Genomic DNA, 241,516 nt, shown 5'->3' with positions numbered 1-241,516 from the left:
AAGTTGTATCATCCTCTCCAGTGAATTTACCATGGAAGTTACTCATTTCATGGTTTAGCTATTTTGTCCAGTGACTTCACATTTCAGCCCACAAGTTGCTCACCTCCTGCACTCTTCCCAAAGGCGTTGGAAATGCTGATGAAAAACTTCTTGGATTCGGGTTTAAGGCCTTTGGATTGAACTCCCTAAAGGTGATTGTCTCTTTTCCACTGTTTTTTTTTTCCTTCTCCCCCACCGAATTTTACTCCTGACTTCCAGTCAATCAGTTGTGCAATGCATAGAGACGTTATTTACAGTCTCTCTTGGAGAACTGAGTCATTTTGTGGTTGGATTCAAACCTGAGGTGCATGACACTCATCACAGCTCACCATGAGAAATCGCTCCATTACAGCAGTTTGTGCAATGCAACCGAGATTAGGGCTGACTAGATCTCACATCAGCACTTCAAATTAACTCCTAACTATAACATTCGGTGGGGAGGTTTTTAGAAGGTATATTCTAGGAATCAGCAAACCAATTTAAATAAAATTGAAAGCCAGCCACACCTCTGTCTAAAACACAGATCCAATCAAATTCAAACTTTTTTTTTTTGCTTTTCGTGGCAAGCTAGAAAACACTCCTGATTATTTGTCTGCTCAGATTGCACTGGTTAGGTGATGAATTGAGAAGTTAAAATACCCCTCCCAAAAAGAATGTTCAGAGGGGTAGCCGTGTTAGTCTGGTTCTGTAGAAGCAGAATGTTCTTTCTTTTCTGGACAACCAAGGGCAGACATTTTCAGAAAGCCCTGTCCCGAGGAGATGTTCAGTCCAATATTACAGACCCCCAGACTGTAAACTCTTTGAGGTAGAGATTTTTTTGTTATGTCTGTTGAGCAACCAGTACAACAGGACCCTGATGCATGACTGGGGTTCTTAAGTTATACTTCAATAGAAATAATAAATGTCAGCATCTCAATGTTTGGCTGGTGATCTGCGCTTCAGCCTCCATTCTTGTCAAAGTTCACCCACTGCTAGTGTGCCTGTTCATTGATTATTCTTACTGTTTTGAAAACCATTCACCTTTCTTTGAATGAAACTTTTTTGCATGCTCTTATTTCTGTATTCAGTCGAACGTAAAAAGATTCTAATAATTCTACTCATAGAGCACCTTACCTTTGAGAATTTCACAACACTTCATTAAGGCTTTCTGTCACCAAGGTACTTAAGCATATGCCTAATTTTAAGCACTTGAGTAGTATCATTGAAGTCAGAAAAAATGCTCCTGGTAAGTCTGTTAAATAGACTCTGAGTCACCCAGCTGCTACAATAATGAGGACTTTAGTGAGATGGTGAACTTAATGTTAGGCTTATGCTGAAGTACCTTGTTGACTCCTGGCCAAAGCAAGTCTCACAAGATACTTACATATTTATTAGACCCATTTTACAGACAGGGGAGCCTATATTCCTTAGCCAGGTTCACATAGTGACTTACATAAGCGTCTTCCTTCTGCTCTTTCAAAGAAACCAACTTTGTTCCTGGTGAAAAATGGGGTTCATGGCTGACACCAGTTCAAACATAGCTGAATGTATTTTATCGTTTGGAGGCAGACCTCATACCGTGCTTGTCCAGTGCTGGCTGCTGATTTAAAGGGCCATTATCCTGAACACATTAATATGTGATATGCTCCACAGGCTACCTTGGCCTAGAATGGGAACCTCATTAAGGGCAGGAAAAGCCTATATGCTTCAAAGGAGACATGTTCGCAAGAGATGTTTGCATAAAACTTATCAGCTTAATGTCTTTTTCGTCTGTTAGTCTCCTAGGTTTGGGAACATACCCCTGTTTGTAGGTCTTTATTTAGCCCTTTGATGACGACCTTAGAGTCCTACCTCTCACAAACTGTGCATTTCCCCCCACACACTAGGTCTGTGATGAAGCTAGTCAAAGGAAAATCATCAGACCCTCCAAAACGTTGAATGGTGCTGTGCCTAGACTGTAGAAGTTGCATAGCCCTAGCTAGCCCACAAAATAGGTGGCAGAGGCTCCAGAGCAAAGCTGGCAGAGGGGAGGTATGTTCTGCTTTGTGCAAGGCAAATATGACCAAGGGTGTGATGGGTTAGATCACAAACCCCCTTGGGAACTGCCAACTGATGTGCCAAGACTACTACTGCCCCGGCCTTCCTGCCCTGGCAGCTTGGGACTCCAGCACCCTGTCTTGTTGAGCCAGACATGCCCGTCTGCTCCAACACAGACCACGTGCCCCAAAGCTGCAGACTTAACTGAAAGCAGCTTACAGAAGTGTTCCTGTCTTTAACACTCTGATGCCCAACTCCCAATGAGGTCTTACCCCCCCCCCCAAAAATCAGAAATGTTTGCCCTCTATAACACTGATAGAGAGTATCAGAGGGGTAGCCGTGTTAGTCTGGATCTGTAAAAGCAGCAAAGAGTCTTGTGGCACCTTCTAGACTAACAGACGTTTGGGAGCATGAGCTTTCGTGGGTGAATACCCACTTCATCGACATGCATCCAACGAAGTGGGTATTCACCCACGAAAGCTCATGCTCCCAAAAGTCTGTTAGTCTATAAGGTGCCACAAGACTCTTTGCTGCTTTTACTGATAGAGAGATATGCACAGCTGTCCCCCCCCGCCCGCAAGGTATTCATACATACTCTGGGTTAATTAGTAAATAGAAAGTGATTTTATTAAATACATAAAGTAGGATTTAAGTGGTTCCAAGTAATAGCAGACAGAACAAAGTGAATTACCAAGCAAAATAAAATAGAACACGCAAGTCTATGTCTAACAGAACTGAATACAGATAAAAACCTTACTCAAGGACCATCCTTTTACAGACTAGTCTCCTTCTAGTCTGGGTCTAGCAATCACTCACACCCCCAGTAGTTACTGTCCTTTGTTCCAGTTTCTTTCAGGTATCCTTGGGGGTGGAGAAGCTCTCTCTTTAGCCAGCTGAAGACAAAATGGAGAGGTCTCTCAGGGGTTTAAATAGACTCTCTTGTGGGTGGAGACCCCCTCTTCTCTCCTATGCAAAGTCCAGCTCCAAGATGGAGTTTTGGAGTCACATGGGCAAGTCACATGCCATGCATGACTCAGTTTTTACAGGCAGCAGCCATGGCTTACCTGATACCTTGAATGTCCTCATGTAGACTTCTTATGTGGATTGGAGCTTCCCAAGATCCATTGCCCCTTAAGTGCTTCTTGATTGGGCACTAAATTTGCACATTCCTTTCTCAAGAGGCTAACCAAATGCTTTACAAAGGCTGCTTAGAAATCAAGCAAGTATTCAGCCAATATTCCTAACTTCAAGTATAGAAGTGCAGAGCCAGGGGTTGAGCAGTGAGCACCCCCGGCACATTGGAAAGTTGGCACCTGAAGCTCCAGCCCCAGAGTCGGTGCCTGTACAAGGAGCCACATATTAACTTCTGAAGAGCCGCATGTGGCTCCGGAGCTGCAGGTTGGCCACCCCTGATCTAGTGGTTATCAGAGTGCTGGCCTGGTGTCAGAATAACGTTTGCACCCTGCCCCAATGAACTGAATGAAACCCTCCTCAGCGGAGCCTAGAAGCGGAGACTTGAACATCTGGAGGTTTATTGAAATTGAATCTTGGGACCATTTGCTCATCTTTAGTTATCATGTGCAGAGTACTAATTGCTGTGGTAACATGATGAGAAAAGGAAGCAGGTTCTTGGCTTCTGGCAAGATGGTTCTACTGATCATATGCTTCTCAGCAAGCACCTTACAGGGGCATCTTTCCTGAAAGATTAAATTCCTCCCTGAATATTAGTGTGCTAGAAATGAATCACCCCCTGAGGCTGAATAACTGATCTCTTGGGTCACGTGCACAGGATATAAACCGAACAATAAAGCAGAAAGAGGAGTGGCATGGCCACACAACAGTTGGAAAACACTAGGTAAAGATAACAGAAGGTCTCTCTTCATTTTTCTTTTTTTAAATAAAGGCCAAGCAAAAACTGTCCTACTCAATGAGAAGCAGATAGTCCTAGAGTGATATTAGAACTCCAGTAGCTGTAGGGATTGAGGCCTGATCTGAAGTCAATGGGAAGATCCTTACTGAAATTAAAGGGGATGGATTGTGTCCTTGGTGCTGTAAGAGATTAAAGGACATTAAAAAAAATTGGAGGGGGCTTAGGGGAAGAGGGGTAAAATAAGAGATCAGCCTGGACTGCAAAATTTGAATCAGGATCCAGATCTGAAGCCCTCTGAGGTTTGAGAGATTTGGGATTCTAGTCTAGTGAATGCTAGACAGAGGGACTGCCACAAAATGTGAGTCTGGATCCACATTTGAAGGCTGGAGGCTTGCTTCCCCCCTCCCTCCCCACCCCAAAAAAATTGGGGTTACTCAGCTGTAGGGTTTGGGTTGGGGCCTATCTCTAGTTAGGACAGTTACATGCACATTAGCCAAAGTCAGCATGTTCTTCTCTTTGTCCTGACAAAAAAAAAAATGAGCCTGAAAAAACAACTGCAATCGCATGAGAAAATAATGCATCAGCTGCGAGACAGAGAGGCGTGTTAATGATATCTGGAGTTCATTCGCGGATTAAATAAGACACAGTGATAATATACCAGGGCTAACAGTGCCAATGGACAGCCAAGTGCCTCACATGATTGTGAGTCATAGAGCTGTTCTTTTTCTTCCTCCTTCCCTCTCATCACAAGGGGCTATTTGCTGCTGGTGGGTGGATGCGTGGGGTAAGAGGTTTTACAGAGTGTTCTCTACACACTCTGTAAAAGTCAGAGCTGGAGATAGACTCCCATGTGTCCGAATGCTGAGTTCAGTGCCCCGTCTGCTAGAGCAGAGGTGCTCAACTTCTTTCATGTCACAACCTCATTCCCATCTTGCAGGGGAAACCTTCTAGATAAGGGAAAAGCAGGGTGGTCCTGACTCTCTCTCTGCCACCTGTTTGCAACCCCCTGGTTGAGAACTTCTGCATTAGATCACACTTCCTCTAAAGTGGCAAAGGTGTTTTAGATGATAAGCCGGAAGCAGGCAGCCTTTGAAGACATCCTCCTCCTAAATATGCTTGAGTTGACAACCAGGGAATAATCCTTCTCTTAGGGGAAGGTTTGGGTGCAGACCATTGTCAGACAGAACTCAGTGTATCGCCTGTACATTCCGTCTTTATTTTGATGGCTGTCCCTATGTTTTAAATGATTCCTTTTCAGCTTTCTTTGCACACTCATTTACAAATGTGCCAGAAATAACATGGATTTCTGGTAACAACAAGGGTAATTTTAGGTAAATAACTTCCTGAGCAGTGCTGAACAAATAAACCCTACTTGCCTTTCACTATTTCTCCACACTGATGTGGCTCGTTATTGAGTTCATCCACATTTCTCTATTTTATTTCCCCAAGTGAATTCATTGCTGGCAAGAAGTGCTGGATTGACAGCCTAGGAAACTGAAGCCCTCGATTTAGGCACAAAACAAGCAGAGCACAAGTAGTGGCAGGATGAACTAACTCCATGCTGTGCTTTAACTTTAGAGGTGGTTCTTCTGGCACAGAGTCAGATGTCTAGTAATGCTTGGCCTCTGAGCTAACTATGTGGGATCTCCGGTGCAGAAGTAAGACATTGATGAGGGTGGGTTACTGGTTCTCCTCTGTGCTGGTCCACAGAGGATATGTGGTGTTAGGAAGGATTCATACTCCACTAGTAACCAGCGCTCTCAGCCAAACCACCCTTTGTCACTGCCGGTTAGAACAGCTCTCATCCTGTGAGTTGCAACCTCTTAAGGGGAATCTTGCTGCTATTATTCTGGCTTGGGCCAGGAGCCCTGCCCTGCCTCTGATCTTTGGCTGAAGCAGACCCGCTGAACTCTTTGCCACTCTACCTTCAATGCAATGCACAAGTTCCTGCAGTGGCTGCTTTGAAACACCAGGGTCCCTTGAGTCTTCCCTGGAGTGCCAGGTGAGAATTGATGTAGTGGATTCTGGGATGCAGTCAAGCTTGTGGGTGACTAAAAATAAGGTTCATGGCATGAAAGCAGTTCTGACACGCCAGCTTCTTACTAGAGATGGCCCAAAACAATGGATCCCAATACCCTCTTTCTTTTGTGCAGTTCAAGCTCCAAAACTGAATCCAATCCTCAACCTTGCAAATTGGGTTCCATCTTCTATGAATGGCGGGGCCTAGCCCTGATAATTGAAGCTATCTAGAATTTGAGGGTGTCTGGAAATCACGTCCACAGACCCTCTCTCTGTCTGTTGCCAACAGTGACATCCCAACATTGTGCAGCCTGCCAATGCCAGTCCTCCATGGAAAAGATTGTGTGGTCACCTTGAATTTTTCTCTGACAGAAAGTGAAAGAGGTGCACGTAAGATCAAACCTTAACAGGGTCTGATTGATCTGAAAAGGGGGTGGGGAATCCAAGGTGTGGTTTGCCTTGTAAGGTATGTGTTTCCCTGCTGGTAACGTATGCACCTGCATTCCCCCCCCCCACCCCCATTCGAAGTGTGCTGTTCATCTCTTACCTGGGCTGCCAGCTTGGGCACTGTAAGAGAGACCAAGCCTCACTACAATTATGATAGAGGAAGAGGATATCTGCAGTGCACAGCCGACCAGTGGAATTTGCTGCCACAGGCCATTGATCACAATCTGTGGCTGCTTTTCGTACATTCATAGAGTTTAAGGCCAGAAGGGACCAACAGATCATCCAGTCTGACCATCTGCATATCACAGGCATTATATTGCACACAGTTACCCTTGTACTGATCCCAATAACTTGTGTGAGACTAAACCATAACTTATGTTTTGGCTAAAGCAGATCTTCTAGAAGGGCCTCTGGAACTGAAGATCTCAAGACTGAGGATCCACCAGATTGTCCAAATGATTCATCACCCTCACTGTTTCAAATTGGTGCCTTTATGCTTAATTTGAATGTCTCACTTCAACTTCCAGCCACTGATTCTTATTATGCCCTTCTCCTAGGTTAATGAGCCTTTTAGTGTCCACTGTTTCCTCCTCTTCCCTCACCCATGAAAGTGCTTAGTCACTGTAATCAGGTCACCTCTCAATCTTCTTTTTGATAAGCTAAACAGGTTGAGCTCTTTAAATCTCCCTGTAAGGCTTTTTCTCCAGCCCTCGGATTATTCCTGTGGCTCTTTTCTGCCCCCTCTGCAATTTTCAACATCCTTCAAAATGCAGACACTAGAACAGAACACAGTATTCCAGTATCCGTCTCACCAGTGCCATTTACAGAGGTAAAATAACCTTCTTACGCCTCCTCAGTACTCCTCTGTTTATACATCCAAGGATCGCATTAGCCCTTTTTGCCACAACATTGCACCGGGAGCTCATGTTCACTTGTTTCTCCACTGTGACCCCTAAATGCTTTTCAGAATCCCTGCATTTCAGTCCCCTGTTCTGTAGGTGTGGCCTGCATTCCTCCTTCCCAATTGTAGAACTTCACATTGGGCTGTTTTAAAATACATTTTGTTTAAACCGCCACACTTACCAAGCCATCCAGATCATTCTGTGGGACCATCCTGCCCTCATTATTATTTACCACTCTGCCAATCTGTGTCATCCACAAATCTGATTATCAGTGATTTTCTATTAGTTTTCCGATCATTGATGAAAATGTTGTATAACCTTGGGCCTGTACCGAACCCTGTGGAACCCCTCTAGAAACATCCCCATTTGACAGTGATTCCCCATTGTTGACTACATTTTGAGATCTGTCAGTTAGCTACTTCTTAATCCATTTAATGGGTGCTCTATTGATATTGCAGAGTGCTAACTTTTTAATCAGAATGTCATGGGCTAAATCAAATGCCTTACAAGTCTAAGAAGTTACCTTTATCAGCCAAACTTGTGATCCCCTCAAAGAATGAAATCAGGTTTGTTTGACAAGTCGTGTTTTCCATTATATCATGTTGACTGGCATTAATTATATTAGTATCCTTTAATTCTTTATCAACTGAATCCCATATCAGCACCTTCATTATTTCACTCAGGACTGATGTCAGGCTAACCAGCCTACAGCGGCGTATTATAACCTAGGCCAACAAGGCCTAGGCCTAGGGTGGCAAATTTGCAGGGGCGGCAAATTTGTTCGCGATCCCTCCCCAGCGCCGCCTCTTCCCCAAATCCCTGGCCCACCTCCTCCCCCAGGGGCGCCATGCTTCCCTCCTTCCACCTCCCTCCCAGGCTTGCCGCGCGAAAGTGCTGGATGCGAGGGAGGGAGAAGTGAGTAGCAGCACTCAGAGGAGGCGGAGCAGAGGTGAGCTGGGGGGCGCGGGGAGTAACCCGGGGGGGGGAACCGCTCCCCACCCCAGCTCACCTCTGCTCCACCACTCCCATCTCCTGAGTTCACTGCAACTCCTCTTGTCCCCCCTCCCTCCCAGGCTTGCCGCACGAAAGCGCTGGGAGGAAGGGAGAAGCGAGTAGCGGTGCGCTCGGGGGATAGCGGAGATGACCTGGGGCCGGCGGGCACAGGGAGTAACTCTTCGGGGGCGGGGGCAGGGAACCGCTCCCTTCCCCGGCTCACCTCTACTCCACCTCCGCCATCCCCCGAGTGTGCCACAACTCCTCTTCTCCCCCCTCCCTCCCAGGCTTGCCGCGGGGGAGCGGAATTGAGCTGGCGCGTGGGGGGGGCAATTTTTTGAGGGCCTAGGGGCGGCAAATTTGTTAATCTGCCACTGCCAGCCTATAATTATCCAGGTTATGCCCCCTTCCCTTTTTTTGGAATACTGAAACAACATTAGCATTCTTCCAATCTTACAGATTTTCTCTGGTATTCCAAGATTTATTAGTAATTAACATCAGCAGGAAAGCTATCTCCTCATCCAACTCTTTTAGAACTCTTGGGTGCAAGTTATTCTGGCCTGATGATTTTGAAATGTTTATCCCTAGTAGATGTTTAGTAGTTAATTACTATGCATGCAATTAATAGCATGCATGTCTTTGCCCCCGTGATGATGATCAAAACCTTGTGTTGCTTTAGAAAATGAACAACAACAGAGAGTGAAGGGATTTGAGAGGGGGGAAGCTGAGAGGAAAGGGCAGCAGGGACAGAGTTATGGAGGAAGAGGAGGAGAATAGAACATGTTCAGGACTCTTTCTCTCTGAATCCCTCTCATCTCAGGGACTCCTGTGACCACAAGTTCTGAAGCCTGTCAGACCACTGCTCTTACAATGAGGTGTAGTGCAGTCCAGTAGATAGGGCCATGCACAGGAATCTTGGTGATATTCCCAGCTCTATTGCCGGCCTGCTGTGTGACCTTGGGCAAGCCATTTCAACTTTCTGTTCTCCTGCTTCCCCTCCTGTGTATTGTGTCTGCGAAAAATGGTAATGCTGGGGATTAATGGAAATACGATGGTTTCTTTAAATTATCAGTTGGATCAGAAATACTAAGGAGGAAGCAGTTGCATTTAAAAAAAAATGAGAAGGTGGGTGACGTTAATGGAAATCCAAAAACTGGCTGAGATAACGAACTCCTTTCATAAATATTATTTTCTTCAAGAATAATATACAATTTAAGGTAGGAAAGACCCTGTCACAACAGCTAACATTTAAGGTTAGGTAAGAGAATATGTGGAAAAAGTGAACATACACAAATCTATTCCAGAATATAAACATCCCAGGGGTAGTTAGAGAATGTCTTCATACATTTACTGTATCACTGGCTAGAATTTTTGAGAAGTAATGGACAGCTATGATGGTACCAAAAGAAGACAGGTACTATATTCTCTTCTGTTCAAAAAAGGAAATATGCATGATCCTGCCAATTAGTATCCCATAAATCTAGCTTCTATTAAAATAATGGAACAAATATTGAGAGAAAGCTAATCGATACATTGAATGATAATAGAAGTGTGATCAAAAGACACCACCGGTTTATAAAGAATTAATCCTGCCTGACGCATTTGATTGCTTTTTGTGATATAATTTGGATTTTAGGAAAATATATAATTACACTGCTTCTCACCAAATCTGACTTAGTAAATTAATTCAAAGTTGAATCAGAGAGGAACTCTGTCATTGAGCTGAAAACTGTCTCCAAGAACTATAAATAAGAAGAGTAAATCATAAAAGGCAGTGTGTTGAATTGTGGATAGACATCTAGTGAGTTACTGCAGGGGTCTGTATAAATCCAGGTCTGATTTAACCTCTTCAGAAAGATCTGCAAAAGGAAATAACATTTCAAGAGTATTGCATTTCATCCAGTGAAATCTGCAGATGACATTAAATGTGGAGGTATTGCAAACATCAGTCAGGACAGAGAAATAATACAAAGGCACCAAAGGAGATCAAGAACATGAACAGATAATAATGTGAGATTGGACAAAAGCACGCTAATATATGCGGAGAAAAAGAATCTGAAGCAAAGCTAATCAACAAGGAGAAGAAAACTGTGATGTTGAAAATGACGTAGGAGTGGTAATGGGCAGTAAATTATGGCATACAGGAGATTGCAATGTGATATGGGTAAAAATAAAGGGGCACTGAAGTTTTGGACTGTGCAGGCAAAAGGCATCGTGTTACAGAGCAAGGCAGTAATAGTTCCACTATTCTGCACTGGTGCGATCACACCAGGAATTCAGTGCTTGGCACTACATCACTGGAAAGACTGGAGGGAGTTCAGAGAAGAGCAAGAAAAAAATATCAGGTAGCTGGAGGTAAAGCTTAAAAGAGCTTACTACATGTAGCATGACTATGGGCCTTATTTTGAAGCCAATGGAGTTACTCCAGATTTACTCTGGTGTAACTCAGATCAGAATCTGACTCGGGGGGGGGAGGGTGCATGAGCATGAGAGGGGGAAGGGGGAAAGAGTGTAAGGGACATTACACTCAGACATCCATAGAGTGTTAACACCAAGGCCTGATTCTGCTGCTCTTACACATACTGGGCCAAAACCTCAGATGGTGTCAATTAGCATAGCTCCTTTGACATCACTGAAGCTATGATGATTTACACCAGCTGAGGATCTAGTCCACTGCATTGTACCTTACTCCATGAGCAGTCACAGTGAAATCAATTGCCCTGCTCAAGGAGCAAGGTACCCTCCAGTGTGAAAAGGATGTCAGATCCGAGACCTCAGAATGGAGAGGAAATATTGATCATAGCACTTGGGGATGTGCGTAGGCCAGCATCTGGGGTGAATGTTGAGACCCTTTGTGGCAGTTGTCATGGATGTGATAAGTGAGAATATACAAAGGGAGCCGACTTGGAACCTGCTTTTCACTGATGACTTACTAATATGTGTGGAAGACCGTGAGACCCTGCAAGCCAACTTGCAATAGTGGTAACATACTTTTGAGTGGGCTGGATTTGGAATGAATGCTGGTAAAACTAAGGCTATGATGACTGAGGGAGGAGAACTCCTCATAAAGGATATCACAGGTACAGCACTTAGAAGAGTGAAAGAATTTAAATACCTACGATCAAAGGTTGCTGAGGATGGTGCCTTTCTGAGTGATGCCCAGCATCATACTAAATCTGCATGGTGCAAATGCCAGGAGCTGACCCCAGGCCTCTGACAAAAGGATGCTAATACAATTAAAAAGTAAGGAGTATAAAACTAATTCAACTCATCTTATTGTATGGAACAGAGACGTGGCCAGCCACAAGAAAGGAAATCGGTATGGTCTTCACCCCAGAAATGAAGATGTTAAGTCAAATGGTTGGACATTCTGATAGGAAATGAGATTGTAAGGATTGTTCCAGTTGAGGGATGTTTGTATGGGCTTGTCTCAGAGACCGGAGAGATAAATCAGTAGGATGGCTCTTGCAATGATTGTGGATGGAAGATGACCAGGGGGAGACCAAAGACTTGGTACCTAGACCAGATATCAGCAGACCAATCTGCACGACAGCCTGGCATACAATCAGGAGGTTTGGAAGAAGTCTATAAAAGTTGCCGACTCTGACTAGGGAAGTGGCAAGATATAAGAAGGCAATGAGTTGTGGATATGAGTAGGAGTAATGCAATTAAATTAATCTGGGGAAATTAAAGCTGAATATCAGGAAAAAGATTCTTGACAGTGAGATGTATGAGGCTGTGGAAGTTTTCCCAAGTGGCAAAAGCCCCATTGCTCAGGACTGGAAAAACACTTAAATTGCACAGTGGGGGCTAATCCTACATTGGCAGAAAAAGAGACTGGATGGACTATCAGGTTTTCTCTATCTGTGATTCTATTAGGCAGTGCTTTGTCTGATCATAGGAAATTGATGAGATAGCCCCACAGATTCCTAAAGGCTGATTGGTGGTTTTTTGTGTAGTACTAATTTTTCTCCAAATGCAGACAGGCACACTAAAGAAATACATGAGAAGAAATTAGAAAGCATTTGTTGTTGTTCTCTTGTTTTCCTTTTAGAAGGAACTATTCAGGTCTTTTCCATATCTTTTTGCCTTATAATCTATTTGGATGTGTGTATGAAGCCAGCTCCTAGCAAACTCAGTGTTCTCAAAATTTACTTGGTTGATTCTCTCCATAATCTGTGACCTGATTTTGCAGAGAATAATATGTGCCACAGTTCATGAAAGTTCTTCTGAAACAGACAGGAAAGGCAAATTTTTTTTTCCTGATCAAATTGTAATCTGAAATAAGGGCAATTGAATGAAGTAATTTGCATATGCTTGTTTAAATACTTCATTGGTGGTTCTATCTATGCCAAAAAGCTGGGTTTGTTGATGTAATCACAGACCTCTGGGGTTTATAAAATACTGCATCATTTTAAGAGGGAGGCTTTTGCCAGAAACTTGTTGAATTAATTTCTTGATTTACCTTTAAAGAGGATCCCCACCTAGTGTAAATTGACTTCAATGGACCTTTTCCAATTTATATCAGCTGAGGATCTGGCTCGTTTTTTCTTTCTTATTTATTTCTGTCTTTGAATAAGTCACTCTAGAAGCCTGCATCTGTCATGAATATAACTTAAAATTAACTTTTTTTTCATGGCCTTAAAAGAAATGATGTATTGTTCCATTCAATGAGCCTTCCTAGAGAGTTCAAAGAAATGTACAATATAAGCAATGCAAAAATCAGCTTTTGGCTTTCAGTGATTGCTTAAATGAAAAAAATGTACAAGTATTTATATATATATATATATATGTATATATATATACATACACACACACACACACACACACACACACACACACACACACACAGAATGTGTATATTCCTGGATATTAATTCACAGTCACTCTATTTAATCTGTGCCTATAATTATATTTTTCTCTCTATCTGTGCATTCATCTAATTTTGAAAAAAGGAATAACTTATTCAAGAAATCTCACCTCCTTTTTTTTTAGGTCCAGACACAGATCATGATTTTCTCCAATGTAGTCCTCATTCTAAAGGATTTTGTTTATTATTTTCTTTACTCTTTGGCTCACCTTTTGAAATTCAACATTCAAAATTTGAGCGATGGTGCAACTGGTCACATAACCCACAGGCTCTTGCTTCTTTCCTCCAATTCGATTAATGTAATTCGTAGAAGGTATGTTTCTGGAGTGTATAACGGAGTTAAAATTCACTTTCAAGGCCAAATCCTCAGCTGATGTAAATTGATGGCACTGCATTATTGTCAATATATCTTGTAGGGCCAGGCTATATTGGGTACATATAGCACTATCCCTAAAATAACCACATTTCTGCAAGCTTCAGGTTTCTGTTTGATCCACAGTGCTAGTCCAGCATTTTGCTATGAGTTTTTAAAAGCTAGGGGCCTGCTTCTCCTCTCACATATATTGTCTATACACCAGTGCAATGCCATTGTTTCACTGGAATTATTTCTGATTTTAACTGGTATAAGGTCTCAGTCCAGTAAAGCACTTATGCATATGCTTAACTCGAAAGCATGAATGCAGCTTGTATAGTACAAAACCATTTTAGAGATGATTTTGACTTTAGTGGGTCTATATTGATAATATAATGATGGGGTCTAAATTGGTTGTTGCCACAGAGATCTTGGAGTCCTTGTGGATAATTCTCTGAAAACATCTGCTCAATGTGCAGCGGCAGTCTAAAAAGCTAACAGAATGTTGGAAACTATTATGGAAGGGATAGATAATAAGTCAGTAAATATCATAATTTTGTGATATAAATCCATGGTATATCCACACCTTGAGCATTGTGTGCAGTTCTCAAAAAAGGTAAAATAGAATTGGAAAAAGTTCAGTGAAGGGTAACAACAATGATTAGGAGTACGAAACAGCTTCCATATGAGGAGAGATTAAAAAGATGGGGACTGCTCTGGTTAGAAAAGAGATGACAAAGGGGGATATGATAAAGATCTATAAAATTATGACTGATGTGGAGAAAGTGAATAAGGAAGTGTAGCGAAGCGATGACTCACCGCTGCGGCGCCTCCTGCTGGTCGTCCAGGGAATTAGCTCACCAGCCTCCGAAGCGCCCTCTGCAGGCCTGAGTCTCACCTGTCGCTGGCTCCGTGTCCCTCTTGGTCCTCAGGGCCCCTTTGCCCTGGGGTTCTGCCCCAGCAGTACCCCCACAGTCTCTCTGGGTCTCCCCTCCCCGGGGAACCCCTATCGCCACCTCGCTACAGCCAGACACCACTTAGCCCCCGTTTGGCTACAGCCAGACACCACCTAGCCCCCGCTCACTGGGGCGGACTGCAGTACAATTGCCACTCATCATCAGCAATGGTTTTGTACTAAGGAGGGTTTAGACCTGCTGCCTCTGTGTACCCTTGGGCTGCCCTCTGCAACCCCCAGTACCTTTTCTGGCCTTTATCAAGGCCTGCAGCCTGGGGGTTATCCAGGCCGGAGCTCCTCTGGCCTTTCCCCAGCCCTGCTCCAGTCTAGTACCTTACTCAGCTTCCAGCAGCCAGGCCCATCCCTCGCCACATCTCTGAGCTCCTGGCCCACTGCCCGCTTATAAGGGCCAGCTGGGCCCTGACTGGGGCATGGCCCCAGCTGTGGCTGTTTCCCCTTTCAGCCCAGGCTTGCTGCTTACCCCAGCAGAAGCCCTCTCGCAACCTCAGCCCCTTCCCTGGGCTGGTTTAATCCCTTCAGGGCAGGAGCAGTTGACCACCCCACTACGGAAGTGTTATTTAATCCTTCACGTAACACAAGAACCAGGGGTCACCCAATGAAATTAATAGGCAGCAGGTTTGAAACAACAACAAAAGAAGCACTTCTTCAACCTGTGGAACCAGTTGCCAGAAATAACGTGGAGGTCAAAAATAATTTGATTCAAAAGGAACTAGATAAGTGTATAGAGGACAGGTACATCATTGTCTATTAGCCAAGATGATCAGGGATAGAAACCCATGATCTAGATGTCCCTTAGGGTACGTCTACGCTGCAGTTAAAAACCTGTGGTTGGCCCACATTCACTGAGTTGGGCTCATGGGATTTGGGTTGTGGGGCTGTTTAACCGCAGTGTAGACTTCTGGGCTTGGGCTGCAGTCCTACCTGGCAGAGTCATAGAGCTGGGTCTCCAGCCTGAATCTGGAAGTCTACACTGCAAACAAACAGTCCCACGGCCCGAGCCCTGCAAGCCCTAGTCAGCTGGCATGGGTAGACATTCCCTTATTGTTTGAATGCCAGAAGCTGGACTGGATGACAGGGAATAGATTACTCAATAATTTCCCTCTTTTGTTCATTCCCTCTAAAGCACCTGGCATTGGCCACTGTCGGAAGACAGGCTACTGGGCTAGATGGACCATTGATCTGACCCAGTATGGCCATTCTTCTGTTCTTAGTCATGATAGTAATGAGGCAACTCGCATGCTCAAAGTTAAGCACATGTGAACCATCAAAGGGATTTCTTGACCCAAGTGACAGCAGAATCAGTCCCCATATTCCTTTCTGTAGTGATCCTGTAACAGGTTTTTGAAGCAAAATTAATAAAGAAAGAGCAACATCAATTGAATCCACAAGTTCCAGTTGAATTCCCATTAAAGTTTCAGACTTTGTGCTAGAGTTCTTAGGCATACCTTACAGAGAATCTATTACACAGATAAAATCCATACCATCATTTTTTCTTTTTGTCAGATGAAAGACATAAAATCAATCAGCCAGCAAAAATAAATAGTGACTTTGAAAATGGTATTTAAGGAATAAAAAAAACCAAACCTAAAATATCTCTTCGGTGTAATGAAAAATTAAGTATGATGAAAATAAAAGATTGTGGAATACGCTCTCTGGGAAAAGATGAAAGATTGTTTCATTGACTTTTATATTTTTGTTTCTTTCTCAAAGGACTTTGGTTTTAAGCACATTTGTTACCGCCTGGTGGTGGGAGGTGTGATATAATGTGATTGATTGAATTCACAATGGAAAAACTTGAGAGAGTTTTTTGTTTTAGAGGTTTGCCTCTGGGTCTTAGGAGGCGACATTATCGTGATCAATATTCTTCTTGGTGAACCTCGGGGGACCTGTGAGTACATACAGCAGCTGCGGGGGACAATAAATAAACACTGTTTAAATAAACAGTGTTGCCAACTCTCATGATTTGGTCATGTACTAGGAGACTGAGAATCTCAGCTTTCATTTCACAAATAAACTAAGTTTCTAGCCCTGCTGGTTGCTGACTAAAGTTTCAAAATGTGAAGTGAGGGCTCCCTAAAGGCTCAGAAGCCAGATAACAAAGGAAAAGCACCCAACATTTATTATTTGTAAAAAACACTTGATTTTAAGGCAATCCCATGATTTTTGAAACCTGACTTGCAATCATGGGATTGGCAATACTGGTGTATATGTGGCTTAGTACTTCTCTGTACAGGTCTGCTACTCTCATTAGGATGATGGGGTTTTACAACCACATCAATAGACTAGTAGCTTCTCTTAGTTCTGGGCCTACCTTGTTTTGAGGGTTTAATAACAATGAACAACAATTTTCACAATCAAGATAAATCGAAACCTCAGAAGTCACATTTTCAACCTGCCTCTGAATTTGTACAAACAGAACTGTTTGCACCCGCAAGACTGGGATTTGTGCATCCAAAAGGCCATTTACATGTGCAAAATGAGTATTTCATTATCTAAACTGCATTTGAAAATTGCCTATTTCTATCTGTCTTCCTTTCTAGGTTATTGTATCACACTAGGTTGGGGTCCATTTTTCTTGAAGGCTGAATTCTTCTGTCCACAGGATAGCTTTGTCACAGGGTTAGCGTATACAGCTGGACCCGCACAATGCCATCCTGATTAGGCGGGACCAAACAGAAGGATCAGAAGTGGATTCAGTCCCCCTGGCTCATTATCAGAAGCTTTATAATGCTGACCTTTCTTTCAGTCTGGAGCCTTAAATAGGAATCCGTAAGGAATGGGCGATGAAGGTCCGGATCCTGCCAAATGCCTTCCAATCCCACTGATCTCCATGGGGTTCACTCTATGGACGTTCAGTGTATTGAAGTCAATCGGAGATGGAGGTGCTCAGCACATCATAGGATTGGGCCCTAAGTGAAGTGTCATTACAAATGTTTGAGTGCGTTATTGCGTTAAACCCCCTCTCGCTTCATTGTTGTTGTGAGTCAAGATTCTGAGGGGAGATTTTCAAAGGCAGGAGCTGCAGTTAGATGCCCAACTCTTATTGACTTTCAGTGGGCGCCTGCTTGCTCTTTGAAAAATCTATCCACTGACAAAATATTTAATCTTTTTCCCCCTCTACCTACTCAGACGAAAGGGCTCCCATGAAAATGGCAGCTTTCAAAGGGCCTCAAGAATCATTGTTATTTACAGGAAATGCAGTAACACCTAGGGGAACCACGAAAAGAACCCTGCTCCATTCGGCACTGTACAACCAGACTGGCTTGTCCCAAAGAGCTTGAAGTCTGAATTGACAAGATAAGCAAAACACACAGGACAGGAAGCCAGTGTTTTCAATGAGGGTTTGATGTTACGAATAGTGGGGCTTATGATTAGTTACACGTTTTAATGCAACCCTTGACTTTGTAATAAAACCTAGAACCCCACCTCATGGAACTTCCTGGCGTCTGTAATTTTCCTGAAACTTCACTTGCAGTCTTTAGAAGGGAAGAAGCAGGCTACGTGTACATAGTATTAACTTGGGAATCTGACCTGGGGGAAACGTGTCCCATTCGTGCAGTTTGGTGTAATATAAAAATCTCTGTCATGTCACTATAGATAAGGTGATTTGTGAGTCCGCATGGAGCAGATGGGTTCAATTATGGCTTGTTTTTCCCCCAGGATTCTAATGGGCAGCTTGCATAGTGTGTTGTGTAGATAGCGGAGCAGGAATTGCACAATTGACTGTTGGAAAGATACAGATTCTTGGATGCTTTTCTAAACCTTCGGAGTCCTCCATTACTAACAATAACCAGATACCCTGCAGTATCTTAGGGCGTGGATCTCCACAGATCTGAACTTCTCCCATTATTTAGGCAGACCAGCTATATAGGTTTCTATTGTCTGTCTTACCTTGATTCATTGTTTTTTAGCAGCAGAAAATGTCCTTGATTTTTTTTCCCCAAGAAGTTCTTTTGGAGGGGTAGTAGGTGGGGGGTTGGAGTGGAGAGGCAAGAGCAAGTCACAGTGAAACCAATTCGGTCTCCACCCCCTCACATTGGAGCCAGGCCAGGCTCAAGCAGTGTAATAACCTGTAGACTGCTAGAGCGCAGGGTGGGTGAGATTTTTTCAAAAGAACTGTGCTGGCCTAATTTTGAAGTCAATGGGAGTTTTGCCACTGACTTCCATGTCAGGAGAGTTAGGCCAGGGCTGAGTGCTTGTGAAAGTCCCACCCTACCTATCTTGCCCAATATCAGTCAGACGTAGCATGGTCTAGGAATTACAGGAACCTTGACTTCTGATGCGTTTCTGGGCAGTATGTTACTTTAGAGCAACTGGTTCTAATAGGGCCTGATCCTATTGATCAGGATAATGGAAAGATTCCCATTGACTTCAGTGGGCTTTGAATCAGGCCCATCCTGTCCTGTAATACTCATGAACACTCCTCATTTTGAAGATAAAATCTTGATTCTTTCACTTAGAAAGGCAGTTTGGAAAATAGAAGTCTTTAACTCTTGGCAGTTTAATTAGCAGAAAGCCCTCTTCTATTCAAGGTGTTTACCACCCTAACATACCATAATGAATGAGATGAGAGATTATATAGTAGTTTATATTATTTTAGAAGGTTTAAAAACAGACCCACTTGTTTACACAGTCCAAGATTTTGGTTTGTTCCACCAATATGATAAATGGTAAGAGCCATGTCCTCAGTCAATAGGTTATGTTGATTTACACCAGCTGACAATCTGGTCTTACCGTTCTGGGTCGAAAGGAAGACAATGACTGTGTGAATTCTAGCTGGAGCAGTATCTTAGTTACAATTTGGGAATAGGTGTCTTCCCCCAAATCTCTCCTTTGCGGTTTAGCATTAGTACAGCGTGGCTGGCAGGTTACCTTCTATCACTATAGCTGTATTCTCAGCCATGCCATGGACTCTGTGTGGCCTTAAATTCTCTGGGAAGAGTTCATAGTTGTATAGTAGCAAAGTCAGTCCAAATGGGGGACATGGGAGCCATGAGACCTTGCTGATAAAGATGACTTCTCTAACCATGAGAGTAAAGCTGGTCAAAAACTTTTTATCAAAAAATTTTTAGATGACAAAAGGCTTCTTTGTTTTCTTCAAACATTTTGGGGTTTATGTAGAAAAATTCAAAAATTTTCAATTGCCGGGTTGTTGGGTTTTTTTGACAAAACCTCCAAAAAAATTAAAAGAAAATTTTCAACCAAAGTTTTTTTGGGGGGGGTTAAATAGTTTTTGCTGAAATTTTTCACAGGGAGAAGAAAAACAAATCATTCTCTGATTAGCAATCTGTGTGAGAAAGTCCAGATCCCTGTGAAGACTATAAGGCGAATGGTCAGTCCTAATTTTGTTTGATTTCACAGGGAGAAATTAAACAAAACACTGAGAATGAAGAAATTCAAGAGTGCTGAACACTGCACAGAACTCAGACTGTTAATCAGCCTGGAATATGGGGACCCTGGGAAAAACAGACTGCTTGTTAATCAGAATACTTCATTCATCCCAAATCAAGAGATAACGGTATCTCCATCTTCCACCCACACAAAATATTGCAAAAGCCAAAATAATAATCTCTCTCTAGTAGAGGTTTAGTAACATGAAGGGAGTATCGTATATAATACAATGAACTTACATGGCTGTTTGATCCGGGAGTTTACTGAGCACCATTTGGATGTCTTTTGAATGCATTGATTGTGCCTTAGCACATAAGAGGGCAGACTATGAGAAGGTTGTCATAACCAGCCCTTCAACGCCTCTGCCACCTACAATACTGTATGGAGGAATGGCATTCCCTTGAAAGCCAGCAAAATTATCCCAGGCAATGCAATGATAAAATTCCTCTCAGAAGTTTTGACTATCCGTAGGTTTCGTGTGTTCCTTACTGACCAAGTGAGAAGGCCATGCACTCTCAGCTATGGCCTACCACAGGGATTACTCCCATCGCTGATCCTGTTTAATATCTACACCAGTGACCTTCCCGGAGCATGGAAATTTGTCTATGCTAATGATATTGCATTGACTACATGGCATGGGATCTACCTGCTATTGAACAAATCCTAACCTAGGACCTTCAAATAGTGGAAGAGTATTTCTTATGCTGGCAGCTAATACAAAACCCCACTAAAACTATCCTGTCAGCAGTTCATCTAAACAATGGAAAGGCAAGGGTAAAACTGCACATGGACTTTTGCAGCCAGCAGATAAGACATGATCTCACTCTGAAATATCTTGGAGTGACGTTATTCCGAATCCTCATAAACCACAAACACCTGAAAAATATCCATGACAAAATAAAGATTCACATAACTCTCATCCAGAAACCGAGAGGAATGACCCAGGAAGCAAGTGCAAAAGTTGTACGGACCTCTTCTCTGTCCCTTGTCTCCTCTACCACAGAATACTGCTCACCTGTCTAGACACATAGCTCCCACAAATCACATGTCAATTTTCAATACCGTCATGCAGATCATTACTGGCACAGGAGAATCAACACCGCAACTGTGGCTGCCCGTAGTGGTGCACATGTAACCCACCCCAAATTCATCCCAACATGAGAATCCTTCAGGAGTTCCATCGTGTTCAATGGAACAAAGATCTTCCAATAACCAAACCCTTTGGCTTTTCACTCCCACTGAAAATACAGTCCTCTTTGAATTGCATCTGCACAGCGCATGGTGGCAGATGCCTCTACCTCTCCCATAAATAGGAACTGAGACACAATCCTATTTATGACTGTAGGAATGGGACTTCACGTTATGGAACACCTTGTCAACCAACATCCCAAATGATCATATCCTGGTGCTATTTCTTGAAGCAATAACTTGAGTTGTCAACCTCAACATGGACATGTAACATTGTTTTTCAGTCATATGGAAGGAGAAGAAGAAGAATACAGGCAAAAATTATATTCCTTGTAGCTTCTGTATGTTAATGTGTAAATCAGAAATAACTTCACTGAAGTCAAGGAAGTCACACTAGTTGTGAGATCAGAGTCACGCTCAGTCTAGAAAGCCACCGCAGAACCCTTTGTAAACTGCTGTCAAATCAGACTGCCAACGGACATTGGTTGGGAGCATTTTATACCCATTTTGTACAGATGCAGATGACAAAAGATGCAAGACAGTAGAACCAGGCCCTAACTCTCTCCTTTGTATCTCCTACAGGACCAATGGTAGAGATCAAACACACTGACAAGGCACCTGCATCTAATGGAGCAGTTTGCAATGGCTTTATAGACTAAGCACTGTTCGTTTTAGTGCTAGGAGCCAGGGCCAGCCAAGGGGACAACACGCAGATCTGCATGGCTGCAGCAGACGTTCTATCTAACCAAATGTTTCCCTCCCTGAAATCCTGGCAACTCCCTCTTCACGTCTCACCCGCTGAAACGTCACGAAGGGCCATTGCAGGGGTGATGGAACAGGACCGCTAATTACAGAGCGCTCTCCATGAGTAAATCACCAGGTGTATTCTAATAACTGAGTGAGCCAAAGAGTCAGGAAAACAAACACAGGCGCTGGAACTCACGGGCTCCACCACAGTCTCTGGAAGGCATCAGCCACCAGGGCTTTGAAGTAAAATGTCTTACAGGCTAATCCCCATAAAACTCAAACTGCTTTCCCCCCTCCTTTCTTTTACCACAGCAGACTCTACTTAAGATGCTTGTTTTGGAAGCTGGCATATGTAACCCACCAGCTCTTCAGCCCCAGCCAAGATACACCCAGCAGAGCGGCGGGGGAGGTGTACCAATGTGGCGCTAAACTAACTTCATTCCCCACTGGTCCGAGGCTCATTGCACCAATTACAGCAGCCTCCAGGCTGCTCCAACTTCTCTCAGCTGCTAATGACCCCAAGAGATTATTATTGCTTGGGCATAGCGGTGCCCCATCCCCCTTCCCTTGGTAGCATTGGAGGGTGGGCACTGCACTCCACATTGGCAGCACTATACTAACTGAGGATCCTCCTGTGAAGAGGGCATCCATCCTCCTGGGCACAGTATAATGGGTATAACAGCTACCATGTGTGGGTGGAGCAGTGCAAAGCTGACCTAGTGCAGCAGAGGTTCTGGTCCCATGGGTGGAGCTTGAAGGGCATCTGAACTCTTCACCCTATGATCTATTAGCTCTCTTCCCCAAATAATCCCCTCTCCTGGGATATAGGTGCATAAAGGCTCAATGTATCTGTCTGTGGAATAGGGGCTTGGTCTTTCCATCTTTAAATACTATGACCATCTTCACACATTGATGCTCATAAATGAGGAGAAACCAGAATGTGAGCTGGAGCAGGACAATTGCATCAAGAATGAAAGGTCTTAGGGGGAGAGGCCATCTCTCCAGGTGTACAGAGCCCAGCACAATGGGGCCCTTATCTGTGGCTGGTGCCTCCTAGGGGCTACTGAAATACAAATCAAATGATAGCATTTCTAAAGTCCAAGTAGCTTATTCTGACTAATTATAGTTATGTTCATGATTTCATCCCCACAAAATCATATTTGTGGTAATATTCATGGCCGTTCTTCTGTAAATCCTTGCTGACTACTCTTAATTAAAGCAGGCTTTCCTAGCAAAACCTTAATTAAGTTGTTGATTAGTTTCTAGTGTCCTCTCCAATTCTGATGTTAAAATCATAGCTGTTGATGTTTCCAGAAAGAGTCTGAGGGAGAAATCTTGGGCTATATCCTTAGAGGCTGCAAAAAAAACCCCTCCCCTATGGACTGTTTTGGACCCTGTCTGCACATGATGAAATTTCACAAACAGTTGACATTTCCTTGCCAAAGAGAGGAAAACAAAACTGAAAACCAGGAACCCCTATAATCTTACAGAACTGGGATGAGAACACGTGCTGCACTTCAAAAAGGCACAGCACAGACCTCACCGAGCCGGGAGGACTATGATGGTTTAAGCTACCTTTGTATCCTCCTGATCCTGGGCAGCTCTGGGTTCTGGAGAGACACCTGGCATCACTTAGAGAGGCCCCCTGAGCTGTCTAAGGCCATGTCTACACTAAGTGACTATATCTGTATAGCTACAGCACCGCAGCTATTCCAGCACAACCCCGGAGCGTAGATGCACCCTACACCCATGGAAGGGTCTTTTCTATGGCTGTAGGAATACCACCTTCCTGAGCGACACCACGCCAGCTGTGTGTATACCAGGAGTGAGGCTTGCAGAGTTATGGCGCTTGCTCAGGAGGTTGTATTTTTCTGACCCCTGAGTGCCATAACTATGTAGAGCTAAGTTTTAAATGTAGATCAGGCCTGTGTTATGGCAGTCTCCCTAGGATGCCCTGCAAGCTACAGAACTGCTTGCTCCAGACCAGTTTCTGACCCACGCCCGATCTCAGGTCTTGTTAGGAGGAATCCCCAGAGGGCAGCTTTGCAGCCATCTTCTACAGTGCCTATGCCTAGGGAATCCTCTACCAACTGTATGTGGGTTTTTTAGGGTCCCTTTACACCAATTCAGTCCTTTCTCTTGGAGTGAAAGGGCCTGAGTGGGAATCTAACCCCAGGTTTCTCATAAGCCAGAGTAGCACTTGTTCTGGTCACAATGCACAAATTCTGTTCCATTTTAATGAGGCATAATTTTAGCAAGTAGAGGTCAGTCTCAATTGTCTGAGCAGGCAACGGTTTGATATATCGGTAAGTCAAAATCAAGAAGCTATGCTAAGGAGTCAGCTAGATATTGTGCCAACACTGATGCCTTTTATTAAAGTGCTTTTTTATAAAGAAAAGGGAAAGTTATGCTTCGATCAAAAAGGACGATAATAGTATTAATGTCTTCATCCAAGGATCTCGAAACATTTTACAAACAGTTAATTAAGCCTTTCAACTTCCCTTTCTTGTAGATATAATTAACTCCATGGGGAAACTTGTGTGCAGAGAGAGTAAGTCAGGAAGAGAACCCTAAACTTATAATTCTCCATCCTGTGCTATACCACTAGATTACGCCCTCTCTGTTGGCAACTGCTTTACTTATAAAAGAGGCAAGGTAGGCCAGGTAATATTTTTTTTTATTGGACCAACTTCTGTGGGTGGAAGGGACAAACTTTTGAGCTTCAGAGACCTCTTGACTTGAAGAAGAGCTCTGTGAATCTCAAAAGCTTGTCTTTTCCACCAACAGAAGTTCGTCCAATAAAAGATATTATCTCACTGACCTTGTCTGTCATATCCTTGGACCAACATGGCTACAACACTACAAACAACAACGGAAGATTGAATTTTACTTATAAAAGATCTAATGAACTATCCATTCAAGACTGATACATAGCAAGGTGCAAAAGCCAATGAAAGTGTGATCTACATCTGCTATAGCTTATAACCTGAACAGAATTGCTTCCTAAATCTGAATCCTTAACACTGATTACCGTGCCCTTAAGTCACATGCATGGCCATTCTCAACCAGATATTACACTCAGGGCCGGTGCAAGGATGTTTCGCACCCTAGGTGAAACTTCCACCTTGCACCCTCCCCCATCCCCGAGCCCCTGCCTGAGGCACCCTCCACCCGGCGGCAGCTCCCTCCCTCTGCCCTGAGGTGCCCCCCTGCGGCAGCTCCCCATCCCCCACCCTCCTCCCTGAGGCACCCCCCCACACCCCAGCTCACCCCTGCTCTGTGCACGAGCACAAGCACCCCGAGCACGCCGTCGCTGCTTCACTTCTCCTGCCTCCCAGGCTTGCGGCACCTAGGCTGATTGGCACCGCAAGCCTGGGAGGTGGGAGAAGTGAAGCAGCTCACTCCTCCCCGAGCACGCCGTTGCCGCTTCACTTCTGCCGCCTCCCAGGCTTGCGGCACCAATCAGCTTAGGCGCCGCAAGCCTGGGAGGCGGGAGAAGTGAAGCAGCCACGGCATGCTCGGGGAGGAGGCGGGGCAGGCATGAGCTGGGGCGGGGAGTTCCCCTGTGTGCCGCCCCCTCCCTTACTTGCTGCAGGCAGCCCTCCTCGCACTCCCCTGCCCAGCAAAGTCCGCCTAAATGCCGGCGGCGACCGGGGCGGCCGAAGATCCAGCCACCACGGTCGCTGCTGAAGAAAATGCTGCCCCCCAAATCCTAGTGCCCTAGGCGACCGCCTAGGTCGCCTAAATGGTTGCACTGGCCCTGATTACACTCATATCTTACATTTATATGGAGTCTGTAATGATCTTAGGCCTCATCCAGAGTGGATTTCTCCACCTCCAGAGTTCTCAACTGTAGAGTCCCACAGGGGTCCAGTATCTTCCTCATCTTCTTCAACAACTCTGTGCAGCTACTATGAGAGGTTGTGAAGCAGCATGGACTAAAATGCCAGCAATAAGCAGATAACATCTGCTCTACCTCACCTTCACATCAGCCACAAACAACACTGTTCCACCTATCCCGCCTGTCCTCCAGTGAGGGAGCTCACCCTCAGTTAACTGAGATTGTTTGCAACCTTGGTGCTCACCTCTCTAATTCTGGACACCAAAATAGCTATGGCTGAGCAAATCATGGTTCTCCATTGATAGCTGGTAAAAAGACCACGTCCCCACTTGACAGATTCAGACTTGACCATGGTGGTACATGAATTCATGAGATCTAGTCCTGGTTATTGTAATTCTCTTTTCCTAGGCATAAAACCTCTGAGCCGAAACAAACCTGCAGCCTGTTGAGCAGCAAGGGTCACAAAGAGCCCACAACCTCAGCTCTCTGCACTACTTCCCACTGGGTCAAAACCAAGGTTTTCGTTCTCATCTTCAAAGCCCAAGTTGCCCGAGGGACCCTCCATGAACATGACCTCCCGCAACATCTACCTTCCAGTCAAACAATGGCAGCATCAGCCTCCTGAGTGAAGTTTCCATGCAGAAGACAGCCTTCTTGGCGACTGGCCCATGGATATGTAACTCCCTCTAGGAAGGGATCAGGGTAGCCATGAACCTCAAAACCTTCAGAGCGAAATGCATAACCCATGTCCGTAACCAGGCCCCCTCACAATATCACCACAGTTAAAATGATACCTCAAACCAAAAGAGAAGAGCCAGATGTGTAAAATAAACCAAGTCTAGTCCCATTGGTCAGGTCTGTGGTTTTACATCTCACCAGAAAGGCAGCACAGCAACTGCTGAGCGCCTCTAGCACCATGCTGAGGCAATGGTTAAACACCGACTCACCAGGAAGAATGCTGACTACTGAACCACTAGCCCTGCGTCCATTAACACCTTGCTTTTCTTTAGAGGTGGTCCTTCCAAATACCAATCAGACTAACATGGCTGCTACTCTGAAACCAATCAGATCTGCTCTTCTTAGCTTATATATTAGGGTTTTCTATGGCTACTGTCCCCATAACATCTGAGCCTCGTGCTACCATTAATGAGTTTATCCTCTCAATACTGCGGTGAGTTCAAATAGTGAAATGTTATTGTCTTCCCTATTTTACATGTGAGAAATCAGGCGAGACTTTTCAAAAATGGCATTTGATTCTGGGTGTTTAGCTTGCCATGTCTCAAGGTGGGTGGCCAGAAAATAAGGCACCCAAACTTAGATCTGGTCCAGAAATGCCACTTATTTTTTATGGGAAATTTGAAAAAAAAAAAGTTCATTTTTTTTGGTCTAAATCTCCCACATAAAGCTATCAGATAAAAAACAAAATAGGAAACATTGTTTTGTGTACAAGAACATTTTTAGTTAAAAATAAAAGGTTTTTAGTAAAACATTTTTTACCAAAAATGTTGGTTTTTTTGGAAAATATTTTAATAATCAAGGAAAAGAATTCAAGCAGCTCTACCCAGAACTTAGGGGCACTCCTGACATTTTGGGTCTGAGTCCGGTTTCCTAGGTTACAGAAAGAGGCTGTGGCTGAACATGGAAGGAGATGTCCAATCTCCAGAGTCCCCCTAGTCTAGTGCCTGAGCCAGAAGAGCAGCCTCACTTTTGAGAACGGACGGGTGAATCTACTATCATGATAGGATAGCGCCTTTGCAGACCAAAGAGTTAATTGTTGTGCTCATTACATGCATTGGAAATTAATGTCTTAAATGAGGAAGGGGAAGATGCGTGTGGAAGCACAGCTGCATAGTCTAACAAAACTCCAAGCATTTGATTGTAGAGTAGGCTTTTTAATATATGGATGATAAGATGATTTCATGCCTCATGCAGACTAAAGTCTGGAATCTACATACAAATAACAATAACAATTCCTTTCTTGTGCACACACTGCCCACAAAACCCCACCTACAGAGAGACATGTGAATGTATCTCCAAGAAGAAGCTTCTGGGAAAACCTGAGGTGTCAAACTGCCAGCCCACCTGCAGATAAGAGATTGCCAGTACTGCATTTGCTTTTTTTTAAATAAGAGGGGAACAGTCCCCTGGGGTGGTTATTTCTCAATGCACTCTGCACTCACACATCTCTAACTACGGAAGACTAAAGACATGAGAGAACCCTGTAACATATCTGAAAGGAAGAGGCGTAGGCCAGAGAATTGAGTCATTCCAGAACCACCCAAACATTCATCTGCCCTGAGGGGACATATTTTTGGTAGCTTTACCATCCTTTCACTTGGCGTGTTCCACACCCATTTTGTTAACTGACAGCTTAACTTGAAAGGTTTCCTCAACAGGAAACTATTAAAGTGATGAGCATTTTTGTGGTTTATGGATTGATACGAAAAATGACCAGTTTTTTTTTAAAAAAAAAGAAGCTGCAGTAATTTCCATAATAACTTTTCCTCTTCTTAAATAAACTTGGGATGGATCCCAAAGAATGCGGTTGACTGTGTCGCGTAATTAACGGCTAGATCCTTTCAGCAGAACAGCTTTGTGAACAGTGTATAAATATGGATTTAGGCAACTGAAGTGCTAAACCTCAAAACCCAGTCCAACACATGCACGGCTGGTTCAAACCAGACCTTGATCAGCCAAAATGTCTGTTAGAATTTGATGCAAAAATCCTTGCACTGTAGCTTTGTAGATGTCAAACACAGCTGGGGGGTTTTGTTGAAATCTCCCTGGAACGGAGGTTAGCTCACCCAATCAGAAGGTGTAGAGAGCTTTGTCTTTTCCCAAACTCTTTTTTGAAGCACAGGAAAACAACAAACTCAGTCAAAACAATTGGGAACTTCCACATGAGTAACATAGACAGGCAAACCTCTCAAAGTCTGAGACCTTATTATTAACCTACCAATGATATTTGTCCATTACTAGGTGGAAATGGTAGAATTATCAATAATAATGCAGAAAAGGCAGAAGAGTTCAATAAATATTTTTGTTCCCTATTTGGGAGAAAAGCAGATGATGTAGTCATATCATATGATAATCTTTTCATTCCACCAGTATCTCAGAGGATGTTAAACAGCAGCTACTAATGTTAGACATCCTTAAATCAGCAGGTCTGGATAATTTGCATCCAAGAATTTTAAAAGAGCTGGCTGAGAAGCTCACTGGACCATTAACGTTGATTTTCAATAAGTCTTAGCACACCTGGGTAGTTCCAGAACACTGGAAGAAAGCGAATGTTGTGCCAATGTTTTAAAAGGGCAAACGTGCTGATCCAGATAATTATAGGTTAGCCAGTGTGACATCGATCCCAGGCTACATAATGGACAGGTTGATACAGGACTTGATTAATAAAAGAAGGTAACATAATTACTGCCGATCAATATGAGTTTATGGAAAATAGATCCTGTCCAACTAATTTGATATCTTTTTTTTCATGAGGCTACAATTTGGTTGATAAAGGTAATAGGTTAATGTATTATACATTGACTTTCGCATGACCTTCTGAGTACAAAACTAAAAAGATATAAAACTAACATGACAGACATTAAATTGATTAAAAGCTGGCTAATTGATAGATCTTAACATGTAATTGTAAATGGATAATCATTGTCGAATGGGTGAGTTTCTAGTGGGGTCACTCACCAGACCCTCTTGACTCTATGTTATTTAACATTTTTATTAATGACCTGGAAGAAGACAAAATAATCACTAATAAAGTTTGCAGATGACACAAAGATTGGGGGAATGGTAAATAATGGAGAGGACAGATCACTGATACAGAGTGATCTGTATTGCTTGGTAAGCTGTACGGAAACAAACATGTAAATGTATACATCTAGGAACAGCGAATGGAGGCCATATTTACATGAAGGGGGACTCTATCCTGGGAAGCAGTGACTCTGAAAAAGATTTGGGGCTCATGGTGGATCATCAGCTGAACATGAACTCCCAGTGCGATGCTGCAGTCAATAGGGCTAATGCAATCCTTGGATGTATAAATGGAAATCTCTAGTAGGACTAGAGAGGTTATTTTACCTCTGTATTTGGCACTGGTGTGACCACTGTTGGAATGCTGTCTCCAGTTCTGGTGTCTACAGTTCAAGAAGAATCTTGATAAACTGGAGAGGGTTCAGAGAAGAGCCACAAGAATGATTAAATGAGTAGAAAAGCTGCCTTGTAGAGAGAGACTCAAGAAGCTCAATCTATTTAGTTTAAAAAAGAGCAGGTTAAGGGTTGATTTGATTATAGTCGATATGTATTTACATGAGGAAAAAATATTTGCAAATGGGTTCTTCAGTCTGGCCGAGGAAGGAACAACCCAATCCAATGGCTGGTAGTTGAAGTCAGACTGGAACTAAGGCATACATTTGTAATGGTGAGGGGTAATTAACTTTTGGAACAATTTATCCAGGGTTGTGGTGGAGTCTCCATTACTGACAATTTTTTACATCAAGATTGGATGGTTTCCTAAATGATATCTCCTAGGAATTAGTGTGGGGAAGTTCTCCAGCCTGTGTTATACAGGAGGTCTGACTAAATGTTCACAGTGGTCCTTTTCATGCCTTGGCGTCCACAAGTCTATGAATTACTTATTGTTTGTATTATTGTAGCCCCTAGGAGCCCCAATCATGGGCCGAGACCCCACTATGTTAGGCACCATGTAAACATAGAACAAAAAGACTATCCCTGTCCCAAAGAGGGAGTTTGATTTGAGATGAATATATTCCAAACCAGACCTCTGGCATCAAAAATTAGCTGGAACGTTCATAAGAATTTTCATGGGAAGTCTCCTGTAGGTGTCAAGTTTTGGCCAATTATGAGATACTGAGAAAATATCTTTTCTTATCAGTAATATTGTGAATAATTAATATTTAGCATGTTATAGGATTTTCATCCTTCATTCTCAAAGCGCTTTACCAAGGTAAGTGGGACTTTATTATCCCCATTTTAAAGATGTGGATACTGAAGTCGTGGGAGGCTATGTGCTGGATCAGGGCCTCATCACTTACCTGATATTTCTGCTTCAAGTCTCAGAAAAAAGCAGGAAGTGCAGAGGTGCATGACGTAAATTTAGGTCAGTTATTATTTTAACTGAGCTCATCCACAATCCCCCTAATAAATATCTTATAGCTTTTCCTTTAGCTTTTCTGTATTTCAATGTGCTCTGTTTGTGTGTTATTCCTATGTTTTTGACAGTACGGTAAAAGCTTTGTTATCTGGCATGCTGGAGGAATGGAGGCATGCAGGTAAGTCAAACATTTTGGTTAACTAAGAGAAAGAGAACGAGGAGTCTGGTGGCACCTTAAAGACTAACAGATTTATTTGGGCATAAGCTTTTGTGGGTAAAAAACCCACTTCTTCAGATGCATGGAGTGAAAATTGCAGATACAGGCATAAATATACCGGCACACGAAGAGAAGGGAGTTACCTTACAAGTGGAGAACCAGTGTAATTTGGGTGCAGGAGGGGGCTCAGGGGTGGGGCGCAGGAGGGGGTGCAGGAAGTGGGCACTGGGAGGGAGATTAGATGCGGGAGGTGCTCGAGGCAGGGGATTGAGGCACTGGAGGGGTTTCAGGATGCCGGATCTGGGTGGTGCTCACCTCGGGCAACTCTCCGCTGACAAGTCTCTGCGGCTCCTAGGCTGAGGTTCAGCCAGATGGCTTTGCGCACTCCCTCTGCCTGCAGCTCCCATTGGCCATAGTCCCCGGCCAAAGGGAGCTGCAGAGCCAGCACTCCAGGCGGAGGCAGCGCACGGAGCCCACATGGCCATTTCTCCACCTAGGAGCAGCAGGGACACGTTACTGCTTGTGAGGAGCTGCACGAGGTGAACACCACTCGGATCCAGCACCCCAGTACCCCTCCCAACCCCCTGCCCTGAGCCCTCTCCCGCATCCAAACTCCCTCCCAGAGCTCGCACCCCCTCCCGAAATGCTGGTTTCTAGAGCTTTCCGGTTGGTAAAGTGCCGGATAACACAGCTTTTACTGTACATTGTTTCATTCTCATCATGAAAGGGGCTGCTTCTGAGAAGAACAATCTAGAATGATGAAGATACATGGATTTATTTGGGGAGGGGGGAGTTCCATAGACCTTTGCAGGAGGGAAGTTAAAATGTGATGAGCAATCTCTGCTTATTCGCTAGTCCAGTTTTGTGGTCAGAACAAAGGGTTCAGAGCTTGATTCAAAGTCCATTGATGTCAATGGAAAAACTCCCACTGGCTTTGGACCAGGCCTTAGTGGTGGGGAAGGGGCCACGTGGCCAGAGGAAAATGTCACACATTTTTTAATGATTTTTTGATTAACTTTTTTTTGGACAAAATTCAAAATTTGGATAGACATTTTTATCAGTGCTTTGACATTTAGAATTTTTCTACCAGCTGTTATTTGGCAACAAGATTCTCACATGGATGTAAATCAAAGAGACACTGATGGTATGGTCCCAGCATCAAAATAATGTGAGTGAAGAACACGGCTCCGAAAGTCTCTTTCTGACTCTTGCACTCCAGGTACAGGGGCAGGTCCTCAGCAGGGGTAAATCTGCATAGCACCATTGTTCTCAAAGAAGTCAGCTTACACCAGCTGACATTGCAGCCTACTGCTTGTCTGAGAGACTCTGTGTGTATATATATTGTAAATAGCATGTGACACAACCCCCAACCCACAATACTCTAGGAGAGCTGCAAAGCTGACCATTCAGAATGCCCAACTGGTATAAGTGGTGTGGGCTTGGAGAGTTCTGGAGAGTCTTTTTCAGTGTGAAATGTTCTGTAAATGACGCATGCGTCTAATGGTGACAATGCAGGAATGTTCCACATCTGTCTTCACTCCTTGTATTTTTAGTAGCCTAATAATAACATGATTAGCAGAGGTGGAGGTCTGAGATAAAAGAGAAGATATAAAACAGATGAAAAAAGTACTAGAGGGAGCCTTTCATTAATCATTTCAATTCATTAATACGTTTAATTCCAGGAAATATCTTGATGGGTAAACTTGAAATCAAATGCTAAGCCACTTCTTTTGCTTGAATCCAGCGTTGAAAAGGGGAATTATCTATTCAAAAAACTTGAGCCTCTTAGTTTAACTTTGCATTTTGAGAAGTAATTCTTCTTTTTTCTTACTTCCAACAAAGAAGGTGTAAATTGTTTAGTCTTTCAGGCTGGATGAAGATGACTCCAAAAAAAATAAATAGAAGAGAGAAATCGGATCTTCTCCTTCTTTTCTTCAGTGCAGGATCTTTTGAACACCTGACTTTCCATATTCAAGCCCCATCCCAGAAAAATGTGGCTGCACTCTGCTGCCTTTATCAAACATCTTTTTATTTCTCTTCTTCAGGGAAATAAATTTGTCCAATGGACACTTTTTGTATTTACTGTATGCATTAAAAATTAACTCAAATTCCCAAATTCAGAACTAGGCACAAATCCGTAGTTCACAGGTGGTAGGATCCTATCCATCTATCTCGAGTCTTATATCTTATGTTGGAGGATGTTTCTTCATCTCCAAAAAAACTAACAGAATATTAGTTGCCATTAGGAAAGGAATTGAGAACAAAACAGAAAATATCATAATGTCACTACATAAATCCAGTGTACACCCACATCTTGAATACTTGGTGCAGTTCTGTTTGCCCCCAGCTCAAAAGGTACAGAGAATCAGAAGGGCAACAAAAATTATTGGGGTATGGAACAACTTCTGTATGAGAAGAGAGAAAGAAAACAGGGACTGGTCAGCTTAGAAAAGAGATGACGAAGGGGGGATATGATAGAGGTCTATCAAATCATGAATGGCGCAGAGAAAGTGAATAGGGAAGTGTTATTTTCACATAACACAAGACCTAGGGGTCACCTAGTGAAATTAATAGGCAGCAGGTTTAAAACAAACAAAAGGAAGTACTTCATCACACATGAGTCAACCTGTGGAACTCGTTGGCATGGAATGTTGTGAAGACCAAAAGTATAACTGGATTCAAAAAAGAACTAAATGAGTTCATGGAGGACAGGTCCATCAATGGCGAATAGCCAAGATGGCCAGGGATGCAACCCCATGCACTGGGTATCCCTAACCCTCTGACTACCAGAAGCTAGGGCTGGATGACAGGGGATGGATCATTCAGAATTGTCCTGTTCTGCTTTGTTCATTCTCTCTGAAGAAACTAGCCCTGGCCACTGTCAGAGTCAGGATACTGGGCTAGATGGACAATTAGACTGACTCAGTATGGCCGTTCTTATGGTCGTATTGTCCCAAGGCAAATCACAACATTCTGCAGGTTTTCACATAGCATTTAACACTAACGACAACAGAACAGATCTCAAAATGCCATTCCACACGACCATCCCCTGTTCCAAGTCACTCTCTTCTGGTCTGTCAGCATCAGAGACAGGTCTTTTGTGCTAGCTTGGGTTGTCTTCTGAAGAAAGGCTGCTGAATTATTGGCATGGTTTGTGGTTATACAGCCTCATGGTGCCAGAGAACCTCATGTTGTTCAGGCATTTGGGTTGAATTCTGGTCCTAAAAGGAGACCGTTTGTGTCATTACCTTTTCATTGCCTATTATTTTCAAGCCTCATATAGCACTTGTGTAAATGCCCTTCCATGGCAGAGCATCCAGAACCCCAGCTAGGCATCAAGGGGAATTCTTCATGCACATTCTCCTCTTATTCACAGTAAGGGAATGCCATTAGTATTGGGGGCTGGGAATTTCAAACCAATTCCCAAAGGGATTCAAAACTCAATTGGAGTCTCTCCACTGATTTCAGTGGAATAGAGATCAGGCTTTAGGGGCTCTGGGTTTCCCAATTTCCACTAATTTCTCTCTCTCCAGCAACTTTTAAAATCTCACCCATAAGATCTTGCATTTATAAACTGAAAACTGCTGAGGACAGTAACCTTCCTTCTGTCTCTTGTTCATGGTCAAGCACACCGTTGACACGTAACAAGCAGAACAACAATAATCTGATCCAGTCTTTTACTGGAATATATTCCAGTTTTGTACCCTGTTGAGTCCTTTTATGGCCCCAATGCATTATGGACTCAATGACCATCTTAAGTTTAGTTGTTGCCTGTGGTAACAAAGGATCAGACCTTCTCCCAGAGCACAGCCCAAGTCACCATGTACGAGTCAACTATGAATCTAGTTGCTCATTTCTTGTTCCATGGGGAAAAAAACAGTCAATCATCACTAACATAAATGTGAAAGCTGTAAAGTTTAGTGAGATCTTGTTCTAGATGTTTACAGACAGTATAAAACTGGCAGAGGAATTTCAGCCCGTTGGGAAATCTTGTATACGGGGATGTTTGACAACTGGGATTGAAGAGTTTAGTTTAATGTCTGAATTGGGACCTGATTCAACGATGCCATTGGGTTCCTTCTCTCTCCCATTACCATTTCTTATTCTTGGCAAATGCCTCACAGACAAGCAATGCTTCTAAAGCCAAAAAATTGTTCTTGGTGGGGTCTAACAGGTTATATCCAAGGGACCTCTTCAGGGCATGCACGATGAAAGAGGTTTTCCAGCTGAGTCATTAGCAGCACAGAACCAGACTGAGTTTTCTTTGGATGAGGCATGCATTTCTGTCCCCCTCCAAACCTGCAAGTCCAGGCCAAGAATTTTTTTCTTCTTCTCTTAGGGCATCCCATGACCTGTGGGAGATTTATAACTTCTGCAAAGAAACAGGTGCCAGAACAGTCATGATATGTTGGTAAATTCCATTCCTCTGGGCACAATCCAGCTACAGGGAGACTGGGCAGACCCAGCACTGGGAACAGAACTCAGGCAAATTTCCACTTTGAGCTGATTCCCAAACTAATGTCTTCAGCAAAATGACATTTTTTTCCCATGGTTGACCATTGTCAGGGAGAAATTTATTGCAGCTCCAGTGTCTGATCTGGATGATCCCTTAAATATAAGGTAATTTTTTTCCTTTTGTATTCCCCTTCTATGTCACAGCAGAAGATCTGAACTGCACAGTGAATGATCAATAGATGCATTTTATTAAGTGTTCTGCGCAGGCCGACTCTTGACCAGAGATAGATATCCTTCCCACTGCCAGTGTGAACAACCAATCCAAGCCCACTGGGAAGTTAACATAGGTGAAAAAAGGAACTTTAAGTCCACCTATTCCAAAGATGTTCTTGCTAATTGCCCTGTGAATATAGAGAGAAGAGTAACATTATACACCTCAACAATGAAAAGTGATGCCAGAAGTTTAAAGGAGGAATTTACTGCATGAGAGCTTGACCATTGGAGTTTTTTTCAAATATTGGTTTCAAGCTGTTATGGAAGCCATAGCCTTCCCTTTGTCATGGAGGATAGCAGGAACAAAGCCCTGGCTGGGATGATTTAGTTGGTGTTGGTCCTGCTTTGAGCAGGGGATTGGACTAGATGACCTCCTGAGGTCTTTTCCAACCCTAATATTTTATGATTTTATGATTCTAACACAGTCTTCTTCCTTTATTTTTTTCTAGTCTTCACCCTGTCCTAGAGTCACATTTCCACCCTTTTCCATTAGTGGTCTGTCTCTGATTCTTTCTCTCCTTGGTGTCATAAATAAGATCAAAAGACCTGGGGATCCATTTCACCCCACCTTAGTGCCATGGTGCCAACCTCCCTGGAGTTGTTTACTTCGGCTGAAAGACACTTCTTTGCCTGCTTCAGAAATGACCACCCCAGAGTTAGATTCCAATCCAAACCATCTACCCTCCTTCATGGATTCCTAGAGAGTTGGGCCAGAAAACACCACTTGCTTCAGCCAACCTTCTGGATTTAGCTCTACATCTAATTCTCTCATACACAGTATCTACAGGAAAGATGCTGCGACCACCTCCCTTGGCTTTCCATTCCATTGGCTTCCTACTATACCGGGGAAAGAGAGCCTAACAGAAGCCATTCCTTAGTGAATTATTTTTTGTACAAATTGTAGTTGAAATTTGGAGAAACAACAGAGATGGGTTGCCAAAATGTCTAAATTAGACAGGACCGGGGTGCTGAGATCCGGCTGTGAAAATCTACAATGGATTTAATCACAAAGACGTTCCCAAAGAGAATCTGGATTGTGCTATTTGCAGCTCCACAGAGAGAGTTGGCATGAAGAGGATTTTTCCAGTATTTTCCCAGCAGGGTCCAGTGGCTCGTAGAGAGGTTCCAAAGAGCCCCATGATTGATGTATGAATATGTGTAAGAGGGAAAAAATCTCACTGCTTCTTCACCTCTAATTCCCACAGATTTGCAGGCTTCCTAACAAAGCATGCTGGAAGTAACCACATTTCCTCTCTTGGACATCTCAGTGATCCATTCTAGATTCTGAGCACCTTCCAGAAGCTCATTAAAAGAGGTGACAAACATCTATTGCGTGTGCATTAGGGCACTTAGATCTGATGTAATTTTTTCACTCCATCTGTCTTATAAATTATGCGTACTCTGCTATGTGTGTTTATATTTGAAAAGGCAGGTCAGAGAAGTGTGCCTTGCACTGAGAGAGGCAGGTGGAAAGGTTTGTGGTGCTTCTTAGGTCAGATGTTCATGCCACAGCCTTGAACCGGTCTGAGAAAATGATCTCCTTGGCGTGGACAGCCCCATGGTGGCTACGAGTTGGAGTTACTGACCAGGGTCTTTATCCAGGATCATTAGGTGCTCATTGAGAGCTGCTGGGCCCAGCCTGCTGAGTGCCCCGAAGATAAGGATCAAGAGCTTGGACTTGATATTGCATGAAAAGCTGATGTAGAGAGTAAAAGGCAGGTTTGTTGTAGGTTTTGGTGTGTGCTGTTTAAAGCTGGGGGAGGTGTTCTGTGAGCGACGTTTTCTACTCTGGTTATTGCAAAATCCTGGTCAGCTAAAAGTTATATAACAATGAGCTGGCAGCCACACAGTCTCTGTAGCATGAATGAATATATTTTCCGTGTGCCTGTACAGTGCCTCGTACAATGGGGCACCAGCTTGATTGATAGCTGTAAGTACTAACAAATTCCAAATAAATTAATAACAAAAGTGCCAAGTTTCACATAAAGAGAGTGAAGCAAAAAACGTTTTCATCATTAAGCTCGAAATAATAATTTTGCCCACAACAGATTGTGTTCCTTTCCCTTTTTCCCCTGCATCTGAGAAAATTCATTTCAAGGCCCTATAAGCAAGTGGAAATGGCAAAAGGTCACCCCGGGGCAAATTTAGGGTTTTGCTTGTAAAAAACAAACAAACAAACAAAAAAACCTTTCATCATGTTTTGCAATGAAAATCTGTGTATGTTGGAGCAAACTTTACCCTAAATCAAATTAGCTGAGTTCCTATGATTACTTGTAAAGCAAAGCAAAAAAAAAAAAAAAGCATAATTATCTCTGCACAGCTGTAATCAGTTGCTGTAATCTGTCTCCATGTTAGCTACAAAATAAGACTACAGAGAGGATGGGCTAGGTCAGGGGAATAGTAATAGAATACAGAACCTTTCACCTTGAGGTCAACAGGTCAAATCCATCCCAGCTTGGTAGTGACCAAAAGTTATCAAATGTCCTTTCAGATTCTCAGAGGAAAATGGCAAAGTGTTGCTTTTATTCCTACCATCTGGAAGCTGTTCATTGTCCTATATCAAATGAATAGATGGTCTCAGTTGAGATAAGTGTCAGAACAATGGTGTTGAGCACAATGCCCAGATAGCTAGAATAGTTTACATCACAAAAATCGCCATCACCATTGGCACTAATTTGCCTCCTTGTTGGCAGTCCCAGGAGAGAGGTCAAGGACTAAATTGGCCACAGTGATTGGCTTACCCTCTAGCTCCTGATGTGGTCCCTTTGAGTTGTCACTGAGACACACAGGTAGCTTGCATTGCTGTTGCTCGTGCTGTGCATGGTCCATGGATATTTCAATAGATGAGTGGGATTGTCCACATTCAAGGGCCCTACGCTGGCATGAATAAAAGCTACATCCAGGTCCAATGAGCAAAGTTACACAAATAAACTAAGAGCGAACAGTGAGAAACAGAAAAAAAATCAGACTATACTGAAAATCTGTTGAAAGATGTTCTGAGTTACACACGTGCCCTATACATGAGACATGGCTCCAGGTGATCCATTATGTGAATGGAAGGAGCACTGTGCAAAGTAAAAGAAAGTGTAAGATTCTTTTCCTCTGCCATAAATCATAGTGTGTATTTTTTTCCACCAAGGGCAAGGTGAAAGACTGATTTTGCCCAGTGTACAACTGCATATATCTTAGCTTCTGATTTTTAAGGAAACGGCACAATTTATGAATTATGTGACATGTTATGTTGTCAGTTTTAGCAAATACAGTGATACCCTTCCTAACTCTTCCTTTAACCCTTGTGCACTTCTCTCATATGCCAACCCTTCTTCCTGACTGCTGCTTAGCAATATATTTAAGGTACACGGATTTTCTTTCTATCTTTCTTCTCAAGTGATTTTAGTACTGGTGAAAGCGGCAGCCTATTTAGGATTAGTGGGTGGAGCCAACCAAAGCAACTGAAGGCCCAGCCCATTCGGCGAGGGCATGGCCACAGAGCCCAGATAACAGCTGAGGCCAGGGGATGAAAATGAACCAACAGAAATGGGGGGGCATGTCCTAGGGACAAACTGAGGAACTAGACTGGGACACTGAACACAGAACCCTAGACAATGTCCAGCCGGGGACCATAAAGTCCTCTTACCCGCCATAGAACACGTAACATGTGAGCAGTCATGGTGCAAGCCTCCTAGCCACACCACACAGTTGGCATCCTTCTTAGCAATCTGAGCAGAGAGACCGAGGATTTAGTGGGCCTGGAATATGAAATAATCTCTCATCCACAGAGGTGGTACTTTCCAGGCAGGGTGAGTCACTACTGGTGTAATGGTATGGAGGAGCTTCCGCCGCTGGCATTTCCGACCTGATGTCAGACTGGCCTCTTACACAAACACGAACACCAAGTTCTGGTTTAATTAAAAGAATAAAACAATTCCTGAATTGGATTTTCAACTAAGTTTTGATTGGGAAGTAAAATAACAATGACTTGCCATCCTGATCATTTCTGTCTTCTTTCTGGAATACACACACGATGGCTTTATAGCTCTTCTCTCACAGCTCCAAGCACTTCACCTATTGAGGCCTCCCAGCACCCCTGTGAGGGAGGCAAGTATGATTGCTATTTTATAGGTCGGGAAACAGAGGTGCAAGGCAATGAAGTTACGTGCCCCGGGTCCCACAAGGAATCCTTGCCCCAAGGTCAAAGTCATCCCTAGTTGGAACTCTAGTGGACTTATAACAATGACGAATTGGACCCCGGTCCTGTTCCTAAACCACCTGACCCTTTAACATTTCTATTGTTGTCGTTCTAGAAGCCACTCCATTGTAGTAGAAGCTGTACAATCATATTGTCAATGGCAGTTCCCGCACAAAGATCTAACACGCTTCACTTCTCTATAGACTGTAGAATCCTATTAATTTTAAATATTTATTTTGCTGTACAAAACCTCTACTTTAAGCCTAGCCCATACTGAAGCTATAGCTTGCATGGAGCAATGAACTGAAACCACCTGAGACTTTGTTATGAACCATCTTTCTCTGTATGCAAGTTCATTCTAAGCAAACTCACTGTGCCGCTGAGATTTCATAAACAGAGTTATTCAGATACCTTCTTAATACATTATCTGATACCTTATTAATCGTGACCCCTACAATCTACTCTCTCACTGAGATCAATTATTCAATTACCTGTCAAAGCTTCCAGGCATAATCAACAGTGCACAAATTTATACGTAACGTTGGCTGCCAGGCGGTGTGCTTAGCCGGGAGTATGGTACCATAACTTTGTTTTGAAATCCCTTTCCTGCCATTTCCTTTTCCACTGAATCTCCTACTCTGCTGAATCAGCTCTGCGGAAGCTACGCACCTGTCAATCACTCAAAGCAAAGACTGCCTCAGAAAATCTGGCACAGTCGAGCAGTAGGAGCTTGTTATGTTGAGTTGATTCCTGTATCTTAGCTACATATATTTTAGCTGCCATTTCTTACTCCCAATTTCAGTTTCCTCCTCCAAAGGTATTGCTTTCTGCTCCTGTACAGTACTTCAGTATTGAATGTGTAGTAATTTTCAGGATTTCTTATTATTGTTTTAAAGGAACATAGTCAAGATATAAATAAAACGTTTAAAACAACGTCTTAGCTAGGTCATTTTTATCATCTTAGATTATTACAATTGAAACAACCATTAAAATCAGGCTTGCTGTAATCCATTTATTATTATTTAATTGGATTGCTTTTGCACCAATGTTATAAAAACATATTAAGAGAAAGTCTCTGCCCTGAAGAGCTTACAGTCAGAAGAGACAAAGGGTGGGAGGGAAAAGAGAGGGGAAGTAAATAAGCCAAGATCACACAGAGCTGAGTATAGAGGAGATCTAAGTCCTAATACAGTGGTCTCTCCCTTGGACCACATGGCTACATGATGAGCAAATATGCTGTCTGCTTATGTTTTGTATGTCACCTTGTTTGGATAGTGAAACAAGGCTGGACAGCCAGGGCCGGCTCCAGCTTTTTTACCGCCCCAAGCGGCGAAGAAAAAAAAAAGATAAAGCTGCGATCAGCGGCACTTCGGTGGCAGTTCTACCGCGCTGCTTCATTCTTCGGAGGCAATTCGGTGGCCAGTCCTTCCCTCTGAGAGGGACTGAGGGACCTGCCGCCGAAGACGGGACGTGCCGCCCCTTTCCATTGGCCGCCCCAAGCATCTGCTTCCTGCACTGGTGCCTGGAGCCAGCCCTGTAGACAGCTTTACTTTCAGATTCTAGTCAGTTTCACTTTCTGGCTGTGTGTGCTCATGTCCCATGAGTTTTTCAACCTCTAGATGGCCCTCTGTATTATCCAGAGTTCCTGTGGTCCCTGGTAAACAAGGGAGACAAATCTGGGACTCAAGCTGTGTGGAAGCCTGTTTGTTTCTTTGTGGCTGTTTTCTCCAATACATACCTTCTTCTTATGAAGGACTAAGATTCCATACATCACGCCAAGCACAATGTTATTCTGTGTGGGGTTCAAACACTGTAAGGAAATTTTTACATGCCCAATCCTCAAGAAAACTGAATATCTTAGGAAGAACATCGCATGGAAACCTTTCTATTCATGAGAGGTTTTTAAAACCTTAATTTTGTGCCTAAAGTAAGGTGAAATTCACCTGGCTCTAAGGCTTAAGTGAGATTTAAGTGTGTCATAAGGCCTGTGCTAACCCTCCGTACAGTGGTGATTTTTACCCTAATTAGCAATCTGATTAAAGTCTTACTAGGAAGAAAGTTCAACTTTCAGTGAAACTGAACCCCATTTTCTCCTTGCAGCCTAGAGCACCTCTTCTAGGCTGATACCAGGATGAGATGAAGTGTGTATCACCACATAACAGACCAGCTGAACCCCAGAAGGCTTGTAAAGTGCTTTGGGATCCTTTAATATGATAAAGCAATGAGGAGTCCTTGTGGCACCTTAGAGACTAACAAATTTATTTGGGCATAAGCTTTTGTGGGCTAAAACCCACTTCATCAGATGAATGGAGTGAAAAATACAGTAAGCAATATATATATATATATATATATATATATATATATATATATATATATATGCTTAAGGCAACTCCCATCTTTTCATGTGCTGTTATATATATATATGTACCATACATGCTCCAAACTGGCTTTAACCATCGTTTTCTGGCACCTGTTGTCAGCAATGGTTAATTTTCTCAGGCCATACAGTCCACCATCTTGTTATTTTTAATGTTGTGAACCATTTTGGGCTGTGTTCTGTACAACTAAGGGCCCAGTGCTGCAAACACAAGCCAGCATTAGTATTACCACTCACGTCAATGGAAGTAAACACCTTCCCAGCTAGTAAGTGATGAAAAGTGTTGAAAACTTGGAAACGATTCAGAAAAGAGCTACAAGAGTGATTCGAGGTCTGGAAAACCTGCCATATAGCAAGAGATTTCATAAGCTCAATCTATTCTATTGAAGATAAGGTTATAGGGTGACTTGATCACGGTCTGCAAGTATCTACCTGGGGAAGAGATTTTTGGATAGTACACAGCTTGATAAATGAATAGAAAAAGTCACAATGAGAGCCTATGGTTGTAATCTGAAACTAATCCAATTAATATTTGAAATAAGGTGCAAAATTTTAACGTGAAGGGTAATTAACCATGGAACAACTGGCCTAGAGACATAGTGAGTTCTCCATAATGTGCAGTCTTTAAGCCAAGATTGGCTATCTTACTTAAAGAAGTGCTGTAGTTCAAACAGAAGTTATGATCTCGATGCACCAATTATTAGCTGAGGTTCTATGGCCTGTGTTATGCAGGAGGGTAGATGAGCACAGGGGTCCCTTCTAACCTCAGTATCTATATGAATCTATCAAGTGTTTGCAGCACCAGGCCTGTAAGTTGTATCACACTATGCAAGTTACTTCATGCTTATTTTTCCTAAAGGCCTGGGAAAATGCAGCCCTGACATTTCCTTCCCTGTAATATATTTACTTGTAAGAGGCCAGCACCATGATTACATGGGAGGGGGAAAAAAAAAACAATTATAACGAAAAAAGAAAGGCACCCGTGATGTATAAAATATCAGCCGTAGACCTTCTCCATTTGAGTTTAATTTAATAAAAGCAGTGAATCTATTTATTTTTACCAGTACAATTTAAAAAAAAAATAGACTTAAAATATTTTTCTTTAGATTTGTGGCTCCAGCAGCTGCAACTGAAACCAGCAATCAGAGAAGCCCCTTGTTTTTATTGGAGCTGAAGTGCCTCGTTGAAAATGGATTGGATTACGGGGATCAATCAGCGGCAGGTTGAGGAGGCTGAGGGAACTCTGCCAGTATAACAGCTGCCAAGAGCAGCGAAAATCCTAGAGCTAGCGGCAGGTCCTAATCTACTGGAAAATCCATTGTTTTACAAAGAGTTTTGGAGATAGGAAGTGGATTGAATTGCAGAAGGGTGCAAAAAATAATAATTCCACCCCAAACCTTCCTTTGTTCTATTGCATGTGACTGGAAGGAAAACAAACTCCATGGCTATGTTGCCTGCCTGTATTTTCAGCCAGGGACAGGAGATAAAAACACCCATCATCCTGGGGCATAACTTGGAAAATGAGAGGTGCTGTTTCCATAGCGATCTGTTCAAGGTTTAAAAATGATACAAAGACCTGATCCTGTCAGGCATCAGGCTCTTCTGAAGAGGAGCTGAGAGCCATCAAGTCCAGCTGAAATTAATGAGAGTTTACAGTGCTGAGGGCCACTCGGTAGGTATGGAGCACTCTCAAAGAATCGGGCCCTAATTAATTTCAGAATGGGTTGAGAGACCCAGTTCCAGACTAGACAACAGAACTGGTCAAATTATGAGTTGAGAATAACAGTAGGTCAGAATATCCATATGTAAACACAGCTAGAAAGATAGAAAAAGGTGCTAAGTTAATTTATCTATTTTAAAACCTATCCCTATTTCCATGATTATAATAGTTATTTGTAACTATTCATCAGATAGTATGAATGAACAATTTTTAGCTGACTCATTCCTTGCAATTGTTCTTCACCTGTCAATGGAATGGAAAGTCCATTTCACGGTGGATTTCGAAATGTATTTTCATTCCAATTTGAAACAAAAAACAAGTATTTCAAAATTCTTTGCAAAAGAATCGCCTGTGGGGGAATCATGTTGGATCAGTCAGAATGTTTTGTTTTGACAAAATTGAAATGCATTGTTTTGATTTAGACTTTTTAAATTTGATATTACAAAGATGTAATATAATACTCTAAAAAAAAAAGCTTCAAAACAAAAAGGTGTTTTGAATGGAAAAATCGTTCTGCAAATGTTAAAATGACACATTTCGATATTGTAGGAACTCCTGCCCCTTTCTTTTCCAAAATGACTTTTGGACAAAATCACCTCAAATTTGTGACGCGTTTAGATTTCAGCAGAATTCTATTTTTCCCACCAGCTCTATTAGGTTCTCATTCCTGGTCCTAGAAGAAGGAAGTGGGGAGTCTTCTGCATATGGAAGGCCCAGGAGGGAATGCCTTATCATTCAATAGTGAGTCAATCCCTTTGCACCATTTAAATCCCATACAAGCCCCCAGAACGCAGCTACGTACTCCTTATGTAATAACTTCCCCCACAGGTCACCGGAAAGGTTTGAAACCAGGATCTCCAACACTGAAATACAGACCTCTACCACTTGTTATAAAGGAGTTGCTCCACAAACTGGCAACAACAGTGAACTGTTCTCCTCTGTGTGGACTATCTTCTATAGGAGGGGATGAAACACTTTACAAGAATATTACACACAGTCCTTGTGTAGCCCTCTGCACAAGGGTGAATTTCACCCAGTATCCATTGACCCCCACTGGCTGGCACTGGCCCTTGGTGAGGGAAGGCCCTTAGTTTGGTTATAAGAGAAGGCATCCGGGCCCTAGAGAGGAAGCCTGGATGAGTCAGGCCTGAGAATCCATCAGGAAAGAAGCAGAGATGGAGTGCACAAGCACGGATTTGCACAAGCACACGCACAAGCATGCACAAGCGCGGACTTGAGACCCTCGCTGCCTGCTTCCTGCAAATCGGGAGACAGGCCAACAGCCAGCCGCCTGGGTAGTGGGGGCAGGAGAAGCAGGAAGTTCCCTGGGAATGGCTGCCATGCTGACCGGGAAGGGGAGGCAGTGGGAATCTGCTAGGGGGAAAGGGTGGTACTCAGTTAATAGTGCATGAGGAGTCATGCAGGAGGAATTGAGAGAGGCAAAGGGAAAATCCCATAGGTATTATAGCCCAGGGTGGGCTGAGAAACTGTGTTGTGTGTGTCTGGGGAGGTGCCCATGCTTGATTATACAACTGGGCACGGCAGTGCGTCCTTTCTCCTTTGGGGACCAGCCAACACCCTCCCCACATGCTTCCACCTGTTTTTCTGAAGGTTCCAAACCTTTTTGGAAAGTCAGGTTTAGTGCCCAAGTATTTTAGCAGTTTCTATTTGCTTTGCCTCTCAAGCCTAAAAGGCTGAGCAGCAGCAAGTTTCCTGTCCCCTTTCTCAGCGAGCGTGCAGAATATGTATCCACATTATTTTAAGTTTGCTAACAAAGTCTACTTTATGCTGAAAGATTGAATTCATGCCGCATTGGCTTGACTAGAAACATGACTTGCTTATGTGTTGTAGGATGAATAGTGTTTTAAGTGACTCTTCAATGTCTCCCATGATAACATCCTAAACATTCAGAGCTACAACAAACCAGTGATTTAGATGAAGAAGTTTCTTGCTGGGGAAATAGACCAATGGAATTTAATGGAAGGAGTCACTAAGTTTTTACTCCAGAGGGAGTACTGATGAGGTGACTGGAAACTGGATAGCTAGCTTGATTTGACTTTCAGTTATCGGACGTGTTCCTTTTGCACCATCTCATTCATCATTGTTCTGACTGGGATCTCCCATTCTCCATTTCCCTCGTCTCTCCTGAGAATTAGGTTTGGCTAGTGGACATCTAGCTCGACCCTGAATGTATTCTACTGCAAAGCGGAGACCATGTCTGTTTACAGTGGCTGACTGATAAAATACATAAATCCAGCCATCACCTAAGAACCATCTTGCATCAAGCACACTGGACTGACAGTAACAGATAGTCCTGATTGCAAGAGGGTGGATTCTTTATGATGTAACAGAGGGTTTATGGTGAGTAGTTTACCCCCACCTGAGACAATAAAAGCCTGTTGCTCTTCCAGACATATACTCTGTGATTTTCACTGACTATCTGCACTAGAGTCTCGACTGCTATTTATTTGTCTAGCTCCTCTTTAAATGATACAGTGGCTGGTGTTCGACCTCCCGCACACACTTTTCCAGTTTGCCTTGCCAGCTCCCTGCAGTTTCTAATGCTTCCTTCCATTGTCTATGTTGGCTCTGAAGATTTGCAGGGATGACCTGCTAAGTCAAGTTACCTGGGGATGTTTGCACCTTCCAAATCATCCCAGCAACTGCTCTGCTCATGCCTGGACAGACGAATTCTTTGTGGCTTCTCAGGAAAGCAAAGTATCAACCCAGGGCATGGTTAGAAAGGCATTGGTCGTCTCATAGTGCCGGGCTAGGCTGAAGCAGAAGAAAGACAAGTGTTTATGTGGAGCTTCCCTATGAGCAGAGGGGAAGGTCCCTCAAACCATAAGGCCACCACTCGCTGTTTGGGTTTGAAAAGTCAGTTTGGGTTCACAAACAGGTCAGCCCTTCCCACAGCAAACTCCTCTGGAGAGGACTAAGCAGGAGGCAATATCTGTGAGGTTTCCCTCACAGAGCAGAGCAGGCTTTGCCTCAGCTCACGGAGTCGCTGGCCTGGCACACAAACCCCTCAGCCCCCGAGGCATCCTCAGGAAAGCAGGACACTCTGCCCTGACTCCATGCTTTTGACTGCCTGACCTCTCATCCCTGTCCTGTTTCTGGAAGCACAGCTTCAGTGGAGTCAAGCTACCAGGGCCCCCTGCTCCCCCATGCCCTGCTTCATAATGGATTCCTGGTGCAGATGGGGCTCTGCATCGTCCAGGCTGTGTTGCCTTTCTTAGGGGTATCCATGAGGGCGGGTAGGGGGAAAGCTTCTGTCCACTGGCCTCGCTCCCACCCAACACTGGGTCATCCGCTTCCCATCCCCAGCCAGCCAAGTTCTCCCCTAAAGGACCCCAAGTGGGAGGAGACCATGTCAGCCCCAGGCAGGAGGCACCTGGTCCCTTCAGAAGAATGCTTCCCCCACTGAACTGTTTCAGATCCTGCCTGCCCAGCTCACAGAGTGCGGGATTCACAGAGGCCAGGCTAGTTGGGGGATTTTCTTTTTACTACACTGCAGTCCAATATAATATCAAGCTTCCTAAATTGACATAATCTCAAGATTATAGTTCTCTATGGAGACATTTGGGTCGGTTTGTTAATTATCCTGGCTTTCCACACACCAGGCGAAGAGAAGGAAGTGAGCAGGCAAGCCGGTCACGTAATTATTTCAGTGCTACGTGTTAACTGTGGGAGAGACCTTTCGAGAAATGGAGAGAGGTCTGAGAATGGCAAGGGATGGGGTGAGGAAGAGAAAAAGAGAGATGCGCGCACACAGCATGAAGTAGCAGTAGAAACCTAGGGCTAAGACTAGTACTGGGGGGGTGAGAATTCAGCCAGGCTCTAGGTCGAAGCTGCCATAGTTCAGGACAAAACCAGTATTTGGCACTTGATTAGTGCCTGTCGTCTGGGTGTAGTGAGCACAGCAGACTGTATAAACATTGGAAAAACTATTGATTTGGCAAGTAGTGGGCAGTGCCTTCTTTTTTGCACGTTTATTTGTCCTTATAAATGGCGGTACAAAGCCTCTCCACCTCTGCTACGTTTGCTGGTGGGCCTTGATTGGATCTGAAGCTGTCATTTATTTCATCCCTATATTTAACTTTAAATGAAGTCAGAATTGTTATTAATATTTAGTATTTCGTAGATTCATAGATTCCAAGGCCAGACAGGACCATTGTGATCATAATCTGATCCTTGTGTGACGTTATCTGATTAAAATATGACCATATAGATCATTGTTGCAGTCATTGTTATATATTTGCAACAAATCTTGTGCAAAATGTGGCATGTAAGATGTCTACAAAAATGTTATGATTTGCTGGTTATGATTATGCTATCTGTATGCATGTATCATTTTCGTATTTGAAGTTATGAATATTGGCTCTATACCTGGATTTCAAATGTTTGTTCCTGCAGTAATGCCCACAAGGTAGTTACCCAGCACATCTTGGAGGGACTATTCAAACTGAGTGGTCCATTGAAAGAATATTTAACTGATAATGGAGCATGGCAGATGCCCATCTGCATTTAATGGAATTTCCTGCTGTGACTAGGTGAAATGCATGGACATGTGACTTGCCCATGTGACTCCAAACTCCATCTTGTTGCTGTAATTTTCCACAGTAAGAACAATGGGTTTCCCTCCACATGGCAGAAGCTATAAAAGGCCCTGGAAACATTCCCATTTTGCCTCTTTCTTGATCAAAGCTCTGGACTATGGACTTATATTAATGGGAGCATTCTAACCAGGGGAATGAGATCCATCCAATGATTTGGAAGCAACCAGAGACTTATCAAGCCAGCACTTTGTTCCATCACTGCTACAAGCCTGAACCAAGAACTTTGCAATTATTGTATGTATTTGATCCCTTTAACCAGTTTTAACTCTCACCTTTCTTTCTTTCTTTCTTTCTTTCTTTCTTTCTTATGAATAAACCTTTAGATTTTAGATACTAAAGGATTGGCATCAGCATGATTTTTGCATAAGATCTGAGTTCTATATTGACTCATGAAAGCTCATGCTCCAATACATCTGTTAGTCTATAAGGTGCCACGGGACTCTTTGCTCGTTGTAAAGAACCACTCACCTTTAAATCCAATGGTTTTGGTGGAGAAATAAGAAGTGGAAACTGGTTTTATGACTTCTTGTTAGCCAGGGTGGGGAAACAGAAGTTTGCTTTTGTTGCTGGTTTGGTATGTCTTATGGAAGAATAACCACCAGTTTTGGGTTGGGTTTGCCCTGTTTCTCAGCAGTTTGTCCTGAGTTTGGCATTCTCAGTTGTGACCAATAGAATCTCCCAAAAATAATTCCTCAGGCAGATCTTTTAGAAAAACATCTGTTCTTCATTTAAAAATTGTCAGTGATGGAGAATACACCACAACCCTTAGTAAGTTGTTTCAGTGGTTAATTTCTCTCACTCTTTAACAAAATATATGTCTTATTTCCAGTCTGAATTTCTCTAACTTCAGCTTCCAGCCATTGGATCACATTGTGTCTTTCTCTGCTAGATGGAGGAGCCTATTACTGAATATTTGTTCCCCATGTAGGTACTTATAGACTGTGATCGTCACCTTTTAGCCTTCTGTTTGTTACGCTAAATAGACTGAGCTCCTTGAGTCCATCACTCTAAGACAGGCTTTTTAATCCTTTAATCATTCTCATGGTTCTTCTCTGAACCCTCTCCAATTTCTCAACATCCTTCTTGAATTGTGGACACCAGAACTGGAGACAGTATTTCAACAGCGGCCACATGCGTGTGAAATACAGATGTAAAACGTATATAAAATATAACCTCTCTGCTCCTACTTGAGAGTCCCCTCTTTATGCATACAAGGATTGTGTTAGCTCTTTTGCCCACAGTGTATCATTGGAAGATAAAACAAACATATTGTTTGATTGGCCCAGTTTACCAAGTGATCCAGATGGCTCTGTATCAGTGACCTGTCCTCTTCATTAATTACCACTCCCCCACTCCTTGTGTCATTTGCAAAATTTTATTAGTGGTGATTTCATGGTTTCTTCCAGGTGATTAATAAAAATATTAATAGCATAGGGCCAAGGACTGATTGCTGCAGGACCCCACTAGAAACACATTCATTTGATGAAGATTCTCCATTTACAATTACATTTTGAGCCCTTTCAGTTAACCAACTTTTAGTCCATTGAATGTGGGCCACGTTAATTTGATATTGTTCCAGTTTTTTAATCAAAATGTCATGAGGTATCAAGTCAAAGGCCTTACAGAATTCTAAGTACATTACATCAATACTATTACTTTTATCAACCACATTTGTAATCTCATCAAAAAGATATCAAGTTAGTTTATTTTCCATAAATCTGTGTTGATTGGCATTAATTATATTATCCTCCTTTAATTCTTTATCAAGGCCCATATTAGCCACTCCATTATCTTGTCCAGGGTCTTGCCCAGACTGACAGGACTATAATTATCCAGGACATCCCATTTACCCTTTTAAAATATTGGCACATTAGCATTCTTCCAGTCTTTTGGAAATTCCTTGATATTCCAAGACTTAATGAAAATCAGCACTAACAACCCAGTGAGCTCCTCAGCCAGATTTTCTGATTTACAAAATATCTAACTTTAGTAGCTTCTCTTTAACCTCCTCGAGAGATACTAGAGTAGAAAGGGTGTTGTCATATCATATGACTATATAATCTGTTTTTTTTCCCAAATAGAGAAATGAAATATAAATTGAACACACCATTGTTGCATTATTATTGATAATTCTAACATTTCTGTCTAGTAATGGACCAATAACATTGTTAGGATTATTTTTTGTTCCTAACACACTTTAAAAAATCCTTATTGTTCTTAACCCTGTTGGCCGTAGTTTTTGCCTGGTATCCCTTTGCCTCCCTTATTAATTTTCTACAGTTCCTAACTTTTCATTCATATTCATTACTATCAACTCCCTCTTTCTTTTTACTATTACCGAAGGGCCTAGGAGCCCTAGTCATAGACCAGAACCCTGTGCTAGGCACTGTACAAATGCTGAACAAAAGGACAGTCCCTAGCCCAAGGAGCTTACATGCTATCTTTTTATTGCATTTATGACACTGAGCTGCAGCTGGGAGAAATATGCGCCTGTGATATATTACTACTTTTAGAACTTGATTCAAAATCCATTGAACTCAATGGACTTGGAATGTAGCCCAATTGTGCCATCGCTGGTGAGTTACAAAGAAGAAGGTCAAGGTGAGGTCATAATGAAGGAGGTCATAATAAAATTCTAACTGCCAGTGAAAGGCTGCTCCCCAAAGATCATCTCCTGAAAATGACATCAACAAACTGTATTGTACAAAAAAGGAATGAATACATAGCAACTTTCCAATTGGTACTGTGTTTCTGTGGCTTGGGAACCTTTTTGAACGCCAAATTATGCTTTAAAAAAAACCAGAACCTGAAGTGGCGGAATGGAAATCAAAGCAGTGCTATTTTGTGTGGTTTCTGGTAAAACATGAAGACAGTGATTAGCAGCTCATGAAATTTCTATACCAGAGGCAGAGGTTAGCAGGAGATAGACAATCTTTGCCCTTCATTCCCGCGCCCCCACCCCCCCAAAAATGAAACACATATGAAGCACGTTTCAGGATTCCGCCTCTATGGTATCGAAACACTCAGGCTTCATTTCTTGTTCTTATGGTGGATGTGAGAAACCGAAGGGGAGTTTTTAAGCCACAGTGCCACTGTTTTTAAATTTATTTTCACAGGAACCAAAATAGACAATGGAAAAGAACTAAACAAACTTTCAGTTTCCAGTTAGAAAAAGGCTCCAGTCTGTTATTTTACCACAAGCATTCTTGTTTAGTTAGTGGTGCATGTGGTCATCCCACAAATGTACTAGCTCAGATTGTGATGGGAGCAGGAAAAGTAATTAAAGGAATCAGAGGAAATAACCATTCAAAATGGAGGGAGTGTTGCCCAATGGATAGAGGACAGGATAAGGAGTTAGGAAACCATTCTGTTCTAGCTCAGACACTGTCTTTGCTTTGTGACCATGGGCAAATCATCGCTCTGTGCCTCAGTTTCCCCATTAATAATGAAGGGGATAATGATCATTACCTGTCTGAAAAGCATTTTGAGATCTACGGATGAAAAGCACTGTATACTAGCTAAATATTTTTATTTAACAGCGCTCGGGCTAACCATGCTGGAAGTTGTTTTTAGAGCAAAAGATTTACACAATGTGCTCAGGCTTGCTCTGTTTTAAAGAAAACTAGTCCCCAGGTCAGTGTGTGTGAGGTCACTTCATCAGTCACCACTTTGATGCAGGTAGCCCTCTCCAACACATTGTGCAGAGCACTAAAAGAAAACTGGCTATTTCTTCACGTTTCACACCTTCTTAATTACCCACCTGCGTTCCTTTTACTATAAAGGCTTGAATAGGATCACTCATAAACTAAAGGCCAAAAGGAAATTGCCCGTTTGTTAAAATTGCCTCATCAATATACAGTGGAATTATTTAATATCTGAACCCCTGGCCCCATAATTTTCTTTTGTTATTTCCATAGCACTCTGAAGCCTACATGGCCCACAGTGAGCATGAAACACATGCCCACTAGCCTAAGAGAGCTACAGTTTTAACCAAAATCTCAAATCCTTCCATCATAGAGTGTCACATTAACTCTTCCTGCACTAAAGCTTGGATTTCACCCCACTCTCTGTTAAAGCCCCAACCATGATCCGAAAAGTAATATCACATCCTCCTAGGTATTAGTACACGCAAGTGGACACTTACTGGTTTTCAGTCAAACAGCTGTCCGGGGAAGTATTAAAACAATAGAACCTCTTGTAGTTGAAAGGAGCCTGGAGGAGTATCTGGTGCATTTGGTGAAGTTGGGTAGGATGTTTTCATTACTTCTATATCATTTCTAGAGGGTGAGGAGTGAGTGTGTGAGAGAGAGATTCAGAGATGATGATGATGATCTAAGTTGGTGTCCATTGGGAGTGAATACTAATGATAATTGGTTCCATACTTTATAACGTCCTGTGTTAAGCAGATGAGAATAGATGATCATAAAGGTTCCTTCTGGCCTTAACATCTATGTGTATCTAACCACCATCCCCAGCTTGTTTTGTAGTCTAAATATGTTTTAATTAAAAAGAAAAACAAACAAAAACATGTAGATTTTAAGGCCAGAAAGGGTCCTTATGATCATAGATAAATACATGAATGTGTGAATCTTTATTTCACACCTTCTTGCACCTCTCTGTGGATGATTTTTCCTGCTACAACCTCTCTTTCGGGGTTTAAGTTGCACCGACTTACTCTCATTCTGATGTTCACTTCCATATCATTTGCACATTCATTTCCAGTATCTCTGAATGCAGCCCCGTGTCCAGCCTAGCCTTCAGTATCTCCGCTGATGACAATGCTGTACCATCCCCAGCTTGTTTCATGGTCTAAATCTGTTTTAGTTAAAAAGCAAAACCTAAAACAAAAATTCCTGTTATTTCAACCAGTTTTATCCATGCATTAGCTCCTGTTCTATATAGAGATATTTGGAGATATACCTGTCTCATAGAACTGGAAGGGACCCTGAAAGAACATTGAGTCCAGCCCCCTGCCTTCACTAGCAGGACCAAGCACTGATTTTGCCCCAGATCCCTAAGTGGTCCCCTTGAGGGCTGAGCTTACATCCCTGGGTTTAGCAGGCCAATGCTCAAGCCACTGAGCTATCCCTCCCCTGTCTTAAGGGTGACAGATCAGGCTATTTTAGCTTGCATACAATGCAGATGCTAAGCCTGGTCATGATATAATTTGGCCTGAGTGTTTGACTAGAAGGTCTCCTGTTACAATGAGATCCATAGGGTGACTGTATGCTGAAGCCATGACCTGTCCCATCCAGGCCTTCTTTTCTCTTTGTGTCTTTGTGCCATACCCAATTTGCTGTTCAGTTTCCCGCCAGTCTTGGACCTTGGTATTCAGCTGTGTAATTCCTACCATTCAGTTGCACAGTTCCTAGAGTCTGTAATAACAACAACAATTAAGGATGAAGAGGCCACAACTAGAGCTATATATTTTTTTTTAATTTATGCCACTGCCAAAGAAAGTGCAGCAGAAACAGCTGCATGATCTCATCCATCCATGTCTATGACAGGGTAGCAACAATTACCCTTAGGGTATAGTAGCTGTTCACAAGTCTGGCTCTTGATCATAAGACAGGGTCACTTACAGTGCCAAGTGGCTTCTTCTGTGATGGCTTCTCTAACAATGAGGCTTTGGAAAAATTTCCCCTGGAGGGGCAAGAAATTTAGTTTAAAAAACAAAACAGCTCACATTAAAAGATGAGCTCTAAACCAATCAAAGTCAGAGACTTCAGCATTCTGTCCTCTGTTTCTATGGCATCCATGTTTCTGGTTGAGGGCCTTTAGTGGAATAGTATACGAGGAATCAGAGGCCCAGGGATGGGAAATAGGATGAAGCATAATGGCTCAGGGTGCATCTTCACTAAGAAAAATGGTGCATTCTTACCTCAAGTTAGCTAACGCATTGCAATTGACACAAGGTAAAATCCAAGTGAAGCAGCCAGATTGCTGAAGTCCCTGATTTCGATCTTTGTGTTAGCTAACACAAAATAAGAATATGCCTTTTTTCCCTAGAGAAAACAATACCTCAGGGTCTTGGATAAAATACTTGACTGAAGTGTGTCCTTTGCATTATTTTGAATTCTCCCTTCACTACAGTAGAACCTCAGAGTTACGAACACCAGAGTTACAAACTGACTAGTCAACCACACGCCTCATTTGGAGCCGGAAGTACGCAATCAGGCAGCAGAAGATTAAAAAATAAAAGAAGCAAATACAGTCCAGTATTATGTTAAATGTAAACTATTAAAACAAATAAAGGAAATGTTTAAAAAAAAAGATTTGACAAGGTAAGGAAACTGTTTCTATGCTTGTTTCATTTAAATTAAGATGGTTAAATGCAGCATTTTTCCTCTGCATAGTAAAGTTTCAAAACTGTAATTAAGTCAATGTTCAGTTGTAAACTTTTTAAAGAACACCCATAACGTTTTGTTCAGAGTTATGAACAACCTCCATTCCCGAGGGGTTCGTAACTCTGAGGTTCTATTGTACTATTATGAGGAAGCCCAATGCCTTTCGGTCTCAGCTGGGCTCATTGTGGGAGTGTTTGAATTGAGCTGTGATCTCGAAGTGTGGCTGAGCGCCAACATGATGATAAAAGTGTCAAGGAGAACAGACCTGCTTAGAACAGGTTAATGCTGCTGTTGGGGCATCTGGGGGAAAAGGCAGAGATCACATTTGCAAAGCAACAAAGGGCCAAGGTACTGGGAATCAAAGGCAGATGCAAACATCTGTTTCCACAGGGGCATCTCTGGCGTTGGTGGGTCTTGTATGATCTTTAGGGTGTATAGAAAATGATGAAAAACCTGGCACAAAGGGGACTTGCTGCCAGCAGAGAAAAGCTCCATTTTACTCTTTCGCACTCCCCCTGTGTTATTGTCTTTGTCCGGTTTAACCTCCCCTCTTTTATGAAATTAAAATGATAAGAGCAGATAAGAAGCAAATTTAATTAAGGCTGCTTTAAAAAAAAAAAAAGAACCCAGGCAGCTCTCAGCAACCTTGTTATTCCCTTTGAAGCTCTGACTCATCTTCCTGGTCCCATTAAAACATAAAGCCCGTGTGGTGGGCTAGCAGGGCTTAACCACACAGTGGGGAATCTTGCCTAATCCTATTTGATCTCCCTTTATTTTCACAAATCACAGACCCCGGCTTCACCATTCAAAAGAGAGGAGGCCCTTGGAATGGGAGCAGAGGATTTCAGGCAGCCCCAGTCAGCTGCTGAGCAGGCTTCATAAGAGGAGTTTTGAATGTGACTAACCAGGTAAATAAACACTGACAAAACCATCTTTTAACCCTGAGACACCCATTGAGGCAGGAGATTAAATCAGGTGTCTGGATGTATTTGATCAGGAGGCTCAGGAGGCAGGCCTTGTGCTCTAGAGACCAGCTTTATCTCCATGAGGTAATGTTTTGCGCTGACTCAGGGTCATTAACAAGAGAGCCAACGGCTCACAAATCAGAGCAGATAAACAAATCGGGAATATGGAACAGTGCTGGGAAAAGAGCACACAGCTGCCTTATCACTTGGGTTCTTATCTCACGGCCTTAGTCTACATGAGCTACAGTACACAGTGTGTTAATTCAGGCCATCTCCTAGTGTGCCTGTAGGCCACCAAATTTTAATGCTGCTAATGTGAAGTTGGGGGCGGGGGGGAGATATACATTTTCACAGATGATTAGAACTTTTTTGATAGGCACCGTGCAATTATTGCCTCCAGAGAGCTTCGTATTTTCCTAAGGCATTTTCTATTGTTAATCCTGCAGGCAATTCCTCCCTCTTCTGTGTAAATTGAGGGCCTGATTTTGAGTTTTATACAAGTGGAGCTCCACTGACTTCAATCAATTTATTTCTCCTGATTTACACCTGTGGAACGCAAGGCAGCCTCAGGCCCTGTACAGCTGGGTTTCCACACTGCAGAACGTAGGGTTTTCCGTATTAGACTGGGCCAAATTTTGCAGATTAATAGTTTATGAGATGAAAAAATGCTGTTTGGGTTGACCTGCACATTCGACACAAATAGTTTCGGCCAGAGAAGGAGGTGCTGCTGCTGCAGTAGAGCCACATCGACTCCCTAACCCCATCCTCATCCCATGTGCTTATTACTTTAGCTTGGTGGTTAAGGCATTCACCCAGGATGCTTGGAGACTCAAGCATCAATCCCTGCTCCGGAACAGACCTGAAATGCAATTTTTTTTTTCAATTCACCAAAAAAAAATTTCACCTTTGGTTCAACCATAACCATTCTTTTTTATTTTTTTCGGAATTGCCACTGAACCAAAAAATCATTTATTTGCCCAGGTCTACTCCATATGATTATATCCATATCATGCATCCAGTAGTGACCTCTACCAATCAACCACTGGGCCATGCTATGGTGTGAGCATGGAAGCCCTTTCAACAAGGTGACCCATACTCCTGCCACTAAATTCAGCCATAGCATACACTAACCAGCTGCAAAGAAATCAGTGGGACTCATGCCTGCTTATGCTAGGGCTGAATTTAGCTGCTGAAGTGCCAGGCATTATATAGCCCTTGTAGATTTAATGATCTATGCATTTTCTTCATGTTCATATGAGACATCTATTTCTTTTTCTTTCCTTCCTTCACTCAGATGCATGCAGAAAGTCACAACAAGAAACCTGGGTAGCCATCATTATTTTGGACTGCAAAACATTTTGATTGGGGTGAAGGCAGGAGTTGTCCCCGATTGTGTAGGCGGCACCAGGAGATGAACACCTCACGTGAATTAGCTGTCTTCACTCTTCCCTTCCCCCAAATACATTTAATGCTACTGGGCCAATCCTAGCCACCTGTGAAAACCTTTCCTTACTAAACACAAAGTTAATCTAGTTGAGCTCTAGATTAACAACGGCAATCCTCCCAGTCACTAGTCATTGCTTGTACTTAGCCAACAAACTGCATGGTGAAGGGGAAGGAGGCAGGTATTTGCAAGGTTTCCAAATAGTTGGTCTTTTCTCCAGGTCAGGGAGGGCTTCCTCTGGGCAGCGCTTTTCTTTTTCTATACTCCTCCTGGATCTATTACCCCATTTAGAAAGAGTTTACAGTTCCTTTCAGTCAGGATGACATTTATTTTACATGAAGAGAACAACAGTTGCGGAAGTTGCGGAACTATTAACTATGGTTTGTAACCTGTCCTTTAAATCGGTTTCTGTACCCAATGACTGGAAGATAGCTAATGTAATGCCAATATTTAAAAAGAGCTCTAGAAGTGATCCCGGCAATTACAGACCGGTAAGTCTAACGTCGGTACCGGGCAAATTAGTCGAAACAATAGTTAAGAATAAAATTGTCAGACACATAGAAAAACATAAACTGTTGAGCAATAGTCAACATGGTTTCTGTAAAGGGAAATCGTGTCTTACTAATCTATTAGAGTTCTTTGAAGGGGTCAACAAACATGTGGACAAGGGGGATCCAGTGGACATAGTGTACTTAGATTTCCAGAAAGGCTTTGACAAAGTCCCTCACCAAAGGCTCTTGTGTAAATTAAGTTGTCATGGAATAAAAGGGAAGGGCCTTTCATGGACTGAGAACTTGTTAAAAAAACAGGGAACAAAGAGGCGGAATAAATGGTAAATTCTCAGAATGGAGAGGGGTAACTAGTGGTGTTCCCCAAGGGTCAGTCCTAGGACCAATCCTATTCAACTTATTCATAAATGATCTGGAGAAAGGGGTAAAAAGTGAGGTGACAAAGTTTGTAGATGATACTAAACTGCTCAAGATAGCTAAGACCAAAGCAGACTGTAAAGAACTTCAAAAAGATCTCACAAAACTAAGTGACTGGGCACCAAAATGGCAAATGAAATTTAATGTGGATAAATGTAAAGTGATGCACATTGGAAAAAATAACCCCAACTATACATACAATATGATGGGGGCTAATTTAGCTACAACGAATCAGGAAAAAGATCTTGGCGTTATCGTGGATAGTTCTCTGAAGATGTCCACGCAGTGTGCAGAGGCGGTCAAAAAAACAAACAGGATGTTAGGAATCATTAAAAAGGGGATAGAGAAAAAGACTGAGAATATATTATTGCCCTTATATAAATCAATGGTACACCCACATCTCGAATACTGTGTACAGATGTGGTCTCCTCGTCTAAAAAAAGATATTCTGGCACTAGAAAAGGTTCAGAGAAGGGCAACTAAAATGATTAGGGGGTTGGAACGGGTCCCATATGAGGAGAGATTAAAGAAGCTAGGACTTTTCAGCTTGGAAAAGAGGAGACTAAGGGGGGATATGACAGAGGTATATAAAATCATGAATGGTGTGGAGAAAGTAGATAAGGAAAAGTTATTTACTTATTCCCATAATATAAGAATAGAGCCCACCAAATGAAATTAATGGGCAGCAGGTTTAAAACAAATAAAAGGAAGTTCTTCTTCACACAGCACACAGTCAACTTGTGGGACTCCTTGCCTGAGGAGCTTGTGAAGGCTAGGACTATAACAGGGTTTAAAAGAGAACTGGATAAAATCATGGCAGTTAAGTCATTAATGGCTATTAGCCAGGATGGGTATGGAATTGGGCTAGATGGACCTTTGGTCTGACCCAGTATAGCCGTTCTTATGTTCTTATGTAACAGCAAACTTAAAGATATATTATTGGTATGTGTATTTTGCTAGTGACAAGGAGTCCCAAGAGAGCAAAGCCTCATCATGCTAGGGGCTGTACAAATGCACAATAACAAACAGGCCTGCTCCCGAAGAGCTAACAGTCTAAAGAGACAAGATGGTATTATCCCCATTTTACAAATGGGGAAGTTAGGAACCTAAATAACTTTGATGATCGAGGCCTAAGTGACTTAAGAACATGAGCTGCCATATTGGGTCCGACCAAAGGTCCATCTAGCCCAGTTCCTGACTCTGATAGTGGCCAGTACCAGAGTGTACGGAACAGGACAATTTTTGAGAGCTTCACCCTTGTCTTCCCCCTCAAACTGATATAGTTCTTTATTAAACCCAGTTCTACTTTTGGCCATCACAACATCCCCTGGCAATGAGTTCCACAGGTTACTTGTGTGTTGTGTGAAAAAGTAATTCCTCTTGTTTGTATTAATCTGGCTTGTGCAAGGTCACACAATGAGTCTGTAGGAGAGCTGTGAACTAAACCCCAATGCCTTAAGTCTTAACCCAGGCACTCAACCACCAGACCATCCTTCTTCTCTGTCTATACAGTCTTATGTATGTTTACATATCTCAGAACAAGATAAGAACGGCCAGACTGGGTCAGACCAATGGTCCTTCTAGCCCAGCATCCTGTCTTCTAACAGTGGTCAATGCCAAATGCTTCAGAAGGAATGAACAGAACAGGGCAATTTATTGAGTGATCTATCCCCTGTTGTACAGTCCCAGGTTCTGGGAGCCAGAGGTTCAGGGAGACCCAGAGCATGAGGTTGCATCCCTAACCACCTTGGCTAATAGCTACTGATGGACCTATCCTCCATGAATTTATTTAGTTCTTTTTTGAACCCTTCACATCACCCTCTGGCAATGAATTCCATAGGTTGGCTGCGCAATATGTGAAGAAGTACTTCCCTATGTTTTAAACCTGCTGCCTGTTAATTTCATTGGGTGTTCTTGTGTTATGTGAAGGGTTAAATAACACTTCCTTATTCATTATTCATGATTTTATAGCCCTCTATCAGATCCTCCCTTACTCATCTCTTTTCTAAACGGAATAGTCCCACTCTTTTTAATCTCTCCTCATATGGAAGCTGTTCCAGACCCTTAGTCATTTTTGTTGTCCTTTTCTGTACTTTTTCCAATTTTAATATATCATTTTTTGAGACAGGGTGACCTGAACTGCGCACAGTATTCAAGGTGTGGGTGTACCAGAGATTTATATAGTGGCAATATGATCTTTTCTGTAGTATTATCTATCAGTTTCCTAATGGTTCCTAATATTCTGTTAGCTTTTTTGACCTGCTGCTGTACATTGAGCAGATATTTTCACAGAACTATTCACAATTAGGGTTGCCAATTTTGGCTGGATGTGTTCCTGGAGGTTTCGTCACGTGACATATTCTTTAATTAAAGATTAATCTTTAATTCCTGGACACTCCAGGACAATCCTGTAGAATTGGCAACCCAACGACTCCAAAATCTCTTTCTTGAACAGCTAATTTAGACCCCATCATTTTGTATGTATTGTTGGGATTACGTTTTCCAATGTGCATTACTTTGCATTTATTAATATTGAATTTCATCTCCCATTTTGTTCCCCCATTACCAAGTTTTCCAAGATTCCTTTGTAACTCTTCACGGTCAGCTTTGGACTTACCTACCTTGAGTAATTTTGTATTATCTGTAAACTTTTCCACCTCAGTGTTTGCCCCTTTTTCCAGATCATTTATGAATATGTTAAACAGCACTGGTCCCAGTACAAATCCTTGGGGGACCCGCTGGTTATCTTTCTCCATTGTGAAAACTCACCATCTATTCCTGCCCTTTCTTTCCTATCTTTTAATCAGTCACTGATCCATGAGAGAACCTCCCCTCTTGTCCCATGACTGCTTATTTTGCTTAAGAGCCTTTGGTGAGGGACCTGGTCAAAGACTTTCTGAAAGTCCAAGTACACTATATCCACTGGATCACCCTGGTCTACATGTTTCTTGATACCCTCAAAGAATTCTAATAGATTGGTGAGGCATGATTTCTCTTTACAAAAGCTGAGTTGACTCTTCCCTAACATATTGTGTTCATCTATGTGTCTTATAATTCTGTTCTTTACTACAGTTTCAACCAATTGCCTGGTACTGAAATTAAGCTTATTGCCCTGTAATTGCCAGGATCGCCACTGGAGCCTTTTTGAAAAATCAGCATTATATTAGCTATCTGCCAGTCATTTGGTACAGTAGACACATGTTTGCACAATACCTTCTCGGATCAGTCTGAAATGAGACAGAATGGTGACTCTAGGAGTCAGGGAAAAGAGAGGAGTTTGTTTTCCTTTGTGCTACTTTATCTCACTTCAATGGGAGCAGTCAAAAAATGTCGAGGATAAATGAAAAACAACGGTTGGGCTTGGGTCCAAGTGGTTCACAGAGGACCCCAAATGAGTTTATATCTTCCTTTCAAGTTGTACAAATAAAAGGTGCTGGCATAAAAAGAACAGCATTTTTCTTTGTGGAAATCGTTCGCTGAACTCATAGCATGAATAAGATTTCCCCCACCCAACATGCAATATTTTGCAATCTTAGGTTTTCCTTGTGCTAAGATCTTTCCGGAGAGACATCCAGCTGAGGCCCTGCCCACTTACAGTTATTACAGTCTCTGTACCAGTTTTTGCAAGATCAGCAATGCTACTCTGGAGCCTGGGCCGCATTCCAATTCAGGTAACTACTTTCAGCCTCCCTCAAGTCCCGCTGCACTTTCAATTGGACAGTGTATTTCCTGCTCTCATATTGTTGCTGTGCACAGTTATACTGCTGTCATGCCCCAGCCCAGAGGTAGGCGCACACCAGCTTCCAATTAAACATAACAATGGGCAGCTTTATTTTGTATCTAGCGTCTTTCATAAAATCATAACCCAAAATGTTTTTAAAAGGTAAGTAATCCTTGTAGGAAGGAAATTAGAAGTTTAAAAAAAAAAACAAGAAGAAAAGATACATTTTCAGATGAGCTTTGAAAAGTTATAGTCAATGAAGCAGAGATTTACAGGACTACAGATATCATGGTGATTTGTATGATATAAGAACCAGATTAGGATAGACTGGAAAGGCTGTTCTATAACAGTGACAGTGTTATATGACAATGCAGAGAGAATTCGGGTGCATAGTTAGGATGGAAGTCGAAAGACAAAAGCTCCGTTTTGGAGGCTGGGATAAATTCATGCTGGATTTCTGAAACAAAGAGGGCACACTGATCTCTTTGAGGAGGGTGGTAGTGTAGCTGTGGTTTGCAATATGCGTAAGGCCCTTCATTTTCAGTTTTTACTAATTTTTTACTGAAAAATCAGCAGGTTTACAAAAGCTATTATTCAGTTTTTACCAATTTTCACCCAAATGTTGGACTACTCAAGTACACGAAAATGCTGAATATGTTGAGAAAATCCAGTATATGACATTAGGTCGAGGTGTTTATGTCAATAATAAATTTGTCTAAGTGAATGTGAGGCTGTCTGGCATTTAAAGTCAGGCAACGTACTAGAAAATATGCACACACACACGGATGCATATATGTATGTACTGTTAATGAAATAAACCATAGCATTAAACTGCTTTTACTTTCAATACTGTTACATTTCTCTATTTCCTGCTTTTTTCTGTCCTCCCATCCCCCAGTATTAACCCCAACGCTTCTCTAGACAACCGTAAAGTTAATTTCTTGCACTGATTTTTAATTTTTTTTTAATAAACACTGATAAATTCCCAGGAAATTTTAAACAAAATAAAAACGGAAAATGAAGGGCCTTGAATATGTGAGAAGTTGGGCAGTAGCAGTAGCATCTTGGTCAAGTTTATCATTACCCTCAATTCAGTCCTCTTGTGCCTGTGTATTATATACAGGCTTTAATTACATGATTATATACTACCTTTTTTTCCCCGAAAAGACCCCTGTCTCATTCAGACAGTGCACACAATGGACCTGCTTTGGGGATGAATCAGGTTGTGTAGTGAAGGAGGCTGTTGTCTGTAGGACTCTAACGTCATTGGTTGTACAAGTTGGAATATCTGTCGAGAATGAGGCAGGGGGTTGTAGAAAGGGAAAGGATGATCTCATGGTTAAGTCAGCTGAAGGCTGCCCTTGAGAATAGGATTCTGTCTCCCTCTGGCTCAAGGTTCCCATGTGATGCCGAGCTAGTCACTGAAGCCAGACTTTCCACAGGTTGTCACTAAAAAGCGTGTTCCTCATTTTTGGGGTGTCCAACTTGAAACCCTGGGGTCTGATTTACAGAAGCACCAAGGACTCCCCGCTGCAGCTGAATGCAGTGGGAGCTGGGCTTTGAAAATATTAAGTGCTCTATAATGCTAAGTCCTCTGGAAACTCAGACCTTAGGCATCTTAAACAGGCACCCAAAATTAGTGGAAACGTTGGACCCTAAACTCTCTGTGCTTCAGTTTTCCATCTGTAAAATGGGGATGACACCACCCCCTCACCTCAGAGGGGTGCTGTGAACATACATTCATTAATACTTGTGAGGGATTCAGATACTATAGTGAAGAGGCCATAGAGAAGCCCAAGAGGACATTAATATTTCTGTCTTCAGAGCAAGGTATGGATAGTGTGCAGTAAATCAAACAATGAGGATAAAACAAAAATCCCTGAACAATGAGCATAAAACACACATGTAACAATGAGGATCAAACAAAATATTGACTAGCTGCTTATTAAATGAGCCCTTTCCAGCCTTGCATACCAAATGAGGCAGGAGTCCTGTGGTAAAAATCGTATTTGATCATGTCCCCAGCCAATTCCTTAACCACAAAACCATCTTTCCCCAAGACTTTCAAGCTGGGATATAGGGTAAGCCATTGACAAAGGAGTTAGAGATAAGGAGTGAGAAGAAAGAAGGGCAGATACGGATTTACTCAGTAAGGGAACCAAGGCAGTGGCATACATCCATTCAATAGCAGTGCTTTCTGATCCCCTCTCCCTTTTTAGATCGATAATACCTCACAGTTAATTGTTTTGAGTGTTTCTTTTTACCCTGCTGTATAAAAGAATCCTTTATCAAAAAGGAAATTGAATGGCCTGATTCTCCTCTGACTTATGCTGCCACAAATCAGGAGTAAATCCGCCAAAGTCAAAGGAATTAAAAACTGGTGGGAGATCAGAATCAGGCCCTAACTGTTTGTTTAGAATTCTCCAGGGACAACGGAAGGGAAAGAAGGAACCGAATGAAACACCGCGTTGGGCACGCTCCGCAGTTATTAGGAAAATTCCACCTTCATGCAAATTGTATTTCATCACTTCATTAAGAAGGTATTTATTCTTCCACTTTAATTAATATCTTGTCTCTTCCTTCCGAAATACTTAATCCCGGAGTGAAATCATACTAGAAATATTACCCTGAAGTGAACATTGGCATTTTAGATCTCAACAAATCTTTTGGAGAGAGAGAGAGAGAGATTTAATAGCAGTAATTATAAACTACTCTGCCAACTTATGGGCTGCTTTACATTTCTGGCTTCCTGCCACATTTTTTTTTCCCAGCGCCTAATGAATAGCAAGTCTTGTGTACAGTAGAGCTGTGCTCCATTTAAGTAATATCTCCAAAGAAATTGGCCTTTACCAGTAGTTAATCACAACTTTGTTAGGCATTGCCTGGGGCGATTTGACAAAACCCATTCGTTAACTAGAAACTGTAATCGGTGGTTTATATCACAGCAATGTATACTTTCAGTGAGGCCCTATTATAATAGATGGAAAATCGGTTATTTCCTGAGCATCCCATCAACAACCAATTTTCCACCAGTCAGCCCAGAGATGGATGTCCCATAGGCATATAGGGAACTGGATTAATTGATGTCACGTACACTAGAAGCTAGTGGCTTTCATAACAAAATACAAATAAGCCACTGTACAATATTTTAATTGCCTCTTGTAAGTCAGGTTAGCCTTTCAAAAAAAATAAACTTTGATATTATATTGATATTGATATTACTCCTTAGCAGGGAGGGTAATTAAGCATCGGACCAATTTACCTAGAAATGTGGTGGATTCTCTGTCACTTTATAGCAAGACTGAATGCATTCCTAAAAGAAATGTTCTAGCTCAGCCAGAAGTTACGGGCTTGATGCAGAAATTACTGCATGCTGTTGGAAGGCCAGTGTTATACAGGAGATCAGACTCGGTGATCACAGAGGTTCCTTAATATCTATGAACTCGAGACTATTTTAAGGATTGATCATGCAATCGTTAGTCAGATGAGTAATCATTATACCTGTCCTTGAAGTGAATGGGCTCACTTGCCACTATACTGATGTCAATAATTTAGGGGCCCGATTCTGCTGTCTCTATACAGATGGAGTATCCTTATTCACTTTGGTGACGCTACTCATGCAGAATCCCCCTTTGAGGTCTCTAGATGTTTGCAGTACAAATAAAAAAGAAAGCTGGCAGAATCTAGCCTACTGCTTAGCTTCTCATTAAGAAATCTTCCTTTCTTTCTGTCAACTGTACAGCTGGGGTGTGTTACAAATGGCAAAATACGAACCCAAAGCCATGAGCATAACCGGAACAATTCACTTTCTTAGTGCTCTCGGTTTGGTTTGAAGTTTTCCTTCTGATCCAAGAGCTGGGAAGCCAGATCACAGATGTAAGTGATTACACGCACCTACGGTGGATGGCACAAGAAATGTTGCAAGACCCAGTTTTCAATTCTTTAAGGAAGAAAAAAAAATCCAGTTAACAATTTCCTTCTCTATTTCCCTTCTTAATGTGATAAGTTGATAGGACAGAATTGTATCAACCCTTTCTAAAAAGTGTGACCAATTCCTAAATAAGGGAAAGAATGACTGACTAGCCAATGGAGTTGTTGTAAAGCATGTGATTGCAACTCCTTGTGACATTACTCTGAAAAGATGGATTAACAGGAAGGCATGTGTTGCAGTGTAAGTTACAACTTATCTCAGAAAGTTTTAACTTTAGGCCTTTGCATGCCTAAGGAATCATTTTAAAGGGAGCTTAAGCTTTACGAGTCCCTTTAGATTCCTACACAAATCTGCAGCTGCAAAGATAGTTCAAACTATTTGATGAAGGGCTGGGAGTTTGAACAGGACACAGGGAGTCACGATTCATGGTTTCTGTCCCTGGAAATGTCACAGACCCTCTGTGTGAATTTGGCCAAGCCACTAAAATGCTCTGTGCCTTGGTTTCCCCTCTCCAAAGTATGTAAAGAATACGGGAGCATTTGGAGGTTTGGTCCATATGCCCGACGGAGATCAGTAGATGAATGGTGCTCAAGTGAACAAAATAATTTCAGAACAGCTTATGCTGTGCATTCCCTGCACCATTCTCCCCCCTTCCCCACTGCCCTGCTCCACCTCCAGCCCAAATTCCTGCCTTTCACCTCAGTTTTGCTGTTCACGGATCCTCCACAGCTGTGAAAATGAGAGCAAGATTTTCCCATAAGCGGCTCCTCTGATATGTCCATCTTATGTAGATAGATATTTTGATGTAACTAGACATCCATGAGTTTGAACACTTATCCAGGGCGGATGTGAACTATCCCAACCCCACAGGTCTGCTAAACCGAGATGAACTCTAGCATGGGCAAGACTACTCATGAGATTTCTAGAGCTTCTTTTTTTCCCCAATGGGGACAGAAATACCACAACTGCATCAGTGCAAGCATTTGACCTTCCAGTCCTGCTTAGATCCAGAACCAGGAACATTTTAGAAATACTAAAGGTTAAGGAAACTTTTTTTGAACCTCAGAAAAGATTTGGATTGGGTCTTATATGATTCGTTTCTGATTCACCTGTCTGTATGGACCAGTCACATCACTGAGCTTTGGAATTGGAAGGATGGATGTTCAAGGAGAATTTAGAAGATGGTTGGGATGTGCTAGGAAGAGTTATTTTAAAGATGAATACAATTACCCAGGAGAAACAAAAATGCAAAGACAAGAGCCTTCAGCAACATGACTGTCAAAGAGCTGGATGGCTTGGGGGTCGGGGATGGGGAATGTTCACGTGTATACAAAATATATCTGGCTGTGATTTAATGGTAGGCTTAAACATGCTTTAAAGAGTTCTAAGCACAGGAAGAAATATGCTGCTAGTAAAGCTTCCGTGTTATCAGCACAACTAAATAATGACGTGCAATGTGTCATGTGTAAAGAATATATTAATGCTTGCATAAATATTTTCCTAATGTCTGCTTGGCCGATGTCTACTTGGCAAATAACCAGTGGATAGTAAATAATGCTCACATTTCTGTTTATTTAAGGTCTATTTTCTCCCTTGTATTTTACATTGGCAATCCTTTGAGGCCGTGCAGGGAAGGGGGCGGGAGGGAGAGTCTCAGCCTTATAAAACGGTTTGTTTTCCTTACAGATTTTGGGAGAAATAAACTGTTTATATCTTGATGTTTCGCTGCCATGGCAGTGGATCGTTTTGTGAGAGTATAAATTGTGTAACGCTTCGTCAAGCAGTAGCTTTATAAAGGACAGGGCAGGGGAGGGGGGGAAGAGATGGGGAAATTGAAAGAACGTAATGAAGAAGACACTCCCTGTATTCTATATAGGTTTTTATACTGCACTCTTCTCTGCAATATCTGAGCATCTTTCAGTAGTGCATTAAGCAACATGACTCTACATCTTTCCTGTGTTGTTTGCTCACTCATCCTCTCCCCAGAGGCCCAGGCCTGTGCCGTGGAGGGTATTGTTTTGATAGGGTGTCTTTTGTTTGTTTTAATATAACTATACCTGTGGCTATGTCTAGATGTAGGAGAAGGCAAGATCCAAGAAGTGTGCCTTGCACTTGGAGTAGAAAGTGGTGAGGTTTGGGGGCTGGTCTGTACTTCCTGGGAGAGCTCATTCCACACTCTCGGAACATGGGGGAAGTTCAGTTTTGCACAGATGAGTTTTACCCGTATTGCTGGGAGTTCCATTGTGCCAGAGGGGCGGAGTTCTCAAGCACGGTCTTTGTCCCAGAGCTTGGGCCCAAGTCACGGAGCAGTTTGAAGATAAGGACAGAGACCTTGAACTTGATTTGAAATTCTATGGGCAGCCAGAATAGAGAGCAGAAGTCAGGTCTGATGTGTCCGCAGTAGCCCGTGTTGGAGAGGAGAGATGCAGCGGTGTTCTGAACTAGCTGGAGTTTCTTAAGTGCTGAAGGCTTTGTGCCCAGGTTTATTGCATTGCTGTAATCCAGCCGAGAGGTGGATGAGGTGTAAATAGCTCTCAGTGACTCCATTGTTAACCTGGAGAACCTCCATGTAGTCCGTGCAATTGCCTGTATTGGGACAGCTTGGTGCTCCAAACCTGTCCCCCTGGCACAGATCTGAATGAGGTTGTTCTGAAGGCTCCACGGATGGGACAGGGAGATTCAAGGGTTTATGCTTCCTCACCCAGCAACAGCTTTTACCACTCACAGAATACCCTTCATAGGAGAGCTGTGCATGAAGTCAGAGTCAGGTTTTGCAATTCATATAAGGATCTGTTTGGGAGGTACCTTGAGGGAAAGGCAGAATATGGGCCATGGAGCCCGGGGTTCAAGACCCTCTCCTTCGCAGAGCCTCAGTTCTAGCTTCAGCTCTAGCCCAAATGTCTACACTGCAATTTGATAGCCCCGCAGCCTGAGCCAGCTGACTGGTGGCCATGCCATGGGTCTTTGATTGCAGTGTAGACACAGAGAGCACAGTGTGTATGTCTCCTCATCACAAGCTTCAGCAACACTTGAGAACTAAATGGCTCCATGCTACACACAGCACAGAGTTAAGTATCCATTTGCCAACCCTATTCCACCCAACTTGGAGAGTACACCCCCATTTTCACCACTGACTTTCATTTAATCTGACAAAGACAGATGTATCTATTCAGCCCATAGTCTATCAACCATGGGCGGCTCTAGGTATTTTGCTGCCCCAAACACGGCAGGCCGCCTGCCTTCGGCGGCTTGCCTGCGGAAGGTCCCCGGTCCCGCAGATTCGGCTGCATGCCTGCGGGAGGTCCGCCAAAGCTGCGGGACCAGCAGACCTTCCGCAGGCATGCCGCCGAAGGCAACCTGCCTGCTGCCCTCGCGGTGACCGGCAGAGCACCCCCCGTGGCTTGCCGCCCCAGGCACACGCTTGGCGTGCTGGTGCCTGGAGCCGCCCCTGCTATCAATGTTTAATGGCTTGATCCAAAACTCCATTGAAGTGGATTTTAGCATTGGCTCTGATTGGCAATTTTTTTTATTATGATGATGATGACTTTTGGTTTTGATTTGCTGTTGCTTAAATCTAGAATACCCCAAAATCACACCATTCCACTGACTAATTGGAGAACCTTCAAATGCAAGGTTCCACATAAATATTATATCACCTATACCTAGGTGACATTATGGTCTCATGAGCAAAGTTTACAACTGTTTTCTGAGTTAAGTTCCTCTACTTCGATTTTCGCCATCCGTGATGTAGCTGATTTAACCTGCAGATGAGGTAGCCAGGATTCAGTAGGCAGAATATCTAAAACTAGTGAAAGTTCTACAGAGACCGTTGCCAAATGAAATGGAAAGAAAGAAAATTAACAATAAAGTAATGACTCATCTTGAAACAGGAAAAAAAAACAGTTAATATCCACTTCAGAGCTCAGCTGTCCCCCTCCAGCAACATTATTTACAGCTAATTAGAAGCTATTTTTAATATTTTGCTATAATTTAAATATTCTTACACATTGTTTTTCAACAAAAGAAAGTGCCAAAAGGAAAGCTTTGCAAACTTGTCTTGGGGTTTTGCTATTGTTGCTTTTTATGATTAAAATCTTTATTGATTTTCCCACAAATCAAGAGCCCAGAAACACAGGCACAAACCGTAAGGCAGCAGAGAAATTGTAATAATGCTGGTACAATACCCGGCTTGAATCCTACACAGCCTTATAAAGTTATGTGGGCATCTGGAAATTGACAGATTAATGATGCATTTTAAAAAGTTGAGTACATTTTGAAAGCTAAAGATATTCATTTTTATTCTAGATAGATACATTAGATTGATTTACGGGTTAAACAAGGTAATATGTCATTTCAACACTGCAAGTCTCTTAAGGGCAAACTGCTGATCATATTTAAACCAATGTAATTCAGCGTGACTACATAGGTGTAACTGAAAGTGGAGTATTTAAATAAAGACTGGATGCATTTCTAAAATATATAATCATTCACAAATTACTGGATCGATGCAGTAAGCATTGGATGATGTTCAATGGGCTTTATTAAACAGGAGGTCAGACAAGATGATCATAATGATCTCATTAGACTTTAAAATCTGAAAGCAAAATTTGACTTCACTATTAGAGCTGGGTGAACTTTTTTTCTCTGGATAGCAAATTTGTCCCAAAATGCCTTTTTTGTGGTGCTGAAACTACTTGCAAATTTGGGTCAAATTTGCCAAGTAATTTCAGCTGAATGAAAAAAATAATTCAGAAATGTTTAAATGTTTCTGACATTTTTTAAATGAACCTTTTCGATATTTCATTTCATTTTGAATTGATATTTGAAACATATTGTTTGACCTAAAGGAAATGTTTTCAATTTGCCAAATATAACTCCAAAACATCACTTTTTCTTCAGAACTAAATAATTTTCTTTTTCGGATTTGTCAGTTCAGCCACTGGACCAAACAATCAATTATTCACTCAGCTTTAATTATTATATCTCCATTTGCCAGGAGTTCCTTAAACCAAGTCACAGAGCCTCAACAGTGAATTAGGTAACTAGGAGCATCACAGACCATGTCTGTAGTGCATGAGCATATATACAGCCCCAGCTAAATTTCCAACAGCATGCACCGCTGTCAGTGTAAAAACCTGAGATGGATTTGCTCTGGGCTGGATTCTTCATTGTTTGCGCCAAAGTCATGGTGAGGATTGAGGCATGTCTCCATTACGTTACCCAGTTTCTGTCTCCATTCCATATCCTCATTGTCATGCCTGACTTCCTGAAAAGCTATTTCCATTGATTGGTTCTGAGTGCTCTGCTATTGTTTCCATTTGATCTTAAGATCACAGAAATGTAGGGCTGGAAGAGATCTCGAGAGGTCACCTGTCCAGCCCCCTATGCTGAGGCAGGACCACTAAACCTAAACTATTCCTGACAAGTGTTTTCTAAGCTGTTCTTGTAAACCTCCAAGCATGGGGATTCCACAATCACCCTTGAAAGCCTGTTCCAGAGCTTAACTATCCTTAAAGTTAGAAAGTTTTTCCTACTATCTAACCTAAATCTCCCTTGCTGCAGATTAAGCCCATTACTTCTTGTCCTCCCTTCAGTGGATATGGAGAACAATTGATCACAGTCTTCTTTATAACAACCTTTAACTTATTTGAAGACTGTTATCAGGTCCCCGCTCAGTCTTCCTTTCTCAAGACTAAACATGCTCAGATTTTCTAACCTTTCCTCAGAGGTCAAGCTTTCTAAACCTTTTATCATTTTTGTTGCTCTCTTCTGGACTATCTCCAATTTGTCCACATATTTCTTAAACTGTGGGGCCCAGAACTGGACACAGTACTCCAGGTGAGACCTCACCAGTGCCAGGTAGAGAACGACACTCGCTTCCCATGTCTTGCATATGGCACTCCAGTTAATACACCCCAGAATATTAGCCTTTTTCGCATTGTTGACTCTTGTTCAGTTTGTGATCCATTATAACCTTCTGATCTTTTTCAGCAGTACTAGCGTCTATTCTCCATTTTGTAGTTGTGCATTTGATTTTTCCTTCCTGAGTGTAGGACTCTGCACTTGTCTGTATTGAATGTCATCTTGTTGGTTTCAGACCAGTTCTCCAATTTTTCAATTCATTTTGAATTCAAGCCTGTCTTCCCAATTATTAGCAAACCCTCTCAGCTTGGTGTCATCTGCCAATTTTATAAGCATACTCTCCACTCCATTATCCAAGCCATTAATGAAAACATCGAATGGTACCAGACCCAGGACAGACCCCTGTTGGACCCCACTAGATATTCCCCCTTCCCCAACGAACCATTGATAACTACTCTTTGAGTACAGTTTTGCACCCACCTTATAGTAATTTCATCCAGACCACTTTTCCCTAGTTGATTTATGAGACACGTAGGAGTCTTACTAAAATTAAGATATATCACATCTACAACTTCCCCCCATCCAGTAGGCCAGTAACCCTGTCAAGACCCTCTGATCACATTTTCAAGGGCTGACCCCTGAGCCCATGCATAACCCCATTAAAATCAGGGTTCTGCGCTAGCAGATCTAATTGCAGGATTGGGACATCAGGGCCGGATTGAAAGCCCATTGAAATCAATGGAAAGACGCCCATTGACTCTGATGGGTTTGGGATCAGGTTCTAAACATACAACCCTCCTTGTACATCTCCCTGAAGTGGCAGGAGGGAGGGAGCAGGGAAGTTACAACTCCTGATGACGCTTCAGCTCATTCCAGCCATGGGACTCAGTAATGGTGAAAATCATTTCCACAATTTTTACTGATGAAACTTTAACCATTTTAATGTTCAAAATCAAGGTTTGGCTCCGCACCTAACTCCCCCTCTTCCCCTGAAATTGTTTCTGCATCATTTCACCCTATTACTTAAAGCTTTATTTAAGAACAAATAAACTCTCTCTGTCCCCGAGTATAGACGATAAGCTATATCTGCCCTCAGGCAGCTAGCTTACTACTTGCAGGATTACATCCGTCATCACAAATACCAGAATAGATAGATTTCCTGCTCTGTTCACGGCAGCGCAGCAACATATTCATGTGTTCCCAGTGGAAACATATCAAAGCCAAGACACTTATCTCCAGGACAGACACCAGGTGGCACTCTAGCGTGTTTGATGCACACAAACACCAGAAAGAAGTCATGGCTGGTTGAACGTGCATTCAACCCAGTGAACAGTGTGTAGTGACAGAATGCATTGATCAGTGAACAGCAATAAACACGATGAAAACGGGCCTGGTGTCAGCAGTAATGATAGCATCAGCACTTCACTAAGTGCCTGTAGGAGAAAGAGGAGTTCTGGTTAAGGCAATCCACACTGTGCGGTACAACAAAGTGACAGAATGTAATGAGCCCTTGGATTGACGGGAGAGGATTATTGGTACACAGCTGCCTATTGTACTGTATTTAAGAGTCATGCACGATTGCCTGCTCTATGCTTAAACATGGAGTTTTTCCAACCCCAGATGTTCACTTCCCCACTTCATGGGGTGGTAGTGAGGATAAATACTGTACGAGTTTGTGGGGAGTTATGGTAAGGGGGGGCATAGACGTACCTAAAACAGACAGTCTTTGGAAGTAGCTACCACACAATGGAGAAATAAATAAAATCCTCTCTTTCCAGTGATGGGATAGCCACTGGGCCCATGCCCAGGGGCCCCCGCCAACTGGGGGGCCTCTGGAAAAAATCCGTTGCCCAACGGTGGAAGCCCAAAGCCCTGGCTTCCTGGCAAGCAGGATGGGGGAAGCCCCCATTCCCAACCTCGCTCCGCAGCAGCAGTGCCAGCCCCGCACAGCAGCTCCCGACTCTGGCCCCAGCTGAAGCTGTGGGAAGGGGAAGCCCCCCCACACACACACACCCTGTGTGGATTGTCTGAAATAGACCCAAAGGGGGGAAATTGCATTTTTGATTATCGCAAATTAAACTGAAAGAAACCCCATACTTGTTCTTTACTGATTTACAAATTGCACCAAAGGATAAATAAATACACCCACCCCAGCTATAATCCCTCAGTTCTGACTGGAAATAAGATGCACATTTTTAACATTAAGGGTAGTTAACCACTGAAACAGCTCCCCAGGAAGTGTGGTGGATTTGCCCTCACTTGGAGCCTTCAAGTCAACACTGGATGTCTTACTATCTAAGAGATGTTCCAGTTCAACCTCAAGTTACTGGACTCAATTCAAGAATCATTCGTTGAAATGCTCTGGCCTGTGCCATCCAGGAGTCCACAGGAGATGATCACCACCGTACCTTAGGGGTCTATGACACTAGAGCTTCCTGTATCGCAGCTAGTTAGCAGGGGGCTAACAATCATGATCTCATGAATCAGTTGTATTAACATGTTGCTTGCTGCCCACACTTAGGGCTATGTTTTCAAAGAGTTCTCACGCTAGTCTTTAAACTTCCACCTAACTTGTAACTTTTTATTCCCGCCTATGATTTTGTGCACTGAAAATGAGGCAGTTTGATAGCAAAACACACAACTAATCTATGCACAAAAAAATTACTATTAATATTAATATTCCCACCCCTTCCCCCGTCCCTCTCTTCCAGCCAAGGTTGTATGTTATCTCCACTTGTGCCTAATCTTAAACCTGATCACCTTGATCCAGGAACTAGCTCTTACTATGTTTGTGTACAGCTCCCAGGCCCATAATTAATTTAAGGGTGGTGGAAGATTGGGGGCTGGGGGGTTGTAGCAAATTATATTTGCTCCTGAATGAAGTAAACCTACATTCAAACTGTAGCTCTGACTCCTGGTTGTTTAAAGCTGTCTGACTATTGCTCCATTGCCTTTTCATTCCCCGCACTGACAGAGCTGTGCATAACTAGAGCTGCAATTGGCAGAAGACGCTCCTGGAGCCTAGTGACAGGTGGTTAACAGCTCCAGGATACCTGATTGATGGAGGAGTTTAACAAATGATCAGCACAGTAATTTTGTGGTTAACTAACCCTTTGCTGTAAATAGGCCTGCTAATGGAGCTCCCGATCCAGGCATCCTCCATGGTACTGAGCCAGGCTAAGAATGTTGGGAGACTACCTGAAGGGGGGTTCCAAAGAGGATGCATCTCAGCTGTTCTCAATGGTGGCAGATGACAGAACAAGAAGTAATGGTCTCAAGTTGCAGTGGGGAAGGTCTAGGTTGGATATTAGGAAACACTGTTTCACTAGGAGGGTGGTAAAGCACTGGAATGGGTTACCTAGGGAGGTGGTGGAATCTCCTTCCTTAGAGGTTTTTAAGGCCCAGCTTGACAAAGCCCTGGCTGGGACAATTTAGTTGGTGTTGGTCCTGCTTTGACCAAGGGATTGGACTAAATGACTGTCTGAGGTCTCTTCCCACCCTATGATTCTATAGTGTTATTCTTACTCCTCTTTTTAAAAAATGGCACCGGTGGACATAAAGACACCAAGACCGTCGAAAAAAACCAGAGCAAACTTTAAACATGAGAATGGACTTTAAGTGGCTTATTCCTGTAAACCATGTTTCCCAAAGCTGAAAAATCCAGTCTCTAATGTGCTTGAAATTTTTAATGCCCATTTTTTCTGCCAGTGTTTGTCTAGTGCCTTATTTGATGCCCAGGATTCTTCATTTGTATTGCCGTAGCCCCTAGGAAGTCTTAGTGATGGATCAGGACCACACCGTGCTAGGTGCTTCACAAACACAGTCCTTTGCGTGCACATAGCCTTCTCTTTAAGTTTGTGCATGAACCTGATGTGATCAGTCTCCTGAGATTTAACAGGACGGGGGGTGGGGGGTGAGAGTTTAACAAGATGGCCAGGACCCTAGAGCCTAGAACAGGGGTAGGCAACCTATGTACCGAAGGCGGCACACAAACTGATTTTCAGTAGCACTCACACTGCCCGGGTTCTGGCCACCAGTCCAGGGGGCTCTGCATTTTAATTTAATTTTAAATGAAGCTTCTTAAACATTTTAAAAACCTTATTTACTTTACATACAACAATAGTTTAGTTATATATTATAGACTTAGAGAAAGAGACCTTCTAAAAATGTTAAAATGTATTACTGGCACGTGGAACCTTAAATCAGAGTGAATAAATGAAGACTTGGCACACCACTTCTGAAAGGTTGCCAACCCCTGGCCTAGAAGCATGTGGACAGAGCCTCTCACCCTCACTCCTTGTCAAAAGCCCTCATTGTGTAGTAGAGTATGGCGGGTGCCGGGGGTAGAGGGCCTCACAATCACTGTGTGAAACAGGTTTCCATTCAACGTGAAAGCTGCTGTTGTGGTGGGAAGAGGATAGGAATGGGAGATGGCATGTATGATCCCAGCTCCCAGGGTTTAGTTCGCTCAGAGAGAGTCTTCTCCATCAGGAGCCACAGGTCTCCATCAGCCTGGGGCCTTCGCTGCCTGGGCCAATGTCAATGGTGTCATTTTAGGCCCAATGTCTCCTATGCAGGGCCGGCTCCAGGCACCAGCTCAGCAAGCAGGTGCTTGGGGCGGCCAGTGGAAAGGGGCAGCATGTCGAGCTCTTCGGCGGCAATTCGGCAGCGGTCCCTCAGTCTCGGAGGAAAGAACCTGCCGTCGAATTGCCACTGAAGAATGAAGCCTTTTCTTTTTTTTTCTTTTTTTTCGCTTGGGGTGGCAAAAACGCTGGAGCCAGCCCTGCTCCTATGTTGCACAGACATTTGCTGTGACCACCGCTGCACACACTTTTATTGCGGAAAACGATTGGCCTCCAAAACAAGGAATCCTTGCCTGGGGTGACAGGCAGAGCTAGTTGTGTTACGCTGAGGGAAGGAACCCCTGAGGGTCTAAGCCTCTAAGACCCCTGAGGGTCTAATGCATAAATACATTTCCCAGGGTCCTTCTCACTCATTGCATCCCACATTTGGGCCTGGGCAGGCTGAGGGGTGTGCAAGGCCCAGAAATGGCCTCTCTGATCCCAGCTCGCAGGACGATCTCAAATGGTACCCCAGAAGGAAATTGTTTGAAGGAAGAAGAAGCCTCAAGGCTCCTCCTGCCTGGGGCTCAGATGAACGCCTTCCACTATCTCCTGGGCTCATCTTTTCCTGAGGGCTTATGAGAAGCAGGATGTTGTTTGAGGGGCAACCGTTAAGTCATTCAGCACCAGTGTGGTGAATAATGCTCGGTCAGTGAGGAACAAATCTACTTTTCTTCTCCTACTTTGGAGGCCTGAGGGCATAGGTCAGCTGAAGAGGTGGAAAGTTCTGTGGCAGAGTTCAGGGAGACAAGGTGGGTTTTTTGGGGGGAGTGGGGTCTAGAAGGAATGTGGCCCTTGGCAGCAGCCGGCAGAGTGCTATCTGGAATCCAGAACATCCTAGAAGCCTTAAAGGCCTAAGAGTTTAATTTTGGCCACCAGTGAAAATCCAAAACAGAACGGTTCAAAAACTGAAACTCAACACTCATTTATTTAGCCCATTACTGATCCTACTCCATTGTGACCAGAGTGTCTGAGTGCCTTAGAGTCTGTAACGTATTTCTCCTCACAACACCCCTGTGAGGTTGAAATTATTATTGTCTCAACTTTACAGCTCTCAGCCAGCCATGCTCCCTTAAATGATCAGTCCTCAAAAACATCAGTTTTATTTTTTAAATGTCTATAAATACCCTCACTAACATAAGTATACCTACAGAATATCACTACAAACATCTCATATAACTCTTTGCTATCAAACATTACACAACATTAATAGAGGCCAACCTGCAAACCTCTCCAAAAGTCAATCTTCATTTTTTTTATTTAACAGTTGTATTCAATCATTCCGCCTTTCACCTCTTCTTCTTCCTCCTTTATTTCTTTTTGCTATGGTGCTTCCTAAAAAAAAACAAATGTGAAATTTCTAAGAGTTCTCTAAGGTGGGAATCTTCTGTTATAAATCACTTATGTGCAGCTTAGCCTTAAAAAAATCCAAACAAATCTTGACTTTAGCTTTCTTGGTTTCTCATACGTACAGGAACTTTCTTCCTTTCTTAACATTGCCCCAAACTAGTTTCTTGTTCTCCCCTTCGGATCCTTTAGGAGACTCTATAAAGAGATTCTCCCCTTAGTGTCCTTTAGACTGACACTGCTACGACCAAGGTTAGAATCTGGCTCCTAGTGCTTGAGCTTTGCAGAGGAAGAGACCATACTTAGATCTCTCTTGAGGTCCAGGCTTGCTGGCATCCTCAGCCCCTTGGCCTCCAGAGAGTCAACTGCTCCCCTGCCCCCAACTGATCCAACCCCTGATTGCCTCAGCTCTGCCCCATCTGGCATCCTACTCCAGAACTGCCTCTTACTCCTAACACATCCCCTTACCTCCCCCAGGACTATGAACATCCCCTGCTGCCCTTACCTGAGATCATCCTCATATAGGAGCTTTGTTGCTCCCGACTGGAGACTTTTGCTTAGGAAAAAAAAGGGGTAAACAATAAACAGACACCCTTTTAGAGGTGGAAGTAGTTAGATCCTACTCGCTCGCATGAAGATGTCAGTGGTCTATCAACAATCACATCTAGAGATTTCTTTCAACCACTTTTTGGCCCGTGAAGACAACAAAGCTCTGGGTTGCTGAGAGCTCTTCAGCCATCCAGTGCTTTTCATATTTCTCACCCATTGCTGGAGACAGTCGCTCCCACCGAACCAGTTCTAAGAACGTGCCTTTGTTTCATCAAGGACTAAGGAAGATCAATGGAGTCTCTTCTATGCCCCTGCTAACCAGGAGAATAAACAGAACTCCATATTGCCCCACCTCTCTCTTCCAACTCCACAGGGACCCTGGTGGGAGAAGCCAGCATTAACGCTCACAAACCAGGGTCTTGTTCAAGCAAGAACACTTGCAGTAAGACTTTAGTATGAATTAAAGATAACACAGCCCTCTGTTGTGGTGTGGCAGAATTCAGCAGCCACTGCACCTGGCTCACCAGAAAAGCCTGCTGCTTAGTATTTAGCAGAACTGCAAATTTAAAGAGACAGAAGGGTGGAAAGAAAGTGCTGGTGCCCCACCCACTGCTGGATAAAGCACACACAGAATTTCCCCTGAGCTCCTTCCCAGATAAACCATACGTAGCAGCGATTACAGAAGCACTTAGAAAGTCACCCTCGTTCTTTAAGGAGGCCCTCTACCCCTTCTTCACTCTTCTTATGTTAAAGTGGGGAATGGAGGCAGGGAACCCTATCAGGGGAAAATTATTTAAAGACTCTGGAGATGAGTGATTTAGTTCTGATCCCCAGTAAAAGGGAGCTGAGGGAAGTGTACCTGCAGGGCCTGACTGTGCCACAAGGGGGTGCTCTAGGATGGCCCCCTGCCACAAGACTCTCTAGACTGTCCCATTAATGCTGTTCAGATTCACACCGCTGGGACCCAGATCGGAGTCTGGCTGCCAGTGTTGGAGGTTTGCATGGGACCACTCATTCCCTTGAATCCCCCCAACCAGCTTCTCATCTTGCTTCCCTGCTTGTGGTCCAGCAGGGGGAGCTGTGAGAGCCCAGTGTGTCTGGTTCGCAGGCCCACAGGGACCAGATGTGTGACAAGCTGGCTGGGCGGGAGGAATGCCTGAGTCGGGGAGCTGCAGGTCAGGCAGGATGCCTGTGGCTTAGCAGCCCTGTTGTTGCATCGTCCTGTTGTCTCTGGGTTTATACATAGATTAGCCATAGAATGTCCCATCCTACGTGTTTGCACAGCACCTCGGGCAGCGGAATCCGGAGCTCAGCTGAGACTCATCGGAGCTGCTGGGACGGACACTCCTTGCAGTGACAGCAGTAGGGGACCGTGAACCTGGGGCCTTCAGTAAGAAAAGCACGAGTGTCTGCTGCTTGTGTCGAAGGCCTAAGGCCCAGAGCCTCTAAGCTATTCAGCCTCCTAACTTCCACTGATTTCAGCCTAAATACCCTTGAGAATTTGGGCCTAAATTCCTTAGCTGGCAGCTCATAAAACTATTTTGTGAGTCCAGGGGCAGCTCTGTGTATTTTGCCGCCCCAAGCATGGCAGTCAGGCGGCTTTCGGCGGCATGCCTGTGGGAGTTCCCCGGTCCCGCACCTTCGATGTACCCACCGCCAAATTACCGCTGAAGCCATGGGAATGGTGGACCTCCCGCAGGCATGCCGCTGAAGGCAGCCTGACTGCCACCCTGATGGCAACCAGAAGGCCACCCCCCACAGCTTGCCACCCCAGGCACGCACTTGGTGCGCTGGTCCCTGGAGCCGCCTCTGTGTGAGTCGAGGGAAAAATGCCCAACTCTGTTGTGTGGGTTACTCTACTGTAATGTAAACAATAATGAAGTCAAAAAAATGGCTTCAAAATGTATGTATATAACAAAAGGCTTTTAATCATTTAACAGCTTTTTCAGCAATTAAATTTGTTCCTGCTTGAGATAAACCTACATTCAAACAACAGCTTGATTTTTATGCTTGCTTTCTTTCTTTGCAGCTCTCTCCTCAGCTGCTGCTTTCGGAAGCTGCATGACAATCACTCCTTTTATTTCCCTCACTGTCAGGGCCTTTTTCCAACTACAGCTGCAATGGCAGAAGATGCTCCAGGATGCCTTGTGCCTGAGTGCACTTTTGAGCAGTTTAACAAATTATGAACAGAACAGTTTTGTGGTTAACTAACCCTCTTCTGTAAACAGACCTGTTAACCAAGTTCCCAAAACAACACAGCATCCCTCCTGTTCACCGTGGGTGTGTCTCACCGTGAGTGTGCAACACCAGTGATAGGCTGCTTGTGAGTGTCTTGGTTTTGACCCTAAACATTTACCCTCTTCTTGTTCTATATTTGAGATCTCTTGCTTTCACTTAGTGGATGTGCTCAAGTGGGAGCTTGGGGAGAATTGGGGGCAGGGATAGCTCAGTGGTTTGAGCATCAGTATGCTAAACCCTGCGTTGTGAGTTCAGCCCTTAAGGGAGTCCTGCTTTAAGCAGGGGCAAAAGATCAGAAGGGACCATAGATGATCATAATGGTCCCTTCTGATCTTGAATTCTATGATTCTATAGATGACCTCTTGGGGTCCCTCCCTACCCTAATATTTTATGAAGTCAAAGGGAAGCTGCTCCTGCCCTGGTATTATGTTTGAGGCCACCTGAGCCTTTGAACTTGTGCCTCCAGGCACACAACTTGGTCTGAATAAGCCCAAGTATATTGACCTTCAGGATACACTGAGACTCATCTCCTTTGGGGGCATGTCACGCAGTGGACTGGGCCCTTTCAGAGGGAGCTGGTCCAGCCCTGTGCCTCATTAACAATGGGGCCTGATGGAGAGCAGCTGGTCTCTCTAACGAGCCAGAGCGGCACAGGAAGAGGAAGCTGTGGCGGAGGCTGTAGAGAGCAGGAGGTCTGTGACTGGGGGGAAGTGTTTGGCCTGAGCCAGAGGTCTGAAGAAGGCTGAGGGTGAAGGCAACAGCAGAGCAGTTTTCTTGGTGGCCTCTCAAAGCCAGCGAATAGGCAGCATGGAGTGAGTGTTGGACCATCTCCCGGGGAAGAAAGGACACAAGGTAGGAAGATGGGGCTGTTCCTGCTGGGAGGAGCTGAGAAGGACTCCAGCTAGAAGGGGCTGGGGTGGCTGCTGCTAAGTAGGCTGAGGAAGAGCCTGGGACTAGCAGAGCTGAATAGGTATTGGACTGATGGACAATATTTTGGGACTCTGAGGATGGTTTTGAATTGTTTGTTCATAAAGCCAGACCCCAAGGAGGGGTGGTAGCAGCCACAAGAGAGTTTTTCTAGTGGAGTTATTGATTGAGGGCCTGAGTAAAGGGAAACTGAGTCGGGGTACTGCACCACCACCTCAGGCCACCAGGGGGTGTCTGGGAGGTGGCCATGCCCTGTGACAGGGAGACACGATCTTTAGAGTGAAGTGGAGGGTGGGTTATAGTCAGGGAATGTCCTTTGCCAGTTGTTTATATAGTGCTTAGCACCATGGGACCCTGACCTGGTTGAGAGCTCTAAAGGAGAATCCTATCCCCTTATTTTTCACTTGTTTGGTAAGATCTAATTACAGTGCTGTGCATGGCTGAGTTTGCTGCTGGGTTTGCCTTGATGTCTGTTTGTAGTTTTAAATAACTCTTAAGGATGCTTAGAACTGGTTGTTGGTTTTTTCTTTGTTTCATTTTTTCCCCCTTTCCCTGTTTTTATAAATTTTAAGTAAAACTAACTTGGACATAACTAATTGGTGGGTGCAATTCCAAAGGCTGCTTTTGACAATTTGTCCAAGTGGATTTTTTTTTTATAGGGAATCCAGATTCCTGCATTTCTGTAAGGTACGAGTTTTGTAAGGTTATCAGAGTCATTTAGTGCTGAATTTGCCAAGAAAACTGCATGCTTATGTCACCTTACCACAGTCAGAGTGAGTTTTATGACAGTGTTTGGATTTATAGAGGGTGTTGTACTCTCAACTACGGTAAGCATCGCTTTAAATAAAATTAAAGGCTACAAGGGTCATCAGAGAAAATGCATCTGCTCACTGCATAATGACTGTATGCAAACAGTATTGCTCTGCAGTATGCTGCTTCAAATCACTGGGATAAGAATAAGGCCATTTTCTTAGGTTAGTGAACATATCATTCAGAACTGGAATAGGCAAGGTATGTCTACATTGCAGTAAAACACCTGCGGCTGACCCACGTCAGCTGACTTGGGCTCATGGGGCTCAGGCTGAGGCACTATAAAACTGCAATGTAGACATGCAGGCTCAGGGACTCCGCAAGGGGGGAGAATCCAGAGCCTGGGCTTCAGCGCAATCCCAGACACCTATACTGCAGTTTTAAAGCCCTGTAAGCCCAAGTCAGCTGACATGGGCCAGCCATGGGTGTTCTATTGCAGTGTAGACATACCCCGAGGCAGAAATTCTTCCTCCAGTGGCAAGTTCTTGACTTCCTGTCGTGGATTTACTGTACACACTGTGCTTTTGCCTTTATACTGTACTAAGATGTTAGTGAAAATCTGAGTGACTTTTATAGGCCAAGCAAAGAAATTATTCCAAACCTCTGTCTGTTAGTGAGAGACTCAGCCAAGACACAGCTTCTCTCTAGTACAAATCTGCCACGTGTTAAAGGTCTACCCAAAATGAGCAGTCGGAGTGGAACATGTAGGCCTTTGCACTATATTTCCTCTCTTCGCTTGCATGTTTGGTACAGTGAAACAGTTAATCCTAACATGTAAAGGTTTCAAGTAGCAACAGTAACGTCTGAGTCACACAGTGAAATTAATTTGGCAGTGCACAACTCGAGGTAATTTTCAGGTTCTCTGCAAACTTAGGTAGATACTGCTGCAGCAGCTACACTGGGGTCACATTTTCGAGGTTTTTTTTCTTCAGAATGGTTACAGCTAGAGAGACTCAGATTCTGGAGATATTGGAGAGGCCTTTCTGTGCCCACCTATATAGAGTGAGTCACACCACTCCACTTTGGGAAACGCGGAGTTATGTAATTAGGAGTCAGAGGATGCATGTTTTAGTTCCATCTCTGTTACTGATTCCCTGTGTTTCCTTGGGAGAGTCAAACCTCTGTGCCTCAGTTTCCCCACCTGTAAATAATAATGCTTTATCATCATCCCCTCAAAGAAGAAATGTTTGTGGGGTGCTTGGAGATCTAATGATGGCTGTCGCTATAGAAATGCAAATGGTTCTTCATGTTAACACATATTCAGTGTTAAGAAATTAATCACTGATGTGGCTGGGTGGCTCCACTATCTATATGCGTCTAGGAGAAATAATAATAATAATAATAAACAAGGCTCTATAGCCATTGCATGAAAACCCTGCGGCCTGGCATGTACATCTCCACTATAAATATATTTTTATAGTTACTCATAAAATAGTTAACATTCTTAATTGGAGGCTGTTAAATATATTCACACCGTTTTGCTGACTTCCATAAAGCAGCACCAGGGTATTCAGATATAGCCTGGCAACATTTTAATTCAACCTTATATGAATGTTTTATGTTATGTCACATAGGGCCTGATCCTGCGCTCACTGAAGTCATAGACAGCACTCCTATGGACTCCAATCAACACAAAGATGTTTGTTCATGGCATACACACAAAGTAGATAAAAACATAAATACTCTGGCTGGAAGGTTGCCATGTAACATGACTTATCATTCTGCATTCTGAGAAATAAAGACACAAGAACCTAAAACCAGAGAGAGACAAAGCAGGCTGCTCACTAAAACAGAGAGGCACAACTCCACCTTACTCTTGTTTGGCTGTTTTCAGACTGACTGCTTCCAGATAGCGCTCTGCTCTACAGAGCCCCCCCCTAGCCTGTAAGCAGAACCAGGAACACCCTTCACTTCTCTTAAATTCATATCTTGAAATTCCAACACAGTCCTCCATACACCACAAATGTCAAGCTCTTTAAGCATTTTCTAATGAACATTTATAGCGAGACGGAGATTGGATTATGTACCCTTTAAAGGATTATAAAGAGAATTCTTACTCCTATGCAGACAACCCGGACCTTGGATCTGGGTACACAGGAATAATCATGGCTACTTTCAGGTAGATGCAGCTGAGGTGGCCTGTGGAGGGTTGGGTTGTATCTTATTGCTAGTATAGGCCAGCAGCATGCCACTGCTCCCAGAAACAAGGGGGATCTGGGAGAGAAACCGGGACTCAGTCAAGCTCCTAGCTCAAATTAGCAGACTTTGCTGACCTCTCTTCCCCACTCTTGCTTTGTATGACTCCATCAGGAAAGGACCTTAACTGGAAGGCCATGGCATTGTGAACACAAACACCAGTTAGCTGGGAACTGTTGTGATAACTGGACCTACAAATTTATTCTAAGTATGAGCTCAGCTGCAGAAAAGTATGTGAAAGTTCATAAAATGACACAATAACCTATCATAGAATATTAGGGTTGAAAGAGACCTCAGGGAGGTCATCTAGTCCAATCCCCTGCTCAAAGCAGGACCAACACCAACTAAATCATCCCAGCCAGGGTTTTTTCAAGCAAGGCCTTAAAAACCTCTAAGGATTCCACCACCTCCCTAGGTAACCCATTCCAGTGCTTCCCCACCCTCCTAGTGAAATAGTGTTTCCTAATATCCAACCTAGACCTTCTCCACTGCAACTTGAGACCATTGCTCCTAGTTCTGTCATCTGCCACCACTGAGAACAGCCGAGCTCCATCCTCTTTGGAACCCCCTTCAGGTAGTTGAAGGCTGCTATGAAATCCCCCCTCACTCTTCTCTTCTGCAGACTAAGTAACCCCAGTTCCCTCAGCCTGTCCTCGTAAGTCATGCACCCCATATCAAATGTTGATGGGAAAAGGTACAAAAAGGAGGCAGAAAGATTAAACTAGTCTAAACAAAAAGGCCTCCTGATATAACTCAAGGACTGTGTTAAAATCATGCTTGGTAAATAAGAAAATATGGGTCCAGAAATTAATGAACCAAAATTGGTGTGTTAGATATTGCGCCTAATTGTTGGACTAAATAATGAGGGGAGGGGCTATTCCACACATCACTCCCTTTTTAGGTCCTTAAGGATGGAGACTTTGGGGGGAAAGATGGGAGAATAGAAGGAGGTTACTGGAGTGAGCATCACCGTCATATGTGCCACCACCACAACCATCTCTTGGGACCCAAGATCTTCATCCTAATCCTCAGAGATTTCCTGACCTAAATAGGCCAGAGCGAGGGACCTAAATGACATCACCTCCCCAACCAGCTCCAGCCGAATCCCAAACATCATCTGAGATGAAATGGGATTGGACTTAAACAGCAGCAACAACAGCTCCAGCTCATCTCAACTAACTTCTTCTCTCTTATCCAAAAATGGCAGTTATTACCATCTTTAATGCCATCTAAGAGACTGTCAGACAATGATGGGGTTCCCTTCTAAAATGCTCTCCAGCTAAAGGAAAAAGGAACAAGAAATGTTGTTCAAATGATAAGCCTTACTTAATATTTCAGGAAATGCTTTAACTATTTTTCCTTCATAGAATATCAGGGTTGGAAGGGACTGAGGTCATCTAGTCCAACACCCTGCTCAAAGCAGGACCACTCCCCAGACAGATTTTTTGCCCCAGATCCCTAAATGGCCCCCTCAAGGACTAAATTTACAATCCTGGGATTAGAAGGCCAGTGCACAAACCACTGAGCTATCCCTACCCCCTTCCTTCTCAATAAAAGGTTGAAATGACTGTTAATGGTGTTTTTTCCATGGTATTCAGCAGGCTGAAGTCTCTGTACACCAAACCTCTAACCTTGTTTAACAATATTTAATATCAAACAGAGAGTGGCTTATGTAAACACCTTTGCCTCATATAGTCCATCCAAATTAATACAACAGACCTTTATCTCCCTCTATTGCACTTTAAAAATCTCTTTTGCAACCTCACCCAAGCATGAGCTGATTTGGTACATGGACAGTAAATTGTTAGGCTAGATTCATCCCTGGCATAACCACAAAAGAATTAATTTGGCCCATACGTTGGCTTTATTCGTTGTTTCAATATGCTGAGGTCTGGACAAGCAGATGTGTCATGGTTCATTCTTCCTTAGTGGCTCTGTCTTGCTGACTGTGGCACCATTTGCCAACCCCAAACATTCCATGTGAGGCCCCGCAAATCATGAGATTTTAAAATAATAAAAGTTTGTTTTTAGAGCCTACAGGGTCATGTGTTCAAGCTTTTCTCCAATGTGATGAGGGCTAGCGACTTTAAAGGAAGCTGCAGTTCTCACACCACTTGTCTCCTGCAGCTGGGGCCTTAATTAAAACATCAAATAGAGTGAGAATGGCAGTAAAATCGTGAGAGTTGACAACGCATCCAGGAGCAAACAAACCATTTCAGGGAACTCTGCCTAAATTCCTCCTCATGGTCATCTCAAGCGTCCTCTACTGAAAGGTCATGCAAGTGGCTTTCTGACATCCTTCACCCTCTTTCCTAAAGACAGGAATTACCTAGGGAGATGAAGGCACTTTCTCATGAAGCAATGCCAGACTTCCGCCTGCCTCTGTATTCTAGGAATTCCTCCCCCTGAAGCTAATGTAAAATATCCCTTCTTGGCCTTTGACAGCCTTGGTTTCAGGTTCTCCTTGCCAGCTGAAAATCCTTTCCACTCTTCTGGGCAAGTTGACAGATATAACATCTTTCTTTTAGAAAACCGTCAGAAATCCAAAGTGATACGGGCGGCAGGCTGTGTTTGTCTCACTCAAGCTGTGGATATCCTTGCCTCCAGCTCTTTCCAAAACCGCAAACGTCATCTCCATCCATGAGATTGAAATGATTCTGCATCTCCTGTCAGAAATAGGTTTGAAAGCCATGAGCAGCGCATGAACTGCCAGCCGGGGGAGGCTAGCCCCCAGACCCGCCCCATCTGCCCAAGGCCCCACCCCTTCTGCCCCTTGCTGGAGCACAGAGCCCCCCCACTGTGGCCACCGGCCCAATCCCAGTATGAAGCCGCAGCCCCCCCAGCTCTGGAGCATGGGAGGTCGGGCGGCTCCAGCCTCTCCTACCCCAGAGCACTGGGGACTAGAAGACTGGATGCAGGAAGTGGCGGTAAGCTGGGGGTGGGAGGCACACCTGGCTGTTTGGGGAGGCACAGCCTCCCCCAGCTTATGCGACCCGCCGCCCACGTTGAGAGCCCTCGGGATGTGTTAGAGCCTTAACATGGACAATGGCTTATACCAGTGGTTTTTTACCTTTTTCCAATTTTAGACTCCTAAAATTTTGAATGGCGGTGTGGACCCCTTTTGAAATCCTAGAGATAGTCTGCAGACTGCAGGTTGAAAACCAGTGGTTTGTACAACATGTATTATATGGCAGGGGAATAAACAGATTTCTGGGAAAGAATCTTTATACTGTGTGAAGCAATGCTAAGGCCCTTGAGCATGACCTGACGGGTCAGGATGCTTTTTTATTTTTCATCTTAATCACTGGATAGAGCTGTTAACTTTCTATGCGGCTCCAAGCAATTTGATAAGCCCAATCCATTTTTACATGCCACTGTTAGCGTGAATGCCTTAGTTGCCTAGTTCAGTGGTTCTCAAAGTCAGACCGCCGCTTGTTCAGGGAAAGCCCCTGATTGGCCGGGCCGGTTTGTTTACCTGCCACATCCACAGGTTCGGCCGATCGCAACTCCCACTGGCTGCGGTTCGCCGCTCCAGGCCAATGGGGGCTGCGGGAAGCGGCAGCCAGCACATCCCTTGGCCAGCACCACTTCCCGCAGTGGGAGCCGCGATCAGCCAAACCTGTGGATATGACAGGTAAACAAACGAGCCTGGCCTGCCAGGGGCTTTCTCTGAACAAGCGGCAGTCCGACTTTGAGAACCACTGGCCTCGGGCACCGGAGACTGTGTGTTGCAATAGCTAATGCCATAGCTTTCTTGGGCATAACACTCAGAGGGTGAGAACAGTTAAGGAAAATTTTTGGTTTCATTTACTGTAAACCATTACTCCTGTATTGCGGTGGCTGCTGTTCTTGGGAAAGCAACAACATTGGGGATCAGTTCCCAGGCTGACTGAGAAAACACAACCTTGGTGACATTGGTACTGTGTCCAAAACGGGTCACCCATAATGTAACCCACAAGAGCAACCGAAGCCTCCAAATAGCTGTAGCAGCTTCTCAGTAGGGCCCAATCTCCAAAGGAGATGAGCACTCATAGCTCTAACTGAAGTCAATGGTGCGTGTGGGCCATGGTCAGCTCTGGAACTCAGGACCCCATGACTCCTTTTATAGCCCGAGCCCTGGCATCTCTAGGTGTATCCCATAAAAAGGCAGCCAGCAGCCTTCCAATTCCTATGGAATCAGTCTTACAACTATAGGACAAGTATCAGAGGGGTAGCCGTGTTAGTCTGGATCTGCAAAAGCAGCAAAAAGTCCTGTGGCACCTTATAGACTAACAGACGTTTTGGAGCATGAGCTTTCGTGGGTGAATACATCCAACGAAGTCTGTTGGTCTATAAGGTGCCACAAGACTCTTTGCTGCAACTATAGGACAGAATTTCCCTTCAAGGGAAACCTCCTTTGAGTGAGCTCCAGTGTAGGAACATCTCCTAAGTCACCTCCTACACTGATGAGTCACAGTGACTGTCACCTGTCTTATGGAAAATTCCTATAGAATTGTAATGAGGTGGACACCTATAGGTTTCTAAAGACATCTAATAGAGTTCTATATCAATTACCTATGAAACCTACACAATATAATAGCGAATGGAATCATTACTATGGGTTCATTGAACCATTATGTAGAATTCTATAAAGGGGATATCATTTTCTATTACAGGATGGTTTGAAGGTCATTGTTACCTATTCAGTTCTGTATGACATTTCCATAATGACCTTGCCTTCCATCCCAAAGGGTCCTACAGCATTTTATAAGTAGTGTGCCAGAATGTGTCTTTTAAAGTCCCAGCTGCTTGAAGGGCTGTAGGGGTGGAAGTCCAACATCAGCAGTAGCCAGTGGTATTCTGCCTACAATGACTACATTCCTACAGAAGCCCTTGGAATCTCTAATAGTCAATCCATTCCCTTAATCAGCCACAGAGGTCACTGTGGAGCAACATCACTGGGCTCCAGATTGTCAGCTGGCGGTTGACTTTAATGGAGCTCACTGATTTCACTCCAGCAGAGGATCGCCCCTTATGCCCCATGAGATCTGACCATGCTGCCTCTGTAGAACTGCCAGCTCCCAATGGCGTGGGAAGTGAAAGACTAGGGCAGGGACTCAGATCCTGGTCTCTCTCCTAGTAATACAAAGCCTTGCCACTGAAGTCATATAGGCCACTATTAAGGGTTTATTCACACAGGGGGTTGTTTTTCCTCGGGAAATATTCCAGGATAGAAAATAAACTCTTTTAATATTGTTTTTGACCTCTAGCGCATACACAGCTTATTAGATAACTCCAGTAAGATGCTAAACTGAAGCAGAAAACATACAAAACCATACATTCCATGCATATTCTGAGTAGGGTGACCAGATGTCCCGATTTTATAGGGACAGTCCCAATTTTGGGGTCTTTTTCTTATATAGGCCCCTATTACCCCCCACCCCCGTCTTGATTTTTCACATTTGCTGTCTGGTTACCCTAATTGTGAGCAGAGAGAGGTGTGCACAGCTGGGATCAGATCTGGATTTAAATCTTCCAAAGTGGGGCTGTGTTTGGATATGGGGCCTTGATTCAGTCCATTGCGCGATGCTAGGAACGGATCATGGACTGCGAACATTTGGATCTGAACTTGTTCTGGATCCAGAGTCTTGGTTCAGATCCACATTTCAGTCAGAAATGCCATCACATCTACACACTGGTTTGTTTGAAATGTCAAAAGCAAAGGCTCTTATAGCAACAAATGCAGAATATTTTCATGCTGGTGTTTTTTTTTTTTTCCAGCCCTCTTGGCTGAGATTTTTTTTTTTTTACAGCAATAAATAACAGAATAATTATTTTTACTTCCTACACAGGAACTCCAGTGTTTGTTTGATGTTGCCCTTTTTGGCATGGCGAATAAGCCTCAAATAGCTCTCCCTGGCACACCTGCCAGCAATGTTTTGCATTAACCCTAAAGAGTTCTGGGGTCTAGGCTTGACTTCAGGAGGGAGGCGTCTCTTCTGCTTCCAAGCTGGTTTTCCCTTTCCCGGTGTCAGTTTCAGACACATGAACAAGCCAGGCCTGGGGTCTCCCCTCACACGGAGATTCCCTTCAGTCCTTCCAGCAGCTCTGTTGGCTCTTGGGCTAATGGAGGGGCTCAGTGGTGAGATTTTTAGGACAAGGAGGGGAACGGCAGGAGGGTGGGTGTCATGGCAACCAAGACCAGTGCCATTCCACCATCCAGGCAGAAGAGCCAGTCCTCTAGGGCAGTGAAGTATTCAGGAACTGTTTGTGGGCTGGTAGGAACTAGCTTTTGCTTACAACAGCAGCTCCCCTAGAGCCATCCCTCCTGATAAATATTTATCCCATGCCCAGTGGATGCTCTTAGGTTTGCATTGGAGAGAGAGAAATGCTTGTAGTGGCCTGCTCAAGATTTTGAAGGTTTGATCACCATATGTAGGCTAAAATGCCGGGAAGTGGTTACAGAAGAAATCAATCGCCTATAAATTAGAGTTGGGGAGCCATTAGGTTTGTTTGCCCATTGTCCTACCAGTGAAGGGGGTCGCATCTTTGATTGGCCTACTTTTAAATAACTCAGACAATAGGGCTTCTGCAAGGGAGACTATCCCGCTGAATAGTGCGTCTAAATGTTACAGATTTTCTCCTGATATTTAGCTTAATTTTGAGATTGTTCCATCATTCATCTCACTTTCATAACTGATCCCAACCTAAGCAGTCTCTCTCCTTCTTTGCTTTCAGTTTAGACCCTTCAAGCAGTGGCGATAATGAGGGAGGAACTGGGAGAGAAAAGCGAATGCCCTTTCCCAAGGTTCTTGCACTTGCATGACCTGTCCACTTTTAAGCACTTAGGAGCTGTACTGGTCCAGAGCATTGCTCCCGCTGCGTGGTCAGAATGCCACTAAAATCTGGTCTGGCTTCCCCTTTGTGCAGATAGAGGGGCAGCCAGAACAAATTTCAGTGAGTGGTGTTGCAACCTGGTGCCAGGGTCACAGTGCCACTCAAATTTGGCCCAGCCACCCCTCCATCCAGACAGAGGGGTGGGCGTGCAAAATGGTGTTGCTATCCAGTGCATGGGGGAGTCTGCTCTTGTACAGTGGAGCACAGGCGAATCCTCTGAGAACTCAACTCCTGGCTAATGCACAGTGTGGGTAAGAGAGTGTTTAATGATGGAGCTGATTAGACGTCATTAAGAGTCTTGGTTGCCAGTGGATGATTCCTACAGCTGTTAAGCATGAGATCTTCTGTGCAACCAGTGAAAAGCAACAGAGAAACTGCACTAGCAGCGAGGTTCCCCAGTACCTGCTGAAATCACTGAGAGACGAGTTATGTGGCAGAACCTCAGAAGGGGATATCAGAACTGCCGGTAGTGGCGGGATGGTGGTCGGTGGCCACAGAGAGACAGCGAGAGCAGAGAACTGCAGCAGGGGAATGCCGGCAGCAGCAGAGAGATGGCTGAGGCATTGCCCACCCCAGGGGTGGAACCACACACCCCCGCAAACGCACCTCTAAACTCTGAGTCTTCACTAACCAAAGACAGCCAACTGTGAGTGGGGTAACAGGGAGGGAGAGACAAGTAGTGTGTTAAGGGACATGTGTTTGTTGATGAGAAACTGAGGCAAAGAACACTGCCCAATGCACTGTGAGGTGGGTGTTTGCCTATGGTCAAATGCTCTTGAATTGTGGTTGTGGTGTTTTCCCAAGTTAATGTTGGGTCCCCATTTCCCTTTTAATAAGCTTTACTTTGTTGTACACCCACTATGCTTGTGAGAGGGGAAGTATTGCCTCGTAGAGGCACCCAGGTTAGTTTTCCCAGATTACTAGGTGGGAGCTTGAGCTGGTTGTATTTTCCGTTGTTAAGAGAAACCATTAGATATTGAACCCGGGTCGTCTTGCTACTGACTCCACCTGGTACAAGGGCTACATTTTTAAATTACATTCAACTGGCGTGGGCTGGAACTAGCATCTGAATCATTTTGCCTGAGAATCATTATTGTAAAACTTAACCAAATAAATAATGAAAGACATTATATAAAACTCCCACACAGACTCCCCTGCAACCTGAAACAAAGTAAATGTAGACTTGTGTAATCACAGAATCATAGAAATATGTAGAATATACACATACAGCAGAATCCGGTCCTGCAAAAAATATACCAGGAGTATAAGAGTATCTTTTTATATAAATTGGCTTGTTTCCCATTCCAGAGCCAGAGACATGCCATCCCAATAAACATTCATGGATCACTTAGGAATCACAAGCAAGTATGAATGGATCTGTGCCCTCCTTGCTCAGCTGAATATTTAATGCTGAGTCGGTACATATCAATACCACTAAATATTCCCTGGTCAGTCTGGTCCTCTTAATTCCATCAGATAGTTCTTCTGCTGAAGCCTGGCTAAGCTTCTTCGAGGTCTTGTGAAACAGCTGGCTGTAGGATTGACCAAGATCTCTCCTGGATCTGTTCCGACAGAGCACAAATTCTCCCTCCCACTTTCTTTTTGACACTGTAGATGATGGGACCAAATAATTCCAATGCATTCCAAGTGAGCTGATTGTGTGTTTCAATTTAAGTGCGTTCCCTCGATGGAGTCACTTTGCTAATCTGAGATTTCAGTGAGGAAAATGCAGCGGTGACCAAAAAAAAACATTCAGAGAGCTGCAGTTAATGCTGTCTGACCTGAGTTACCACAGCCAATGTGTCCCCCTGAAATGGATCCCACTTGCTGCAAACGATCTCATGAACTTGTGGACTCTCTCACCTTGAGTAGCAGGGTACTTGCTCATAGCATCCCAAAGGTGATTTTATTGTTTTCTGGGTGGGAAATTATAGCTTGAATTGCTATTTTGCACCACCTAGTGGCTGACTGGGCAGCAACATCGATCTATTGATCTATGGTGCACCCATCACCATTGTATCTAAGACCTCAAGTCTTGGGGCGGTTGCTTGTACTCCAGACTGCAGGGTGATTCAGTCTCAGATGTCACGAGGACAGGAACTAGAATAGTCTGAAGAGGGGAGAAAAAGGCAGAGCAGAAAACTGCAGTTACCAGCTGAACCAGCAAATAGAGCCAGAGTAGAACAAGGCCAACAGCTACCATAGAGATAGCAAGGACTCAGGAATTGGCCGCTCTTCTCAGGCAGAGACTGAGTATTCTGCTACCTACGGCCATCCTTGTATGGTTGCACATCACACTTGGTTAGACCATGGCAGCCGCTAGGTACACTGTGTAGCAAAGAATACAAGTGGGAGTTTGGTTGGTCGTAGGAAGGGGTGTTGACTACTACGGTGATGGGAGACTGTCACAGGCCGGCTGGCCCTCCAGTGGGAGTCAGTTTCAGCCTTGCCTGTGGCAGATCAGTGGCAACCCCCAATCTCCAGCTGATCCTGATGTGCTGGGGATCAGATGGCTTGAGTGAGTTATCACCTGGGACAGGCAGATTTCCATATAGAGCTGGGAGAGCTCAGCTGTGGAGGGGAGCTGCTGGAGAGAGGTTCTCCTGGGACTGGACCTAAAGGAAGAGCGTGGTAGGAGAGGAGGCTTCTGTAGCAGGCCTTGCAGAGGGCCTAATCCCAGGCAAGTTACCTGGAGGCAGACTGAGGGAAAGACTCCAGGGTGGAAGCCCTGAGGGTCAGCAGTTTGGGTTGGAGGTGGACCTTGAGGGAGAAAGTTGGGAGGGTGAGCACTCTATGAGAGAGCAGGGCAGTAGAGCAGTCCAGGAGGGGCAGAAGACCCTTCTATTTTGAATTTGTTTGTTACCAGTGCCCTGCCTGGGGGGCACTGAGAGATGGGGGGACCCACTGAAGAACCTAGATAGGTAAAGCCACAAAGCCAAGCATGGTCTATTCCAGGGTTTGTCTACACTGGGGATTTTGTTGGCACCAGAGCAGCTACAATGATGTAGCTGCATCACTGATGCACTAGTGCAAACTGCTAGTGTAGAAGTGATGCACCTGGGTAAAATGTGATTGCACCAGTTTAGCCTCCTCTGGTTTGAAACCAGGGCAAGCTGTGCCAGTGTAAATCACTTGTTTACTCCAGCGCTACAGGTCTGCACTAGGCATGTTTGCACTAGGATAGCTTTATTCGGGTAGCTCCACTGATGCAAAAATATCCTCTAGGTAGACAAGCCCCTAGTTCTAGAGAAGACTGAGACACAAAGATGGGGGTTGGGTTCCTCATGTAGCAACCTGCATGGGTCTTGGAAGGAGGAGCACAAGTTGCATGCGGGAAAAGTTTGGAGGTGGGACCAAGAAGTCAGTCTGTAAGCACATGGCTGGAATGCTAACTGCACTTGCAGAATCTTTGTAAATAGTTCTCTTAATAAAGAGCCAGTTTAGTTTTATGAGCATGGATTCCTTCCATGTTATTCCCCAGCACATGCTGGCACTGACTTGCTGTGTAACCTTGGGCAAGTCACTTAGCCTATCTGTGCTAAAGTTTCCTTTTTAAAAAAAGGGGACGATAATATTCCCAGCCTTTGTAGACCGCTTTTTAGATCTGGGGATAAAAGAGGCTGTATAAATGCAATGTATTGTTGTTGTACAAGAGCAGGCACTGTTCTGAGACCTGTGCACAGAGAGGGGTTAGCTAGAAACAGAAATTTAACTCTGAATTTCTTGGCTTTTGTGAGGTTTGGTTAAAACCCCTTAATGTTGTTGTAACAGTTTATTTGTTTTAATATGTATCTACATTTCAGAACAATCCCAGGTTCGATTCTGACTGTAAATAACCTGACTATACAGAATTCTAATGCAGCCAGTTAAAAGCAAATCCGCCTAGAATCATGAGCTTTGCAGGAAACAGATTGTGGGAGTAATATGGGGAACGTTTCATTTTTCTCATTAAAAAAGCTAGCAGCTCACTGCCTGCTGGAGAAATGAAAAGCAAATAGAATAGGCATAAGAGTTAAAACACCATTTTCCCCCTCCCCGGACCCTAGTTTGTACTTGGTTTTGTGTTGAAATTGTGTTTGGCCTGGGTGGGTAAGTATATTAATTGTTCTCCATGTGTGGCTAAAGGCAGCTAGTCCAGGTCTGCTCTGAAGAAGCCTATATAACCCACACACCACCTAAGTATGGTGTTCTTCCCATCTAGTGCCACCGAGACCACTTAGCAAGAGATTAATGAGTCTGCTCTCCAGTCTTAGCTTTTAGCTCATGCAGTAGAGGCTCATGCACTAAGCTCTAGAGGTCTCAGGTTCGGTCCCACCTGCTGATGGCCGGGGGTCTGTTGGTGTTACACCTGCAAATGGTTACACTTATACTCCTGCAGTAAGCTGCCCTAGAGCACTCGTGCTTTCTGGACCAAAGCCTTAGAAAATAACCCTGCCAATCCAAAGCGTATTGGAGTCTGTGTAATTCCTTCCATGCCATTGACTTCAATGTGCTGTGAGATCATGCATTGAAGAAGCTTAAGGACTTTGAACACAAAACAGTTCTCATAGTAAGAAAGGCATATTTGTATTTCTTAGTTCCTAAAATCTTTGGATCTGATTTTGAGCTCATTTACAACAGTAGGACTCTACTGATTTCAATGTGTGTTGGGGGTGCACAATCTGGGGGTGTGGTTATATCCCCATCAGGTGCTGCTGGGTGATCAGGTAGCAGCAGTAACAAAGGTGCCTTTTTTCCATCTGTGTCTGCCCAGGTAGTTGTGATGCTGCTCCTGGAGGCTGCAGACTTGGCTGCCATGATCCATGCCTTTATCACATCAAGATTAGATTGCAGTGTGCTCCAGTTGAAGCCATGCAGAATGCCATGGCCTACTCATTAAGCAGGGTATCCTGTCACAAACACATCGCACTAGTGCTCCATGATATGCACTGGTTGCTTACTGACTTCATAGTAGAGTTTAAGGCCTTGGTTTTGACCTTTAAGATTAAATGATTTGGGACCCACCTTCTAGTGAGACTATCTCCCTCTCCATACAGTAGATTCACAGTTGAGATCAACAGAGACTCAGAGGGGGTAGCTAGCAAGTCGATCTCCATCAGGGATCCTTAAGGACAGTGGTACTTCTGTTTTAAGTTGTGATTGATTAATATGAGGGTGAGGTAAGACTGCAGATGTATGTACATGTGTCAAGAGATGTTGGTAAAAGCCATCTAGAGTGCATAAGAACATAAGAACAGCCATACTGGGTCAGACCAAAGGTCCATCAAGTCCAGTATCCAGTCCTCTGACAGTGGCCAATGGCAGGTGCCCCAAAGGGAATGAACAGAACAGGTTATCATCAAGTGATCCATGCCTTGTCACCCAATCCCAGCTTCTGGCAAACAGAGGCTAGGGACACCATCCCTACCCATCCTGGCTAATAGGTCCATCAATGGCTATCTTCCATGAATCTATCTAGCTCCCTTTTAAATCCTGTTATAGTATTGGCCTTCACAACACCCTCTGGCAAGGAGTTCAAGAGGTTGACAGTGCGTTGTGTGAAAAAATACTTTCTTGTGTTTGTTTTAAACCTGCTGCCTATTAATTTCATTTGATGGCCCCTTGTTCTTGTATTATGAGAAGGAGTAAATAACACTTGAACCCTTTACCTTTACCTCTATATACGAGAGGTGTGGACAAAGATAAACCCTACCAGGAATGAGGAATTGTTTCACCTGGGCCAAAGGGGTAGGGGTACTGAGGTTAAATTAACTAAAGAAAAATGGAGGCAAAAGTATCATAATATTGAGATATATCAGGGCTTTTCCAGTCTAAGGGAAGTGGCGGAAGCCTCATCTCTACAGTCTTTTGAATTGGGATAGTCAAAACACTAGAATCTACTCTAGAGCGATGCTTCTCAAGCTATCTGATGTGGGGGACCGGCAATTTTTTTTTCCAATGTGCCAGGGACCGGTGCCATATGGCTCACGGACCGGCATCGGTCCACGGACCACCACTTTGAGAAGCACTGTTCTAGAGAACAATTGTTCATGGGCAGAAGTGATAGTTTAAGAGGGGGCTAGCCTAGATTTCCAAAAGAGTCTGTAAATCAAGCTGATTGTCTGGTGGGTCCTTCTCCTTTATCTAGGGATTCTACAGCCCAGGGATCAGACACATTTTGTATGTGAGATATGATCCCTTCCTACAATCACTGCTCGGCTTTATTGTATTTGTGCTACTGAGTTTGCGGTTGCTCAGGTTGGTTAGATTAGTCTATAGCTGAGAGCATGGAGCTGTTAAATCAGAAGTGACAGGCTAGGAAGCTGAGCAGTCATCTTTCTGCATGGTCAAATGTTTGGCAGGCAAGAATTTGCAAAGTAATAGTTCCATGTCTTTTTCTGGCACAGTCCAGAGGAAAGAAGCAAACAAAAGGAGCATAACATTGTCTATCTGTTCTACTGCTACCTAGTTACACAGGTTTACAATAGCTTTTCAAACAGGAAAGCTGCCAAGCTTGCGGGGGGAGAAGCAAATTTCAATCATCGTTACAGATGTTGCATAAGGAATTATCTCTCATGTATCCATTGGCTCAGAACTGTCTGCCATACAAATGACTTTCTTTCTGCAGCTCTTCAGACAAAGCATTAATGTTCATAGTTACAAAACCACAGATTTAATGCCATCCTGGGTATGCTGTGAGCTTTTCAATATTTAAACTGGACTCATCAAACTTTGCCTTTGTGCCACAGAGACCCAGTGCTGTGAGATGGGTAGAAACCCAGTATTCTGTTTCTGGCAGAGGACAGTGTCAGATGTTTCAGAGGAAACAAACAGAACAGGGCAATTATTCAGTGGTCCACCCCCTGCTGTCCAGTCCCAGCTTCTGGTAGTCAGAGGCTTAGGGATACCCAGAGTATGGGGTTGCATCCCTGACCACCTTGGCTAATAGCCATCGATGGACCTAGCCTCCATGAACTTATCTAATTATTTTTTGAACCCAATGATACTTTTGGCCTTCACAACATCCCCTGGCAATGAGTTCCACAGGTTGACTGTGCATTGTGTGAAGAAAGTTGTTCCCTAACCTCCAAAGAGAGTGGAGAGTGCAAGTGTTAACTGAGTTCAGGCCTGGATACGTTCCTTCAACCACTCTTGCTGCCTTTGGGTCCAATCTGCACATGGTCAGAAATGACTGCTGTATCGGTCACCTTGTTGGCCAACCCCTCCTTAAAACCCAGCCATAAAATCGTGCTACACTCTCTGATTGGGAAGAATCTAAATTTATGGAGAAACTATTAGGAAGCCGAACGGAACTTCGTTCTAATGAGCTCAACTTTGTTCACACAATAACACTCAAACCATTCACTGATACCTTCTCCCTTTTTGTAGGCTTGGAGTCAAATCAGTAATCTACAAAAAGAACAGAAAAGAGGTTGTTGTTTTTTTCCTCAGAGAGACAATATTAAAAAATATCTGGCCCTTGCAACTGTCAGGACCTTTGATATTCAGCTACATGTCATTTCCATATAGCATAACGAACTTTAAGACCAAATTACCTCCATAAATAATGCAGCCTTGTGATTTCCTCAACTACCATTCCTTTGTCGCCATTAAGGGTGGAAAGAACAGGAAACACAATGAGTATGTTAAGGCCCCATCCCTTTGGTTTTTAAGCTTAGACAACAGCATTATCTAGAGATGAGGCTGTGTCCCCACATCGGAAGCAAACCTAGAAATGAGGCTAATCTCATGCAAGGCTTTGAATATCAGGAGTGAGGCCATGAACTGTTTGCTGTCCTCCAATGGGAAGCCAGTGCAGAAGAGCAGAGAACTGGGGTGATGTGTTCCTGAAGAGCAGCTTTAGCAACAAGGTCTATCTGGAAGGGCCAGTTCCAGGCACCAGCGAAGGAAGCAGGTGCTTGGGGCAGCCAATGGAAAGAGGTGGCACATCCGGGTCTTTGGCGGCAAGTGCCTCGGTCCCTTTCTTCCTCTTCGAGCTGCCGCTGAAGTGCCACCAATCGGCTTCATTATATTTTTTCCGCTTCGCCGCTTGGGGCGGCAAAAAAGCTGGAGCCGGCCCTGCTATCTAGTATCAGTTGGAGCTGTATAGTAGCATTTCTGAGCAAACACGCTTCATCGTTGGTCTTCCATCCAACTAATTTCAGGAGGGATTTAATTGAGGAGAGGGTAGAGTGACTCAGAAAGGGTGTTCCATGAGTAAGGAGCAGCATGGAAGAAAAAACTGATGTTTGTTGGAGAACCAGACAAGCACGGAATGTGGGGCATAAGAGAGAGGACAAGATGGTGACATAAGAGACAAATTAATTATTCATACCAACTATTTTACCAGCTCTAGTCTGGAGTGTGACAGTTTTTGCCAATTGCCTCCACTGTATTTATTTCCTGTCCCCAGATATCAAAATGTATCCATGGTGCAACTGTGTTGCACTTATTGTCACTACATCCCTGGGCCAATGGGACTATTTACGTTAGAGAAGCTTATACATCTAAGTAATGGGTGCCTTTATTTTCTGTGTCAGATCTTTCTGCTATTTCTTTTAAATCTGTAATTATTTTTGAACAATATATTCCCCATGAATATCTCAGTATGAGACCAAACACTCCGAGGGGCCTGAGAATTCTACTGGCTATGGATATTGGTTCAGGATCTAACCCTGACAAGATTTATGGCTGAAGTCACCTCACTGCCCTTGCCTCCCACAGATAAACTCTAATAAAAAGATGTGTTCGGCCTCATTCCTTCCCCTGTTGGACCCTGAATAGCACTTATATGTGGGTAATTGCTAGGGGAAATCCCTTTATTTTGACGCCAGATTTCTGACATGGCAGCATGTGGTACCATAAAACCGAAAAAAACAACCCCCAAAATACACAGAAGTTGGCTGTGAAAATAGCACAGACCTGGGAAGACCCGTACTATGAACTTTGTGGAGCTATAAAATGTACTGATGAAAAGGACGGGGAGGTCCTTTCAGAGCAAGACAAACCGCTGCAGTTACGTGGTTGCAAACCGAGACAAACCTATCTGTGTAGAAGACTATGGTCATGAAAGCCAATGGGAATTCAGGGTGTGCTACACCTTGCAGAAATGGAACCTGCTGGTGCACTCTTGAAGCTTCCTATCATGTATTAGAATCTGTTTTCATGTGATAAGTTAATCTGTTGATTGGTCAGTTCTTCTCAGACTGACAATCAAGCCTCCTGGGTTCTTTTCCTGGCTCTGACACTGACCTTAGGCAAGCATGGTCATCTTGAATTAATTTTGCTTATAAAATTATATACATGACTCTTCAGTTCCACAGTGATGGGTGCATTAGGCAGACAGAAAAAATTGTGCATTCCTTAAATTCTCACTTTGTGCAGTATATTAAAAATGTATGCACGTTCTACCCTACTCACCATTGGTTTGGCATCCCAAAGAGATGGGGGAATTGAATATGGTTGTGGTTGTATGTAATCAGTGGTCACAATTCCTTCTGGGCACTTGGCACTGTCCCTAATATCTGCTCTTTTGTTTTATTATGACAATGCCACCCTCACTTTGACAACAATGCCCACCTTGAAACCCCTCCCCTATTTGTCCTCCGCCGAACCGTCTTCATGCTTCCTTCCACATCACACCTTCCAAAGGACATGGGCTCCCCATCAGATCCTCCTCCTCTTGGGATAGTAGCAGTTAGGGATAGTAGCTATCTGTTATAATTATACGTTGTGTATATACATCTACATCTTCCACAGAAGTTATTTGTCCTCTTAAACTGTGAGTTTCCTGGGACACGGGCTTTGTCTTCCTATGTTTTGCTTATTGTGTACAAACAAAGACCTAAGAATAATTTCCCATCCCTAGATCATAATGGTCTAAAATGGATGGAATTATTTTCTTAACATGCACTTGATTGAGCATTGTCATCAGGTGACCTGAGACGCACACAGCCATTGATACAATAAAACCTCAGCTAAGCATGCCAAGAAAATCAACATCTAGTTTAACATAAGAACATAAGAACGGCCGTACCAGGTCAGACCAAAGGTCCATCTAGCCCAGTATCTGTCTACCGACAGTGGCCAATGCCAGGTGCCCCTGAGGGAGTGAACCTAACAGGCAATGATCAAGTGATCTCTCTCCTGCCATCCATCTCCATCCTCTGACGAACAGAGGCTAGGGACACCATTCTTACCCATTCTGGCTAATAGCCATATATAGACTTAACCACCATGAATTTATCCAGTTCTCTTTTAACACTGTTATTGTCCTAGCCTTCACAACTTCCTCAGGTAAGGAGTTCCACAAGTTGACTGTGCACTGCATGAAGAAGAACTTCCTTTTATTTGTTTTAAACCTGCTGCCTATTAATTTCATTTGGTGACCCCTAGTTCTTGTATTATGGGAATAAATAAATAACTTTTCCTTATCCACTTTCTCAACATCACTCACGATTTTATATACCTCTATCATATCCCCCCTTAGTCTCTTCTTTTCCAAGCTGAAGAGTCCTAGCCTCTTTAATCTTTCCTCGTATGGGACCCTCTCCAAACCCCTAATCATTTTAGTTGCCCTTTTCTGAACCTTTTCAAGTGCTAGAATATCTTTTTTGAGGTGAGGGGACCACATCTGTACACAGTATTCAAGATGTGGGCGTACCATGGATTTATATAAGGGCAATAATATATTCTCAGTCTGATTCTCTATCCCCTTTTTAATGATTCCTAACATCCTGTTTGTTTTTTTGCCCGCCTCTGCACACTGCGTGGATATCTTCAGAGAACTATCCACAATGACTCCAAGATCTTTTTCCTGACTCGTTGTAGCTAAATTAGCCCCCATCATATTGTATGTATAGTTGGGGTTATTTTTTCCAATGTGCATTACTTTACATTTATCCACATTAAATTTCATTTGCCATTTTGTTGCCCAATCACTTAGTTTTGTGAGATCTTTTTGAAGTTCTTCGCAATCTGCTTTGGTCTTAACTATCTTGAGCAGTTTAGTATCATCTGCAAACTTTGTCACCTCACTGTTTACCCCTTTCTCCAGATCATTTATGAATAAATTGAATAGGATTGGTCCTAGGACTGACCCTTGGGGAACACCACTAGTTACCACTCTCTATTCTGAGAATTTACCATTAATTCCTACCCTTTGTTCCCTTCCTTTTAACCAGTTCTCAATCCATGAAAGACCTTCCCTTTTATCCCATGACAGCTTAATTTACGTAAGAGCCTTTGGTGAGGGACCTTGTCAAAGGCTTTCTGGAAATCTAAGTACACTATGTCCACTGGATCCCCCTTGTCCACATGTTTGTTGACCCCTTCAAAGAACTCTAATAGATTAGTAAGACATGATTTCCCTTTACAGAAACCATGTTGACTATTGCTCAACAGTTTATGTTTTTCTATGTGTCTGACAATTTTATTCTTAACTATTGTTTCGACTAATTTGCCCAGTACCGACGTTAGACTTACCAGTCTGTAATTGCCGGGATCACCTCTAGACCCTTTTTAAATATTGGCGTTACATTAGCTAACATCCAGTCATTGGGTACCGAAGCCGATTTAAAGGACAGGTTACAAACCTTAGTTAATAGTTCCGCAACTTCACATTTGAGTTCTTTCAGAACTCTTGGGTGAATGCTATCGGGTCCTGGTGACTTGTTAATGTTTAGTTTATCAATTAATTCCAAAACCTCCTCTAGTGACACTTCAATCTGTGACCAGTTCCTCAGATTTGTCACCTACAAAAGCCAGCTCAGGTTTGGGAATCTCCCTAACATCCTCAGCCGTGAAGACTGAAGCAAAGAATCCATTTAGTTTCTCCGCAATGACTTTATCGTCTTTAAGCGCTCCTTTTGTATCTCAATCGTCAAGGGGCCCCACTGGTTGTTTAGCAGGCTTCCTGCTTCTGATGTACTTAAAAAACATTTTGTTATTACCTTTGGAGTTTTTGGCTAGCCGTTCTTCAAACTCCTCTTTGGCTTTTCTTATTACACTCTTGCACTTAAGTTGGCAGTGTTTATGCTCCTTTCTATTTGCCTCACTAGGATTTGACTTCCACTTTTTAAAGGAAGTCTTTTTATCTCACTGCTTCTTTTACACGGTTGTTAAGCCACAGTGGTCTTTTTTTAGTTCTTTTACTGTGTTTCTTAATTTGGGGTATACATTGAAGTTGGGCCTCTATTATGGTGTCTTTAAAAAGCGCCCATGCAGCTTGCAGGGATTTCACTTTAGTCACTGTACCTTTTAACTTTTGTTTAACTAACCCCCTCATTTTTGTATAGTTCCCCCTTTTGAAATTAAATGCCACAGTGTTGGGCTGTTGAGATGTTCTTCCCACCACAGGGATGTTAAATATTATTATATTATGGTCACTATTTGCAAGCGGTCCTGCTATAGTTATCTCTTGGACCAGCTCCTGCGCTCCATTCAGGATTAAATCTAGAGTTGCCTCTCCCCTTGTGGGTTCTCGTACCAGCTGCTCCATGAAGCAGTCATTTAAAGTATCGAGAAATTTTATCTCTGCATTTCGTCCTGAAGTGAAATGTTCCCAGTCAATATGGGGATACTTGAAATCCCCCACTATTACTGGGTTCTTAATTTTGATAGTCTATCTAATTTCCCTTAGCATTTCATCATCACTATTACTGTCCTGGTCAGGTGGTCGACAATAGATCCCTAATGTTATATTTTTATTAGAGCATGACATTTCTATCCATAGAGATTCTATGGTACATGTGGATTCGCTTAAGATTTTTACTTCATTTGAATCTACATTTTTTACTTAAAAGCAACAAAGAATCCTGTGGCACCTTATAGACTAACAGGCGTTTTGCAGCATGAGCTTTCGTGGGTGAATACCCACTTCTTCGGATGCCGAAGAAGTGGGTATTCACCCACGAAAGCTCATGCTGCAAAACGTCTGTTAGTCTATAAGGTGCCACAGGATTCTTTGTTGCTTTTACAGATCCAGACTAACACGGCTACCCCTCTGATATTTTTTACTTAGTTTACTTAGGTTATCCCAGGGGGAAAATACAGTTAATACTGAGGTTTAAAATATCTGAGCCCCTGAATCTTAAAACTCCATCAGCACTTGGGGGTTTCAAATAACCTTAGCAACAGGGAGGTTAAATACACACACACACACACACACAAAATGTAACATAACTCAACAGATCACTTTAGAGTTTTGTCTGACATAGTCTCTGCTCTTGATCACCTAGTATTTATAGAAGGTATGGATTAAAAATAATAAAACCTGCCCCTTTCTGAGATTGCCTTATAATGAAAACAAGAATATTTTGGAAGCAAAGAATAGGAAGTGTTGACTGGGATGCCCCACTGCTTTTTTAAGGAGCATGGCTAGAAAGATTTATGTCAAGAGCAACAGAAGGTTGGAAATAAAATAATGCCCTTGATGTTATGGTCTCTCATTCAGCCAAGCGAGATGGCTTTTTCATGTACCTTGTCGAAAACCCAACATGAGAAAGGGGGCAGGAGATTAAAATCTTCCACCATTAACAGAGATTTACAAAAGACAGGACCAAATAAATACATATTCCACGCGTGAGAGAAACCGCTCAACTTGGCGATATACCTGCTCCCATGCGCAATGAAGGTAGCAGAGTGTTTTATATTCTCCAGAACAGTGGCTTTACTTTCAGAGGCCAGTATCCTCTTACCCTGTTCAAAGCCTGAGTAGGCCTTGTTTATGGGTGCTCCACAAGGGATGGGGCCTGACTGAAGCCACCCCACCAACGTGAAGAGAGGGATTGGAGCTGTTCTTTTGTTGCTACTGCAGCCCATGGCAACCCTGAGCTGCATGGTCTACATAATCTCTTCTTGAACTCCAGTACATTACCCTTGTTTTATATTTCTGCACGTGAGAGGAGAAGCAGGCAGGTTTACACTGCAAGACAGATTACCATAGGGCTGAGAAACACAGGAAGGGTGCTATAGGGAGGATATGGGTTATCAGAGCACAATATAGTGTGCCAGGAGGGAGCAAGGTCAATCTCGAGGCGGGAGCGATAAAGAGGAAGTGATTAATGGCAGGTAACTAAAGGGAGTGAGCCATGTGGAAGGAGACTGAGGTGGTGGTTGAGAGGGGCAGGAGAAAATGCATGCAGCTGCTTGTAACAGGAGACCTGAGGAGCATCAAGGCACCTTGGGGTGGCAGAGTGTACAGCATGAGCAGGGGATGAGAGCTGAGGTGAAAGTGGATCTGTTGAGAGTTTTGACTGATAGATGTGAGCCACACCAGATTCAAGCACCCTTGGCCCTCTGGGAAGGTGTGATGGGGCACCGCCGCCACTCCCATCCCCTTAGCTTCACAGAGTGCTCAGAGACCTTCCTTCTTGTAGAGGGATTTTATAGTGGTTTCACTCTACCAACTTCACATACTGGCGCAGCCACGGTATTTACAAGGCTATCCAGCATCCCTACTCTGTCTCTTAAAAAGGGAGGGAGATAAAGGTGCCTTGGTTCAGGGAACTCCCTTTTATCAGCCCCTCTCCTCCTCCCTTACGCTTCCTAACTGTGCTCTTTTACCCAGTATCCTTGCTAATGGGCTAATTAGCTCATTAGCTTCCCAGCCCAGATCTTATTTGGTAAATCAGGCCCTCCCTGGGGCCTAATTGGTTAATACAGTGACAGAAGGCTGGTGCTGTTGCTGATTCCCAGCACTCTGTCATGGAAGGTCCGGTCCAAAAGCAACATGTCTCTGGAGAGCTTGTCTTGTTTTTTCCTAATTGTTTAAGAGAAATCAGCACAGCTTGAAACCTTTCTTTTGAATCCAGGCCTCCAGGAGCCTAATGCTGGCCTAATGAGCAAACACAGGCGTTAGCTGTAGTAAGAGAGCCTACAGCAATGCTGGTAATAGAATGCACGTATTCTGAATGTAGGACTGGTTATTACAAACTCCTATGTTATTAGGTGATGAAGATCGCACCATGTGTCACTGAAAGGGCAGTTTTCACTATAAGAACAGAAAGGTCTAAGATTTGTTCTCTTTGATCTTGATGTCATGATAATGTGGCCATTATTAATGTACCTGTTTCTCAGTGGATAACTGTGTGTGATGATAATTCATACAATTTGAAAGCCACCAGAGTGATCATCTAGTCTGACCTCCTGCATAACACAAGCCGTAGAATCTCCTGCAATAATTTCTTCATTGAGCCTGTAACTACTTTGAGCTATAGCATAATATATAACATTTTCTATAGTGCTTTTTAGTGCTTGGAGGCCAAAATGACATGCATTCTTAGTCTCTCTCTCTCTCCCCCCCCCCATGTATTTATATGCTCTTTTATCACTGTTGTACTTCCCCCATTGTACAGCCCTGTATATAGCAGCAGTATATAAATAATAGAGATGATCAAAACTGGGATGACATTTATTTTCATCCCAAATTGGGACACAAAGGCCAAATATCAAAGCTTTTTACAGAACAAAAAGTTCCATTCTGAAAATTTTCAACTGGGAAACGTCAAAATGTTGGGAGTCCCATGATGCGCTTTGCCAGCTCAGTCACATGGTGAGATCTCAATGCATCATGGTAGATGTAGTCCGGCTGAGGAGAAGGACCCATAGCAGGAAATTGGGGGCATTAAGGTCCTAAATCTACAAGTCCCATGAGGCTCAGCAGCAGCTTAAGCGGAGGGAGAAATTAATGTTCACTTGAAACATTTTGTTTCAATTTTCCTCACAGAAAATTTCTCCCAAATTGATTTTTCACCACAGAACTTTTTGAATTCAATGAAAACTTCTTTCCTGAAAAGAAAATGTTTTGTTCAAAATTTTTGGGAGTGCCCGAATAAAGGAAAAAAAGTGATTAAAAACTGCTGCAGTAATGAAGCAACTCAGGCAGCAGCTTAGCTGGAACGAGGGCCATAGTATTCTCAGTGACAGAATCAGGGTGCAGTGGCTTGATTCTGCCCCATTGAAACTGGTTTTATACCAATGAGCTCCACTGACTTATTAGAGTTGTTCCTCATTTAGTTTGGTTCAAGGAAAAGCAAAACTGGTCCTGATATTTCCATGCAAGGAGTTCTCATTGTGCACAGAAGAAGACACAGTACAGCCCTGCTTTTGCAAAGGGTTTCAGGGCAATCTGAAACCTTCAAACAAATGGGACTTTGGAGCTTCAAAGAAGCAAGCCATCTATACATTGCTATCAGGGGATACCTAGCTCATATCCAGTTAGACATGCATATCAGTTAACCAGAGGTCACACTCATGGGGTTGCAATCAGAGAGTATCAGAGAGGTTAGTGATGGAAAAGTCTTCTTAGCTCATCCACTGCATGCTCCTGCCAATGCAGGATTGTTCCCTAGAGTCCATGATTTTGTATAATATACTACCAATTTATTGAGACTGCCATTCTGCACGAACGCCAAACATCCTCACCAAACCATAAATTCAAGAACCTTGAAGCAGCTGAAATAGAATCAGCAACATTGGATCCATACTTCTCTGAAGGTATGTCTGTGCTACAAGCGCTACAGCAGCACAGCTACACCACTGTAGCACTGTTGTGTAGACACTTGCTACAGAAATAGAAGGGGGGGGGGTTCCATCACTGAAGTAATTCCACCCCCTCAAGAGGGGGTAGCTAGGTCAACAAAAGAATTCTTCCATCAACCTACCCGAGAGGCATGTGGGAAGACAGCGGAATAATTGCCCAGCACTAGGTTATTGAGTGCTTCAACCTTCACAGGATGGAATGAGCTTTTGGCTGCGGGGCAAGAGGAGGGGAGGAAATACAGCTCTACAGAGGAGTAATTTGCAGAGCACTGAGTGCTTGCTGCCAGATGAGTCTTTATGCACAAACTTGCACATAAAAACTACGTTAAAAGAACATTATTAAGGTTGCAAAGTCAAGCAATCAAATCTTAGGAAATGCCCGAATTAAGGTTGCACAGCCCCCTGGGGCAACTGAATTATGATACAGATTATAGGATTACATGATTTTTTTTTTCACATAACAACAATAATGTTCTTTTAATGTAGTTGTGTGTGTGTGTGTGTGTGTGTGTGTGATTTCCAAGGTTCTTAAGAAAGCAAACTGAACAAAAGGAAATTCCATCATGCGGAATCATAGTGACAACCACATCAGCTGGCTTGGAACCTGTAGATTCACCAGATCTCTGCCACTATGGCAATAGTTGGTTGTCATTCTCTGTGTTGGTGATTAAAGTGCTATGGGCCCTGCCTATGCATAAGATGGGGGGACTTGGCCAAACCCCCAAGCTAGCTGGCCATGCCCCCTTGGGAGTGAAAATGGGCGTATTAGCCAGTCCAGCTGCCTAGTTGTCAAGGGTGTGCTAGGTCTGGACCCTACCCTGCTTCTGTGCAGATGGGACAGGTGCAGGGGAGAAAAGGTGTCCTGCCCCCATTTCTCTGCCTTCCCCGAGACTCAGCTCTCACCTGCACAGACAGGGCAGGAATTCACTCTAAAGGGATATGTAACAAAAGTGCAGCTTCTTATGGGGATGCCTCATGGGCCCCTGTAGCAGACAATGAGGCACAAGTGAGACCTATGTGAGAGCATTTGCACCCACACCTGGGCCCTGTCAGGGCTAATGTGTGACACTGCACCCGGGTGTGTCTAGCACGTTGTCAGAACGACCTTAAACACAACCCAACCCCTGATCTTAATTCGGAACCGCGGCCCTGACTGCCTCTTATGAAGTGCCAGTCCACGCTGTCTCTGGCAGCTGTGAGCATATGGGGTTTGGCAGGCAGCTCCAAGGCACAGTAGACTGGAGGGAATCAGCAGCACACGTGGTGAAAGGCAAAGGAGCTGAGGCCAGGAGGAAAAGCACAAAGTCTCACTGGTTATTAGAAACGTATCAGCAGTCACAAGGAGAAGAACACACTGTGTCCTAGGCCTCCTCCTTATATTGGCAGGGAAGGGGTTAACCCGCTCCCTCTGGCTTAGGAGCAGTTGGCAAGGTAACTGTGGAGAATTAATGACATCCCAGCACACTGGACAGGGGATGTGGGGCTGACTCTAGCAGAAGGCAGGGAGGATCTCTAGGGAGAGGGGCAGAACTGTGAAGAGAATCCAGGTGGTGGGGGGGTTCTCTTCTTGTCTCGCCCTGGCCTGAAATGGGCCAAGACTTGTACCTTACTCCAGACTCTGGCTGAGGAAAACCCTGCTACTCTTCTGTCTGGCAGAACATTCTTTACATTGACCTCCCTGCTTTATAATCCAACCTGCTGCAAAGGTGTTTAAACTCCCCCTCGGAGTGCGGGATCCGGAGTGCCAGCCTCTCGTACCTTCCAACATCGCTGCCGGGGGTCTACAGATGTGGGGGAGAAGGGATGAGACACACAACTCCATGGCCAAAACCAAACCTGGAAGACAGTAGAATTCAGTAAATGCTCGTCTTGTTGCCCAATAATGACTAATATTTAGCATGTACTGATGTTTTATTGCAAAGCATGAGGACAGATATTATGTAATTAAGCAAATTGATATTTCTGAGTAGGGGCTGATTTAAGGAGCAGCTGACTAGAAAGTAACCTCTTTGAGACAGGGACCATGTTTTTGTTCTGTGTTTTGTACAATACCTAACACCATGGGACCTTGATTTATAAGACGGGTCCCCAGTGCCAATAATAAATAACCAATAATAATGGTGTCAGTTTATGGGAGACTCATATGAAATGTTCTCCAATAAATCTGATTCACTTAGAGGATTAGCCAGAGCTAGCACTTCAAGTCTGGAAACTCAAATCTGGACCCTGGAAGCAGGGCCGGTTCCAGGGGTTTTGCCGCCCCAAGCAGCCCCCCCCCAAAGCCGTGATTGCAATCTGCGGCAATTCAGCAGGAGGTTCTTCGCTCCCAGCAGGAGTGAGGGACCCTTCGCTGAATTGCCGCCGAATACCTGAAAGTGCCGCCCCGCTCCGGAGTTCCCACCCTAAGCACCTGCTTGATAAGCTGGTGCCTGGAGCCGGCCCTGCCTGGAAGGAGAAACCACCGGAAGTTGAAGCTAAACAAATTCAGATTAGAAATAATTTGTACATTTTTAACAGTGAGTGTAATTAATCCATTGGAACAATCCACCAAGGTGGATTCTCCATCACTGACCATTTTAAAATCAAGATTGGATGTTTTTTCTAAAAGATCTGCTCTAGGAATTATTCTGGGGAAGTTCTATGGCCTGTGTTATACAGGGGATCAGACTAGATGCTCACAATGGTCCCTTCTGCCTGGAAGTCTAAGATTCAACCCAGCCCTTTACACTTCTGGCTCTGAGTTGCATCCAAAAATGGAAGGGGCCTGTTTTTCAGCTCTGATGCACCTAGGAACTTGTGGGAACAGGAGGTTATAATGTAGGTGCAGGGGACGAGTTGCCAGAACAGATGAACTGTTAAAGTTATCAGGCACATGTCTTGTTAACGATATAAAGAAGAAATAAGGAATCTGGAGAATCCAAGAGATGTAAAGCAGAACTTAACACTGCAGAATTTTCATTTAGAAGTTTTTCTATGAGGGTGGAGATGCTCTTCAAATAGGATTTGCACCTAGTGAAAACAAGAAGGAATTCTGGGGAGGAAATTCATCTTGACATTGGTACAAAGTCTGCCCAAAGGACTTAAAAGGGTAAGCTTGATCCTGGGGCTGCCCTAACTCATGCCTATCGGCCCTAGATCCCAATGGAACATGGTTTTCCCAAGATGGGCACTTAGCTGTTTTTCAGCCATTTTGAGCTGATGTAACCAGTGCAAGGACTAGCACAAGGCAGCTTTGAACTGGGCCTTAAATCTTCATTCTGTTCTGTGATAGTGATTAAGCAGTGGAATAAATTGCCCAAGGAGGTTGTGGAATCTCTGTCACTGGAGATTTTTAAGAGCAGGTTAGACAAACACCTGTTTGAGCTGGTCTAGATAATACTTAGAGTCCTGCCATGAGTGCAGGGGACTGGACTAGATGACCTCTCGAGGTCCCCTCCAGACCTACAACTCTGATTCTATGATGGAGTGAGAGGGGCAAAGTCTTTACAGCTTTAATGGTGGCCTGCAAAGGGAAAAAAGCATGAGCCCTTTTGCATGTCTGTATAATGATCACAGACAGGAAGAGCAGGGAGTGTTCTGCATGGTTTTGATCTTTTAAAAAATAGCAGGACTCTCACATCTGGTCTTCTCTGCTCCTGAAGAACCTTGTGAGGCTTCAGATATGTACTGTGGTTTCTTTTTCAACCCTGAACTGAAGAGGTGTGATGTCAACTCTTGCACACGGATATCAGTTTTCCAAGCGCCTTCACGGTGTTTGAGTGAGAAAGGTGTCAGCAAAACCAATCGGAAAGTGATTTAAAGAGTCTGAATAAAAATCACTTCCCTTCTCACACTGGGCCACTTCACCTTGACTGGTCCCATTAAGTAGTTATGCTGAAGCATCTGTTCCATCTTGTATTTAGCTGTGGCATTCTGAGTCATTTTCCAGGACCAGAAGAAGAGCTCTGATTAAGCCGGAAAACTTGGCTCTCACCAACAGAAGTTGGTCCAATAAAAGACATCACCTCACCCACCTTCTCTCTCTAACTTCCCTTCTCAGTTAATCAGCATTGGCTCGTGTAGTGTCCTTGATCTTCTAAACCTGTTAGATCTCCAGTTGTCCATATTTCCTGCCAGGAAATACCTGGGAGACAAAACTTGAATTTCTAATATTGAAAACAAGCAGGGAATTAATACTAATAAATTAAAAATTTCAGTCCTTCTGTAGTCATCATAAATCAGGCAAAAGGAGGCACAAATCTATTTTTTCCTTTGCTGGTCATCTTTTAGTAAGGAATAAGCAACCCGGTTCATAGATTTTTGGGGCCAGAAGGGGTCATTAGATCACTAGTCTGACCTCCTGTATACCACAGGCTATAGAATTTCACCCAGCTACCCATGTATTGAACCCAATAACTTGAGTTTGACTAGCACATATCTGCATAAATACTTACCTGGTGTGGATACTTTGCCCAAAATTCCACCTGATCCCAAACACGGGCTTTTTTTTAGCCATTATTGTTCACTTTGGCTCCTTATTGCACTTTCTGGTTCTGATCCAGGTTGGTAGGTGGAAGTGCTGGAATAACTACCTGAACAGCTGTTCTCCTAATACTGCCAGCCTCACTAAAAGCAACACATAAAAAAATCCTGTAAGAAAGCCTGTTCTCATGACATTTCCAATCCAGCTTTTCAGTCCCAAGACCTGCGGAGAAGATTTCAGATAATCATCTGAAGCTTGTGTTGCGTAGGCAAAGCAAACCACGCTCTAACCTATCTGAGATATGCCTGTGATTCACTTGCTAAGAGGAATTTCCAAGCCTGGAGCAATGTATGGTCATGAGAGCTTTTCAAGAAATAAATATAGGAATAAATATTTACCTTCTTTGTCCAGCTCTCCAAACTCAGAGTTGTGCTGAAACAATTATCCTTCCCTTTTAAGCTTATTTATTTTGAGACTTATCTCGCATGAGAAAGCAGCCCCAGATTTAAGTACTGTACACCTCTTGTCCTCTGAGTAAGGGGGAACATCATAAATGTGAACAGCATACTCTAGGTATTTCTGTGCTCCATTAGGTCCAGAACTGCACATTGGTGTTAAGAAGTGTTTGGGATCATAATAGAGGTGGTAAAGCCTGTTGCTTATGGTGCCAGATTAGAGATTTTCAGTCTTGTTTGGGGTTTGTATTGTTGAAATGTTTGCTAACGACCCAGATGGAAATAACATTCATACCACGATTTAAAGACCTGGTTGGTGGTTTTTCATCCAGAGTAGGATACACTTGGCAGAGACCATTTTTTCCCACCAATTTAAGTTTTTGAACAGTTGATTTTAATAAAAGAAAAATAACTTTTGAGCAAACAAGAAAACTATGTCCTCCAATGTTTTCCAAAGACAACCAACTTCCTGTGAAGGCCCTTAAACTCCAATTCTGTTTTGCCTATAGCCCTGGTTGCCATGTTTTATTTATTATATTCCCTCTTTTAAAAAATCATGCATGGTAATGATAAACTGGAGGTGCCTGTAACTTAATATCTATGTATTTCAAAACTACACATAGCTGGTGTAAATCAGCATTACACCAGTTCCAACCAGTTGAGGATCTGGGCCATGTTTTTTCTTGTTTGTTAGTTTAGTTTAGTTAGTGGCATTTATAGTCGTTTTTAGAAGCCTCTAACCAAGATCGGGGCTTCATTGTACTAGGTATGTACCATTCCCTGCTACAAAGACTTTACAATGTAAAGGGACAAAACAGAGAAAGGAAATATTATTATCCCCATTTTACTGATGAGGGAACAGACGCACAGAGAGATTTAGGGCTTGTCTATGGAGCCTTACTCCACACTAGCTGGGATATAAATTCTAATGCACACCAATGCGTTGCACACTTATTGACCCATGTAGGCCCTGTTGGCATGCACTTAAAGTACCCTAGTGCAATTGATATAGTCTCTTCAAACCATATTGTATTACAATGCACTAGGGAACTTTTAGTGCACGGACCAGTTAGTGCACAACACATTGTTGTGCATTAGAATTTATATTGTCAGCTGGTGCTGACGAAGGCACAGCATAGACAAGCCCTAAGTAACTTGCTCAGGGTTATATAGGAGTTTGTGTCAGAGCCGAGAAATGAACTCAGATCTCCTGAGTCCCAGTGCAGGGCTTCATCCACAAGACAGCCCTCAAAAGGACAATCAGAGGCCACAGCATAAAGTCAAAATCAGGGACTAGCTGACCACTGAACTTTCATTCTAATCCTGAACCAAACTTTTTCCTGTTTTAAACTTATAAAAGTTTGGTTCATTTGTTTATTCTCAATATTTTCCGCTTTTTACTTCCAACTGGAACCAAAACCAGAAGGTCTAAAGTATCATAAGAAAGTCTGATCTGGCTGGATGCTGGTGGTATCTGAACCCTCAAAGAGGGCCTGTTCTCATGAGACTTTCAGCTCAGGGAGTTCAGCTAAGTATCGAGTTATTCTGTTGTCATTTGTACTGACGTTTCCAACACTTTGAAGTTGAACCGTCCCTGTAAAACCTGCAGGGAACTGGGTTGGTGCCCACTAGCCTTTCATTTCTAAGATAAAAACAGGCAATATATTATATAGGAGCAGAATTGTGTATACCAGCGGAATTTCTCAAAGTGTTATTTTTTTCAGGGTCTTCTGCAGTATCCATCACCTTTGCAAACTAACACAAAATAGCTAATAGACCACAAGGATGATGTATTCTATATTTAATTTCTTTTCCTCCAGTAGGCCTACACCTTCAACTGTCAAGACTGTAATTAATTAAAAGCCTGATTTAATTGGTTAGATTTACATTATGCCCTAAAGATTGATAGGTGTTGGCTTTAGCAAACAGGGAGGCAGCGAGCTCCAGATTAGAATTGAGAAGGGTCTGCTGCTAGTCCAGGAAATTTGTACTCTTGGTTAACTTGCATGTTAGCAGATACTCAACTGGATGACAAGATGACATCTCATGATCGGCTCCACTGGTCCAAGATGTATCCGCTGGAGACTGGGAAGTGGGTCTATTGGATTTGGAACCCCAATGATGGCTGCCTAACCGTCTGTATCAAGTCCAGCCCTAGCAAACTATTTTACAACTCTCCCCGTATGAAAGGGATCCCCATTTCCTCACTGTCCAGGGTACAAGAACCACCACACATGGGGCTGCCTCTTCGGCACGCTCATCAGGGACTGAATAGCAGTGCCAGAGGGAGCTTTCATTGCTTTTGCTCATGCTGTAGCTGTTCTATAAATAAGTAGGACTGTCAATCCAGCACCTTTCCTGAGCCTTAAATTCCATTTAAACCCTTTAAATTAACAGATACGTCCAGCGCATGTGGTGCAGGATGTTTAACATACAGGGTACTAAATTGACATCAGTGCTTCAAGGGTCGGACTGGCATGTTATTAAACACTTTACAATGTAACAAGATGCCAAATACCTTCCATTTAAATCAACTGCCCTTTGTGTTATTCCAGGCAATTAAGCCAAGTTATATTTTTAATCTGACATTTTAGCTGGCGCAAAGGCCTGTTTTAAATATTGCAATCTTTTGATCCTCCAGTTAAAACCAAGAGCTGACTGGGGTGTTTCATCTATTTGCACTTAAGGTTACAAGCGTGGTAACTTTCAGAGGATTTGCGCTTTCCATTTTGTTCCTCCCCTGGTGCGTGCGTGACAAGCTGTGTGTGAATCACTTTATTACCATGTTCATACAACTAAAGACAAGCCTGATCTCACGTCTAGGCCTAGATTTCAAATACTTTCATCGTCGAGGATATTCAGAGTCAGGATCCACTTCACGCCCATTCACCACACAGTCTGGCTGCTTTATACCCAGCGACCAGATCCTCTGCTGAAGTAAGTCACCTTCACACAGATAATAGAATTCATTAGGGTTTCTGGAGAGCTGTCACCAAGAGAGAAAGGAGTGCACACCAGGATTGATCCTGGATTAAAGCTGGAGATTATGCCTTGCAGTTGAACTGTGAACAGCGACAGCTGAAGTGATATAGTGGTCAATAAAACATGAAAGCTGTTGACACTAGAATCACAATTTATGGCAAAGTTCCTGACGGCCACTGGAGGAGCCGACACAAATTGCTTTTCACATCTGTGGTAAGCAGGGGTCAGGTTCATGGGGGGAATTTATTTATTGAAACTTCTCATTGCTGTACTTATAAATCTGCAGCGTATCGTTAACCTGTGAGCTGTGAACAAAGGCTGTCTTTTCCCAAAGATAGTAATTTTGGGGGGTGGTTTAAATCAATTTGGAAGGCGAGCGATCCAACCAAGCTGGAAAAGAAAACAATTACGCTTAGAACAGCCGGGCATGTTACTGGAGAGACAGTGCCTCTACAATCAACCACAGTGTTGGCTTGTAAACTCTATTTATGCGGGTGGAACACGATCCTTGCCATTGGAAATAGTGTGTGCTCATTGTATTACATCCTTTCCCACTGTAGGCATCCTGTTTAAACATGCCGAATGCAAACGGGGTGCCTGCTATTCATTTGCAGACCTCTCGTGATAATGGGAACCGTAATGGTATAATTTATGCAGAATAAACTAAGAGGAGCTGCAAAGTGGAGTTAAGTGCATGAAATAGTGAATCTAGAAGAAAAGCTAACAAAGCCCGTGTTGTCAGTAGCTACCGGTGTGGTGCTCTGCTCTTGTTCAATAATGACAGTCGGCTGCGTGCGTGTTCCCTCTGTGTGCTGCCCCGGCTCTGCAGGTCGCTGATACAGCAGACCCCGAGAGAATCCCCAAAGACCACAGACTCTAGTAAGGTACAAAGGAACCCGAGCCAGGTTTACTGTCAAATGAAGCACAGTAATAGTTTCCTATAGACTCTACAGGACATATTACGAATATGTGCCCCCTGGCAATGGACACAGCTCAGTCAGTGATGGGACACTCCACTGCCCCCTAGGCTGGACAAAGATGCGCACTCCGGGACCTACTTTTATACAGTTACAGGACAAGTATCAGAGGGGTAGCCGTGTTAGTCTGGATCTGTAAAAGCAACAAAGAATCCTGTGGCACCTTATAGACTAACAGACGTTCTGCAGCATGAGCTTTCGTGGGTGAATACCCACTTCTTCAGATGCAAGTTACAGGACAGATTACTCATCCCTCCTGATGTATTGAGGTACAGCCCCTTGGCTTATTAGGTGCCGTCTCCCCTTTGATCATGTTGTTCCAGACAAACAGATCTATCCATCATGCTGTCCTGTCTTTAAGATGCACCTGCCTGTTCCTTGTTATGTCTGTGGAGTGTCCTGATGTCATCTTGGCACAAGTTCCTCTTCTTGCCATTTCTGTGAGCAATGCCTGGAAGTACTTTGGTTCAGGCTTCAGGCCTCAGACTAGGCCTCTGACACAAGAGTTTATGTTTCAGGGCCTCATCTTACTACAGCCCAATATTTTTTGCTGCTGGGCCTATGTAATTGCCCATGTACACGGAGAGAGAGAGTAATCAGCCAGCAGCAGCATGGGGCTCAAATGTATTCTGACTTTGCTGGAAGAGAGAACCAGAGTGGATATACAAATATTGGGTTAAATCAGTAATCCCCCTGTAGTCAATGGAGTTACACTGGGGATGAATTTGGACCCATTCACTTTTCTGTACATGTGATGGAACTATTTAGAAAAGTGTGGAAATTAACATTTAGCTGTTTATTATTATTTATTTAGAGCCACCAATGTACTCAGCGTAACTTAAAACAGAGAAACAAAGATGGCAGCTGCAGTGAAGGGCTTCTGCTCCAAGGTCCAACACTTATTAACAGTTACCTTTCCCGTCTAATAAAGTAGGTTTTCCCGCATCTGTTGCAGAGCTGGCTGACTTCACTGGAACCAGGATCCAGTTTTTCATGAGAACGCCCTTGCCCCTCGAGATGTCTCCTCAGTGAAGGGATACAGAGTGCCTTCTCCACCCTGTGTTATACTGAAACAGTCTTTTGTCTTAGGCAGGGTGATTTCCATTGTTTGCAATTGTCTCTGAGGTCTTTTCATTGAAAGGCTTGGGGTAGAGAAAGGCAAGACAATTGAACCTTTGTATTACATCCTCTGCTGACCAGGGAAGGATGCTATCTCCTTCTTGCTTGAATGGGCCACCACTGAGACACACTATCTCATGGTGATGAACTTTTACTCCAAGTCCATACAGCATACTTTCAATATACTTACGAGTCCTTAATTATTACCTGTACATATATCGCACAGTAATTATAAAGCTTGACAAGTTACGAGCTTTCTGTAGATACCTGACATGCTATCATAGAAGATGAGGGTTAGAAGGGACCTCAGAAGGGACTTCAACTCCCTGCAGGTTTTTACCCCAGTTCCTGGCCCCCTCAAGGATTGAACTCACAACCCTGGGTTTAGCAAGCCAATGCTCAAACCACTGCTTTATGGATAAATTTCCTGCAAGATGTGTTTTTGGTGTAGAGAGTTTGTCAGGTCTGAGGTGAGAATCATTTGCAAAGAACTGGGATTCCTTTGCCAAGGAGCCTCCGTGTCACAACCCACTTTTATTATTAATTATTTGCGTTCCTGGACCAGGTTCCTATTGTGTTAGGCACTGTACAAATACACAACAATAAGACGGCCCCTGTCCCAAAGAGCTTACAATCAAGTATAAGGAAAGGGACCACAAATGGATTCATACGGAGGAGTACAAGGAAACACTGAGACAATATGGTCAGCATGGTGGGTTCTGATCTCTGCACAGCAGTAGCCTCGTCTTTATGAAGGCTTTTGTAGGTCTAATGGTCTTATTCAGGGCTCTTATTTAAAAGCTATTATCTAGCCCTTTGGGGTCAGCTAGTGTCTGAAGGGAGCAGACCTCCCTCCCAGGCAGATGCTGTTACGGTCTTCCTTCCTTTCCCATCCTTCACAGTATGCTGTGTGTAAGAGTTAAGACACATGCTAGATTTTAATCTGTCTTTTGGGAATGTGGAGGGGTAAGGAGTGGAAGTCAGCAGGGCTGGATATTCTGGCCCTGCTGTATTTTATGTTCATTTGTTCTCCAAGTGCAATCACTTTGTTTTTATTTAGCTGAAGGGGGAAGGTTTTCCAGGAGCTTGTTTTAATTTATAATGCTAGATCTGAGCATGATTTAAGTGATTTTTGGCGCCTGACTGTGAAGCAGGTCTGAGGAGAATAACTTGCAATAGGCCATTGCTAGGAATGCTTCCATCTAGGTACTGGCAGGGTACTCTCATGCCACAGAGCTTCAAAAAAGTCCACAGCGGGCTGAAAAATGTCGAACAAAACCTTTTCCCATCTGAAAATGAGGTTTTGTCAACATCAAAGTTGTCCAGATTTTGGTGGCATTTTCTGACCGGTGAATCTAAGTTCAATGTTTCAGGATGACCTGAGTTGAAACTTTGGTTTGTCGATCCCATACGGAACATTTTTGTTTCATGTCGACCTTAATTTCTGCATTTCAAAGTACTGCTATGGTGCATCTGAGTTTCCAAGTCCCTCCTGTTGCCATTCTCCTCTATGGGACCTGCTCCTCAACTGATCTTCCTCTCCTATAATGGTCTTTCCCTATAGCTCAGCTGCCGCTATGCATATGGAACTACCTCTGGCTTTTTGAGAACTTTCTATTTTGCAAAAAGTTTTGATGTTTTAACTTTCCATCCTGGTTTAGACTAAAAACCAAATTCTGAACAATCAGAATTTCCTTGCGGGTGGAAATTCCATTTTCCAATCAGCTCGGTTAGCAGCCTTTGTTCAGAGTTTCATGAAAAACTCATTCAGAAGACTAAATTTGTAGGGAAAACTCTTTGGCTCTGAGAAATATACACACTGGGGCTGAGCCAAAGCCGACATGAGCAACACTGGAACACAATCATAGAAGGGGCACTTTGGTTTTTTCGTTTGAGTATCTTGCCCCCCTAAAACATGTTGTCACAAAAGTGCTCCAGGCAGATTATGTTAAAAATATGGTCACCCTAAATGATGATGATTTACAGTTGGATCTAAAGGATCTCAATGCGTTTTACACATATACTTTTTTCATTTAGGATCAGCTACCAGACGTGGGGTTCCAAAGAGGATGGAGCTCGGCTGTTCTCAGTGGTTGCAGATGACTGAACAAGAAGCAATGGTCTCAAGTTGCAGTGGGGGAGGTCTAGGTTGGATATTAGAAAACACTATTTCACTAGGAGGGTGGTGAAGCACTGGAATGGGTTACCTAGGGAGGTGGTGGAATCTCCATCCTTAGAGGTTTTTAAGGCCTCGCTTGATAAAGCCCTGGCTGGAAGATTTAGTTGGTGTTGGTCCTGCTTTGAGCAGGGGGTTGGACTAGCTGACCTCCTGAGGTCTCTTCCAACCCCAATCTTCTATGATTCTATGATCACAAAAGCCCTGGAATGAAAGTAAATATTTTACCAATGTGAAATCTGGGGCACAACCTGATTTTAATTACCTGTTTATGGTCCCACAGTGAGTTGGGGGCAGGAATAAAACCTCAGCTTTCCTGACACCCAGTCCCATGATCTAACCATTGTGCTTCCTCACTTCTAAACTGGGAACCTACTCTGAAGGAGCTGATCTTAGCATGAAATCTGGTAAGCACAGTTTCTCATGAAAAATCTAGTATTAGAGGTTAGAAAAAGGGGTTTGTATCATTCATTCTGTTCTGACTGGTGCCTTACGTTGAAGTCAGATTGTCCTAGGGTGTGCAGCTCTAAAGTGAAAGCTGGAATGACCTGTCCCCCGAAGGCAGAAGAAAAAGATGAGTGAAGGCAACACACATATCACTGCAGATGTAAGTAACTAGGGACAACTATATCACACCTTCTGTTGAGAGGTCTTTCAATAGTACAGTCTTCCAGACATGACATGAATAAACTGTAGATCAAAGGGAGCTCAGCCTCTGTGGCCCAAATGTGAAACATGTTTTAACTTAATAGGGTTAGAATAATAGTGGATTGGATTGTATGTGGGAGAAATCTGCATCTGTAATAAAGTGAGGGGGACAGATGTCCTGTTAAAGATACTCCCATGGCTGTGATTCTTCACTGCCAAAGCCAAGCTACTACCTACCCTCCCACAACTTCCAGAGAGAGAGAGAGAGAGGCTGGCCAGGGATTTGTATTACAAGCCAACACTTGCATTATGAACAGACCCGCACAGAGCAGGAGGCGGGAGAGAGAACAAATGGGGCTGGGGAGGTAGGAGGAAAGGCAAGCTGGGTTCTCAATGGAAAGCCCGCTCTTCCCCTTTGAGGAAAATAAAAGGCTCGGTGTCCTGGAGCAAGGCAGAGACAGCCACGCCAAACAGCTGGAGAAATCTACCAGGCCTCTATTCAGTCAGCACCTGCTAATCTCATTTTACTGCTGTGCACAAGAGGAGACACTGAAATAAAGATGCTCTTCAGTTGGACAGGAATCCTGTTCACCAACAAGTTTGTAGCATCTTGCCTACAGAAGCTGCTTTCGTCCGAAACTGGATTGGGAGTCATCTAAGATGTAGTGTCTCAGAGAGGTGCCATGACAGAGGGAACTTTCACTTAGTCAGTAGACTCCAACATCTGGAAGCTAATCCCCAGATCACAGGCTGTAGGAAGAAGCTGCTGGCCCGGAGACAGGGCAGGAGGACAGATGGCCCAGGCAGCAGGGAAAGATTAGGCAAGTGGCCCAAGGAAAGAAAAACATGGAGGATTCTCCTTCTTGACTTGAGGACAGAGAATCCAAATATTCATCACGCAGGGCAGAGACACCCCTACATCTGCCTCTGACTGGCTAACTTTTGCAAACGGCAAATCAGTTCTGTCACTTGGGCAGATGCTGCAGTAGCTAGTACTGCATTTTCACACCAAAGCTGCCACATTTACACACAGATGCAAGAAGCAAAATAAAAACTATGGGGTCAGGATCCTTCTGTGTCCTGCCTGGTAATGGCTGCTAGTCAGTAGGGCCACTGAAGTGCTCTCATTCACTTTCTAGGTGCTCAAAGCTTCCTGATGTCTGAGAGTCAGCAAAATATAGGTGCTCTTAGGATCAAGTTCCTGGCAGAGTACATTGCGCCCTGACATCCGCAAGAACCTGCAAAGTGATTTGCTCTTCAATATCTGTTTCAAATTCAATAAACTTTACAGCAGCCACATCTAACCACAGTGTGTTTTATCCTTTAACCGCTGCCACAACTATGTAGTGAAACACATTTTTCCATCTTTCCCTCTAGAGCTCAATTAGCACATGATCTAGGCTGTTATCTAAGCATGAAGCCAATGCCATTAATGACCAGTGTGATTTATGGCCTCATGTAACAAGGTAAGATCCAATGTCACAAACGCATAGGGAGATCTGGATGCTCTTGTTCGAATCACAAACCAGCGCCAGCTGCTTCTAAGTTTGTCTCTGCCATCTCCATAATAGTGGGAAAAATTGTAAAGTGGTCTTGAAATCTCCATAATTTTGATTGGCTAAACCAGTCACACGGTTTTACCATGTAGCTTACTGATTTCCATTTCATTTGTGGTGGGCGGATACAGCACATGGCCGTCCGGGTTTCCCACACACTATCTGGCCAATGTACCTCAAGCACATTCACCATCTCTAGTGGTGAGAGGCGGGATTAATCTCCATAGCCTATTCAGTCCTTGGACTCGCTGTGACTGCCAGCAGGGTGGCCAATGAGTGCCAGTGGCAATGGTGATGTCAATGCCTGTCTTCACGAAACTAGCCTGAAGACCAATTCACCACAGTGCAACAGTGAGCAAATGCATGGAGTCATGCGAGCAAGCCAGCAGCTTATTAAACACAAGTATGGATGTATACATCCCTCATGCTGACAGTTAAATCAATGGCTGATTCGACATCCATTCCCTGATTAAGCTTCTCTAGGGGATATGCCTGAGCAGGGCCGGCTCCAGGCACCAGCGAAGGAAGCAGGTGCCTGGGGCGGCCACTAGAAAGGGGCGGCAGGCCGTCTGTTGTTGGGGCGGCACGTCCAGGTCTGCGGCGGCACTTCGGCGGTGGGTCCTTCACTCTGTCTTCCTCTTCGGGGGCCATTCAATCGGGTTTTCCTTGTTTGTTTGGGTTTTTTTTCTCTTCACCGCTTGGGGCGGCAAAAAAGCTGGAGCCAGCCCTGTGCCTGCTACCCAGAAGAACTGACAGTCACAGATATTTGAGCCCTTCAGAAACTGTATTACTCAGAGTATTTCTAGACTCTAGGCATGGCCAGGCACTCACCACTAGTAAATATGCAGCTTTGTTGTGACATCTTCAAAGCTGTCGACAAGGAAGTTGGCAATGTCATTAGCTGTTGTTTGCATGAATGAAGATTTGCCCTACAGAGAAGCCCTTTAGAATTAATAGAAGAGTGTAATCTTTCTGTAAGACATTTTAACCATCCTCTAGAATTGAAAAGATAAGGAAAGCCATGCTGTAATAGCCTAATGAATGGTTCAAAAAACCTGTAGAAAGGAGACCATTTGTGTAGTAAATTCTATAGATCTTTTAAAGCCATTTCTATAGAGTTTTATTGGTTTCCTCCACATTAACTCCTATAAAACTTTTGCATATGGCTTGGTTTGTGTCATAGGTTTATTCCCCACTTTGAACTTTAGCGTTCACAAGATGGGGACCTGCATGGACTCCTCTAAACTAAATCCTAGTTTAGGTCTGGTAAAAGCTGCCACCAACTAGAAATTCCAGTGTCTAGTACACTCCCTGTTCCCCCAAACTTTCCCTGGGGAACACAGATCCCAACTTCCTTGGATCTTAACACAAAGGGAAATAATCCATTCCCCCCCCACCTCCTTCCCCCTCCCCTTGTCCTTGGGAGAGATACCTTGATTCAAACTCCTTGAATCAAACAAAGAGGGATTCACTTTTCCCCTTCCCCTTCCCCTTCAAATCCAAACAAGGGAAGAAATCACTCAGGTTCTAAAAGAAAAGATTTTATTAAAGAAAGAAAAAAAGTACACTATCTCTGTAATACCAGGATGGAAAAATTTACAGGGTCTAACTTATAAAAACTGGAGAGACTGCCCCTCCCTCCTCCTCAGAATAATCAAAGTAACAGCAAACAGAAATAAAGATATTTCTTCAGCAAACACACAATTGCAAATGCAGAAATTAATTATAAGACTAATTCACCTTTCTAATACTCACTATACTGAATAGAAGAAAATACTTCAGGAAACTTTGGAGAACTTGAAGAATATGTCTGGCCTCTCTTAAATCCAAAGAGAGAACGGCAATCCAAACAAAGGACACAAACAAAGACCTCCCTCCTCAGAGATTTGAAATTATCTTGTCCCTTGATTGGTCCTCCGGTCAGGTGTTCATCAGGTTACTGAGCTTGTTAACCCTTTACAGATAAAAGAGACTTTAACCCTTAACTATCTGGTTATGACAGTTTGTCAGAAGAATGGGACAGTAGAACCTCAGAGTTACAAACCCCAGAGTTACGAACCGACCAGTCAACCACACACCTCAGTACGCAATCAGGCAGCAGCAGAGATGGGGAGGGGAGGAAGCAAATACATTACTGTGTTAAACCTAAACTACTAAAAAAAAAGGGAAAGCAGCATTTTTCTTCTTCATAGTAAACTTCCAACGCTGTATTAAGTCAATGTTCAGTTGTAAACTTTTGAAAGAACAACCATAATGTTTTGTTCAGAGTTACGAACATTTCAGAGTTATGAACAACCTCCATTCCTGAGGTGTTTGTAACTCTGAGGTTCTACTGTAGTCACACAATAGATCCAATAAGGTCCTGGGGGAGAGAGAGAGAGGGAGTTATGCCATGTTTACCAGCATATTATATTATTTATTATTTGTATTATCGTAACCTGTAGGAGCCCTAATCATAGACCAGGACCGCATTGTGCTAGGTGCTGTACAAACTAAAGAGAGTCCCTGGCCTGAGGAGCTTACAGTCTAAGGTCAGGCTTGACAAAGCCCTGGCTGGGATGATTTAGTTGGGTTTGGTCCTGCTTTGAGCAGGGGGTTGGACTAGATGACCTCCTGAGGTCCCTTCCAACCCTGAGATTCTATGATTCTATGATTCTAAGGGTACTGCTGGGTCTCTTGTTCTTTACACAACATATGTAACATATAGGAACCACATGGGCATACAGAGTGCCAAATAACCATGCTTACTAACTATAGACAACATTCAACATATGTACACTGCTGCTCTGCAGGGTTCTGGTGACATCTAAACCACAGAACCCAGTAAGCGCCACTAGAACACTCACAAAATATTTAGAGGGATACAACCCGTTGCCTATTCAGTGAAAGGACCCTGTTAGAGTGTCTGTTCACAAATTCTGTGAGATCTGCCTAGTAAATGGGTGCAGTCAGTGCTGGAGCGGGATGGAGCAACCGTTTAACAATTCACATCAACACTACATTCTGCAGGGTGGGAATCTAGACTAATAGGATGGAATTATCCCACTTGGAATATGGGTGGCTGGGCCACCAAAGCTAAAGTCCCAGTTCTTGTGATAAGATTGTTTACCACTTTGTTATCATATAAAATTTAAAGCAGCATTGCATAGTGGCTAGAGTACTAGACTGGCACTCAGGAGACCTGAGTCATATTCTCAGCTCTGCCACTGGCCTGCTAAGTGATCTTGGGCAAATCGCGGCATCTCAGTGTGCCTCAGTTTCCCCATCTGTACTAAGGGGATAACGATACTGACATCCTTTGCAAAGTGCTTTGTGACCTACTGATGAAAAGTGCTACATAAGACCTAGGTTTCATTATTTTGTTGTTGTTATAATCCAGGGATGAAGACAGTGGAGAAGCAGATGAAGGAGACATACACTGCAGAGGGGAAAGGTGAAATGTCTTGCATGGGTCCACTCAAAATATGATTATGTAAGCTCTGGTGGGATGCCATTGTTTATCCCTCAGAACACTCCATCAGCACCATTCCAATAAGCAGGTTGTCTTTGTGACTCCAGTCCTACAAGTGGAAGAGGGAGCTGTGTAGCAGTGTGGGAGAGGGGATGACTTTTGTTACTTCAGTCAAGTGTCATTATAGGCTTGGCTTGGGAAACACCTGCCAATAATCAGCAGGGCCTGATCAAAGGTGTCAGATGTTGTGGCTTCTCCTCCAATCCTCTAGGTAATCAGGCGGGAAACCGGAGAATTGTTATTGCAGTCAAAATCTGCCTGATCACCAAACAGCCAGCAATTTTTTGAAAATGACCCAACCTGCCCACGTGAAAAAGAATCCATGCTTAGCATCAGCCATTGTAAAGGGTCAGCAATTTTTAATATCCGGTAACTTCCCTCTCTCTTTCTCTGTGTACTTTTCTCTTTCCTTCTCTGTGCATATATCTGTGCATTCCTGCATTTGGAAAGGAGAGGGGTGGATGTGAGGGGTTCTTGGCACCACATAACTCAAGCAGAACAAAGAGGAGGAAAAGCTAAGGGAGACATAGCAAATACTTAAGCACTTTAAAACATCTCCTGGTAGGAGGGGGGAAATGTCATTGGCAGCTCCAGAATCTGATGGGGGAATGCTGGGTGAGGGGACACAGAAAACAGCTGAAGGAACTGATGTGGTAGGAACGGAAAGCATATGGCCAGGAAAGCAGAGCACCTTTTGCAAAGTCCTTTTTTACCCAGTTTAGTAACGGCCAGTGGAATGGACTGGCACAGATTTATGCTAACGGCAGCACTGGGGATTTACAGAACGCCGGCGGCTTTTCTCGTCGTACGTCATAGTGTGGCCTCTCCACAGCACCCCGAAGTCATGCGCGTACGAGTGACCTTACGTACTGCGTGCTGCAGATATTTGTGCAAAAGAAGTCTTGCCATTTTTAGACTGGGCTACTTTGGGGAGGCGGAATGTCTATCTGCTTTTCTCAGCTCTGAAGCAAGGTCCTCACTAAACTTTAGTCCATAGATTGTTATGACAGGGTTGGGCTGAATCTGGCCACTTTCGGCTGCTTGGGTTTTGTTAGAGCCTAACTTAGTTATTTATGTGTTATGAATAAGCACTGCCCCCTTGCCACACAGCTACAGGGCTCGGGATGGGAGAATGTTCCTAGATTCATAGATTTTTAAGGCCGGACGGAACAACTGGATCATCTAGTCTGACCTCCTGCATAGTGTAAGAAGTAAAATTCCACCCCGTTCATTGAACCCAATTATTTGTGTCTGACTAAAGCATATCTTCCAGCAAAGTGACAAAATGGCATTACCGGGTTCCAGGTGTGTTAGGTCTCTATCCAAACTTCCAGTGTACAAGTAAAAAGATTTTTTTTTTCTGCTGCTTGTCAAACTCACCCTGGGATCTGGAGATCCTTCTGGCTCATACATCTCCTATAATAAAGACCTTGGAGTCGGAACTGTTTCATCTCATTAGCATCAAGTGATGTGGCAGCCAGTGTTATGGAAGGGATCTGTACTGACTATGGTGCATGGCCAATGTTACAGCTCGAGAGCTAGCAGTCTGGACTCAGCTCACTTTCCTGAGTGCCCTGGTGTCCCACCAAACTAGGTCCTCCCTGACACCCAACCCTCTCTCCAGTTCCACTCATCATGCTACATGATCTGAATTTACAATTTTTTTGGGTTGGAACTGAATCCATCTCTCTCTCCCACAGCTCTCCTGGCTCTGCTAGGTGAGTGGGAATCAAAATCAGCACAAATTAAATGCAGACACTAAGCTCAGCAGACATTTCAATGGATTTACACTGGGAGAGGGGCTACTAAAACAGTTTATAAAGTGGTGGTAATCCCAACTCTCCTCTACGGCTGTGAGACTTGGGTGACCTACAGAAAACACCTGGAACACCAGCACCAGCACTTTCTTTGGAAGATACTCAACATAACATGGGAGGATTGTCACACTAATGTCAGTGTCCTCACAGAGGCCAACATCTTCAGTGTTTGAGGCCTTGATTATCCAGCACCAGCTGAGGTGGAGCGGGCACTGTGTGCGCATGCCTGATGTACGCTTACCCAAACAACTGCTGTACACCCAACTGACCAAAGGAGGCCAAAAGAAATGCTTTAAAGACATTCTCAAGATAAACATCAAGAGATGTGACGTCAACACCACACACTGGGAGACAGCAGCCCAGAATAGGGATAACTGGAGAAGACTTGTCATAGAAGGAACGTCCACTTTTGAGGAAAATCCTTTTCTGGTCACAGAAAAATGCCAGAAAAGGAAAGACAACTGTCATGCGGCATTCGCAGCCCAACCCTGTCTTCCAACACCACCTGCAATGTCTACCCACGAGCCTGCCGCTCAAGGATCGGACTCATCAGTCATCAAAGGACCTGTAAAAAATAAAACCTGTGAAAGATTATCCTTGACCTCAAGGGCTCACCAACAATGACTAAGACAGCACAGAAAAATCAAGCTATGCAAATTGAGGAGAATTCAATTAATCTGTTTTTTCATAGGGATCCCATTGTAACTCTTAAATAATTCAATATGGCACATCCAAATGACAGATCTCCAACTCCACCACTGAACAATGGTGGATCAGCCCTATCCTAGTTCTTGATGGAGATTTAAGGTGGTGGAGGAGTGACTCGGAAGAAACCACATCAGCCAGCAACATCTTTTCCTCTAGGCATAATGTCGATAAGAAACAAAACATGTTCACCTAAGTAAATGTGGAACAGAAAACTCCCCAGCTCAGTATTAAGTCCATCCCTATGAGCTCTGGGCCTGAAATCCAGCCTTTTCAAAGGCAGTGTTCTCCTTGCATCTCTCAAGCATCCATCCAGTGGCTTTACACTCTGAGGCCAAAATCTTCTCCCCTGCTCAAAGTCTGAGTAGGCCTTGTACATGAATGCTCCACAAGGGCTAGGGGCTGAGAGAGGCCTTGCCATCAGCCAGCAGAGAGCCAGTGAAGCTGTTCTTTCATTGCTTCTGCAGCTCATGAACCAACCTGGTCTCTTCTTGAGTTCAACCACATTAGTCCTGCTGTTAATGAGAGGAGAATTGGGCCCCTTCCAGCATGAGACCAATTTCAGCAGGGGCTGAGAAAAAAAGGGAGGGAACTATGGGGCTATAAGAGCAAAGTATATTGTGCTTGGGCCTTCCTAGAGGGAGTAAACTCAGTCGGGAAGGCGGGAGCAATTCAGAGGAGGTCAGTCATGGAAGGTAACCCAAAGGATGAGTTTTATGCGGGGGGGAAGGGGCTCGGATGAGGATAACGACATGGCACTTAGAGCAGCTTGTAGCAGGAGATCAGAAGAGCATCAAGGCATGCTGAGGTGACACAGCACATGACATGAGTAAGGGGAATCATAGGAGATGGGAGGCAAGATTTTGACAGATCTGTGAAGAGCTTTGACAGAAATGGAGCACCACTCTGGGAAGTTCAGCTCAAGATCGGAAAGGCAGTGTGATCTAGTGGGCGGGTAACGGAGCTGGGAATCAGAAGACCTGGGTGCCATTCCCAGTTCTGCCATTGACCATCTGTATGACCTTAGTCAAATCACTTCACCACTCTATGGCTGTGTTTTCTCTCCCACCCTTTGTCTCTCCTGTCTATCTAGATTATAAGAAATTTCGGGCCAGGACTATCTCTTACTATGTGCATGCATCACACCTAGCACAATGGGTCTCTCTACAGAACAACTGTGATACAAATAATAACATGACGAAGGGGGAAATTACTCTGGGGAGGACAAGGACAGTATTTTTCAGGAGGCTGCTGGGAAGACCGGTGAAGAAAACATCCATGTGTTAAATAGCACTGGCTCCTGTGACTGTGTCTCCTTTGCTCCGAGGGATCGAGGAACATTAGGCGAAACCTGGTTATTTTTCTTGTTTTGAAAACAAACAATCTTTTCAATTAGACGGGTTTGTTGCAGAGGCAGTAAATCTATGCTTTATAAAAACAAACGCTCTCATAATTAGTTCTATCCAGGAAGAAAATTAACTGTTTATCTTTGTGTAATTAATCAAAGGACCCTGCCAGCTTTACCAAGCCACCTCTCCGCAGACTGAGGGTGGGAGTGAGGTGAGAAACACATGATATACAATGACGGGACATCAGGATACCATAGATCTTTCCCCTCTCTGCTTGTACGACTGTCCACATGAATTATGTGAAATAATATTCCAGGCCAAAGAGTTACAGGGCTGTGCAATGGCTGCTACTTGAAGAAACAATAAATAACAAGGGGAACATTTGATACTCTCATTTGTATTTACATTTTTAACAGCGGGATCACTCTGGCATACATGTACACTGGGGCAATTCGGTTCACCTGTCTAATTGGTAAAACCACAATGCCCTTTTACATGCAGTGGAAGTTACACCAGGGCTGAGTTTGGCCCAACAGCAGTCAGGTGAATTAGCCCTGGTGTCTTTCCAACCTGAATAGTCACATTCCCTCTTCTTGTAGAATTTCCACCAGTGGTTTCATTTGGATAAAACACACGCCTCATTCCACTGAAGAGGTGACTGCCTTTCAGTGATGGGTGTGGCAATCCCATTGGGTCTAATCTTGCCCTTAGCTCCACAGACACAATGAGCAGGAAGGATGGTCTTTCCTTGCGTCTAGGGAATGAGTTACCCTGGACTCTGTTCCCAACTCTCCTGCCCACGTTCCATGTCAGTGGACTCACTCCAGGTTTTCACTAGTGAAAACAAAATCAGAATCTGGCCCATATGTTCTCTAACACCAGTTTCCCATCTGTAAACTAGGGATAATGTTTATCTGTGTCACAAAGATGCTGAAAAACTTAGTTCATTCATGCTGCTAACGCAGTTTGAGATTATTGGACCGAACTATTAAATATGCAAAATGTTGCTACCTGAAGGCTGTCATTAGGGCCAATGATTTTATCTGAAATGTGTTTCTTAAGTGCTGAGTGAGGGGGAGGGATAGCTCAGTGGTTTGAGCAGTGGCCTATTAAACCCTGGGTTGTGAATTCAATCCTTGAGGGGAGCCATTTAGGGGGGTAAAAATCTGATTGGGATTGGTCTTGCTTTGAGCAGGGGGTTGGACTGCATTACATCCTGAGGTCCTTTCCAACCTTGATATTCTATGATTATCTACAGGCTGAATTATAGGGCCCTCTTTATTTGAATTAGGTTGGCAGCTGCAATATGGTAGGTGTTTTCCAGTCACATAGGATGCAGTGTCTGCTGCAGAGCACAGAACCTAAGCAACAAACAAGAGCCAAAAGGAGCTGGATCAAAGATAAATGTAGCCATACATTTTTTAATATATGTATGTGCTGTGTAACTTGGCCTCTTCTCAGCCACTATCAGCGGGCAGCTGGTGGTAGATGGAAGACGATCTTAAGGAGGGATTTAACCAAGGAGAGGGGAATGGCCTTACAGAGATTACATACATCTGATTCTGCAATTGTCAGAGCATGATGGACTGCTGAGCCTTTGTCAATAGCAGGATCAGGGCACAGTATGTGAAGTGTGTGGTGATCCTTCTGGATGCTGGAGATGATAATGTGAATTTAGATACTGTCATTAGTCAGTAATTATGTTACTGTTTTTATTGTCACCGCAGCACCTTGAAAGCCTGGATCAAGGCACCACTGTGCTAGGTGCTGTACGGACAAGTAGCAAAGTCCCTGCCCCAGAGTGCTTGCAGTCTAAGGGCCAGACAGAACACAACAGGGGGATGAAACAGACCAACAGGGTGGAGAGGCTGGGAGCGCAAAGCAACATAAGCCAAACCCACCTTCTGTCTACACACAATTCTATCTGAGGTAGGCCTTGGCCCAAGGATCCCATAGGGTGAGTGCATTCAAGACCGGGTCTTACTAGGATTCATGCCCAAACTCCATTGTTTTGCAGTATGGATGCAGCTCAGGCCTGCCCCCCAGATTCGGGCCCTGAGAGGGCACCACTATTATTCCACAATCCCATGGGCCAATGTTCTTTGTCCTCCCTATCCCAAGAATAGCCAATCAACTCCCAGGAAATGGAAGCAACTTCCCTTATTTAAGCAACCTAGGGTCAACCTGGCCTCTCGGGGCCTGGGCTTTCAAACCCAAGGTCTGCAGACTTGAGTCTCACTAACCCTGGGTGAGACACATCTTCTGTCTCTCCTTCCCCTGCAGTGCTGAGACTGTCATCTGCCGATGGCGTCTGGCATGTGGACAAGGCGGCTCTGATTCTCCACTCCTCTGCACCATAATGTTTGCACAAATTGGCTGTACAGTACACTGCCCAACCAGAATGGGCAGATCCATCCTCCACCCCTTCTAGCTGTACGTGTAAATCCCACTGACGTGGCTAATTACTCCTGATTTATACTATGTCAGTGAGGGCAAAATCAGGCTCAAAACTCTCTTTCTGCGGGCTGGTCTGAAAGGAGGTTGTGTCTTCATTGCAAAACACAGCTGCATACGTAGGGATGTGCCTTATCCATACCTAATTTTTTTTGCAGTGAAGACAGTGTTGCTGCTATGTTGATTTGCAGGCCGCTGCGAGCAAAGGGCGCAGAAGTTATCATTCAGAAGACCCTGAATTTTGAAAGCCACCCTCTTCCCACAGTGGTCTCTGCCTTTCCCAGCCACTCATCTATAAATCTGAAGAAGAAGGAAGTTGAAGTGCAGGTCATTGGAAACCTGATCATTCCCCCAGTTTGCCTGCTCATTAAGGTGAGGTATAACTTTACCTTAACATCACGCTCCTTTCACTCTTCATCTCGCAGCGGCCCCGCCGAACGCTAAGCAGGTCACATATGGCCTCTGTCAGCTACACCCCAACCTTTGGTACCTGTTAATAAAAACATCATGAGTGTTTTCTTTTCGTTTCCATTTGAACCTGGCCCATCTCGATGATAAGGCTTTGTCAACCAGTTTTGCTTTCCAGACCCATGACTCTGTGGCCACGGCGCATCTGCTTGGAGACCATAGCCATGCGTTGTGTGACTCTGTCCCCGTGTGCGACAAACAGGCACTTCATTAACTCCCTGCAGTGGATTTGCAGATGTGCAACAGTGAGAACTAGCCCATCCCCCTCCTTTTGCTTTTTCCAAGTGGGAAGGGCTAGTTAGTTCAGCAAAAGCAGACTGGATTCGTTATCGGGGTGCATACGTAATGTTCATCACTTTTGAGACCTAAACATTGAGATTTCCTGCAAAGAAACTGACACTTCAAAAAAAAATCTCCGTTTTTAAATTCAAAAGGTCTTTGAGATGAACAGCCGATTGTGCTGAAAGCAGGATGCATTTCTAGTGCTCAAAGACAACATGGCCCTTTTGTGGAAATCTAGGGGAAAACCCTGCATCTGGGTCACTTCTGACCTGAAATGAAGAGCTGAGTATCTGAAAGGAAGGATGGTCTTGTAGTTAAGCCACCAGCTGGGCATTCAGGACACAGGGATTCTATTCCCTACTTTGGCACAGACATTTGTGCAACTTTTGGCAAGTCATCAAATCTCTTCTGGCTTTAGTACCCCCGCTACACAATGGGGCCAACAAGCTTTCCTTGGTCTGTCTTAGACTGTACCCTCTTTGGGGCCAATGCTAAAGGCAATAGCCAAGATATGGGTTCCCTCCTTGGCCACAAATTTCCAGTGTGACCTTCGATGAGTCGCTCCTCATCTGTAAAATGCGAATAACAGCTCAAAGGGGGTTGGAGAGGATCAGTACATTAAAGATTGTGAAGCACTTCTGAAATCTGATGAGAAATACTATAGAAAAGCTGACTATTAGTAGCTGTCTGTACAGTGCCTACCCCCTTAGAGACCTGATCTTGGATGTGATCACTAGGTGCTACGAGTAATGTGAATAATAATTGTACATAGAATTTCATGAAAACATTTTCATCCCTTTCACACTGCTCTAGTGATCGTAACTGAAAGCACAGTTGCTTTTGATTTATAATTTCTTTATACTACTATTACCATCAGAGGCAAGAGAATGAAAGCTAAGCGAGGACGTGTTTTTATAGTGTTTGGTTTTTTGGCTTGTTTCATTTTAAAATATTATTCCACTCCAACACCTAACAAATGCTTGGGGGAAAGGACATCTTTATTACAGATTAAACACCTCTACCTTGTCTATTAAAGAATGAGAGAACTCCCAATCTGTTTCTGAGACCTCCAGCAAAACCATGGAAGACTTGACTTGTTAGTCCTGATATTTCTAAGGTAAAAGGACTATGGGGTGTTACACCAGATGGTGCCAAAACCTGTGGTGACTACATAGATCAAAAGAGACAGAACTGAATCATCAGCACGGAGGAGCTGAGAGTTGACATCAATGAGGAAGTCCAAATACGTTTCACATACATTTACAGTATTATAATACTAGATAGAATATCAGGGTTGGAATGGACCTCAGGAGGTCATCTAGTCCAACCCCCTGCTCAAAGCAGGCCAATCCCCAACTAAATCATCCCAGCCAGGGATGGGAGTAGAGAGATGCAGGCTTATGAGAGAAGAAGAAATTAAGGATCAAGGCTGCCACAGAGGAGAAAAATCCTACGGACCCCTATAAAGCACCAGTTTCTACAGAATCCAGACTCTCCTCTCTAGTGAAGTAAATGACATCACATAAGTGAGAGAATCTGGCCCAGTTTTTCAAAATAGAGTTTGGATGAAAGACAACTCCCGCCTGTGACAACCTGCCTGAGTGCTCTCGGGTTTGCCCAACAATTGTTTGCAAACCCATCTGTTCCCTGAACTTTCCTTGTTCTCCACTTGCCTCACCAGCAAAGTGAAATTCTGTGAGGCGCGTGTGTGTTTTATACCAGGGGAGCTGGGATTTGGGTAACTTGGATGCCTTCCAGAAGCCTTTCCTTTCACACTGTGCCCTTTATTAAGAACCAAAGTACGTAACCATTGTGGAAAAGGTGTTTATGTTTCTCTGCCTAATAAATCACTTGTCCTTTTTCATCTTTAATGACCTGAATAGAACCATTTCCCTGGTACTGAATTACTACAGCCAGTATTACCTCCACTCTCCGACCCTTTGTATGGTAGCATACGCCTCCTTGTGACCGTTGCAGCAGGGAGGATTGAAAGGATTTGGGAGTTAAAAACCCAAATTCTGCTCTCCTGTAGGCCGTGATGATTGTTTCAGCCCCAGCAAGGTCTTTGCGCCAGATGCGTTCGCAATGATCTTCCTCACGGAGTTACAGACCGTACACATACCCTCACAAAAGCTAAGATTAGCCTCGATGCTCACAGATTCCCTAAATTCAGGAGGGGCTGGTTTGTAGATTTCACAGATTCCCAAAGGCTGGCTCTGTTCCCTCAACTTTAACTGAGTCTGTATATTCTTGTTGGGTTTCTGCGGTTTGTGCACTGGCCCATTGAGCTCCCTCCTCCAATGTAATGTCTTCCTGGCAGAGTTAACTTGGGCTTGTACTCAAATGTTGCCCTTAACCTCCACTCCCATCTACAGACACAACCCACTCACCTTAAGTTTATTGGTGCTTTCAACCCAGGCTAGCTGGCCTGGCTGGGGATTTCAGCTAGAGCTCAGGTGCTGCTCTCCCTCAGGAAACATTGGGTGAAATCTTGGCTCCATTCAAGTCAATGGTAAAATTCTCATTGACTTCACTGGGGCCAAGATTTCACCCATTATATTTATGCTTTCTTTGTTTCTTCTTTTCCTTGATTGGAAATAAGAGATTTAGGTTGAAAACACACATTTAGTTTTTGTCTCAGGGGAAAAGGAACATTTTCACACTGTTGGGGATGTGGACCCAGATGACCTGATCAATCTTTTCCAGCTTCTTATGTCTTGGATTTTATTATTTTTATTTGACAGCTCACTAGCTAAGCCACCATCCTTGGTGTCAGATCTGAGCCATCTGGGTTAATTTTGTCCAATCAATGCTGTAATTCCATTGAGTTTCTCATCCACTTCAGACACCGGCTTGTGTTACTATAATCTGTGAAATGCTAAATGGTTGTTATTTTTTTTTTATTATTGCTGCAACTACGGGTGCTAACTGATGGTAAGGCCCTATTGTGCTAGGCACTGCACAAACACATAGAAAGAAACACCCTCTGACCCAAAAAGCTTACAGTCTAAGTAGACAAGACCAACAAAGGGTGGGAGGAAGGAGGTGTTATTAGCCATAGATTCAGATTCATAGATTTTAAGACCTGAATGTGACCTCCTCAACAATACAGGCCAGACGGTTTTACCAAGTAGTTCCTGCATCAAGCCCATAATTTCTGGGTGGTCTAGAATATACCTTTTATTAAGTCATCCAATCTTGATCAAAACAAATGAGGTAAATGTGATCTAGATGAAATTACTATAAGGTGGGTGCACAACTGGTTGAAAGACCATACTCAAGGAATAGTTGTTAGAAGTTCAGTCAAACTGGGGGGATGTACCTAGTAGGATCCACAGGGGACAACCCTGGGTCCAGTGCTATTCAGTATTTTCATTAATGACTTGGATAATAGATTGGAGCGTATGCTTTTAAAATTTGTGGATGACACCAAACTGGAAGGCATTGCAAGAACCTCGGAGAACAGGATTAAAATTCAAAACAACCTTGACAAATTAGATAATTGGTATGAAACCAACAAGATGAAATTCAGTAAAGACAAGTGCACAAAGTACTTCAGTTAGGAAGGAAAAAGCAAATGTACAATTACAAAATTGGGAACAACTGGCTAGGTGATAGTATTGCTGAAAAGGATCTGGGGCTTACAATGGACCACAGATTAAATATGACATCCAGACAGATGTGATGTAGCTGCAAAAAAAAAAAAAAAAAAGCTAATAATATTCTGGGGTGTATTAACAAAGAGTGTTGTAGGTAAGACACAGGAGATAATTCTCCCACTCTACTCAGCACTAGGGAGACCTCAGCTAGAATACTGTGTCCAATTCTGGGCATCGCACTTTAGGAAAGATGTGGACAAACTGGAGAGAGTCCAGAGAAGAGCAACAAAAATGATAAAAGGGTTAGAAAACCAGACCTATGAGGAAAGGTTAAAAACACTGGGCGTGTTTAGTCTTAGAAAAGAAGACTAGGGGGTGGGGGGAACCTTATAACAGTTGTCAAATATGGTAAGGGCTGTTACGAACAGGGTGGTGATCAATTGTTCTTCATATCCACTGAAGGTAGGACAAGTAATAATGTGCTTAATTTGCATAAAATCTAGTAAGCTCATTTGGGAGTAGAGAACCTTAGAGTTTTGTGGATGTCCGGTGACTCATGGGCTAAGCACTCCAGGGGGATGCTCCGAGGACTCAGGGGTTGGTGTGTGCCTCTTGCTAACCTGTACAGAGAGAGCGAGGCCTGGAAGGCCGTGCTTGTGTTGCCAGAGGCTGGTGGAGTCAGCAGCCAGAGACAAGACTTCCTCATGCTGAGGGCAAGTGGTATCAAGGTGTTTAACAACCCTGTGTACTCCGGGAAGTGTCACAACAGGTCTGGACAAACACCTGTCAAAGATGATCTAGATTTATTTGATTCTGCCTGAGCTCAGGAGGCTGGACTAGACGACTCCTTGAGGTCCCTTCCAGCCCTACAGTTTTATGATTCTTGATTTAAAGACTCCAAGTGATGGGGAATTCACCACGTACTACATAAAGTTGTTCCAATAGTTAATTATCCTCATGGTAAAAAAAATATGCACCCTATTTCTAGTCTGAATACGTCTTCACTTTCCAGTCACTGGATTTCATTATACCTTGTCTGCTAGATTCAAGAGCCCTCTACTATCAGAAAACTTTTCCACATGTAGGTACTTATAGACCATGATTAAATCACCTCTTACCCATCTCTTTGTTATATTAAATAGATTGAGGTTCTTTAGAGTCTCACTATAACACAAGTTTTCTAATCTTGAATCCTTCTTGTAGCTCTTTCTATTTGCCAACTTTCTTTTTAAAGTGTGGGCACAGTACTCCAGCAGTGGCATCACAAATGCAGTATATACTGGTAACAGCACCTCACTAATTGTGCTCGATATTCCCCTGCTTATGCACCCAATGATTGCTTTTCCCCACATACCCATTTTGCAGATGGAGAACTGAGGCCCAGAGAGATTAAGTAACTTGCACATGACCACACAGGAAGCTTATGGCAGTAGTAGAAACAGAACCAAGGCCATGACTCCAATGCCTTAATTACGAGATCATTCTTCCTTTCAAATATATAAATGCTAAAATTAGGAGGCTGAACTCCTTGGCGATTTACCATGAGAAGATCAAAGCCCCTGGTTAATGTAGGCCAGTGTCCTGCTTCCAGAAGCGATCTGCAGCTACAAATGAAGGTGAAACAATTTGCTCCTGACCAATTGTTGAAAAGTTCCATCAGGGAAGAGAAACCTTTCCCAACTCTGCCATTCCCTTTTCTTGCCACCAGCCCTGCTGCTCCTCCACCATTGTGAACGTCACTTTCATTCCAACAAAGGCAAATAAGGGCCTGCTCTGTTTTCTTTCTTTTTTATGTTTTATGAAGTGTGTTGGACATGCTCTGGACCCACATTTTTCAGCTGCCACCTTTGGAAACCAAGCGAGCTCAGTATTAAACTGAAATAAAAAAAAATGCACTCATAAATTATAATCCGTTTAATGAACCAAAATATGGCCAGTAGTTGGGAAGACGCTGCCTCTGTGGATTGGTGGTGGCGACAAGTCTGACAGGCAGGACAAGGGGTGAGTGATGCCCATGGAGACCAGGGCTCCTTGAAAGTTTAATGACTGGAGTAAAGTCAAACAAGGGGCTGGAGTGACTTGAATTATGGTGTCACAAATACGTGCTAACCTGAGGTGGAAAAGTAGGGTGATGATCTGGCTTAATTTCCCCAACCCTGAAGTTGGCCCCAGCTTTCTATTTCTGTGCCCAGTGAGAAGCCATGATATCTGGCCTCACCCATCAGTCTGAAGCAGCTCTTCTTCTAACCCTGCGGTATTTTAGCACAGCTGATATCTCCACTCTCTGGCTAGTGTGTGTGATGATGAGTCCCCGTCTGTGCCTGATCCACCAAGGATATACGTCTGTTCCAGCCCCTGCCTACAGCGGATCAATCTAGATCAGTGGTGGGCAACCTACGGCCCGTCAGGGTAATCCACTGGCGGGCCGTGAGACAGTTTGTTTCCACTGCCCGTCCACAGGCACAACCATCCGCAGCTCCCAGTGGCCACAGTTTGCCATTTCCAGCCAATAGGAGCCACGGGAAGCGGCGGCCAGCATGTCCCTCTGGCCTGCACCACTTCTGGCGGCTCCCATTGGCCAGGAATGGTGAACCACAGCTATGGGGAGCTGTGGGCGGCCGTGCCTGCGGACGATCAGTGTAAACAAACTGTCTCGCAGACCACCAGTGAATTACTGTGACAAGCTGTGTGGAGCCCATGGGCCAGAGATTGCCCACCTGTGCACTAGACTCACGCTTTTAGCTCTCAAAGCCCCCAGTTCAATCCCCAGCGTCACCAAGATGGCCATCATCAAAATTAATGCACAGGATTTCCAGAACCAGCTCACTCCATTGGTCCCTCAAGTATTCTGCCTCAGTCAGTGAGCCGTAATCCATGCATCCCAGGAAGGAAAACAAAACCCTATAAATGAATGTGGGCAATTGTGCAAGCCTGTATGTGAGTAGCAGGGGCGGCAGGTTTGTAAAATGTTTGGTGGTGCCCAGAACACCTGCCTGGGAACCCCCCAACACACCTGCCCCCCAACACACCTGCCTTGGAAGCCGATATATATTTTTTAAAATAATGTAAAAATGTGAGGGCTCTGGGGTGGGGCGGGGGGTGAGGGGTTTGGGGTGTGGGAGGCTCGAGCAGAGGGTTGAGGTGCAGGGGTGAGGGCTCTGGGGTGGGGCTGGGGTGAGGGGTTTGGGGTGTGGGAGGGGCTCGAGCAGAGGGTTGAGGTGCAGGGGTGAGGGCTCTGGGGTGGGGCTGGGGGTGAGGGGGTTGGGGGGTGGGAGGGGCTCGAGCAGAGGGTTGAGGTGCGGGGGTGAGGGCTCTGGGGTGGGGCTGGGGCGGAGGGGTTTGGGGTGTGGAAGGGGCTCGAGCAGAGGGTTGAGGTGCGGGGGTGAGGGCTGTGGGTTGGGGGTGAGGGGTTCATGTTGCAGGAGGGGGCTCAGGGCCAGGGCAGAGGGTTGAGGTGTGGGGGGGTGAGGGCTCTGCCTGGGGGTGCAGGCTCTGGGGTGGGGCAGGGCCGGGGATGAGGAGTTTGGAGTGCAGGCACCCCCCAGCCTTCTACCACCAGCAGCAGCGAGCTCCAGGGGAGGGGTCCATTCCCCCCCCCCCCAGCAGCACACTCATCTCGCACCAATGTCACTGCATGTGCTCCTAGGGCCCCTCTCAGGTTCAGGAAGCCCCCTCCCCTCCCCTCTGGTGGGTGCTGGGGGTGGGGGGGGCTGCCATCATGTGTGCGCCTCCTCCCCTGCTGCTGCCCCTCACGATAGCCTCACTGAGGGTGGGGGATGGGGCTGCCCTTTGCCCAGCGTGGGGCAGGAGCGGTGACTGCTGGCAGGGGGGCCCCCTGTGCTGGTGGAGGGTCCTGCTGGAAAAGGGAAGGGTCCGTCCGTCCAAGGCGGAAGGGCAGGGGCAGTGTCAGCCTGCCCCGGCACTAATGGTTGGGGGGGGCGGTGCGCTAGGACCCTGCGGCGGCAGTTGATGCCCTGAGCCGGCAGAGCAGAGTGCAGCTGCGGGGGGGCCCAGGCCAGGCAGGGACGCTCGAGGGCAGCAGGCGGGGCCGGGGGAAGAGACCCAGCCGGGAACATTGGTGGAGCCGGGCCCCCGGCCCCTGAATAATTCTGGAGCATGGGCATATAACTCGCTGCCCCTGGTGAGTAGGGGGAATTTCTCCTGACTTACTTGTTCGGCTGACCCATGTAAGCAGGAGAGTTGATAAAATGAATGAACCCACATAGTAGCTATTGCAAAGATCTAAGTATCAAGCATATTAATCCATGGTCCCTGTGAGGGGGCTGCCAGGGACATTAGTGGGAACTGAATGCAGAGATCACGGGCAAAATTTCATCCTTAGGGTGGGGCTACACTAAAAAGTTAGGTCAACTTAACTAAGTCTCTCAGGCCTGTGAAAAATGTTACACCCCGTGTGATATAGTGAAGCCAACCTAAGCCCTAGTGTAGACACCACTACGTCGAAAGAAGAATTCTTCCATCAACCTAATTACCGCCTCTAGGAGCGGTGGATTTACAACAGTGATGGAAAAACCTCTTCTGTCGCTGTAGTAACTGTCGATGCTACTGCGCCGCAGCTGGAGTGTTTCTAGTGTTGATGTATCCTTAGTTGTTGGCTTTTTGGTGGTGGTAGTGGGTTTTTTTTAGGCCCTGTGCTATAAATGCATGTTGTGTGTGATCCTACAGTCTGCCCTGTATGCCTCATGCTTCTGCAGGCAGCATTTAGACCCTTAAGGGTTTCAGGAGACTGAGGAGGGAAGGTTGAATAATGCACCTGTGTTTCACATCCAAAAGTGTGAGCTGGCAAGGAGCCAAGCCACAAGTCAAATTAATTTGATAGTCCCGTTTCTGCTTCTGGTTTAAGCAGCCCTTGCTCTGTCCCATGGCACGTAGTCTAAGAAGGACACAGAGGATAGACTGCCTGGGACACCCCGACGTAGCCGTTTGCAGGTTTATTTGGGTAGAGGAGCATGAAAAGTGGCTGTTCATGTGCCCTGCCTTGTGGAAAAATAAGGGAGAGTCATCACCTCTTCCATGAGACGGATCCCTCCAGTTATCTGCTGGCCTGAGCAAGAACAATGAACTCCTTGGCCATATTCCTCTCTGGTGTCAGCCTGTTGGCTTCCGTGGGGATGAATGGGGGCCTTGACAGTCACAGAAACATGCTGCCATCAGCTTGCGTATGGCAGCCTGGCCGAGCTGGAGTGCAAATAAGCTCAGGCTCAGTTCCGGAGCCCCAGCTTGTGAATGGATGCGCAAGCGAGCCTTGTTATTAGGAATTGGCCACGCTTAGCGTGGGGAAGTTTAAATAGTGGGGCCAGGCAAAGAGCCCCCTGTCAGGATGGTGTAGTGGACGGATCCCTGGACTGGGCCTCGAATCTGTGTTCAGTTCACTGCTCATCCACAGGCTTCCTGTGTGACCTGGGTATCAGTACCCCGTTGATAAAACAGGGGTGACGTTTCGCTATTGCAACGGGGGGCCGTGAGGCTAAAATGCATCAGTGTTTGTGAGTTGCTGAGATGCTACAGTGATGAAGGAGGGTGAAATAAGCACCCAGATAGACAGCCCTGGCCTGCTGCATGCACTCACAAGCTAGGGGAGACCTTTCTATGGATGTGCTCTGTTAAAATAGTGTCAGCATCTTCCTGCTCAGCTCTGATTACAATTTCCTGCTAACCGGTGTTGTTTATTGACAGGGCCAGCAGCTGTCACTAGATGTATCCCTAACTCTTCCTTACTCCATCACATGTACAAACCATTGGATGTGACCGTTACAGAGACAAGCAGATTGTTCAAAGTGGGCCTCAAGATTTTAGGGCATGGGATTTCATTGCCCTTTGACCTCCCCAGCTCAATATGCAACGTGGATGCTGGGGAAAACTCAGCCACACGCAAAGGAACGAGGCCGGTTATTTATGTGCGTGGGAAATTTGCTGCCTGCTTACTGTGTTTGCAGCCTCCGTGACACTCCACGAAGGGAGGGGTATTTCCCTTTGCTGGCCTGTTTGGAAAGCGAATAAAGAGACGCAAACGGCAGCAGTTACCAGATTGCTTCAGCAGACAGCAAGTCCCAGACGAGCCGTTCTGAAGGGGAAGGGAGCTCGCACTCATATGAACAAACAGCCAAGGTTGTTCCCACAGTTGGAGAGAGAGATGAAAAAGACAGACTTTTCCCCAGCCTCCTGTCCGTTCACCCTCCCCCACCATAACAGCCTGAACCCGAATCTCCATGCGTCTGCGATGACTACGGCGTTTACAGTGCGAGGAGGCAAAATGCTGCCCTGCATTTTCTAGGCAGCCTTTAAGTAATTGCCTTAGTGCTCTCGTACATATTGGCCCACGGGCGTCATTAACGGCACAGGAAGCCCTGAGGAAGCAGGGAACGCCACCTAGGAAGGCACTGAGGTCATAATTTGTACAGAGCTTTTTCACATTCTTTCCCACCTGCCACAGATCAAAGGCCCCAGGGGCAAATCGACTGTATTTTTTTTTCTTTTGCGTTTTACGGCCATACACCAAAGGCTGTGCAGCTCCAGTGAAAACTGAGGCTCTATTAATAATTGACTTGTATCAGTAAACTCAACAGGGCAGCAGAGTCAAGGGAACAGAAAAAGGGCTTGAAAGACAGGCAAAGAAAGCATGGAGGGGTCAGCAGCATTGTCAGTGCTTATGATTTTCTAGCAGCTCTCAAGATATTTCATGTTTCACGTTAAGCCCCAGGTCCTGGAGAGAAATGATGAAATGGGAATCTCAGATCTCATTTAAAAATAAAATGTTTCTGGCCCTGATGGTTGCAGAGGAGAGCTTGAAACTGTGCCCTGAGTGCCGCCTAAAGGCTCAAAACCAAGAAGGCAAAGAAAAAGAACCCTAAATGCATTTTTCCCAAAGAAATCTCATGATTTTTAAGCCAATCTCGTGATTTTTCAGGGCTTGACTCATGATTTAGTTATGTTTGGAGTTGGCAACACTGGGACAGTGTCCAGTTGATTTAGTTACAGAAGGGGGATTTTCACATTGCTGTGAAAATACGTCTTAATTTTACTCCTAAATACAAAGGAAAAGTGTTGTTGGACTTGAATGTGGCAGCAGGGCTGTAATGTAGGAGGAGGAGGACGTGAAACTGACTTGAAACAAATGAGAAACTGACCAATCCAGTCTCATTGTCCACGGTCAGTGTAACACAAACAGTAAAACAAACACGATCAGGGAAAAGTAAATTAGAATTTAATCATTCTATCTGTGTGTGTGTTATTAGTAACATAGATACTATATTATTAGAGATTATTTCTAATCTATAATACCACCTAGCTGTTGTATAGCACAGTTCACGAATAGATCTGAAAGCACTTTACAATGAGGTCATATCCTCAGCTGGTGTAGACTGGCATAACTCTATTGACTTCAGTGAACCTACACTGATTTACAGCAGCTGAGGATCTGGGCCCTGCATTTTCTCTCCCTAGTGCTCCTTTACATTAGATTGCAAATGCTGAAAACATTCATTACACAAGGTCAGCTGTGCTAGCTATACATTTGTATCCAGCTGTGATAAGCTTCACTCCCTGAAGACTAGTTTAGGATTGTTGCTAAATACAATACTTTCACTGAGAGAGGGCAAGACAGAGAGAAAAGGAAGTTATGGTTTTCTAGATTTCTGAAAAATTAATATTAAGCATTAATTTAATCAATGCAAGGTTTGCTAGCTCTCCCTACTGGCTAGAAGGTGAACTACACTAACCTGAGTCCCGGGGTCGTTAAAGCACGAATTAAAAACCTGTTTCATGAGAAAGTGTTATAAAAATAATAGAAGAAACCTAAAGTAAATCGCCATCCAACCATTTTCTAGCTGCCAAACCATGCCAGCAGAAGCAGACCTTATGTCCAAAACCGTAGGAACTAATAACATCTTGCTGTATATTAGCTCATGTTGTCGACAACTGAATGACGTGAAATGTCAGCCACAAGACTGATTCTACTGTGGGAGTTTTGTCTATCTAAAGATTAAGGATTCAGCACATCATAAACTCCATTACTAGATCGTGAGAATCTTATTCAGACACACGGGAAAGGAGCATAAATCCACTGGCTTTGAGGAAGTTGTTGGTCACTGAATTTTGATGCTCTGATGGAGAAAAACAATTAAAATGTATAAAGAAGTTTGTTTTAGGTTTACCTAGTTAATTTTCATTTGGATCATAAGCAGGGGTAAAGAGTATGGATCTTTACATTGCAAATGGCATTATTCAGTTCCATCTTCAATATTACAGTCATTTCAAGATCAGATTTTCCAAGATGACTTTTTTTTTCAAAGTTGGGGTGGGTTCTCTAACCATCCTCCCTGCAAGCTCAGTCTGGGATTTCAAAGTCAGGCTGGGATCTTTCCTGCTCCTGTATTGCCACTAGGAATTAGGGCTGGAATTCTCAAAAGAGCAGAAGGGAGTTGGGTGCCATTATCTCTTGGAAAATCAGTGCTCCTGTGGAAATCCCAGCTAAAGATTGTACCGGTCCAGTTCTGCTCTTTCATACCCACACAACCCCGTGGTCTCTGCTGCTGAAACGGAGCAACCAATTCTGTGGCCGGCTGCGTCATCGGACTAAAATCCACCTGTAACGCGGTTGCACTCACCTCTCGCAAGCGCCCCCTGGCTGAGCGCGTGTGTCTGCACTCTCTGTTGTGGTGGGTCCAGTTTGTCCCTGCTCCAGACCAGCACAGTGCCCCATGGCTCCTTCCCTGCAGGCAGCGTCTTTGCCCTCTCAGGGCCTTTCTGGCCCCAGCTCTTGAGCTGGGCCACTGCAGTTCAGTTCCCTCCTCTGGAGTGCCTCCAAGTCCAAGCCACTTCCCTGCTGTGGCTAATGGGGGGCTGGGCGGGGACCTAGGCCCACCCACTACTCTGGGTCCCAGCCCAGGGCCCCTGTAGATAGCAGCTGTTGCTCTGTCCCTTTATCTAAGTCATGCTGCCGCTCTAATTCCCTGGCCTCTTCCCCGCAGCCCTGGGCCATCTTCCCTTCCAGTCCTGTGATTCTAAGATTCACTGTTAACTCAGGGCCTTGTCCTGATGGAGTCCCCACAACCAGCTCAGGGCTCCTTCTTGCTCTCCCCGACTTCTGCAAGCACTGCCTCGTCCGAGGTCCTGCAGCTCCCTCAGCCAGACACACACCATCCACACTCCTCCAGCTCTAGCAAGGAACTGAACTCATTCTGGCCCTGCAGCTCTTCTTATATTGACCTGCTGGGCCCTGATTGGCTGCTTCCCACACAGCCACTCTAGGCAGCTTGAAGGGCCTGTCTACTGCCCTCTTCTGGGGTGGAGTGTGGCAGGGCCACAAGGCCTCTAGCAGGGGGCCTCAGGGCCTAGTCCACCCTGTCACACCAGCTCACTCTCCCAAAGTTATTTTGACTCTGCAGAGCAAACAGCAGTGAAAAGTAGTAAAAACGTGTTCTGTCACTAAGTTAAATAGATGACAATGAACACACAGAAGGGGCAGCTCTCTAGAGTAACAAGAGGCCATTTTCACATAGTCACTTTTCAACCACACTCGAAGGTTGTGGTTTTTCGAAAGCACTCAATATTTGCCTAACTCTGTTCCCACTGAAGTCAATGTTATAGAGCTTGGCCAACCCTAAGTACTTTTGAAAATCCCACACCAAATATTTAGGAGGTGTTGCATTGTCATATTGATTCCCCAACCACCGAATTGGATGGATTTTCATTCCCTTTTTCTGTGAACAATTTGATCCTGCCATTTTGCTCATGCGAAATGAATTGGGGTCGCAAATCTGAGCATTAGCGCCTCTGAGTACATGGTTTGCACCAGTAGTTGGGCATCTGAACATGCAAGTCCCTATCTTTGAGTTCATGGTTCATATTCTCTGTGGAAATTGGATTGAAGTTTGTAGATATGCAGTCTCAATACAAAGACTTTCCATCCAGGAATCACTTCCTATGCAAATCAACCGCCAACAGCAAGTGATCAAAGCAAAGTGGGTGAAAATCACCTGTATTAAGAGGGCCAGAGAAAGGCCTTTACACCCACTATTCTGAGGGCTTTGACAGGACTAAAATAATACATATGCTTTGTGTCAGCCTTATGAAGAGGGGTGAATTTTACCCTGAAATCCTATTGTTGAAAGAAATCCCTCTAGGGGTTTGTAAGGAGAAAAGCTGAGGTTGGACTTTGTAGCTATGCAGTGGAGATGCTGTGATGTCTTAAAAAGAGAGGTCACTTCTTTAATATATACGCAAGTACTACAGTGATGGATTGGATGTCATATACACTGAGCTGGGCAGGTAGATGGTATTGACTCGGTAGGTCACTGGCACCTCTCAAAAATGCTTTAAGACCATGTTGATAGGAAGTGAAAATCCCTTCTGAAAGCAGCTTCCTACAAACACTCAGGCCTGGTCTACACTAGGAAATTAGGTTGGTATAGCTACGTCATGCAGGGGTGTGAAAACACAACACGCCCCCCCATCCTGAGTGATGGAGCTAAACCGACCTAATCCCCCATGTATATGGCATTAGGTCGGTGGAGAATTCTCCTGTCAACCTGGCTACTGCCGCTCAAGGAGGTGGATTCCCTATGCCCACAGGAGAAGGGAATTCATCAGTGTAGGTAGCGTCGTCTCGTAAGCGCTACAGTGGTGCTGTTGCAGCATTTTAAGTGTAGACAAGCCCTTAGTGGGTTCACAATTACTCAAGACAAGAATAACAACAATAATAAATACTTATATAATAGTAGCCCCTAAAGGCTCCCCTGTGACCAGGATCTCATTGTACTAGGCACTGTACAAACACATACTAAGAGATAGTCCCCGCTCTGACGAGCTCACAAGTTAAAGAAACAAGACAGATAAAGAATGGGGAAAAGGAAAGCTCTTAGCATGGGATTCTAGACAGAGTGTCTGCACTCTGAGGGTGTAGAATCATAGAATCATAGAATATCAGGGTTGGAAGGGACCTCAGGAGGTCATCTAGTCCAACCCCCTGACCAATCCCCAACCAAATCATCCCAGCTAGGGCTTTGTGAAGCCTGACCTTAAAAACCTCTAAGGAAGGAGATTCCACCATCTCCCTAGATAACCCATTCCAGTGCTTCACCACCCTCCTAGTGAAAAAGGTTTTCCTAACATCCAACCTAAACCTCCGCCACTGCAACTTGAGACCATTACTCCTTTTTCTGTCATCTGCTACCACTTAGAACAGTCTAGATCCATCCTCTTTGGAACCCCCTTTCAGGTAGTTGAAAGCAGCTATCAAATCCCCCCTCATTCTTCTCTTCTGCAGACTAAACAATCCCAGTTCCCTCAGCCTCTCCTCATAAGTCATGTGCTCCAGCCCCCTAATCTTTTTGTGGCCCATCTGCTGCATTCTTTCCAATTTTTCCACATCATTCTTGTAGTGTGAGGCCTAAAACTGGACACAGTACTCCAGATGAGGCCTCACCAATGTCGAATAGAGGGAAATGATCACGTCCCTCGATCTGCTGGCAATGTCCCTACTTATACAGCCCAAAATGCCGTTAGCCTTCTTGGCAACAAGGGCACGCTGTCGACTCATATCCAGCTTCTTGTCCACTGTAACCCCAGGTCCTTTTCTGCAGAACTGCTGCCTAGCCATTTGGTCCCTAGTCTGTAGCAGTGCATGGGATTCTTCCGTCCTAAGTGCAGGACTCTGCACTTGTCCTTGTTGAACCTCATGAGATTTCTTTTGGCCCAATCCTCTAATTTGTCCAGATCCCTCTGTATCCTATCCCTACCCTCCAGCGTATCTACCACTTCTCCCAGTTTAGTGTCATCTGCAAACTTGCTAAGGGTGCAGTCCACACCATCCTCCAGATCATTAATGAAGATATTGAACAAAACTGGTCCCAGGACCAACCCTTGGGGCACTCCGCTTGATACCGGCTGTCAACTAGACATGGATCCATTGATCACTACCTGTTGAGCCCGACGATCTAGCCAGCTTTCTATCCACCTTATAGTACATTCATCCAGCCCATACTTCTTTAACTTACTGGCAAGAATACTGTGGCAGATTGCATCAAAAGCTTTGCTAAAGTCAAGGAATAACACATCCACTGCTCTCCCCTCATCTACAGAGCCAGTTATCTCATCATAGAAGGCAATTAGGTTAATCAGGCATGGCTTGCCCTTGGTGAATCCATGCTGACTGTTCCTGATCACTTTCCTGTCCTCTAAGTGCTTCAGAATCCATTCCTTGAGGACCTGCTCCATAATTTTTCCAGGGACTGAGGTGAGGCTGACTGGCCTGTAGTTCCCCGGATCCTCCTTCTTCCCTTTTTATTAAAGATGGGCACTACATTAGCTTTTTTCCAGTCATCCAGGACCTCCCCCAATTGCCATGAGTTTTCAAAGATAATGGCCAATGGCTCTACAATCACATTCGCCAACTCCTTTAGCACCCTCGGACGTAGCGCATCTGGCCCCATGAACTTGTGCTCATCCAGCTTTTCTAAATAGTCCTGAACCACTTCTTTCTCCACAGAGGGCTGGTGACCTCCTCCCCATGCTGTGCTGCCCAGTGCAGCAGTCTGGGAGCTGACCTTGTTCGTGAAGACAGAGGCAAAAAAATCATTGAGTACATTAGCTTTTTCCACATTCTCTGTCACTAGGTTGTCTCCCTCATTCACTAAGGGGCCCACACTTTCCTTGACTTTCTTCTTGTTGCTAATATACCTGAAGAAACCCTTCTTGTTACTCTTAACATCTCTTGCTAGCTGCAACTCCAAGTGTGATTTGGCCTTCCTGATTTCAATCCTGCATGCCTGAGCAATATTTTTATACTCCTCCTTAGTCATTTGTCCAAGCTTCCACTTAAGATCAGCAAGGATTTCACTGTTAAGCCAAGTTGGTCGCCTGCCATATTTACTATTCTTTCTACACATCGGGATGGTTTGTTCCTGCAACCTCAATAAGGATTCTTTAAAATACAGCCAGCTCTTCTGGACTCCTTTCCCCCTCATGTTATTCTCCCAGGGGATCCTGCCTATCAGTTCCCTGAGGGAGTCAAAGTCTGCTTTTCTGAAGTCCAGGGTCTGTATTCTGCTGCTCTCCTTTCTTCCTTTTGTCAGGATCCTGCACTCGACCATCTCATGGTCACTGCCTCCCAGGTTCCCATCCACTTTTGCTTCCCCTACTAACTCTTCTCGTTTGTGAGCAGCAGGTCAAGAGGAGCTCTGCCCCTAGTTGGTTCCTCCAGCACTTGCACCAGGAAATTGTCCCCTACACTTTCCAAAAACTTTGTGGATTGTCTGTGCACTGCTGTATTACGCTCTCAGCAGATATTGGGGTGATTGAAGTCGCCCATGAGAACCAGGGCCTGTGATCTAGTAACTTCTGTTAGTTGCCGGAAGAAAGCTTCGTCCACCTCATCCCCCTGGTCTGGTGGTCTATAGCAGACTCCCACCACAACATCCCCCTTGTTGCTCATGCTTCTAAACTTAATCCAGAGACTCTCAGGTTTTTCTGCAGTTTCATACCAGAGCTCTGAGCAGTCATACTGCTCCCTTACATACAGTGCAACTCCCCAACCTTTTCTGCCCTGCCTGTCCTTCCTGAACAGTTTATATCCATCCATGACAGTGCTCCAGTCATGTGAGTTATCCCACCAGGTCTCTGTTATTCCAATCACATCATAATTCCTTGACTGTGCATCTAGGAAGTCTAAAAGACTCCCCGGCAGGAGCAATCCTGGATTCTATTCAGACTCTGGAGGCTTGAAACACCTGGGGACCCACCAGTCTCTCTGTAGAAGTCTAGTGAGCCACCAGAAGGGGGAACCTGACGCAATGTGACACTGCACTTTACAGATGGGGAATTGAGGCACAGAGAGATTGAGTGACTTGCCCAAGGTCACGCCGGAAGTCTGTAAAGCACCAGGAATACAACCCAGATCTCCTGAGCCCTATTTTAGCGTCTTAACCACAAGACCATTCTTCCTCTCTAACCTCATTAATTGCATCCGGCTGCAACTTCACGCATGCTACATTAGCTTGCAGCAATTTATCAATGAATGGCGCTGTCGTTACCATTCCCATCGTGGGTGGACAGGGCTGAGACACCCCCGCCCCGTGCTAAACCAGAGACATTATCCGTGAGATTGCCCATTTGTGCATCCTGTTTACCCAGCAGGAAGGCATTATGCAAATGAGCCTCAAAAACCAGCCCGCCTTTACATTTGCTAATGGAAAACAACTCTCTCTAAACTGTATATCCAAAACATATCCCACACCCTGCCCCCCCCACACACACTGCAGGCTTTAAATATGTGCGTGCGTGTGTGTGTGTGTGTGTATTTATTTTATTTTCATCTGTGTTATATTTCTCCAACAGATTGGTGCCGAATGTGGAGGGAAAGGATGAAGCCACCGGAATGTGCTCTAAATTAATACTGAATGTGACAGAATCCAGAGCACCCATTTTAATCAAGTTAGAATGTTTTCCATTTTCCCCCAATGTGTTTTCCATTTTTGCTGCATTTGGAAGGGGGCTTTAGATATTGCAACAACATAATGTTAAATGTAAAATATGACAATTCCAACACAGGCTGCTTTAAATAATTTATGCCTTTCATAGTCTAATGGGCTGTGTAATGTACACATGGCTATGTTACCGACGTCACAAATAAATAGAGAGTATTTATGCGTGATGGATGGGATTTTAAAAATTCCTGCCTGCTGCCTGGCAAACTACTCAGCCAGCTTTCATGCATGCCCAGTGACTGAACTACATTGCAGGGAGCAAGTGATCACTTCTTTCTGTTGTCCCTGACCTTGCACAGAGGACACGTGCAGTAGATGAGATGTCGTGAAATTGCACAGTGGTGCTGCAGAGTCCTGAAGATGCCTATGCTCCATCTTCTCTGCTTTTTCCCAGGATAAAATCTTTCTCCCACTCATTTCCTTTTCTTCCTCCTCTGAGTTAAAATACCACCCTACCTCCCCCTTGCAAGCACTGGAATAGCAGAGTGGGCACAGGACTATGAGTCAGGTGACTTGGGTTCTAAGTGCACTGCTGCTGTTAACCTGCAGTGTGATATTGACTGAGATTCTTTGGTTCTATTCCCGCCCTTTGTCCTGTCTATTTAGATTGAAAGCTCTTCAGGGTAGCGCATCTCTCTCACTAGATGTCTTTGTAGTGTACTGAGTGCAACAGAGCCCTGGTCTCAGCTGGGGCCTTCAAGGGCTACTGTAGTAGAAATAATTAATACTAATCCCCCTGCCCGTCTCTCCCTTCTCCCCCTTCACAGGCATTGCTGGCCATGAATGACTAACACTAGGCGTATGAAACAATACTTATTCTGTCTTCTCAGTTTGGTGGATATTGAGAATCAATGTCCATTGTCTTTTCCTTGGTCATTAATTGATCTCTCTGGTCAATAAAGCTTGATACACACCTCAACAGAAGTCAGTATTTGCTTTTTCTCTTCTATCGTTGTTTGCCACAAATACCACCATTACCGTATCTCATGTTAGCTGTATCTGAATACACCATATCCCTGTGTACAAGGCTTCATACCAGGGTATATGTCTGTATTTTTATCCAGGTGGAACATTATTTAATAGATTTTCATGGTCATTCAGTGTTCTTCACCATTCTGTAATGTCTATTTCCAGTTCTTAAGGTGATATCTTCTCCGTTTTTTAAAAGCACAGATCCCAGAAACTGGGACTGGACGAGAGGGAATGGATCACTCAGAATTCCCAGTTCTGTTCATTCCCTCTGAAGCATCATGCACTGGCCACTGTCAGAGACAGGATATTGGATTGGATGGACCATTGGTCATACCCGGTATGGCTGTTTTATGTTCTTCTGTTAATAGGTAATGACATGAGTCCTTTCATAGCAGCAACGCTTCATGTGTATGTCACCAGCTGGCTAACCTGGTTAGACTTGTCTAATCATTGGCAATAGGTATATTGATGATGTCTCCTATTATATGGATTTTTGTGTCAGTGGGGAGGTCAGAGTTCAAGGTTACCTTGATTCACAGGATCACAGAGTAACTAAGTCAATAGATGGTGCCGGGAGGAAGGACGGAGGTGAAATAAAAAGACCCTGAAAAATGTGTGTGCCCAGTGGAATTAAAGAATCAAATATGAATTGACTTTTATTATCTTTATGTAATTTTTGCAAGGATGCTCACATGACATGGTGATGTACGTGTTTTACATGCATAGATAGGAAGGATACTTAGTAACCAAGTAAAGCTGGTTCAGGAAAAGGTTCAGAAAAGGGCAACAAAAATGATTAGGAGTATAGAACGTATGAGGAGAGATTAGTAAGACTGGGACTTTTCAGCATGGAAAAGAGATGCATAAGCAGGGATATGCTATCGGTCTATAAAAACATAACTGATGTGGAGAAAGTAAGTGAGGAAGTGTTATTTATTCCATCTCATAACTCAAGAACTAGGGGCCACCAAATGAAATTAATAGGCAGCAGGTTTAAAACAAACAAAAGGAAGTATTTTTTTCACACAACGCACAGTCAACCTGTGGAACTCCTCGCCAGAGGATATCATGAAGGCCAAGACTATAACAGGGTTCAAAAAAGAACTAGATAAATTCCTGGAGGATAGGTCCATCAATGGCTATTAGCCAGGATGGGCAGGGATGGTGTCCCCAGCCTCTGTTTGCCAGAAGCTGGGAATGGGTGACAGGGGATGGATCACTTGATGATTCCCTGTTCTGTTCATTCCCTCTGGGGTACCTGGCATTGGCCACTGAGAGAAGACAGGATACTAGGCTAGATGGACCTTTGGTCTGACCCGATTGTTGTTCTTATGTTGTGAACAATATGTATGATTTGTATTGTAGTAGCCTAGAGTGCCAAACTGAGATTCGATCCTATTTTGCTCAGCACTGTTCATACACATAGCCAAAGACAGTCTGTGCCTCCAAGAACTTACAAGCTAAACAGACAAAGGGTGGGAGGGCAGAAAGACGCATTTAGTGTCACCACCACAAGCTTAAGTTAATGCGTTTTATTTTGTTGTTCACAAATAGTTTGCAAATTTCTGCAAATGCAGTTACTGGTAGCTCTTTGCTAGGTAGCTTGAACAACCAATCTTTGGTCTGTTGGGTTGTTTGCCATCAGTTCACATTCTTTAATCGCGGTGTCTGTTTGGTCTTTTAAGCCACGTGGTATTGTTTTTTCTGCCGCTTGATTGGATAACTGAAACTTTCTAACTGTGTGATAACAAGGAGTGAATAATGAGTAGCAAATTACTAATTATGCCCCTTTGGTACAAATTATCATTGCAATAAAATTTGTGATTCACGTAGAGTGACCAGACAGCAAGTGTGAAAAATCGGGATTCATGGTCCATCAGCAGATGCCTGTAGTTAACAAATATGATCCCACCACTAAAAATGAACCCCCACTCAATACTTTTATTCATGAAAATATTTCCAAATCAAGAATTTACGCTGAAGTACTGTGGAGGCAATACTCGCATTCACACCGTCGCAAAGAAGCTGCTGGGTTCTACAAGAGATGTCTGGGAATATGTCAATTGAATATATGCCAGTAGATGGCACTCAATGCGCAGCTATGCTCATAGGCCTTGTAGGACCAATAAAAATGGTGGTTGTTGTGCCCTGCAGATGGCTTCCCTGGTGCAGCTCTTAACAGATAGGACAACTCCTGTGAGTATGTTCTAGGGATCCACAATGTGCCACTGTTCAACCAGCTGCTAAGGGAGAGTTATGTGAAGTAGGAATCAGATCTCCATTTATGTTGTTGTGGTTCTGGCATCTGTCTTGGTTATATTAAAACCATGGGCTAAATTTCTTTAAAAGACACACACCAACTCTATCCTCACAAAAACATCCCCCCACCCACACACACACCAAGATCTGGACAGTGCCAAATTACCCCTGGGTGTGTTAAATACTGTTGCAAAAATGTAGCCGCCCTTTGTGACTTGCAAGGGAAGTTTATTTCTTTTCTTTTTACTTTAAATCAATCATTCACCCACCAGAAACATCAGCCTTCAAAGCAGAAGGCAGTTACCCAGGCAAGCTGCCACTGTATCCAGCCGACCTCCATGCTGATTGTGCTGATTATACACACTTTTTGGTTACATTAGCACCTGACTATGATTTATGAGGGCAGGCAGGGAGACGGTGACTGACTGACCTGCTTTCATGAAAGCAGCCTGTTTGCTGAGAAAGGGCTTCCGGCATAAATCATTGTAGACATGCTTTTACACTAGGACTAAATAAACACTCACTTAGCCCTGTACCTGTTAATATGTTAACAAGTAATGTCCTCAAACAGCCTCATTATTTGATTACATCCGAGGTCAGGGATTTGCGCTGAGGCTTTCCATGCCTCCCAGAGTCTCAGGAGCCCAAAGTGATCGGCCCAGTTGAATTCAGGGAAAGAGAGTTTATCACGCTGTATTATCAATCCAGCCTACAGAAGAACTATAGATTTATGATCTCACAGTTAAAATATTCTAGAGTAACACACACACACACGCATACCCCTCTGATATATACAAAGTACATATTATGTATGTTACAGTAGTAGAGGCCCTAGCCAAGATCAGGGCCCACGGAGCTAGGTGCTGTATAAACACAGTGAGAGACGGGCACTAGCTCAAAGAGCTTCTAGTCCAAATTAGCAAGATGGACAAAGAGAAAAAGTCACTTCTTCAAGATCAGTGGCAGAGCCAGGGACAGGACCCAGATCTCATGACTGACTGAGTGTCCTGTGTTCTAACCACTAGACTGCACTGTCCTTCCTGCCATGCTCAATACTGCATTCAAAGAAATGTCTAGGTTGCAAAGTTAGACCCTCAAAAGTTAAGAAATGCCAGAATTCGAGTAGCCAGTGCGCACTTCACTAGGCCTCCTTGTGTGTATGCCACCCACCCGCTGAGAATAACTGAAGCTGTGTGGGTGTGGCACCTTTCAGTCAGCAACATACTCCTGCCAACCCAGCATGACACCAGTGTGGGCTGGGCCAGGAACTGGGACGAGAGTGGTGGAGAAGCCGACTGCACCTCCTGTTGTGTTGCTAAGGGGCAGCATCCAACCCAACAAAGGGCAAGATGGTAATAAATCCCTCCTTTACTGTTATGACCTTAAACAGTTAATTGTGGCCTAGGGTTTTGTGCGACGTTCTTGCTGGTGACGCTCTTTGTAACACCCACCACTAAAATCATTTTAACTTCTTGTTACAGATGAGGGGAAAAAAGAGTTAAAGCATTTAAAATGTAACGTATGAAGTGAAGCTTTTTTTTTTTTTTTTTAAAGTTTCCCTTATTTCCTTTCACCAGAAAGGTACAGAGTCTTTTACAGAGGAAACTCTCCTTTGCCTTTTAGATACTATTAAATATTATAGTAACTGGGTTTTTTTGGCGAGGTGTGGGAAGAGAAAGGTAGTTTGGATGGTCTGGAGCTGGCCATGTTGAAATCTGATTCCGTTTCCCTTAGGACAAAGCAAGACAAACACGAAAGAGGAGAAAGAAGAACGGCACAGAGGGAAGACGCAGCTTCTGTCTCTGGTGCTGACTTTCACTCGCAGCCTCACTGCTGGAGAAACCCAGACCCAGAGGCTCGGCAAACTTGTGCCAGGATTGGGCCGTGTGAGGCATTGCTTCTGGGATGTTTCTCTTCTCAAAGTGCTGATGTTGCATAGGGTGGAGTTGCCTTGGACGGCTAAGCCAGAGTGTTTATTAGCGAGAAGGTGAGAGGAGAGAGAGAGAGAGAGAGAAAAAGGGAGAAATGGTGTAATGTAGGGAGGGAAAATGGCACCCATGGGAGAGGCTGGCAGCAGGGACATGAGGCTCGTGTCCTCGGTGGTGGTCAGGATTTAGCCAAAGCCAGTACAGATGGTGATGTCATCTACTCCGCTTTCCTTTGACCAGTTTGACTAAAATGGATGAAGATGGGGACCCAGAAGATGGATGTGGTGGCAGTCCATGTGCCCCTCCCCCAGATTCCTTTCAGTGGCCAAGACGTGGTGGCAACCTCACCTCATTACCATGAACCAATCCAAACACATTTTGGTGATTTCAATTGCAAATCTTTCCTGCCATGTCTGGAATCTTTTGGCTCGTTGCCACGCCAACCCAGGACTTTACCCTTTAGCACAGTTCTTTTGACTTAAACAATAAAATTTATATCCGTCGAGCTGTCTCCGACTTCTCCTGACTTTTATAAACAACTTTACGTAATAAGCTAAATTGGGCTTTTGGTACCTTGGTCAACTTCGGGGGCAGGCCTCTGCTGAACGCACCCTTATACCAGGTTCGGATCTCCCGTTGGGAGGGAATTCTCAGCCAAGGAGGTGTGTTCAGATTTTGTCCCACTTGTGCCTCCACAGACCACAAGAGAGAATTTGTGTGTGTTACTTTATATTACAGATGGGCCTGAGCCAAAGTCTAGCTCCAAATGCTCTCCTAGCCTTTGGGAAAGCCTAGCTGTCCTGGGTCTGACCTACCTCTCCATTATATATTACACAAGTGCCTTTTGCCATCCTTTCATGGATATGCAGGCCTGGATTTTCTCTCATGTGGGCAGGTGTAAATCAGGAGTTACTCCAGTAAAGTCATTTGACTTACCCTGGGGTACGATTGGTGTGAGACAAGAATCAGACTCAAAAAGCCAGGAAATTGCCCTTTTCCTGAAGCTACCGACAGCTAGTCCATGCCAAAGGCTTTGGGCATTTATTTCCTAACCTTTGAACAGTGTCACAGTGCCGTACCAGTATTCCTCACAACAGGCCCAGCAAATCAAATTTAACAGATGAAGGCCCTAGTTCAGGAAAGCATACTTCTTCAGGAGAGGATTTAAGCACACACAAGCCTTATTGAAGACAATGGGACATACGCACATGCTTAAAATTAAGCGCATGCTTAAGTGCTTTGCTGAACCAGGGCCAAAATGCAGCATAGTTTACGTCAGGAGAATTCGATACCTGTGTCTATTTTCCTTTCCCTTCCCTCCTAAAAATAAAGATTAAAGGCGAACACTGAACAGAGACTATTTTTCTTTTTATTAGATGTATTTTTTACCCCTTATTCATCACAGGTGCCCCAGGAATGAGTCTGTCCTAGCCATGATGTAATCTGTAATTAACTAGACTCCTTTTGTCAATCCTGCATCATCAAAGCACATATTTATGGAGTGTGAAATCTAATATTTACAGTGTTAAATACTTGAACAATATTTAAATTGGTTTCATCACTTACTATATTTAGTTGGAACAATATTGTCTGGTTAATAGCAATGAAAACTATGCCGTTCTTTTGGTTTTTACATTTGTAAGTGTGTATTAGGTAACTGGAAAATATGGTCATTATATTTGTCTAACATTTCTACAAGTTGGTAACATGGCATTTCATTACTGGTATTAACTCATGAATTACCCAGACGTGAAGGATTTGAGACCTTTCCAGGTTCAACAACCAAACAAGAACAGAGTGCAGTGGGATGTCTGGAAAGAAGGCATTTTAAACATATTTATACATAAGTGTGAAGAGATATTTTTCCTACTTTGCTGGCTTTATACAAAGTTTATTAAAAAATATTGTTAATAGCAAAAAAAATGGTTAATTTATGATCTAACTGCAGCCTACAGGATTGGGATAAGCCCAAATGGTAGCTCTTCTTTGAGTCTTTGTCCACGTGAATCCCACGTATGGTGGACATGCACCTGAGATGGGAGTCTTTGTCCATTAGGGCTGCGCCTAGGTATGTTCTTGGCCATCCCACCTGAGGGTGTATAGGACAGAGGAGGCCCAGGGCCCCTTTATGCCTCTGGCTGCTCAATGCACATGGCCACAACTATGATCTGCTCCTAGCTGCTCCAGCCCTGATCTTGCCTTATTCCCAATCTTGCTTCTGTTCTGCCCAGTCATTTCACCCGTGCTTCCCTACTGGCATCCTGCCTCTGGCGCTAACCACTGGCTTCAGTTCCTGACTCCGGCTCCAACCCCTTGGCTTTGGTTACTGGCTTCCTGACTCTGGCTCTGACTTCAGCTCCATCCACCGGGCCTGACCACCCACGTGGTGGTTCATGGCTGCATGCAGGCATGGCCCCAACAAATACTGGCTGAGATTCCAATCACGCACGAACGAATCGTGAGTGGGATTCACACAGGATCCACCGGCACGGAGCCGTTCTTTAACGGTGAGCATTTCTGAAAAAGAAAGTCAGATCTCTGTCATCCAGAATTAATTCTTCAAAAAGAGAGAGTGAAAATCATAATAGTTTGGTGCCAGTTAAGAACTAACTTCCTAACTGCTACCTCCAACATCTCCATCAGATGACCAGTGCGTTGTGCTGGCTGCATTTGTGGTCTTTAATTTATTACCTGCCAAAATATGTATTTGGTTATCTGGCCACATCCAGGGCTGTCAAGTAGCACAGTAATGAGTGTGGTGGAATAGATGTGGAAGGGCATCGTTTGAGCTGGAATTCTGGTGATGGTTAGGGGCGGGTCCGTGTCTCACTATCATTGTTTTTCATGTAGGGCTTTGTAGCAGGGCAGCCTGCCCATGTAAGGGACAGGCAGCCTTGGGCTAGCCCTGTTCTGAGGCAGAGCCGCTTTAAGAACAGGGGGTTGGTCTTGGTAGAGGGGATTTAGGGTGACCAGATGTCCCGATTTTATCCAGACAGTCCCAATTTTGGGGTCTTTTTCTTCTATTGGCTCCTATTACCCTCCACCCCCTGTCCGGATTTTTCACACTTGCTGTCTGGTCGCCCTAAGGGGATTAGCAAATTTAGCTAGGAAGGGGTCAGCAAATATTTACAGTGTTAAATACTTGAATACTTGATGGTCTGAACCCTTGGTTCCCAAGAGCGCAGGAGACCGACAAGGAGCAGGTCGGCTCCTGTGGCAGGTCCTGAACTGGGAGAGTCGGAACTCCCTGGCACATGAGCTCTAAGGAGAAAGGGGAATTGCTGCCAGGAGCAGGGAGGCTCCAGCAAGGAAGACCCTGGGTGAGGAGAAAGAGTTATTTCTGCCGAACCGTTTTATTTCAGGGATTGTTAAAGATGGTCAGTGGAGTAACTTATTGCAGGTTATAAAAGAGTGCAATCTGCTCTCTACACATCTGGTCAGCTCTGGTGGCGGGCAGGGGACAAAGCTACCACTCTGCCCACTCTTCTCCCCACCCGCTTGTTCCTGGGGAGGAACATCCGGCATGCGGCCGCTGCACCAGCCTGAGTACCTGGGCTGCAAACTGTGCAGCACTAACTCAGCTGCACCGGGAGCCTCACTCCCCTGAATAGCCATATTAGAGCTGGGACATCTAGCCCATATTTATCTGGTTTTGTCTATGTGCTTATAGAGCATCTGGCCTCTGCCGTGCTTCTGGCTTCCACCCACCTGGGGAATAAGGGGCTGAAGTTTTGGGTCACAACGTTTGAAATGTGCTTTCAGATCTTTGCATGGGAAGTGCAGTGAAATTGAAAAATCTTTTTATTATTTGTTTGTGACCTGGGTTCTATTCCCAGCTCTGCCACTGGCCTACTGGGTGACCTTGGGCAAATCACTTGCCTCTCTGTGCCTCAGTTTCCCCATCTGTAGAATGGGGATTATGATATTGCTCTCCTTGGTAAAGCCCTTTGCGATCTACTGATGAAAGGTGCTATAGAAGAATTGGGTATTATTAATATTTGTTGGTTTATTGAAACATTCCTGCAGTTGTTGGGCAGTAGACTGGATGAGTCTCTAGTTTCAAAACTTATGAAATAAACTCAAACACCGTGGTTTGGAATTCATAACATCCCCTACTGAAAGTGACATTCCGGGCAGAATGCAGGAGGGGTGTATGAAAAATTGAAAATCCACACGGGCTGAAGTTTTTGCCTTTCACTTCCTATTTTCCAAATGGCCCCATTTCTTAAAAAAAAAAAATACTGACATGTGATGGCTTTTCAATCAAAACTAAAATAATCTTTTGAGTAGAAAATGTCTCTTTTAATTGTAAAAAAAAAAGCCTAGTTTTGAGGGAAAATTTGTGAAACTTTCTGTTTCAAACGTTGCTGTTTGTTCAAAATTAAAGTTTTTGTTCACACAGCAGTTTCAGGCAATTTGTATGAGAAAATGCCCATTTCAGGACAGTATTGTGAAAAATGCAGTATCAGAGTCAGATCATATGTATGCTTATGAAGTGAGTAAAGGAGTAGATTACACAGGATAAGCATGCATTAAAAGCCCACTTACTGAAGTCAACAGCAAAACTGTCATTAACTTCAAGCAGAGCAATATTGGTCCCTAACCTCTTTGGTCCTGGCACAAAGGTCATTAAAGTCAATGGGAATCTTCCTATTGACTTCAGATGCCTGCCCCTTTCTCCGTTCAGCTGTAATTCACAAAGCGCTTAGCCTCTCACTCTACATAGCCCCAAACTTTATTTTAACCTGGGGCATTGACAGTGTACATTGCATCACCTGCTTTCCTGCTGGCAATGACATGGTGTATTTTTGTCTTGTCTACTTTACTTCTCATCTAATCAGGGGTGGCTCCAGGCCCCAGCACGCCAAGCGCGTGCTTGGGGCGGCAAGCCGCAGGGGGCGCTCTGCCGGCGCCGCGAGGGCGGCAGGCAGGCTGCCTTCGGCGGCTTGCCTGCGGAGGGTCTGCTGGTCCCACAGCTTCGGAGGACCTCCCGCAGGCATGTCTGCAGGAGCTCCGCCGAAGCCGCGGGACCAGCGGACCCTCCGCAGGCAAGCCGCCAAAGGCAGCCTGTCCGCCGTGCTTGGGGCGGCAAAATACCTAGAGCCGCCCCTGCATCTAATTCACATTAAACTTTCACCGTTTCTTTCAAAGGGTCCATTTTATTCATTCCCCCCATCCCCCACATACACCTTTCTTCCCTCCATTCTGGACTGCATGAGCAGCCTTCCTTCTCATCTGTCCATCATTCTCTGCAGCAAGAAAAATGGATCTATTTTTTTCAGTGCCAATTTCAGTGCCCTTTGCCAGTCCAAATAAGGGCTGTGTATGTAACACGCCATACGTCAGCTTGGTTTCTGGAGTGTGTCACTAGAGCTGTATTTTCTCAACAGCTTATTAACAGCGTGTGTTTGGGGTGCAACTAAGCAAATGGAAAAAGAATGTCGCAGCAGGAAGCAGGGTTGCAACACTTAGCTTATTATGCTCTGCTAAGTTAAACAAAGACTTTTTAGCCCTGTTATGACTATGATCCACGCTCCTACTCCCTAAGAAAATTGATTTTAAAACAACCTCTCTTAGCCAGCTTCCCGTTAGCCAAAATGCTCCCATGTGCCACTCTTGTGAATTTGACAGAAAAAAAAAGATTTGTTGGGCAGGACTAGGGCCAATGGGGGAAAAAAATGTCTTAAGTCGACTCGTGCCAAGAATGAGAAAAATAATGGGAACCACTACAAATCGGAAACTTTCTTTCTACCATTTATCAGCCTCTTACTATTTTCTTATAATTCACTGTCTTCAGAGCATGTACCTCAGGTGAACAAAAAGTTATGGGGGGAGTTATGAATTTCATCGCACTTTACCAGAAAAACGGGCCAACCATTTATCATGGACCAGGGGTCAACAATGTGACTTTAAACTTGCTGTGGATCTGTAAATAACCATTGGAGAAACCTGCTAGACATCTGAAAAGAATTCTGATTTCTCATTCAATAAGGGCCGCATTTTCAAGTGCTCAGCACCCGTGTTTTGGCCACTTAGTTTAGTGCCTGGATGGGAACTGAGCAATTTTGACAACCTGATCCTAAGTAGACAACATTCCCACATATTTAGCCATGTTTATTATGAAATATGCATGACAGCGTTTCTACCATATGTGCATTCAAAATAATGTACTAACTAATGCAGCTATGTAGATTCCCTCTTCCCCCACCCACACATCAACTACTGCTCTTGATTAGGGTGGAAATGGCTTTCGATACAATGGGCCTCTTGGGTGAATTAATTTAAACAGCATTTTTTAAAGCTGTTTTGCAGCTTCTTGAGTTTCAGCTCAAAAACTAACAGTTATCGAATGAGAGGAACAAGAATGTTGAACATCTGATCGAAAACAATGTCACTGAGCTCTGCAAAGGGAAAAATCCTATTTCATGCAACAATAATAGTTGATATTTATAGAGGTCCTTCCATGGTGTACAATTTGACCTGGAACACAGCCAGCTGCACACCATTCAATTGTATGTACCCGAAGAAGACATAAGGCTGTTGCAGTTCGACTTCTGTCTTCACTCAGCCTCAATCATCCCAGTGGCTGCTTCTCCACCAAGGATTTTTGCATTTTCTCCCATGTCGCCCTTTACAAGTGGGGAAAAGTTCTCAGTTGATATCCATAATTCCACCATCTCATCCTTCCTCAAATCCCTTCTCAAAACTCATTTCTTCACTAGTCTAGGGCTTGGGAGACCCAAGTTCAATTCCCTGGTCTACCAGAGACGACTTGTGTGAACCTGGGCAAGTTATTTAGCCTCTGTGTGTCTCCTTTCCCCATCTGTAAAATGGAGATAATTGCACTTCCCTTCCTCAGAGGTGCATTGTGAGGATAATGGGGTCCAACTTGGTGGTGGCATCTGGGTGCTACTGCACTAGAAATGTTAATGAATAATAAATTCCGACTTATGCTGTGATGATGGTGTGTCTGTGAATTGGACACACCACCAGGTGTACATGAGGAACTGTACTGAGAAACACCAGCATGTTTCAACAACATGGAGCGCTGCCAATGTGTGCCAGCTGGGGGTATGCTCTGGTAAAGAATTTTTTATACTGTGTATCTGGGCAAAGTGTTAGAATTATACTTTGGATTCCGGACTCGAATGTCAACCAAATGGAGCTGGATAAATGCCCTCTGAGACACGTTTATAATTAGTAACAAGCCAAAGCGCGCTGTGCAATGATGTGTGAGGAGAGCTGGCCTGTTATTTTTCATGAGAAATTTTGAAAACAGTTTCATTTTTAACAAATATTTTGGTCAAAATTTCCCAAGAAAACTGACACCATACAATTTTCAGTTTTCAAAAACTGGTTTTGGTAAAACTTATCCATTATGTGGGGGAAAGATTCCTGGATTTCCATTGATTGAAAAAAAAACCTCTACAAACCAGAAAAAAGTCCACAAAAATGTTTGCTTCCAACAATAAAACATTTTCATCAGAATTTTAGACAAAAAATTTCAACGAACACTCTCTCTATGAATATCTGAAACTGCCGCTGACCTGTGACTCTAAGCACTTCTAGCTAGGTCTCATCACTGTAGTATCTAATGCCATGTACAAGAATAAATATGTCACAAGTATCTAATTGTAGTGAGGCGGTCTGGTTCCCCGCCGCCCCGGAGAGGGACAGACCTCTCTGGACACCAAAGTGGGCGGAGCCAGCAAATCCTGCGCCCGCCCCTCAGATGTCAAGGTGCAGGACAGGAAGTATAAGAGCCCGACCCCAGAACTCACTTGGAACACAGCCACCGGAGAGGCCAGATGCCTGTGGCGTAGCTCCCAGTTGGGACACCACAGCAATCGGCAGCCGACCTGAGGACTGACCAGACCAGCCAAAGCCTGATGCTAGCCCGAGCCCCGAGATGCTGCCAAGCCTGCTGCTCGCCAGTTACGCCGAGGAGCTGCCAAGCCAACCATGCGCCAGCTACCCTGAGGAGCCCATGGTGCGTGACCCCTTGGAGGACGCCGTCCGGACCCAGGTACCTCTAAAGGGGGAGATAGGAAGTAGCCTGGAAGGTAGGATGACCAGATGAGAGTGCCACAAAATAAATGGAATGCCACAAAATATCGGGACAAATTGTGTCCGAACCAAACATCGGTTGGGATGCGGGACAAACGCCTAAATATCGGGACAGTCCGGATTTTATTGGGACCTCTGGTCACCCTACCAGGGGCAGCTGACCCTAGTCTGGCTGCAGCACTGCCAGAGCCTATGTCAGTGTGTTGCGGCCAGGATTCCCACTGACACAGCAGCGGGTCTGCTGCAGCTTCTAGGGCCCTGGGCTGGGATGCAGTGGAGCGGGTGGGCCTGCGTCCCCCCTGCCACCCACCTTGCAGGTGGCCGTGTCCCCCTTTCCCCAGCCGCTCAGGGCCAGGAGCCTGGGGTTTGCTGTTCAACTGCCACTGTTTGCCCCGCAGCCAGACTAGTTCCCAGACACACCTGACCCCAGTAGCGAGGCGGTCTGGTTCCCCGTCACCCTGGAGAAGGATGATCCCCGGCCGAGCCACCCTACACTGCTAAATAGGAAGGTCAGCAACTCTGAGACTTTACAGTCAACCATTTAATTAAACCCTCAATTGATTTCATCTGTTTAAATCCAATAATACTTAATTCTCATTGGCCTCAGCGCTGACCTTGCCAAGACGCCTCTTCATCTGCAGCACCAGGCAGTACAAATATTTGAGCGAAATGAATAGCTGGTGTGAGTCCAAAAGACTTACACCAGGGATGAATTTGGCCACTTATGGACCCACATAATGACCGGAACAGCCATAAACCCCTGATTGAAGGAGGAACTGGAAACAGCGCCAAGCTATAAGCACATGATTAGCCCCATTGAAGCCAAAGAGCTGCAAATAACTTCATCAATGGAGTTATAGATTAAAAACAATAATAAAGAAACAAATATGAAGCCATTTTAGTTGCTAAGCTTGGAGGTGAAAAAGAGACCATGGATGTGAAATCCTGGTTCCATTGCAGCCAGTGCCCAAACTCCTATTGACTTCAGTGGGGCTACAACTTGGCCTCGTCCCTCTGGGTGAGAAACAAGCAGGGTTTCAGCTACAGCAGCAGACAGGGGCTGTATTCTTTCATTCCACTCATATTTTCCTTGAATTGCTGCAGAACTTTTCACAATTATAAATATTTTCGCTCGCACCAGCTAAAGGCATCACCCCAGTTTTGCTGAACAATGAACCGAACGGCCAGGCTTTTCAGATCCTTTCAATTATGAATGCGGGTGGGTGGGTTGGGGATGATTTAAGGCTGTCCCGAGATGACACTGACATGAACCTCGACTGCAATTCTTCCTAGACGGATTCAGTCCTTTTAGCAGATTTCCTTCCTTGATGATTTCAACACCAAGCTAAGGGAGACCTTTTTATGACAAAAATAAACTGGGAGCAACAACACCAGAAAAAAATGAATAAAGAGAGAAATTAGCAGCCCTGAAGGTAATAGTGAAATGCCACTGAAACTAGCAACCGGTTGCAAGAGATAAGCGTGACTGGAGTTTTGGAGTCTGAGCCGAGGGTTTGTGACTGTGCTTACCACAGAGATTCAAGGACGCTGCATGTCTTTGCTCAATGCTGAAAATACCTACTTCGGACTTTAATCCCAAAGTGTGCTCTGGAGCAATATTAGAATAATGTAAGTAATTTACTGGGGAATGATGAAAGCGTATGTGTAACACCCATAAAACAATTATACACCAGTGCAGTGCTGGCTACTTTAAAATAGCACATGCTTTTCAGAAAAAAAGCTTTAATAGGCCAGTGTAATAGGTTAATTGTGTAGTGATCAGCTTCCAATTCTAATAGTCTTAGGCAGGTGTGGAATTCTCTTAAACTGCTTTTATGTTTGCCATGAGGTTTTTATTCATGCCGTTGGGATTTTGGCTTCTAGAAACTATACTGAAAATTAAAGAGACTTCTCCTCTGACCCTCCCAAAATTTGGAAGTGTTTCAATCTTGGATTTCAGACTGGCCTGTTAAGTTCATGCCTGGATCTGAACACACCGATGTTCCTGCTCAGATACAGGAATTGGGTTTAGACTTATCTCTAGTTTTGGCCTCTAGGACACTGTTCAAACTGGAGGTGATTTTCACTTTCAGGGGTGAGTCCAGGGAAGAGGTGTGGCTATTGGGAAGAAGGGCTTGGTCCAGACTATGTTGGACTGGGAACCGCAGTACCCAAACTGTATGAAAATCGCAGTGTGGATGGGGCCAAGCTGTGTTTAAATGAGTTTTACATCTACCTTGATGTAGGACCCCAAAGGATTTGGGCTGAAATCCTCTTCGCTATTCACACGCAGGTGTTAATGGGGCTGCACCCGCATGTCGGAGCTCAGAATTTGGCCTTGTTTGTTTCAGTATCCGATTGACAGGTGGTGTAAACTGACCATTTCTGTCCCCAGAACAGGTCCGGCATGAGCAGTGCCAGCTTCCCCCACACCAGCCTGATAATCAACGGTGAGGAAAGAGGGTCTCCTAGGATGGCAACATAGACAGCATCTACATCACTTCCCAAGGCCTGAATTCCTGAGCTGCACTCTCTGATCTTCGATCCCAGCGCCCCCTAAGCCCTCCTCACCCAATCAGTCACCCTCTCTGTGCTGAAAAAATGTTTCCCCCACATTAATCACAGTAGCTCAAATCCTAGCGCTGGCAATTGCGCCTTTCCTGTCCGAACTGGGAGACTCTATCGTGTGCCTCTGTCTCACAGAGTCCAGCCTTGCGTCATTCACCCAATACCATTTTAAGCCACTACACTGACGCCTGGGGCTGCAGAAGGCTGTGTGGAGGAGAGAGAAAGTGTTATGACTGACAGAAAACCCCCAAGCTCCACAGGTGATGGAAATGCAGCATCTAATAGAAAGCGGGGGTGGGGCAGAAATGGTGCATTATGGGATAGACTGTAACAGATGAGCTGGACCTGAGCCTCTGAGAGTTTGCATTAATATCCCTGCATTTACCCCTCAGGGTTTCTATCCCAAGAACTATCCAAGGTGCTTCTCCCAGGACATCTGCGTTTCACTTAGCACCTGAAGCATGTCTGGCTTTCTCAGCAGGTAATAAACCCTGGAATGGCGTTTGACAGGCTGCTTCAGAGAAGCACATTTCTCTAAATACCCATCCCAGACAGTCCTTCCCCCAGCAACTGGCGGTGCCTGGTTTATATTAAACTCCTGCAGCCCTGGCATTGCAGAAGGGCCAGGGAAAGGCCGGGAGCTGATGTTTTTGCAAGTTGCCTAAAGGACAAATTCAAGTGAAGTTTGAGTTAATGTGTCGAGAGAACAGGACAAATTCTCAGGATGGAGTCAAGTATCAGAGAGGTAGCCGTGTTAGTCTGGTTCTGTAAAAGCAGCAAAGAATCCTGTGGCACCTTATAGACTAACAGACGTTTTGCAGCATGAGCTGCCAACTACAGAACCAGTTTCTCCTCCCTTGGTTTTCACACCTCAACTGCTAGAACAGGGCCTCATCCTCCCTGATTGATCTAACCTCGTTATCTCTAGCTTGCTTCTTGCTTGCTTATATATACACCTGCCCCTGGAAATTTCCACTGCTTGCATCCAACGAAGTGGGTATTCACCCACGAAAGCTCATGCTCCAATATGTCTGTTAGTCTATAAGGTGCCACAGGATTCTTTGCTGCTTTCTCAGGATGGAGTGGGACGCTGATTGCATCTCCTGAGCTGGGGCTTCCCACAGCACAAGGGAATCCTCAGTGGGTATGCAGCCGGTGTAGCTAGCGCCTGCTTCCTCCAGCTTCCCGTGTCCGGGGGTTGGGATGGGGAGGAGGAAGTGTGCCCCGAGTGCACTTACCCCTGACAATTCCCCTTTCCCTTGGGGGCCACGTAGTCCTGCTTAAAGCCCTTCCCAAGATCAGGGATCCACAACCCGCTTTCACCTCCTTTTCTGTGCCCAGCAAAAACTGTACCTAACCGAGTGGGGAACTTACGCACACATGCCCCCCGGCCTGTAAATGAGACGTTGGTGGGCGACGCTCCAGCATCGCCACCTGTTCTGGTACGGCTTGTGCTATAACAGCCGAAGGCTTCTCAGGAGACATGGGCTGCATCTGAGCTGCAAACGGGAGACAGGCCCTTGCATCCAGCTTTTGTTAAGGACGCATGGGCAATTTAATCCTCCCCTGGCATTTCTTAGGCTCACTCACCTTGATCTTAGACCCAGGGTGCTCGACCTGCATCAAACTCACCCTCCTCCTCTCTCATCACGGATACAGGGTAGGGTTGGGGCTTCTTCTAGGCTTCTTTTCTTCCTGAGTGATTACTTAGCACATCCTATGGCACTAACCATCACAAAAGCCATGGCAGGTCAGAGTCACACAGTCTGTAGAGCTGAAATCTAGAATAGAATATCAGGGTTGGAAGGGACCTCAGGAGGTCATCTAGTCCAACCCCTTACTCGAAGCAGGGCCAATCCCCAGACAGATTTTTGCCCCCGATCCCTAAATGGCCCCCTCAAAGATTGAGCTCACAACCGTGGGTTTAGCAGGCCAATGCTCAAACCACTGAGCTGTCCCTTGTGAGGATTGATGACTGCTCTTCATCCATTAGTGTGTTCATCCCAGGTTACACTGGGGCATCTGTGTCACATTTACTCATGGCCGCTGTGTAGCTCTAGCGAATCTGAAGCTGAGGTGAGCTCATCTTTCTGTCGCCAGCCTGCAAAGGAAGCTTCCCAATTCCTTTATTTGGAAGGGTGCGTGTCTCACACTCCCGGAGCTCGATCCAGCTGAAGCTGAATGTGAGCCGTTGCAGCCTGAAAAGGAGAAGACTACTAGCAAATGGAGAGAGGGGCTTATAAGTGGAATGGGATGTTGCTTTCTCTGGAAGAGGAAACAGGAATTTGCTGCTGTTCTGGTCTCTCAGGATCTTTGAAAGAGGAATGAAAATAAAATCTAGCTCCTATAGAGCATTTCTCATCAGTAGATCTCAATGTGCTTTACAGTTAACTGTTTGCAGTCTCCATTTACAGATGGGGAAACTGAGGCACAGAGACAGGCCAGGACTGGCTCAAGGTCACACAACAGACCAGCAACAGAATCTAGCTCTTCTGAGGCCCAGTGTCGTACTTCATCCACTAGGCCAACAATTAACCACCAGCCAGGGAAGATGAATGATGCCCCCTCTCCCCACCTCCCAAAGGCCAAATTTAAATCCCTATCTGCATGTCTGCCTGTCAGTGATTTACAAATGATTTCAAACAAAAATAAGCCACTCAGAAAAGCAAGTCCCAATTTCCACAGACCATCCTAACTTCCTGGCCAGCTGTCAAGGGAAAACACACCTTTCCCCTTTGGTAGCCACCACCACAGGCACTTTCCTTCTATCGTTATATCCCCACCCCATTCCCGCATGGGATAGGTAGATGTCTTGATTAAGCTGCCCTGTACTAGGGGAAGTGCCTTTCTACTTCGTCACGAGGAATTTCTCATTCATTTAAGAAGCTAGACTCTTTCCCCCAGTCCTGTGGGATCTTGCAACAAGGTTTTAACTTCCATTCAAAGCTGTTCAGTTCACCTTAAAGCAATAACCTTCCAGGAGCTATGCCCTGTAAACTGACCCAGCACAGTTAGTACCACTCCCCATGGGTACTCCAAACCCCTCCCAGAGTCTTGCTATTGTTAAATCCTTCAATTTCCCATTGGAGTGCTCTTCACAGCAGTATAGCAGAGCTAGAATCCATTCCTTCCCAGGCCAATCAACCCTTGGCATCTACCAGTAAGAGTCTCATTAATCCAAAGGGATAAGAAATAGGTAGATTGGCCCAGGGGGTTAGGAGGCTAAATCTATTCTGGCCTTTCTACTCCTGTCCTGGGCAGTAGAAGACAGCTGGGCCCAGCCAGGACAATGATTGGACTGCCCTTGGGCACTGCCCTTGGTGGCTAAGGTTTGATTGTAGGTGAGGGAGAGAGAAGATGGAGACAGACAAGGCTAGAAATGCAAGATGGCACTCAAGGTATGTCTACACTGCAATGTAAGCCCAAGGTTCGTGGAACTCATGGTAGAAGACCCTGGGTTGTTAACCTAGAGCTTGACAGTCTACACTCAGTTGTAACCCCAAGTTAGGAATTGGGTCCCAATCTGAGGCTCCAGTATCCACACTAAATTATGTGGGCCCATATCCCAGACTTTCTAGTGCCCTCCCCAAATTTTGCCACTCTAGCCCTTTGTTCGTGGTGCAGTGTGGGAAAATATGACAGTCCACCAAACTTGACTGTCCAGAGGACAAAGAAACTCAGACCATGGGATTGTGGGATACTTTTGACAGACTCCCAGAGCATGAGTCCAGTGGGTCTATGTCCACTTCGTAAAGCAGTAGGGCTTGAACCCTGAGTCCCAGCTTGACTCATGCTCGGAGCCTCCACTGCAGATGCCAACTACTTTAACAGAGTCACTGATCAGCCAGCGGGTAGTATTTGCACTGCCATGCTAGCTGGAGCCACAGATCTGCTTGTAGAAGAAGAAAGTGTTTATTATATAAAACAGCCACTAGCAACAGACAAACTAACAGGTTACCACAGCGATTGAGTTCCAGCTTTGTCTCCTTTGTTCACCAGGGAATACACCTCTAGATAGCACACAGTGGCATGTAGTGGCAGAATCATATATTGCAAAAAAAAATCATTACAGTGATTAGTGGTGATCTCTACATCTTCGTACCAGTCCTATAACTTTAGCCAGCCCCACCCCAGTAATCTCTTTAAAAAGTCACGGAGAAGAGGATTAGGGAAGGCAAGAAAAGCATGGCAGATTCCTCAAAAGGCAAAGTGGAGAAACTGGGAGCATCTGCTCAAAGTATTATGTACTGTGAAACCACATAATATTGCCACAGTTTAGTCCTGCAGCAGAGCACTTTCATAAACACATCTTGATATTGAGCAAGGGAAATGACCGACTGAGAAAAAAGTCCTGTAAAATCAAGCTATAGAGAGCTCTTGTGTGAAGTACAAACCTGCCCCGCTTGAGATCAGAGGTGGGGCTTGAGTAAATATCTTCCCCTCTCTTCCCCCTCCCCCCAAAAAAGCCCTGTGAATTTCTGATGACAGCTGCACAAACATGACTTATTATCGCAGATTTCTCAATTAAAATCAGGCGGCCCTAATTTGAGGGGGAAATAAACACAGCCCTGATGCTATGCACCTTGTTTTCAAAAGGAATCAGTGTGAAGAGACACAGCAGTGGCCTTTTCACTTGTTTAAGGCTGCTCAAGATGCTGATCTCCTGGCATCAGTGAATAGCTGCTGCCCCCTGATGCCGAAGTTAAGCGGAAATTTGGTTTGATACAAGCAGAGCCAGTGTGAAAGGCCAGAAGGAAAGGAAAGAAAAGATGGGTCTTTCCGTCCATGCCACAGTGGCTGAGATGAACTAATTAATCAGTGAGATGAACTGTTTGATCTAAAACTGGTCTGTGTCATTGAAAATTGGGAGCAGATTGACCTTAAAATTAATGGTGAAATTCTTCCCGTACTTTCCATACATTGGAGCTGTTGCCAGGAACCCAAAGGATGACTCTAATTTGAACATACAAGTGCCCACTGTAGTGTCCCTCCTGGTACAGCAGAGACTGGACAATGTTCAAATGATCGTAAATGGGAATCTGTGTTGAGACCGGTGGACACATACACATCCTGTGATTCTCACTGGCTTTCCAGGTTGCAGTCTAAATAAACGCAGCCTGTGCTGCGTAGAGTCACCATGAGGGGTCTCCCTAAACTGGTGTCTGGATTAAGCCGTGATGGAAAGGACAACTGCTACGGTAACTACAGTATAGCCACAGACATAGTTGTGTATAATACAGCTTTGGTAATGGCTCAAGAGAATTTGGTGTTCAGTTCACCATTCTGCAGCTGATCAGCTTTCTCCTCGCCCTGCCATTATCAGATGAGTGTGAAATACAGGATTACAATCTGGCTTTAATGTGAGGTGTTTAAGTAAACGAAAAAAAAAACCAAAGAAACAAACAAAAAAACCGAGCTAGAAATCATGGACCAAAAAAACAGCTTTGCACACAACTTTAGTTCCAACTTTGTGTGCCTTGTTTACCAGGATTCACGCTGGGTATGTCCATGCTACAGCTGGACATGTGCCTCCCAGCCTGGGTAGACAGACATGCTAAAAACAGCAGTGTGGAGGTTGTAGCATGGGCTAGCCACCCACATACAAGCTCCTCTGATCCCCTGGATCTGTTCTCAGGTGGCTAGCCTGTGCCACTGCCAGTGCCATAATGTTCAGACTGCTATATTTAGCTTGTGTCTGTCTACCCAGAGTGGGAGGCACATGCCCAGCTGCAGTGTGGACATATCCAATGTGGCTGGAACGCCATATAGCACACAGCGACATCTACTGACTGGAAAATGTCCTGCAAGTAAATGCATCATTACAACCATGGGCTGCAGTGCAGGAGTCCAGAGGCCACATATGGGCACAAGGGTATCCCCGCTGTGATATGTTGGAAGAGAGTAGGAAGCATGATGGAAATACTAGGCTGTATTCTGTTCACAGATGTCTGCATGCGGGGAATGTCCCAAGATCCAGAAGTGCTGGGACAAGGCAAATGGTATTTAAATGGGTGTTAGATATAAAATGTGCATTTGCTGCACATGGAGAGCCTGTCAGAAGGCCCAGCAAAAAAATATCTGGAGAGGTTTTTATTGTTTGGGGTTTTTTATTATGTAGCAGAAGCAAAACCAGCAAAACTCCACGGCCTCAGCTGTGGATTACAGCTCTGCAAGAGATCAAAGTGCTAGCAACTATAAGGGGCAAATCTGAGACCTCATTTAGATAAGAGGGAGCGATGAAAGCTCGTGGAACTGGTACTGGCTAATATGCTGCCTCGGTCTTTCTCTGGGGCCCAGCAATTTCTCTCGCCATTTCCTTGTGAGTGACGTGATTCTGGAGCCAATATGGGTTGATATGAGACACTCCAGCCCATAGGCGTGGGAACTAAGAGTGCGGGGGGTGCTACAGCATCCCCAAGCTGGAGGGGTAGGGTGGATAGGGGAGAGGGATAGCTCAGTAGTTTGAGCACCGGCCTGCTAAACCCAAGGTTGTGAGTTCAATCCTTGAGGGGGGCCACTTAGGGATCTGGGGCAAAATCAGTAATTGGTCCTGCTAGTGAAGGCAGGGGGCTGGACTCAATGACCTTTCAGGGTCCCTTCCAGTTCTATGAGATAGGTATATCTCCATATATTATAAAGGGTCTGGCTTTCAGCACCTCCACTATGAAAAGGGTTCCAGCACCACTGCTCCAGTCCTCTTGGGAATTTGAGTCCTGCAGGGTTTAGCCAACTATCTAATCACACAAACCCCTTACCCTGCTCCCTGCATCACTTGTTCTCCCCCACCTTCACTGGGCAGGGGTTAGAGTGCCAGAGGCAGTATGGGCTCTGGCAGGGAGGTGCTTACCTTGGGCGGTGGTGCAGCGGAGCTAAGGTGGTTCCCTGGCCCTGTGCCACTCCTGGAAGCAACCCCCATGTTGCTCCCCACTTGGGAGAGGGGAAGGGGGGGTGTTGCATTCTGGCTCTGCCCCTTCAGCTCCCATTGGCCAGAAACTGTGGCCAATGGGAGCTGTGGAGTTGGCACTGGGGGCAATGCATGGAGATCCCCTTCTGCCCCCAGGAGAGGCACGGGGCCAAGGCAGGCAGGGAGCTAGGACCTTTGGTGGCCTAAAATCTCCCGGGTTTGCTTCAGTAGCCTCCAGAAGATAGGACCTGATTCCCAGCAAAACTGGGAGGGTTGGCAATCTCATATGGGGGAATCTGATTGGCTGCCTTCCTCATGTGCCTGCCCCCTGGGGAAGAGCAACCAGTCAGGGCTGCTGCAGGAGGCAGGCAGAGCTCTCTCCCCCATCCTGTAGGGGCCAGAGGACTTTGGGGGGTTAGACTAGGGGGGCGAGGGAGCAGAAAAGAACCCAGCAACTCAAGATCAGTCTGCTCCCTGCTCCTCCCCTCCCCCTGCAGCCCCATACCTGGTAGCGGGAGGGCGGGGACAAATCCCTGCACATATTCCCCCCCACACACACACGCCCCTGTCTAGGAAGGGAGAGAACAGGACCCCGTGGCAACTGCTCTTCCCCCAGGCCTGGGAGTGGGAGTATGAAGACATTTGGAGCTGCAGAAGAAGGAGGAGGAGGAAAGACCCAACCCCACAGTATCAGCTTTTGTAACCACCTCATGCTTTGGGGGATCACTTTTAAACTTTGGGGGTTGGCCATACTGAAATCTCCACAAGGATTTCCTCACTGAGCTCCCCTTGCACGGTACCAACCAGTCCCGGCTGCACCGAGGCCCCCTGAGGGGGTGAGGGAGGGCATATAGAAAAGACAGTCCAGCCTGGGGCTGACTGGCTTCCACAGGGACTGGAGAGGGGATGATGCTCATAGTGCGGCACTGGCCCTGAGAGGGTTAAAACCAGCCTAGGGAGTCTGAGTGGCAGGCAGCCAAAGGAAGGGCCACAGGGGAAACAGCCAATTAGGTGTCAGCTGCAGATAATTAGGGCGGTGGCTGGAGCAGCCAATCAGGGCCCAGCCGGCCCCTATAAAAGGAAGCTGCAGACCAGAGTGAGTGAGTCTACTGCAGGGAGCCCTATGGAGAAGACTGGTGTCCTGGAGGGCTCCTGGTGGGTTGCCAGGACTTACAGGAAGAGGGAAAAGGAGCTGGAGCCAGCGGCAGGGGCAGAAGGAACTGAAGCTGTGGGGAAGTGGCCCAGGGATTAGAGACCGTGAAAGGGAAGGAAGAGGCAGCAGGAAGCTGCTGGTTGCAGGGTCCCTGGGCCAGGGCCTCAGTAGTAGGGAGGCCTGGGCCCCTTCCCCCCACAGCTGCTGAAGGAACAGCCCGGCTGAGGACTGCCAAGCTGCTGTGAGGAGTGGCTGGACTCTTGTTGGAGGAGACCCCTGGAAGGGGGGGAAACCAGATGGTGACACGGCCAGAAGGCGCTGCCATGAAGCAGACGCTGAGAGAAAGGAGCCGTAACGGGTCTGCAGGCGGAGGCGAGGACGGGAGAGCCACCACCACCCGAGGGTGCACCCACTGGGCCTGAGCTAATCCTGAAATGCCCAGCAGGAGGTGCCAGTGTGGTGAGTGACCCCGTGACACTCATCTAACCCCAACGCCATCTACTCCTGCCGCTAAGAGCCAATGCGCCCCTGTGGCCCAGCCAGACAAGTTCTCCCACGCAGACCCAAGCAGGGACATCCATAGATAGAGGGGTTCCCTTCCCACTCCGCTTTGATCCAGGTCAGACTTTATACTGGAATACAAGACAGGCGGATCGGGGAAGGAACCTGGCTTTTCTACTTTGCATTTATAGAAGAGGAACTTAATGAGCCAATACTGCCATCTGCTGTCAAGTGTGGAGAGCAGGATTATTTCACTGACTGATGTTTTGGGGCAGGGTGCATTCATATTTTCTCATATTCACATTCTGGCCACACACAAATCAGTCGGACACGGGTCAGCAAGCACTCGGGATCTGGGTTCCAGGACCCTGCTGGGGAGGAGGTCCAAGCCCAAGTCCCACTGTGACTTGGGTCCAAGCCCTGTCATTTTGCAGGGTGGATGCAGCTCGAGCTCCAGTCCCACATCAGGAGGCGTGCGTCGTGCAGTGTGGACGCGTTAGCACGGTTGTGAGACCCGGCTCCTGCAACTGTAAACCGAGGCTTTCAATGCAGTGTGGACGCTCAAGTGTGGGCTTAGAAACACCGAGCCCACAAGCCCAGGTCCCACAGAGTTGGGTTTACAGTGCAGAATAGACATACGCTCCTAATTCAACCTAGAAATGAACCATGTGATTTGCCGAGGGAATCTACATCATAATGGCAAGGGAGATTTCTGAAAAAACCGAACAATTCTTAAGAAAGTAAACAGTTCCCAGTCCAGTAAAGTACATGCACAACCGCAATGACTTCAAGGGGACCAATCTTATGTTTATCGTTGGCACACACTTAATAGCGGTGCTGGACTGGGGCTAGCAATAGAGACTGCAATTCCACTGATCCCCTTAAAAATATGTTACTTTCCTTTCCAGACAGCTTAGATCTGAAAAGAAGTTAGAATCAAGTAACATTGATATTAATATGGGTAGTATTTCTCCAGTGTTTTGTATTCAATTGTGCTTAGCTTTAAATTTACCCTACTATGATCCTCCAAAGAGAGATCCTAAAACGAATACTAAAATACACCGCACAACTGGCCCCAAACAGCACTTTGATCTGAGATCTTGCTGCAGTGATGTTCAGCTGGCTCTGGGTGAATTTCTCCAGTCTCCCATGATATTGTGCCTTAGATGGGGAAAGAAAAACCCAGGCCTTGCAAGGAGTGGCACTGGGGTTCATTGGGTGGCATTTTTCTCAAAGCCTTAGTATACTAGTACCATCATGGGTTTCCACAAGTTCTGTAGCTCTGTGGGCCAGCCATCAGGGTGGAGGGGGAGGACAAATTTATGCAACACATGCAAAACAGTGGGCTATATTAGCATAGCATTTGGGGGTGTTGTGTTGTAAGACGTGCCATCTTCCAGACAAGATCTGAAACTGAACTCCGACCACTTGTGCTTATCAAAGTGTTAGTGTTGCATTTAGAAATTTATCACACATCTCGTAGTATTCAGTGTTTTTTCTTAATGCCCCAGCTCCTGGAATCAGGTGATTATGTGAGCTGCTCAGCTTACATGAAAAAGAAAAGTAAATTTCTAGCCCTTGTGGTTGTGGAGAACAGCTTAAAAATGTGCCCCGCGGGCCCAACAAAGGCACAGAAATCAGAAGGCAAATAAAAAGACTCATCTTCCTATCTATCAGTATTTTCTTGGAGCCTGACCTGTGATTTTTTTTTTTTTTTGAATGCTTGGGTTGGCAGGATTGGAGCTCCCATGACACTTTCTCCAAGAATAGAGTCCTGGCCAAATCCCAGTTTGGATGATCCGATTCTATCTATCCCTGGACTTTCAATTGAATATGGAATTCTTGATCACTGTTGTAAATTTCTTCAATGATGCTGTGCGCTAGGACATAGCTTCTGCAGCCTACCCTAGATAGTTTTATGCTTGAGTGGTGGACCATCGCCGGGTATCAACTTTGAAAAGCAGTTTGACATATTCCTCTGGATTCAGGCGCTGCTTAGGAGTATTTATTATTATTACGATCGCAGTGCTGATTAGCGTTCGGGGCTATTACTGGAGAATGCCAGAGTATTTTTTCCCAGGATTTAAACTCGGCCACGGGGCTGTTTTTCTACAGAAATAGCACCCTGGAGGGAGCTGTCATTTCTGGATGCTGATTAGCTTTTGCAAGGTTACAGCAAGCAAGACTGATTACCCTGTAGTGAGGTTGAGTTCATTCACCTAATCAGGCCAGCCCAGCGGGCGGGTGCGGGGGAAGGGGAGAGAATGTAACCCTACCTCACAGTTTGACAACTTGGACTGTTCCAGAGTTTTTCTCACACCCACAAGCTGTAACAATTCATTATGTTTGATTTTCATTCTTCCAGCACCAGCCTTGACTGGTCCTTCATTCACAGCTTGTTCTAGTGACATGCAATTACTCCCAGGACTCTCTTGGCTTCAGCAGCCTCTGAGAGTCTTTGACTGTATGTATGCACCTATTTTATTTACCAATTAATCCTAAGAAATTAAGGCTCCTTCAAAAGATCTCAAATTAAGTATACTAAGCCAAGCTAAGAAAGCAGGATGTCTAATCTGCCCTGCCCACTTCACAGATTGTTTGAGTTGGGGATGGGCAGACCAGACTTACTGAAGGCCGAGGCTAGAAATGAAGCAGTAATCTTGTAGCAAAGGCACTCACCTTAAGAGATGTGGAGTCCATTCCCTGCTCTGCTACCGCCTTCCTGTGTGGCTATGGGCACGTCACTTGAGCCCTTTGTTATGATGGAAGTTGGGTGAAATCAACTGCAAGCTGGTGAGTGTAACAGCCAACCTTCATTTAGGATAAATGTAAGAAGCAATGAAGTTCCTTGATGGAATAGATAACTGAAACAATAGGAGACACCTCCTCCACCCCTCACCCCCCAAAAAAATAACCCATGGGCCACATGCAAGGCTGGAGTCAGAGTTCCTCCAGCATGTGGTCTGAGAGGTTTTCCTTGGGGTCTGAATGTAAACATAGGGGCTGAGTATTGTTTGGTGGAACTGTGGTGGGGGGAGGGGGAGGGGAAGGGCAGGGGCACATAGAATAGGTGGTAAGGAAGCCCTAGAAAAGCACTTGCAAGGTGACCTTGAGAAAAATCTAATAGAGAGCTTTGGGGCAGATTGCTGGCCGGAAAGAGGCTTTGAACAGAGAAACTGTCTCCAGCTATGTTCAAGAAAACAGCACTTTGTACATTCTTTGTAAATAGGATTGCAGCAAAGAAATACCCGACTCCATCGTCAATTTCTCTGTCTAACAGGAACAACTTCCAACCCCCCATATACTGACTAACTTCTTGAGCCAAAAGGTGTAACACCTTTCTTGATACCCCAGTTATACAATCAGGATCATAACCCTTCCCTTGTCTTGTCTATTTAGATTGTGAGCTACTTGGAGCAGGGACTGTATCTCAGTACATGCTTGTACAGTGCCTGATACAAGGAGGCCCTGACCTTGGTTGGGGCCCCGAGGTGCTACTGTGATTTCCTCACAAGTGTGGCCGGGGCTGGAGTCAGTCCAGCCATGCACCAAGATGCTTGAGTCCTCTTGCAAATGTCACCTCTGCCCTGTGGGGAAAAAACGCTCTCATTGGCTGCCTTCTGCCATCTATCTAAAAGTCCAGGGGGGATTTTAGATAGATGAACAAGAGAGCGTTTCTTTGCTCACAGTTCCAAGCCTCTTTCCAGCCAGCACTCTGACCAAAAGCTCTCACTTGCTCATCTCCTGGGGAAGGACAGCCAGTCAGGACTGCTGCAGGAAGGAGGTAGAGCCCTGTCCTCAGGAGCCAGGGGTGAGGAGAGAGCAGAAAGTGCCCCGCAGCTCAAGATGGCTCCCCTTTCCTCCAGGGAGCAACAGGGTGGCTTTTCTGCTCCTCCCTCCACCCTCCTGCAGCACCTGTCCTGGGAAGGGAGGGGGCAGGGAGATGAATCCTTGCAGCTGCCCCCCACCCCGGGGTGTGTGTGAAGAAATCCAGGAGGAGCAACTGTGGGGCTGGGGTAGGGAGCAGAACTGATGTGGAGGCTGGGAGGAGTGCATAATTAATTGCTGGCCGGGGGGAGAGGTGGATGTGGGGCTGGGGGACACCCACCCACAGAGTTAATTAGAGTGTTGGGCTCTGGGGAGAAGCTGGAAGCTCAGCACCATCCGGCAGCTAGTGGGAGCTTTTGGGCTGGGAGCCAGAACTGCTGTATCCAATGCAGTCAGGAGGGTGGCCAATACGAATTCTTTCACAGACAGACACACTGTGTTGGGGGTGGGAGGTGTTGAAAAATCAAAAGACAGCCCCAAAACACAACCTCATCTTTTCAAAATCACGAGCGGAGGAGGTGGGGGTTTGGTGTCAATCTCATGATGTTTTAACTTTGGGGGTTGGCCACCCAGAATACAGCTGATAAGCCCTATCCCAAATGTATCAGCAAGCACCAGGAAGTTCAGGTGATTTTTTTTAACTGATGTTTCCTTTTGCATGAACCCTGCTCCCCCTGCCCGCCCAGCTCCATAGAACTGGGACTGAAAGTAGGGTGACCAGACAGCAAGTGTGAAAAATCAGGACAGGGGTAATAGGAGCCTATATAAGAAAAAGACCCAAAAATCGGGACTGTCCCTATAAAATCGGGACATCTGGTCACCCTAACTGAAAGTTTCTGTGGGCTCGCAAGGGGAATGTGATTGACCAGATCTCATATTGTCTCCAGTAGAGGGCAGTGGTGCCCAGGCACGCTGCCGGCTAACCCGTTGCAACATCTTTATTTAGGCACTCCAGACACTTGAACAATATGTTTCTGAGCTGCAAAGGGAGAAGCTGGCCCCAGTAATGGTTGCACGCTACGGGATGCTGCTAATGTGTCATCAGTGGAGACTGAAGTGTCCTTCAGAACAGACGCCGCTCGGTGCGCCTTGTCACAGATGGCTGGGGGGCTGCTTGACTCACGCCTGCCTGTGGGGTTGAGAAATGTTCATTTAGCATTCGCAGCCTGCCCGCAAGTCTCTCTCCCTAATTAGGGGTGATGTAGGAAACAACACGAAGCGCGCAGACCTTTCAGTCTGATCAGCGCCAGGCAGGGGTAGAGGAATGTGACGGGAGCAGAGATTTCGGGATCGGGCTGTCAAGAATCATTCCGCTGAGCACAAAGCGGAAGAGGAAGACCTGTCGGAGGGGATAATTAGCCAAGCCCAGCCCTGCTGCTGGAGCGAAAAAAGTGCTGACACGCATTCCTCACCCACCCACCCCTTTTCCTAAGGGGGGTTGTTCCTAAGCCGTCCCTCAACTGAAACCCATTTCATCCTCCCACTTCTGGGCACGTGCCCGATGGTGAATCGTGGCTTTTGGATGCAGAGGCCCCGGGCACCCTGCTACTGACCCACCTGGGAGTACGGTAGTGCCTGAGCATGTGGGGTCCCATACCCAGGGGTTTGCATTTGTGTTGTGGGTTCCACCAACTTGAGATGTACTAGGTAGGAGGAGAATGGGTTAGGTGTTCGGTTGTCAGGCAATCAGTCATCCTTGGGTGGGCATTTATTCACTTGCAGTAATATAAAGCAGAGCAGCTTTGCTGCTTCTCGTTAGCAGCTCTCTGGATAGCGATCCAGCCGGGATCCCTGCGAACACCAGTGTCTCTTGTTTGTTCCCCACACGTTCCTGTCACAGTTCACTCTATCCTGCCTCCCCCCATCCCTGGCTTTGTTTATCATTATTTAACATTGATATTGCGATAGGCAGCCGGGATGGATTGTGCCAGGAGCTCACTACAGGCTGACTGGCTTTTTAAGGGGAGAAGGGTCAGCCCCACCTGTAACACACTTGGCTCATCTGCCCTGGTGGAGAAAATGATCCAAATCACATGAGAGACGTGCAGCTAAACCAGGCCTTTCCTGGTGGAAAGAAGGCAGAAGGGGAAACTCCAAGTACAAAGCCCTTGGAGTTGGTGCTTGGTAGCGAGCAGGGAGAGGCGAAAAGGGAGCCCAGGGATGGGGAAAGCTGAGCGCTGAGCGGGGACTGAACTAAGAGGGAAGGGCAGGAGGGGAAGACTCTGTGTTTGTTTTAGCCTTGGATGCTCTGGAAAGAGTGGGCTTTTTTTAATGAATGATTTAGCTGGAGGGCCGTGTCACTGCAGCAGCCAGGCCAGGCTGGCAGGTCAGGAGATCTGACCTGAATGAGGAGAGACAGAGGCGGCGGCTAGGTAGGCAGTGCTGTGGAAGCCTATCATTACCCCTTTTGATCGGAGTGGCTAGTCAGGGCCCCGGGGATGTTCCAGTTGGGAGTAGAAACTGACAGTGGACTCCAGTAGTTCCTCTGAGGCAGCCTTCTTTATTTACAAGGAATGTATGAAGTTCTGTCTCTGCGAACACAGGGCCGAGCATCTTGGCTTATAGCCCCAAGCTGCTTCAGCCAGCAACAAACCCAGCTGCCCTCTCCCTAGCTTCTTCCAGGATCATGCAGTCTAAAAGACAAGGTGGGACGACACAATCAAATGGGCCGGGGCAGAGTTGGCGCGATGAGACAACAAATACGTTGAGATGTGCACATTTTTTAGTCAGCCTGTTGTAGTGACGCTAGCCATCCATCTTGTCTTAACTCAGGCCCTGATCCTGAATGAGCTCCACACTGATTGACCCCTGCACTCCCATAAACTCCGTAGACTGCGGTGGGGTTCCGCCCACGGAGATGGCAGGATTGGGACAACCGGTTACAAGCTCTTCAGGGCAAGGATGGTCTCTGATTGTGTTTGTGCCCAGGACAATGAGGCACCTGAGTGGATTCTCTGGAAAACGAATAGTAAGTGTCAACCAGTATTGAACAGTCTGACTAAAGATGCGTCCCAGCTGAGTTGCTCAACTTTCACTTTGTTCTTGGTACATTCGATCTCATAATCTCTCTAGTCCCACAGTCATCCATAGTCTTCCAGGAAAAACAAGATCTGAAATTCGAATGTTTAACGCAAGCAGACTTTTTAATTAAAAAGAACCCCTAAGATCTTCTTTCTACATCATAAAAAAGAGCTACAAATGCAGTGTTTTTCCTTTATAGATTTCCCATCTAGGAAAAACTGGCAAGGAGGTTGTGTAGTGGCTAGGTCTTCTGTTTGCCTTGTGACTTTTTGACAGCGTGTAACCCATCTTTCAGTGCTGGCTCAGTCCCTGTATGATGTGTATACGGGAGAGAGGTACCTCGCGGTCTTTGGACAGTTCCAAAGCTTCTGTCACCTGCACTCACTTCGCGGTGTTGCTGGTAGTTGACCCCTCCTGGTGTGCTAAAGAAAAAAGCTACTTCGGCGGTGCCTCCAGTGAGACAAGGGGATAACCACACTGAGGCCGTGGGCACCGGACAGGAACTCAGAAATCATTCAAACCCACCCATGCAAACAAATTAAAACAAGAACTATAAACTCCTTGTAAAGATTTGACCACAGACACCTAGACAATCAGTAAAAATACCCAATGGTTAAAATGATTAGAGATATTCATATTGCTTTTGAACGACTAACGGATATGCTGGTAAGTGTACCTGGTCATGCTTTGAGCAGGGGGTTGGACTAGATGATCTCCTGAGGTCCCTCCCAACCCTAATATTCTATGATTCTATGTGACACCCCATGGATGTTCCTAAACAAAAGTGTCTCCCTGCATCAGTTCTGTCTGCCCCCAATATCTCAGGTATCAGGTGGTGCACATGGAGAGACGTTCCTGGCCTGTAAGGAAATGCTGTTAAAAACACACTTTGTTATACTGGGAATTTGCAAGCAAGTCCCACTCTGGGGATTGCTGGAGCAGGACTAACCGTTTGCCCACTTCTGGGACGGTGCTGACAGTCGTTAAAGCTTGGAACCCACGAGCTCAGTGGCAAGGAGGTCGGGTCTCTGGATCTCATATCCTGGATCTGGTGTGGGCTGGCTGCAGGGCAAGCAGACTGCAGGCAGTGGCAGAGGAGCCAGGCTGTCTCCTGTTCCTGGCAGGCTGGCGGCAGGAGGGACAGCTTGTCCTCTCCTGAGGCGTTTTTTGCAGGCTGAGGTTCCAGCAGGCCAGTTGCTGGGCCTGGAAGTGCTGTGCAGGAAGGAAGGAGGGAGACCTCCTCTCCTTTCCACTCCCTGGCTGGACTCTCCCAGATAGGGGGAAAGCTGGACTATTCACAGCTTCCCTCTGCTTTCCCAAGCACCTGGGGCTCTGCACAAGGCCAGAGACTGCCTGTCTGTCTTCTGCCCTCTCCTTGGGGGCAACAGGGTGATGGGCAGTGGGGGAGTGTCACATCCCCCTCCAGTTCACTTCTGCTGCCAGAGAAATCACCAGAACAAGGCTCTGTTGTAGACCCCACGGGGGCCCCAAAGGCATGTCTGTTCCCTTCGGGCACCGTCCTCTTGCTCCAGGAGTGGGGGCTACAATTGTAGGATGCAGGTTAAAAATACCCATAATATCCCCTGTCTGGAAGCTAGCACCTAGAGTATGTTATGTCCCGCGACAACTCTCACTCCACTGAGATCCTTGCAGAGTTTAAACACGAGAGTGAGTGGCATCCATCACACCAAGTGTCCTTGACCTTGAGTCACCGAAAGTTGTGCCCTTGTTAATACCAATCTCTCCAAGGCTCGTTCTCGGACAGAGCAATCACTCCGTAAATATGACATGATGGGTTCCCACTCACTTTCCCTCTCAGTTTCAACCAAGCTACGTTTACTCTTTCCTAAAATGATTTTTCTAGCTGGCCACTGCTGCAAACTCAACCTGAAACCCTGACCATGTCCTTCCCCCTTCATCTATCAGCAGGAAGGAAGACTTTGCTGCATGGGGAATGAGGCAGAGTAGAATCCAGTTTAGTCACCTGTAGCTGGGTTGGCTCAGCAGGGTTTTGTTTGTGTCACTAAGTGAGCAGATGGGAGTGTAAGTCACATGTTTGAGCCAGATTTCATTTTCAGTTACACCATAACCTAGAGTGACTCAGTTGACATCCACAGACAATCAATGCACAGGGACTTCACGGAAGCAATGATCTTGGTAGTTATGCGGAGTCAGTGCAGGGAAACACCACTGCACTCAGCATGCTGAATTCTGGTCTCATGCCGAGTTTATGCCAGTGCACTCTTATTGGCTTGATGGAGTTAGACCTGATTTACGCTGGTGCAAAGAAGACCAGAATCAACCCTGATCAAGTTACTTCATATTTACACTGATGCACAATAACCGAGATCAGAATGAGGCTTGCAGAGAGCAGAAAGAGGACGTTTTAATTGCATTCACATCTCTGATATCAATGGAGCTATGACAAATTACCCCAGCTCAGGTTCTGACCAAAAGTATCTAGTGGCATTTAGTTCCTCTCTGAGTTTTTTTGGCCGTGGATAGCGTTTTACTAGTGACCATGATGATCTCCTGCAGGAAATATGCTCACCTTGCACTGCACATACCAGATGGACATGTCTGCGGACCTACGGGCAGGATAGGCCTGGAAAGATTGTCTTGCATGCTGACTGTGCTGGCATCGCCTCTGACAATTAGCATGCCCTGAAGGGAGAGAGAGATTCTGGATGCCTTACAGGCACTTTACAGCCAGAAACATGATGCCCAAAGTTTGGGGGACACACTGTGTTTCCAGGAATAATACCCTGGCAGGCATGTTCTGATTTCAATACCTGGCCATCCTGTACAGTGAGACACTGGAGAAAACTTTGGCTTCTCTATGTAATGAGGGGAAACTAAGCGCTAATGGTGCTGCAGCCTTAATACCATGAAGCTTGATTGCTGTAATGCTCTCTCAGCTGGAGCTCACAGCAGGGACTCTCCTTGGCTTGAGCTACCATGACCAGGAATCAGCCCCCTCCCCGCATTTGATGCTGACTGCTGAGGAGGAGATGGATTGGCTTAGAGCTGGCCCTGTTTCTTATGGCCTTTCCTGGTGTAGGAAGGACCTCCTAGGGGACGTCCACCGAGCGTCCCAGCCCAGTTTGACACTCTGGGGCTCGCACTAGTGCTCTAAAAAGAGCTGTGTGAAAAGACCATGCTTTGACGTTGTGACTCGGAGTGGGGCTCAGCTGTCTGTAGCCGCGGTGGGCTTCAGAGCCTGAGCTGCAACCTCAAAGCACTGTCTACCCAGCTATTTTTAGAGCACCAGCAGGAGCTCCACAATCCCAAGGCTGTCGACCCAGGCTGGGAGACTTGCTGCCACGGGCCGTGTAGATGTACCCCTAGAGCCTTGGCTCGACGGCCCAAGCACCACCTGCTATTTAAGGATCCTCATGTAACCCCTCTAGGCTGGAAGGCGGGTTTTCGTTCTGCTCTCTGATGACCCCCTCAAGAGGGGGCTGTAAGGCAACCACCTGTCCGCTGGGTCATGGTGTACGTGCAAGACGTGTAGCCAGGCGTGTGATGAATCCATGTGTGACTGACAAGCCCCATTCAAGAGCAACGCTGCTTGTTACAAGTTTCCCAGATCCAGGTATGGTCTGAGTTGTCCAAGATTACAGCATGTGGCTTTCTTCTTTCTCGCTTGGCTTCCATCCTCCCCGGCTGACCAGGATTCAGTGCGCGCCTCACCGCTTTCCACATTGGCTTCGTATCATTTCTACACACATCGTGATACCGCCGTAAAGGGTGACCTTGCTTTCTAGAGCCGTCACGAACCTCACTGTGCGAAATATCCTTAGGGATACAGTCTCCTTCCATTCTTCTTACATGACCAAGCCCTCCTCTTCTTACTAAGAGGGTATTAGCTTAATAAAGGGTCTGATCCTGCTAAATTACTATCCACTAAGACTGAGATAAATCAGGGCCAGATGCTGAGCTCAGCTACACTGATGTCATTTCAGTTGGATCGCTACGGATGGAAACTAAATTTACACCAGATCGGAATTTGATTTTACTCAAGCTAAACTCCCAATGAGCAAAAGACTAAGAAAAAATGAAGGGTCAGATGAACTGCCCAACACTCCAAAAAAACCAAAGGAAGGAATTAATAATAATGCCTTAGGTAGGAGGTTAGATGTGCGATTGTCCTGTGGGATTGTCCAGGATATGCTGTCATTTGTAGATATGTTAGTTCTCAATACACTTATAAAGCCACTAATTATCACCGGAGCTATTTGCTGACGGTTCTGAAGCAGCTCCATAATGAAGAGGAAGCCCATGTATTTGTTAGCCTATGGAAAATAATTGCCTGTCACTTAACCAAACATCCTTTGCCCCGAAACACTTGCTCTTTAGCACTTTTTTAGCTGCACTTCTTGAAATGCCACTTGCAATTTCCATACCCTCAAAGGTCTCTTTCTCTGCTGCCGTGACGTGAGCTGAAAATTATACTCCTCAAGAGGAGACAAAATGTCCTGCCAGTTTTGCTGCTGTGAAAGGAGAGCAAATAATATTAAACATAGTTGTATTGGTTTAGCAAGACTGCACAGGGGCAGATCCACTGAAGTCAGTAGAGTCGGGCTGATTCACACCACTCCCGTGATGGCGCTGTAGCATTTGTGGCAATGTCTCACACCGTCGCACTAGGTGATGGTAGTTACATTACCCCCTCGCATGCTAGCTCTGTTAAACTTTTACTGTTTCTGGTGCCTGTGGCATTAACAAGGATCACCATCCTCAGCCTCTGTTGATGCGGGGCGGGACCCACACCTTTGCTCAGGTAATTGACTCAGATGGTAATTTAATATCAAGGCGAGCCAGGGAACGTGAGATAAATACTACCGCCAGACAAAGCCAACCTGTCAGATGTCCCAGGTTAAGGTTCGCTGCTCAGTGTGTACACAGTAAGCTGTCTTTCTGGATGGGCGGCTTGGAATGGATTGGCAACGTGGATGTAAGCACTCAGAGCCGAAGCAAATGAGGAGCAAAACAAGTTCCTGTCACACGCCCGGTGCTGGAGGAGGAGGGAAACTGGATTGCCTCATGGGCGTGCCACTGTTTTGCCGTGCCTCCCTCAGGGCACTCCGCCTCTGCATCAGGAACCAAAAGGAAACTGAGGTTATGGGAATACACAGTCCCAGAAGGAAACCCACAGGAGACTGGCGCAAGGTATTGTACACTTTTGAGGCATATTAACAATTACCAGAATTCTTCTCTGGCTCAAGAAGGAACTTTATGCACCACAATGTTATTGTCTTTGCACCTTGTGCTCCCCTGTTAACTAGGGTGACCAGACAGCAAGTGTGAAAAATCGGGACAGGGGTTGGAGGTGGGGGGTAATAGGAGCCCATATAAGAAAAAGACCCCAAAATTGAGACTGTCCCTATAAAATCGGGACATCTGGTCACCCTACCTGTTAACAGTGTAGGGTAATAGGCCAATATAAATCAGTGTAGCAATGCTGATGTCAATTGAGAGCTGCCAGTTTTCACCAGCGGAGGGTCTCAGCCCTGTATATGTAATTGACAGTCATTATACTTTAGTGAGTTGGAATCTTTTGTGGCTGAAAAGCCTCTTTTGGATAATGGATTTGGTTGGTGGTTTGTTTGGGTTTTTTTTGGGGGGGGGGGCCTTTTCCTAGGAAGCCTTATACAAATGAGGCTTATTGGGGAAAAGTAATTGATTAGCAGCCTGCGTTTCCAAGAAAACTATCCTCAAAGCTCTAAGGGATCTTGAGGTGTTAGCATATTGGCACAGAGTGGGGTAGCTGTGAGTCAGCCCATGGTGTAATGGGGATTGGGTGGAGGGGGGGGAGACAGAGCACAGATCTCAAGAACTAGAGTGCTGCCAAAAATGGCTCCTTGTAGGGAGGAGAAGAGCAGGCAAGCACTGCCTTGGCACAGCTCAGCTCCCCGGAAAGAAACACTTCCTCGAAACAAGCAACGGACCCATCTGCAATCAGATGGAACGCATTTCAAATAGCAACCTGGCATTTCAATAGAAGAGCATAGATGCCAAGGGTGTGTTCTCATTCTTCGGGGAGGGCTCCTTCCAGAGCTGAGGGTCCCTGCAGGGGGTTAGCAAGCCTGGCCTTGCATCCCATTCCCTGAGCCAGCAGACTGCCATTTGTAATGTTCAGCTTGGGAAAAGCCTGCCCTGCTCTAGGGCTCTGTGAGTGTGTGAGTGGGCTACTCTTAGAGACGGTCACACCTGTAATGGAGCAACAGAGGAACCTTTCTTTTTAGCAAAGGGCTGATCCTGAGAGGTGCTGAGCAGCTGAGCCCCACTCTGGACCATTCCTGAACTCTGTTGATTTGGGGGAGACTCTTGTTTTTATTTTGTGGTTTCTGTAGTGCCTTGCAGCCCTGCTCATGTGCTAGGCGCTGTAGGTACAGAATTTAATTCAATGGAAGCTGCAGCTGCTTGGCATGTCTCCAGATTAGGCGCTTATGCACAGCATAAGATAAATGGACCCAAATCTCATGCACAAGCGTGCACTACAGTTGCCTGCCAGGGCCAGGAAGGAAATCCACCCACTTGGTCAATTGTCTAGCGTTGCCCAGTTAGCAAAGTGCATTCTGGAGCTGGAATGCTGTGTATTCAATGGGTATTGGGGCCAGGATACTGGCTTTCAGTGGCCTGCTTGGCCCTAGCCGAGTCTGTGTGCCTGAAGACTACAGGCACCGTCCAGCCCTGGTATCCTCAGGCACAACTGTGCCAAAGCCAATTGAATGGTATCCGCTTATGTCCAGGCTGGATTTTGCCCTATGTGCCGAGAGGCTGGTTCTTTGGAGTTTAGAGCCACCCAGAGTGCCGGGATCGTTGTTACTCACCTGGGGACTCTGAGACAGGGTTTCTAAGGAGCGTGTGCACGTGCGTGTGTGTGTGAATGTGCCTGGCAAGCGTGTGCCCACTGCGCAATGTGCAGACTCAAGCAGGGGCTCTGCATTCAGGTGTGCACAAAAGTGTGCAGGCTCTATTGAGAATCCAAGCCTCTGTAGCAGTCTCTCTAGAGTCCGTGGCAGAGCCCGATCCCGGGGACTTCAGCACAAGGCTCTTCTGTCTGCCATAAGGGAGCAGCTGCACAGTCAGGAATTCTTCAACAAACATCTGTTAGTTGGAAAAGGGGCAATTTGTCGGAACAGAATCTTTTCCTCAGCAAGGTCAGCTGATTTCTTTTTCAAATTTCAAAATTGTTTTGAAATGTCCCCCTTTGAAACCAAAAATTTCATTTTTAGGATCCAAAATGAGTTTTTTTTTTCACAGTGAAATTTAATTTATAGTAAAAAAAAAAAAGGAAAAGGCTGAAATGGGAATTAAACACTTGGATTGAGATTTTGCGGGTGTTTGTTTCAGGATGGGAAACACTTTGAAATCTTGAAAATTCTCCTGGGACAGGAACAGCATCTCCCCCTGCACTCTCCATTACTGGGCCGGAGCCATAGACCCTGCTCATTCTATGCAGGCAAACCCCCCGCTGGGGTAAGGTAAGTTACAGGTCATCTTTGCTGCTGGGAGGGAAGCTTCCAAATCTGGAATAGTAACCAACTGGACCTCTTATTATTAAAACCTGCTGGGGACTGAGCTCCTGAAAACAAGGGCTGAGTCTCTTTTGGCTACAACCCCGCATTAGTGCGTGAGCTCTGGCAACGTGCCTGACCCAGCACTCTGCCATTTTATCCAAATCCCCCTGACCAGTCACAACCCAGACATGGGTTAGGTGGTATCCGTGTTACGTGACTTTGGGAGGAGGAGAAGTAGCCACTGGAGACTGGACTAACAGAGCAACTTGGAGATCTTTGAACACTGGCATTTCGGTCATGGAGCTAATTGGAGGTGCCAGCATTTAAGCCGGGGTGCACTGCTCCAGTGCCACTCCCTTCTGACGTAGATGCAGCCTCTATACACTATAGGTTAGTCCAGACATAGCTACAGTGATGCAACCTCCCCTGCCCACCCTGTGCAGACAAGACCTTATTCTTAGCCAGTGAGGTGCTAGGGAAGAGGTTTTGTTGCACTTTGAATCACCGCAGTGAAAATCTTCTGTGCAAGTGTAACCCACTCTCGAGTGCATGTTACCTGGTGGCCCCTCTGTGCCTCATTTGCAGAGTCTGTTACTGCTCTCCTTGGCTCTTTAGCTCAAGCTGTAGCAGCTCACACTGACGCTCGGGAGGTCCCTGGCTCGCTCCATGATGTGTCCGCCAAGAAGGTGGCCCGGCTGTCTCACCATCCCATGATGGCCTGGAGACTTCCCCATTGTGAAAAATCAAGCCAACATCTATGATAATGTGAGAGTGACCCACCCAGCAATTTACTCCCACAGCTTTATGGTCTCACACTCCAGGAGCTCCCAGCCCTCTTTGCTTCCTCCCTCCACTTCGAACCAGCAGCTCCGGGCAGCTCTTAAAGGGCTTCAGATACACTCCTTATTTCTCCCTCCATGCCTACAGCTGGTGAAACTGAGGCAACCCATTTAAGTGACTCCCCCTTTGTCGGCGGCACAGCTGTTAGGAATCAGGACTGCTGAGGGCTGGTTTCCTGCTCTCGCCACTAGCCCTGCTCCCTCACCTTCATTCTCCTTGTATTGTTTGAGCAGCAGGCAGGCTGCAGCAGACGTTTCAGGGCAGTTCCAGAAGCTGGAGGATCTTTGAATGTGTTGGATTCCTTTTGTTCCTTTCCCCAGCGGAGAGGGCTACCCTGAAGGCAATGGGAGCAGGAGCCAGATCCTGCTTGGCTTGAGATTGACAGGATACAGGGCTGCACACCCATGAATGCAGAAGTCCCGCACGCCAGCCAGAATTCCTGAGATGCACCAGGTGGCCAGTGGCACTGACAGGATGTAGTGAAGGAACTGGAGATACCAGCTTGCCACACCTTAGAGCAATTACAGCTCCCTGACAAACCCAGGGTGATCTATGCCTGCTCCCCCTACCCATGCCCAGAGACAGCTGCTTTCCCAGGTTCATTCCCCAGATCTTTGCAAGTCAGGCGAGTTAACTCCGTCAGTGCCAAATATGTATGGGACAGGCTCCCTAGATAAGGCAATACAAATGCTACTCCCTCTGCCTTGCTATCTGCATTTAATTCCTGTTGATGGGAATGGAATTTAGAAGCTCATATTGAGTGGTCCGGGGTCGCTATGTGCTGTTTGATTTGACGTCAGGTAGCAGAATGCAATAATAATTAAGAGCTTATATTTATATATATATAGCAATTTTCCTTCTGAAAGATCAGGAAGCACCTTGCAAACTGTACAGAAATCACCTGAATAATAAAATGTCATCATAATACTTTTCCTGCTGCTGAAATGCAGCTAGTTCTGACGTGGAACACTGCAGCTTTTGGCAAAACATAAAACCAGCACACCGCAGTTTAAGGCAGGAAAGAAGGCTGAATCCCAAACCTAATTTGTACTGCAAGGGGGAAGCAGAGAAAAGTAAACATGCAAATTGGCCAGGACGTATGGCCCTGCTGTGGAGAACAGTGCCAGGGGATCTTTAATGACTACAGGTAGTTAGGCCCTCAGGTTTGTGTCTCATTAACTTGGGTGAATTTGCCAACAAGACTCTGCTCATAAAGGGCCTGGAAGAAATTTGTTTATCTAAATAACAGGTGCTGGACTCTCATTCAATTGAGCTTTCTGTTCTCTTCTTCGTGCACCAGGTGGCACTGTGCCATGTATGAATACGTGCTGGCGGCACTCAGGGGTACGTTTTTGTTTCACCTTCCAGTTATTTAAAAAAAGAAGTTGATGGGGTTTGTGGGTTTGTTTTTTTTTAATGCTAAATGTAGGTCCTGGACCCATATGTCGCTGTGTCACCACCCAGGAGCCTCCCAAGGTAAGCGCCTCCCTGCCAGAGCCTGCTCCCCGACCCCACTGCCCCACCTCTGAGCCCCCTCCCACACCCAAATTCCCTCCCAGAGCCTGCACCCCACATCCCTCCTGCACCCCACCCCCCTTCCACAGCCCGGGGCCTCCTCCCACACCCAAACTCCCTCCCAGGGCCTGCACCCCACATCCCTCCTGCACCCCACCCCCCTGCCACAGCCCGGGGCCCCCTCCCACACCCAAACTCCCTCCCAGAGCCTGCACCCCCGCAAACAACCGCAGCATGTTTGGGTTTGTGTGATTAGACAATTGGCAACCCTAGTCAGAACAGGCCCTGTACAATTTATTCTTTGTATTGTGATGGCACCTCAGAGTGCAGAGAGTTGGTCCCTGCCCCAATCTAAGTATGTTGCGGGAAGATCTAGTCCCAGCACGTTGTAGGTTCAATTATATTTCCCCAGCCCATATTCCTGTTTGGTACCCATCAAAATAAACGTGATGTCCTAAGCCCATTTATTTGTTAATTTGAGGTTTTTCAAGTCCCTTTAATCCTGATTCCCTGAACTCGCTTATCTGAGCCACTTTCCAAACCCTGTGAGGGTTTGCCCATCCTTAGCTTGGCAGATTGTGAGGCAGGGCTGAGATGACTGACTCAGTACAGGATGCCTATGCATGCTGCAGACGGGGATCCATCAATTGCCAGTGTGCCAACAGTGTTATCTGCCACCCTGTGTTTCTCAATTTCCCCCACTGACACTCTCCTAACCCTGTTAATTATTAAAGGAGAATAATGAAGGTAAACGTGCATCAAAGTCCAGTGTGAGAGAGAGACAATCAGCAGTTCATTTGCAGCCATGAGCCAGCCCACCCTGGCCACTACAGAGCCACCTGGCCAGCCTGGACAGAGGAACTTTGCCTTCGAGGTTGTGGACATCGTGGTTGTCATCGTTTATTTTGTCTTCGTCCTTGCCGTTGGGATATGGGTGAGTCCAGGAGCTCAATGATTTGCTTCCATTAGGGGACAGAAGACAGGCAGGGTGTGTAATCAGCTATGGGTGCAAAGATATCTGCTTATAATCAGCCTGCTTTTTGATTTGTACATAGCACTTATGCAGGGCCAGACAGTAGCAGGCCTTGACTGGCATGCTAGGGGGTTGAGAGTAGGAACATTTCCACCACACTCGCGTGCAGCACTTATTCCATTCCTTGCAATGCCCTGAACAGCACTGAGGGAATTGCTAAGTATCCCATAATGCACTGGGGAGAAGGGGTGAGGCTCCCCGTGGAATGGCTGCAGAAAGGCGAGCTGGGAGACTTTCCTGGCCTAAGAGGGCGAATGAAGAGAAAAGGACAGAATCGGGCATTGGAAAATTTGGAAAGACGATTATTATTTGATCCCTATTTTCTGTGACCCAGCCTCTATGGAAGAGTGGCCTAGCAGCCTGGCTGGGAAGTTGTTTTGTTCTCCTAACATGGGCACTCACTGGGAGGTTGTTACATGGATTCAGAAGCCCCATCACCCAGTCAGAGGGCAGCTTCTATCCAAGCCAGGCAGCCAACATACATAGGAATGGGGAGAAGGAAAATGGAAGAGCTAGGCCATCCCTCCTCACCCCCAGTCTCCGTTGGCCCATGCATCTGCTGCAAGCGTGGACCAAAGCTTTTGACTCCTCCAAGCAGCAGGGCTGCTCCGTATTCTGGGTACCAAGATGCAGATGAGAGTGCTGCACAAATCGGAGCGGCGCAACAGCTCACAGCTGGTTGGTAACTTCCGGGTACAATGTCCTGACAAACCGAGAGGCCTTCCGACTTGCAAAGTAACAACCAGGCCCCCGGATCAGAAACCAGAGAGGCTTGTTAGCTCAGCATAGTGTTACTAATGAGCTAACAAGAAACGCTCCCCTTCTCACTGGCCAGAAGCGCTGGCTGGGAACATGCAGGGGGCAAGCTGTGTGTTTCTCCCATGCAATGGGAAGCTCAGGAAGGACTGGTCCTCCTAAGGCTCTGTTCCACTCATAGTTCCCCCTAGAATGGGGCAACTCTTCGCTGCCCCAGTGCAATCCCATGTGCACACTGTGGTACGCAGTCTGGGGTCTCTGACAAGGTGAGTGCTCTGATGTCCCAGGAATGGGTGGGCTACAGCCCGAGGTTTCACCCCACTGGACTTGCTGGAGCACGGTGCATTTATTTCCTTGTTTTAACTATTGTCGCTGCACCTTGAGCGTCTGCAAAATGGTTTATCGAATCCTCCAGAAAGCATTGGATGGCCTGGATACGGGGAGTTAGCCAAGTCTAGCAGCAGCTGGGAGGGCAGAACTGGGATGACTCCCAGCATGTTGCTGGCAGGACGACTGGAGAGCGGGGCCGGTGTGATGGACAGGAACCCGTGGGGGGAAAGGACTTAATTTTTTTCCTGTTTTTCAGTCATCCATACGGGCAAGCCGGGGGACAGTTGGAGGGTATTTCCTGGCTGGACGGTCCATGACATGGTTGCCAGTGAGTCTGATGCTTCCACTTGTTACTTAAAAATTGGGTTTCAAGCAAATCCAGGTACCTGATAGAAAGGTCTGGGGACAGGCACAGCAAGGCAGTACCCTCCCCGCACAGCTCTGCCCAGGAGCCTAAGCCCTGAGCTACAGAGACTCCTACCTGGAGGAAACAGACAGTTCAATCTCCCTGGTCTTTTCAGTTCTTAGCTTTTTTGCTCAGGTCAGAGGCAATGGGTTACCTGGTGCTGTGGCTTCTATGATGCAGCCCCACCTGCCCATTCGGAGCTGGATTTAGATCCTCCCCCTGTTCCCAACTCATTTCACATACAGCTGCAGAACAGCCATGGGAGCATTAAATGACTCAGGTCTGCACAATGCCGTAAAAATCACGTAGAGACGACAAAGAAAACAATCATATGGCAGAGCCCTTTGCCTCTACCCTCCCTGGGTGGGGGAAAGTCTCCGCTATTGACTGTGTGAGGACTAAAACTCGGCTCCAAACCACAAAAATATAAATCTTCAAAATGATTCATGCGAAAGGAATAAAGCTCTTAAAGGGCACGCTTTCGTGGGAGCGAAAGTCACACCTAAAAATAATGTAAAAGTTTTAAAAGAATAAAGGTGTCACAGGAATAAATAGCCTTCTCCTCCAATTGCAAAATATACAGCCATATCTCTCTCCCGTAAGTCGCTGGTAAAGGAATACAGTTTTCAACCAAAAACTTCTTTCTCTGTATACACAGTGCCCATAAATCCTCTAGGCTAAGTTTTCAACCTCTTCTGTCGGAGAGGTGTACATATATATAACAGCTGTTATTGCTTTAATGTGCCTTGTGCTCCAATTTCTCCCAGGTGACATTTAGGGAAAAGCATAGGGGGTGTTTCTGTAACTAGAGCATGGAAGGTTTAAAAGATGTTGAAAGGAAACTGGCTTTTCCCAGGATCCCTACTCTTCTTATTTTTCATTGCGTCTGGTGGCTGGGCTACTCCAGGAGGGAATATGGCCGAGTGGTTAGAACACATGATTGGGTGCTTTGGTGGCTGGCTTCCAGTCTTGGCTCTGCTACTGATTCACTATCTGGCAAGTTGCTTAGGTCAAAAGCAGCCTCTGAGTTTGCCTGCTTCTGTTTTCCGGGCCCAACTTGAGATACTTTGGGCTTGATTCTCAGAGGCGCTGAGCCCCGCTTGAGTCCAGTTATGACTGTTTTAGCATTGATGCCTGAGGAAACATATGATGCAATATGGGAAGAGGTCTGCTCTGCTGCTGAAGGTGCCATCGTCGGACCACTTGTGATAACTGAAGTAGCCTGGCACTCTTTGCAGGAGTTGGGAGGTTAATCCCAGCATCCCAGCTAAATTCCAGTTTTGGTGGCAACATTCTGGCAACTTCATAGTTTCAGCTTCGAGCTATAACACCCTAACGGGTTTGGTCATGAGAGACGGTCTCTAAGGCAGGCCTCTCATGTGATACCACAGCAGCTGAGGCACCAATAGCCCCTCCAATTTAACCAAAAGGGTTGACCAAACAGCATTTCCAACTAATGACCCCCCAACTTTGGAACTAATTTCCCCTCTTGATCTGACAGAGCCCATATATGTGTACAGTATTTCTGTCCCATAGCCAACAGCCTGAAGGTGGAAGAAAAATGGCAAACAACCCAAAGAGAGGCTCCTGAATCCAGATTAAGGCATTTAAATCAACGTGGCCGACCTTTTTCAGAGCCTTAGAGGCCCTGAAGTTCCCATTCACTGAGGTCCCTTCCAACTCTGATATTCTATGATTCTGTGACTGTGGTGAGAGCTTCAGGTACCCTGATGGTCACGTCTCATTTATTTAGATGTCTAAATATGACCTTAGGAGCCTGATGGTAGGCAGCCAGATTTGAAGATTTTGGCCTATAGCTTTTGTTCCCTTTCGCCAATATAAATCAGGAGTAACTCCTCTGACGTCTGGAGTCCTCTCTGTGTAAAAACCACCCTCCGTGAACGCAGTCAGGCCTACTGAAGCTGCCTTTCCTCTATCACTGATTTCCCTCCCCCGCTCCCTGGTGTATCTCCATTGAGTTTGATGAAGTTACTCATGATTTTACATTAGTGTGTAACACAGGGCATGATCCCTCTCCCACTGAAGTTTTTCCTCCATTGACTTTAATGGGAGCTGGAGTGGGGTCTGAGGATAAACCAGGGATGAGCAAACTACAGCCCGCCGGCCACATCCGCCCCTCCAGCCAATTTAATCTGGCCCTCGAGTTCCCGCTGGGGAGCAGGGTCTGAGGTTTGCCCCACTCCAGACAGGAGCAGGGTTGGGGGCTGCTCCCGGAAGCAACAGCATGTCCCCGCTCCGACTCCTACGCATAGAGGCAGCCAGGGGGCTCTACACACTGCCCCCGCCCCAAGTACAACTCCCAGTGGCTGGTCAACACAGCCAATCAGAGCTGTGGGGGCCACGCCTGCAGACAGAGCAGTGCACAGAGCTGCCTGGCCGTGCATCCGCATAGGAGCCGGAGGGGGGACATGCTGCTGCTTCTTGGAGCTGCTTGAGATAAGCGCCGCCCAGAGCCTGCACCCCCAACCCCCTGCCATGCCCCCAACCCCCTGCCCCAGCCCTGATCCCCCTCCTGTGCCCTGAATTCATCAGTCCCAGCCTGGAGCACCTCCTGTACCCCAAATCCCTCATCCCCAGCCCCCCCCAGAGCCTGCACCTCCAGCCAGAGCCCTCACCCCCTGCTGTACCCAACCCCAATTTCGTGAGCATTTATGGCCCGCCATATAATTTCCATACCCAGATATGGCCCTCGGGCCAAAATGTTTGCCCACCCCTGGGATAAGCCATAGAGTAAATACAGTGGTGACAGGGGCCAAATGGGCACCCTCCCCATGGCAGGCTGTGGAACCCACAGACAACCATTTCCATTGCTTCAAGGTTATTTTTCTGGGAGCATCTGTGTCTTAATTTAATAATTGGAGGTGTACCTATCTCCTAGGACTGGAAGGGACCTTGAAAGGTCATTGAGTCCAGCCCCCTGCCTGCACTAGCAGGACCAAGTACTGATTTTTGCCCCAGATTTCTAAGTGGCCCTCTCAAGGATTGAACTCACAACCTGGGGTTTAGCAGGCCAATGCTCAAACCACTAAGCTATCCCTCCCCTTCCTGTGAGTTGGACACAGGCACTACCAGAATAAACAATAAGGCCACTGTCTCAGTGCTCTACACCTTCTGCGTTTCGTACATCTGTGTCCGATACAGTTGGATGTGTGTCTTAGAGAAGGTATTTACATTTCTTGGGAGTCAATATATTTACTCAAGATATGATTTCACATTACCGCAGTCAGCCTTTTAATCAGCAGTTTACTGTATGGAGAAGTAGGGCTGGTAGCAGCGTTAATTCTGACCACAGCTTCCAGCTTCATGCAACATTAATATTTTCACTTTCTCGGAAGGTGAGAAGCAGGTCAAACTCCATTACTCTTTGCTCAGAGCTCAGCAGTGGCATATTAGGAATCTGCTCTTCAGACAAGGTGTGGTTGGAAAGCGAACTTTCCGTAGGAGGGAAGCCAAAGCATTGGTAACACATGTCTAGATGCATCCCTGGTGTATATCCATTGATGTCAGTGGCCACCTGGGATGAATTTGGCCTGTGTAGAGGTGTGGCAAATCTTTGTCCCAAAGGAGAGTGATACGTAAAGCCAGAGGTATTTTATCCTGTGGGAAGAGCAGTGTACCTTGCTTTCATCTAGTTAAGAGATCACTGGACCACACTAGGGGCAGTGTTAAAATTAACCCGAGGCGTTAGCATTTTCCAGACTGCAGCAGTTTTCCATTCGTATGTGTTTGAACCCACATTTCTGCATGGGCTGCAGCCTTCCCAGGCTCACACGTTCTTTAAGATACATGCAACATTCTTTCCATGCAAGTGTTTCTTGAACAGCTCAAGGTCCAGGCTTGGAGTGTAAATATTTGCCTATAGAAAGGCACTGGATTCGCTCAGGTTATAAATGCAAAAGTCCTTTTTTTCTTTTTGCATGTCTTCACTTCCTGGCTACCCCAGAGGGAATACTGGCATGATAACTACTCAGGGAGCAATTGTCCCCATTGAAATCAGTGGGAGTTTTGCCATTCACTTCGGTGTAGACAGGATTTCACCTCCATTCCTACTTGGTCAGAAGTCAATTGGAGTTTTCCTGAGGAAAAACTAAGGCCCAGATGGTCCTAAGCTGCCCCATAGATGGAGGGCACACTCTGGTTGAGGCTCCCTGCCATTCCTTCAACCACCTCCTTGGTGCCATCTCCTCCTTTCCCCCATCCTAGACCCTGCAATGGCCTCTGTGTGGGTTTGGGGCCCATGCAGGGACAGGGTGGAGATGGAGGGGACCTGTGGAGAGGTTACATATAATGTCATCCCTCCAGCCCGTTGGAGTTTAAGGCTGAAGCTGTGTCTTTGCACTTCATGGAATACCCGTAGATTAGAATAAGCCATAAAGAGGCTCCACAGTAAGTTACATGTTTACAATACATACATTTAAAAGGAAACAAGTGCTTGTTTCAAACAGGCCCCATCCTGAATCTGTGCTCGGAGCGTATCCATCTATTTTCCTATGTAACTGCTATGGTATCTCTCACTGGCGTATCTGAGCTCCTCAGAATTCATGAAGACAACTCTGCAGCGGTGTCTGTCAAAGGGAAAACTCCCACTGAAGTCAATGACTGAATGAAAACTGACCGGATGAGGGCTGGCACCAGGGGGCAGACTCACATAGGTTAGATTACTTTAATAAGTCAAAACACAGTATCCTTTTAAAAAAAAATCCACCAGACAACAGCCTCGGACGTGACAGCAGGACAGGCCATAGGGAAGTGCTTTATGTTGCTTAGAAACTACTTGCAATGGCTCTCTGCATTCTCTTTCTGTGCCTTGTGTTTCAGATTGGAGCCTCCCTGATGTCAAGCAATGTGGGCAGCGGCTTGTTCATCGGTCTAGCAGGCACAGGAGCAGCTGGGGGCCTCGCTGTCGGGGGCTTTGAGTGGAATGTAAGAATCCAGGCTGCCCTGGGGTTACAGTTTACAAGGGGACGGCGTGTGGGTTCCATGACTCTGTTATTAACAGTATTGTCAACCCCCCCAGTGCTCACAACTCCTGAATCAAGCCCCCTAAAAATCACGAGATTGTCTTGAAAATCATGAGATTTAAAATATGTACATGTGGTGGTTCTTTTTCTTTACCTGCTGCTTACTGGACCTTCAGGTCACATTTTTAGGCTGTGCTCTGCAGCCATCAAGATTAGAAACTGTGTTTTTAGAAAATGAAAGTTGAGATTCTCACATAGTAACAGGATTCCAGGACCTGGGGCTGTAGAGAAAACAATACATCTTGGAAAAGTAGGGTTGCCAACGTATTTCAAAATAAGTGTTCTTAGCACCCCGTTCCCACCCTTCCTCCTGATATTATTATTTATTGTTATTTTAATTAATAATAAACAGTACTTGCCTACATTTGCCAGGGGTATTTATGCCTGCTTTTTGCAGCGCTCAGCAACTCCCGATCTTGTACAGAGATGAAAAAATAAGGGACATCCCTTGTAATAAGGTAGTAGTCCTCAACCAGGGGTCCAGAGCCCCCTGGGGGGGCATGAGCAGGTTTTAGGGGGCTGCCAAGCAGGGCTGGTATTAGACTCACTGGGGCCCAGGGCAGAAAGTGAAAGCCCCAAGATACAGGGCTGAAGTCTGGGCCCCCGCTGAAGTCCGGGGCTCCTCAAAGGCTGAGCATCTTAGTTTCGTGGGGTCCCCTGTGATGTGGGGCCTCAGGCAATTGCCCTGCTTGCTAACCCAGAACACTGGCCCCGGCTTGTATATGCAGAAAAACAGTTGTGGCACAGGTGAGCTGTGGACTTTTAATAGCATGTTTGGTGGGGGGAGGGGGGGGGCTCAGAAAGAAAAAGTTTGCAAACCCCTGTAATAAGGGACTGTGGGCAACCCTACACACAAGACTCACCGTAAAGCCACAAGAGCCAGCAACACTGTAATGACATTTCAGGTTCCAAAATGTGTGTTTCTGTGTTCAATAACTTGGTGTGAACTGGGGCCTATTGAAATCAGTTGGAGGTTAGCCGCTGGCCCTTCTAAGAGCATGAACACTAGGTGTAGCACGTACAACTGAAGAGGCATTACTAGCTGCACTGGGTAGAAGTGAATCTGGTGCTAGTTTTCCTGCAATACAATCCATCTGATAACTCAAAATCTCTGCTGTCCCATTCCAAGACCTCCCTTGAGTGGAGCCTGGTAATGGTGCCTATTTATCCCCAAGGGGCAAGTAGGAATCCATCCAAGCTCAATTTTCTTGCATATATTTTCACTGCAGCTGGTATTTTCAAGGTGCCTATGGGAGTTGAGATTTGGGTCCCATTGCCAATTCCAATTTGCACTAACAAGCCCTTTCAGCAGAACATGGAGCCTACATGCAGCCCGTGCGCCATCAGACATATTGATATATTTTTATGATCACGGAGAGCAAATGTGACTCCATCAGTTTTAACATCTCCATTTTGGCCTGGGCTGGATTTTGGAGCAGCAGAGTGTGATGGGAGAGAGAACTTTAAACTCCCGAAAGACACTTCATGCAAAAGAAATGATCCATTTCATGCTGGATCTGCATTGCCTCTTGTTTTACCATGTGCAGGTGCAAATCCAGTTCAATCACACAGGAAGTTGTCCAAAAGTCCATCAGAGTCTTCCTGTTGCTTCTATTTCTGCTGTGCAGAGAGATTCTGTTCATTCAGCATCCTCATAGAATCATAGAATATCAGGGTTGGAAGGGACCTCAGGAGGTATCTAGTCCAACCCCCTGCTCAAAGCAGGATCAATCCCCTCATCTGCTAACCTAGTCATACTGTCCTGCAAAAATCATGAGATGCTCGAAGGCTTCTCCGGAGCCAAGAGCCTGAAGGTCAGTTAGACCCTGATCCTCAAAGGTATTTAGGCTCCTAACTTCCTGGGCCTTAGATCCTTGGCACGAATGGCAATGCTGCTGGTACCAAAGGTCAGCAAATACTACATCTCCTTTTACAGACCTAGTGCAATGAAGTGGAATTTTGCCAAAGAGGCAAGGAAGTGGAACAGGATCTGACATCCTATAAAAAAGAGAGAGATGAGAGATCTCCAAAGGCTTGTCACGGTACTGATAGCAGTGTTCATCCTGTTCTCATTCACCCATCTTCCACCTTGTCTTCCAACCATAACCCCCAAGTCCCAGGATTTTCCTGTCTGTATGGCAGAGCAATACTCTGCTTTATAGATCCCATATTCCCATGCTGTCTGATACTGTCCATGGCATGTACAGAGAATTTCCATTGTGCAGAGTCTATCGCATGTTTTTAATTATGGCCTTTTCTTTTCCTTCCTCCCCATTGCCAGGCTACCTGGGCGCTGCTGGCCCTCGGCTGGATTTTTGTGCCTGTTTACATTGCTGCAGGAGTTGTCACAATGCCCGAGTACCTAAAGAAGAGATTTGGAGGACAGAGGATTCAAATCTACATGTCCGTACTGTCCCTCATTCTCTATATATTCACCAAGATATCAGTATGTATCCCATTGGAAAGCAACATTGTGTCTACACAATGTAGACAGACGCAGAGTAATCACTCTATGAACCTTACAGTAACGTGACAAATAATTAAGGAACACATTATGCACCATAAATGCCCTCTTGCCTCCCCCTACTCCTCTCCATGTATCAGACAAGATCTTCAGCTGGTGTAAATTGGCTTAGCTCCATTGACTTCCATGTACACCATCTGATGATCTGATCCATTGCATCTTGTGTTGATTAAATTCTTTGCAAAAATAATCTTAGCATAATAGCATTTCTATGATTATTTTCTTTACTGAAATTTCTAATGTTAAGAATTGTATTTTAAGGAAACAACTAGTGTTATCTCTAGTCCCTCCACCTTCACGAATTGCTTCTATTGTTTCAATCTGTAAGATGAATGGGAAATGTATTCCACCTTAAGGCAAAGCACAGCGTTCTTAAAGCATTGTTAGTTGCAAGCCAGTAGCATTATATGGCACATGAAGAAATGTCAGCTTCTGATGATTTGAATGCTGCAAAGAAAGGAGCATATTATCTGCTCAGTGTATTAATGGGAGTTACCTGTGCGCCCAGAGGGAGAATTATAGTGCAAAGTCTTAGGCACAGGAGATATTCATTACCCAGGGGACTAACTAGTTCAAGGGACTGATCATAAAATCATAGAATATCAGGGTTGGAAGGGACCTCAGGAGGTATCTAGTCCAACCCCCTGCTCAAAGCAGGACCAATCCCCAACTAAATCATCCCAGCCAGGGCTTTGTCAAGCCTGACCTTAAAAACCTCTAAGGAAGGAGATTCCACCACCTCTCTAGGTAACCCATTCCAGTGCTTCACCACCCTCCTAGCGAAAAAGTTTTTCCTAATATCCAGCCTAAGTCTCCCCCACTGCAACTTGATAATGGGAACTACAGTCTTTTGTCTCTAAGCCAATATCTCTAAGGGCTGGTCTACACTGGGGAGGTGAGGGGAGATCAATCTAAGATACGCAACTTCAGCTACGCTATCCACATAGCTGAAGTCAAAGTATCTTAGTTCGACTTACATGGCCGTCCTCACGGCGGCAAGTCAACTGCCACGGCTCCCCCGTCGACTCCGCTTACTCCTCCTGCCGAGGTGGAGTACGGGCATCAATTCGGGGATTGATTTATCATGTCTAGATGAGACGCGATAAATCGATCCGCGATAGATCGATTACTACCCGCCGATCCGGCGGGTAGTGTAGACGTGGCCGAAGTTTACTTCCAGCCCACATCTGTAGTGACTAAGGCCTGGATCCTCACAGATCCTTCCACCAGTGGAAGTTTGCAGCCTTAATACCTTTGAGGATCTGGGCCCAAATGCCTTTCTGGCATGATGACTTCTGGTCAGCTTCTGTGAGAGGAGTTGCTGGCACAGGAGGGTACCAGATATTGGGAGGGAGGGAGCCTACGGCTACTCAAGACTCAGCACAGCTACAAGGTGGCTCTTGGGGAAGCAGCATTTTTCAGTGCATTTCGGTTCAGTGGTCTGTGCTTAGTATTCACTGCTTATTCTCAGCGACCTCTCTTCTCAGGCTAATTCATACGCGTCTGACAGGTGTGTCTGGTTTAGCTTATTGGCCTCAGAGGTGTTTTCTCTAAGGTAACACCTTTGTTTTCAGAGTGCGTATTTAATGGCTGGCTCGACAGCAGGAGGTTTGGTTATGAGGGGGATTTTTCACGCTGCAGTTCCTGCTGGAAAGTAGGTTAATAACTTTGCTGCTCAGTTTCATAATCCTCCTGGCTTGCCAGGAAGAGCGGAGAGCTGAGTGAGTGATGGGGTCAAAGTGTGTGGATGCAGTTCTCTTTATATTTCCTGCTGGGAGGACAAAGCTCATACTCCATTATGTACAAGAGGCTCTTCACTCCCCCCGCCCGCCCCCCCCCGGGCTGTAAAGATCACGAGGTCTAATTTTAGGGATTTTAGGGAGATGATTTGGGGGCAGAGAGGAACACTGTCTTTACCACTCCATTCTGTCTCGCTTTCCCATGGACCGTGTCTGCATCTTTCTACATCCCAGGTTTACAGATTTCTTTTGGGTTGATTAATACAGAACGAAACGTCCCCACTTGTGATGTGCCACCTTCTGTATTTACAATGGATCCACCTCAATTTTAATGCTGCTTTTTTTTTTCAGTCTGGCCTCGTTTACTATCCCCCTCAACAAAGTAAAACCCAGGGAGCTTCTGCAGCTCTAGGTCAGATCTGCAACCTGCATAAATAGGCCTAATGTTATTGAAGTTGTTAGAGCAACCCTGATCTGCACCAGTGAGGAGCTGGCTAGGGTCCATTTTCAGATAGCCAGGTGGAAGCACAAGACATTGGCCACTCACTCATGGTCTTTCCAGCTGATAGTCCATCACTCTGACCATTAGGCCATGTAGTATCCGAAGCCCAGAGTGATACCAAGATGTTCTGCTTTAACAGATGCCAATGACCCCATCTACTAGAAAAGTGAGCTCGGACTAACCATTCACAACACTCACAGTGCTTGGGACCCTCCCTTGTTTCCCAGTGACTCGTGCTCTTGTCTGTGCATTCATCTCATTCCCCTTTCCAATGTCAGGAGCCTTTTCCCGCTGAGAGCACTGGGAGTTCTGACCCTGCCTGAATGAGGTGCCAATCACTTACATCCCTGGCAGGCTGCTCTAAGCTGTGCTGTAATGGCTTCTGAAAGCTACTGCAGGGATATAGAGTTGCTGGGGGACAGGCCTACCTGATCTCACCCTGGAAGCTCCCCACCCCCACGCTAGGGGTATTAACCTGATGGGGAGGATTTATGCGTGTCTGGGGCCTGGCACATGGAGCCACAGTGCAACACCGAATCAGGCCCCATGCTCTCCACAGCCCAGTGCACCTTTTTGATCCTATTGTGTTTGTCCTTTTCCCCTCTGTCTCCCACTCCCTCGCTTTCATAGCATCCTCCCTTCTGGTTGCCCATCTAATGGGTTTTGAGCCTTCCGGTGGGCTGGAGCTTATGTCAGAGACGTGCTAATAAATGCAACCCACTAGAGACTCAAATTCTCCTTGCTCTTATTCCAGACAGATATTTTCTCTGGAGCGCTCTTCATCCAAGTCTCCCTGGGCTGGAACCTTTACCTGTCCACCGTGATCTTGCTAGCCGTGACAGCTGTCTACACTATAGCTGGTAATGATACTGCCTTAAAAGCAGCACACGAATCTGGAGTCTGGCAAAGACTCGCTTCCCCCAATGCATTTTACTTCTCTGCATTCTGGGCCCAGTCCAAAGCTCATTGAAGTTAATGGAAAGAATTCCATTGACTTTGAGCTTCGGATCGGGCTCCCTAGTAATGGAGCATCTGAGCAAAATACTAGGTGGGACAGATAGTTAAGCATAAGGGTTTCACACACGCGGTAGGACATTTTGAGTGGCCCGTTCCATAATGCAATCTACTTCCCTGGTAGAGTGTCCTTGTTTAGAGAAGGTGGTTTAAGCAGGTTTTGGTGTATATCCTGGATTTTCTCTTCAGAGCAAATTCTGTGATAGCTGAGTGCCTGGCTGTAGACAACAGATTGATTGGCTTGTCTGGGGTGGTTGCTGGATCTGTGGAGGTAACCGTGGGGATCTGTGGGTTTTTGGTATATAGTCTTGTAGCGTTCCATTTTTAACTAAACATGGACTTAACAGAGAGACTAGTTGTATGGCTTTTTACAACAATTTGTAACACACCCTACTGCCTGCTAATCCTGAAGTGCCCACTTCATTTTAAGCAGTTTTCTATGGCACGTGTGAAACCTTTATGCTTAACAATCTGTCCCACCTTGTATTTAGCTTGGACACTCTGGTTACCTTCTCCAGACCTGAGGAAGAGCTCTGAGAAGCTCGAAAGCTTGTCCCTTCCACCAACAGAAGTTGGGTGGATATTACCTCACCCATTTGGCTCTCTCTTACTCTGTGGTTTGCCGTTCTCCCTACAGGCGGTTTAACCGCTGTGATGTACACAGATGTGCTGCAGACTGTGATCATGGTACTCGGGGCTTCGGTTCTCGCCTTTATAGGTAAGAGGAACAAGGGACTGTGTTACCTACAATCTGAGTCAAACAAGGTTCGAGATGTTGGGCAGTTGGAGCATTTTTTCCCTCTTTCAACAGAGGCCCGTAATTTAATATTAATAACAGGATTCACAGCTACATTTGGCATCTGTCCCCATAAGCCAAGCTAGTTCCCCTCTTCCTTGTTTATTCCAAAGTGCTTATTTTAGTTGTGCAAGGTGCTGAACGCCTTTTGCTCCCTTTGGGAGTTGACGGAGCAGCTTGCTGGATCAGCTCCTAAGAGTCAAACTCTGCTCTGCCCGTAACTCCTTTGAGTTTCAGCCGCCTCTACTGCTTTCCTCCAGTGGAGTTACTCTGGATTTACAAGGGAATCATTGGGAACAAAAACAGACCCTTAGCACTTTGCTCTAAGCCTGCCTGCCAAACAGTAACCCAAATGCTGTCTCTTGTGGTTTCATGTTTTCCTGCCGAGGCTCTTCCAGAGGGTTTTGATCAGCAACTCTGGGTTCTAGTGGCACTTTCTTGCCACTAGAACCCAGTAATGGTAATGAACCAGAACCCTGGTAATGATGCCACTGCTAAGGGAATTCTGTGGTGCTGGTGCTGTCTCACCCAGAATACACTGCTGGGTGCAGAATTACACAGATCCCATTAGCATCCCAGCATTTCTGGGTGCAATCCTGCTACCCCCAGCACACACACCAACTGGGCCACCAAAATCTAGGTGAGAGGACAGCAAGGAAGAGAGGAGGGGGGAAAAAACAAGAAGGAGAGAGAATAAGATGGATGAATGACCTTGTAGCAGGGCATCAAACCTAAACCACTGGCTGCTTCCTTCTCAGGGTTTGAAAAAGTCGGCTGGTTTGAAGGACTTAAAGAGAAATACAGCACCATGATACCCAGTGTCATAGTCCCAAACACCACCTGTCACCTCCCACGCGCTGACGCCTTCCACATGCTCAGGAACCCTGTCACGGGGGACATTCCTTGGCCTGGCCTTATCTTTGGCCTCTCTGTGCTGGCTACTTGGTGTTGGTGCACTGATCAGGTAAAGTCTCTTTTCTCTTTCTCTCTCTCCCCTTCCGCCTTTTATCCCAGGATCTTCCTTTCCAGGCTGCTGCACTGTTCGCAGAGTCAGTGAAATGATGAATGTGTGTGTCCATCTGTCTGTCTTTGCGGGGTGGGGGCACCGCCTCTGCTGACTGGAATAGACCAGACCTGCTCATTCTTTCCACAGCTCCTGTTGCAGTTCAATGCTTCTGAGTATTGGGGTTGGGGGGCTTGTTTTGATGGTGGGGAGCAGCAGGGTGTGATGTTTTCCCCTATGTGCACAGCTGGCTGGTGAGCAAGTGGGGTCTCTTTAGGGAGGTAGGCAGTTCTGAAGCCTCGTTCCGAAAGCCAGGAGGTCTGTGTTCTGTTCCCGGCTCGGCCAATGATATGGCACATGACTCTGTGCAAGTCGCTTAAATCTCATCTATAACCCACTTTTTTTAAATTCCTGCACACAAGGTGTGGTGGAAGCCCGAAGCATTGCACAGCGGCAGATCACCGCCAACGTGCAGCCCTTCATCTGGTCACCAACTAGGAGCCTACTGTGAAATGTACTGAGCAAATACAAAACCCTAGGGTGGGCTCAGAGCACAGAGAAATGGGCCTCTTCTTGAGACAACCCGGCTCTCAGTGTTCAAAGGTGGGAAATTCCGATCTGCTCACCGCAATCCAGTGGGGGATTTTTAACAAAATGCCGTGTTCTTTTTCATTGCCTACTCTGAGCTCTGGTCTCATGGTGCTGAGCGCATTGTTGAGCAGCGGCTCCGTTTCACCCTAGAGGTGGCTGCATTGCACTGGCGGGTGAAGTGATGCCTGTAAAGGGCAAGGGAAAATTTCCCCGCTGCAGTCAGACCCTCACTGGTGTCAGCAAGAGTGACCCATGCAACAGAGATCTGCAGTGCTCAGAGAGGAGAAATTTATCATAGGCTTGCACAGTGCTATGGGATCCGTTGAGATGAAAGTATCCTGCATTAGATGATGAGTCTGTTTTCTCTTTCCATTTTTATACTGACTGCAGGTTATAGTCCAAAGGTCTCTCTCTGCCAAGAACCTCTCCCATGCCAAGGGTGGATCGGTGCTGGCGGGTTATTTGAAAATGCTTTCTATGTTTTTCATTGTCATGCCTGGTATGATCAGCAGAGCTCTTTACCCAGGTAAGCTGTTGTTCCGTACAGTTGGACTGTTCATGGATTGTGAATACAATTTCCTTGCTTCAGTGCAGACCTGCCAGAGCTCAGCAGTCTCGCCCCAGGGTTTATCTCCATACAGAGCTACTGGCAATTCAGATGGAGCTTCCCAGCCCCTGACTCCACTTCCAGGTTTGGGGTGCTGCTTTAGGACATCTGTGGCAGAAGCCATTGGGACAGTTGCAAGGGACAGGTGTCAGAATATCATCTTGTGGACACTGCATGTATCTAATAGGCGACAAAAGGGAGTAGGCTAGAGAGAAACATGGAGACATAGGGTATGTTTAGACTGCACCCTAAGCCCAGGCTCTGACTCAGGTTTGAGCCCAACTTTCCCTTCCATCCACACACAAATCTGTCTGACTCAAGTCAGCAAGTACTCAAGACCCGGGTCCTATAAACCTGCTAGGGGGGTAGATCAGAGCCCAAATCCTGCTGTGACTTGGGTCCTAGCCCTGTCATTGTGCAGTGTGGCAGCAGGCCAAGCCACAAACCCAAGCCAGAAGGTCTGCATAGTGCATTATGGACGTGTCAGCACACCCAGCAACGGTAAGCCCAGGTGTACAATGCAGTGTGGGTGCTCTAGCATGGGCTTGGAAACACCGAGTCCACAAGCCCAGGTCCGACAGACCTGAGTTTACAGTGCAATGTAGACAGACCCATACAGACGTGAGGGGTGGGTCTTTTGAGTCAGACATGGAATCTGGTTTGTTCCGTTATGACGTTGATGTAATAGTAAAAATATTTCACCTGAGACACCCCTCTTCCCGCAGCTTTGTCATGGGTTCTGCACAGAGCCGGCTTTATGAAGGGCGGGGCCCAATTTGAATACCTGGTGGTGGTCCGGGGCTTCAGCAGGGCTTTGGCAGCTGGGGGTCCGCTCTGGGTCTTCCATGGCACCAAAAGACCCCCCGCCGCCAAAATGCCACCAAAGACCCCCGGAGTGGGGCCCCCGCCACCGAAATGCCACCGAAGCCCCGGGCTGCCGCCGGGTATTCAAATCAGGCCCCTCCCTTCATAAAGCCGGACTGCGGCCGGGTAAGTAAACAAAAAAATTTAAAAGGTGCCTAAGGCACAGGGCTCTCTTAGGCACAGGGACCGATTCAGGGGAATTGGGCTAATCGGCCTAAAGCCGGCCCTGGTTCTGCATGGTAGGCAACTGCCAGGCTGAGATTCTGCTTGTGGAAAGAAGCAAGATCTCCTCTCCTCTCCACCACCCAGAGCGAGCTGTGTTAGACCCAGCTGAGTCCTCAGAGTCTCACTGTTGCTTTGGATCAGATTGCTGTGAATATGCTGTGAATGCACTAGGTGCAGCGGGAGCCAAGCAGGGCTGCAGTGCTTGTTTCCTCTGTCCCCCTCTAGTGATGGCTGGGCCACAGAGGGAGCTGGGTGAGCCTGCTGCAGCCTTAGCTAACAGCGCTGGCTCTTTTAGCATAGGCAGTCAAGACTCATGCGTTTAGAACCCGAGGTCCCAGGTTCACTCCCAGCTGCTACTGACCCATCTAGGGGTGAAGCGTTCCATCTGCTCTGAACCAAGTTTGCAGTGCGTCATCACGAGGCTCCACCTTTATTTGCAGACCCGAAATGTTCTTTGGCTCCCATTGCGATAGCTTGGAAAACTGTGTTCTTGCTGTTTTGCTGCCTTATATTACATATATAAGATATCAAGAATCAATTCCTTTAAGACAGTTTCCAATAGCTGGAGTAGATATGCCACAAAGGAGTTTTAAGCTGGCTGGTTCGGTTTCTAATCTTTCCTCTCTGCTACAGATGAAGTGGGATGTGTGGACCCGGAAGTCTGTGAAACCGTCTGCGGCGCTAAAGTGGGTTGTTCTAACATTGCCTATCCTAAGCTTGTAATGGGACTCATGCCTGTAGGTGAGAGAGCTGTATTCTTAGGGGTGTGGTCTTGTACTAGCACTGAACAGCTGTGTCCTCAGAATGGAGTGGCCTTTGGAGCTATCCATATGAGGAACTTATGTCCTGCAACTATCAGTTGGATTGGTAAACAAATTAAAAGATAGCAAAGTTTTCTTTCCATTATGTAGCAGGCAAGCGTGTGTGTGTTTGATAAAGAGATGGATAAATAGAAGTAGCCGCTCTGAATGGAAAAGTATTTGCTATGGCAAAATATCAAAAGAAACCAAAAAAACCCAACATATTTTTCAAAAAATGTTATGGAAATTTTCCAATTTTTCAGCCAAAGTTTTTAGTTTTCACGTTTTTTAATTGAAACAGTAAAATTCTAAAGAAAAAAATGTTCCTGGAGAATTTTTATTTTGAAACAAGGACATTTTGGGGGAGGAGGGAAGAATTTGACCTTAAATGTTGACTAGCTCTAAAAAAGTCGAGATGGGCCCAGACCAGAGCGGCAGATCCAAAGAGCTCTCTGGACTCTGTTTACGTTCATATGCAGCACACAATGCAAGAGCTAAAAGACGAATGATCTGAACCAAATTTTCCTGTTGGTTTCCCAGGACTCCGGGGTTTGATGATAGCTGTGATGATGGCAGCCCTGATGAGTTCCCTCACCTCGATCTTCAACAGCAGCAGCACGCTCTTCGCCATAGATATCTGGCAGCGACTCCGCAAGAAAGCCACAGAGCAGGAGCTCATGATTGTTGGCAGGTCCTCTCACTTCCTTATGGCTTCACTGAGCATTTTCGGCTGAGACTATTTGTTGTCGTTATTTTGATGGCAGGTCTTAAACTCTCCAAAATGTCCCATCTGGACTCTAGGATTCATAGATTCCAAGGCCAGGAGGGACCACTGTGTTCATCTGATCTGATCTCAGAGAACTGCCCTGAATCAATTCTTGTTTGAACTAGAGCGTATCTTTTAGAGGGAGGGGAAAAACGGGTGAAATTAACATGCATGTTAATGAAAAAAGTAAAACCTGAGATGAGTTATGTTTCCTAACTTTAACTGGAGTCGATTCAGTTACATAGACAGGCTCAATTTGCCACTGACCTGGAGAGATTATTTCTTCTGTGTTCTCTAACTTTGTCATAGACGCTTGTCCTAAGCGGAGTCCATAGTGAAATCATGGCACCCTCTATTGACAGACTCCAATACTGCATTACACCAAGGCTGTAAAACAGTTCCCTTCCCACTAACACTGTTAATAATAATCTGCACTTCTGTAGAGCCTTTTATCTGAGGTCACACATATTAAGTAAGCTTCAAAACATCCCTGTGAGTTAGGTGAAGGATAGAGAGGGGTGAAAGCATCAGTTGTTCAATAGTACACGGCAATACAGCACACCGGCTCAAGGCAGAAATGGAGGAGGATATTGAATGCCACTGAAACTTCGGTGGGAATTTTATTAAGTAGGAAGTATTGACTTAGTTGGAGTTTGGTGACGGCATTAAAGACTTCTACTCTTCTAAAAGGTGGCCGTGGGATTTTAATGATCACAAGTTGTCAGGGTCTCTGTCTCATCCAAGAGACAGTGCTTCCGGCAGTTCCCACTAAAAACATGATTCAGCTAGCCCTGAGATTGCCACGCACAGAGCCACCTGCACCACTTCTTGCAGCGCTCTGGATTCTCCTTGGCTGTCCCCCATTCAGGTCCTTACAAGGCCCCACACAGCTTAATTTGAGCACTCTGACCAGATCTCAGCGAAGGGTTGTTAGCTTAGGAGAGTGAAATTTACTTCCTGCCTGGTTGCAAGGAGAAGCCTGTCCTAGATTTCACTTCAGATGAGGAATTCACTCAAGGTGCACAATGGTTTTCCCTGGAATTCATTGAAAACACAAGGACGTGTCTCTTGACTGGGGATTGTGTTTCCAGGTGGATTCTGAAACATGCAGAGCTAATACTCTTTGTTCCAATCTCCGGTTTTCCAGAGTGTTTGTTCTCATCCTCATTGTCATCAGTATTCTCTGGATTCCCATCATTCAGATGTCCAACAGCGGCCAGCTCTTTGACTACATTCAGTCCATAACCAGTTATCTGGCCCCACCAATTACCGCCCTCTTCATCCTGGCAATCTTCTGCAAGAGGATTAATGAGCCCGTAAGTAAGGAATCAGTGACTGGGCCGGTATGAATAGTAGTACCACAGAGTGTGTGTGTGTGTGTGTGTGTGTGTGTGCTTGTGCTTAGTAAACATTCAAGTGGATTGTTGCATACCACTATCTGGAAAAATTAGAAATCAGAGGCATTAGAACTGGCTCCAGTTGTTTGGGACTAACAATAAAATGATTTTAAACAGGAAATTTCACAGGACAGGAAGGTTGGGGGACTGGGACTGGTCTATGGAACCTTTCATCTCCAGGTAACCCGATCAAACCCAGCCCAGCAAAGCTGTGACCATCACAAAGTGGCTTAGTGGCATGAGTTAGTGGGCCTTACCCCTGTTTCTGTTGGATGGGTGTCAGCTTCGCCGAAACCATCACAACTGGGGCAAATTGGCAGCCTCAGCAGAGGGGCTATGGAAACTCAACTGGTTTCATACTCCTAGAAGTGGTCCCTCTAGGTCGGTGAGAGGCAAACGAGCACTCCCACTGTCTGTGCTGTAACTGCTCTACGTACAGAGAGGGCCTCAGGCCCAGGTACCCAGGTTCCTAACTTCCATAGCTTTGAGGATCTGGCCTTAGTCTCTAGGAGACAGATCCTCAGCTGGTGTAGCTTGTTTTGGCTCTATTGAAGTCTGTCCATCCAACACCTTCCATTAGCTCGAAATTCATGTATAAAACACCTATCACGTTTGGCTTCCCTCCAGTCCAACATGCAGAGGTGGAGACTCAGACTTCTATCATTCCCCTGCGTCTCTCTGTGCCCTCTTCTTTCCTCTGCCAGCGAGAAGGGGGAGCATCACTGGGGCTGTTTAATCCCATTGTTTTGAACCTTCCACTGGACCGTGGTTCTGCTCCTGACACAGGCTCAGCCTTTGAGGCAGGAGCAACCCTATAAGGGATTTCTGACCCTATTTCAGAACCTAGCTCAGGGTCCCAATTATTTCTGGAAAATCAGACCTTTTTGCTAGACCCCTTGAAAACAAAGTGGCAGTGAAAATGAACCCCACTCCCTTTTCCAGTAATAAAGGTAATAATTGGAGATATACCAATCTCCTAGAACTGAAAGGTCATTGAGTTTAGCCTGCTGCCTTCACTAGCAGACCCAAGTACTGATTTTGCCCCAGATCCCTAAGTGGCCCCCTCAAGAATTGAACTCACAACTTTGGGTTTAGGAGACCAAGGCTCAAACCACTGAGCTATCTCTCCCCCACCCTAGATAAAGCTCAAACAGTCTTTCTAACCTTTCTTATGGCTCTGTCTCTTCCTCCTTTCTGGTGTGGCCAGAAACAAATGTCTCCCCCCTGGGAAGGACTACAGAGTCTTCAGAGGGCTTTTACCCCTGTCTTTGAAGCATGTGGGGTGGCCATTATCTGAGACACGCCGTTGGACTAGATGGACCAATAGGTCCCAATCCTGCAATGAGATGAACCTCAGTGGAACCTTTTGCTCATCGAGAGCCTCACTGAAATCAATGGAAGGACCTTAGCTCAGTCGGGTCTGATGTGTCTGTCTTGCAGTTAGAAGGGTGGGAATGAGTAGATTACAAGTTCTGAGGGCCATTAACGGTATCTAGCATGAATGAATTCCCGTCCCTCGCTGTCCTGCTCTGTTGACTCCATCCTGGAGAGAAGGGACCATTCCCAGAAAAAGACTATAACCCCGCCCTCCCAGATGTTTTCAATGATCCCTCACTTCCTTATGCGTCTCTTCCCATGTTTTCTTTGCAGGGTGCTTTCTGGGGCCTCATGTTCGGGCTGGTAGTTGGTGGCATTCGAATGATCATGGAGTTTTCCTATGGTGTGCCATCCTGTGGCGAGGAGGACCCAAGACCAGCTGTGCTAAAGGATGTGCACTACCTGTACTTTGCCCTTATTCTCTGCGTGCTCACGGGCATTGTCATTACCCTAATTAGTCTCTGCACCCCACCAATCCCAGAGGAAAAGGTAAGCAGCTCTCCAGTTCAAACCTTTCAAGCCCCTTCCCATCATAGGGTCCAAGAGGACTCCCTGAGCTGTACGGCCCTGTCTCTCCTATTGCTGAGATCTCAGGGCCTATAATGCACGTCTACAAAGAAGTGCCTTTCCCAAGCCCTTCTGTTTTCCAGGGCTCAGAGTGTTAACGCTGCTTGAGACTCAGTGAACTATTGAAATGGAGTGTGAGTTCCCATGCTGTGTGTACAGCTCTGCACACACACACACACCACAGCACGTCCTATCTGGGAGAGAAGGAAAAGAAGTGTGGGGGGGGGGATCATATTACAGTGTGTTGTTGAGAAGGAATTAAATGGATCTAATTGAAGCTTCTGTCCTATTTCAGCAAAGCCCCCATCAATCTTGCAAGCAAACAAGATTAATATCTTTGCCACACTGGCATTTAGAGAAATAACATTCCATCCCAATGTGATCTCAATTACATTTAACAACATAGCGTCATGGTACAGAAGAAAGCAACTTTCTTTTACTTACTGTATTAAAACAGAACTGTGCATAAAGGTTAAAGTTTTATTGAGTGTCAGCTTAAAGAGCTACTGTCAGGTAGTTTAGGGTCTAAGGAGGTTTGGTTTACTAAGTGGGTGCATAAAAACTGGGGGCAGGAAAAGGAAAAAACCATCAGGTGCAACCATGTTCCATGAGTGTTTTTTTTAAAAGAGCTTCTGAACGGGGTAAGGGATACACCTCTACCCCAATATAACGTGACTCGATATAACACGAATTTGGATAAAACGCGGTAAAGCAACGCTCCAGGGGGGCAGGGCTGCGCGCTCTGGCAGATCAAAGCAAGTTTGATATATTGCAGTTTCACCTATAACACGGTAAGATTTTTTGTCTCCCGAGGACAGCGTTATATCGGGGAAGAGGTGTATACAGATTCTCTGGGCGACATGTAGCCATGGTGTATCTCTGTTGACTTCAGTGGAGGGGATAGGTTTAAATCCAAGTGATTGAAATCACCAACATTACTCATGATTTAAATCAGCGGGCAGGAAACTTTGATTTAAATCATCACTTTTATTTGAGTCTTGCATTTATACGGTTTAGTTATTTTCCTATTGATTCGCATTGGTTGATAACCATCAAAACATGTCAATTTGCAACTAAAGATAACCTTTTCATGAAATGTGGTTCTTTTTGCTAACCAGGAAGATGCACCAAACTTACACAAGCTGTGATTATGTCATGTGACATTGACCACCGTGACATTTTCTGCCCTAGGGCTGGAGCTCCCACCCAGCCCCGCCCACGCAGCACCCAGCCCCCAAACTGGTGGGAGGACCCACAGCTGCCCAGTCATGGCCCATAAATCATAGAATCATAGAAGATTAGGGTTGGAAGAGACTTCAGGAGGTATCTAGTCCAACCCCCTGCTCAAAGCAGGACCAACCCCAACTAAATCATCCCAGCCAGGGCTTTGTCAAGCCTGACCTTAAAAACCTCTAAGGAAGGAGATTCCACCACCTCCCTAGGTAACCCATTCCAGTGCTTCACCACCCTCCTAGTGAAATAGTGTTTCCTAATATCCAACCTAAACCTCCCCCACTGCAACTTGAGACCATTGCTTCTTGTTCTGTCATCTGCCACCACGGAGAACAGTCTAGATCAATATATTTTAACGTTTTTTTTCTCTTTCTATAAGTCTATAATATATAAATAAACTATTGTTGTATGTAAAGTAAAAAAGTTTCTTGAAATGTTTGTCTAGATCCACCCTCTTTGGAACCCCCCCTTCAGGTAGTTGAAGGCTGCTATCAAATCCCCCCTCATTCTTCTCTTCTGCAGACTAAATAAGCTGGCCAGGGCCAGCGGCTGGGGGACCCTGCAGCTGCCCAGGCAAGGGGACTCAGCAGCAGCCCAGGTCCAGGGGCAGGGGAACCCCGGAGCCCCCAGGCACTGCATGGGTGGGGGACCCGGGAGCCCCAGTAGCAGTGGGTGCTGAACCCACCTCTCCCTTTTGTCAGGGGTCTTTTTAGTGAAAGTCAGGGACAGGTCACGGGCTGCCAAGTCAGGGACAGGTCACGGGCTGCCGTTAATTTTTGTTTATTTCCCGTGACCTGTCCCTGACGTTCACTAAAAAGATCCCTGACAAAAAGTTAGCTGTAATTATATAGCTTAACGTGCATTTATTCAGATTCTTAATTTTGACATTATGTTAGGAAATGATGTATTTTTTATTTACTAGATGATGAACTTTTTACTTGTGATTTGTGTCAAACTCTATTTGGATGGAAATTCAAATTCAGTTAAAATGCTCCAAACCACCATTTTAAAATGTGTATTATATTTATTATTATATTTATTATTAATTATTAATTATTAAATAAAGCTACCTTAAATGTGCTGGATATGTAAGAAAAATGTTTTATCAAAACATGTTTTTTCATTTAAAACTAACTGCTTTATTCAACAAAGGCTGCATTATCTGTAATTAGTGAATTGAACTGATTATTTCTTGTCACCGTATCCTTTAAGATTTTAGAACTAGCCGATCTGGTCCTCTCACACCTCATTTTTATTCACTGGTTGAAAGAGGCACACAGGTTTTCAACTCCCATTGGTTTCTTAACTTTGATTGAATCAGTCACTGAACTGAGCTAGTTGAATAAACTAAAACAAAGAAAATATCCTCTCTGTACTTGTAGAAAAGCCCACTGCTGTGAAAAGCTGGTTTAGCACTTCATACTCTTGGTCCAGGTTCCTAGCCAGTGACGTCGACCAGCTCGGTGGTTTGACGTTCTTTAAAAGTTGGCACCAAATATATACTACTCAATATTATTATTTTTTGCATTTAATTTAAAAGTTTGACTAGATTCACGATAAATCTAGGCCTTAACATAGGTTGTCATTATTTCAAATTTCATTTTAACTAGGTTGTTTTTTTTTAAAATAATAATAAATAAATTTAATTTAAATAAAAAAACAATTTAGAAAGTTGGATTTTTTTAAATATTGATTTTTATGCCCCCAGCCTGGCATGGGTTTGAGCCAATAACCTTGTGATGAAAGTGCTTCATGTCTCCTTACCAGGCCCAACCCAGCTAGTATCACTGGGAGGCAGTGTGATCCATTAGCGAGAGCCTTGGTTGGGATTCAGACCCCCAGAGTTTTATTCCAGATGCTGAAATGGGCAACTCATGTCTCAGCTCTGTGCCTCAGTTTCCCCAGCTATAAAATGGGGATAATGCTACTCAGCTCCTTGGTAAAATGCATCGCGATCTACTGAGGAAAACTGCCAGATAAGAGCTAGGAATTATTATTATCCTGTCAAGTGAACTAAACAAGAAATGCCACCAACAAGTCCAGGCAAAAGACTGACGAGCCAGACCCTCAGCTGGTGCACATTGGCATAGCTGCATTGACTTAAAATACTAAGAACAGCTTTTCAGTGGAGCGATGCCGATTTACACCAGTGGAGAATGTAACCCAGACGTCTTTAACGACTCAATGCGTTATACATAGAAGGGGAAATAGCCATTTGTACCTGATGTTAGACAGGGCTGCCCGGGGGGGGGGGCAATTTGCCCCGGGCCCTGGGCCCCACAGGGGCCCCCACGAGAATATAGTATTCTATAGTATTGGAACTTTTTTTTAATGGGAGGGGCCCCCGAAATTGCTTTGCCCCAGGCCCCCTGAATCCTCTGGGCGGCCCTGATGTTAGAGTGGTACAGTTAATGTGCTGAGCTTTAAATGAATTACAATCCAAGAACTGCCAGCAGTAGCGTTTCTCCCTGCTGTTTTGGACACTCGCCCATCTCTGTGGGTGATTGATGCTGTGCTGGGAAACAAATATGCAAAGAATTTGTTTGGTATGCTCCCGAGTTCATATGTCTTCATTGTAGGCAGTCCATATTGTGTCACGTCGTCCTTGAAAACCTTGCAAAAGAGCTTACAATTAAATTTGAGGCTGTGAAGCTGAAATGCAACTGTCAGGTGCCAGATGGCATTTTGGAACAGAAGGATTTATTCTCACTTTGCCTCGTTCTCTCAAAGTCCCTCGGGCAAGGAGTACGGGGGGAGGGGCCGCAGAGGGAAAGGAAGTGGTATAGTAACATGGCAACTGTTCTGCAGATGAACCAGGTCACCTGGGCTGATCACCTGCTACGCTCCCAGGGCCTGTGCTTGTCTTGAGGCCTAGTGCACTAGGAACGTCAACTGTCCTGCTGCAGAGAGTCAGATTAATACATGAGGTGGCTTGTTTTCCAAATTGCTGAGTTCCCGCAGTGCCAGGTGCAGCCAATGGGAGCTGGAAATGCTCCTCTCCTTGAAAATCAGACCTTCAAAGTGTGCAGAGGAGACAAAGGCGCAGACTAAAGTCTGGGATCCAAATTCCCCCAGGCTGGAGGTGTTCCAAATAGACCACCAGAGAGAGAGAGATCCATAGGAGAACACGCTATCGCCCACTTGTTAGGGCACTCGCTTGGGAGACCTGGATTCAAGTCCCTGCTCTACCTCTGGCAGAGGAAGGATTTGAAGGCAGGTCTCCCCTATCCTGGGTAAGTGAGTTAACCATTGGGTATAAGGCAGGCACCACCACCTCGTCCTCATTGTTCGTGAGAGAGGACTGACCTGGCTTAGGATTCACAACTGTGAACCTTCGCGGAGTTAGGCACCTAAGTGGAGAGAGGCGCCTCCTGGTAGGCGCCTAACTCCCTTTGAGGGGAGGAGCTTCAGTCAGGCCCCTCTCCTAAGCATTTCCTGTTGGCTAGCTTAGGCAGCTTCCAGTGCTGCATTAGCGAAGCTGGAGGGGGGGAGCGGGGCAGCGGCCGCTGCCGCACTGAGCATCTTGGCACCTTTTTAATTTTTTCTCACCCGGCAGCGCTCCAGGTCTTCGGCGGCACTTCGGCGGTGGGCCCTCACTAGCTCCGGGTGTCTTCGGCGGCACTGAAGGAAATGCCACCAAAGACACATGATGCGAGTGAAGGGCCCGCCGCCAAAGACCTGGAGCACCGCCGGGTGAGTAAAAGCACCACCCCGTCACTAAAAGTGGGTGGTGCCTTTTTTTAAGGCTCCTCCTGTTCCCTCCACCTGGCTATGCCACTGCAGTGCTGGCTCATGTGAAGCCCATTCTTAGGCACCTAACGCCCTCCGTGCCTTGTGTGGGGAGCCTGGGCCTCTAATGTGGGGCTGCAGCTCCCACAACGTGGCAGGGGGCCTAAAAGTGAGGCACTGCAACACTGAATCTAGGTCCGCTGAGTGGATCTGGACCCTGCTCTTTGTGCACTTGCCATGATAATAAAGCAAAGTGCTTGTTGTAGATCTACTGATTCATGCACTGCTTCCAATCAGAAATACCACCTGCCTTCAGTGGCTGCATTCCAGCTCTTCTGCTACATCCAGTCCATTGAGTCAAATACTGTCCGAAGGCACGCGGAAATTATGCCGCTAACTTTCCCCCGTCAGCAGTTGTTTTTTTGCTTACTCCAAAATAGCTGTCCTGTTAGCCATGAGCTCCCTTTAGTAACTCCCTGCCGACTGAGCTTAATGAGATCACAGCTCACGAGATATGCCATGGCTGTGTCCTTGGTTTGTCAGTGTTGAAGGCAGGCTGCTGCAGCTGTAGTTTTTAGGCCATTGCTGGGTGGGGAGGACACACGATAAGGCTTCTCCCCAACATGCCAGCCCGTCGACAAGCTCCTGAATGTAAAGGTGAGAGGTGGAGGGGGCTTTGGAGCACAAGGTTGCAGGAGAAGGCATTTCATGGCAACTCAGCTGAAGCTGAAAGGGAAGATTTTCAAGGTGCCTAATTCCAAATGACTGTCCATGGGAGTTAGGCACTGAACTCCCATTAGTGACTTTGCAACTCTTGCCCCTTAAAAACTTGACTTCTGAAAGTAAAGGGTTTTTTCAGAGGGAGCACCTTGAGTATCTGGGCTCTGCTCTGTAACTCTCCCTTCCTTCCCCTCTCTACTGAATTGAGTTTACCCCCTTCCCAAAATTTGAAAATCACATTTCTCAAGTGTTCAGCACCAGCGGCTCTCCACTAAGCTCCGGCTTCATTTAGGCAGGGAGGTAAAGGTCAGGAGTGAAATCTTGAGGTCAAGGGCAAAACTTTTTGACTTCAATGGGGCCAGGATTTCTCGCACACACCCACCCTCCATCCCAGGCTTTCAAAAGAGGCATCCAGCATAACCAGCGCTCAGCCAAAAGTAGGCTCTGAACTTCCACAGATTTCAATGAACGTTAGGAACCTACCTTTGAGGATCTGGGCCTTAGCTCCCAAATTCATTTGAAAAGCTGGCCATAATTGGAATGGGCCTCTTTTGAAAATCAGCAATGAGTTCTGAGCTCTTAGGAAAATTCTGGCCTTAACACATTAATTCCTGGACAAACATTATGCACAAGCAGCCATTTGTGTTTGAGGAGGGAGTGGGGCTGATGGGGTCTGCATAGTTTCTTGAATTCTTTTGTGCTCAGTAACTTTGCAACATTCTGGTGCCATTTCCTAAGTGATTTTTTAAAAAAAAAATCCTCAATAAAGATGAGGATCATCAAATAAAGTAATTTAGCAAAATGTGACAAGAAAGATTAGCCTTGCCTGATGCTCACCTTGGTTGAAAATGATTTAAATAAAGCTATAAATCTTCTGGAACATCTTGTATCAGTTGGAAATTGCCATCTAGACGTTGCGGGTTTAAAAAAAAATCTACATTTAAACTGGTGAGCCTGTGTGCGCGACTCAGTGGAGAACTTAATTTCCATGGTGGCAGAGAGGAGAAAGCTGCGGTTGAGTGCCCTCTCTGGAGCAGTCTGGCAGAAGTGTTGGTCTGAGGGGTGTGGTTGGCCAGTGTCAGCTGCTCCTGGTGGTTTCTGTTCCCCTCACAAACACATGGGAATTCAGGTCAGAATTAACTTAGCCACCTCACTCTCAATAATGTTACGTGGGACGGGATGCCAGAGGAAAACAGCAGTTCCCGTCCCCCACCACCTCAGGACAGAATGGGAAGGAAATTGCAAGTGTAAACACCAACTTTTCCCACCTCCAGCTGGGAACAGGCTGTGTAGGGTATGATCATATCAACCATAGTGTGTTAATAGTTAAGGATCCAGGTCCATTAACATCCTAGCCCAGTTCAAGGCCACACTCTGCACTTCCCTGGCAGGGCCAGACGTTTGGACTCTTGTGCTTACACACCACACACGAGCCAGGTGTCGCGTCTCTTGCTACTAGCTCAGTGTTTTGGCCCCTCCTGGCATGGCCGTGTGCTTCGAAAGGGAGGGTGAACGAGAGCGCACGTTTCTGGAGTCAGCAGCTGCTCTGCTCCTTGCAGAGGAAGGAGAAGGCCACCCAGACCTGCTGAAAGCCAGCGAGAAATGAGGCATTGGCAAGGCCTAGGCTGTGAGTGTAAAACCTCCCAGCTTTTAATAAAAAGGAGAGGTGGGCAGACAGAGCAGCTGGCTCTGTTGGAAGCAAGAGATTCCTTTGCTGAATGTCACTTTTGTTCGTGCCAAGTCAATGGACAGGCAAAGTGCCAGGCCAAGACGCTGCTCTGTAAAGTTACAATGATGATGCAGATTTCGCCTTTATCTGCAGCTGATTCCTACTGGCTAGTAGCACTTTTCCAGAACTTAGCACAAAATGCCAGGGTGCCTTGCATCCCGGGTGCATACTGGGCCTGGGTGGGTGCCACAGACAGGTAGGGAAGAGAGGACTCCTCCGCACCAGGTTGTCAAAGAGCAGTTGCAGCAGCCTCAGTGATGCCAACACTGCCATCTTTTTGCTGGGGAATGGCCAGTGGACCTGTAGCATGCCAGGTCCCTGGCCCTGCTGCCTAGTGGCAGATATGACAATTTCCTACAATGTCTCTGGGAGATGTGACTGTCTTACATTTGTGTATCGTTGTGGGCCGGGAACTGTATATAATGCCAAGGAAGGCAGGTGACCACAGCTCTTGCAGAGAGAGAGAGAGGGGTGTGTGTGTGTGTGTGTGTGTGTGTGTGTGTGTGTGTGTGTGTGTGTGTGACAGACAGACAGACAGACAGACAGACACGCTCTCAACTGGGCAAGCTCACACAGGTTGTATCACCTCCAGAGAGAGATACCTCCTGCTGGGGAAGTTCACCTGTACTAGTTCAGACCGGAGTCTCCAGAGGCCAACAGACTTGTGGCTAAATAGCCAGCATTTAAACGGACACAGGTCCTGCTGTCTGATCCAGCAAATGGACCTTTTGTCCAAGGACAGGAGAACCCCAAATCCTTAAGGAAGGGTTGGAAGCACTGACACCTGCCGGGGCTTGGAGTGGGGGAGCCAATCGCGCATCGGTTTTCTAGCATGCGTGTAGGGTCTTTTGTTGTTTCTAATATGAGTTCTCTGTAATGCTTTCACCTTGAGAATAAAATCTGCTTGCTTAGAAAAGGCTACGTGGCAACTTATAACTGTGGGCATGTATGCTGCCCGTAAGCCTTCGAAGAGCAAGCTAAGTGCAGATGCTGGCCCGGTTTGCTAGTGTTGCTTGCTGGGAATAGTGCAGTGTAGACAAGAAACTGTGCCGCTTGGAAAAGTCCCGATCAGGAGGGATAGGCAGAGACACACAGGTCTCTGCCCAAGAGAGGTGATGGTGAGGGAGCCGGGTGCTCTTGCTGGACCATGAGGGATACAGGTGAAGTTGCCCTGAACTGTGCCACCTAGGCTGCAACATTATAATCTGCCTTGCATAAGGGACAGCGCGTAGCCTTAGCAGAGGGTGGTGTGGTTCAGGCAGTCCCACTTCCTCCCCCGTGCTGTCCCCTTGCTCTGGGGGAGGAGTGCACATAGCCAGCAAGAAAGCGGGGGAGGCCAGGGCTGGCCCCACTCCCTCCACCCCCATCCCAGCAGGGCGTATTGCGGCTGGGGGTCACAATCCATGCAGGGGAGCTGAGGGACATTCTCTCTTTCTCTCCTGTGTGCCCCCAAAAGGGCTGGAACAATCTAACCCTGAATGAACATGATGTTGTGAAGATCTGTCTTGGCCCAGGGCCCTGGGTGTGGGAGGGGTTGAAGGTCCTGTCTCTGCCATGCCCTAGCGCGCCGTTGTTGGTTGTTCCTTTGCTATAACCTTGAGTTTCTGGACCTTTGTGCCTAGGATTTGGGTTTGGTTCCTTTGATGGCGTTTCACTGTGAAGCGTCATTCCATAGCAGCAGGAGTGAGGCTCCAGATACTGCCGTTGTCCCTTTGCAGCTCCATGGCGAGCCATCTGTTTGTGTGAGTGCACTGGAAGCCTGCTTCATCAGCAGCTAATAACCTGTGACGTAGACCGTGATTTGGCAGATTGCAAGGGGGAGAAGGGGGAATCAGCAACTTAGTTAATTAAAGGTGACTATTTCCCTGGCTTTAACTGGACCATATTTTTTTAGGGAAGAGAGTGTGTGAGAAGGGGGCACTATATATGACTACAAAGCATACTGGCCCTGCCTGCAACGTCAATACATACAGCTTTCAGGCCCCCAATCCAGAGCTCTGCCTGTACTGATCCTGTCATTTCCCAAAGAGAGGAGCCTTCACACAGAGGTGTGCTAATCTGCAGACGATTAAACTGGCACCAGCCAACGGAAAATACAAGAACTGTTGGAAAGAAAGCAACACAGATTTTTGTGAGGTCTAACCCTCCCCATTCTAATCACGGCTCCCGTTTCCAGCTGCGTCACCAACACTGGTCTTGGTCTACAACCTGACAGCACTTTAAATTGCTTTCCCTGTTTGTTTTGCATCGCTGCATCCAGCTGGCTAGCCTGACGTGGTGGACTAGACACAGCAAAGCTCCTCCAATTGACCTGGTGAGCTACAAGAGTGAGTCGGCGGAGGTAAATCCTTCAGTGGGCGAGAGTGATGGGGATGAGCCGACGTGGGAGAACACGGAGTCAGGGAGCAAAGAACATGGAGGTAGGTTAGCTGGGTCTTCCCAATATGTGCATGTATGGGTGTGAGGGACCTGGTCCAAGGTCCACCGGCATCCTTCCAATGACTTCAATGGCATCTGGCCCATGGATCTAACGATACCACGTTTGTGGAGGTGACAGCTATGTGCTAAATTAATTTATCTTCGACCACCGTACCTGCACTCTGCCTGCTACCCCGTCCCCCTTTGCGTTTATTCTAACATTCCAACCCGCTGTATAGTGCCAGAGAGCTTCCATTTAAAACCAAAAAACAAACCAACTTTCCAGAGAAATGTTTCCTGCATCTCCCCCAAATGTGGAATTTCCTTCTCCCACATGGCCCCAGCCTCAGAGCCAGGTTCAGCAACAGCATTTTTAGACTTTAAAAGTATCCCAGCTTTAACTGCCTCCATCGGCCAGGCAAGCTGGATGCAGAAACTTCCCAGCAGATCCTGAGATATACCAGTGGTGGGGGGGCAGATAAGCACCGAGATAGACCAACCAAGCACCTGCTTTTAAGTCCTAGAGGGCGTGAGATATGGCCTTTAAAGTCAGGATCGTTTTAGATGCAGACAAGCTATTTTGAGGTAATTTGTTGAAGTTTTTGGGGTGCCGGGACTTGGGGTGCCAGGCTTCATCTGTGAGGTCCCATGGCCCCCCTGAAATAGCTCACACCCCGCCCCCCAGTTGCGAACTGCTGAGCTAGACCATCCCAGACAGGTGTTTGTCTAACTTGCTGTTAAAAGCCTCCAATGATAGAGATTCCACAAGGTAATTTGTTCCAGTGCTTAACCAACTATTTAGCTTAAATAGCTCTTCACTCTCCCTGGTATGTACAGCCAGTAATCACAGTCCCTTTCAGTCTTCTTTTTGCTAGGCTGTAAAAGCCAAGCTTTTTCAGTCCCTTCTCATAAGCTAGGCCCTCCATTTCCCTCATCATCCTAGTAGCTCTTCTCTGCACCTGTGCCAGCTTGAATGAGTCTTTCTTGAACATGGGTGACTAGAATGGTGCACAGCATTCCAAATGAGGTCTTACCAGTGCCTTGTATAATGGCATTAACACCGCCCTGTCTCTCCTGGAAATGCCTCGCCTGGTACATCCTAGGATTGCATTGGTCTTTTTTGCACCTGCATCACATTAGTGGCTCATAGTCAGTCTGTGGTCAACCCCCATACCCAGGTCATTCTTCTCCTCTATCACTTCCAACTGATGAGTCCCTAGTTTACATCAGCAATTCTTATTATTAGACCCTAACTTTGCACTTTGTACTATTGAATTTCATCCCGTTTCTGTTACTCAAGCCTTCAAGGTCATCCCGATCTTCCTGTCTAATATTCCGATCCGCATCTGTATTGACAAGGCCTCCCAAATGTATCAGCAAATTCCTTTAGCACACATCTCATTATTAGTTTATTAGAAAGAAAATAGCTCCCCCACCCCTTCTCAGCATGGTCAGCGGTCTCCTTTGGAAAACCATCCAAAATTTCAGGTGCACGTTTTGAACCTAACCCTCCTGAGTCCACAAAACTGGAGAGCTCGCAAGATGGGAACGCACTCGTGAGATTTTCTACATCTCCTTAGTCTAGACTGGCCGTGCTTGAATTCAACACAGCCTCAGAATGAAGAGGTGAGAAACAACAACAAAAGTTTTCCTCCATTTTTTTTTTTTAAATGGAGGCAGTTGGGATTCAAGTTTAGTGTAGCTGCTCAGGCTGCTGATGTTGTTTCTTATCAATTCTTATTATACCTGACCCAGCTCATCTTTTTATAGCCTGATGGCTTGGTAATTTGGTAATTAGCAATGATGGGGAAGGAAATGCAGAACAGCTTATATAACAGTTTAATGAGGTTTTGGTAACATGTTTTTTCAAGCTTTTATGACATGCTACCTTTCAAAGCGTGGAAGGAACAGCCAGTGACAATTAAAAGACATAATGCACACAGCGCTTCCCTCCTGCTAAACAAGCCATGAGTTCTGTGTCAGCGACCATGAAACCCGACATGTTTTGTGGAAGTTGGGCGGTGGAGAAATAAGAAGGGTTTTTATTCATTAAGCAATAAATGCTTCATATGTCAATCGACTGGGATGATTTAACCTCTTTGGAGGACAGATTTTCTTTGTCTTTTTTAGTTACATTTTAAGAATGCCTGGCTGAAGAGAGGCAGATTAGATTTGGGGCTTGAGTGCAGGGCTGGGATCCAGGGACATCTCAATCCTAAATTGTAGCTGGGACACTGATTTAGGCCAACTATTTTCCAAAGTGACCACTGGTTTTGGGTGCTCACCTTGAGATTCGTTATGCCTGATTGTCCAAGTAGCTGAATGCCTGTAGCGCCTGGTCAGCTTCTGGAAGATATGGGCACACGGAGCTTCTGGAAATGGTTCAAGCGGCGCATCCAAAATCGTAGGTGCAGAAAATCAGCAGCCACTGTGGTAAATCACCTAACCTCTTTGCAGCTCAGTTTCTGTACAACGTTATGCTCACTTGGCTACCTCCAGCCAGGGGCAAGGACTGATTCATGCTTGCTCAGCACCTGGAACATGTCAAGTGCTACTAATGTAACTTGCTCTTTTAAATGTTCTTTCAGCTGGGTTTCAGCTAGCTTAGTTGTGCTGTGAGGGTGGCCTGGGCCATGCTGGTTAACCAGCTTACCGGTTCACTTCCTCTGCAGCACTAACAAGGAGGTCTGGCGTTTGCTCTGTGCTCTTAGAAGAGAGCAACTTTTGAACCACACTCACGGTCATTTTTGGACTATTAATTCCTCTGGTTGGGGTGAATCCTTTAATGCAGAGCCAGGGGTGCTGGAATGTCCCTAAAAGTGGGGGAGGGGTCCATAGACACCTGAACTGTGGCCCTGCCTCCTTACGCTGCCCCTTCCCCACCAGGTCCCCACCCTCACGTTGCCCCTTCCATAGAGGCCCGGCCTTCACACCACCCCTTCCCTCAAGGCCCTGCCCTCACACGGCCACTTCCCCCTGAGGCCCCACACTCGTGCCACCCATTCCCCCAAGACCCCACCCTCTTGCCACCTCTTTCTCCTGAGGTCCCGCCCTCATGCCGCCCATTCCCCCCAAACCTCGCCCCCACTCCTCTCCACCCCCTGCCCCTGTCGCTTACATTTACGGCTAGTAAAAAGTGGACGGGCATAGCCCCTGCGCAGAGCCATTCCTGAGCTGCAGCCATTGGTTCCTGGACCTACCCTCCGCTGGGAGGGTGAAGCCTTCCCTTCCATTGACGATGTGGCTCAGTGTGGCTGTTTTTCACCCTGTACACCTCAAGCAGTAGTGCTGCATGGGAGATGGGAAGACTGGTGACACGGTGTATTTAGGGCATGGGACAGCGGTGAGGCAAGAGGAATACCCCAGCATTTAGAATATGGGACTAATTCCCCCTCTCTGTCTGTATTTCCTGCAGCAGCGAGCCCTCCTTGCTGGAGGAAGTTATACTTCTGGTTCTGCGGGATCTCCAGCAGCCCGGGACCCACACTGACCAAGGAAGAGAAAGCAGTCCTGGAAAGGAAACTCACCAGCATTGTGGAAAAGCCCCTATCAAAGACTGTTTGCAACATTAATGCTATAATCCTGCTAGCTATTAACGTCTTTCTGTGGGGATACTTCGGCTGATACTTAGGCTGGCTTGGCTTTGATTTAGAATATCGCCGTAATGCTTAGAGACGTCCAGCAGGTCAGGGCCACATTGTTCTAGGTGCCGTGCATACAGCAACTGGAATTCCCTGCCCCAAAGAGCTCACAATCTAGAAGACCAAACCTAGTGGGCAGGGCTAGCATAGTATTTACCAGAGAGGGTTTTTATCAGGTAAAATCATGTTTTTTGTCACCTAGGGAAAAATTAGTTGGGCCCAGTTTACAACATTTTCTATTTTTTAAATTGTTTTATCATCACACATCACCCTTAGTTGTAGTTACAGATTCAAATTGCATTACATAGTCAAATAAGGCACTAGATTAGGAGATTAATTTAAGGTTGAACAAATAAACAGTGATAACAACACAGAGTTGTAGCCATGAAACATTAAGCAATCAGAAGCATGTAACCCTGTGGACAACCTGAACCTTTTCTCAGTTTTGAATGGATATATCCAAAGTCTGAAAAGATTCATGCTATGCGTGCTGAACTTGCACCACCTGTTCTGTGAAGTCAGAGGGAATCTCGGCCTTCTTCAGATTTTTTCCACCCTGTTAAAGTGGAAACTTTTTCCTTGATAGCGGATGAAAACATCCATTTTGGTTACAGTGAGTCTTCTGTGTTAAATGCAAGTAAATATAGCAGAAAGTCGGGATTTTTGCTCAGCAGCTACTGCTTGCAATTTCTTCTTGTTCCAATGACACATTTCTTGCCTGCGTATTTTGGATGCAGGCGGTCGGCCAACATTTGTAATTACCTTAGGAATGCTCTTGGGTACGTCTGTTTTATGTGGGGCAAGATCTTCATTTATCAGTAAATCCAACCGTCCATCTCATGAACCATGAGCCCTTTTCAAAGTATGTCAAGTGCCACAGAAACTGAATTGAATCAACTGATCAAGTTATTTGCTTCTCAGTAAATCCTTTACTCATTAATTACACTGACCACTCGAGCTTTAAATTCCGCCTCTTGATCACTCATAATCCTGAGATAATGGGGCTAATTTTTGAACATATGGTTCCAGGCATGTTGTTTGACTGTTCCATTGTGAGTTACCAGGGACTTGGGGGTTTACAGAACTTGACAGGCTTTTAACCAGGCTCCAGGTGATTACGAAAATACTTTTGTAAATCGACCACAGGTTTCATCAAAGCACTCGGCGTAAGGGCTTGTCCAACTAGATTGAGCCAATGTGATGCACATCCATACGTAGCCAAAGTGTGGTTATCTTGTTCCAAATCACTGCCCATACTTGGCATTGTTTTCTCACTGTCTGCCGAGTAGCTCTTAACACAACCGTACCGTTCATTGCTAATGCCTTGGCTTCTCTTCTCCGTGTAGCACAATACTTTCCAGTCTTCTTATTGCTGCTAGTATCAACTGCTGATACACAAGCCACAGTCAGCTATCAATGGGACAACATGCACGTTACGCCAGCCATCTTGTATTCATGGACCTGCTTTTCCGTATCTTGTTGTGTGCTTCCACCTTTAAGCCATCAGTAACTGCATCTAACTGTTTACCTGCCTTGTAGCCTGGCCTTAGACAGCTGATCAGTGCTTGAAAAAATTGGCTGTTCAGTAACTGAAAAGGGAATATTACAGCCATAGAACAGTTCTGCAGTTTTCAGGGCTACCTTTTGTTTCAGTTCTGGCTTTTTTTTTTTGGTGCCAAACAGATGCATGTGTGATTGAAAAAAACGTGACACTTCCTCCTCATTGCCTTTGGCTGTGGAGCTGCCTTTCTCTTGCTGCTCTTGGCAATGGCAATGTAGTATTATCAGTTCCTTCTGTGGTTAGATGTTGATAGATGTTTGGCTGTGTGTGTGTGGTCCCTCTGTGTGCCGCCCCAGCCTTGTGCAGACAGCTGGCATGGCTGACCTCGAGCGAACCGCCCAATGACCACAAGATCCGTTAAAGGATGACGGCACCCTGGACCACTAATACATGTATGCCCATAACAATGGACCAGCTCAGTGAACGGCAGGACTTTCCATTCCTGTGCCAGACAAAAATATGCCCTCTGAGAGACATCTTTATTCCCTGATACAAACAAGTTACATACTGCCCTTGTGACATAGTTACTGCCCCCTGACGTGGCAGTTTTTACCCATCACCTTGTACATATTAGTTCAATCAAAACATCTCTGTTCTGTACTGTCATCCTGACCTTATCTTTTGGGAGGGGGTCAGTGTGTGCCTATTATCCTTGGGGAATGTTTTTGTACCACCCTTGCTATCGGGATGTGTTTGCATGAGTTCGCTGTGACTGGCACGTCTTAGGAATGTGTATTTCTACAATATCAGCCCTTTTCTTGCCAGATTCTGAGAGCAGGTCCTGCCTCATACCAGGCCTCTAGCGCAGGCTCTCTTCCTACTACACATACAGCCCCAGAGTCTGATTCTAATACTCACCTATAGTGTGGGGCAATGAATGTGTCAGCCTGATGTGAGTTACAGTATGGGGGCCCTCAGCCAACTGGTATTATGGGGCTTCTGGGGAGGGGGCTTGTCTGGGGCTGCGTCACTACTTAATTACCAACACGTCCTATTGGCAATAATGATGCTTTAAAAATTAAGAGGGTTTTTAGAGTGTCTGTTTCCTGCTGCTGTCAGCACCGTGATAGTGAATGAAGCGACTTATCTGGCCTCGCAGCTAAACATTCTGCAACCAGTGTGATATAACCAGACCCCAGGCCAATCCTCAGCCAGACAGGCTCCTGGGCTGCCATACTTATCACAGGCAGGTGGCCTAGGCTTTTCATATGAGCATATTTCTCTGCAGCTGGTGAGCCAGTGTGCGATGCTTGCTCTGTGGAATGGGCACGTACGGACTTTGCCGCTCACTGGGTGCCTGCACAGCCAGAACGCCAACGGGGGAATCAGGACCATCCGCTCTGGGACTGAGCGAGCATTGTGATGTCCTCCTAGCGGCTGAGTGCCAGTTCCGCCTCTGCGCCAGGTCTCTCTGTGTTAGAGGCCACGGACGCCACCACTGGTGCCAATAAGCCCGTGCTATCCCTCTCAGTCATACTAGGCACTGGATGGAACATGCCATCCTTACCCTTGTCAGCATTACCGTGCAATGGTGTGTTTTCTTTCCTACCTTATCTGGTTTCTCTGGGGCTGGTACATAGAGTACCGGCCCTAGCATGAGCTCAGACAAAGGCAAGGTAACAGGGCCGGGATTCAGATATGACCACATAAGGAGTCAACGATGAATGTAGAAAGACTTTTACAAACCTGTGACGCTCTCTTACACTGCACAAAACAATTCCCAAGCGTGTCTTTCACTGGGGTCATGATTATTAGGTGGGAATAAATACGATTGGGAAGCAATAGAGGTTCTCAGCCTCACCACAAGCCCAGGTGACATTCCGACACGGAGGAGTTCTGCCTCTCAGAACATTGTATGTCCAAGAAAACAGAGATGCTTTTACGCTGTGACAGATGAAGACATATGAGCACTTACACTTCTGGGGCAGGCACTGGCGGGCGCTTTTTGTGCTCGACACGTCGGGGCTAGCACACAGGACAGTGTGTTTGCGAATACTGAGATCTGAGCTATTTTTACCTAGGCGCTGGTAGCTCAGCTGGTGCAAATTGGTAAAGCTCCTCTACCATCAAAAGAGCTATGTGGATTTACACCAGTCATGGATCTGGCCCAAGCAGTTGTGGTTTTGCAGCATGGTGCCCAGATGAAGCCGGTGGGTGCTTCAGAAACACTTTAACAGAGAACTGCTCCAGGATAGAGAATAACACAATTGGAGCTTTGTATGTAACATGTTCACAGGGCAGAGGCAAGGGGTAATGGTGAAAAAAGGAGAGATGGAAAATACACACAGATCCACCCACGAATGGGTAAAGCTGTTATCTTCCATGCCAGCATTTCTCACAGAATAACTTGTCTGCCTTGCAAGGCCTCGTACCTCCTTGTTGCCTGTGATAAACGGCAATATCCTAACAAGCCTGCATTGCATTCAGAATTGTATTTGATACACGAGCCCATTGGCAGCAGACATTATTAATGATGCCAATGCGTATTTTCTTATTTATCGTCCCGCCTAGGCTTGTGTCTATCAGCAAATGATTATCATTCATTTTCCTGACAAATCTATCAAGATCATTCATGATTGTGCAGCAAAGAGCGTCTTTTAAACAAAGATTAATGACTTGGCGGTTTGGCTGGCTGGCTGGCTGAGCAAAAGGAAATGAAATTAACAATGAACCCTACAAACATGTCATCACTTTAATTTACCAGAAAATATTTTAAAATGGTATTTAAAAATGTATGCTATGATAGGCACATTTTTTTAAATAAAAAAAGGAAACTCCATAAATTTTAAGGAGATGGCCAGCAAGTTAGCAAACATGGAGCCATCTTTACTGTAGTTCTTTGCCTAGATTTTCTAAACGCCAGAAAGATCTCCTCCCATGGCTCTCCCCTCAAGTCACTCTACACAGACAATCTTACGAAGAACTTTGGGATGAACTCTGGCAAGGGGGTGACAGATGAGGATCAAAAAAGCATTTAATGAAGCCAACCAGAGCTCAAAACCCTTTGCATCACTGGGGTGCCACAAAGGAGCCAGCATCCAGCTGTAAGTGGCCATCAGAAAAGTCCCTGACTTAGAGGAAGGGCGTGCTGGTGCGAAGCCGCTGGAGGCATCAGGATCATGTCAGGAAAGGGAGGGACAAGGTGGGGGAGAGAGGGGCTGTGGCAAGGAGAATCCCACCCTGGCTATCCTCCAATAGCCTACTAGAGGCTCTACAACGAAAGGAAGTACAATGCAGCTGGATTAGTGTTTTCATTTTCCTTTCCTCCACGTTCTCTTTTAGATCGCTGAGATGAAAGGTTAAAAAACTTTGGCCAGCCAATTCGTGTGAGGCCAGCTCCTGCAAACACACATGCTTCAAGTCCCACTGGAGGCTTACTTATATGCTTGAATGCTAAACACATACATGTGGGGCTTTTTTTTCTTTTTAAATGGTGCCCAAGTAAGGACTCTATGATTTGGGTCATAAAAGACCCACACGACCAATCAAACCAAATGTTTCCTGGCTTACAGGAAGGACTAGTGTAATTACAAATCCAGTTCCTCTTTGATGTCATCACAAAATGGCTGCACATTAGCAGCTCCCATGGGAACACGAGCATATGCGAATATTATTATTTAGCACTTATGTGGTGCTTTATCTCACCAAATCACTGTACCAGCGTTGCAGCTAAGGCACAGGGTTGCTAACGTGGTAGTACTTAAAAAACAGACACTCCAGCACGGGTGCTGGAACCTCCCTTGCTCCATCGCTTCCCCCTGAGGCCCCACTTCTACCCTGCCTATCCCCCCAAAACCCCTCCCCTGCCCCACCGCTTCCCCTGAGACCCCAACCCCCACCTTCCCCCAGCCCCACTGCCTCCTGAGGCCCCAACCCACCCCACCTATTCCTCCCAAAGCCCCACCGCCAGGTACCAGCATAGGAAGCAGGTGCTTGGGGCAGCCAATTGAAAGGGGCAGCACATCCGGATCTTCGGAGGCAATTCGATGGCAGGTCCCTCATTCCTCCTTGAGCTGCCGCCGAAGAGGAAGAGAGGAAGGACCCGCCCCCGAAGTGCCGCCGCTAGTTTTTTTGTTTTTTTTTTGCCGCTTGGAGCGGCAGAAAAGTTGGAGCCGGCCCTGCCCCCCGCCTCCCCAAGCCCCTGCCCCAGCCCCAGCCTCTGTCCCAATCCACTCCTCTGCCTACCTCTCTCTCCCGTTGCTCGCTACTTTTCCCCTGCCCCCCCCCCATGTCAGGAGGGACTTGCCTGCAGAGCCAGGCCTGGGAGCTGAAGCCACCCAACGAAGGTAAGAGGTGACCCCGGCTGAGTAGGGGCTGGCACGGGTGATGACCTTGGCGCCTCCCAGCTGCCCCCACCTGCAGTAACCAGACTTTGGTCAGTAGAGCTCACCAGACACTGCCAGGTCCCCTTTTTAAGCGGGCTTTCCCGTCGAAAACCAGGCACCCGGCCACCCTCCAAAGACAGCCAGGGGATCTGACTAGTAAAGGGAGAGGTGAGAAGAATCAGGGCAGATACATACACTAGAAAGAGCCCCTGCCCCTAAAAGCGTTCAGCCTAGCCAGACAACGGGTGGTAAAGGAAGCAGCGAGTGAAGACTGTCAGCTGGGAAGAGACCTGGTGTTTTTCCCACTCCACTGCCCCCGTCAGCAGAAAGCCCTTCAAAACGAAAACACCCCAAGCTTTGGCCCCAGTGTAAAATCTCTGGCCCAGGAGATTAGATGCTCGAGAGCCAGCCAAGCACAGCAGGAGACTCTGATCTGCTGTGGCTTTCTCCATTGGGCCCCACTGACGTTAACAGCGAAACACCTGCTGGCATGTGTGCTGAGAACATCACAGCCTGGTGCGATCTCGCTCTTCCTCGCATGCATTGGTTTTTAGGATTTGGGAGGTGGGGGCTGTCTGTGGGTTTTGGTTCATGCTGGAGGAGGTGGGTGCTTTTGCTTTGCTAGTCAGTTGGTAACAGTCTGATAACTGATGTGGATTAGAGAAGGGATTTTCAACCGCTCTGCTCGTCCAAGCGGGAAGCCGGCCTGCACTGGGCTAGCTGAGAGGGGGATTCCCAGGGGATGGGGCGGCTGAGACCGCCTGGGTTTGTTTATGGGCATGACCCGAGCCAGTTAAGGCGGGATGCGAGGACGGCCAGCTGGGTCTTTTCGGCCTTCGAGGGGGGAGGTGCATGCTGCCAAATGCAACTGTGTCCGTGGGCCTTTTCCCTGCCAGTGCAGGCTTGCCCTCAGTAGATCAGTTGCGCAGCTGTGCCTAGAAACTTCAGGGTCCCAGCAATGGGGCTTCCACCACTGCCCGTCTGCCTAGTCCCTTTTCTAACAGCTCTTCACGGGGGGAAGTTTTTCCTGATTCTGTACCTGCCTTTTCCGTCTGATTGTGCCTGCGTCGCAGCCGCCCAAGGACCTGAGTAACTTTACTCACACAAGTAATCCCCTACAACCAGCTGTGCCTGTGTCTTCAGGATTGGGCCCTTAAGTTAACCCTATTACTAGCTTTAACAATGCTCCATCCTTGCTGTCTCTGCCCTGAAGGCAGGCGGGGAACTGCTTTCATCCTCGCCGTGGAAAGCAAACTCTTTGGCACGGGCCTGCGTATTCCGTGCTAGCACCTCAGGGGTTTGGTTAAAACAATTTTGTATTATGTATTGGCAAGTGTGTCTCATCCAGAAAATAGAAATCCAGCCTTCCTTGTGGGTATGCACCTTAGCTCACTGAGCCGCCTGGTTAGCAGCACTATCGTAAACCCAAGTAAAAAAAAAAAATAGGTTTTTTTTTGCTGACCTCCAGCTGCTGCAGTTGCAAAGCGATTACATGGTCGCAAGAGGCGTTCGGCCTGTGCTTTGCTGTAGCGCAGAAGGCCAGCAAAACACACACCAGCTCAGCTGGCTGGCGTTTAACAGGCCATTTCATCTCTACAGCACGACGCGTACAAGGGAAAGCTGAAAAAACACCAACCCATCCTTGCCCGGCTGCAGAACAAAAAAGAAAAGCTGATCTAGACCCACCAGCAGACCTTGAGGGCCAGTCCTGGATGTGGCTGCAACCGCAGCGAGCCAAGAGGCTTAAAAATATCAGCAATCACGTGCGTCAGTTACTGTGGTATTGTAATGGGGTAGGCTGAAAATGACAGAGCATCACGTCAGGTGCAGAGTTAAGGGTGGTTGTCCGGCTTAACAGTGCACCCGTTATACAGCTAAATATTTGAGCTGCTTGAAAAATTAACCTGAACGCAGTTCCCCATAATACATTATTCTAACTCATCATTTGCTGTTTTGCAGAGGGTCAAGGATTGGTGCATTTCACATTTTAGAGGGGACAAGGCCCTGCTTAACCAGTGTTTTTCCCTCTCTGGGCCCCGCTGTGTGTCCATCACTCGCCAAAGAGTCTAAGGCAATAGAGGTTGCAGCTATGAGCATTCTGTAAGCACACTTGTTAAAGCTTCTAGAATGCAATAGCTTGTGCAATATTTCTAATAGCCTCCTTAATACCAGCCTACAGCAGCAATTAAGGGCAGTGCCTACTCTATATTCCATGGAGGTCAGCTCCTTAGATTAGCCCTGCTCTGCACCAAAGAAGTTATAAGACTCTGAAAATGTTGTTAGCAGCTCATTGAAATACTGAAACCAATAGAACTGTGGCTGTATTAGACTATTAAGGCTGCTGGTTCAAATTTTCAAAATAACTCAGTACGGTGGGTGCCAAAGTCTTTGGAAAATCTGCTCCAATTGTAAGTACAAAGTATTTGAAATTCTGTCCCCCACTGAAGAAGCTACAGTTGTCATGCTGCATAATCCCTATTGAGAAAACAAAAAGTTCCCATCTCACTTTAACTAGTCTGTGCAGAAAAGGATCATGCAACATGCAATCAGGAGCCAAATACGAAATCTGAGCAGTGGTAAACAGTGCCAGAGGGCACAATTTGCCCACGTGCAGAGGCTCAGAGGTTTCTGCACTGTTCAGAACCTACTCAAGTGAGACTCAAGTGCTGCTGCCTGCAAGGACAGGGAGGAATTTCATCCTAGAGAGTGTGCATGTGCGTTTCAGGCTGCAGTCATCTGTAAGTGACTGGTTTTAGGGTAGTAAAAACACCATTTGATTGAGGTGGCAGTGGCCAACTCAAGCCAGTATATGAATGAACAAAAAAGTACAGTTTGCATCTTCCCCTTAACTTAACTGTTATCCACACAGAAAAACCCCTGGTGGGTGGCTGGCTGACACACACGTGAGCATTAGGCAGATCTTGAATAAGTTCACCATGTTACCCGTTAACAAGGTATCCATAGTGTGGACACGGCCCTGCAGCAACCCTTGAGACGATCCTCCAATGCCTTCCCAGGTTTCCTACGGCCCCCACAACCCTATGGTATTTTCTTGTTAACTAACTGCTCCCTGCTGCTTGACGGGAAGCCATCCACCACTGTTCTTCTCAGTGTCCATGTCCTCATGCAGCTTCCATGCATCAACTAGACTCATCCATCCCTGGTACAGAACTCCTTTTATTTGGAGAATGCCCCTGCTCCACTGTGACAGCTCAAGCATGATGCCAGATGGCCAGGACCGGACACCACAGTACTTGTGGGTCTCTGGAGCAATGCAAGCAGGGGCCATGGTTTCAGGAGCAAGAACCAAAATGCCAGGCTGTATGATACTTCACATAAACTGCCTGAGCACAGGCTCCATCAAACAGGACCTCAGCACCAGGAGAAAAACAAAGGGATTAAGATGGCAGTGGATCCCAAGCTGAAGCATGCCAAGCCAGAACTAGCTTATCTGAGGCATTGCCAGGTTCATGCCATTTCCACCCAGGTTCCCCAGAAAGGCCAGACAAGTTCGCTCACAATACACTGCAAAAGTATTCACAGAGAGGCACAGTTTATTGAAGTGCTACGAACCAAGGGATGTGTCCCCAGCTATCTTAGTGCCACATGAAAGCAAACAGAGCACTGCTATGAGCACAAGACATTTCAGCAGTCTATCTCCTGCAGCAGTCGGCTATTACCCTGTAGTGTGGCCGCAGCCTTGCCTGATAGGCTACTATGAGGACTAAACACAACAGTAGAGTCTGCAATGTGGTCACTCCCTCGATGTTAGGGGCAGATTCTTCTGACCACCTTCTGGAATTGGCACAAAGACAGCTTATTTTGAAGAGAAACGTGTAATTTTTATTGCATCCATTAAAAAACACAGCATTGTTGAAAATGTTCACATGTGAGTTGCACAAGGCACATTCAATTTAGTAGGAAAGACTCAGATTTGTCTCAGTGCAAGAGTTCACATCAGTTTGAAGAAAAAAATTCCGCTGGAAGCACGGGCAAGTAACAGTGTCACTTTTTTCATTAACCTACAGCCACTGTCTCTGTAGGTGTGCAGCCATAAGTAAGATTACTGCTATAATTTTGTCTGGTCCCCCGGGAAAAAGGTTTCGAGAACTTTAAAGGTTACTAAACAAGACTTAAACTGGAGGTAGTTTCAGTTTACTTTCAGATTTCAAAATCAAATCGCAGCTAGATCCACATCAAAGCAGAAATGTCAGTAGTTTTGCTTTGTTCTTAGACGCTGTAAAACCTACAACCGCCATAAATCAGATTCCCTCATACAGAAGAGCTGAATGCCAAGTCAGCAGCTTTTTAAAAAGCTTATTCTTCAGGAAAGAGTATGGCAATAGAGTCCATGGGGCAGATTCTTCTGTCACTTATGCAAGCTCTACACGGGTGTATCTCCATTGGCTTCAGTGGAATTAGTCCTGACTTACATCACTGTAAACAGGATCAGAATCAGAGTGGGCTTCCACTGAAGCCCCCCTTTAAACCATCTGAACAGAGGGGAAGCACTTTTTCAAAGCCAATGTTCCCCACGCTTGCTGCTTTGTAACATCACTGAATCTTGGGAGGTGGGGCTTGATATTTGGCTCCTCTTATCTGATTATGTTATGCAGAAGCTAAAATGCTTGGGTCAATTTCTAAAGGCCAGAATTAAACGGAATAGAGCAAGAAAGCTCATCAGTGGATGTAACTTATGGATTCAGAGCCTGTAAGAGCGGTAAGCCAAGGTTGTATGGTGGGAATGGATTGCTTATCAAGTGGAAGATGAAGGTTTTCTTACAGGAAGAGACAATCGAACCCATGGGGATGAAGGACCGCTCTCCAGTTGCAGACATTTAATGGGGAAAATGTAGCTTTCATGAAGACAGAAGACACCAAAGCAACGCCTCATACCTTTACCCATGTGCTGCAAAACTCAGCTTTTGTACTTTTATGTCGTTATTCAATGACAAGTGTCATTTTCTTTGGGTACAAGTAGTATCTTCATCTCCAGCATTTAATTTCTGATGCAACATTGGGCTGCACTGGAATATTAGTATATTTTATATACTCTGCACAAGCCACAATTAAATGAAATCCTCCTACAATTTTTTTTTGTTTTGATTGGCCAGGTTACCATAAATTATTTATAATTCAAGTCACTAGAGTATAATTCAGGGTTTTCTTTCCCCTGCTATTTTATTTCCTGACAAGTTTTACAAAAGAGAAGAATGGAATCTAGCTTAGTTGCACTACATCCAAGATGCTGCCTACACAAATGCCAGAGAGAGACGCTAAATGAACCCCAGAACATATGGCGCTCTGCTGACAGAGCTCAGAAACTGGTTCTGCATGAGCAACACGTAACATCTTGAAACGTACGAGACATATGTGTTTTAGGAAGAAGATTGAAGTGTTTCATAATAAAACAGGACAAAGTGAAATACAAGCGCTGTATAAAATTTTAATTAAAAACTGGTTTTACCCTTCAACGTGCATATACAATATGCTTCACAGATGGATTTCATATTTAAGTATTATCCAAACCAAAAACGTAAATGAGACAAATAAAGCCTTCAAAAAATGGCACAGAGGCTAAAATGTATGTAAACACTCCATGATTGTGGTGAAAACAAGGCAGGCAGGGAAAGCAACCTTCTGTCAAGTGTTTACTACTGGAGTGCTGAATGAACCAGTTCACAGAGCTATCGCCTTTGAAAGAACACATTGAGCTCAAAGTCCAAAAAATTCCAGTTGGTTTAATGATCTAAACATACGCATCCAATCTACAGACGTTCGGTGAACTGGATATTGCCTGTGTTACTTTCAAGCGATTTATTTAAATGACTATTTTATAAACCCCTCATCCGTGGCATCTGGGTGCGTTGATGCATATGGAAAGCAACACATTAAACTGCCCCCAACAGACTGAACAAAGATCTCCTTCTTTTGTGTCACCCCAACCCATTCTAAGAAACACCTCCCCAGCAATTCCACAGAGTTAAGTAAAAGCCTGACCAAAGAACAGCACCCCACCCTATGCCCTAAAAGGTAGCAAACTCTGAGGAACAAAGAAAGAAAGTTGTAAAATCAAAGACTCTCCAAAACATGTCGGCCTCTAGACCTAAAAGCTTTCAAAGCTAGGGACCATAGCAAGAGTAGCTCAGCTGATAGCCATCATAATGGAGCATCGTGGGGAAAGTGGTTTCAGATGGCTAGGTGCCACGGCTCTGTTAGATCAAAACCAACCATCCTGACTAGATGGGAATCCACAGCAGAAAGCTTACATGACCTCTGAAGTTGATATGCCAAAGGTAAGGTTTACATTTCCTACAGGTTTTCATCCAGAAAATTATCCTGGATTTCAGAATAGTTTTCCCTCACAAAGCAAGCACATGAAACTACAAGGGTGGTAGGTGATTAGGGTGCGTTTGTTATGGGACATAGGACTTGGTCTAAAAAGGCTTCCCTCTTTACTGCATCATCTCCATCAGTGAGGTAGTTAATTCAAGTCATCCCCAAAGGCTGGCTTCTAGTGGTTTTATTGCTGTAGAAGAGCTTGGTCACTGACTTCTAAAGTTTCAGGGTTTTCCCCATAAACTTTTTAGAGGAAAAAAAAGCTCAAAAGTCCTTGTCACACTCCACAGCTAATTCCAACTTTTAAATCTTCTCAATAATAATCTCTGATAAAATTTTGCCAGTGGCCTCAGTATATAAATACAATCATTTAATAGAAAGTCTTTGGATCACGTGAAGTCTAACAACTGTCTTAATTAAGACCGTATGAGTTTACTTGCCCGACTAAGAGAGTGATAAAATTTGTTTTGCACAGTTCAATGTTGCTAAAATAACATCAAGTTTAGGATTTAGGAAGACGAAGATTATATAGTGACAGAATGACTCGCCACTTTCCACTCTAGGTGCAAGGCACATTTTGACCTTGACTCTACTAAGATAAATTAATAGCACAGCATACGTATGCATACATATATACACCTAGATGAAGTATAAGAACCTGTATAGAGTAGAAGAGACTCCAGTAGGAACAATGCAGGATTAGACATGCAGGATCAAAACCTAAACCAATGAGGTTGGCTAGGATTTTTATTATAATGATTAGACTCTAAGCCACAAGCTGTCAGAGTTGTATATTCTCTTTCTCAATGGACTCAGCCAGATTTAACATCAGGCTCCCATCTCAACAAGAATAGTGCTTGTTTAATTTTGAGAGTTACATGACTAAAAAAGTAAGAAATTGGGAAATCTACAGTAAAGCCCTTTTTATTGAATAGGAGATGGGACTTGGTGAGGTTCCCCCCGCCTCCCCGTAATAAATCACGTCTGTAACAAATTCTATCTCAGGATCTTTAAGCACTTTTCCCTGTGTAGGAGAGGTATAGTCTCCCTATTTTATGGATAGGGTAACAAAGGCACAAGGAGGCAGAGTGATTCACCACAGACTTCCCGAGTCTTCTTGCTCCCAGTTCTATAATCTAACCACAAGGAGAGATTACTCACCTTGTGCAGTGTCTGGAGTTCTTGGAGATGGAGCACCCCGGGGACACATTTCAGGTCCGAATGCGCTCTGTGCCTTTATCGGAGAAGCGCCCGTTCATCCTACGCATGCACCCTGTGACCGAGCCTATATATGGCTGAGTGGGCAAACTGCCTTCTGTACTACAAAGTCCCACAAAGGAAACTCTGAAGCAGGAGGGCGATTAGTGGAGCTCTCATAGGGGACACACATTTCAAAGAACTCTAGTTACTGCACATGGTGAGTAACTTCTT

General features: G+C 45.4%; 1 protein-coding gene and 2 long non-coding RNA genes across 7 annotated transcripts; 2 read left to right on the top strand and 1 right to left on the bottom strand.

Annotated features, from left to right (window-relative positions):
- The first annotated feature begins 51,282 nt into the window (after positions 1 to 51,282).
- LOC120371034 lies at positions 51,283 to 80,460 on the top strand. Its single transcript, XR_005584105.1, has 6 exons — positions 51,283 to 51,535; positions 55,760 to 55,878; positions 57,230 to 57,359; positions 61,842 to 61,976; positions 64,444 to 64,566; positions 80,367 to 80,460. It is a non-coding gene; the product is annotated as an uncharacterized LOC120371034 (long non-coding RNA).
- Positions 80,461 to 81,097: 637 nt separating this feature from the next.
- On the top strand, positions 81,098 to 228,145 carry SLC5A9 (solute carrier family 5 member 9). 5 transcript variants are annotated; one of them, XM_039486474.1, is made up of 19 exons: positions 81,098 to 81,427; positions 150,821 to 150,916; positions 166,591 to 167,023; positions 181,922 to 182,117; positions 191,837 to 191,880; positions 192,786 to 192,985; positions 194,427 to 194,498; positions 199,416 to 199,520; positions 201,900 to 202,064; positions 205,138 to 205,243; positions 206,035 to 206,115; positions 206,952 to 207,157; positions 208,178 to 208,313; positions 210,117 to 210,224; positions 210,824 to 210,974; positions 212,197 to 212,365; positions 214,097 to 214,312; positions 224,062 to 224,221; positions 227,635 to 228,145. In XM_039486474.1, the coding sequence occupies exons 6-19, from the start codon at positions 192,857 to 192,859 to the stop codon at positions 227,841 to 227,843; spliced, it is 2,013 nt and encodes a 670-aa protein (XP_039342408.1). In that variant the 5' UTR covers positions 81,098 to 81,427; positions 150,821 to 150,916; positions 166,591 to 167,023; positions 181,922 to 182,117; positions 191,837 to 191,880; positions 192,786 to 192,856; the 3' UTR covers positions 227,844 to 228,145. The 5 variants fall into 5 exon arrangements, with proteins under 5 accessions (XP_039342408.1, XP_039342409.1, XP_039342410.1 ...); XM_039486475.1 differs by lacking the exon at positions 81,098 to 81,427 and adding an exon at positions 140,479 to 140,606; XM_039486478.1 differs by lacking the exons at positions 81,098 to 81,427; positions 150,821 to 150,916; positions 166,591 to 167,023; positions 181,922 to 182,117; positions 191,837 to 191,880 and adding exons at positions 187,270 to 187,342; positions 189,530 to 189,660; positions 191,966 to 192,012; positions 225,708 to 225,845 and having other exon boundaries at positions 227,635 to 227,722.
- On the bottom strand, positions 153,528 to 156,542 carry LOC120371035. Its single transcript, XR_005584106.1, has 3 exons — positions 156,477 to 156,542; positions 154,737 to 154,909; positions 153,528 to 153,678 (listed from the first exon to the last, which is right to left on the bottom strand). It is a non-coding gene; the product is annotated as an uncharacterized LOC120371035 (long non-coding RNA).
- Positions 228,146 to 241,516: the final 13,371 nt, after the last annotated feature.

Source organism: Mauremys reevesii, linkage group 8 (genome assembly GCF_016161935.1).
Source record: "Mauremys reevesii isolate NIE-2019 linkage group 8, ASM1616193v1, whole genome shotgun sequence".
Taxonomy (NCBI): domain Eukaryota; kingdom Metazoa; phylum Chordata; order Testudines; family Geoemydidae; genus Mauremys; species Mauremys reevesii.
This window is presented reverse-complemented; position numbering and strand designations above follow the sequence as displayed.

What these genes read in the sequence shown, in the direction of transcription:
- SLC5A9 (XM_039486474.1), top strand. Translation starts at nt 192,857, where the DNA reads ATGAGCCAGCCCACCCTGGCCACTACAGAGCCACCTGGCCAGCCTGGA. An exon ending in ATATATTCACCAAGATATCA is followed by an intron (nt 202,065 to 205,137) that starts GTATGTATCCCA and finishes CTCTTATTCCAG; the next exon opens with ACAGATATTTTCTCTGGAGC. An exon ending in GAGCTCATGATTGTTGGCAG is followed by an intron (nt 210,975 to 212,196) that starts GTCCTCTCACTT and finishes CCGGTTTTCCAG; the next exon opens with AGTGTTTGTTCTCATCCTCA.